Genomic DNA, 288,358 nt, shown 5'->3' with positions numbered 1-288,358 from the left:
GTCTCAGAAAAGGAACAATGGCCTCTGCCAGCACTTTTGTCTGCAGAAAGCTGCCTCCCAGCTCTCTCCCTGATACCAAACAACTCAGTTCCTCCCCATATGTCCCTGGTTCCTTTCAAGCTGCCACCCCAGTCTTGGAGCTCAGAGGAAGTGAGTCTGAGTAAGTCTGTGTGGGGGCCTTTTAAGAAAACTGCCTGGGACTCCAGCAGCCTCTGTCTCCCTTAGTCTCAATCCCCACTGGTTTTTACAGCCAGAACTTATGGGGGCTTCTCATGCCAGCACTGGAACCCTGGGCTGGGGTCCTGGTGTGAAGCTGGGACCCCTCATTTCTCAGGGGGGACCTCCACAGCCATGATATCCCTCCTGATTTTAAACCAGCACACATGGGTGTGACCCAGCCTGTTCCACGTCTTCGCCCCCTCCTACCAGTCTCCATGTGGCTACTTCTTTAATCCCCCAGTTGTAGGACTTCCAGGCATTTAGATTTCAGGCAGTCCTGAATGATGGTTGTTCTCTTATTCAGTTGTAATTTTGATGTCCACCCTTCACCATTTTCACCCAGCCCCCAACACCCATCTCCTCTAATAGCTGTCAGCCTATTTTCTGTATCTATGAGTCTATTTTTATTTTGTTTGTTAGTTTATTTTGTTCATTAGAGTCTACATATAAGTGACATCATATGGTACTTCGCTTTCTCTGACTGGCTTATTTTACTTAGCATAATACTCCCCAGGTCCCTACATGCTGTTACACAGGGTAAGATTTCCTTATTTTTTACAGCCAAGTACTATTTCATTGTGTACATGTACCAAGCTTTTTTATCCACTCATCTACTGAAGGGCACTTAGGCTATTTCCAGATCTTGGCTATTGTAAATGACACTGCTACAAACATAGGGGTGCATATATTCTTTCCAATTAGTGTTTCTGGTTTCTTCAGATATATTCCTAGAAGTGGGATTGCTGGGTCAAATGGCAGTTTCATTTTTAATATTTTGAGGACCCTCCATACTGTTTTCCACAGTGGCTGCATTAATCTGCATTCCCATCAGCGGTGCACAAGTGTTCCCTTTTCTCCACACCCTCGCCAGCACTTGTTTGTTGATTTATTGATGGTAGGTCCTTTGCCCATTTTTAAATTGGATTGTTGCTTTTTGGCTGTTGAGTTTTATAATTCCTTTATAAATTTTGGATATTAACCCCTTATCAGATGTATAATTGGCAAATATGTTCTCCCACTCAGTGTGTTCCTTTTTAATTTTGTGGATGGTTTCCTTTGCTGTGAAAAAAACTTTTAGTTTGATGTAGTCCCATTTGTTTATTTTTTTTCTTGTTTCCCTTGCCTCCGCCTGCCTCCTCCTGCTGGCTGCCTGTTAGGCTCAGTCACTGAAAGAGCCTCTGGTGGTGCTAGAGTTGCTGAGGTAGTTTCTCAGTGAGTCACCAGGTGGGGTGAGCGGTATTCACCAGAATGATACAGGTTCAAACTTGGTGCCATTGCTGGGTCTGAGGCCACTCAGCAAATGTCCCCAGGCATACTAAGTCTAGCTGCCATCTGCTGGGTGCTCGCACACCTTAGTGGTGGGGCAGGGATTCAGGGAGTCATCAGGGTGAGGCCAGCAGAGTTTATTGGGCCTAAACAGACCAAGATTTGGCTCTGTGAGGGGAAGGTTCTGCACAGGGCAGTCGTGGGAGGGAAAAATGGACCCTGTCCTAGAGCCACATAACTCAATCTGTCCCAGGTTCTGTCAGGAGGCAACCAATCCATGTCTCTCTCTCACATTGATCTCTCTCTCTCTCTCTCTCTCTCTCTCATTGATGTCTCTCTTGCCTCCACTCTCTCTAAGAAAAATCTGTGGAAAAAATATCCTCAGGTGAGGATTAACAGAAAAATATTTAATACCTGTTGATTTTTTGTGGTGGTAGATAAAGATTTAGCTTTGTGATGTATTTTACCTCATTTCCTTCATCCTTTCAATATAGTTATGTCACTATTTGTATTAAATTGGTATCCGTGTCTATATTATTATGAGAATATAAATAGTATTTTTTAATTTTTTCCAGTTGCTCCATCAAATATGCCCCTCACCTGTACATTTCTCCCCTCGATCATTCCATCACAATAACTCAACATCAGACCGACCCCTTTTCCTGAAAATGTCCCTCCTTTACGGTCCTCCGTGCTCTTCCTCCTGCCTGGACGGGTCACCCCTTAGCCTGCTGTATGGGTCTCATCTGGGTTTTCTTTATTCTCCTGAGTTTTATTCGCCTTCATGCCTAACTGTCTACCTACCGACCCACCTACTTATTGAAATTAAGCAAATGTAGCTGAATGCCAGCAATTGTTGAATTTAGGTGAACGATACACAGGTATTCCTTTTACTAGTCTTTCCACTCTTCTGTAGGTTTTAAAATTTCAAAATAAATGTATTGAGGAAAAGAGTCCCATGCCATTTTCATTCTTACCCCTTCAAATGTAAGGTGCCTAACCCTTCCTCTATAAACCCTACATGAATTTTCTTTTCTTTTTCCCAGATGTCCTGAAGTTTCAATGCTGTGTCCTGGTACAGGGCATTTAACACTCAGGACATTGGATCATTTTTAATCTGGAGACTCATTTTTTTTCAGGCCCGGGAAATTCCTATGGCATTTCTCTGATAATTTTTTCTCCTTCACTTTCTCTTCTTTTTATTTTAGGATCCAGCACTAATTAGTTGATGTTAGGATTCCTGGATTGATTCTACAAGACACTCATGTTCTCTATTTTCAGACTCCTTATCACTTTCATTCTACTTTTAAATTTTTTCTGTGGCTTTATTTTCTCACCTTCTATTGAGCATTTTTATCATGAAATGATGTTGAATTTTGTAATATGCTTTTTCTGCATCTTTTGAGAAAAGCTTATGAGTTTTATCTTTCATTCTATTAATGTGATGTATATATCACATTTATTGATTTGTGTATGTTAAACCATTCTTACATCCCAGGGATAAATCCCACTTGATCGTGGTGTATAATCCTTTCAACGTGCCACTGAATTCAGTAATTTGTTGAGAACTTTTATATGTAAACTCATCAGGGATATTTGCCTGTATTTTTCTTTTCTAGTAGTGTCTTTACCTGGTCTTGATATCAGCATACTGCTGGTCTCATACAATGTGTTTGAGGGTGTTCCTTCCTCTTCAATTTTTTGGAAGCGTGTGAGAAGGATTGGCATGAATTCTTATTTAGATGTTTGGTGGAATTTACCTGTAAAGCTATCTGATCCTGAGCTTTTCTTTGTTGGGAAGGTTTTTCAATTATTATTATTGTTTCAATATTCTAAGTCATTATTGGTCAAGCCCAGCCTGTCTTTTTCCAGGTGCTGAAAAGTGAGCTCCCCAGTGTTGGATTTATTGTTCCAGACAGCTACCTCAATGATTCCCATCAGGATATCCATAACACACCGAATCTGCTGCTAAGTCTTAGCTTCTATTCTAATAACTTCCAAATTCTACACATTTATTTTATTTTCTTCTGAGCTTTATGCTGATTTTCCAAAAATCTTCTTGTGTCTTCTTTCCCTACAAAGTAGATACAAAGAACTTTTTGCCACTTATAGAATTTTGCTACTAGCGCATTTTCCCCTTTCCCTTCTATATTTATAACTTTCACTTAGTCTGACTCCAGCTTCTCTGGCCTTCTGTGCATATTGCCAGAATGATTCAATCTGAATGTGTAGCTGTCTACATATAAACCATCTCCTTTTCATGTTTACACTCTGTTTCTCTCAAACATGGTATCAGTTTCCATAAGAGAGGCGTGGCCGACCACATATAACAGTAGCCTTTCCTGGCTCTACTATTACTTCAATTTCTTTCCTTACCTACCCATTGCTATGTGCTATCTTCTCCAATTTCATCAGTACATCTGACATGTCATTGCTCTGTAAGAGTTTGAGAAATCATACACCAAAGACTATTCTTGATCCAGACACATTTCTCAGCCTCTGACATTTAAAGAATTCCAGAGCAATCCTAGTACTTGTCAGTCAAATCCTGCCTATCTCTTTATTACTGTTCCTAGCACTTTGAGGGCACGCATTCTGCCAGTTTTAGCAGCTTCTGCAGCTAGATTCCTGTGCCACTTTGACGACCATTTCCTTTTCCTTCTCGTTGCCATTACAAAGAGCAGCATTCAAAGCTTTGCTGCAGCTTCTATGCTCCAAAGTCATGCTGAAGTCAGCAGTAAGGCTGGCAGGGCTGCAGGCATTTCTCTTCTTCAACAACTGGATCCTGCTATGCACTTCCGCAGCCGTCATGCCAGCTCCTCAATCAACTGTGATTGGTGTCTCAACAGAAGACCACGGCCTCTCCCTTCTCTCTGCTCCTAAAATAATTGTGAAAAGAACTCCATGATCCAAATTTTCCTTTTTGCACTGTCAATCTGTCCAGTTTGTCCATGAAGACCACCACTGGCCAATATTCGCTGTTGCTCACCCATTCTCAAATGTTCATAGGTCCTACCTTTAGTTTTGAATTCGTTTCTTCTTCTTTGCTTACCTCCTGGCTCTCTATCTACAGATTCTTATTTGTTCTTTGATTTTTGATATTTTGCTTCCGTTCTTTGTCTTCTCTCTGTTAAACATATCTTTCTTTTGGAATTTGGGATTTGTGTTTGGCTCTACAATGCCATTGGCTTGGCTCTTTCCACTGGGGACTTCCCTTGAAATGTTATTTTGCAAGTCTCTCCTGTCACATCCTGCAAGTGGCATAACGCTTCTGAGAATTTATCCCGAGGAAACAATAATGCATGTGCATGAAGGTGTATAGATGGGTAAGGATACTGCTTATATTGTGAAAAACTAGGCCCAACCAAGATTTCTATCAATAAGAGATTAAAGAAATTTTGGTGCAACCTTGTAACAAAATACTAAAAATGCATTTGAAGTGACAATAAAAACTATATTTGCTGACATTAACAGATTCTATAATATTTATTGAATGAAAAGGCAGGTTAAAAGTATAAATATGCTATGATTTTATATATCATATTTGTTATTCATCACTGATTGTAGTCAGGCACATCCAAGTGTGACTATTGGCTCCATCATTTGCTGGGACTTTGGGCAAATTATTACCTTCTATGTGTCTTTATCTGCACATTTGTAAAATGGGGATAACAATAGCATAGGGTTTTTGTGAGGATTAAATGATATATCATGTTAAGCTCTTAGGATAGTTAGTGGGCATTACTTATAGTATTTGAAAGTTAAATAAAAATGTATATGAAACTCTTCTGAAAAGCGTAAAGTGACTGAGAGGTGGTTGATAAATATTGAAAGGTATAATGGCTTTGTGCTGATAATACTGAGTATGAGAGAAAGGTCTCCTAAACTCTGAGATGTTCCATTCCCAAGATATGCCACATCAACATAAAGCAGGGAGGACTCCCCTCATAATAAAGGAGTAGAGCCAAGGGCATTGGTGCTAAAACATCTCTCACTTTTGATAAAATTATGGGTTAAGTGGTTTCTTCTGTGCCATTTCAAACCCTCTTTCCCATTTTTGCAGTGTCCATTCAGAAACCAGGGGCCTTCAGTATCATCAGAGGACAAAGTGGGTAATGGTGCGATTTCTGAGAGTTTGTGCCAGATAAGCTGGCAGGTGGGACAGAAAGCTTTGTTTAAGGGAACGTTTGGGCTGTGTCCCTCATCACACTTCCTCTGTGTGCAAGCAAGACACGACATCAACTCTTTTTATATTTGAAGTTATTATCATAGGTAAAAGGTTTGTCACAGGAGAGCTTCATGAAGCATGCAGGCCATCTTCTGGAGCAGATTTTGCACCTGTTTCCCAGAGGTGGGGAGATGGCTCCTCCTTGTTCTTTTTTTTTTTTCCTCCTTGTTCTTGATTCGGTTGAGTTCTCTCCTTGTTCACTTTCTAAGACTTCAACCATTTCTGCACTTCACAGTTACAGTTCCTAGACTTTAACTGTTCTAGCATATTCATTGTTAGAGAACACGTCATTTTATTAAAGAATAATATTTTTATCTAACCATCTGTAACTAGAAGTTTCCAAAGGAATGAAAAAAAATGATCAGCTACTGCTCAGAGTGGTTATAGAGGGTATGTGTTGATTTTCTAAATATTCTTTAAGAATATATCTCAAAGAGACATGAATCAGTTAAGGATCCACTGTCACATAGTGACAATTTGCATTACATATAAAGCTTCATTTTTCATTTATTCAATAAGTGCTGTAATATTCTATAATGTAGAAGGCACGATGCTGGACACAGTGAGCTGAATGCATAGCTGGAAAAGATGCAACCCCTGTATTACAGTTTGGTGGGGGGATGTAAGTCGTGTGTCCATAAGGTAGAATGTGATCAGTATCACAGAGTCAAGGAAACTAATAGTTCTAGGAGTTTCAGAGGAGAGATTGATCTCTTCTGACTATGGCATTCATGGAGGAAATAGCATTTGAACGGTATGTTGAGGGACAAGTGAGGGGTGCCATTTCCAGTGGGGGAACTGGCATGAGCAAAGACATGGATGCTGGAAAGAAAAAGATTTGTGTGTTTTTTTCTTTTTAGAGAACTATGTATAGTACAGTGAGAAAGGAGGGAAGAATTCAGAAATTTGAATCATAGAATGTATGACCTTGAAGGAACATTCGAGGTATTTAATCTGCCCCCAACCCCGCTCATTTAATAAGTGCAGAAACAAGTAATTTGTTCAAAGTTATCAAGTTGGCTTGTAGTAGTTTGGGGTCAGATTATACAGAGCTTTACATATTAAGTAAAAGATATTTCAGTTCATTTGATAGGCAATGAAAAACACTGGGGATTGTTGATTAGCACAGTGAGAAGAGCAGATATAAGAATAATAACTCACAATTATTGCACATTTACTATGCACCAAGCCTGGGGCTAACTTCCATGCGGTACCTCATTTACCCCACTCCATGAGATAGATACCTTATCCACATTTGAAAGATCAATGAAATAAGGTTCTTTAAGGTTAGATGACTGCCTTAAGTTCACAGAGCTTGTAAATAGTAGAGCTGAGATTTGAACCCAATAGTCTGGCTCCAAAGTACAATCCCTGAATGACTATACTAAACTACAATCAAAGTGATTCATTAGGAAGTGGCAGTAGGCCATAGGACAGACTGGAATAGGAGGAAGAATCGAGACAGCAACACTAGTTAGGAGAACATTGTAATAATCCAGGCAAGAGGTAATGATAAGGCACAAATTAGGGGGGGGGGGTGTTATTGGAATGGAAGAAAGGGAGAGACCCAAGAAATATTTTAAAAGAGGACCTGACAGATTAGATGTAGTGATAGGGAGGGGGAATAGAAATGGTTAGGAAGCTCGATGGGGCAAGAGTGTGAGACGATCTCCAGAGAACAGGAATGCAAATTTAAAAACTGTCAATAGAAACACGAGAGCTAGGGAAAGAAAAATAACAGCTTTGTCTTAATCAGCTAGGATCAAGCCAAACTTAAAGCATTTAGTGCTGAGACTTGAGGAGTGAAATCGGCAAGCCAAGCATGTTCCGAAAAGGATGACGAGGATGGTGGAGAGATTTGACCACTAACAACCACGGGAACAGGGCCTAATTCGCTTGAAGATGCTTAGACATTGAAAGGCTGTTATATTAAAATATATATATATTCCTTTTTTTGTAAGGTATCACGAAGCAGAACCAGGGCCAATAGGTGCAAGGAACCAGGAGAGAAATTTTTTGTACAATATAAGAAAGAAATATATAGAAGCAGGAACTGTGCCAATAAGGAAAGGCGCCGTGAAAGATGTTGGTGGAATAAGGGTCTTGGGAAGTAATGGTTAGCCTGGCTCTGGAATGACAACATGCTGAGAATGCTGGAAAGGAGATTCAAGTAACAGGTGGGTAGCTGGACTAGATGAATTTTAAGGGTCACTCCAACAATGAGATTCTTTGGAATTGTGGTTGGAGAAAGTCTGAGAGCTTAAAACAGGAACAGCACTTTGTTCTCAAGTATGATGAACTAAAGTGTTTGCTGGATTTGTGGACCAAGTCTCTGGAAAGACAGTAAATTTAGTAAGTATGTGTGGTCCTGAAATGGAAAAGAGACAACTCAGGGAGATGCTTTCCAGCCACTGAAGGACATACCCAGGGAAGAAGGGTGCCTCTGTAAATCCAGTCTCCACTGTTGGTGGGAGTTACTTCTAGGGGATGATAAAATGAGTTCATTCTTTTGGACCTTGTTTTTGGGGGTGTCTCAGTGGCAACTCATAGAAACAAAGAAGCTAAAACTATTTGTTGACTCACACATCAAAATGTAAAAAGAGGTGCAAATATATCCAAATGTCACAAAAGCATGTTATTTTCAACAGTATACAAAGTTAGGACTGGAGCAGGTGGTCTGGAAATTGTGGTCTCCTGCCTTCCCCTAATCCTCCTAGGGCTGCCAGGGCCAACCTTTCGCCTTTGAATCGGGGGAGCGCTTAGACACATATTTTGATTTGCCTCAGGTCTTACCCTTAAGTTGATTGTTTCCTTCCTTCCTCTGACCTTAAAAAATGGTCAGAATCATAACAATCTTCTTTCCAGGAGTAATCCACTGCTTGGTTCATGGACCTCTCTGGAAAAAGATGATAAATAGTTTTAATCTTTTGGGCCAGTTCTAACTGAATGGTAGTAGACACATAGGGCCACTGTGGTAAGAAGTCGTTTGAGGCCTCATCTGAACACAGCAGGAAAGAAGGCCCTGACCGAGTAATGATATCTGCTCTGTAGGTATGGGAGAGGAGATTGGCAGCATGCAAGCCTCAAAAATGTACATCCTTGGGGTAGAGGGGAAAGTTGTATGTTTCTGCCAAAAACTATTACTATCTGCATCTTGCTAGGTTAACAGGGTTAGAGCACACAGCTACTAATCCCTAATCTTCATGCGTTTTTCTGGCCTTGATTCTGGCTACAGTATCATTTCCTAACTTTAGTTAAAGTTGAATGCTGGCCCTGGCCACAGATTGAGCCCCAATTTGGCCACAGATGGCACCCTAATAACTATAGGCAGCTGCTACACAAATGATCATTATCAGATGGGTTAAAACAAACCCATTCTCACCACTGGAGACACAGTTCAAGGCCTGGGTTTTCCTAGGGGTGGGTCAGGAGCTGTGTCTTTTGCCTGCAAAGGACACACATTATTGCTATAGCAATGTGCCTGTAAGTGTTTCTTCTTATCTAGCTGCGGGGAGTGCAGATGCTTTATTGCTACGGTAGAGTCTTTTCCTTAAAAAGAAAAAATGGAAAGAAATGAAACTCAAGTGAAAGAAGTAATTTCCTATAGCTGTGAAAACATAAAGCAAATGCCTGAACATGATTTTAAATGGGGCTGTGAATGTGGCCGGTGTAAGGCAGTTTTCTTGGAAAGGATGCACACAATGAGTGCTGCTGGGTATAGAGCACATTAGGGGGCAAGGAAGTCAGGAATCATGTGCTAGAAGTCAGTTTCTAAAATTAATAGACTTCATACAGTTACCAAATCTGGTCTGGATAAATGAGCTTTTAGAATAGTATTTTTTAAAAATCATTAGGTGACTTGATAAGATGGTAATAAAACTGTCAGAGTCTCCACTTTAAAGCTGAGGTATAATAGGGAATTTAAAAAAAATATATATCTAAATCTCATTGTAGCTTTTATTTGCATCTCTGATGATTAGTGACCTTGAGCGTTTTCTCATGTGTCTCTTGGCCATCTGTATGTCCTCTTTGGAGAAGTGTCTATTCAGGTCCTTTGCCCATTTTTTAATTGGATTGTTTGTCTTCCTAGTGTTGAGTTGTAGAAGTTCTTTATGTATTTTGGAGAAACCCCTTATTGGATATATCATTGGATAATTATGTTCTCCCATACAGTAGGCTCTTTTTTCAATTTGTTGATGGTTTCTTTTGCTGTGCAGAAGCTTTTTAGCTTGATGAAGTTCCATTTGTTTATCTCTTTCTGAATTTCCCTTGGCCTCAGAGACATATCAGCAAAAATATTGATGTAAGAGATGTCTGAGATTTTACTGCATATGTTTTCTTCTAGGGTTGCTATGGTTTCACGACTTATATGTAAGTCTTTTATCCATTTTGAGTTCATTCTTGTGTATGGTGTTCTCACACCTGTCAGAATGGCTACTATCAATAAATCAACAAATACCACTTGCTGGCGAGGGTATGGAGAAAGGGGAACCCTAATGCACTGTTGGTAGGAATGCAGACTGGTGCAGTCACTATGGAAAACAGTATGGAGTTTCCTCAAAAAAATTAAAAATGGAACTGCCTTTTGACCCAGCAATCCCACTTCTGGGAATATATCCCAAAACACCAATCAGAAAGAATATATGCACCCCTATGTTCATAGCAGTATTATGTACAATAGCCAAGATCTGGAAATAGCCCAAGTGCCCATCAGCAGATGAATGGATAAAAAAGCTATGGTACATTTACACCATGGAATACTATGCAGCTATAACAAAGAAGGAACTTTAACCCTTTGCAACAGTATGGATAGACCTGGAGAGTACTATGCTAAGTGAAATAACCCAGTCAGAGAAAGACAAGTACCACATGATCTCACTCATATGTGGAATCTAATGAACAAAATGAACTGACAAAGTGGAGACAGACTCATGGATACAGAGAACAGACTGACAGCTGTTAGAGGGGAGGGGCCTGGGGGCTGGGTTAAAAAGGTAAAGGGATTAAGCAAAGAAAAAACTCATAGACACAAACAACATTATGGTGATTACCAGAGGGAAAGGGGGTGGGAAGAGGTAGAAGAGAGTATAGGGGGGATAAATGGTGATGGAAGGAGACTGGATTTGGGGTGGGAACACACAATACAGTATACAGATGATGCATTATAGAATTGTACACCTGGGACCTATATAATTTTATTAACCCATGCCTCCCCAATAAATTCAATACATTTTTTAAAAAGAAGATGAAAAGACTAGCTACACAGTGGGAGAAAATATTTGCAAAGTAAAATATCCAAAAAAGAACTTTTATCTAGAATATATTAAGAACTGTTAAAACTCAAAGTAAAAAAAAAAAATCCAATTAGAAAATGGGCTAAAGATATAAACAGACATTTAACCAAAGAGGGTGTAAAGATGGCAAAGAAGCACATGAAAGTGTGTTCGACATCATTAGCCATTAGATAACTGTAAATTAAAACTACAATGAGATATCACTACACACCTGTCAAATGGGAAAAATAAAAAATAGTGACACCACATGCTGGTGAGGATACAGAGAAACTGGATTGCTAATATGTTGTTGGTCAGAATGTAAAATGGTACACCCATTGTGGGAAACAGTTTGGCACTTTCTAATAAATTAAACATGCACTTATCATACAACTCAGAAATTGTACTCTTAAGCATTTGTCCCAGAGAAATGAAGGCTTGTGTTCATACGAAAACTGGCACACAAATATTTATAGCAGCCTTATTCATAATAGACAAAAACTGGACAAACCCAGATGTCCTTTAATGGGTGGAAAATTAAACTGTGATACATCCATACCAGGAAATAATACTCGGCAACAAAAAGGCTTCAACTATTGATACATGCACCAACCTGTATAAATATCCAGGGAATTAGGTTGAGTGAAAAGAAAAAAAAAGTCCCCAAAGTTTACCTACTATGTTATTCCATATATTTAAGATTCTTTAAATGACAAAATTTTAGAAATAGGGAACAGATTAGTGGTTGTAAGGGGTTGAGGAGGGCGTGGGGGAGAAGGGTAGTGGCTGTGACTTTAAAAGGGTGACGTGAGGGATTATTGTGATTATGGAACTGCTCTGTATATTGACTGTATCTGTCAAAATCCTGGCTTCGATAGCCTACTATGGTTCTGCAAGGTGTTACCATCAGGGGCAACTGGGTAAAGGCTACATGGGATCTCCCTGTTATTTCTTACAACCTTCATGTACACTTACCGCAGAACACAAAATTTAATGAAAATAATAATAATGATTGTTATCATTAAGCAAAAAATGAAGCAGTTAATAACTCCGGGAGAAACAAAAAGCTGTACACAAAACCACAGTCATCGTAGTATGCTAGTTGGCTCAGCGGTGAACCACACTTACATAGTTATTATAAGGCAAATATTAAATACTGATTTGAACAATGATGATTTAATTACATTGAGAAGATGTAGGGAGGAGAAGATGAACAGTGAGTAATGTAAAAGTGCTAAATTCTCATATTTTGTAATAGAATATCAATAGATGCTGTCTAAAATTCACATACCAGAAAGTAGTACTACAGCATACCAGTTATACAAATGGAAATAACTACCAGAAGGAATAGTCAAAAGAGTTAAGTGTTAGACTTCTAGCAGGCTGGATAAGAAGGGAGGGAGGGAATGGGCAGAGGCCTGCTAACTGGACAGCCTTTTGTTACTATTTTATGTTTTACCATTGTGTATGTATTACTTTGATAAAATTTGGTAAAAATTTTAAGGGAGTGGAAGCATTCCTGAAGGGAGAAACGTGGTTTCCACCACCTGCACTTGTATTAACCACTCTCACTGTCAGCACCAACCACCTAAACAACAAATCCAATGTCCTTTTCTCGAGCCCCAGCTTCCTAGACCTCTCTGCAGCACTTGACATGATTGATTATTGACTCCTTCCCTGACCGGCATTTAACAATGCTCTCCTGTCCTTTCCTTTCCCACTGCTCCAGTGCTAGTTTAGATCCTTAGTAAGTCTCACCTGAACCGATACAGTGTCTTCCACCCTCCTGTCAAATAAATTTTTCATACAAAGCAGCCCTCATCCTGTGAGTGCTTTACTACAGCAGTTGGCAACATAAGGCCCACAGGTCAAATCCACCTATTTTAGTAAATAAAGTCTTATTGGAACACAGCCATGTTCATTCACTTACCTATTGTCTCTAGCTGCTTTGGAGCTACAATGGCAGAGTTGAGTAGTTGCAACAGACACCTTCTGGCCTGCAAAGCCTGAAATATTTACTGCCTGGTCCTTTACAGAAAAAGTCTGTGGATTCCTCCTCTACTACAAGACAAGTATGGGTCTTATTGCTACTCAGAAGTCCCTTATTTGTCCCTTAGAAGCCTGTTTCGCGTGAACCACAGCAGTTATTTCAAAACTTCTCCAATATCTTCTAAGCCTACTACTCTAACATCTCCTCCATCAGTCACAGGGAAAATAGAAATCATCAAATAAGAACGTTTCAACTACAGTCCCAATGCCCTAGCACTGTTTGCATGTACTTGCTCTTATTCAGACTTCAGTCTTTCTGGAATGTAAGTTCCATGCCAGCAGAGATCTTTGTCCTACTTTTGAAACTGCTACATTCAGTGTCTAGTAGGGTATAGAAGCTCCATAAATCTTTGTGAAATGAAATTATCTTCAATTTCAGTAGAAAAAGTGCCATTCGTCCTACCTCAAGGCCAATCCTTCCACCTGTGCTCTGGATCTCCTCTGTTCCCAGCTCCGCAAGGACCTCAGCTCATCAATAAATCCTTTGTTTTCCTACATCTTTAACCTCACCTTCTCCCTGTAGCATACAGTTGTGCTCATGTCTTTCCGGGTATCCATAGGTATATAAATAACCAGCTACCACCCAACTGCTCATCTCCCGCTTACAGCCAAATTTCTTGAAAGAGTTATCTATACTCAGTCTTCACCTCTCCTCCATAAAATTCTCAACCCATGACCGTCTGGCTTCAGCCACCACACCACTGAAATGACTTCAGTTAAAGCTAGCAATCCCCTCCATGGTGCAAATTTCCTATGGAACTTTCATAGCCTTTAACTCTGTAGCATTTAACACAGTTAACCATTCCCTGCCTGGTTTTCTTTTTTTTCTCTCCTCTCCTCTCCTCTGCTCTCTTCTCCTCTCCTTTCCCTTTCCCCACACCCCCATGTATCTGCTTTTCCTTATATTTCTCCTCTGGAGCTTTGTCCTTGGCTTTTTTTCTGCCCTCTACACACTCTGCATAAACTCTGCATCCACTCTAATGGGTAATTACTATATATATCAAAGGTGGAAAACTGGCTGCTCGAAGCTTCATATGGTGTGCAGCTGGGTTTTGTTTGGCTGACTTACTAGATTTTTTTTTTTTTTTTTACTTGAATGCCTTTGGGTAGGGCCTGTGCTCATCTCTTCCTTTTGTCTTAACCCCATATCAGCCCCGGCAAGAGTTATCCACTTCTGTTACCTGCCTGGATCCTGTAGACATTTGGATTTGCAGCTCCTGATACTGATGACCCTCAAAACTGTATCTGCAGCCCAAACTACATTCCTGTAGTCCAGATAATATATCCAACTTTTTGACACTATCTCCATTTGGATATCTGATAGGCCCCTCACACTCAACATTGGTAAAACTGAGCTCATTACCTCCCTCCCCTTCAAATCTTATCTTCTTATTTTCCCTTTCTGAGTGAATGGCATTCCCCGACACAAGTCCAAGCCTGAGATTCATCCTTGCTCTCTATTACCCACCTTATCACTTGCATTCTATTGGTTAGCAACTCCTGTCAATTCTACCCCCTAAATCTCTCTCAAATGTATGTCCTCTTCTTTCTCCCTCCCCACTGCTATATTTTTAATTCAGAGCTGTGTCATCTCCATCTGGATCGTTGCAGTAGCCTCTAAAGGGCATTTCATGACCAGGTCCCTACTGACCCCTCCAGCCTCATCACTTTGCCTCTCAATTCCCACCTGAGGGTCAAGCCTAGCAGTCCCAGCAACTCTCCAGGTTCTCCATACCTCAATGACGTTACATGCTCTCTCTTCTTGGAACAGCCTTCCTATTTCTCTGCTTGAAACACCCTTCCCATTTCCCCTGTTTCAGGAAAACCCATACTCTCCATATTTCAACTCAGACATACCATCTCTAGAATGCCTTTCCTAACACTTCACATCTCATCTAAGACAGGTACCCTCAGCACCTCTCAACCATCTCCTCCACTAACTAATTTCCTTGCAGGCAGGAAAGATATTCATCACTCTGTTCCACATACCTTTTAAAGTGCCTGGCACACAATAGTCTGTGAATATGATTTTTTAAATGAATACTTCTCTGAGTAAAGTCTATCTATAATTAGATTGGTGCCCAAGAGTCTTTGCAATACAGTGTCAATCTCCATTTTCATTGCATCTCTCACTATACCCCTACATGTATCTAATGTCCTAAACGATGTAAACAGTCAAGAATATCACGTTACAGGCTTGGACTAGGGAGAAAGCCTGTAAAACTCAGCAACTGTATTCAAAAATTCAGATAAGTCACCTCTGTGACTGTTGAAATAAGCAACCAAATTGGTCTACTTCATTCCCTGAAGCCCCTGTGCTGGCTTCCCACATCTATCATTGCTCATGCTCTCTTCAGTGTCTCTTCTTATAATAAGTCTATCCCTCATGCACCAGATTAAATAGTCTTCCTAAAGCCTGACCAGCTCCACCTAGGCAGAAATAGAAAGTGATTGCTCCTTCCCCCGAGCTCCTCCAGGCCTCGGAGTCTCTGATAATTACCCAGTTTTGCCTTGTTTTGTAAGGTGTTTTTTTGTGTGTGCGTGTGCATAGTTTTTATCCCCTTCCTGATTATAAGCTCCCTTAGTGCAGAAAACCTGTCTTTTTTGACCTTTGAATGCTCTATAGCTTCTTCAACTTAACAGGGACTCGGCGCATATTTTAAGTGAATATTAAGTAAAATCAGATTATGGGGAACATTTCCCGTAATTACAAATGCATCTGGCACTTAATTATCATCCCCAAAGCCAACTGCTTCATGAATTTGAAAAAAACAAAACTCATCCATGGTAATAATTAAGTATTAATTACCATGGTAGTGTTTCCCATTTACAAATATTAACACGGGGAAAAGGGGTTTTCAAAGTCACTGAGAAGAGTAGCCACTTTGGTTTCCATTCCCAAAATCAAAGCTAAAGAAGCCATCTCCATATGGTCTGCTTGGACAGTGAAGTAATTGCTTCAGCTTCCAACTGAAACTGTATTGGCAACTCAGAGGTATCTCTTCCAACCCTGAGTAGGTCCCCTGGAGCCTTCCTGAGATAAAGAGCTGTAATTTAATTTGCCATTGCATAACCCAGTCACGGAAAGCATGAAGGAGCTCACATTTTCATTCCCTTCATAGTAGACATTTAATTATATGATAATTACTTACAGCTTGCTGCTCAGCTTCTACTTTTATGAAATGTAAATTACACTTCACTCAAAAGTGCAAGATGAGCATTTAAAACACTTGACTAAATAGATTTAAAGAACTTTCTGACATTTTTTCCCAGGCCAAGAATTAGAAAGGCAATATATCCTTAAAGGAAACTTTCATTTAGATACCAGGAAAGTTGAGTTCTTAATGAATATCTGAAAAGGGAAAAACTTCCAAGAAAAAAATGTCTAGCAGGTTTTGAACAAGTGCAGTGGCCTCAGTAAAGCCAAAGCCTTGTCTCTTAGGATAAGTCAACCACTTTATCAACTGTGCTTACTGGTATATTCATTAAGTAAGTTTTACCAGGAATGCCGAGGAAAAGAAAACTCATGGCATTAAGAAAATGATAGAATTAGAATGACTATATTGAAAACCAATGTCAAATGCATCTTATTATTCTTCTAGCATTATTTTCCCCTGACATTAGAATTATGGACTCCTAACAGAGGCCAAGTGATTGGGAAAATCATTATTATTTCCACCGCTACATTACTCATTTAAATACAAGAACTGGGTTGAGGAACGCAAAGCCACAGCTTACTCAAAGACATCATGAACCATTCTCCTTAAATCTTGAACCTTGCATTTAGAAGTCATGTTGTTGTTCATTGCCAGACATTTAAGAGTGTTCAAGATGACTCTTCATGATATTGTCTTTGGTTTCCCATCCAGGGTCTTGATAGAAAAGTACAAAGAAACTAGGAAATGAACAATAGCAACAACAAAAAAGGAGAGAAGTAACTTAAATTTTCAAATGGAAAATAAGTATATAGAAATTTAAGCAAATTATTTGCCATTGTTTGATCAAGAAATCATTAGAAATTCAAAGTCAACTAGCACTGATAATAAAAGACTTTATCCATGTAGAGGATTTTATTATTTTCAAAGCATTTTCACACAAAATCATAGCATGTTAGAACTGGAAGGAACATTAAATATCATCCAGTGTAACCCCCCATCTCTCTTTCAATATATTTACTCTTATTTCATTTATTTTATAAATTTGTAATTAAAGTATAACAATAGAGGTAAATCTCAATTGTAGAGATTAATTTTTATAAAGCGAGAGTACCTGTGTTACCACCACCTACATCAGGACTTAGAACATTAATGAGCATCCCAAAAGCCTCTCCCATGTCCTTTCTGATCTACCACTATTTTGATTTCTGTCACCATAGATTAATTCTTCCCATGCTTCAACTTGATATAAATGGACTCTCCTTTGCATCTGGCTTCTTTCTCAACCTTATATCTGTGACATTCATTCAGGTGTTTGGCATAGTAGTTTGTTCTTTTTAATTGCTGTGTGATATTTCATTGTGTGAATATGCCACAATTTATCTACGCCAATGTTGATGAACATTTAGATTGCTTTCAGTTTGGTGCTATTACAAATAATGCTGCTTGAAGATTTTGCACGTCTTTTGGTGGACACATGTATGCATTTCTGTTGGGGATATATATATACAGAGTTGGGAAAAAGTAGGTTTACAGTTGTCCATATGGAAAATAATGTAATAATTAATAAACAATAATACAAGAATAAACTCTTGTGTTTTGCATACTCACAACTATAAATCTGCTTTTGTCCACCCTGTATATATAAGAACGAACAGATTTGTTATGTCATTGGGTACACATATATTTGACTTGAGTAGATACTGCTAGTTTTCCAAAGTGGTTGTACCAATTTACCTCCAATCAACAGTGTATAAGAGTTACAGCAGCTCCCCATCCTTGACAATACTTGGTGTTGTTGGTATTTTTAATGTTAGCTATCCTGATAGGTGTGTAGTGGTATCTCACTGTGGTTTTAATTTTGCATTTCCCTGATGACTAATGATGCTTGCTGACCATTTCAATATCCTATTTTGTGAAACATCTATTCAAGTCTTTAAAATTTTTCAATTGGGTTATCTATGTTTCTAATTGATTTGTAGGATTACTTTATATAATCTGAATATAAGCCCTTTACCTGTTATGTATATTGCAAACATTTTCTCTCACACTTGTCTTTTCACTCTCTTAATGGTGTTTTTTTAGATAACCAGAAATTCTTCATTTCATAAAGTCCAAGAGAGAACTCAAATTACCAGTATAAGGAATGAAAAAAAGAAGTATCACTACAGATATTATATGTTAAAAAGATAATAAAAGGGTAATATAAACAACTCTATGCCAAATCTTTTGGCACAGTAACAGTCCATGCATTGTCTAGTTTTACCCTATAAGCTATAAACGCTTTATAAATTTCAAGAAAGAAAGAATGATTGGACAGTGACCTCTGGGTTGTTACTTCACGACTATGGAAACATTTCACTTCATTTATTCCTTTATCCACATTCTTCTACATCTTCTAAATGTCAGATATTGTGAGGCAATGGATATATAACAATGAACAAAAAAGAATAGTCCCTGTTCTTATGGAGCTTACAAAACAGTAGGAGAAACAAATATTAATAATCACATTAATATCTCATTAGTATTATGGCATGAGCTACATAGAAAACCTACAGGGCGCTATGCATGTATATAATGGAGGCCTAATTAGAGTATAGGGCCATGGAAAACTTATATGAAAGAGTGACATATAGGCTGAGACTTAAAGGATGCTTAAGAATTTACTAAGGGAAGGGGGAGAGAGGAGCAGAGAGGATGAGAAAGGCAAAATTCAGAAAGAATGGGAGTCTCCAACCCCTTCACATACACACACACACAGCCTACCTAGGGCAATATGAGCCTAGTGACTCAAAAACCTGGGCATTCAACAGTTCCAGGTCAAAGTTAAGAGAATGCTGTGTTCTAAAGCCAATGCAAAAGGAGGCAAAGAGTTAAAATGCTGTCCTAAAATGAAAGCAGATTTGAGGTTTGGTAAATATCTCAGATAAAGAGGTACTTACAGTTTCAAGGCAGTATCCTCAAAACTGGCAGGGCTACTGAAGTTTTACAGATTCTACAAGAAGAGTATATAGGCACACTGTTCCCTTACAGTGCCCAGGGAGGTAAACTCAGAGGAAAATGGCAGTGTGGTATCCAAAGAAGGCTAGACTCCAGGCCATTCCAGGGCTTCCAGCAAGGACAGAAAACCCCTGGCCTCAGCTCGTTCCAGAATTAGCAGAGCAGTTGGCCTTGAAGAGACCACACAGTGTGTAGATTGAAGATCTGAGGACTCCCTGTGATTGTCCAAGACACCCAGTACTTAACCTTATCCTGGAGGCCACAATAATGACTGAGATTAAATTTTCTACCAAATTTGGGTGGGGAGTATGGTCTCTAAAAAGATTAAATCATGTTTAGAGAATAAAAGAAATATAATCTTTTGTTCACTCCATATTTTGAGGTAAAATGCATGCCCACCAAAAGATTAGTACTGGGAGGAATTAGTGGAATCTGGAGAGAGTCTCAAAGCAGTATGGGTTGAACTACAGGTGTCATTTATAGGACTCCCTTGGTCATGAGTGGAGAGGGAATAGTTAAAGGTTCAGGGCCAACAGGAACAAATGTTCAGTGAATGAAGAAAGAAATGATCCTGGCCCTTTCAAGGACCCATTCTAATCTCCAGAAAGTCAATCTATCTATCGACCTCCATGTCTCCCAAAGGAGAGATACATAGAAAGTTGGGTTGCCTTACCTGAATCTCTATTGCTTCCCAGCAGTAAAAGTAGGCCTCCCGAGTGGCCACCAAGGTTGTAGGGGCAAAAATGTGCTTCACGCTTCACTGGGAAAGAAGCCCCTCCTTGAGTTATGTGTCATTAGTGGATCTTAATGTCATTAGGTACAAGACTCAAAATTTGCATGGAAATCGTTGCAGGGAATTGTTTCTTCCCCATGCCAGTATTGATCTCCCAGCACCGTTAGCTGCTTAATGCTACTGCTTTTAATTGATTACTCCAGGGGAGTCCCTCAATAGCAGGATTCTTCCATTGAGATGCTAGGACATTCATTGAATGTGATTCGACAACTTCAACTGACTCTGGAGACCTCTGCCTATCTGTAGTGCAATCACAGCAGCCCCACAGTTTAATAAATTATGTGGCACTGCCAAACGCAATTCTCAGGCTGCAGCCCAGTTAAAAATATGAACCTGTCCGGTTCTGTTTACCTGCTAAAAATCAATGATCAAGTCATACATTTGTAACTACATTCCAAGTTGGCTATCTGAGGCTTATCTCAAAACCTTTACTTATTTCCACCTCTGTACATAGTATGTGAAAACTCCGAAATGCCTAAGTTCACCTTTCTGCCTTAGTAAGTAGTCGACTGACTCTAGCTAGAATCTCCTTTGGCTAACCAGGGGTATCACAGGGTTCTGTGTCTGGAACAATATTGTTACTTCTGAGGACCAGAGCAGCTAAGAAGTGCTGGGGTGAAAGCACGCTGAGGTGAAGATTGAGAGGGAAGATTTCAATACCTACCCATTTACCTAATCCCCACCAGGAGCTTCTTGTCTTCTGATTCACCTTTCTCCTTAATGTTGGCCTCAGGAAAAAGACTCTGGTTCATCAAGTCAGCCCAACTGACCAAATATAGATGCACTGGTGGGGCTGATACAAATGCCAACCCACACATTCAGATGCACAAGAACTTTTTTCTTGTAACCTAGCCTATGTTGAACCCTCATTCCTCCAGGAAACATAAAACTTAATTTCAGTCCATTCAGGCTCTCCCCACAATCTCTGGGGCTGTGGCTAAGAGAAGCAGAAAGTGTTTCATCTTCGGTTGTCTTTTGCTGTCCACCCTGAATCCACAGAAAGGTACACTGTCATGTGTGGCCTTGATCATTTCTGCACATGTGTTGCAGGGATATTCAAATTCCACACAGACCTCAATTACAGATGCACTCAGGTCACTGCTATGCCTCCTCAACCCTGAGCGGAAGTTTGCTCAGGTCTCAAGGCCCTTCATAGCTACCCAGAAAATACTTGTTTCTTCTGATACTTCACCAGAGTCCAGGGAATTATAAAGCTGTCTTGAGCTCTGTCTCCTAAGATAATGCATGCAGCCAACTCTGCTCTGCTGCTCTGGTGCCAAGCTGGGTTCAGAGGAACTCTTTAGCGCTCGTTGTCTCCTCCTAGTGGAGAGAGGCAAGGCAGAGTCTCATCTGCTCAGATTTCTCCATCCACCCCCCATCTGAGGATTATATTATTTCTTCAACTTAGGTCTTGGCCCACAGAGACAGGTTCTAGTACATCTATTAAGGGACTTACCAGGAACTTTTGCTCTAACTCTCACTCCTTCACATCCCATGGAATTGTCAACTGGTTTGGGGAAAGAAAAACTAGCTCAGATTAATCCTGTATCCCTTCAAATCTATTGTGTATGTCATGAAGTATATGTCCTGGGTTATTTAGGGCATAAGCTTTTGAAGCTCAAAAGCCGGGGTTCTGAAACCTCTAAATAGGCTTTTAAAACTCAAAGGCTACGAATGAACTTTCTTTGTTCCCTGCTTTCACTCTAATAATCTTTCTCTTAGATGATGAATGTCTTTATTGAACATGGGAAAGGCTAAGTATAATGACACACACAGGATAATTTATTAAAACATTCTCCCAACATGCTACTATATACTTAAGGCCATGGTAGAAACTAGAGGAGACAAAAGAAAGACACAGTATGTATGCTAAAGAGAATCAAGTTTCATTATGGAGACCATGACTTATATAGCCAAGACACTAAAAAATGCAGTCACATATAATCCAGGGATAGCGTGAATGATACTCAAAATGCTATAAAGAAGCCAAATAAGAGAGCTATTAATATGAACCACAGGAGTTGGACACAGTTCCACAGAAATGACTGAACTGAAAAGAAAAAGGTAGAGATGCCCGGCCAGCGTGGCCCAGTGGTTGAGCATCAACCTATGAACCAGGAAGTCACGGTTCGATTCCCGGTCAGGGCACAGGCCCGGGTTGCAGGATTGATCTCCAGGAGGGGGCGTGCAGGAGGCAGCCGATCAATGACTCTCTCATCATTGATGTTTCTGTCTCTCTCTCCCTCTCCTTTCCTCTGAAATCAATAAAGACATATTTTTTAAAAAGTAAAATAAAATAATTTTAAAAAGAAGAAAGAAGGTATGTAGGTATATTACTCAGATTTAGAAAAGGTTGTAATTTCGAAGATTGATCATAGGTGTCAGCTAACGTTGTTGACTGCCTCGGTGTAATGATAGAGGCAGGGCATCATCAAGATTTGCTGGTCAGGAGCTGACCCTATGCCTCAAGCCAGTACCCCTCCCCCCACCTCTATCACATTTTGTCTCAACTCCTACAGGATTGGGTCATTCATTCAACAGGCCTTTATTAAGGACCAACTATGTACCCAGCACTATGCTAGACACTGTGGGGGATACAGCGATATACAAGACACAAACCTGTTCTCCTGCTCTAAGTTAAGGTATTACATCTATCATGCTATTCAGACTTCCCAACAAGTACAGGAAATAGGAAAGTCAGGAGCAAAGGATGAAAACTGGTTCAGTGTCAAATTCACTTAACTCTGAGTCATTTTCCTTTTTGTCCTGTTATTTCCCTGTCCCTGCTGCTTCATGTAGATTTACCCCCAAAACTCCCTCTGATACCTGATGCTTCACCTATTCACATGCATCACACTCCGCCCAATCCTAACACATATACCACCAATAACAACAACAAAAACAAGGCAGCCTTCAGTTTGAATTATGAGACCCTGTGAATTAAAAAACAAAAACAAAAAACTGGCAACCACTTGGTGGCAGCATACCCAAATTCAAATAGCAGGAACTATTTCTAAGTGAGATCAGCCTGAATTTACAAAACTAAAGTTAGAAAATGCCAGATATGCAAAGCTAAAGTTAGAAAATGATAACTATGTCACAGCTATAAAGCAATTTCAGTTGTACTCAGGAAAATTGAATTGAGAGTGTGTTATAGTCCTGATAACGAGAGAGAGAGAGAGAGAGAGAGAGAGAGAGAGAGAGAGAGAGAGAGAGAGAGAGAGAGAGAGAGAGAAGAGAGAGAGAGAGAGAGAGAGAGAAAGAGAGAGAGAGAGAGAGAGAAAGAGAGAGAGAGAGAGAGAGAGGTAGAGGGGGGGAGGGAGAGAGAGAGGGAAAGGGAAAGGGAGAGAGAGAATACAAAACTTATTATGGGAGTAAGGAATGCATCTTCAAGGCCATGGCACAAGAAATAGCCCCGAGTGCTAATGTTTTAGCACTCATGGCAGAAAGTCTGTTGCATTTCCACATTCCCTTAGAGAAAACTGAAGTTAGACTAATTGAATAATCCAGACTATTGGAAACAATGATGATCCAAATGAAAATGCATATATAGACATTTTTCTTTTTGTTATAATAGGATAATTACAATAATACCAGCAGCAAGTGTATGGCTTTAGGGAATGAACTCATAGGAAGTCAAATCTTCCTCTGGGATTTGTATCAAATGTCAAATGAGCTCCCATTGATGCTGAAGGCAGTGGGCTGGCATAGATGCCCTCCCGAGGCTCTTGAATTCTACAAAAATGCAGAGACCATATTCTAGTTCCTAAGTAGCCAGAACAATGTCATGATTAGCAGCTCAGCACAACAAAGTGTCCCTGATAAATTTGGAAATGTGAGGTTCAGAATAGCTTTGCAGTTGGCCCCATAACCAAATGATCTCCGATTAAAAAATGCCTATCCTCGCATCCTAGATGCCTGAAAAACAAGCAGCTACTCCCTCTCTCATTAGAGCTTTTCTATTTTTAGAAGAGTAATTCTATAGTTTTCATCTTTAATAAGACACTCAAGCAAGAAGTTTGGTGGTGAAGATATGAAGTATTTTAACTCAGCTGGCTAGAGTAAATCAAAAACACCCATCCCTGTGCCAGCTGCTATAGGGTAAACAGTAAAAGTATAGTTATGGTGCTTCATCTCAAGTGCTTACAACATAGTTGGGAGATAGGATTAATATATAGAACAATTGTGTTTGGGATTGTTCAGAGGCTAGGTGCTAATGGCATTAAAAAAGAGGAAAGCGATTATGGACTGGGGTCATCAAAAACTGTGAAAGATCTGAGATCGTACTTCACTTACAAGCTAGCAAGTTAGCCCACCACATTTTCATGGGAACTGGCAGAAAATATGTGATTCCTGGATCAGAGGTGAAGAGCAATGTATTGCTCACAGCAATAGCAGTAGCAACAGTATCAGCATTTTTGCATTGGTTCTGCAGTCCCAATTTCCACATGGCAATGTGAGGTGGGCCAAACGACACCTGCACGTGAAGTAGGTTGCATTACAGGAGAGGAAGCCTGAGCTTAGGGAGCTCAAGCTTCTAGAATTCTTTTATAATGGGCAATGAGCATGACTGCTCTTTGCTCCAGGACATTGTCTCTGTATTACAAGGCTTTTCACTATACAAACATCCTTGAAAAAATAGTCTGGAACAATGGGTAGTCAGTGGCTCACTTGCAAGACATTCAGGTACAGGAGAGACTTGGTAGTTAGGCAAGGGTTTGTGGAGGCATGGCTTTGGAAGGGGGTGCAGATCATAGCAGAGATGGCTCATGTAAATTCTTGTCCATTACAAAGCACATGTCCTAAGAATGAGTATTTCCTAAATTGACTAATAAAATCCTGAAAGGTGCAGAGCTGCAAAGGCCTTTGTCCAACGTACTCATTTTGCAGGCATGGAGACCAAGTCCCAGAGAAGTCAAATGGTCCTAATATCATTGTGATGTGCAACTAGCATGTTTCCCAGGTCTGATTAGACAGGTATATTCTGTATCCACTGAACAATGCCCTACTTTTCATAACAGGATGCTGGTTGAGCACCTCATTAGACATAAAATTACCACCTGCACCAGGTTTACACCAATGTATTGACATCTAGAGCACTCATTAAATGAACTGTAAATCCAGTACACTGAAGTCATTTTCCACCAAATCAAGTCAGGCTTCAGTCAAAAGAATTAGCATTGTGATATCATTAATGCCTGGCACTTGCAGGGGTCTCTTACTAGATCATTTCAGACAAAGAGAAAAAATTATGGGGTCATGAAATAGTGCTGATCAAATATGTCATACTGCAAGCATTCTAATGGGAGTTTAAGGGCAATAATTGACTCAAATTGACTAGTTGGCGAAGCCATCTAAGGATTCACAGCTCTTTGTTTACTAATCCATCTGCACTTCACTATTTTCTCGATTCACAAGTGCCATAAATAATATCCCTCACTTTATCTAAGCATAACTTTAGTACTTCCAATTTGCACAGCAGCAGAACTATGGGAAAGGGTGAGCGGGAATATAATAACTATCCACAGTGCTAAAGCTGAACCCAAGGTATAGACAAGCCTTCTTTTATTTGTAGGAAAGCTGGATAAATGTAATAATCCCAAGCAAGAAAGTTAATTGGACTTCAATATGTTTTCTGGTTAGGTTTCATTAAACCTGAAAGTCAAAGGAGCGAGTGTTGAACAAATGAAAACTCTACTTGTGGGTTTCTGTATAAAAACCATACCACATTGTGAAAAAATGATAGCTCTTTTCAAAACTGGGAGTATACAGGCATAGAAAAACCAAATATGGAATGAAGTCAAGTGTGTTTTTCGGCCCTGACCATCAACCTTCCCCTCTAGGCTTCCCATGCCCCATCATTAACTAAAAAGTCATTGTTAACTGTTACTAGCTCAAGAAGAATTAGCTTGTGTTGGCTACCTAAGTTACTTTAACAGAAGACTAGTGTTGAGGTCAAAGGAGATGATAATCTCATTGTATCTGGAAGTTCACACCTGAAGTACCTGTATTCAATTTTGGGCATCATATGTAACAAGAAACTTTGAAAGTTATAGTGTGTCCAAAAAGGAGCAATCAACATGATTAGGCAACTTGGATTCTTAGCCTTTGAGGACTAGTCGAGGAAGCTAAAGATGTTTAGTCAGGAGAAGACTTAGTGGAAAACCATTAGTAGTGTCTTCAAACTTTAGCAAGGTTATTATTTTTAATTACATATATAATTTATATGGGGAGGGAGAGAGAGAGATTTTATTTTAAGGAATTGGCTCACGTGATCCTGAGGGCTGGCAAGTCCAAATCTGTAGGACAGTCTGGAACACTGGAAACTCAAGCAGGAGTTGATGCCACAGTCTTGGGGCAGAATTTCTCCTTGTACAGGAATCTTTGGTTTTGCTTTAAGTCCTTCAGCTAACTGGATGGGTCCCACACATTATCGAGTATAATCCCTTTTACTTAAAAGTTAATTTATGTAGATGTTAACCACATCTACCAAACACCTTCACAGCAACATTTAGTATTTAATTAAATAACTGGCTTATACAGTCTAGCCAAGTTGACACATAAAATTAACCATCACAGAAACCATTCTAGGTCATTGGTTCTCAACCCTGGCTTTACATTAGAATCAGCTGAGATTTTTTTTTTTCCTTTTAGATACTAAAACCAAGCCTGACACCCAAGAAGTTCAATAATTTTCAACAGCTCTCCAGGTGATTTCAATGATCAGTGCTATTGGAGTAGAGAACCACTGACATAGAGACCAATCTCCTCATTTTACAGATGAAGAAACTGAGGCCAAGAGAACAGAAGAGATTTCCCCAGCTTCCCTTAATAATAAGGTGCTAGGTCTAAGATTAGAAATTCACAACCCAGTATGTTGTCAGCACACACTTCTGGCATCTTCAACCCCAATTAGGTGAATTTGCAAAGGAATTCAATAATATAATCTCTAAAATGTTGCTTGTAAATAATTTGATGTTGATGTAAGGAAAGTTATAGGGTGGTGTAGATGAAACAAGAATGACCATGAGGTGATGATTGATGGAGGTAGGTAATGAGTACATGGGTTTTTTCCTAGTATTCCCTTTTGTATTAGTCTGAAATTTTCATTAATACTTTTAAAAATCAAAAACAAAAAAAGGGATTCCCATACCTCTAACTCTACATCAAGGTATCAACTGTAATTAATTGGCTTCTACTGGATTTGAATTTCAACTCTATAGCTGGAAGCATATGAGAATAACCAGTCACAGTCACTTCCCTTTAACTGTAATGAGTATTGGTTCCTGGGTATGTAACCTCTCTCTAAAATAATAAAGTAATAAATAAATAAATAAAACAAAAATGAGTCTCATGTTACTAACAAATGGAAAGGTGCCTATTAAGCAGCCACAGTGTTGGAAAGTCAACTGCATAAAACAGACTTGATCCTAGTGAGTTTCAAAGCAAAAGAAACTGTGCCTAATATTAAGCATGAAATGATTATTCTGCTGTTGTTGGGTGGATTATTCCATAGATGTAACTTAGGCCAAGTTGCTTGATAGTGTTGTTCTAGTCTTCTGTAAACTTGTCGATTTTCTGCCTAGTTTTTCTATCAATTATTAAAAGTGGAGTATTGATATCTCCAAAAATTACTGTTGAATTGTCTATTTCTCACTTTAATTCTGTCAGTTTTTGCTGGATGTATTTTGGAACTCTATTGTTAGGTCCATATATGTTTATAATTGTTATATCTTCCTGATGAATTGACTCTTTTATTATTGTAACATGTCTCTCTATCTTTAGTAATGTTTTTTAAAGATTTTTTTTTATTGATTTTTAGAGAGAGATGAAGAGAGAGGGAGAGAGAGAGAAACATCAGTGTGAGAGCAGAACACTGGACTGCCTCCTGCTGGGGATCGGGCCCCCAGCCTGGCTATGTGCCCTCACTAGGAATTGAACCAGCAACCTTTCCATGCACGGGTTGACGCCCAACCAACTAAGCCACACCAGCCAGGGCAATATTTTTGTTTTAAATTCTATTTGTCTGATATTAGTAAAACCATCCCAGCTCTCTTATTATTGCTATTTGAAAGGTATTACTTTCTCCATTCTTTTACTTTCAACTTATTTGTATCTTTGAATATGAAGTGTATCTCTTACAGACAGCATATGGTTGGATCTTGTTTTTTTTAATCCAGTTTAACAATCTCTGCCTTTTGGTTATGTATTTAATCTACTTACATTTATTATAATTACTTATAGGGTGAGATTCATGTCTGCCATCTTGCTATTTATTTCCTATGTCCTATATTTTTTGTGCCTCTTTGTTAGTCCTTTACTGCTTTCTATGTGAAGTGAATATTTTCTAATATACATTTTGATTCCTTTAATGATTTTTAACTATATTTTTGAGTTACTTTATTAGTGGTTATTCTAAGGATTACAATAATATACATCTTCACCTAGCAGAATCTACTTTCAGATTTCCAATAAAATACAGAAACTTTGTTCCAATACAGTTCCTTTCCTCTTCCCTCCTTCATGCCATTATTGTTGTATATATTCCATCTATATGTGTTATAAACACAAAAATATGGTGAAATTATTGCTTTATAAATCCTTGTCTTTTAAAGGATTTAAGAGAATAAAGGAGAAAAATATACAGTATTTAGTATTAACCTTCATATTTACCATTTCTGGTATTATTCATTTCTTCCTAAGGATTTGAGTTACTATCTGGTGTCATTCCCTTGCCTCAAAATAAATCTATTCCCTCTCCTCTCCTTTGTGGTATTATTGTCATATACATTACATCTTTACATGTTATAATCCCAATAATACAATTTTATAATTAGTACGTTATGCAATTATCTTTTAAATCAGTTAAGAGAAAAAAGAGTTCACACACACACATACATATGCACTTACAAACTTTGTTTCTTTGCATGTATTTGAGTCAATTTTTGGTGTCACTTCCTTTCAGCCTGAAGAATTTCCTTTACTATTTCTTATAAGGCAGGCTTTCTAGCAGCAAAGTCTTTTGTTTTTGTTTATATGGGTATTTCTTTATTCTGCCTTCATTTTTGAAGGAAATTTTGCTGGATACAAAGTTCTTCATTGACCTTTTTCTCTTTAAGCACTTTGAAAAGTTCATCCCACTGCCTTCTTTCCCACACTATTTCTGGTGAGAAGTTGCCTTTTAATATTATTTGGTTATCTGGTATATGGTTAGCCACTTTTCTCTTGCTGTTTTCAAGGTTTTTTTCTTTGTATTTTTCTTTCAACAGTCTGGATATCATGTGTCTGGGTGTGGCTCTCCCTGAATTTATCCTATTTGGAATTTACTGATCTTTTTATTTCTTCAAATATTTTTCTTCTATTTTCTCTCCTTTCTTTCTGGGATACTCACCACATATATGTTGCTATACTTAATGGTGTCCTATATTCTCTGAGGCTCTGTACATTTTACTTTGTTCATTTTTCACTTTGTTCTTCAGATCCCATGACCTCTATTGGTCTATCCTCAAATTGTCTAATTCTTTTATTCTACCAGCTCAAATCTGCTGTTTAACACCTCCAGTGAATTTTTCACTTTGGTTATTAGACTTTATAATTCTAGGGTTTCTATTTGGTTCTTTGTCGTAATTTTCATCTCTTTATTAATATTCACTATTTGATGAATCATTATAAACATGTTATCCTTTAATTCCTTAAATATGATTTCCTTTGGTTCTTTGAACATATTTATAATGGCTCCTTTCAAGTATCTGCCTGCTAAGTTGAAGATGTAGGCACCCTCAAAGGCAATGTCTATGGGCTGCTTTTCCCCCATGTACAAGTCAGAGTTTCTTGTTTCACATCTCATAAATTTTTGTTGAAAAAAATATTTTTTAGATTAAATATTGTAGCAACTCTAAATTCTAATACCCCCTCCCCCCTCAGAAGTGGTTGCTGTTGCTGTTTGTATTTTTTTGCTTGTTGATGTGCCTGGACTAATTCTGTGGAGCTTATTTCTCCTGCAGTGTGTGGTCTCTGATGTTTCCGCTCAGTGTTTTGATTTTTTTAAAACCTGCCTTCCTGATGGTTGTCCCTTTGTAAGAATAAGTTAGTGATCAGTCAGTAATTGCTCAGAGATTGTGCTTAAAAACACCTTTAACTAGTAAGACCCATTTTCAACGGATTTGTGTGGCATGGGGAATGCTTTAAAAATTCAAACAATTTACAGTCATGCTTTTGCAAGGCCTCATGTTTATCCAGGGATGATTATCTTGGTCTGTCCTAAGTGAGCACAGCCTTGCACATGTGCACAGCCTTCCAGACCACCAGAGATAAGCGGAAGCTTGGCAACGACCCTTTGGGTTATCTAATTCTTGAATCGCCCTGTTAAATCTCTGGCTGGTCTGTTTGCTGACTTTCTCCAACCAGTATCAGGACTGCCCAGGCTAACCACAATGTTGGCTTTCCTGATTGTTTGCTACTGATATCACTTTGGTTTTGACAGCACCCTTGGGCATGGATTTTTCCACACTCCACTCCAAAATCAGTTCCCTCTGGCAGCACTCACTGCCTTTCCTGCCTTCTCAGGTGGAACTTCTGTGTCATGAACTGGGAAAAGGGTAGCAACTCTAGATTGAAATAACACAAATTCCTACTCTTTTTTTTACCAAGCTTCAATAGATTATCTTAAATAAATGCTTCTCAGTGTATATGACATTGGTCAATTTCCAGAGTATTTTCGTGATTGTTTAGACAACTTTGTCCAGACTTTCATAACTTTGTCCAGACTTTCATTCCAGGACCAAGGATCATAGCGGCAGATTAATCCAGTTTAATCTTCAGAGACCCAGAGTAAACAGAACTCCATGGAATGCAGGTGGAATTCCTTAGAGGTCCATGACAGTGGAATGTCTAAGAATAAGTTTCCCAAACTGTGAACCCTGAATCAGTAGCATCTCACACACACACACACACACACACACACACACACACACACTGGTCATGCTTGGTCTTCATGATTTACATGTTCTTTTTTTTCTCTTCATTTTATTTCTTTTTTTCCCTTTATTTCCTTTTTTTCCCCATCACCAATTATCCCCCTATACCCTCTTCCACCTCTACCTACCCACCTACCCCTCTCCCTCCCTGCAATCACCACACTGTTGTCCATGTCCATGACTTTTCTCTTTTTTTTTTCTTTTTTGTTCAATCCCTCACCACCCCCAACACCCCACCCCCACAAGAGCTGTCTGCCTGGTCTCTCTGATTCTGTCTCTATGCAGATCGGGGCAGCCACTGTGGAAAGCAGTATGGAGTTACCCCAAAAAATTAAAAATGGAACTTCCTTATGACCCAGCAATTCCACTTCTGGGAATTTATCTGAAGAAACCTGAAACACTAGTTAGAAAGAATAGACGCACCCCTAGGCTCATTGCTGCGTTATTTCCAATAGCCAAGACTTGGAAACAGCCCAAGTGCCCATCAGTGGATGAGTGGATAAAAAAGCTGTGGCACATTTACACCATGGAATAGTACTCGGCTGTAAAAAGGAAGAAAATTTTACCCTTTGCAACAGCATGGAGGGACCTGAAGAATATTGAGCTAAGCGAAATAAGACAGTCAGAGAAAGACAAGTACCACATGATTTCACTCATATGTGGAATCTAATGAACAAACTGAACTCACATGGAATTTTTGAAGAGGTTTTCGAAGAGGCAGATTTCACATTGTATTGCAGCTATTGTTTACCTCAGACCTTAGACCATGGAACAAGGTAAAGGCAAGCTCTTATGAGGAGAGCCACACTGCCAGGGAGGGCAGACTCAGAGCATCGACTGGAGGAAGAAGGAGGGAATTTGTGACTCATGGATACACAGTATGCACTTGATAATAACTGTGGAAAGGAGGAGGAGAGGAAAGAGCAGGAGAGGTAAGACCTGAAGGGAAATGTAGAGTCACTGACTATAAATTACATTTCAAAATTTAAATGGTAATAATATTCCCTTATCTATACAGCTTTTCCCAAGTTTCAAAATTCTTTCATTTTCATTTTGTGTTTCTTCTTCTCAAACATCTTGTGAGTTGAGCAGGGCAAGCTTTATTATCTCTAGTCTCTTATACTACCTCACAATTTTGTTGTCATTTCTTTCTATATATTTACGGAGGCAGATTTCCGGGGTTTAAGTCTCTACTCTGCCACTTACTGGCTATGTGAACTTGGGCAAGTTACTTAGCTTCTCTGTGCCTCAGCTTCTTTACTCCAAAAAATGATATGTTAGTATTACCTACTACATAAAGTTTCTCTGAGTATGAGATGAGTTAATATTTTTAAAGTGCTCAGGTGCCCTAGCTGGTTTGGCTCAGTGGTTAGAGTGTTGGCCCACGGACTGAAGGGTCCAGGGTTCAATTCTATCCAAGGGCACGTACCTTGGTTTCAGGCTTGATCCCTGGCCCCAGTTGGGGCACATGCAGGAGGCAACCAATCGATGTTTGTTTCTCTCTCTCTCTCTCCCCTTCCCCCTTCTACTCTCTCTGAAAAGGAATGGAAAAAATATCCTTGGGTAAGGATTAAAAATTAATTAATTAATTTAATTAACTGCTTAGAAGAGGGCCTGGCACATAGCATGCACTATATATGTTTTGTAAATACATAAATTACCAGCTGGGAAACTTACTAGCTGTGTGATCTTAGGCCTCAATGTCTTCATCTGGAAAATGGGGGTGACAGTACATGCCCTACAAAATTGTGGTTAAATTTACTCTCAGGCATCCATCGTGGGAGTGCATATTAGAACCAGCCTTTTGGAAATAGTTTGTCTCTGTGTATAAAAATCTTTAATTTTTAACATTGAACAAATAAAATTAATTTCTATAACTCTAGAAGTAATCCAAAACATGGCGATCGAGGGGTATTTCCCCATGGTTAAAGGTCATTGTGAAAGAATTTATATTAGCAGAAAGATGAAAGCAACCACAGAGAAACTGTTAAGTAAATTACGGTATATACACTTGGTAGAATATTTTGTAGCTATTAAAAATGACAGTAATGAAGGTGTTACTGTAACATGGAAAAATGTTTATATTATAACCAGATAGTAAATTAAACGTGTAGTATAATTATAATTATGTTAGAAAATGACATTCCTGGTTGTTTTTTTTAATTGCGAAAATTGTAAGTGATTATTTGAGATGACAAAATTAAAGTTTTCTTCTTTTTTCTATTTTCCAAACTTTCTATTCTTTTAATTTTTAATATAAGTTTAAATGATACTAATCTGTGTCTTGTCTACACACCAGGCTTAGAGTGAGGATTCAATGAAACTAACATACATGGAGGTGCTTTGTAAACTCACACATAACAATCTGATGGGAGGTGTTATTATTTCATGGAGAGTTATGTGCAGTGTGTGCAGACCACATGTGCATTAAATGGCCCTGCCATACAGGGCTTCCCACATTCTCACATCAGGACACACAGAGAAAATGAAAACCTTTGTCAACACACAGAGGAAGGTGAACTAGGCTGCTTGCAGCCAGAGCAACGGGCCAAAGTTCTGGCCACTCCAGGCGCCGCCCCACCTGAGGGTGAGAGGACCAATATCTCCGCATACCAGGTGGGAATCTGCTCTGTTGGCCTTACACCTTTTTTAAAAAAGAGGCCAAGAAATGTAGAGTCCAGAGATCCAGCACTTTGCGACCTTGGGCACTTTACTTCGCCTCTCATTTCCAAATGGAGATAGCAGCATTCCTTTCCTTTCTGACCTCAGAGGGTAAAGTGAATATCAATAAAATAATAGATGTGAAAATACTTTGTTTGGGAATAAAAAGGATAAGGGCATGTGGTCAGCGCTGTTATTCCTTCACATCAAACCCCAAGAAGGGGCTTCAACATTAAGGAGACCAGAAGCCAATATGCTTTCAAATGATACACACATGCTGCTCATTTGTTCTGCAAGGGCTTACTTAGTGCTCCCTGGTTATAAAACACTGTGCTAGGTGCTGAGAATCAAAATCTCCTACTCTCCTAAGAAAAAACAACTGATCTGTTCTTTGGCTATAGCAACAAGTAACCCCCAGAGCCAGTCTTAAACCCACCTCTTCTGTCAGTAACACTTTGTACTAATAATCATGCTTCTGAAAGGCAGCCCATTAGTAGTAGCCCCGTGCCCGGGAAAGACAGCCAATCACAGCAGACACACTCCAATGACCATGTGGCCGTGGCTGAAGATGTCAAGTCTGTAAACACTCCTGCTTATGAATTTCACCAACTCCTGAATTCCACATTTTCCAAAACCCTACATGACGTAAACTCTCTGCTTTTCTCAGAGAATCTACACTTTATAAGTGAAGCTCTCCCTTGTTTAAGCAAGCAATAAATTCAATTTATTCAGCCATTGAGTAACAGCCTTCAACACTACTGAAAGATGTTAATAAGTGAGCCAAAGATGGCCTCTGCGTATTAGCCCTATGTTGTTGACTTTTTTAAAAAAATGTTTTTATTGATTTCGGAGAGAGGGAGGGAGAGACAGAAACATCAATGATGAGAGTCATTGATCGGCTGCCTCCTGCACACCCCCTGCTGGGGACTGAGCCCGCAACCTGGGCATGTGCCCTGACCGGGAATTGAACCCTGAGCTCCTGGTTCATGGGTCCACACTCAACCACCGAGCCACGGCTGCCGGACTGTTGTTCACTTCTTTATAGCAGGCTGCAATCTGTTAGCTCAAAAACCAATAGGCACCAAGTTCAAATTTTTACACGTCCGATTGTTTAAATATAGCCCAAACTGGCAGATGTTTTAGCCTACCTGTTTTGCATACCCTGCAAAACTTCACCTAACATCTGCTAGGCGTAGATAAGATAAACTCTATAGCTATAAAAGACCACAAGCCACTGCTGCCCTTCACAGCTCTCCCACCCAGGGGATCCCTGTCATGCTGCTGAGCAACATGACAAGGACATGTAAGCTCCCTCTCCAATTCCGCTCTTCCTTCGGAGTCTCTTGACATCCTCCCCTCCTCCCTTTCTGGATAGTCACCCCTGTATGGTCGCCTATGGAAGTCTCAGCTGTAAGGGTGTTCTACCCTATCCCTACCCCAACCCCACCAAGCAAACCTGTCAAATTGGCACTCAAATAAATCTTACTGTGTGTTACTGCCACCTGGTGGTCATATATTTTATCCTTGATTAGCCCCCATAGGCCTTCAAACTTAGTACAAAGAGGGATCAGCCTGGCTCGACCTTCTGCCCTCCTGGAGTTCTCAGGTTGATGGAGAGTTATGACAAATCCATTCAGGTCAGTTGCCAGTCCATAGATATAAACTATAAGCGGTCAGATTTGGGAGGAGGTAAGAGGTCACTGTGCGCAGGGAAGTGTCAGGACAGCTTCCTGGAAAATGTGGGCACTGAACTGAGTAGTGAGATGACCAGGCAGAGGAAAGGATATAGAAACCATAACCTAAAACCAGGAGAAAACAGGCCAAACCACTCATCAATAGAGAGATTTTTTTAAAAAGTTCTAAATCTTTTTCAAAGACCTAATAGAACTAGGTTCCCTACCACAGGCCAAATACTGAAAGCTCGTTTCTACAAAGTGGATCTGTAGCTAAGTAGCCTCTCAAAGGTTCTTTCCCCCCTTAAATGGTCACTAGCGCTAGAACACTGCACAGGAAAAGGGTCGCAGGCTAAGTGATGTGCTGGTCACGATACGAACCAGCTTGATGACCCGCCTGTCCCTGGGTCTGTATAACCCCAGAGAGAAATAACCTTTATAAACACAGAGGAAAGATTACACCCCACCATGGCTTTTCAAACAGAAAAGAAATGTTCATAAATACTCTTTGATTTCACCGGTGACAGCGGTTGTTCGCAGGAAAATAAAACCACCCTCCCCTCTCCCCCATGCTGTCCCCAGTCTTCCAGAGGCATCCCACTGCCCTGATCGGGTTATCCTCCCTGAAACAAAGTAACTTTTAATAAAGTGGGTTGCTGGCAGGGAGAACCTGATATGATCACACACCTGTTATAATAGGATTTAATTCTGCTTCAGATGTGCTGGTTTTAATAAAAAAAGGATTGAGCAAATCGAAAATAAATTACATTGAAAGGTCAGGCTTATTGCTTGTACGGTTATGTTAACTCCCCCACCGACATTTTTAGAGACTGTATTTATGAGACCTTTTGATTTGGAAAAGAGAGGTATAAAATACATCTACAATTTCCCCATTATTTGCAGTGGTATTTCATTTCCAAGTGTCAATTCCAAGCACTTAAGTATGGCATTCTTTAACAGGAGTAAATCTAAAAAGTATGAGTTGTTTACAGAATGCTGTTATTCAATACATTAATAAAACAAGCTTTTCTATCCAGTGGAAAGTTAGAAAAATCCTTCCAGAGTTTCTGCAGCGTGATAATTCACTTTAGTGCATGTGGAGCATTTTTTAAGAATGTGTTGACTTTGAATTTGAATGAATTCCTCTGACCCAGCATCTCCTCTGCCAGAAGGAAAACCTGCTTGATTTAGTAACTAGGCATGGACTCGCCCACCCAAAATTATTTTCCAAATCTTTCTAATGGGACATTCAAGTAAATATAGTAAGTTTGTTTCTTTGCTCAACTTCAAATTAACTAGAAGTGTTACCATAAGCAATTCCAAATGTCCTTCCTTGTTCTAGGTTGGTTTCATGATCCATCCATCAGACATAAGAGAATGTTGAAGGAGACTTCTCCCATTGCCCCCAAATTGGTGACTATAGTCTAAAGCTGAAGACGAACAATTAATAATAATAATAATAATAATAAACAATGAATACTTGCATGGCATTTATTATGTACCAGTCACTGTGCTAAGCAACTTACAAGCCTTAATCCAATTAGACCTCATAATAACCTTATCAATACAGATACTATTTTTATCTCCATGTTAGAGAAGAAGAAACTGAAGCACAGAAAATTTAAGTGAGCTACCCAGTGACACAGTTTGTAAGTGGAAGAGTCAGGATTTGAACTCAGGCACTCTAGCTCCAGGAGTGTCTCATAGACTAGACTCTCATATTCTAAAGAGAGCCACCAAGAAATGGGACCAGATGTTTTCCTTAGGGCCTATTGGACATGCCGTCTTCTCCTATGCTCTATGCTCTACTACCCAGAAGAAGGGATGGGGTGCCTTTTTGTACTAGGTTGAACCACATGAAATTGTCATTTTCATAGATTAAAAATGATGGAACATTGGCCCTGGCCAGGTAGCTCAGTTGGTTAGAGCATCATTCTGATACACCAAGGTTGTGGTTTCAATCCCCGGTTAGGGCACATACAAGAAGCAACCAATGAATGTATAAATAAATGGAACAACTCTCCCTCTCTCTCTCTCTCCCCCCTCCCTCCCTTCTTCCCTTCCTCTCTCTCTAAAATCAGTAAATTAAAAAAAAATAAAAATAATGAAATATCAGCAATTTCATATGGTTCAACCTCATAACATGACCATACCACTACTCTGCCTAATGGGGCAGAGGCAGCCCCCCATTTCCCAATGGCTAAATGCTCAAAGTTTAACAACCAGTAGTTGGGGGGAACCCTTATTTGTCATATTTGCTGATTCCCATGGTATAAATGCTCCCACTATGGCCAATCTCAAACTTCCAACCTGACTTCACTAAACACAGAGCTGGGAAGATATATGCAATAGTTCACCATTATAGAGTATTGCCACCATACAGATATAAGTAAGTGATCTCGAGAGCATTTATAACAACAAAATGCTGTCAAATAATTGTGAAGTGATGAGTTTTGAGTATTCGTTTTTAATATAATTTTAATGATAAGGTTATATAATTTAATTTTTTAATTTCTAATAATGGCTGTGTTTAAAAATTGGATGGCAAAAAAAACCTGAAAAGTTAACAATTGGCTCTTACAATCCAGAATGAGCCAACTCTAGCACAACCTTGTTCTAAGGGTCATAGTTCAGTCATCCAGCCCCGCAAACTCCTTGCTTCCTTCTGTAAACCAATACCTAGCCAGCCATCTCTCCAGCTCTCCAGATGTGTATGAGTTAACTGAATATTTATTGCTTGGCCTACATCCTGGGATCTCTCTGTCCATATATCACCACTTCTTTAACCTCTTCGATTTATCTTTTCAGCCTATACTACTCCTCAGGGTAATAAAATCTATATGTACTCCCCACTGGGTGAAGTCCATATTTCCTTGGTTTATTTATTCTAAAGCAACCTCATTAGTCTTCTAGCTTCAGAAAGTGTCTCCTACCTGCCCTTTATAGGATCCAATATAGACAATAGCTCCATTTTCTCCTGCACCCCACTCCCCACCCACCTTCCTGATAATAAAAAAATCTGTCGTGTTTGACATTCTTACTCTATGAGTATGTAGAGGAAACCTAACATTTTGTCCCTGTTGTCAAATGTATCCATCCATCCATCCATCCATCCATCCATCCATCCATCCATCCAAATAATTTATTCTCATACTCTCCTTGGCTAGTCTCATCACCTTCACTGTGGTATATAGATTAAATATTTAAAAGTTCATATAAGACCCTTCATAAAGTCTATATAAGTTCATTTCCGGGGACTCCAAATGTTGTCACTCCCTACTTCACATGTGACATTACAGCGACACTGAAAGCCTGGAGTGCTTATATTCTCCCAGGTGTTTCTTGCCTGGTACCACTGCTTTTCTCTCTGCCTGAAATGCCCTCTTCCCCACATAATCATGATCACTTGTCAATTGCTTGTTCATCTCTCACCTCTTCCATGAAGCCTTCCCTGATACCTTGAGGCAGAATTAATGTCTCCACTGACAGCTTCTCTATTATGTACATATTTCCATTGTTGTGCGACACATAGGGTAGCCAGATTCAGCAAACAAAAACACAGTACACTCAGTGAAATGTGAATTGCAGATGAACAGTGAATAATTTTCATAAAAGTATATCCTGTGTGATACTTGGGACATATTTATGCTAAATATTATTCATTGTTTATCTAAAATTCAAACTCAATCGGGCATCCTGTATTTTATCTAGTGACACCTCATTAGCATTGTGTCTGGCAGCTCATCTGTGGGCTCCTTGAAGGCAAGGATTTAGGCTTGCTCATCTACGTCTCCGTAGCACCATGCAGTCCTTAGCACATGCTAAGTGCTCACTAAATGTTTTTGAAACTATATATGGGCCCTGCTTCATACCATTTGAACAGGTTTACATTCATCATCTTATTGACTCTCACACAAAAAACAGTGAGGTTTAAAGAAAAACATATTAATTTCTTCATTGCACTGACAATAAAATGGGGCCAGAGAGAAGTGACCTAGGCAAGAACATACAGTGTGACCACTACAGAGCCAGAACTGAGACCAAGTCCTCCTGAGTTCCTAGTTCTTTCTACTAAACCACACCACTGTTTTTTGCATGTGGCCACAGATTTTATGCAACTCTGCAATTTCCAGAACTACTTCTAAGCTTTAAATAAATGATCATACTTGCTTTGATTTTAAATGATATTATGCCTCCATTGGTATAGCAGTGACTTTAATATAGCTTGAGGTGCTTGAAAGTGAGCCTAGTGAATTTTTAATTAGGTATCAATCAAATCCAGACACTGGTTATAAAGCATCACTTTCCAGTAAAGTCAGCAACATGGTAAATGATTTTATTGGTAAACCATGAGCTTTCTTTACATATTTATTATTATTATGTCAATACAGGTTTCCTCTATCTGCGTATGTATAGCAGTTGACAATATCAGCCACATTATTAGTTTGGTTTCCTCTGCTTGGCTGGCTTTTCAGTTATGGTAAGTGAAGTCTGCATCCCCTGTCTCAGCACTTTTGAGAAGTGGCAGTTACTGTAAAACTTAACTTGCACCCAACTAATGATCCCTTTGTTAATTGAAAATTTTCTACACTTAGCTCTTATGGGAAAAGGAGGCAATTATATGGAAATAGACTAACAAACATTTTTTCCCCAGAAACTTCTGACACTGGCGTATTCAGTCCAATTTCCTGTACTACCTATTTCCATTTAGAGTCCTAGACAGTAATGGGTGATCAGCACCTTGGCCTTCACAAAGGACCCAGCTCTTTACTAAGTTCTGTTGGGTTCAAAAGAGGCAGGAAGAAATTGTTTCTCAAATGACTACTATGAGCATCTGTGGAAAGATTCCCAAGAAACTGGTGACTGTGGCTGTCTCCTGGGAGGGAAGCTGAGTGACTAGGAAACAGGAGTGAGGAGGGGCCGTATTTTGCACTTCATTCCCTTGTGTGCATTTGAAAGCTGTTGCTATGCACCTGTATTAATTAATCAAAGAAATCAAACATTGTTTTAAATGCCCACTATGTTCTTTGCATGATTTAATAAATTCTTGCAATGACCCTTTGAGATAAATATTATCTCTATTTTTATAGAAAGAAAACTGGGCTCAGAGAATTTAAGTAGCTTGCCTCAGTTCACACTAGTTAAGTGAGGGAACCAGAATCTGAACAACGGTTGGCTTCACTCCAAAGCTATGCTAACTATGCTGTTTCCCCAAAGATGAAAACCCAGTACTTGTCCTCAAGAACAAGCTTGTTGGAGAACTGAGACATAAAACTCTGGAGTTAATCACCATATTTCATTGATTCTAAGAAACACATTTTAAATGTTCTAAGTTAGGATGTGTTCTCCAATGGATGGCATGTTGTAGTGTATTTGGTGGTATCTTAAAGTCAATGAAATAAAGTTCCAATATAATGCAGAGAATCACAAAGTCCAAATAGGCAGCACAAGTAGTAAATGCTATAGGAGTTCTGAGGAAGGAGTGTCTTCTTCTGTAAGAGTTGTAAGGGAAGGCTTTGCACTGACTGATTTGAACTAAACCTCAGTGATTGGGTAGTATTGCCTGTTAATCCATTGCTGCAATAATGTTGTGCAATAAATCACCCCAAAACTCAGTGGCTCAAAACAAAAATGGTTTATTTATTATTGCTCTTGGGTCTACAGTTTAGCTGGGAAGCTCTGATCATCTAGGCTGGATTTGTTCATATGTCCACAGTCAGCTGCTGATCCAGTTTGGCCTCAGCCTGAGTGAGGGGTGATGTGGCTCTGCCTCACGGGTTTATCACACATCTCCTGCAGGTTAGCCTAAGCATGCTCCCATGGAGATGCAAGGCAGCAAGAGCAGAGGTGCAAGAGTGAGCAGGAGAAAATGGGCAAGCATTTTTCCAAGCCTCTGTTTGCAACATGTTTGCTAACATCCCACTGGGCAAAGTATGACATGGCTTAGCCCAGCGTCCAGAGATGGGGCAGAACACACTGCCCACAATGGCAGAAGTGAAGAACTAGGTCCATCAATGCAATCAATCTATCACAGGTACACTTCAGATATGCAGGTCAAGGAAAGGAGGGCTGTGTTTGCTGGCTAGGAGAGACCCTCCGGGAAGAAGAGTCAGCCAAATGGATTATATGTGTGTGTTTGTGGGGCTTGTTACATCAGCAAAGACAGAACCAGACGAGGCTATAACTGGGAGTTGATTTAGGGACGATGTTTACAATGAAAACTCTGAATCATTGTTTGAAATAAGGACAGAGCCAGTCCTCCCATAAACTCAGGCTCCCCCATCCCTGCACCCAGAAGCTCCTGAGGCTCACCCATTATTATTGGGACCCTGAGCCTCTACCAAATACATTTGGAAAACTACTGCATGGCATTCATGGCTCCAGCAGCAGGCCTAGCTTGTCTTCTTTCAGCTTCCCAGGTCAAATATAACAAATTCAGCTTGGAGTTTGGGCACTTTGGTTCTGGGAAAGTCACCCTGCAGCTCAGCCATCTTGTGAAGCCACTGACCAAGGCATCATTCCTCAGTTCAACTCCCTGCAAGGCCAGAAAAAGGTCCCCATCTCAGCAGACGAACTTTAGAAGGACATGTGGACAATCTCCACTGGGATACCAATTTGCACCCTAATAGTGTTTGCAGAGTTTTTTTCTCTGTGATATTGGTAGGTAATTAACCACCTTTGAGCTCTGAATCCACAGCACTGAGAAATTTTTTTGAAAACCAAAGGGAAATCGATTTCATCCAATTCAGTTGTTGCCATTTTATGAAGTTAAGGTGCTCAATGTAAATTAATGTTTTGAATGTATGCCTTTGATCAATAGGTGTAATTATTGATTAGAATCACACAAAGCCAAAAGCAAACCAATCATTCCTGACACTGTAGGCTTTATACCATGCAGATAAATCCCAAACAAAACTGCACTGAGCTCAGGCGCAGCTGAGCTTATGTGACACCCCCCCCCCCAACTACGTTACAAGTCACCTCTTGAAAAGGATACAAACATGTTTGCTCTTTGCCTGCCTTCTTGTGCAAACTTCTCTAGATTTTTAATTCAAAGGATCCATAGACCAGAGTAGGGGCAGTTGCTCCTGACTGGTCACTTGTCCAAAAAGTGACTAATACAGTTCCTTATTCTTAATAATCATATTGCCAGTAGGAAGTATAAATTAATCAGAATATACCGATGCAGAGCCCTTAGGCAAAGCTAGCTGGATTTTATTATTGAGGACCACTGAAGCCCCCACCCCAACTAAATGGATTAACCCATGAGCTTGTCCTAGTTTCCAAAATTCTAACTATTTACATTGTCAGGGTGCCCACAGACCTTTCCCTTCTTAAGCCTCGGGAACCTTGCTCAGTCTCAGGCCAGTTGCCCATGCTCTCACAGACACTGGCCAACACTCACTGAACATTGACTTACGTGCCAGGCACTCAGCTAAGCACTTCACGTGCATGACCTCACTAAATTTTACAAAACTCCATGAAACAGGTAATAGTACCCTAGTTCTGATTCCAAGATGCCACTGATTTTAAGATTCACTATCAATTTAACAATTTCTGTGTGAGTCACACAATAATTATCATATCAAATTACCATATCAAATACATATCAAAATCAGAGGTGTTAATAATGTTAGAATCAGGAAAATAGGAAATTGAAAGATGAGAAAACTAAAGTCTGGAGGAGTTGAAAAACCAGTCCAGCCCTAGCTGGTTTGGCTCAGTGTTTAGAGCATCGGCCCACAGACTGAAGGGTCCTGGGTTCGATTCCGACAGGGGGCATATACCTCTGTTGCAGGCTCCATCCCTGGCCCTGGTGAGGGTGTGTGTGGGAGGCAACCAATCATGTGTCTCTCCCACATTGATGTTTCTCTCTGTCTCTCTCTCCCTTCCACTCTCTCTGAAAAGCATTGGAAAAAAATATCCTCGGGTGAGGATTTTAAAAACCCCCAACAATCCAAGGTCACAAAACTAGTAAGTGGTGACTAGGGTTTGGTCCCAGATCACTGACCTCAGTGCCTATGCCTGCCTACAGAAGCATGATCTCCTTACTTTATGATCTCTTTGCCACAGGTCTCAGATGCTTTGCCCCTCCCCTCCCCTCCCCTCCCCTCCCCTCCCCTCCCCTCCCCGCCCCTCCCCTCCCCTCCCCTCCCCTCCCCTCCCCTCCCCTCCCCTCCCCTCCCCTCCCCTCCCCTCCCCTCCCCTCCCCAGATATCATCTTCCATTCTGTTCCATGAAGTTCTGCTCACCCCTAGAACTCCTCTGCAAGTGTGATACAAACTAGCCGGTTTCTTCCTTCCAGAAGACCTCCAACATCCAGAAACTAATGATCATGCCAGGAAATAAATCGAGATAGTATATTCTGGTAGACAAGGGTGCAGGATCACTGATTTCAAGATGAAAAACCTAATACATGCTGCATCCAGCATCATCTAGCACCAAAACCACTGAAATATAGAGGAATCCTTGAAAGACATAAAGCAGGTGAGAGAGTATTAAAGAGAGAAATTATAGTTCAGAACACAGTCAGTGCAACTCTGCTGTGGAAGATGAGAGCAGTACAAAGGATGCTGCACACTCTCAGGGGGTAGAAACAGGGTAAGTTCAAGCATAACTAGAACACAGCGATTTTCAACTCCTGCGCTGCAGCACACTCACTGCTGTGCCGCAAGAATGTTTAAACCATGCAACACCTAACTATTTAGTCAGGGGGCACTGACCTCTTTTCCCTTAGATTGGCACATAAAAAATGACAACAGGCAACACAACAATAGCCATCCAGTGTGAATGAATCACAATTATACCTATTTTTTATCGGCTCGGCAAAAAATAAAATATATTTTTGGGTGTGCCGCAGAATTTTATCAATTAGTTTATGTGTGTCCTGAGATGAAAAAGTTTGAAAATCGCTGCTATAGGGTGACTGGGCACGATAAGTAGAATAATTGGCCCTGCACACTCCCTCCTACCTCCTCCTACCATGGGCCAAGTAGCAACAATAGCAACAGTAGTGTCTACCTCTAGATGGGAGCAGTGAGGAGGGGCACTTGAATTAAAGAGATGACAACGATTCAGGTGTAAGATTGTCACACAAAATACAGGACACCAAGTTAAATTTGAATTTCAGGTAGGCGATGAATTTTTTCTCAATAATTATGTCCGATATTTTGCATGGGACATGCTTATACTAAAAAAATTGATTGTCTGACATTCAAATTTAACTGAAATTAAATTTTAATTTGAAAAATGCTGACAATTTAAGACTTAACATGCAATGTAGGGGACATACTTATACAAAAAAAAGTTCATTGCTGATCTGAAATTCAAATTAACTGGGAATTCTCTTATTTACTAAATCTGCCAAACTTATTCAGGAGGCTAGCAACCCCTAAGAGGGAGAGAGGGCCTACATCCGGAAGAACAGCCACCCACGTACAATAGGCCCCCTTATTAAGGCCTCACTTTCCAGGTTTCAGTTACTCTCTGTAACTGTGGTCTAAAAATATTCAATGGAAAATTCCCTATATAAGCAATTCATAAGTTTTAAATTGTGCTGTTCTGAGTAGTGTCATGAAATCTCACACCATCCCATCCTGTCCCACCTGGGATATGAATCATCACTTCATCCAGCATATCCACACTGTACATATGCTTCCCACCCATTAGTCACCTTAGTAGCCATCTCAGTGATCAGATTGGCTGTCACAGTATAGCAGTGCTTGTGTTCAAGTAATCCTTATTTTACTTAATAATGGCCCCAAAGTGTTAAAGTAGTGATCCTGGCAATTTGAATATTCCAAAGAAAAGCCACAATGTGTAAATATGTATAGGGAAAAAACATAGTATATATAAAGTTAGTACAAGCCACAGTTTCAGGCATGCACCGGGGGTCTTGGAACATATCCCCCCTGGATAAGGGGGGGCTGCTGTACTCCAGCCAGTGATATGTCCTATTCTCCCTGAAAAGAGTCACAACAAACAGTAGCAACTTCTATCTAGTCCCTCAAGCAGGCTGTGCAGAGGTAAGAACTGTGAAACTTTTAAGGAAAACTCAGACCATTGAAGAGAAACAACAAACTCAATCAATGAAATAATTTAAGTTAGAGGAAACAAAATTAAAAGGAAAATCAAAATAAGATTTTCACATAAGCTTCACTATTCCCTCAGAGAGATATGGAAAGACATCACAGCCATAAAACAAGAACACGTGGTTCTGAATAATAACTAAAGATAATTTTTAAAGGTAATTAGAGATCTAGAAAAGTAAAATGTAAGTTTGGAAATAAATAGCTTGATTGATGGACTAAATAGCAAGTTAGATTCATGTGAAAAGCAAACAGGCGATATTGAACTGAAAAATTATCCAGTAGAACCCAAAGAGTTAAGACACAGGGGACAAAACCAGATGTTTTAACATCATTCTAATAGGAAGTCCAAAAGAGAACAGACAAAATAGAGAGGAGGCAATCTTTGAATAAATAATAGCCAAAATTTCCCCAGAACTCAAGAATGATAATGACTCTTTGAAAAGGCCCATCAAGTGCCAAGCAAGATGAATCTCCCCCCCCCCCCCGCCTTACACACACACACACACACACACACTTAGACACATTGTAGTACAATTTCAAAAACCCAGGTTAAAGTGCTATAAGCTACCAATGATCAGAGAGAGAAGTCAGGTTACCAAAAAGGAATGGGAACTTGACACCAGACTTCCAACTGCAACACTGGATGCAGGAAACAAGGGACACTTCATATTGCTGAGGAAAAATAATTCTGAACCTGGAATTCTATCACTCAAGGAGGATAAAATAAAGACTTTTTCAGCCATGCAAAGACTCAGAAATTTTACAAATAATAAACTCATGCTAAAATTACTGGTGGATATATTACAGAAAGAAGAAAATTCAATCCAAGAGGCATTAGTGAGACTCAAGTCCAAAAATATCAATATGAGAATCGGGAGGTGGAGAACGGAGGGTAATAAAAGCATGCTAAGGTTATTATCTTTTCAGGAAGACTAATTAGATACTAATTCTAGTGTTAAAAAATGTAACTTTATGTGTATTAAAAATTTAAGGGTGATTAATAAAACATAGAAATAAAATGTGTAATTTTCCAACTTGCAAGAAGGAGGGAAATAAAAAAATCTCAATCCATTCAACAAAAAACAGAAAGGAAAGAAATTAAGAAAGTGAAAGAATGATAGGTTTATAACAGGAAATCAGAAAGCAAGAGTAACTCTATACACATCAGTAACCACAGTAAATGTGAATGAATTAAACTTATTAAGGGTCAATAAAAATTATCCAACTAGATGTTCTATACAAGAGACACAATGAAAACAAAATGACTCGTGTAGATAAAGAGCTAGAAATAAATAATACCAGACAAATGGTAACAAAAAGAAAACTGGTGTGACAATGTTAAGAGTAGACAACATATAAATTCAAGGCAAACATAAATCAGAGACCAAGAGAGGAACATCAGTTTGATAAAAAGAAAGAATGCTTCACCAAGAAAACGTAACAGTTACGAACCATTCTACACAGAGGATCTAAATATAGAAACTAAACTGATAAAAGTACACTAAAAAGCATGCTTTATATAAATCACAATCACAATGAGGGAATTTAAATCATTCCTCTGAAAAAGTGAGATCAAGTAGTCAAAAATTAAGATTATACGAATTTTCAATAATACAATTAATATATAGAACTTTGTACTCAACAAATAGAAAATATACCTTCTTTTTAAACATGCACAAATATTCACCAAGAAAAAAATGACCATTCATTAGACTATAAGAAAATAATGAAATCCCAAAATATAATGTTCTGTAGGCCATGTTCACTGTTCTCAATGCAACAAAATTCATAATCAACAACAGAAAGATAGTTCCTCAAAATGTTTAAACCTGGAAATTTTTAAAGCACACAATTTTAAATAACTCTTGGGCTAATGTATAAATAAAATGGGAATTGTAAACTATTTAGAATAGAACTAATCCCAAAAGTTCATGAATGGCTACTCAACTTCGTTACTCCTCAGGGAAACACAAATCATAACAGCAATGCAGTGCCACTATGTATTTGCTGGAATGACTAAAATTTATAAAAAGACAGCAAGTAACAAGTGTTAGGATGCAGCACAAGTGAAAATCTCATACACTGTTGGAATGAGTGTAAATACTTAGGGAAACCAGAACGAGCTTCTACATCTGAACACATATGTACCCTGCAATCCGGCAGATTCACTCCGATGTATATACCCAACAGAAATGCGTGCATATGTTTCCCTAAATATATCTACAAGAAGGTTCAAAGCACTTTATTTGTTATTGCTAAAAACTGGAAACAACCCAAATTTCCACCAATAATAGAATGATAAATAAATTGCAGCACATTACAATGAAACACTACACAGCACGGACAATAAAAGTTACCCAGAATAATACACATGAATCCTTTATAATAGTAAGTGAAAAAAATCCAGAACCAAAGGGGTATATACTGTGTCATTCCATTCACATAAAGTTTAAAAACAGGCAGCACTAAACTATATGGCATTGTAAATTAGGATAGTGGTTGCTCTTGGAGCAGGTGGGGGGTTGGTGATGACTGGAACGGGGCACAGAAGAGGGATTCTGAGATGCTGGTCATGTTCTGTTTCTTGACCAGGGTGCTGGCTGCACAGGTGTGTTCAGTTTATGGAAACTCATTGAGATGTACACTTTTGATTTATACATTTTGTTATATGTATGTTATACTTCAATAAGGGTTACCAAAAATACTTAGGGATGTGGCCAAAAAGTACTCAGAAATAAATTTAGTCTTAAATGCACATATTAGAAATAAAAACTGAAAATAAATGAACTAAGGTTTCAACACAAGACAGAAGAAAACAATAAAATAAAGCCAATAAAGGTAAAATGTAAAAATTATATAGCTAAAATATACATTGATAAAATCTAAAATAAAACTCAATAAACTAGAAAAAAACAAAAGTGAGTTCTCTGAAATAATAATATAAACAAATATGGATAATATATTTCAAATACACTTAAGATAACATAAACAAAAATTGGGCAAATATCATTTTTTAAAAAGAAAGAGAAGGTAAGGTAAAATAAGCAATATCAGGAACACAAAGGGGGTGTAACTAGAGATAAAGCGGAGACTTGAAAAATTACAGAATATTATGTACAACATAATACCAATCAATTTGAAACCTTAAAAAAATGGGCACATGCCATGAAAATACAAATTACCAAAACTGGCTCAAGAATAAACAGGGAATCTTGAATAGACCAAAAATCATTGAAGACATTTTAATAGTAACCAAAATTTTCTATCTCCACACACACACACACACACACACAAGTCCCAGTGGATTTACTGACACATTCTACCAAAGCTTCAAGAAAGCAGTATTTAAATATAAATAAATAGAAAAAGTTCTGGAAGTACACAAAGTCGTAAGAGTGGTTACTTCTGGAAAGAGGAAGTAAAAATTATGGGTAATAAAGAGATAATATGTAATATTTCATATGTATAAGAAAATAAATTCATCTATTACTTGTATAATTTATTTCTTAAGAAATTACCCTATAATTTAAACACCAAAAACGTCTTGATTTATACTTTGATTAAGAACTAAATAAAATGGACAATTTCCTATATAAATTACCAATACTGACTCAAAATCCACCACTTCCCAGCTCTGTAACCATCAGCCAATTATTTAACATCTCTGAGGTTCAATTTCTTCTGTAAATGCTGAATAATAGTAATAATAGTACTTTCTTTAGAGGAATTAGAAAAATAAAATTAAATGAGGCAATGGAAAGTGCTTAGCACAGTGCCTGGCACATAGTAAGTATTCAACAATTGTTCAGTACCACCATTACTATTTATTAATACAATAACAATACTGAGGAGTTATAAAGACCACAGAACCTTACAGGGATCCCACAGTCACCATCCCTAGTCTGTAATCCCTGACTGCCTTCTAAGGCCATGGTGACTGAGAGTCTCCTTGGGACTCTGCCTTATACTCTCATTCCTGAGTGTGGCCTCCCTCTCCCTCCCCACTCTGACGTACTTCAGGGAAAGTCACGTGAACTCTCCTCTTTTGTTTGTTTCTCTTTTTTAATTATTATAGTAAAATATACATAAAATTTACCAGAGGCATTAAGTAAATCCATACTGTTCTGCAACCATAACCACCATTCAACTCTAGGACTTTTTCATCCTCTGTATTCATTAAACCAGGGGTGGGGAATGTTTTTTCTGCCAACGACCATTTGGATATTTATAACATCATTCGTGGGGCATACAAAATTATCAACTAAAAACTAGCTATGATGCCCGGCTGGCTTGGCTCAGTGGTTGAGCATCAACCCATGAGCCTGGAGGTCACAGTTCGATTCCCGGTGAGGGCACATGCCTGGGTTTCGGGCTTGATCCCTGGTGGGGGGGCGTGCAGGAAGCAGCTGATCAATGACTCTCTCATCATTGATGTTTCTGTCTCTTTCCCTCCCTCTCCCTTCCTCTCTCTCCCTCTCCCTTCCTCTCTCTGAAATCAATAAAAACATTTTTTAAAATTAGCTATGAAAAAAGCTCCTAGATTTATTGAATTTCCAGTCCTGCCTGCAGTTGCCTTGGCAAGGCCAGACCAAATGATTTTGCAGGCCTTATAGGGCCCATGGGCCCGACATTCCCCACCCCTGCTAAACAATTCCTATTATGGAGGTGTGTGCTTCTTTCTGAAATTCCCTCTTCCCTGCTTAAAGATACTAAACCTTTGTCTCCAAGGACACTGAGTATCTCTGAAGCTCTCCAGACTGGGTGGCCTACAGTTCTCCAAGCCTCTAGAATGATGGTCTCTAGGTCTCTCCTCTGAGTCGATACTTTCAATGACAGTAGAGAAGGCTTCTTTTGAAATATAAATATATTTACAGGGATAATGAACCATTTAAAGTCATTACCTGTCTTAGTGAGCTAGTCAGAACGTGTTATGGGCTGAATTGTATTTCTCAAAAATTCATATGTTTAAGTCCCAACCCCCAGAACCTCAGAATGTGACCTTATTTGGAAATAACACTGTTGCAGATGTAACTAGTTAGGTTAAGATGAGGTCATATGAAAGAAGGGTGAGCCCTTAACCCAATATGACTGACATCCTTATAAAAAGAACACCATGTGAAGAGACAGACATGCACATAGGGAGAACACTGTGTGAACATTAGAGTTTTGCTGCCACAAGCCAAGGAACTACCAGGAGCTAAGAGAAAAGCCTGGAAGAGGACCCTTCACTAGCACCTTTGGAGGGAGCATGGCCTTGCTGACATCTTGTTTTTTGACTTCTGGTCTCCAGAATGAGACAATAACCTTCTGTTATTCCAAGCCACCCAGTTTGTGGTACTTTGTTACAATAGCCCTAGGAAACACACACAGTCACCTACTCAACAAAATAGGGTAAGAAAGTTTTGAAGGGCAATGGAGGGTTGGTGGAGTGGATTCATTTTCTATTGCTTTGGGTAATAAATTACTCAGCTTATAGGGCACTTCTGGGGAAAGTCAGCTTCAGTAGAGTCCATAAGTTGGAGGCTAAAGGACAATAGGTAGCATTAAGGCCCCTGGTGTCCTGGAAGATTCAGGATGTCTATAAAAGCCAAGTGTGTTTAATGCCATTTTCCTACTGTTTCCAAGGATACCTTTCTGGGTCTATCTGATGACTCCCTGGTACCACATGATGCATAATTTCTCCCTCTTTTGGTACTATTGTTTTGTTCATCTAAAGAGAAGATCTCTTGGGAGCAAATAGTCTTTTGGGGAGAATCATCACAGGGAAGCAGGCTGTCCCATTTCTGAGCTTCCCAGTCTGGCATCATGAAGCACTATTTAGTGTTCAACTCATGTTGTTTAACTGGAAGCTGATTTTTGTCTTTTAAAAGGCAGCATTCTACCCTGGGTATTAGGTAGGAGCTTTGAAAACATGGCATCTGGAATAAGTTGGGATATTCAATCTGCCTTTCCCAGGATTGCTGGAGACAGGGTCCACTTCTCTGTCAGCCATGGTGTGATTTCCTTGCTACCAACCACAAGCTAAGGAATCCAAGTTCTTTCAGCCAGTAGCTGCTGTCTGAGTTGAGACTGGGGGCACAGAGATCTGACCAGAAAGCTGCCCTGTAACCTTGCTGAACTGCTTGGTGGTTGAAAAGGCAAGAACCGTTCTCCAGGACTTGAAATTGGCTCCCCCTTTTCATTAAAAATGAAATTCCCAGAATTTCGAAGTTCATGAGGTCAGAATGTTCACTTGCTGAATTGGCCTTTAATGCTCTCTCACTTCTCATCTGTGTCTTCCTGTGTTCCAGCCTCCTGCCAGGGTGCCCATAACACAAAGAAAATAGCCCTTTCTCAGCAAAATACCTTGAGGTTCATAAATGACAAATAGCTGAAAAGGGAGAGAGCCTATGACTTAGTTGGCTATATAAGTTTAAAATGTGTCATCTTTTATTTTTTAATTATCTTTTGTTTTTTAATTTCCCCAGTGAATCATTGCAGAAGTTAGGTAACCATAATTACAAGTCAAAGGGACGGCCCTCCCCACAGGATAATTGGCAAGATTTTCAGCCATAATAATCTTGACCAAATCTCTCATCATCATATACAATCATACCCTTGGCATTTGCAATGATGTTCCAAGATCTAAAAGTATATCATTTTAAGAAGACATCAAATAAAAACGTAAAATGAGGGAATTATGGCAAAATTTAGCATTGTCTCTCTATATCGTCAAGCTTTTTGAAAGACAGCATAAGCATTGTTGCATGGTGTAACTCATTCATTCATGCTTTCATTCAGCAGATGTTTTTTTAAGAACTTACTATATTTTAGGCACCATGCTACACACTGAGGCAAGATGGGCCCTGCTTTCACTGAGCTTATTGGCTAAGTAGGGATATATACAATTAAAGCAGCAATTACAATAATGTATGATGCATTCTGTAAAAGGTTAGCCATTCAAGGAGCTGTGAGACTACCATGGAGGGACATTTCTTCTGGACATGGGAGTGGGAGTAGAGTTAGAAAGACTTCCCAGGAGCAGTGAAATTTCAGCAGAGAGCAGAAGGATGAGTTAGTGAGGAAGTATGTGGATAGGTGGGAGTTAGATTCAGTTAGATTCAGTTAGGTTCATCTTGATCTTGCCCAAATTCAACCAAAGTACTTTTGCTTTTGTCTGCTTTACATATTTGGCTTCTTTACATAAGATTCCATTTGGAGAAAAAATTCCACAGATTAAAAAATACTCTAATGAAATGATGGGAACTAGACACTAGCCTAGGAATTCTAGCTCCAGCTGGTATATTAGCAATGCCCTTCCAGCTCCTATAGTCTGTGATTCTAACCACTCAAGACACACCCCAATCTAGTCCTTTCCTATTTCACTGATATTATCTTCAAATAGTATCTATTATGTACCTTGAACCCTATTAGTCAGCCTCCCTATATTGTCAACCTCATATTAGTTTCTTTGTATACTTTTCATTCCTCTGTCCATCAAATTCCATAGAAGTCAACCTTAAGAGTCACCTTCTCTCAAAGGTGACTCCAAGTTACACTGATGGTATCCTCCTCTGCCCGTTTAGCAATTGCCACACAGCACTTCTAACTTAATTATTCTCTGTTTGAGTATGTTAGTCTTATCACCCCAGTGAGTCTGTAAATTCCTCTACAGCAACAATTATATATTTGCTTACCTATTGCCCCATGCCTAACATAGGCTATGTGTTCAGCAAGTGCCTAATAAAAACCATTTTTCTCCTGAAACTGGTATGCAGCCTGCCTTTTTAACTGTTAAGGCAGCAAGACCAAGCCTTATATTCTGTTATTTGTGGTATGCTTATTGCAAAGGATTTTCATTCTATGGCATTTGCCACAGTTAATGGCATGGGGCAGGGAGATGTCAATATTTTAGTTGCAGGAAAGCACAGAAAACAGGCAAATGCTACAGGAAAAAACAACAGCAGGCACTATGCTCAGGAATCTGGGACCTTTGCTACACACCCTTAAACCCCAGCATGGGCCTGGCCTTGACAATGAACATTTCACACTGAGAGACACTCATTTTTTAAGAAGGTCATGTTTGAAGTCATAGCTAGTAGACTGCATTGCTTTAATGGGGACAACATAAAAATATACATTTTCTAAACAAGGACTGTGGGAATGACTTTGCCTTGGCATATGATGCATTTACTCTGGAAGGAAAGCAGGTAAACATGGCTGAGACTTTCATTAAGCTATAAAAATTGATGGGGCCAATTATCTCCCTCTGAAACTCAGCCAATATGAGGAGAAGATAAATGGCTTAGAAATGGAAGTGGGGTACTGATTAAAGGTAGGAGTGACATCCAGGCAGTCTCTGATTTTCATAGTGGCCCACCAAGAAGAGAGGGTCCTTCTGGAACAACAAAATTTAACTGAAGTCTGCCAACTTTTATTTAGTACCTTCTTCTCCTATAAGCATTTGTGTTGAGCCCTGTTGTGGATGATGTTAAAATACAGGGTCCCCTTGCCCAGCCGGAAGTGGCTCAGTGGTTGAGCATCGACCTAGGATCCAGGTGATTGGGGTTCAATTCCCTGTCAGGGCACACACCCAGTTGCGGGCTTGATCAATGACTCATCATTGATGTTTCTATCTCTCTCTCTCCCCTCCTTTCCTCTCTCTGAAATCAATAAAGATATATATATTTTTTAAAAATACAGGGTCCCTGGTCCTTGCTCTGTAGAAACCTACAGTACAGTTGGTAGAGCCAAGGACAAAGATATCAGAAATAACAGAAGAACATTTGCAGAGTGGTATAAGCTGAAACAAAATGTAAATTAGCTTCAAGCACCAGGAAATGGGGAGTCAGGGAATCACATGATGCATGCTTGTCCATATGGGTATGTGTGCCCACTTGCGTCTGTTGAGGAGGTGGTGGTACAATAATCTGTGAAATGGAGCTCTATCCTGAGGAAGTGTATGAGCTAGATTGTTGGAGGAAAAGAGCATTCTCTGTTACTGTGAGCAATGTGTGTAGATGCAAAAATAAACCAGGCATGTAAAGAAAAGAGTTTTTTAAATTAGGCTATTTAGCCAGGCCAACGTGGCTCAGTGACTGAGCATCAACCCATGAATATGGAGGTCACGGTTCGGTTCCTGGTTGAGGCACATGCTCAGGTTTCGGGCTCGATCCCCAGCGGGGGGTGTGCACAAGGCAGCCGATCAGTGACTCTCATCATTGATGTTTCTATCACTCTCTCCCTCTCCCTTCCTCTCTCTCTGAAGTCAATAAAAACATATTTAAAAAAATAAAATTAGGCTACTTAGGCTAGTGGGTCTTTGTGAGCAAGACTGGGATTGAAGAGTTGGGCAACAGGTATGCAAAGGTTGATAGTGTGGGAAAAGTTGGATAGATCAGTTGAGACTAGTTGAAAGAGAGCTTCAAAATCCACAGCGAACATCATACTTAATGGTGAGAGGCTGAAAACTCCCCCTCTCAGGTCAAGACCAAGATAAGGATGCTCGTTCTCACCAGTTCTAGTTAACATTGTACTAGTGGTTCTAGCCCAGGCATCAGGCAAGAAAAAAGAAATAAAAGCCATCCAGATTGGGGGAAAAAGAAGTAAAATGATCTCTATTTGCAGATGGCATGATCTTGTAAATAGGAAACACTAAAGAATCCACTAAAAATCTATAACTAACAAACAAGTTCAGCAAGGTTGCATAATACAAGATCAATACACAAAAGTCAATTGTACTTCTATACACTTGCAATGATCAACAAATGGAATTACAAAAACAGTTATATCTATAATAGCATCAAAAGAATAAAAAACTTAGGAACAAATTTTAAAAGAACTAAGAAACTTACACTGAAAACTACAAACATTGTTGAAGGATATTAAAAATCTCAGTAAATGGAAAAACATCCTGTGTTCATGGGTTGAAAAATCTCATATTGTTAAAATGGCCACATTCTCCAAATTAGTCTACAGATTCAGCATAATCCCTATTAGAACCCCAGCTGACTTCTTGGTAGAAACTGACAAGCGGATTCTAACATTAGTATGGAATTGCAAGTTTCCAAAAATAGCCAAAACAACCTTGAAAACAAAGAACAAAGTAGGAGGACTCATACTTCCCAATTTCAAAACTTACTAAAAAGCAATGGTAAAAAAAAAGGCAAAAAGCAATGGTAAGCAGGAGAGTAAGGAAGTGGCACAGGATAGACATACAGACCAAAGAAATAGAATTATGAGCCCCAAATAAAACTGTGTCTAGGGCCAACTGAGTTTTGACAAGGGTGCCATGACCATTCAATGGGGAAAAATATTCTTTTGAATAAATGGTGCTGGGACAGCCGGATAGCCATGTGCCAAAAAAAAAAAAAAAAAAAAAGAGATGATTCTACCCAGAATCTGAGAGGGTCCATGGCCCTGCTGACACCTTGATTTCAGACTTCTCACCTCCAGAACTATGAGACAATAAATTTCTGTTTTAAGCTACATAGTTTCTGGTACTTTGTTATGACAGCCCTAGCAAAATAACACAGTTGTGTAAATAAATAAATATAAACAAATAAATAAAAATGAAACACAAAGAGTTTCAACTTGTATAAGATATCAGAAATAACACTGGACTTGGAGTTAAGGTACCTAATTTAGTTTTCTATTGCTCTTCCTAGACTGTGAACTCATCAAGGACCTGGCACAGAGTAGGAACTTAATGTTTGCTTAATGGGTCCTGAATAAATATAAAATATAAACAACCCCCTTAATCTATTAACATCACAGTGAAAACAAGTGTCAAGCATTTTTCTCTCCCCTTATTTAGGTTGAAAAACTTTTTTTTTTTAAAGTTGTACAGATAAAAAGGAAGAAAATAAAATGAATATTTCATGAGTAGCTACTGTATGTCAGCAACTTTACATCTATTATCTCATTTTATGTTCCAAATAGCACTATACATTCAGTCTTATTAGGACTGATAGTCAAAATATTTACCAACCAGCACAGCATGGGCACCCATGAATCAGAGGGGACACTGGCCCGATCAGAACAGAGCCCAGCTGTAAACAACAGCTCCACTCATGCTGGTGAATATGAGCTGAATGTCAGCCCTGAGTATACCAACCCCATGTTACAGATGGGCAAATGAATGCTCAGAGGCGACCTGGTGTGTCAAGTTCACATAGCTAGTAAGTGGAGAAGCTAGAACTAGGTCCTGGATAAGTCTGATTCTCCCTGGTTGCTACGGCCCAGCAGGAATGTAGGAATTGGGGTCTAAGTTTCCTGATGTCTAATCCAATGCCTATTCACTAGACTACTTCACATCCCCAAAGAGGAATAACCATTGTTTATGACTCTAAAGTGATGACCCTCATTCCATAAGTCACATGCAACAAACAGTCATTTTGCTTTCGAGTCATGCTTCATACCTTAATAAATCTGAATGGGACATTTTTGTTACTTTATACATTGAAGGGGTTAGTAAAAGGAGATAATTCTTAAATAATGCTCCTGGCTCCCTTTGCATTTTTTAACGTCTGTATTCTTTAAATTTGAACTTCATAATGCAGTTCCTCTCAAAAAAGACACTCAGTCTGTTGAAGAATATACCGAATGTAATTTTGTTCTGTGGAAGTTCAGGGCAATACTTTTCCCTACACATTTTATTATTGGTTCATGAATTCTAGCTTGTTTCAAGAGCTCATATGTTCTATGAATATGTGTTCTATGAACATGATTCATTTTGAGATCCTGTTATTTACTCAGTCCTTGGATCAGCCATTGCATAGCACTATGGCCCAACACTATGCATCATGCCAAATCCCTACTGGGAATGAAAACATTTAACAATGTTTGGTTTGCTTTGAGGTTGTTCTTGGTTACAGCCCTGTAGGAGATTCTAATAAATTTGTTTCTACTATGAAGTCAGCTATTCTCTGTAAAGGAAAGGGGATTTCCCCCCCGATAGGTCAGTTATATTGGAATATATTACTAACCTATGGGCAATCAACTCATTCTGATTTGTGACCAAAATTTATTTTTCTAGTACTATAAAGAGTGAACCTAAGGAAAGATTATCACTTAAAAAATACTTTTTTTAAAGACACAATTGCTTCTCTTTTTTACAGAAATAAATGGTGAATGCTTAAAAAATGCAAATGTATAAAAAGACATGTTGAAATGGCTTTAGAAGAGATAAACCAAACTATGAAATACATTATTTACAAATACACTGATGCAAGTACATACAGAAAACATTGTACATATGCCTTTTGTAATATGGGTTTTGGATCCTCCTTCCATGCAAGTCATGGGGGTAGCATTAAAAATATGAACAACCTTTATGGCACAGACATAAGCCAATCAAAATGGAATCCAACTCTAGCCTGGAACAGAGTCCTCTGTTACACCACAGATTAACCCTTTAGTTGCTGGGTGGTAATAAGCTCTTGGAGTTCCCAGGGAGGGATCAGGTCAGCTTGGATGAGGGGCTCAGGAAAGGAACTATTTACCAGTCACTAAGTATTCAATATTGTAGGAACCAGTACCACTGGTTATTAAGTAATTACCAGTAGTATATTTTCATTTCTTTTATATTTTAATATTACATTAAATATTACCGTACTATTAAAGATAACCAATATGGTGGGTACCATCTGAAAATCAATGTCCGTGTGTGCCTGCCATGCCCCAGGTCCTTTGTCCAGCTACCATACTCTTATAGCCATGTCATATACCATATTACTCAGCCCTTCACTAACCACAAACAACAGAACTCAGTATGCACTCAGAGGGGCTGAAAACCCATAGGCCAGCTAGCAACCCTATTGGGCCTGACACAATCAGATTCCCAGTCTTAGAAATTTGAGTTAGGAAACACAAAAAAGACTAATCCAAGTAGCAGTTAGTCCTTTTCTGGTAAGAAATGAGAATGGGAAAGGTGATAACAAAAAGTATCATTAAATGCTCAGAGGATGGGAGGAGCCAGGGCCAGACACAGGTGGCAGCCGTTAATCACAGAAGTGAGTATAACCATTACAATCAGCACATGAGGAAGGGTAGCAATCCAGGTGCCAGGCAGGGCAGAACACGAGGAGACCTCTGTTTTGGGTTTACAAATTGACAGGTTCCCAAGAAAACAACTGACAGACAACCTAGAGACATTCTCCTGGCTTGAAACTGCTAACAAAACCCCACTTCTACTTGACCATCAAAGGTCTGATTCAAGCACCTTCGAACAGAGGTTTTTCAAGTGTAATTCCTGGGCCAGCAGCATCAACATCACCTGGGAACTTGTCAGAAGGCAAATTACCACTGAAGCAGAAACACTAGGGGTGGAGCTCAGCAATCTGTGGTTTAATAAGCCCTACAGGTATTTCCAATCCAAGCTCAAGTTTGAGAACCAACCCCTCAAACTGGCTTGGGGCAGAGTGCCAGCATTACCTGGAAGTAGACTGCTATTCCCCTTAGAGGATCTCAGGGCTAATCCTCCTAGAGGCAGACTCTCCATTGCTGACCAACTCAGGTGCAACCGAGTCAGTCAAACCACTTATCTACAATGTGACCTGATGCAAAAGATGATCTGTACTCCTATGATTCTCCCACTCAAAAATCTTAAGATTGCAGTAGTTGGAAATGGAAGTTAAAGCTCACCAAAAATGCCCTCAGGAAGAGGACAGATCAAGGATTGTGGTAAGGCAAAGTAGCAATAAAAGCAGAATGCATTGCATAGCACGAGGTTCCAAGAAATAAAATCAGTAGGCCATCCATTAAGGCTACAGACACATATAAGGTGAAACAGAGCTACTGAGAATGACAAGACAGGGACATTGAGAGAGAGATCATGCAGTCCTGGAGAGAGATGGTGTGCGGTCATGCGAGGATATAGCTCAATCTCCCGCCCCCCTCCATCAGTGGAACTGTGTCCGCCTGGCCAGCGGCCACAGGGAGCAGAGCAGCACAGATCCAGGTGTCTGCCCACATTCTTGACAGCTAAACAAGCCTCATCAGGTTCTCTGTTTGTCCTTGGCCTGCACGCAGGCTGTCCCCAGCATGGCTCCCTCCTCCTCCCATCTGCTAGATAAGTCCCTATCGGACTCTGGCCAAGTGCAGAAACTCACCTTACCCACCAGCCACCATCAGGTCTTCCCCAGATGTAAGTAATAAAGGCTATGTCCTTCCCCTCTGGTCCCCCACGTGGTTTTCTTGGGACTAGCAAAGACCAGCATGACACTCCCTCCCGGGATCAGAGCTCCTACATTATACAGATGGAAAGCATAACTGCCTGTATTCCTGCTGGCTGGTGTCCCTACCATATCCACCTTTTCATATGTTAGTAGTTGGAGTTACTGCAATGCCAGAGGAAGGGGCTATTTAGATGAGTTTGAGTGTAAGCAGATGAGGGCAATTAACAAGATTAGTGTGACAGAGTCAATGAGAGTCAAAAACAATGAAAGAAAAACAGAGATAACTCACAGAACAACGGAGACAGAGAAAGACAGTCCATAGAGATGCAAAGCTTGAAGGGCTGTCTGTAAGAGAAGGGGTCATGGCTACAACCCCTTCTCCCAGGAGTTTAACCTGGAGTCCAATTAAATGAAAATGAAAGAATGAATGGATGTACAAGTAAATAAATATAGTTTGAATTAATGCATAAAGTTAATGACATTTGTCAGGATGGACGGAGGTGACTCTGGCAAAAGCCCAGTGGCAGAAAGAGCAACAAAGCTTTTGAGATCAAATCACTATGAGATTACACTCATATGTGGAACCTAATGAACAAAATAAACTGATGAACAAAATGGATCCAGAGACATAGAAGCATGGAACAGACTGACCAATCTCAGAGGGAAGGGGGGTGGGGGAGTGGGTGGGGAGAGATTTACCAAAGACTTTATATGCCTATATGCATAACCCATGGACACAGACAACAGTGTGGGGAAGGCCTGGGGGTGGGATGGATTTGAGGTGGAAGGGAACAATGGGGAAAAAGGGGGATATCTGTAATACTTTCAACAATAAAGATAAATTTTTAAAAAAAACACATCACTATGGGACTACAAAGAGATGGCACCAGTGGGCCAGCTCTTGCCCCAAGCCATGTACTCAAAGAGGAACAGAAGGACCGGATCTGTGGGGTGGCAGACTCAGCAACTGATCCCACCCAAGCTTTTCTGGTGTCCTGAAGAAAAGTTAGTTAGTGTGGCCCTGGTCAGTGTGGCTCAGTGGATAGAGTGTTGGCCTGTGCACCAAAAGGTCGCGGATTTGATTCCCGGTCAAGGGTGCATGCTTGGGTCGCAGGTTCTCTTCCCAGCCCTGGTTGGGGTACATTTGGGAAGCAACCAATCCATGTGTCTCTGTCACATCAATGTTTCTCTCTCTCTTTTTCCCCCTCCCTTCCTCCCTCTCACTCTCTCTAAAATCAATGAAGAAAAATATCCTCAGGTGAGGATAAAAAAGAAAATTAATGTGTTAAGAGCTCAAGTGTTTCAGTTCCAGACCAGTTTTTGCCAGAGCACCTTTGCTGGTGGTGGCCTGGGTGGGGAATGTCACTTAGGGGCCAGGGAAGTGATGGAAGCAGGAGTGTTCTGCCCCAGACACCTGTTATCAATTTAGTCATAACAGGTGACAATGCACTATCCAGCACCAGCAATGGCAATAGTGGCCATATTACAAATCTTGCCAACTTCAGTGGCAGCAAAAGTGGCATGAAAGTCTGTTCTGAAGCAAACAGCTAAGGGTAGGAAAGGTGAAGTTCTCTTGCCTCGAAAGGTTTTTTTCTGGGTTCTGGCCCAGTGCCAAGAGAGGAGTAGCAGGACCAGCATGCGTTGGTCCTTGGGACATGCCCAGATAACATGCTACCTTTTGCTCTCACTGCCTATTTTGACCCCAAGGACATTTTTGCTCTGTATTTTGCTCTTTCCTCTGCCCATAGGATGACTATTCGGGTTAGAAGAATTCAACTGTACTAGGAGTTTAATACCTCTACTTCAACTTATAAATGTCTTTGAATGTATAAATAGGAATTCAACACCTTGAAAGCAGCTGAGCCCGTTGAGAGGAAAGACATTGTGCCCTGATCTTCCCAGTCACAGAGCTGGCAAGTGTTTCATTAGGTTCTCAGAGTGCTCCTGCTTTACCAGTTTATAGCTACGATAACCTGGAGCATGGTGCCCAAGTTACCAAAAAAAAAAAAAAAAAAAAGCTGCCCCTGAAATCTGAAAGCTGGCCTGATGCTCACGGCTCAGCTGTTATTCTCCTACTGGATGTTAAAAATCTCATATAATACCAACTTCAAACGACGTTACTCTGAGAACATGAGAATGGGAGACAAAAGAAGGCCACTTCATAATTTCGTCTTAAGCACAAAGTCAAGGCCACTGTGCCCCCAACAAACTACTAAACACTGCTTCCTCTCGGCTAAAATGAGTAACTGCTACTTATTTACCAATTATCACTGTACTAGCTCTCTAACTGGCCCTCCCTACAGATACGGTTTTATTGAGATACTCTGATTTCAGACAGCATTCAATCTAGAATGAGCCCTCACTTCCTTAGGCCCTCCCTCAATCACCTAACCAAAGCCCGAATCCTGCAATAGGTTCTTTCTACTATCCTCTCATTGGGAGACCCCGTGTTTCCTTCCCCATGGTGTGTACTGTCCCACCCGGAACAAGTATCAACCCTGCTTGTTCAAATACACGTGTGTCCTTGGTGGGCTTTAACTGAAGGGTGTTAGCGCGCCCCTAAAACCCATTCTTTTGACTTACTTTGTCTTGTGTGTTGTGTGTGTTTTTCATTAAAGGTTGAAGGACATAAACTTTCAGAATCATATCTATGATGAAGGGGGGAGTAACAGAGTTTTATATATTGAGGATACCATAGCTACAAGTAGTTTAAGGAGAACAGGTAAATAACCACAATTATATTAGGAGAAACTGCCTAATTAGGCTATATTACAATAAGGAATGTCAATAATTAAATCGCGAATCCATTTAAATGGAAATTTGGTGGTTTTAACAAAATGGGTGTCAATTTGGGAGCTCAGGGATGTGTAACTTTTTTCACAAAGACAGCCCGGCTGGCATGGCTCAGCGGTTGAGCATTGACCTAGGATCCAGGAGATGGCAGTTCGATTCCCAGTCAGGGCACATGCCTTGGTTGTGGGCTCGATTCCCAGTCGGGGGTGTGCAGGAGGCAGCCTATCAATGACTCTCTCATCATTGACGTTTCTCTCTCTCCCTCTCCCTTCCTCTCTCTGAAATCAATAAAGATATATTTAAAAAAATAAAATAAAATAAAGCAAAGGTAATTGGCACTTTTGCTCAGGAGGACTTGCACTAAAGGAGATTGCCAGGAACAAATAACAAGGGAAAGGATTATATTCATAAGTATCGGATGTGAAATAGCACAGATCCATCCCAAAGAATGGGAAAATTCTGTAACACCTGCGGGAGGTGATCGCAATTTCCTCATGGAATCACCAAGAAATGAGTATCAATTTCCAAGTAATAATAAATATAACTGGTAGAACTAATCAACACAAAATAAAATGGTCAATGTGTAAAACAGCGCATAGTAAAATTTATTAGAAATAAAAAACATAAAAACTACATGTCATTTGTAACATTGAAAACTGTGAAAACTAACCTGAGAAAATTTACACTTGGTGAAAATAACCTCCATGGGAAAAAATGACAAGTGGTGAAATTGCACAAGGTAAAATTTATTGTTAACAATAATTTTACAGAAACATCACAAGTTCTTGAGAATTTTAGATCTGTAAAATTTGAGCCAGGAAAATACACCTTGATAAAAAATGTCCACAAATAAAAAATTTAATTCAAGGTAAATTTTGCTATGAAACTAATTTACTGATAAAGCAAATCCTTACTGTAAAGTTAAAATGAAACTAATCAATCCCAATGAAAATCCTTTTGATAGATTAAAAATACAAATGCAAAAATGGAAATCTGTACAGTTTAGAAAATTGACCAAGGAACTTTAGTTGGCTTAGGGGAATTTGTTTCAATAAAAATTTGCTTAAAAGCCCTGCCTGGGTGACTCAGTTGGTTGGACTGTGGTCCCATATACCAAAAGGTTTCAGTTTGATTCCCGATCAGGACATATACCTAGGTTTCGGGTTTGATCCCCAGTTGGGGTGGATACAGGAGGCAACCAATCGATGTTTCTCTATCACATCAGTGTTTCTCTCTCTCTCTTCCCCCCTTCCTTCCTCACTCTCTAAAAATCAATAAACATATCCTCAAATGATAAAAAAATTTGTTTAATAAAAAATCATCAAAGTTGGAGTATCAGGATACAGCTCAACAAAGCCTTATGACTGAGTAGTATCCCACTGTATATATGTACTACACCTTCTTTACCCAATCATGGATCAAAGGACGCTTAGGTTGTTTCCATGTCTTGTCTACCATGTATAATGCTGCAATGAACATAGGGGTGCATATTCTTTGCGACAGCATGAATGGATCTTGAGAATATCATGCTAAACAAAATAAGTCAGGTGGAAAAAGACAAAAACCATACTATTTCACTCATGTAGTATATAAAAAATAAAGCAACAAAGAAACAAAACAATCTCATAGACACAAATAACAGAAGGGCAGTTGCCAGAGGGGAAGGAGGTGGAGGAAGGATGAAGAGGGTAAATGGGTCAAATATATGGTGATGGAAGAAGAGCAGACTTTTGGTGGTGGGCACACAATGCAATATACAGATGCTATATTATAAAGCTGTACACCTGAAACTTATATATCTTATTAACCAATGTTACCCCAACAAATGTAATAAAAAAAAAATTTAAGACAAAAACCTAAAAAAAAAAAAAAAAGAAAGAAATGCTGAACTGACGGATCAGAGTCCAGGACCCTCGCTGGGCTGTTTTTCAATGCACAAAACTTGGGGTAACAATAAGACCTCTCAGGTTATCATTTTCTCCCACTCAGGTGACTGTAACTTTTAATCTCATTGGGGTGAAAAATTTCAAGATTTTATTTTGAGTGTAAGAGCTCTAGATTAAAGTTTGGAGCCACAGCACCAGTCACTGAAGTATCACTTTGCTTACCTCTGCCTCCTTTGTGGGCCTCACAGAAAGAGCAGTTAAGCCAAGGACGAATTTGGGTATCTCTGGGTCCCCTGATCTAATATTATCTTAATCACATCTCTTACTAGCACCCTAATTTCACCCCAACCTCCAATAAAGTACAAGAGTCTAACTCCTAATAGTGGACACAGTAAAAGGTATCCAATCAGGAACATCTGAGTAAGAAATAAGAAATCTGGACAATGAATAAAAACTTGGAAAATCTAGCAGATAGTGGGCTGTCATTCTAGAAGATCTATTCCTGTGTCAGAACCTTTAAGAGAAGACTGAAGATGCCAAAGATGCTGGCTTGCACTCAGAGCTACCCAAGATGTGCCCTTGGTACACTAAATAGAATCTGATAAGAAATGCAAAAGATCTTCATAGGGGGAGGGAGCAATTCTTTATTGGTCCAAACCTTGTTTTGATAACTAACACCACTGTCCTACATTTCCAGATTTTCTTATTTGTTGTGTGTTTCACATTAGATTGTGATCTATTTTATCTGTTCCCTTATAAACTAACTTTCACTTTAATTACATACTAACAGTTTCATGTGACAGACCCAGGTTCTTTCCTGAACAGACAGCCTCTGCAGCAGAGGCAAGAAAGTAAAACATTCCATTTGTTCCCTTGCATTTGCCAGCCTACTTGCACATACACAGGACCACATGACTAGTTTTGGACAGTGAAATATAAGTGGATGTGACATGTGTTACTTCTGGGCTGATTCAATAAAATGCCTACATGAGATTCTCCAGTGTCTCTTTTTCTCTTACAACAGTGGCTCAACAGGCCACGTGTCCCAGATGGTGCAGCTATAAAAGAGTGGAGTCTCAGTCAGCCTGGAACCTTGAGTGACTGTGTAGAGCAGATCCCCTCCCACTCTCACATCTCTCTCACCAGCAATGGGATCTGTGGTGCGAGCAAGAAATTAACTCTTGGTATGTAAAACTTGTGACACTTTGAGATTGTTTGTTATCTGAACATAATTGTATTCCTATAGAAGACAGCCCCCCTTCTTCTGCACACATAATGCTTAGTTCATACTTGTAACTTAGTCATTAATAAATCGATGTGTTAAACCCATACTCCTCTGAACTGGCTCTATTGGACATGAAATCACGTACAAGTCAGCAAGCAAAGCTTTAACTTTCAACCAAATACATAGTAGTGAGCAATACAATTCAGTAAACACAAATATTTTGTACTGCACAAAAAACAGGAAATAATTAAATTTCTTATAGACATTTCTTTATTATATTTTCCCACTTGAATATTTAGAGAATAATTTAAATGTGATTCATACTGACAGCAAGCACAGTATCAAATATTAAGTTTTTTTTAATATTTTTCTGTTCTCACCCTTGATTCCTTTAGGAAAAAAATATTTAGATGACCTCAAAGAAACAATTATTATGCTAATCACAGTATGCAGTAACACAACAATCCCATACTCAATAGAAAAGAAAGCAACAAAGAAGTGAAAAAGTCTTTCTCCTCAAATCATTTTAATTCTTTTTTCCACAGCCATATAAATTTAAAGTATGAAACAACGATAATACAGCTATAGAATCTAGGTTCTCTTCCAAAGCAGCGGCATATAAAACATAGAAAAGCTAAAACCTCAGCACAAGCTTCAAGAGAACAAGGACTGAGAAGATTCTGATGAGGACATGAAATGCACGAGATACAGTACACAAAAATACTAGAATGCATAAAATATAAAGCTACACATTTCAAGTAGAAAGCATTGTAAAATATATAAAATATGCAGGAAATCAAAACGAAAAAGATTTTTCTTAGAGTACCATGAATACACTGGAACTGGTAATTAGCATTTGAAGATGGGAACCAGAAAATAGCAGTTTCCCATTTAAAACTTTATTTCTAGGCTTTAGGGTTTCACCTTCTTGACATCCTTCTTTCCAGAGCTCTCAGTAGCTGACTCTGCTTTTCTTTTCTGTGACTAAAATGGAAACAGATTTAATGTTCTGCTCCAATATGGACATTTTTAAATGGCCCAACAATGTTAAATCTAGGATGTAAATGCATTAAAAAAAAATTTTAACATGAATATTCACTCAAATGTTATACTCACAGTTAATGTTCTACATAGCCCAACAAACTATGTAACCCACTGTAAAGTAACTTTCAAAGATGTTTCTTTTTAAGAAAAGACATAAAATACGCATCAAAAATAGTCATCAAGTGTCTACTTACACATGGTACTATAAATGTACTCTGTTAAAGAACTACTTAATACTTAAAAGTTTTCTGTGCAAAATGTTATTAATGAGTGTATTCTTTTTAAAAACTGTATGATAGATGTTAAAATACCACATTTCATGTGTTCTATGATGCACATTTCCTTCCCATGTTAGCATCTCTGAAATCAGAATGCATCTTACAATTGATGACAAGTTATAGTTACTCAGCTACAGTTTTCTCAGTGGTACATAAAACAATGCTGTGTCTTAGAGTAGAAGGCATCTCAGACTTGATGAAATATGGTAGTTTACATAACCACACTCAAATAACATGATCATTAAAGACTATTTTAAATTGTAGCTATACAAGGCAACCTGACTGGATTAAAATCAAGTCATCTTATTATTCAACAGTTAACTTATTAGCAAGTAAACCAAGTAAAGCTTTGCTATCTGCTCAAAGTTCTCTTTTGTACTCATAGTTCCACAAAGATAAGAAAACTTATTTGATCAAATCAGAACTCCCTGTTTCAATTTCAGCCCCATCCCATTCCCATCCCCCTCCTCCTACTTCCCACAACTCTAGTCTCAATTCGAAGGATTTTACTTGCATTATATTTTTGCTTAAAGTCATGAGGAATTTTTTAAAATACCGAGCCCTGTTACTAGGGAGTTCCTAACTATATGTTCTATAAACAAATAGGAAACGTGATTGTAGTGTAATTTTTTTTCTGTCAAAAACAAATTAGCAATTCATAAAACCAGTTTTTATAATAGGCATCACTATGGCATTAAACATAATATAGGCATTTTAATTATGTAAAAAAAATGGGATCTACCTAAAAGTTAGGAAAATGCTGAAAATTTTACCATTGGAGTTTTAGTTGCACGTTTCTTCTTTTCTGCTCTCTCTCTTTCCTCAATTTCCATATTTTCTTTCTCAATCAATGAAATCAGAGTATTACAGCGTCTCTGGAACTCCTAAACCAAACAATTAAAGATTTTTAATTTCTGTAACCCAGGAATAATCTATAAAGAGTGATAATTCTTTAATTGTATCATTTCTGTGGTAGAGATTTCTGAAGTTGGTATTCTTCAGAACAATATTCATATGGGATATTAATAGATTCCATCAGAAATATGGGGAAGGAGTAAATATCATTCAGTAGGTGAATGAGTAAACAAACTGTGGTATGTCTGTACCATGAAGTACTACTCGGCAATAAAAAGGAAATAAGTCTTGGTACATACAACAATCTAGATGAACCTCAAGGGAATTATGCTGAATGAAAAAAGGCCAATCTCAAAAGGTTATATACATATATAAATTTATATAACATTCTTTTTTTTTTTAAAGAGAGAATTTTTGTTACTGTTTGGGAAGAATTTTTTTATTGTTCAAGAATATATAACATTCTTGAAATGACAAAAGTTTAGAAATGGAGAACATATCAATGGTTGCCAGGTGCTAGGGAAAGGGGGATTGTGGGTGTGGCTATAAAGGGCTAGCATGAGGAAGTCTTGGGATGGTGCTGGTTACATGAATCTACATGTGATAAAAACTGCACTGATCTACATTCACATGCGTGCGTGCACACACACGGTGCAGGTATAACCGATGAAATCTGAATAAGCTCTGCGGATTGTACTAATGTCGATTCCCTAGTCAGGACATTGTACTACAGTTATGCAAGATGTTACCATCAGGGAAGACTGGGTGACGGGGGCATGGGAACTCCCTGTACATTTCTTTACAACTTCCTGTGAATCTACGAATATTTCAAAATAAAAAGTTAAAATCATATAAAAAAATAAGGGAATAACTTATTGCCAAAAGAAGTTTCGGAAGTACTCGCTTTACAAAAGTGGAACAGATTGCTGGAGTACAGGGCTCCTCAGAGCATTCAAGTTTCTGACAAGCACTGTCCACCGCTAGGTGAGAGACATAGGATGCAAGCAGCTCCCAACACTCTTCAACTAATGGACTCTCTTCTCACAGAACATCTTGTGGGATCCGAGTTCTGAGGAGCACATCTCAGGAAACACTGCTGTATTTAATTTGGAGCAAACAATAGCTGAAAAGATTTTGCATTAACCTTGCCACTGCCTATATTTCATTGCCAGCAAATCAATGCAACCAACTATAAACGGTTTTTATGAATGTATGGTGAGCATCAAACATGAGATTCATTAATATGGACACTCATATATATTAACCCTGTATACTTTGCTGTATTTTAAAGGTAAATAATAGTTTAATATTAAAAAGTAAATAACATTTGAAAATATGATTCCTTTTCTGTATAAGCAAAACTGTCTGAGAGCAGAGTGGAGGGAGTCAGCAGGTGAAAAGGGGGACATCTGTAATACTTTCAACAATAAAGATTAAAAAAAAATACAAAATAGCTAAATATTCAAATGAAAATGTATGTTTATAAACAAAATCCCAACCAAAAAATGATCAAAGTACAAGAATAGAAAACTAAAAATTAAAATGTCCAAATACTTTTAAAGTTTTCACTCAAACTAATGATCAAAGAAATGCCAAGTAAAACAATGCCATCTTTATCAAATTAGCAATGACACGTGCATGCATGTATGTGTGGTATGTGTATCCAGTGTCAACATCTCCACATTGTGACTGGAGGTAGGGCCCGTAGGAGGTAATGAAAGTTAAATGACGTCAGAAAGGTGGCCCTAATACCATAGGACTTGTGTTCTTATAAGAAGAGGAAGAGATGCCCAGAGATCTCTCTCTATATATACTCCAACAGAGAAAGGACCTTGTGAGAACACAATGAGAAGGTGCCATCTACAGGCCAGGGAGGAAGGTCTCAGCAGAAACCAACCCTGCTAGCACCTTGATCTTGGATTTCCAGTCTCCAAAACTGAGAAATTTCTGTTTAAACCACCTGCAGACTAACACATTACCTTTCTAGAAAGCAATACAGGAATATCAATAAAGCATCTTAAAAATGTCATACCTTTTGAACCAACAAGTCCACTCCTAGAAACTTAATGTAAGGAAATAGGAACTCTATACAAATATTTACAAAAGAATGTTTACAGCAGTGTTATTTTTAGCAGGAAAATACTGGGGACTAAATTTTTGGTTATTGAAAATACACAAACACGTCTTATTATATACATATATACAGAGAAACAGCTGAAAGAATATTAACTACAGTGTTACTTGTGGTTAACAGCAGGTATCTCTGAGAGTAGGACCAATGATAACTTATATTTTCTTCTTTATATTTGACTTTATTTTCCAAATTTTCTGCAATGAACTTTTAGGTATTAGGAAATCTGTAACATTTTTTAAGAAATGGAAAATTGATTTTTAAAGACAGTTTTATCTGTCGAAATAAAAGCCAGAAAAATGGCAAACAACATAGAAAATGTTACATACAAAAATACTATCAAGTATGCAAGCATTTTATACTCTCTAAAATTCAAGCCCAAAAGGAGGCAGAAAACCAAAGATAATCTAGCCAGGAAACTTCCTCATTAACAAGTTATTGTTTAAAAATAACCCTGCAAAACACTGGTACATTCAAGTCTCTTCTACATATACAATTACCCAAAGTGAAATAATTTAGGAAAACTAACACTGAAATTTTCCTTACTTACCAAAACAATACTGGTACCTTTAATATGCAGACCCAATACTCTTCATAGCTTCATTCGATAACACACATACAAATTAAACAGCATGTTATTCAGTCTGTCTATTACAGAAAGGCTAAGTTGACCCTGATGAGGTTTGATTGTTGGTTTCTAGGAGACTAGATGGAGTCTTTAGTTGAAGCTGATCCTTGAATCATTAAGCTACACCCTCTGGCTGTTATTATTCTCAATAAATAACAGTTGCCTGTGACTGCAGATATCTTTAGCTAGATACTGACGGTTCATATGGGCGATTCAGGAAAGAACTAATACTTTTGAGACAGTCTCATACGCAGAGGAGTATCTCAAAATGATTATAAATAAACAATATAATAAATTCTCACCTCCATTCCTCTTAACCTGTCACTAACTACTCCAGACAGAGCAAAACAATCTAACTCACTAGAGAAAAGCACCAAGGAACAGGGGAGTATGAAGGGTGCTTTCTTTGCATGTGTATTGTCTAGCTCTGTAGACATACCAATTCCATTAAAAAAAATTTTTTTTTTGGAGAGAGAGGAAGGGAGAAGGAGAGAGAGAAACATCGCTGTGAGAGTGAAACATCGATCGAGCCTGCAACCTGGGCATGTGCCCTGACAGGAAATGGAACTGGCAACCTTTCGGTTCCTGGGACAAAGCCCAACCAACTGAGCCACACCGGCCAGGGCCTAACCCCATTTCTTATTCACATGCTTAAACAGGTGGTATCATAAAGAGAACACCTTCTAAAACCAGAAATTACGAGGAGAAAGGCCAGATTTCCAATAAAACAGTATTGTACTTTTAAAATAACTAAGTGACTATAAAATGACTATGAGAAATTTCATGACGTCAAAAGAACTTTCATCTTATATAATTTTTCCTTTCATTTATATATTCTCCTAAGGTTTTATAGCTATCTTCCTATTTTCCTGGGGTTACAGGAAGTGGTTCGTGTGGTCTCAAACTGTTTCTCCAATTCTACAGTCTAATTATCTCTTTCATGCTGGATTTAGGAATGAAGTTGGAGGGAGAAAAATAGCTCACCAGAGGGAGAGGAGATGCTAAACCAATAAATACAACACACAAGTGACAAATGGAAACTGTTCTGCAATGTTAACAGCTGTGGCAAAAGAAGAAAGTCTACTGTGTTAACGCATGTGTGGAAATGCTGGATTTTGAAAAGGTTAAACGAGTTTCTTCATAGCAGCACTTCTCAGAGCATTTCACATTCTAATGTAGATTGGAAGTGTCCAGGGCAGGAAGTCAGTATCCGAACTCCACAAATCTATTTGAACACGGAACCCTTCTTCTGCATAGCATCTGTTTGCACATCCTAGAGCAATGTTTGGTAGAAACTAACTGGGGAAATGTTGTGCGGTGTAAGAATGATGGCTAGGGCTAAGTTTGGATCAAAGTACAAAAACACCTAGAAACAAAGAACAAAGAACTAAGAAATTTTACTTAATTCAGTTGACAAAAGGATCTCACTGATGATTTGTAAGCTGGAGTAGTGATGTAATCAAAGGCGTATTTTGGTATTCAAAAATCTTCCCTTGATACAGATGCTCAATAGTGAGAGTTCACAAAATTATAGACTCTCAAGGTTAGAAAGGGCCTTTGAAACCCACTCGAGTTGGTGCTTGAATCCTTTCTCCTAGGTCCTTGTTAATTTGTTGTCCAGCATGTCTGATTCTTCCAATGATGGGGTACTCTCTACCTCCCAAGGCTCTCTAGTCTACCTTGTGACAAGTTTAAAATGTTCCCTTATACAAAGTTAAAATTTCCTACCTTATAGTTTCCAACAATTAGTTCTAGGTATAACTTATATATATGTGTATATATATAATTGCTTTCAGAAAGAGGAAGGGAGAGAGATAGAAACATTAATGATGAGAGAGAATCATCAATTGACTGCCTCCTGCACGCCTTCTACCAGGGACTGAGCCCAAAACCCGGGCATGTGCCCTGACTGGGAATCGAACTGCAATCTCCTGGATCATAGGTCGATGCTTAACCACTGAGCCACACCGGCTGGGCAGTTCTAAGTATAACTTTTATAGTTATAGAAAATAAGCTGATTCCCCTCTTCTGTATGACAATACGTCAAATGTTACAAGGCAGCTATCATGCTTCCATCACAATCACCAACACAACCCCCAAATATCCCTCGTTTAGGCTAAAGAGCCTCTCCCTTTACCCATCCTTCATTTAACACTTTTCTTAAAGGGCTGTTTAACAATTACATCTACCCTTGGCTATATTATTTCTTTCCACCTGTCTTACAAATTCTTTTAAAACAGAGGTCAGCACATCTTTTCTGTGAAGAGCCAGACAGTAGGTATTTTCACCTTTGCAGACCACATAGTCTCTGTCACAACTACTTAGCTCTGCCATATAAGGATAAAAGCAACAGTAGACAGTGTATGAATGAATGAGTGTGGCTGTGCTCCAGGAAAACCTTACTAACAGGTACTAAAATTTGAATTCTGTATTTATTTTCACATATCATAAAATAGTCTTCTCTTGATTTTCTTTCAACCATTTGAAAATATACAAATCATTCTTGGCTTGCACGCCATACAAAAACAGGTGGTGGGCCGCAGTTTGCCAGCCTATTTTAAAATGCAGACTTTAGATTTACCTAAACAAATTTTACTGCTTCAGTTTTCCATACCTTCTTAATTATGATGCTACTCACTGCAAAGTCACCTGACTTTCAACTTTTGAATACTAAGATATGTCTCTCTACCTTTATTTAATAAATGATGGAATGTTTGCAGTGAGCAGCACTGCCCCTTAGTGTGCACAGTAAACATCAGTCAGGCTGGCACCAAGTTAAAATATCATTTTCCCCAATGCTCAGCTTCAAAGCATCAATTCAAAAGGCACCAAAAGCATCAGAGTCTTGAAGTGACTTATTGAAAGAGATTAAAGAAGCTCCACATCATATTTCCTACATACTAAAATCCTAGACACTTAGGCCTACCTAAGTCTAAATTACAGAAGGCCTGTGCCCGTTATGGTTCAAAGTCAAGAGCAGGTGAATGAGCAAGGGCAAAAAAACGAAGCTGCACTCTACATTTTTGTCTCTAAATTTTTAGGTAGTTCTTTAAAGCCAGAATTTCCTTCTACAGTTCTTAGTAAAACAAAATGGGTATGTTTTCACCTTTGCTCTTTTATAAACTCCCCATGCTTATACTTTCCCCCCAGAATACATATCTTCAACTATACACTCTGTGGTATATTTCCCAGGTCCTTTGCCACCTTGGGACCTCTATCATAATAACAAAAGGCAATGGTATTCTAGCTTTTTTTTAAAATCCTCATTCAGGGTTATTTTTCCATTGCTTTTCAGAGAGAGTGCAAGGGAGGGAGAGAAACACTGATGTGAGAGAGACACATCGATTGGTTGCCTCCTGGGATTGAGCCTAGGTAGGTGCCCTTGGGCAGAATTGAACCCAGGACCCTTCAGTCCATGGGCCAATGCTCTAACGGCTGAGCCAAACCGGCCAGGGCAACGGTATTCTATACTAAATCTCAGGGCCCAAGTACACTGGCAGTTAACTGAGAGTTAATATTCTAATAAATATGTCATACATTTCTTAAAAACAAGTGTCAAATGTTATGATGCTTTTACTTAACTGCTGCTGCTTCAACATTGTTACTTATAAAATGTTATGTCACCTCCTTGCAAGGTAACACATTACATATAAATACCTAAAACAGACTCCTGTTAGTGCATTTATTGTGCTTCAGATTGTTAGAACAGTTCTGCCTTAAATCAAACACTATAGTTACTAATAAAACACATGATATTTACGACTAACTATTCAAACTTATGAATAATTAAAAGCTACAGGGATGAGAGCCAAATAAAGTTTAGCATTAGAAAAAGGTACATGAAAAGAACTCAGCCTCATCGGTACATTTCTTCACATTTCATCCAAATCTGTAGGAGTCTACAAGATAGAACCAAACTGAAGCACGAAAGTCCCATGCTCACCTATTCACCGAATGCCTACTTTGGGCAGGGTACTCTGCTGGTCCCTTTGACATAACCAGTTGCACTTAAAAATTAAGAGAGCAGTAATATAAAATGTCTCTGGGGCAGATGGTGATGAATTAGCTAAGGTAAAAAGCAAAAAGATGAGGAACGGAGAAAAGATAGAGATAAATTTGGGGATTTATCAGCCCATAGCTGGTAGTAGAGAAAGACATTTGCCCACTTACACAGAACAGTATTTCTTCTTGTACCCATTGGGACAGTATGGATGGACCTGGAGAATATTATGCTAAGTGAAATAAGCCAGGCAGAGAAAGGCAAACAGCACATGATCTCGCTTATACGTGGCATCTAAAGAACTTAATAAACTGATGAACAGAATAGATTCAATGACATGGAAGCATAGAGGAGACTGACAAATGTCAGAGGGATGGAGGAGGGCGGGTGGGTGGAGGGGGAGAGAGTAACCAAAGAATTTATATGCATCTATGCACAACCCAAGGACAGGACAATGGTGGGGAGAGGACTGGGGAAGGGGGTGGGACAGGGTGGAATGGGTCATTGGGGAGAAAAAGGGACATCTGTAATATTTTAAACCAAAAAAAATTTTTTTTAAATGTAAATCTGATCATGTCATTAACCTGTTAAAATCTTTCAGTGACTCCCCACTTCCTAGAGACTAAATACCAAACACTTCAATATAGCGAACAGGGCCCTTTGTAATTTGGCTGCCAATTATTTTTTCAGTTCCCAGTATTCCCTACTCACACCCTGCCATACCAACCTACTTGCAGTCTCTGAACATGCTCTGCTTGTTTAGACCTTTACACACGCTGTTTCCACAACCTGAATGGAGTCCCCATGGCCAACTCCTTTTAGTGCTTTAAGACTTGGTTCCAAGAAGGACCTCTTCTGTGAAACTAGTCCTCAGATCTAAGCCTCAGGGCCAAGATAAACACTACCTCCTCTGTACACATACATTCCTATATAGGACCTTTGCAGAATTAAGGCTGAAAATGGACATTTTGATCTTTTAAGTGCATGAGTTAGTAATATATCCCTGTGAGCATAACTATATTGCGTTTTTAACATTTTAATAATTCTATGGTCAAGAAGAACCCATCAACACATTTTACAGTTGACCAGTTTTACCAATAATGTATTAATTCATATTTCTCACATTTCATTAGTAATGTAATACTCTAAAATATCAATGTTAGTTGTTATCATACAATTAACTACTGGCATGTAAACCCAAAAATTGTGATTGGCCTGCTTTATGAAATTTTCTAGACCATGCTGCATAAGCAACAAGCTAAAGTATTACTGCGACTACAGAATAAGTTGGAAATTTGTGAATTTGACTTTTATTTTTCTAAAGTCTCGATGAAGAAAATCCTTCTCTGTGATGAACTAATAACCTCATTAACACTTTTTATCACTGATAAACCTATAAAAGAAAAGCAAGCTAATAAAAAGCTATAGTGATAAATTCTAAAAAGTACTTTTTCTCCAATTGTAATGAGGGATTTCATTTTCTTGATTTTAAATAAGGAACACTTTCATTAATAATACGTTGATTTAAAAAAAACAGTAATATCATGAAAATTTTATTACACTGTATACAGCAGTATGCGATTCTCTCTCTGAGATGCTATCAGAAAAAAATCATTTCAACTACTACAAAAGGCACAGTAATTGTAATAACTAATTACTAATACTTGGATTCAACTCCAAGGCGCATAGCCACAGGCAATGTGCATATAGCTCCTTTAGCTGGCTAGGACAGGGAAGGAAAAAGCTCCCCTGAAGTTAAAAGGCAAGAACTTTCTTCTACTAAAATTAAGAGTGAAAGCAACCCAGCAAAGGATACAATAAGTGGTTATATCAAGAAATGTTCTTTATCTCAGAGAGTTAAATTCTGCTTGTCTCCAAAAAGTACTGATTAAGCATTGGGTACTTTCCACATGTCCTTTCCACTAAACTGATTACTGTGCTAGATCTTTTTGGACCTCTCAGATTCTTCTCAAATCTCCCAGTCACGTTAGTCGATCAGTAAATGAACAGAAATAGTACCTGACATCCATTCCCTAAAAGGAATGGCAAAAAAATTAATGAGCTAATGTTGATAAAGGGACTGGCAAGCACTATATATAAGGTATTATATAAATATGAAGTATTATTATTTCTTCTTAGAGTTATTTGGTAAAAGAGTAGGGCTATTCATATGCTCTAAGTTTCAAAATCTAAATTTATCATATCCTTCCTAGTTGATGTAGTTCAACAGAGACTGATTACTTCAAGACCACAGAAGTTTTCAGAGAAAGAAATCACAGTCTTTTTAGCACAGAGAAATGAGGCTAAAACTCATTTTTTTCTTTTGTATAGCAAGAATTTTTAAATGGAGTAGAGCCTCAAAGAAATCTCCAACCTTTAGCTGGTATCCAAAGTGAGGCGTATTTAGAAGTGGAGGTACACAGCTTCAAGCACTTTCAGACTGTTATTTAAGTCAGAAGCCATTAATTCAGTGCTTTGAGATCTCAGAATAAAATAGAACTACCAAGGTTTCTACTTTTTTTCTAAGTATTTCCATGCTACTTGTTTGTATCTCTGGGAAAGAAGAGAGGCATCTTCAAGCAAGGGTATATTTTTAAAGACAGCTTCTTTAGTAAGCTAAGTTTAAACTTTAAACATTAATAAGATTTTAACTGGAACACAGTGACACACATAATGAATCAAATCATAGCCTCTGTATTTCTAAGATGGGAGTTTTCAATGAAACAAATTATTTTAACTTTGGAAATCACAACTGTCTCTTTCAATCTTCCTGGATTGTGAGTGTGACTCACTATACAAGAATAATTATTTAAAATGAGGGGGCAAAGAGAGCATCTAGGGATATTAATAATCTATTTCTTTTTCATTTTATTTTAATTTTTTTCAATTAGTTTACATACAATATTATTTTGTATTTGTTTTGGGTGTACACCATAGTGGTTAGATAATCATATACTTTAAAGTGTCCCCCTGATATCTCCAGTACCCACCTGGCACTGTATATAGTTATTACAATATTATTGACTATGTTCCCTGTGCTGTACTTTACATGCCCGTGACTATTTTGTAACTGCCGATCTGTACTTCTCAGACCCTTCACCTCTTTCACCCAGTCTTCCAATCCTCCTCCCCTTTGGCAACCATCAGTCTATTCTCTGTATCTATGAGTGTTTTTATTTTATTTTGTTCCTTAGATTCCATAAGTGAAATCATATGGTATTCATCTTTCTCTGACTTATTTCACTTCCCTAATGGTTGATACTATCATAAAATATTCCAAAAAAGATGGTCCAAATATATGCATATTTTAAAATATACTACCTGTACTCTAATTCCAGATATATAAGCAAAAATGATCCATTACCCAGAAGGAAAATAAAAATATGACAGAAAAGTTAACAAACAAAACACTTTGTATTACAAGCTTTAAATATGAAATAAACTATTATATATATTTTAAAGGTTTGATAGAAATCATAAATTGCATCTTCCAGAAGGTAATTAAGGACAGAGATGTCTTCATTTTCAAAAGACAAAATGAAGGTTTCATCTTTTAATTACCTATATAGTTAATATCTGCTCTTTGGAAAATATACCTTAGAGATTTAAATATCTTGGTAAAGAAAGAGGTAAATGTTTTGTGGAAAGAAGATGGAGGGAAAAGATTCTTTACAAGGGAGTTCAGAGACATCTAGTGGTTGTTAATAATATACTTGGTATTTTCTTGGAAAATGAAATACGGTTATATGGTTCTATAGTCATGTTCATATTACAAAAAATAAAAGATTTTCCTTGCACTTCTGAATCTATTTCATTCTACTGCTTTTGTTTAATGATTCCAGAAACTGAAAACAGCATTAAACTCTTAACCATTTTTTTAAAGAGTAAAATATCACTGAAATAATACTCAAAAATTCAGCAAAAGTTAAACCACATAAAAAGCATGTATGATATAAAATATGATTCACCGAAAAATGCAGGTAGACATTTGCCTTTTACAAGTTGTTGATGCTGCTCTAAATTAAATTGTTAAATGTATAATACTCCAAATGGCTAAAATTTTAAATATAAGAGGTACAAACTTCCAATTATAAAATAAATAAACCATGGGGATGTAATGTACAGCATAGTGACTACAGTCAATAATATTGTAGCCCTGGCCAGTGTGGCTCAGTTGGTTGGGTGTCATCGGTGCTCTGAAGGGTTGCTGGTTGGATTCCAGGTCAGGGCACATGCCTGTGCTATGGGCTCGATCCCCAGTAGGGGGCGTGCAGGAGGCAGTCCATAGATGTTTCACTATAACATTGATGTTTCTCTCTCTCTTGCCCCCCTTTCTTTCTCTTTCCCTTTCCCTTTCTCTCTCTCTAAAAATCAATTTAAAAAATCCTTTTGAAAAATAATAAAAATATTGTAATGCATACTTAGAAGTTGCCAAGAGATTAAATCCTAAAAGTTCTCACCACAAGAAAAAAATTTTCTAACTCTATATGCTGACAAATGGTAACTAGACTTATTGTGGTGATCATTTGGCAGTGTAAACAAATATCAAATTGTTATGTTATATACCTGAAATGAATATGTTACACGTCAATTATAATTCAAAAAAATGCATGGCTTTTGAAAGGAGTTCTCTGCTAAACATGGTCACAGATGTACTGAGCTAGAAGGTACCTTAAAAGGCCAAGTAGCTCACTGCCAAAGCCTTCAGGCAATCAAAATAGAATCTCATTTTCAAATCTAATAGAAAAGCTATTCTACATTGTTCTTCAATAACCTATGTCAATGATCCAAAGAACCCTGTCAAACAACTCTTCCCTACATCCAACCTTAGCCCTTCATGCTACAGATTAATTCTTATCTTTTAAAATTCTTTTCACAGTACTTTCTGCTGCATCTTATTAACACATGCACCTCTTCAGAGTCTTTTGAACAAGTACAGCACTTTACATTTCTTCCTACTAAATGTCATGCTGTAAGAGCCAACAGATCCATCATTCCAATTTCTCTATTTGCTTTTGGATCCTGGCTTGATTCAAAGAACTTGCTAGCTCTCCCAGCATTACATATTCCATAAACTTCATAGGCACATTCTAATAACAATCCAAGAGAACACTCTAAATTTGTGTTAAAGTTTTAAGGAATATCTTATCTTATAAAGCATCTACCAAATTTAGCATCTTTAATATAGCAACTCAGATTCCTTTCTTTTCTTTTTATTCAACCTAAATTGAAAACACAAAATCAAACAAAATCTTTGCACCCTATGAACCTTTGGCCAAGAAAATATTAATGGTAGATAGCAACTACTAAAAAAAAATTTCAATGTTTGGATTGTTAGTTTCTGATTACTTTTAATTTTTAGGCTGTCTAGAGCTATTTTTTTTTTAATTTTTAAAATGTATCTTTATTGATTTCAGAGAGAGGAAAGGAAAGGGAGAGAGAGAGAGAGAAACACCAATGATGACAGTCATCGATCGGCTGCCTCCTGCACGCGCCCCACTGGGGATCGAGTCTGCAGCCCAGGCATGTGCCCTAACCAGGAATCGAACCACGATCGCCTGGATCCCAGGTTGACACTCAACCGCTGAGCCATGACCGGCCAGGCGAGCTATTTTTGTTTTAATTACTTCAGCTGACAAAAGACTGATGATATCCACATTAAAAATGTGTTTCATTTATTTCAGTATCATCAGAACACTGCTAAGCAGCACTAGAATTTAAAAGAAACACAATTCACATTAGAAAGTACCAGAGTAAATAACAGGCAGCTAAAATAAAAATCTCTCTGCTATTTAATTATTCTTTGTCTCATAATATTTTTATAAAGACTCAACTTTGGCAACAATTCCGTCCCATACACACAGCCTCAAGTATCACCTGCCTAATTACTAAGGGGAAAGTATACTAAAGTGGAGAGCTCTTGTGGTCAACATATTAACCAAGTAATCAAACTTAGCAACCCCAAAAGAGACAACCTGACATCATGTGCCTCCTGATGTGACACAATCAGAAGTACATACATTTTATGTAGCATTCTTGCCAAAAATGCATAACCTAAATCTAACAATGAGCAAACAAAAAGTTGTAGACTAAGAGACTAAAGAGCCCTGGCCAGTGTGGCTCAGTTGGTTGGAGCGTCATTCCATAATCTGAAGGATCATGAGTTTGATTCCTGGTCAGGGCACATACCCAAGTTGCAGGTTCGATCCCTGGTCAGGGTGCATACAGGAGGCAACTGATCAATCTTTCTCTCTCTGTCTTTCTCCTCCCCCCTTCCCTCTCTCAAATCAATAAAAACATATTCTTGGATGAGGATTTTTTTTAAAAAAGAAAGAGCTCGGCTGGCGTGGCACAGAGGTTGAGCATCGACCTACGATTCAGGGGATCACGGTTCGATTCCCAGTCTGGGCACATGCCCGGGTTGCAGGCTCAATCCCCAGCAGGGTGCGTGCAGGAGGCAGCTGATCAATCACTCTCATCATTGATGTTTCTACCTGCCTCTCTCCCTCTCCCTGCCCCTCCCTGTCTCTGAAATCAATAAAAATATTTTTTTTTAAAAAAAGAGAGAGACTAGAGACTCAAGAGCCAACTGTAATATGTGAACTTTGACTGGAGCATCAAGTTTAAACAACAGCTATGAATGACACTTTTAGGACAACTGGAAATTTTCTACATGGACTGTATACTGGATAACATTACTGAATCAATGTTAAACTTTTCAGGTACGATAATGATATTATGGTTATATAAGAAAAAGACCTTATTTTTAGATGAATACTGAGGTATTTAGAGGTGAATGCTAATGATGTGTGCAACTTACTTTCAAGAGGTTTGGAAATAGAGACATGTATATTTATACATATAAAATACAGATATGTATTTCTGAATTCAAAATATAGATTCTACATGTATATATAGATCATGTGTATGTATAAGAATAGATACACATATATGGGTAAGGGGAAAAGCCAATATGGCAAATGTTAAGAATTAGAGAATCTAAGTGAAGGATATAGAATATTTGAAATTTTCAAAATAAAAGTTGGAAGAAATAAGTAAGAAAGGAATACATACCATGGCAGTTCTAGACTTGATAAACCAGTCAAATCTAAACTGAGGAGCATTCCGTACACACTGTCTTAATTCTTCATACACGTTTTCTCTGTCAAAGCCCATTTTGTGTAACATACAAATCAAGAATCTATCTTCCTCCTCAGTATAGTTCTTTCCTTTGCTGGTTCCATACTGAATACGTAGCTGATGAAATGGAGCCTTGTATCTAGCAATCTGTGGATTTAAACAAATTAGTGCTTTAACTAAATGTGCAATAATAAGTCAAAGTTAATCACCATATCAATTAAAAGAACCTAATAATAATTGTACAATTATGAACTACAGTACTTTGGCATCCAGGGCTTTCTTGATACTGATCCTTCGTTGAATTCTCGCTTCACCGCGTTCAATTTGAGCCATAATTTTCTCAATGTCCTGTAATTCATTGCAACGTTCCCAAAATACAGCTGAAAAACAGAGTTATTACTTTAGAATACTATCATCTTGAGAAAATGAATCCACGAACTATAGAATAAAGAATTAACAAAAAAGGATACAGTAAAATTGTTTAAAATTAAGATTCAGATTCATCTGTATATAATATGTTCAATCATGCCCGGCCAGGCGTGGCTCAGCGGTTGAGCATCGACCTAGGATCCTAGGAGATAGAGGTTCGACTCCCGGTCAGGGCACATGCCTAGGTTGCGGGCTCAATCCCCAATGACTCTCTCATCATTGGTGTTTCTATCTCTCTCCCTCTGCTGCCCTCTCTCTGAAACCAATAAAGATATATATATATATAAAAAAAATGTTCAATCATTAAATACCCTAACTTTTCATTTAAAAGTAAGACCATCACCCAAGTTTTAAGTTAATGGGTTTCCTTTCATGAAACATTATGGCATTTAAAAAAATATGTTTTTTATTTATTTCAAAGAGAGGAAGAGGGAGAGAGAGAAAGAGAGAAATAACAATGATTATAGAGAGTCACTATCAGCTGCCTCCTGCACACCACTACTGGGAATCAAGCCCACAACCCAGGCATGTGCCCTGAATGGGAATCGAACCGTGACCTTCTGCTTCATAGGTCAACACTCAACCACTGAGCACACTGGCCGGGCCATTATGGCATTTAAATTACCCATCCCAAATAACAGGATTTCAAGATACTACAAATACTGATTTAAGCTATGTTTTTATTCAAACATGATACAGAAGGGATCAAACACATAAAGTAAAACAGGAGAGAGGGTGACCACATTAACTTAAGAGAACATAGCTTCCTAGCAAGCAAAAGCAAAAAGAAAACCATTATCAACAGATCATTCAAACTTCCTATGAAGCAGCAATTTCTACTGAAACCATTGCTTCGCCTTTGGAATCACTCGCTGATCTTACAATGTTTCCAATGACCTGTAGCTTATTTTTAAAACTTACTTGGAGTAGCCTTTTCTCTAAAAAATAAAAACACAAAGTCACCATAATTTTATAAATGAGCTAAATAATCTGGCTGCATTAATATGCATGAATATAACTTCAGTGAAAAGCCTTTTTAATGACATTCTCTCAAATTTTTCATTTTTAGAGCCTATCAAGAAAGGAATGTTGCCCTGGCCAGTGTGGCTTGGTTGGTTGGAGCATTGTCCCATGCACCAAAGGTCATGGGTTTGATTCCTGGTCAAGGCATATACCCAGGTTGCGGGTTCCATCCCCAGTCGGACTGCTTATGGGAGGCAACTGATCAATGTTTCTCTCTCACATCAATGTCTCCCTCTCCTCTCTCTCCCCCTCTCCTCCTCCCCTTTCCTCTCTCCCTCTAAAAATCAATGAAAATATATCCTCAGGTGAAGATTTTAAGAAAAAGAACGTTAGCACTCTCTTATTTTTATAAGCACCTGCATTAATTTATTCATTCTCCCACTTATTCATTCAACACATATTTAAATGCCTGCTACGTATAAGATACTGAGAAACAGCTAATTGTACACACTTCTTCTCTTATTGTAACCAACTACATAAACCCATTCTAATCTCCCCACCCTCTGACAGACCCCCAATTAAGCTGTCTTGAGTGAGTCATGCCAACAGGCTTGGTGTAAAATTTGAGGGAACATCTGACATGATATCTTTTTGAATCACTTGTTTCCTTGCAACTTCATATACACTGTTGCTATTTATTTATGTTTATTTTTTTAATTTATCTTTATTGTTGAAAGAATTACAGATATCCTCTTTTTCCCCACTGACCCCTTCTACCCACCCCCACCCCTCGCCCCAGGCCTTCCCCACATTATTGTATGTGTCCATGGATTATGCATCTATGCCCATAACTTCTTTGGCTGATGCTATTTTGAAGAAAATTCTACCTCAGGAAATCACTCTGCACATATCCTTTTACACTCTTTTCATTCAACTCCTGCTCCTAAAATTTCTCTTTCTCATCTATTTTCCCCCCCTCTAAGACCCTAAATGCCCTAAACTTATGTGATAAAGCTTAAGAGTAACAGAAATGTTATGCTGGTATCTAGGAAAAAAGGAAGTTCATAAACTTGATTTATATTTTATGAAATAAAAATGCATTATAATCAACCTCTAAAGTCCTTGGTAACCACCAGAAGTCCCTTTCATATTTCCGAAAGGAAAAAAATGTATTCCCTAATTAAATGTGGATTTCTTCAAGCACTGGCACAAGAGATAACTTAAGAGCTGTCCTAGCTTGTAGTCATCCTTGATATATTTATTAATATTGTACTGTTTCCTCCCTACAGAATTTGAATTGTTAAACTGAGTAGGATTTGAAGACTAGCATAGAAACCTCAACCTACTTTGTAACAGTATTTCTATAGGGAAAAATGTGCTAGATTCTAAACAGCTAATATTCAGACTAAATTTGAGAGCTCAACCTATTTGAAAGTTAGAAACTTCCTATTCTACATATAGACAATGTCTTAGACATCATTGCCTATTTTTAATAATATTTTTTCAGAAGCCTGAGGTTGAATATACTGTGGCATGGGAATTGTCTAGGCCAGAGACACAGCTGAGTGAGAGAGAGACATGATTCTAGGATAGATCAACAGATTTTTTTCAAGTGGTCTTTTTAGATCTATCCCACCTTGCTTGGAGTTAATGGAACCCACTTGACCCGCCTGGAGTTGACTGGAACCCTGACAGTGCCTGAGGACCTAAAGGGACCTAATAGGAATTCTCCACTTCAAGGATGACATAGAAAGACACTAATTCAATGTGCTGAACCTGAAGTCTCGGACTTAACCAGGAGAAGACCAAATGCCAGAGGTGGGAAAGTGGGAAACTTACTTTGTCAGTGTTCATCCAGTAGCCTTGTTTCATCGTGGCTTCACTTGGCTCTACTAGCTAACTACTAGGGACAATGGCAGTCACTTTGTTTTGATAAATCTTAAAATCTTTTCATAGAAATACAGTTATATTTTATACTCTCGCCTGTACTTTATTCATAGAAGTTTACAAGATCTCTGAACTATGGCACAGTTAAATTGACACTGACGAAATGAGTAAGGTTACAATTAAACCCCACATTTGAAGTTCTGTACAAACCTGAATACTCCATGACCTCCTCAGGGGACTTGCCCTCCACCTCTCGAGCTATATTATCAATGTCATCTCTTCCATACTTCTCATTAGCTTTAATAAACTGGTTAAAATCTCGCTTAGTCCAGTTTGTGAATCCCTGTGAACAAAAAATTAAGCATCATCAGTCAAGGTTAAATTAACAAATCCATTTGTTGTTCTATTGACTTCTATACAATGATACATTAAAACAGTTTAAAAGACTTAAAGTGTTTCTCCTCATAAAATCCAAGGTTTTTTTATGTTGGAATTAAAAGTTGAGGGTTATTTATAAAAAGAACTGCTTTTCTAGCATGAAGAGAATGTACTTCTCGCCAAGTACTAAAAACTGAGTTATAGTTTCAAGATATTGGGTAGTTTTTTAATCCCATATTTTATAGATGCCTACTACAGTAAAATACAAATGCATTAAAATAAAAATACTAATATAAATCCTGAAGTCCTGCTATTACAGAACTCCAATGGTTTTTTTCACAGCTATGTTCCCATGTAAATTAAGGGAGGAATATGAATGCATTAAATCAGAAAAACATGGAGACAAAAAGCAGAAAAAAATGTGCAGCTCTTTATGTCATTCCAAACACATAAGTAATTCCTTTCAAAATTGTATTCCTAAATATAACTCCTATAAACAGAATTTTATTGGGCCTGCTCAATTTCTTTACTAAAAGATAGACCAGTTTAACCAATCAGTGTTTTAAAAATCTTTGGTATTATTAGCATACCATTGTGAAGTCATGAGACCAACACACATAAATGTGATATCCTTGACAGTGCCAAACTCTATCCCTAGCCTTTAGTTGATAAAGATGTCAGATTACCTCACATGTTTTCCTTTGGACTATGAGTTTTTAAACATTCAGCCAATTGCAACTGTATTTTAAACTAAACTTTATGACTTCCAGGCATTTGGCTAAAAAGCTTATGAACATAATTTGTAAAAATGCATTCAATGAAATTACATGTCATAACAAAGAAAAGACCTGTATAGTAAAGAAGATATAATAAAAACTATCTTTCAATAATTAATGTGGAAACTTCCTAGCACTGTGCCTTGCATCTTGTTCCAACACATTTGCTAATAAATAAATAAATCTTGCTGGCAACTTTTTATGCTAAGGTGATACCATTCAGAATACATTTTGTTTATTTCGCAAGGGTCTTTTATGCTATAACAGTTTTCTATTTTCTACAGATTATTTTGGAAGTATGACACTCATAAAACTTATTAAAGCAACAATGACCGGAAAACATTAATATTTGGTTAAAATGGAAATGTTCCCTATTTAGAAACTATTAGCTTTTAATTATATGATTACCTTTAAAAGTTTCAAAAATCTCTCAAGTTGTACTCAAGTTCTTTCCAAGAAAGGATAAAAGGCATTTTGAGAATTATGAAATTATTCCATAAATAAAATATTAGTAAAGTAGTATTTCAAAGGACAGTTCACATCACTCAATAAAGTAAATTTAAATATTCAAGACTATGCTAGTAATTATTGTCTACTAGGATTCATAAGTGAATTAAATGACCTTATTATAATTAATAAAATATGTCTTCTTTCTAACAATTGACACCTACATTTTACATTGACATATTTCCTAGTATGTCCAAAAAGGTGTATTTGTGAAAGAGATAAAAAATAGGGATATTTGGTCTCAAGACTTACAAAATAGCCCTGAGTTTTGTTAGTATGTTCAATCAAGGTACTGGGCCTACACACAAAAAAAATTAAATCATTTATATTTTCTTTTTTCTATTAGTTGACTAAAAGTTATGTCAGTCACTTAAAATACTTTACTTGTGTGAGAAGTTTTTCCTTTTCTTCATTCTCCTCTGCTGTAAGAGGTTCAGCTCCATCAATCTTTTTTTGCTCCTCTCTTTGAGCTACAGCTGGATTTGGGATATCAGAATTCCTTGGGACCTACAAATTCAAAAGATGAGCTATGAATAAACTGCTGAGAAAAACTAACTAAGGGTATATACACATACATCAATCTTTAGTTATTTCAACAGTAAACAATATGAAATCACACCAGAATGACACATGATCCTCTCCACATTCCTACTGCCATAATATTACCAAAATAAAAACTTTAAATGTGCCACATGGTACTTTATTTTATTTTTTAATTGAATTTATTGGGTTGACATTGGTTAATAAAATCATACAGGTTTCAAGTGTAGAACTCAATAAAGCATCATCTGCACACTGCGTTGTGTGCTCACCACCCAGTCAAGTCTCTTTCCATTCGCATTTATCCCCCCCTTGCCCACTTCCACCTCTCCCACCCCCCTTTCTCTCTATCACCATCCTGTTGGTCATGTGTGTGTGTCATATATATAGGGTGTTCCAAAATAAATGTGTACAAACTTGAACAGCTGATAGCTCAATTTTGAAAATGAAATGTATTTTAATATACACTACCTTAATAATTATTCAAAGTATATATATACATTTTTGGGACACCCTATATATTTTTTTTGCTTAATGCCTTCACCTTTTATTCACCCAACCTCCCTCCCTCTGACAGCTGTCAGTCTGTTTTATGTATCTATGCTTCTGTTTCTATTTTGTTTGTTAAATTATTTTGTTGATTAGAATAGCCAAGATCTGGAAGCAGCCCAAGCACCCATCAGTAGATGAGTGGATAAAAAAGCTATGGTACATTTACACAGCGGAATACTACTCAGCCATAAAAAAGAAAATCCTACCTTTTGCAACAGCATGGATAGACCTGGAAATTATTATGCTAACTGAAATAAGCCAGTCAGAGAAAGATAAATACCATATGACCTCACTTATATGTGGAACTAATTTAACAAGCAAAATAGAAACAGAACCACATGGTATTTTAGAGTTAAAACCCATTGCTAAATACCACATCATATTCTAGATTTAGTTATACTATGGAACAAAATATATCCTTATAATATTGTAATACATGGTAGAAACAATATCATTATCACCAATACCAACATTATACAATAAAATCTCAAGCCCAGAAGAAACAAAGTTTGGCTGTACAAAAGGAGCCCATATTCACCCAGCAATATAGACAGTGGTAGAAAAATAGCAATGCACCTGAAGACTGCATCCAATGCTTTGATCAATTCACCATACAAAAGGAAAGGAGTGTTTTTATTGCCTGCCAGGGTATGGAAAGAGAGAGTATCTTCACATAAAATGCAAAAAGTCTAGAAATGATAGGATAAAAAGATAATATACAGGGTGGGACAAAAGTAGGTTTACAGTTGTGAGTACATGAAACAGTTTATTTTTGTATTATTATTTATTAATTATTGTATTATTTTCCATACAAACAACTGTAAACCTACTTTTGCCTCAGCCTGTATATAAGAGGGCAGGGGTAGTGGAGCACACAAACAGCTGTGATGGAACCCTCAGTTAAGGGAAAAATGCTACAGTAGCAGTGACTAGGAGAAATTACAGTGTTCTGGATACAGAGCTGTAAATACACTTGCAACTAAAGAGAAGAGAGCTCAAGTTCAAAAGACTGAGGACAGAAGCTCAGCTCTCCAAGGAAGCAGTCAGTCCCCTATATCTCAAAACTGTAGCCCCAGGGGCCTCAGTGTGGCACAGTGAACATAGAAAAACAGTATGGTTCAGCATTGATTGTATGAAGTGAGAAACTAAGTCACTGAGCCCAAACAAAGCCTCACACCATTTCCATGTGCATTTGCAGTGATGACACAGCACACTGACTTAAGAGGACAGGTACATAACATGTGTAGTATTGACAGTAGGCCTTCCAGTGTTTGGAATGCACACCTATCAGAAATGACTCATTCCCTAGGGGTAGCAGATGGTTTTACTCTGATGTAATTATAATACACATTATTTTCTAATTTTGGTACATATTTCAAAGAGACAAACTATATCATTGTTAACTTAAAAATAAATTTTTAAAAAACTATTATTTCTAGCAGTTGTTTAAATATAAAACCTACTAACAAGGCAGTAAAAAGAAATACTGGGGGGGAAAAACAGATTGATTTGTAATCATCGATACCAGACAATCAAATTATTAAGTAATGGGTAAACATCTATTATGTCCACAGCACTTTGACAGGTATTCATTGAAATATAAAAGAAATAATGGACATGAACCTTGCCCACAGGGAGCTCACAGCCTAGCTGTGAAGTTTTGAGCTGTACCTTAAGAACTGGAAGGATTGGGGGAGATGGAGAGAAGGGAACGAATATTCTAGGCGGGAGCAGTACAAGCAAAAACATGAAGGCAGAAATGTACAGGAAGGAACACATAGGATTTATGTTGAGAAGGGATAGGAAACAAGAGATTAACTAAAGAACTTATATGCATGTATGCATGATCCAAGGACACAGACAATAGTGTGGGGAAGGCCTGGGGGGGGGGCAGGTGCGGGGTAGAAGGGATCAAAGGGAGGAAAAAGGGGGAAAATTTTTTTAAAAAAGGAAACAAAGCCAGGTGGAGACAGATGTAGAAAGACTTTTGCAACTACACAGTAGGAAACAACAAGCCATTCGAGATTTTACAAAAAAGGGGGTACAGTGTCAAAACATGGTGTTTTCACCTTTTAGCTTCGTGCTGGATGAAGCAGGGAAGCGACTAGAGGCAAGAAAACCAACTAAACTATTGTTATCTAGAAATGATGTATGATCACCTGGCCTAGGATAGTAGCAAATGGGAATGAAAAAAAGGAGGCATAAATGAAAAATGAAATGTAGTCCAGTAGTAAGCATGATTAGAAATAAATTTTTCAATAGCTAAGTTCAATTTTTAAATTACAGAAACACCAGCAATTTCATTCCTATCTATTTATCCAAAGAAAGGAAACAAATCTATAGACTTTTACGAGAATATTCACAGCAGCTTTACTCATAATAGCCAAAACCCAGAAAACAGATCAGGTGTCCATCAACGAGAGAATGGATAGGCAAACTGTAGTATATCTTTTGTTTTAATCTTCACCCGAGGATACTTTCCCCCTTGAACTTTAATAAGAACAAAATCATAGTATTATATCATACCATTAGATTTTAGGAAGCACTGCAGACTACTTCTTCCACAACCACGGGTCAGATTTTTAATACAGCAAAATTTTAGAATGCCTTCATCAATGTCACATTTACTATTTTAATTCTAGAAATTACTCAAACGCAGTTGCTAAATTTTTTAGAGTTAGAAGTAACTCCACATTCCTAAATTCCTGTATCTCCTCCTACACACACAAAAAATCTTTTTAATATTCATCATTTTAAAAAGATATTCATTTTTTTTCACCTCCTGAGTTCTTACCATTAAGCTTCCTGGAGTTATTTAAAAGCGCTATATAATAATTAAGTAGAAAAATTATAGACCAATAGTACTAACCAGATACCTCAGAGGGCTCAAGTGCTCACACTGTAATTCTTACTGGTGGCCCCCAGCAACGCTTACTATAACCACAATATACAAAAGGTTATCTTTCAAAAGGATGCATTTCAATTACTATATGGATTTCTACTCAGACCCTAAGGTATTTGCACTTAAGAGCTGTGCTCTATGGAGAAGTGAAAAACATTTTTTGGTCTTGTTTCTGAGGAGTTTTAGCAAGCATTTCATAGAAATATGAAATACTGAATAAAATGTGACAGCACACAAAATGGAAGCAGTAGCCTGAAATCAGCTCACTGCATTTTAGTTCTACCACTGCAAAACAGGTGGTCCATGTTACCGAAACACAAAGATTATGGAACTTCCTCCATTTGTCAGATGTTTATATCCATCCCTAAAGGTTTTTTTAAAATATGTTTTTCTTGATTTCAGAGAGAGGAAGGGCGAGGGAGAGAGAGAGAGAAACATCAATGATGAGAGTCACTGATCGGCTGCCTCATGCACGCCTCCTACTGGGGTTCAAGCCTGAAACCCTGGCACCAGGGAATTGAACCATGACCTCCTGGTTCATGGGTCAATGATCAACCACTGAGACATGCCAGCCGAAACCTAAAGATTTTTTTATTGAGGATAAATGTTAGAAAGCTCTATGACTTTTTTCAGCCTCAAATATGGCAAAACTCTTTCACTCCATGTATTAGATTCAACAGAATTTCTAAATACTCTGGATTATTTATTCGGCAATTGAAATGTCAATTAAGTCATCTCTTTCAATGTAAAGAGTTTAGTGAACAAGCAGCTAAATGCATTAAGTACCTCTTAAGCTGCAAGAGCAATGAAGCTTCTGAATATGTCTAACTTTGCAACAAGGTCAAAGCTTAGACAGCAGGGAGAATTGGTACATCTGTTACCTACCAAGTGGTTAGGGCAAAACAAACCTGTATTTCATCCAGACTCAAATAACACAAAACTCTGTAACTACAGATCTTATCAGCAATATTGCTGTGACCTTGTTGTGCCGAACATGGGGGGGGGGGGGGTGAGAGAACAAAATAGAAAATAAAAATTCAAATAAGCAGGCCCTCAAGAAAAATGCTCTTTCCCAACTGCTTCAAAACTATTGAGCCCCTCAATAGCCTCACCCCAAATCACTATGGAATAAGACCTTGAGGGACTCAAAATGGACAAAATGGTACTATGCCCCAGTGTCCCCAGCTGCAGACCTCACCTCTCCCCCTTAGGCAAGCAATCATTTAAGCAGAAAGGGGGGAAGGAGTCCACTTTTGAGAGCCTAACTGTGAGTAGGGAATACCAGGTAATTGTGCTATAGCGGTTCTGTTCATCTGATAATCAACTGTTGCTGTTCATTTGGGGCTCTGCTGAGTATTCTGGAGGTATGAGGGGGGAATCGATGCTGGATCTCCACGCTCTTCTGTCTATACTCTGAACCCACCTAATTAAAGCACCCACCTTAGCTCAAGTCTGTAGCGTCTGGTAAAAAATTAAACAGAAAAGGTTCGGAATGCATTATTTGTCTAAATCCTCAGCTACAGATGCACACAGAGGATCAAGGCAAGTCTTAAGATACTACAGAAGCAATTCAGGATGGGGCTGAACAAAGTACAGGCTAAGAGTAGAGTGGTAGGGGATCACTCTCCTTCCTCCTCCACCTCCTCCACCACCACCACCTTCTCCACCTCCTCTACTACCTCCACCACCTCCACCTCCACCACCACCTCTATCACCTCCTCCACCACCACCACCACCACCACCACCACCACCACCACCACAACCTCCACCTCCAGAACACTCCAAGCTACCACCATCACCATACTCCAAGCCACCACCATCTTCTCTCATCTTCACACTTCAACAGCCCCCTGGCTGATTTCCCTGGAGAAACTCATCATTCTCTGTGTTGCAGCCAGAATGATCTTTTTTCAGTCCAAATAAACACATCCTATTTTTTAAGAAATTAAAGTGGTTTACATTGTGATCTGCACAACTGGTTTACTGCATTTTTTTTCTTTCCTCTGTTTTTTCCTGCCCAGAATGATCTTTTAAAAATGTAAATCTGATCATACTCTACCACTTACTTATAAGTTGTTGGACCTTTAACAAATTATTCAGGGCAAATTACTCAACCTCTCTATGCTTCAGTTTCCCCATCTATAAAATAATGTAGTTCTAGGGCTGTTATGAGAATAATGAGCTAATCTTTTTCAAGAACTTAGAAAAGTAAGCATCACAAGTAAGGACTAAATGAGTAGCTATTATTATTTAACCACCCATCCACCCTTCTGCCTTAAAATTATCTCAATGGTTTTCCTTTGCTCTAAAGCTGAAGTTCAACCTCATTAATATGCCTATAATGGCTCCACATGATCCAACTCCACTTGCTCACCAGCTGCATCTCAAGTCACTCTCTTCCTCGCTGGCCTTCTTTCAGTTTCTGAAGGGGCAATCCTCCTTCCTACCGCAATACCTCTGCAGCTGTGGTTCCACTACCTGAGCTTTTCTCTCCCACACTGCATTTGGCTAATTCTTGCGCATCTCTCTGATCTCAGTGTAAATGGCTCTTCCTTAGGGACCACTACATGATCTTGCAGTTCCCATTAGATATCCACATCATGCTCCTTTGTAGCACCCTCTGCAAGCACTGAAATGCACAAATGACAATGTCATTACTCCGTGGCATCTGCTCAATGTGTGTCTCTATTAGAATGTAAGTTCCGTGCACTGAGGGACCTTGTCCCTCTTACTCACTGCTTTATCCCCAGTGCTTGGCACAGACCCTGACACAGGGGAGTACTCAATAAACATGTATTAAATTTTTTTAAAAGCCCTCCTCTCACTCATTCTCCCTGTCCTGTCACTTATTTCTGGGAGGTAAAGAAGAGAAAATAATTGTGAGGGGCCACGGCATGGATCCCATGGCATCTTCCCTCTCCTAATTCACTCCTTTCCTCTCTTCTTACACCTCCCTCCTTCCAATCACCCTCTGCAGCTGTCCCTTCATTCCTTCCTCTTCTAAGGTTTCCTTCTCCTCCATCTCCTTTCAGTTGGCCACCACCCAACCAGTCAGTGTGAGACCTCACTCTTAACCACCAACTGCCTGGAACGAAAAGCACTGCTTACATTAAAAGCAGAGTTACGGTAAGAATGTGGTGGGCACTATATTATCGCAGGGAAGAGAATTTCAGTGTCTCCAAAGAAGGAACATAAACAGTTCTATCAGCAAAGATGATTTTTTTATTAGTGCTTCTTGATTACCACTTGGCTCACCTCCCAAATAACATGTCACACCACTGTAAACACAGTCCTTATTTAGGGCTGCAGAAAGAAGCAGGCTTATGTCACATGCAGAAATAGCCCAGAATGTCTGAGTAGAAAGAGCATAGCATTTGAACACTGAGAACCTGGGTTTGGGACCAGCACACTTGACAATTCTGTTAACTATATGACCCTGAACAAGTCATTTAACCTCTTTAAATTTCAGTTTTCTCACCTACTATATAGAGGTGATAATATATTTCGCAGGGTGGTTAGTAATCAAATGAACTGAGGTCTAACATTTCAATTAATTTTTCTTTCAAGTCTCACCAATAACAGTCAATAAAAGTTACAAAAAGTAATGATCTAAATATAAAATTTTTATAACCATTAGTGGGATAATATATATTTGTTTACCTCATGAAATAGTATTAACTATTTTATTCATTTTACTATTTTTATTTCACATTTTATACCTATAACTTGCCTGTGTCTCTTGGCATATTACCATTTTCACTTTCTTTGAAACAGTTTTATGCCTGGTCTGAATGTTCAACCACGGTTACTGTATGTACTCTTCTACAACTTCCTAAGAAGGATTTTAGCCAGTCCTGTTGGTTAAATACATTCAAATTTAATCACATTTCCCTAACCAGATTATAAGTCTCTTATTGCTATATATATATATATATATATATATATATATATATATATATTTAAACTTTGGTACATAAAGAGCAAGCAAAGCTTTTTTACTCTGTTTCAAATGGCAACACTTTCACTCTGCAATAATAGTAGAAACACACTAGAGATCCACTCTAGCTCAAAACTATAATGAACTAACTAAACACCTTATATACATGGAGCTTTTCTAGGCACATTTAATCAAAAGAGCTGGTCATAGTTGACTTGTGTTAAAGGTTCACAAAATAAATTTTAGAACACAGCTTCCAATTCATAAAACTGAAAATTTTATAAAATTACAATAGTGTTAATATTTTTATAATTTCATTTATACTATTGGTATTATACTTTTGGTCATCCCTTTTCGTGCACTAAGAAGTTAATTTCAACATATAGAAATAACATGGTATGCTTAATCTCTCTGTGATAGCTTTAGTGTGACAAACATTAAATTTCACTCATAAAAATGGGTTCCTAATTACCTATATAAATAAGAATTTTGAATTCCAAAAGATCATTTTTTAAAATATATATATATATATCTTTATTGATTTCAGAGTGAGGGAGGGAGAGAGAGAGAAACAGAGAAATATCAGTGATGAGTCATTGATCGGCTGCCTCCCGCACGCCCCCTGCTGGGGATCAAGCCTGCAACCCGGGCACGTGCCCTGACGGGGAATTCAACCTCAATCTCCTGGATCCTAGGTCGATGCTCAGCCGCTGAGCCATGCCCGGCTAGGCCAAAAGATCATTTTAAGTGATATAATTCACTATCATGTCTATCATTAATACCTAAATGACCGGAGTCTACTAATCACCAACAGAGCTTTCAACAACCTTGAGCAATAAACTCGAAAATACTATTTCTGGTTCATATGAAGGAAAATGATAAAACCTTCCTACCATCTATCATACATTCGCTTCCAACTAGTCACATGCCTATTGTTCTTTCTACATGCTCTTTAACCACTCTGACATTAGCATTATTAAAATAGTGTTATAACGATTTTAAAATGCTGGATAATTCTCCATTCATCTCATGTAGTGATGATCCTATTGGGGATTCAGTAGATTGATGCTTTACTTCTAGTTGAACCTCTTTGGTTTTAAAAACACCACTATTTTGATTTACTCTTACATTCTCTCAAATTAAAATGAAACACCTTCTAGTCTAGCTTAATAGATTATATTAGCTTAAAAGACTACATTACACTGGTCTAAAACATTTAAGTTTTACCTTATAGCCTATTGTCTTCCTATAATAAAGAATTTCCTTCTCCAGGAGCTCAAATAAGCGTGGTGGGAAAAACTGGAAATCCTGAACATTTGGCTGTTTTGAAGGTCGTGGAGCCTGTGGGGAGGAAAATGCATGATTTTATATGTGTGTGTGTGTGTGTGTGTGTGTGTACATATATATTTCAGTACATAGAGTAAACATACTTAACTTTTACTATTTGTTTTATATATAAAAACATAAATACAATGAAATCCATTGATATAGCTGGGCCATATCAAGTATTTTTCTGTATTATTGTTATATTTCAGGGACTATGATTTAGCACCAATATAAATAAATTGGATTCAGAGACCATGTTACAAAATAATTCTGCTGTAGGACACAGACATTTTACCTTTGGAACCTTGGGCTCGCTGACGCGTAGAGCCTCTCTAAAGTAGGCGTCCACTGCGTAGTTGGCTTTGCGTTCTCGTTTAGGAGGTTCGATCCATTCCACCATCCCGACCTACACACAACAAACAAGAATGAGGAGTTTAGTTACTCCAGGCTGGTTTATAAAAAATCAAGCGCATCAAGGCTGCAGAAGCACGAGGGAGCCAACGCCCTTTGGAAGAATCGAAACTTGCTTTTCTGTAAGTCACAATTATGCATCCCAAGGGCCAAAATCTTGCCCTGTATACCAAGTTTAGGTGCAAGGATGGCTTCCTTTTTGTAAAGTAAGCTTAAAACTTGGTTCTTCCTTAGTCACTGAGAAGAATTTGCACAACCTGGTTAGTAATAAATGAATACAGGGTGGGATAAAGTAGGTTTACAGTTGTGAATACACAAAACAGAGTTTATGCTTGTATTATTGTTTATTATTGCATTATTTTTCCATATGAACAACTGTAAACCTACTTTTGCCCCAACCTGATATTTCCAGTACCCACCTGGCACCATACATAGCTATTACAATGTTATTGGCTGTGCTTCCTATGCTGTACTTTACATCCCCATGACCTAAAGGGTATTATGCTGAGTGAAATAAGTCAGACAAAGAAAGACAAATACCCAATGACTTCACTTATATGTAGAATCTAAAGAACAAAACAAACACACAAAACAGAAACAGACTCACAGATACAGAGAACAGACTGATGGTCGCCAGAACGGAGGGGATGGGGGTGCTGAGTGAAAAAAGTAGAGGAATTGAGAAGTATATATTGGTAGTTACAAAATAAAGCTCTGATTTTAAAAATTGCAATGTGGGATCCTGGACCATGTCCCCTGAAACAGGGAAAGGACATTAAGGGAAAACGTGTTAATGTCCTGGATTTGATCACCATACTATAATTACGTAAGTTGTTAACATTAGGGAAAGCTGAGTGAAGGATATATGTGAACTGTGCACTATTTTGTGTAATAAAGTCTAAAGTCATTTCAAAATAAAAAGTTTTAAAAAGTAACAATATTGATTTTATGTATAACAGACAAAATTAAACATGTTCAAAACCGGAAAAAAAAATTTACAGCCACAATTCAATTAAAACAAAATAAATAAAACTCTCATTTCTTCAAAGCATTCTTGTTGTCAGTACAATATAAGGCATTATTTCATAAATGAGATCACCTTTAACAAAGTCCTTCTATCATGTAAGTAACTATGTGTTAATCATATTATCACTAACATGTGTCATACTAAGTGCCACACATTATTCTAATTACTTTATGAATATTAACTCATTTAACCTCAGAATCACTCTAGGATGTAATTACTACAATCTCCGTTTAACAGATGAGAAAACCGGGTACCCAATTCACTTAGTGATAGAGTTGCAATTTCAGCTTCAGAATCCAGGAACTCAACTGCACTCCTACAGGGCTTCTCAAAAACAAAAGTAGTCGTCATAGTAACAGCAGCAAAATGATGATGACAATAATGGTAATAATAAAAAACCAGCAAAATACATTAAAGATAGTCCCTGTGTGAGATCTTTGGGTCTACATCAAATTTCACTGTACAGCAGAGTACTGTGATAGGTAAGTGCCAGTGATTTTTATAACTGTTATGGGGAGAAATGATAATTTGAGAGTCTAAGGGTTGAGAATAAAAAGTTACCTTCTGTTTTTCTCTATAATCTTCTCCTTCAAACTTGTACAAACTTTGTTCAGTGTCCATTCTAAAATTTCTCAGAGAAGACTCTCCCATTTTCTGCAAGCGTTCATTCATCTCTGCAGTCTAAATTTGAATGCATTCAAATTAGAAAATTATCACTGAATTACTTATAAATATCTGAGTATACTCTATCTTTCTAAAAACGCAGGTTTTGACATGAAATACCCAATCTGTTAACTTACAAGGTAAGGATGCAACACTAGCATCAAATTTGAATATAAATTTAACTTGCCCCAAGTATTTTAAATGCTTAAATGGTTCTTTGAAAGTATTCTTCAATTAAGTGTTCTTTAAAATCTTTTATCATTAAAGACAGCCATATGCCCGGCCGGGCGTGGCTCAGCAGTTGAGCATCGACCTAGGATCCAGGCGATCGGGGTTCGATTCCCAGTCAGGGCACATGCCCCGGTTGTGGGCTCAATCAATGATTCTCTTATCATTGATGTTTCTCTGTCGCTCCCTCTCCTTTCCTCTCTCTGAAATCAATATAGATATATTAAAAATAAATAAATAAATAAAGACAGCCATATTATGGTGTCTACTGCATAATTTTAACGGGACAAATAACTAATACTAAAATAAAGGAAAACTTGGATTAAACAATACATTTGGCATACTAACACAAAATTGCTCAAAATTCAAGATAATACCTCAGATACATAAAAAGATGTTCGGCATCACTAATCATCAGGGAAACGCAAATTAAAACCACAGTGAGATATCACCTCACACCTTTCAGAATGGCCACCATCAATAAATCAACAAACAACAAGTATTGGCAGAAAATACTTGTGGAGAAAAGGGGACCCGCATGCACTGCTGGTGGGAATGTCAATTGGTGCAGTCACTGTGGAAAACAGTGTGGAGGTTCCTCAAAAAATTAAAAATAACACAAGCATATTATCCAGCAATCCCATTTCTGGGTACTTATCTGAAGCAAAGACAATAACTTGAAAAGATATCTGTATCCCTCATGTTCAATGCAGCATTATTTACAATACTCAAGACATGGAAACAACCTAAGTGTCCATTGATGATGAATGGATAAAAAATATGTGATATATATGTATGCAATGGAATATTATTCAGCCATAAAAAAGAAAGAAATTCTGCCATTTGCAACACTTGGATGCACCTTGAGGGCATTGTGCTAAGTGAAATAAGTCAGACAGAGAAAGACAAATACCATATGATTTCACTGACATGTGGAATCTAAAAAAAAAAACAACCAAAAAACCTCACAGATACAGAGAACACATTGGTGGTTGCCAGAGGGGGTCAGTTACAAAATAAGTAAGTCCTGGAGATATAATGTAAATATATATATATATGACTTCAGAAACCAAAAAAATGGCCTGAAAAGTAAATTCTCCCAATTTACAGGAAACATAGTAAATAAGTGAACATGGAAAAATACCCCATGGGGATGGAATCAGCAAAATCCAAACTGTGAGCAACTCAAAAGAGAAATAACCCAGTTTCTACACCAAATAAATTACAAGGAAAATAATACATAAATGGAGGGACAACTACAGATTTAAAAAAATACAGATGATGTATCGGCTAATGGCAATGTGCAGGACTTATGCACATTCAAATCGAAGAAAACTGTTTTTAAAAAAGTATAGCTACTTATAAACAATTGGAAATTTGAATACTAAGTGGATATTTGCTATTATTAAAGAATTATTGGGGTTTTTCAGGTGGTACAATACTATACTTATTATGTTTTTGGAAAGAGTCCTTACATTTTATTTTTTAAATAATTCCGTTTTTATTTTTTTATTTATTAAATTTATTGGGGTGACACTGGTTAATAAAATTATATAGGTATCAGATGTACAATTCTATAACACATCACCTGTATATTGTACTGTGTGGTCACTACCCCAAGTCAAGTCTCTTTCCATCACCATTTATCCCCCTTTACCCTCTCCTACCTCCCCCACCCCCCTTCCCTCTGGTCATCACCACACTGTTGTCTTTCTATGAGGTATTTTTTTGCTTTGCTTAATCCCCTCACCTTTTTCACCCCTCCCCTCTGAGAGCTGTCAGTCTGTTCTCTGTATCTAGTCTGTTCTATTTTGTTTGTTAGTTTATTTTGTTCATTAGATTCTACATATAAGTGAAATTATATGGTACTTGTCTTTCTCTGACTGGCTTATTTCTCTTAGCATAAAGCTGTGGTACATTTATACAATGGAATACTACTCAGTCGTAAAAAGTGAAGGAAATCTTACCTTTTGCGACAGCATGGCTGGATCTGTCTACTTTTGATTATGTTTGAAATTATCCAAAATAATGTGACAAAAGTAAATTCAACACAAAGCCACAATATTCTGAAACAGCTTATTATACCTTAACAAATAATGCTTTAATATTTCATGAAATGTTTACAAAAGATTTTCAGTTAACAAAATTTAGCAGCAATTTTAATCCAGTGCAAAAAAGACGGTCCTGATGCATGTGATTAAATACAAAACTTATTGGGTTTTTATATCACCATTATTTTCAATAAGCATGTGGTGTAAGGTGAATCAATATTAAACTCTAGTTCTTAGTCTTTCTCACCAAAAATTAAAGAAACCTAAACCACCCCAGGATATAAATCTACAAATTGTTAGAACATGAGTCTTTTGAAGCATGAGGTTGACAAAGTGCATTTGAAACAGCGCAAATACAAAAAGCATGCTTGAAGTATGTTGATTTCAAAACAATTCGTCATTAAAACAAAATGCCATTTTAACTAACCTTCTTTTCCCCTCTTTCCAGAAGAGTTGTAATGTCTTCATCTGTCAGCTCACTTTCTTTAGAAGCAAAAACATGAGTGGCCCCATGACGTATCATTTGCAACATTTCCTCTTTTGCCAGCTTGTTAGACTGCTGGTCAATGAGTCTTCCTAATAGTAAAATAAAAGTTGTATATATTCTATTATATTCCAGGGAAAGCATGGCATAATAGTCCTAATAAGACACTACTACATTTATGCATAAGTAAAGCTTTATGAGAACAAAAAATCAGTGAGCTTTAAAGTTACTTTTTAATGAACAGCCCTACAAATTTTTCTTCTATCATACCTTCTCTTTCAGTATGAATTTCCTTCTGTAAAATTCAGTTAAAACTCAGAAGGACAGAAACATTTTTTTCAAGTACAAACTTTGATTTTTCAATCAAATTTCTCTGTATGGAAAGGCACCCTCGAGTACATGTTTTAAAAAATTTTTAATATTTTTTAGTAAGTAAATATATACATATATTTAAAAAAATATTTTTATTGATTTCAGAGAGAGGAAGAGAAAAGGAAAGAGAGAGAAACATCAATGATGAGAGAGAGTCATTGACTGGCTGCCTCCTGCACACTCCTCACTGGAGGCATGTGCCCTGATTGAGAATCATACTGAGATCTCCTAGGTCAAAGCTCAACCACAGAGCCATGCCGGCTGGGCTAAAATTTTGTAACTAGACATTTTGTCTGCTAAATAATATCAGGTACTTCAGGTACTTCAAAAGACATACCATTGGCATTCAGCTATAAACTAGTGATGTTTAATTAGCTTATAGTGAATGCAAGGCTTTCACTTAAGATTTAAGTTTGTATTTTGTTTTAAAAAAGGACATCTTTTCTCTCACTAAATTTGCGAATTTTGGTCAACTTTCATTAAAAGTAATCTCCTTTGAAGAAAGTTGCATGTGTTCTTGAAAATAAAAGCACCTAATCAAGTTTATACACATAAATACCTTGTTGTATAACAATTGAGTCAAGTCTCAGTTTTATCTCAGCTCTTTCTACAATCCTTTCTTCAACAGTGTTGTCGGTGATGAGACGGAACACACGTACTGGCTTCTTCTGACCAATACGATGTGCTCGATCCTAGTTAAAAAAAATCTATTATAAGATATTGGGTATTCTGAATAAAGTGTAGTACAGCCACGATACACTATAAAATTCTGAAACTAAAATTAGTTCCTGATAACTATACCTACCACTTTTGGGGAAAGGATGATGACTATGAAGGGACTGAGAAGTACAGATTGGTGGTTGCAAAATAGTCATGGGGCTGTAAAGTACAGCACAGGGAATATAGTCAATAATATTGTGATAACTATGTAGGATGCCAGGCGGGTACTGGAAATATCAGGGGGAACACTTTGTAAACTATGATTGTCCAACCACTGTGCTGTACACCTCAAACTAATACAAAACAATGTTTAAAGTAAACTACAATTTAAAAAAAAAAAGTATATCTAGAGACCCCTGGAAACAAAGAAATCCGCAAATAGTCTATCGTACCATTAATGGAAATTTTCCAGAAGGAAAACAGGCAAATCCCTACCATATGACCTAGCAATTCCACTTCTGGGTATTTATCCAAAGAAAACAAAAACACTAATTAGAAAAGAAATATGGACCCCTATGTTCACTGCAGCATTATTTAAAATAGCCAAGATATGAAAGCAACCCAAGTGCCCATCAATAGATGAATGGATAAAGAAGATGTGGTATATATATTCAATGAAATATTACTCAGCCATAAAAAATGAACTCTTGCCACTTGTGACAACACAGAAGGACTTAGAGGGTATTTTGCTAAATGAAATGAGTTGGACAGAGAAAGACATCTGTATGATTTCACTTATACATGAAATCTAAAAAACAAAACAAACAAATAAAACAGAAATAGGCTCATAGATATAGAGAACAAACTAATGGTTGATTGGGGAGGGGGAAAGATGAAGGGGATTCAGAGGTACAAACTTCCAGTTATAACATAAATCATGAGAGTATAATGTATAGCATAGATAATATAGTCATCATTACAGCTTTGTAGACTTATCATGGTGATCACTTCGTAAGGTATATAAATGTTGAATCACTATGTTGTATACCTGAGACTGATAGTGTATGTCAACTATATTAATTTTTTTTTAAACATAAGAACTAGGGTGAGCTGAAAGCTTTTTGATTAAGCTACTAAATAACTTTAAGCCACTAAATCCAAACATCTTCTGCACGAGCAAGAACTTTTGTAAGTGAGGAACAAAGTAGTTAAGGGTTGCTATGGTAGCAAAAGTCAGCTTTATCTCATCATCAACAGTTCCTTCTGCTTGCTGAGGCAATTCAGGAATCTGCAGTAGGGAGTCATAAAAATTAATGGGATACTAATATCCTTACTACATATTGGTCTAGAATTGGTCCTATGGCTTATAGTTGGTAAAGGTGACAGGTGGCAAGTTCTGATAATATAAAAACATCTAGGGGTAGTGTTTTTGAAAACACAGATGCTGCTAGAGCAAATAGGTGAAGGGAGAAAAAAAAATATCAAAGTAACAAGGTTCAAAACAGCCCTTGTACTAAATAGAAAAATACTAGAGCCCAGTAACACCTTCAACACAGAATACTGAAAGAGAACGCAACATCCCTACACATATTTTAAAGATTTTATTTTATTTTATTTTATTATTTTATTTTATTTTTTCAGAGAGTGGAAGGGGGAGAGAGAGAAAGATTGATGTGAGACACATCCATTGGTTGCCTCCCACATGCGCCCCAACCGGGGCCGGGGATTGAGCCTGCAACCGAGGTACGTGTCCTTGACCAGAATCAAACCTGGGACCTGTTGGTCCGCAGGCTGACGCTCTAACCACTGAGCAAAACCAGCTAGGGCCCTACCCATATTTTAAAATTCAAACTCAAATAAGTAAATTGTGAAACAGCTATACTCTAACAATTTTATGGAAATAAAGGTTAGCATCAATAAGTTTTCCAGTTCAGTAACACTGTAACTTTCTCGGACTTACTCCTACTTAGTCACATTCAACAGGTAGCTTGGTAGCATGCTAAAATAATAATTATGCCAAAGCAGGTTGATTTTAAAATGTCCCAATGGTCAATATATTTCTCAATTCTCTATTATATAAGAAAATGAAGGACTTCTAAGCTATGCCTCAGTGACATATGACTTCCAAAGACAGTCAGTTGTCCCATAACTTCTTGGGATTTTGAAAGAATAGCTCTTTTGAATCTTTTTACTTCTGAAATTACATTTCTTTATCTTAAAATGTGCCACACTGACAAAAGTTGTATCTATAGTTCAATAAATGACACTATGATGAAAGGTAAGAGAAATAGCTCCCTGAAAAAGTTTTTTTTTAATGTGTTTTTACTGATTTCAGAGAGAGGGAGGGAGAGGGAGAGAGAGAGAGAGAAACATCAATGACGAGAGAGAAACATCAATCGGCTGCCTCCTGCATGCCCCCTACTGGGAATGGAGCCCACAACCCGGGCATGTGTCCTGACTGGAATCAAACCCTGACCTCCTGGTTCATGGGTCAATGCTCAACCACTGAGCCATGCTGGCTGGGCTGGAAAAAAAATTTTTTAATGGTAGAATAGTTTCTGATACTGTCCTTAGGAAGCAAATGTTTCCCTGGAATATTTTCGTTTGCTACCTTCTTACCTTTTTGCCTCAAATATTTTATTACAAAAGTTAAAATCCCACCTCTTCCAATTTCAGTACTACGGATTTTAATATATTTAATTATTAAGCAGAATAATATTAAGAGACTTTTTAATCCTCTTCATTAAAACATTCATGTGTCTTCTTCAATGTTTAGAAGTGCAGAAAAATGACATTTCTGTTTTATGATAAAAGCCAAAATTGACACACAAATGCTATAGTTGGACTTGGGGTATGTTTGTTTTCATTTCCTTTGTTTTTGCAATTAGCACAACAATGGCAAAACTGTTTGTTTTCCAGGATAATCTACTTTAACATCTACAAAACCTCCCTAAAATTGTTACCCTTTTCTCATAAATTGCCTTTCTGCTATATAAATAACAACAGTATTCCTAACAAAGATAAATTCCTGATATCATTAAAGATCACTAACCATAGCTTGCAGATCAACCTGTGGATTCCAGTCTGAATCATACAGTATAACCACATCGGCACTGGCCAAGTTAATTCCAAGACCTCCAGCCCTGGTACTCAGCATAAAGATGAATTTGCTGCTATTAGGAGCATTAAAGGCCTCTATTGCTTCCTTTTTAAAATTGACACAGATGGAAGAAAAAGAGAGAAAAATCGAGTTATATTACCAGAGCCCTTAAAAAATAAACATTTTAACATGCAGACTCAAAACCCCACTTCATAATATTCTTCCACCTTCTAAAATATTTAAACATTTACCTATCTATATACTGTACTGTGTGAATTGCTGTAGAAAATATATTGCATAAAGTTCCTAATCTTTATAAGCTTACATCAATAGAGACAAACTTAGAACAATCATATAAACAAATTTAACTAAGCAAGTAATAAATCATTTGAATTATTTTAAAATGATAGTAGTGAAAATCTTTTGAGAGAGAGCTGACATATATCTAGGGGGCAAAATGTCAGATATCTCAACTTCATTCCCATTAGTTTATGAAGGGATTAATAAGGAAGGAATAGTTTAGGAGACCAACCAAGAGAGAAAAAGTTTTAGAAATGGGAATGAGAGCAACAGATATAGGGGAAGGTAAGTAGATTTATTTCCATATGGTGAAAGGGGGCAAACAGAGAAGTAATGAGGAAAATCAGGAAGGTAATTGAGGGATATTTAGTAAAGAGTCTTAAAAATTAATGGGATGTTAATATCCTTACTATATAAAGATCTCATACAAATTAACTAGAAAAAAAACACACTAAGACCCCAAAAGAAAGATGAGCAAAAAATAAAATCAAACAATACGCAGAAGAGCAAACACAAATGGCTAATAAACACAAGAATAATGTTCCATCCACTAGTAATCAAAGAAATAGAAATTAAAACATAATACCATTTTTTGAAGATTAAAAAAATGATAATACTCAATGTTGACGAGGGGGGCGGTGAGACGGGCACTCTCATACATTGCTGCTGGGAGTGTAAATTGGTACAACCTTTCTGGAAAGCAATTTGGCAATATGCATCAAGAGTCTTAAAAATGTTCATACCCTTTGACCCAGTAATTCCACTTCTAGGAATTTATCCTAAGGAAATAATCAGAGATGTGCACAATGATTTATGTATAAGGACTTTCACTTTACCATTACTTATAATAGTAAAAAATTGGAAACAACCTAATTGATCAACAATAGGGGGATAAATCATTTCTAGTACATCCATAAGATGAAATATGACACTAAAATTATTTTTACAATGATTTTCTTACTGATATAGGAAAGTACAATTTGATGTTGAGGAAAACGTATCAGGATACTGAACTTAATATATAGTGTATATAGTATATCAATTATAATCTTTTAATGTATATTTTATATGTATGCTTACATTTATATACATTAATATATACATTAAAAGATTGGCCAGAAATACTTTTCTTTATTTTCCAAATTTCCTTCAGCAATCGACTATTACTGTTATAATCAGAAAATACAGAAAGTTACATTTTGCATGAATGGAATGGCATGGTCAAAAGTTGCAGGCAGAAAAGGTGACTCCCGCTGGCTGCCAGTCAGTATAGCATGTAGAGGGGCAGTATAGAAAGCAGCATGGTGTAGTGAGAGGCAGCTTGGTGTAGAGGAAATAGCAAAAACCTGGGCGTGAATCATAACTCTACCATTTATTACATATGTGGATCTGAGCAAGCATTTAACCTCTGAGACACAGTTTCAAGTAGAGAAAATTCTACCAATACTTTACTGGGCTGCTGGAAGAATTCAGCTGGGACTATAAGTTGCCTAGCTTATGGTAGTTGCTTGACAAATGTCAGTCCCTGTCCCTATATAAGTGAGGATGCCAATTCAGTGAAAGTTACAGGCACTAAGTCAGAGGATGACCCAAGACTTAGCTGAATTTCACCGTAGCAATGGAGAAAGGGAAAATCTGTGAGCCATTGAGAGTGTTTGCTAACAGCTGGGAAACGATTAAAGCAAGGAATCAAATATGGTCTTCCCCTTCTTATTGGGAAAATAATAAGAAATGATTGAAATGATTGGGTGGACAACAACATAATGGGAAAGCAGGGCATTTGCAAAACAAAGATGAACAGCTCCAACTTGGTTGTAGCTCAAGTCAATACATGCAATTCAAAGCCTCTGAAAGGAGAACGGTATTTGAAATTTTCAGAAAACCAAAGAATTTGGGGATAATTAGGTAACATCTACATTGTTTATGAGCAGAGGGATCACTCAGAAATGCAAACTGGCTAGTTGAAGTCAGAAAACACCTCCCCTTCTGCCTTAGTATCATCTTTGATCCAGGAAGAAGGGTCATCCTGAATGGTACTATATGGCCTATGCTTAAAGTAGATTTGGAGAAACCCATTCTCAGGAATAAATCAGCAAAAGCCCAATAAAGCTTCAAGTCACCATTTCAGAAAGACTAAAATACTATAGAGCAGGGGACAGTGTAAGCTTCAAAATGTCCCACTGTTGTAAATGTTAACGCAAGTGTTTCCTCAGAGTGGGTAGCAGGTAAACCTTTAATATGAAAAGGGCCTGTGTGCCTGCTGTGGACACTATCCTATGCTCTAGCCAGGCTTTGATCAGGCACAAAAGAGATAGAGGGCCCACTGCAGCTATGCAAGGAGAGGGCCACAGCTGAATCTTTTGTGGCCTGAGAAGGGGCCCCAAAACTGCGATGTAAAAAGGACTATGTGCAATTTCATGACATGCGGTATAAATTGCACTACACAATTTAAAAACTGCATTCATACCTATTATATCCAATGGTCATCACAACGTTGTCAGAGAAAAGAAGCCTAGGTATTAATATTACCCTTATAATACAGTTAAAGATACTGAGGCTCAGAGAATTAAATGGCTTGCACACACTACAAAGTGGTGGAGTTGGTGCTAAAATTCAGGTCTTCTGAAACCAAGTTCAATGCATTTTCCACTATACCATGAAATCACGATCTTTGCCCAGAGCATGAGTACAGACTTAAAACAGAGGCCAAAGACAGAGTCCTGAAGGATCACAGAAAAGAGAAGATAAATTAGCAAAGCCCTCCCCAAAAAGTGCTTTAAAAGGTTTAAAATACATTAGACCCATGACATTCGTGAGCAATAATCTAAGATCTATAAGAATTTTCAAATTTGAGAAAAATGCTGGGTGCCAGGTAGGCTTCCTCATGAGTTATCACTAGTTAAGTGACTCTTTTCCACACACCAAACTTTTGGTATTCCAAGATCCAAATGCGTGCTCAGCACCTCTATCTATGTAATCCCATTTCAGTTTTATAAAATCTCTAGCAGATTGAGATTATTCCCTTTACAAATTACTATGTTTCATGAGTCTTTAGGGTTGCTTATAAAGTGGAAAAATCTCAATGTAAAACTCCACGAATGGTGAGGGTCTACTGTAGGACGCAAATCAAGAAAAGAAAATGACATAAAACCAGAGGTCAAAGAGTTAGCTGAGAAACAGTAATCAAAAGGTCAGAGACAGCAGTGGTTAGAGGAGGTAAGGATGCAATAGTGTAGTATCCTTTAGATAAGTAAGAATGTCTTGGAAGACCTTGGAAAGAATGATTGGTCAAGAGTCAGTGTAATGGAAGCCAAATTGAAAATCTCAGAGAGAGAGGAGTGGCAGTGAGAAATTCAATGCACCTAGCTAAAGAAAAGGCCAAAGTTCAACGCTACCTAGTGATGAAAACATGGCTTAATTGAACTCTAAATTTTGAAGTCTTATTTTATTTCCTCATTCTCACCTCTCTTTCTTCATGTGGGGTTTGTCCATCCAGTCGGCAATACTCATAACCACGCCACATACAATAATCCTCCAAAATGTCCAGCAAGCGAGTCATCTGGCTAAAAATGAGAACCCTTGAACCTAAAACATTTCACCAAGAACAGCAAGTTATTGTGTAAAACTAACTTGAAAGTTACAAAAATAAAAGTATACATCATATAAAAATATATAGCACAAGAACATCTCACTAAACACACACACTTATACACATACACACACCTTCAAGGGATGCTATACAGAATTATACATTTGTTGAGATGATTTAAAGTCTGCCTTTACGGTCCTGAGGATGAGCAATGGGTCCACACAATCTTTCAGTGTACTACTACAACAGTCTCCCAACTAGTGTCTTCTTTCTAGCCTCTCCTCCATACTAGATTCCCCCATACTGTTTCCAAGGTTCTCTTCCAAAAATACAAGTCTGATTGGGTCATTTTCCACAGCCAACTCTTCTCTGAACTTCCCTGCACCCTGCCCTGCCTTCAGAATAGCACAAATTCCTTAAACCATGTCTTAAAGGCCTTTTGTAATATGGCACCATCCCTCTTCCCAAATTTATTACTGTCACTCTATCCCAAATACCATAAACTCCACATTTCCTTCTTTCACACCTGTTTTCATTGCTCTGGAAAACCCATCCCCTCCTTTTTCCAATGGGTTACTCCTATACATTTTCCAGTGCTCACCTCAAATGTCATCTCTGTGACCACTTCCCCAACTCCCAGTTTCTCAACAAATCACAGCACTTATCACAATGAACTCCAACTATTCCTCCTCACTACACTGTGAGCTTCTCTAAGGCTAAGACCGTTTTGTGTGTCTTATGCACCTTTTTATACCCAGCCCATAGGACAATTCCTGGCAAATAGCAAGTACTCAACAATGTTCGCTGAATGAATGAATGAATGAATGAATGAGTGATTCTGCAAAATGTTATTCATATACAAGTCATGAGTATTGTTATTTCATGTTAATAGAAAGATTTGTAACTCACCCTGTTCTTTGAGTTTTGCCAACAGTTTATCAAGAACTACCATTTTACCACTGTTGCTGACAATGTGCTCATCAGTAGTATAAGGTGGACCAGGTTCAGCACCATCAAACAGATAAGGGTGATTACAACACTTGCGTAGCTGCATCAGAATGTTTAAGAGTCGCATCTTGTCCATCTTGCCAGCAGAGTTTAAAACATCAATATCTTTCATCAGGATTTTTGTATACCTAAAATATTAAATTATAATTAATCAATGATTATTAGAAAGGTTTAATGCCATCAAGAAATGGCTCTTTGGAGAACAGTTTAGATTCCTATTTAAAGATAAACAAGATTTGAGAGGAAATCAGATCAGCAATACCCAGAAAGTCGTGAAGATTGAAACATCTGAACTTGACCATTGACTATAAACCTGTTTCCTCCTGCTTTTTCCATTACTAGAAATTGCAATCAGCTGATCACTATACAGATAACTATATCTGATAATTATTCAATACACAATCATAATTTCTTATACCTGTCTTCCTAGGTCATTATTTCATTATTTTCTGATCCTATAAACATTTTTCGTTATCTTTTCTAGACCTTCATCCAGGCGAAAATGGACCAATGTATCCACCTGAACAGTAAGAATATTTAATTATAATAAGAGCCAACCTGAGCCAGGTATCACGTCAAGGGCTTTATGTGAATCATCTTGTTAAGTCTTCACAAAAACACTGAAATTTGTACGAGTATCACCCCCCATTTTACAGACAGAAATTCAAGCAGCTAAGAGAAGTGAAACAACTTACTCAGAGCCACAGAAAGGGACAAAGCCAGAGTTTGATCTTATGTCTGAGTCCATAAAAATATATTCTTCACCACTACCATCTACTGGTTTCAATAGCAGAGAAGTCGTTACATATCATAAATGATCTAATTTTATTTATATAAGCAACATTTTCTTCCTCTTAGCAGCATTATCACACTATTAACATGTCTAATTTGTGATTCCTTGTGATTCTTCTTGTCAATTTCCTGCTTTGCTTGTATTTATCAAACCATTCAAGCTTATATTTTTGCAATATACACAATCATGATACTTTCACTCATCTTATTATTATTGATTATTATTCTAGTTATTACTATTTCACTGATGGAAAAAATTAATTAACAAATGTGTCAGTGGCATTATCCCCCTTAACCCTGATATCATCTTGATAAGCTAAGTATTATTCTCCTCATTTTATGGCAGGGAAACTGAGGTAACATAACTGGCACCAGCTAAATAGCTATTAAGAGGAAAAGCACAGGATTCAAACACAGGTCTATAGACTCAAGGCCAATGCTCTTTCTCAAAGGTTAAATAAAATATCAATTTTCTATTGAAATATTTGAACTACTTGCCATTTAAACATAAAATGTAAATTTTTGCACTGAAGGCATAACTGAACCACTACAAAGCTAATTTTTAATAACTCCTTATACATAAATAAATTCTAATAAAAATAAAATAGCTCACCATTCTCGCTGCATTTTACTCAGTCCCAAGTAAATCTTTATTTCCTTTTTAGGAGGCAGGCTCTTCTCTACATCAGTTTTTATACGGCGTAACAAAAATGGTTTTAAAACCTAAAAAGTTATAGTTTTTATAAAAGTTTAACAAGCATTTAACATATAAACCTAAATCAGATATGCATAATCTGATGGCACAAAATACAATAAAAATTAAGATAAGATTACCGACTACTGAGTAAGTACAAAAGAGCCTTTAAAAAATATGCTGTCATATAAGATTTTTAAACCATAGAAGAAATCAACTCAGAGTATGGATCAGAGTCTCTAAAAGTGAAATAAAAATTCAGGCAATTTCAAAATGGTTAAATAGATCAATGAGGAGAAAATGGTTCAATGTTAAGGAAGATATGAATGAATTGAGAGAAAAAAATGAAATGAGTGTATACCTACAAGGCAGATTCTATCACAAGAAAATAATAGTGGTCCTATCTAGAGAGTACCTGTAATGTGCCAGACACTGCAGGATGAACTTCACATGACGAGTATTGAATCATTACAATAAACCTTTTAGGAAATGTGATTATTTTAATTTTTAAAATACCACAAAAGCTACTTGGCTAGTAAGTGGTAGAAGCAGAATTCAAGCCCAGATTAAGCTAATTCTACAATCAGCTCAGTCCCTGATTAGCTGTCTGAATTGGTTAAGTTCCTTAACTTTTCCAAGCCTCTTTCTTCATCCCTTCATCCAAAAATATATATATATTTATGGTATATATACATGGCAAGCATTTTTAAGTGGGGATAATGATACTTATCTCTAAGGCTGCTGTGGCAATTTGTGGTAGTGCATGTGTAGAACTTAACTGGAGCGGACACCAGTAAACTGTAGCTATTATTATGAGAGACTTATGGGAGGTAAGGAAAGGGGAGAAGTAAAAGCACATTTCTGGTTTTCTGGTTCAGGCCTCTTCAATTTGTCTATGGGAGATTCTTAAGAGTTTAAACTGCCTGTGAGATATTTAGGCAGAAGTCTTAGATGCAATGGGACATGTAAGTCTAGAGCTTAGGACAGAGATATGGAGAGATAAATTTAGGAGTTATAAGTATATAGGTGGTAGCTGAAACCATAGGAATGGATCCCCAGGGAGAGCATGTATGAAAAAGAAAGTCAAAGGCACAGCCCTAGAAAATCCTAAATTTTCAGGAACAGAGAGAGAGAGAAAAGCCCATAAAGAGGACTGAGAAGAGCAGCCAAAGAAGTAAGAGAAGAGAAAATCCATTCCCTACCCCAGAAATCAAGCAGGAAAGAGTTTCAAGCAGGAACAACAGTTGCACTCAACAGTACAGAGAAGCCAAGAGACTGACCCAAAGGTGTACCCTGAATACAGCAACTTAAAAATAATAGAAACCCGGCCGGGTGTGGCTCAGCAGTTGAGCATCGCCCTAGGATCCAGAAGATGGAGGTTCAATTCCTGGTCAGGGCACATACCCTGGTTGTGGGATCGATCCCCAGCAGGGGGCGTGCAGGAGGCAGCCCATCAATGACTCTCATCATGGATGTTTCTATCTCTCTCTCTCCCTCTCCCTTCCTCTGTCTGAAATCAATAAAAACATATTTTTAAAAAATCATAGACTTGAGAGATAAATTTCAGTTGTATGGAATGGATAGAAGCCAGTGGTCAGTGGATCCACGAGTAAATAACCCATTAGAGACAAAATAACCCGTCCCCATATCTGACCAAATTTGAGGCCCAGCTGTATACAACTTATATGACAAGATTCTTGGAAGTTCTGTCTTCTACTCCTCTTCCGCATCCTTGTACAGTAAATGCCCCATTACTTAAGGTAATTTGTTTTCGAACTTGTTCTGTTTAACTCTGAACAGATATTTACAGCGTGATGACTGTTGGGGATTCAAGTCAATGAATGTTTAATGAGCAGTTACTCTGGGCCAGGCACACTGGGTGCAATGTGGTGGAAGACAGACAGGGTTTTTGCAACATGAAGCCTACTTTTTGCCAGGGTCAGGGGAGAGAGGGAGAGGTGGAGAATACGATTTTGTTTTTATCTTTTCATTTGTAAAGAGGGCTTGAGGTTCTCATTGAAAACAGCAGACAAAAAAAAAAAAAAAATAGCAAACATGCATCTGCATCCACACAAAGCTCCACTAAGATAATTTTTTTTTTAAAAAAATTAGAAGTGGCCTGGCTGGGTGTGGCTCAGTTGGTTGGGTGTCGCCCTGTGCACCAAGAGGTCACCAGTTCAATTCCCAGTCAGGGCCCATGACCAGGTTGGGCTCTATCCCCCATGGGGGGCGTACAGGAGGCAGCTGATCAATGACTCTCTCTCATTGATGTTTCCATCTCTCTCTCCCTCTCCTTTCCTCTCTCTTAAAAAATAAAAATAAAAAACTTTTTTTTTTTTTTTTTAATTTAGAAGTGCACATAAAAAAAAAAAAGAGTGACTAGGAGATTAGCTATCAAGGGGGAAAAACCAGAATCACAGAGCAAGAAAGTGTTGAGAGTGACCTGTTTTGTATGTGTGAGGGTGGTTGGGATGGTTGTGGGTTTGGATTTAATAAGGGAGATACTTGAGAATGTTTATGTGTTGAGGGAAAGGAGCTAGTATGGAGGGAGAGGTAGAAAATTCAGTCAGTAAAAAGGATAGGTCATGGGGAAAGTTCTATAGGAAACAGGAAGAAATGCAATCCATGGTTCACACGGGAAGAATTAGGCACTGCCCAGAGAAACAACACCTATTCCACTCAGACAGAAGGTGACACACATGCAGATACCCTTGGAAGATGGATATCCTTGGAGGAATTCCTACCCTAATGTCTTCTATTTTCTCTTTGAGAAAGGAATATTGTTATTTCCTGAGAAAGCAGGAGGGCACAGAGTATCTGGGATAGAAGTCTTGGGGAGGTTGGGGAAGGTGCCGAATAGCTGTTATAAAAAATGGGAAAGAATGCTGTACAAGGCCATGTTGAAGAATCACTAGCCTCATCAAATCCCAGCTTATGTCAGGGGACATGAGATCATAGTGGTTCCAACCTGAACCATTGTATAATCTTATCAGTGTTGAGCAGCCCCTGTACAGAGCAGGTCACTGCTAATAAGTGGTAGAAGCAGAATTTAAACCCCAGGACAGAGACACAGTTCCATTATTCCAGTTTAGGGCTTTCAGATTAGAAATGGAAGATCAAGAGATCAAGGGAGTTTAGGAGTATTGACAAAAGAGTGGTCCGAGTGACAGAAAATAGGCTCATAGCTGGGTGGGTACAGAAAAAAGTAATAACAGAAATAGGCTGATGGATGGGGAGGAAAAGCAGGAGTCCAGGGATTGGAGGTCTCTGTGAGGTAACAAAAAAAGTACAAAATGAGTTACATGAGTGAGAGTGGTACGATATGAGACGTTACCAAAGAATGTAAAATTGTCATTCAATAAATGTGAGGGAGTCGCCTGGTGATGAGATGACAGAGAAGAGAATGAGTGGAGGGTGGACCTGTAAGGTAACTCGAGCCTCAAAGGAAGAGTTCTATACATGACAGCTGAGAAGCAGTCGCTGAGAACTGGCGCTGGGAACTAGGAGGACACTGATGTGCCCTTGAGGACGTGTGCAATGTGCAGCGTGAACAGCCTCTACAGGAGAGGACCACAGTATCTACTGGGGAGAAACAGAAGCAAAGAAGCCATTCCAGAGAGGCTGGGGAAATAGTGCAGCTCGTTTCCCAAAGAGGCTGCCAGAAAGGTTGAGAGGAAGAAGCAGTGAGACTGAGTCAAAAGGCAAACCCACAGTCCCAATAGGTTCTACGGCAGTTTGTTTCTTGGCTTGTTAATACATATTTAACTCCTAAATTTTCTTATCTGCTATTACTTACTGCGTGAAGTCTTTCCACAAGTTTTTGATCGCCAAGACAATTTTTAGTGTCAAACCAAGAATCAAAGTCCTGTGGAGGGGTGAAAATTCTGCAGTAAGTGCATGGTTTTGTTTTGTTAAATAAACTTGATATTCTATAAATTTCTTATACAGTTGACATAGCAAGAATTCATTTTAAAAGCACTTTCAGCCCGCCCGGCATGGCTCAGTGATTGAGCGTTGACCTATGAACCAGGAGGTCACAATTTGATTCAGGTCAGGGCCTGTGCCCAGGTTGCATTTCAATCCCCAGCAGGGGGCGTGCAGGAGGCAGCCGATCAGTGACTCATCCTTGATGTTTCAATCTCTCTCCCCCTCCCTTTCTCTCTCTGAAATCAATAAAAACAAATTTTTTTCTTAAAAATCAATAAAAACATATTTTTTAAAAAATATAAATTTCAATCCACATTCTATGCTTTGAAAACATATGCCTGTGAACATAAGAAAATTATACTTAAAACACACGACTTCAACTTACATCTGCAGAATTAAAGACATCGGGCAATAAAAAGTTGAGTAATGCCCAGAGTTCATGCAGGTTATTCTGCAAAGGTGTTCCAGTTAGGAGCAAGCAGTTAGTTGACTTGAATTCACGAACAATCTCGGAAAGCTAGAAAAATAATAGTTATGTTCACATCGGTTTATTTATTAGAGTACTCGACACTCAGTTCTTTATCCAACAAATACATTTTTTGAATCAAATAAAACTTAAAATTCATTTTCTATGGAAAAATATCTTAGTTCAGGTTACATTATTGCAGTAAAGCAAAACTGAGCAAAGTATTCTAGGCATTTCTACACTGACAAGAATGCAGATCAGAGTCATACCTGAGACCCTTCCTCCACTTCAAAAACTTTTATTTTCTCCATTTTTGGCCCACAGAAACAGTCAGAACTCTGTGGAATTCAGGCAAGTCACTTTACACAACAATATTTTCTTCACCCTACCGATGTCATCTACATGCCTAGCCAAGTTCTGACTTGACCTGGTTGTAATTTTTAAGCACCAGAGTTGAGCCCAGTTTCCCTGACATCTTAAATTAACTTTTGAAATATATGGCCCCAAAAATGAAAGCACAAAAAGTATAAAAGAGCAGTAATCGCATCAATAACAATGCATGTTTCTATAATCCTCTCAAATAAACAATTATTCTCCAACATGCATCCTTTTATCGGGTATTAGTTCCAATTTGAAATTAGTATGATCCACCTGGTGGTTCTGCTCCAGTTCTGTCCCTGTTTCTCTCAAAGTAGCCCAGTGATCCAAAGAGAGGTTCATCATAATAACTGATGCTTTTACTACTGTTGATGGAGTTGAATGGCAAGAAATACGGCATTTTTCAATGTTAACACCACAATCTAATTCATGCAAGTCAGATAATTCCGGGAAGTTATTTTTTTCTAATTCACATGAATATATTGTAAGGTAGCTCCTCAATAAAAAGCAATGCAAATGACATTTGCACATCAAATATTACCAAAATATGAAAATGCTGTTGCAGAACAGAGTTAGGTTGCAACAGATATAGCAGATGAACACCCAATTTTCATTATGTTAAACACTATGCTCAATTTTCATTTGTCTTGTATTCAATAATTTAAACTTTATAACCATTTAAAAAACTGATTTTCATTCATATTCCCTGAATAAAATCACAATCATCTATCAGCTTTTTATTTTGAATACAGAGAAGTAAACAGGCATAATAATAAACGGAAACTTTACTAAAAATATTGAGAACTGGCTTACCTTAGATTTTTCATTCTTTATCCTGTGAGCCTCATCAATGACTAGGTATCGCCAATGAAACTTTTTAAATACAGATTTTTCTTTAATTACCATCTCATAAGAAGTAACACAAACATCCCACTCTCCTGGCATCATTTCATCACGAATAAAAGCAGCCTAATGCAAAATAAGGTTCCTTATATTAGAGATGCTGACAAGATTATCACAGAATTTAAGCATCAAGAGAAGATTAAGAATTCTAAGAGTCCCTGGGAATCATCTGGACTCATCCATTTTAGACACAGGAAAACTGAGGCACAAAGATACCTCAGTGTCAATGATTGGGATTACATGCTAATGTATTCAACAACGAAAGAGAAGCAAAGGCTCCCCTTAAGCAGGTACAGCATATTTAATGAACTGGAGAAGTTCACATCACCAAAAGATGACTAAATTTTTAGGCTTTCTCTTCATACCACAAGGATATGGGCAAAGTAACTGCTTTCTAAATACCGTATTCTTAACAAGAGCTAAGCATTATCAACATGACATAGTTTCAACAAATGGAAAGAACTCAATATGCATGAGTGATTTCAACCTTTTGAGAGCTCTTCTATGTTCCTTAGTTTCTAGCAGGGACAAGTCATATACTTTGTTAAGGTGTCATAAAAGCCTATTCACATTTTTGTGAACTTCCAGATGTTGTTATGAGGCTATAAATGTGATTTTATAAAGGGGACTTGCTCTATCTAGTAAGGAGTCTATTTGAAACTATGAGATGCCTGGCCAGCATGGCTCAGCATGGTTGAGTGTTGACCTATGAACCAGGAGATCGCAGTTCAATTCCTGGTCAGGGCACATGCCTGGTTGCGGGCTCGATGCCCAGTAGGGGGTGCGCAGGAGGCAGCTGATCAACGAGTCTCTCTCATCACTGATGTTTCTCTCTCCCTCCCTCTCCCTTCCTCTCTCTGAAATCAATAAAAACACATTTTTTAAAAAAACAGATCTCCTGTTTCTATGTCTCTGATCTTTGATGCCTCCTGAGTAGAGAAGGAAGGGGTCAAAAAACCATGTTTGGGAATCATACCTCTATATACCTCAAGACTACATTAGCATCAGAAAAGATCAGGAATACCTCTAATAATTTTCCAACTTGATTAAACACCTATTGTAGCCTACATCAAAATTTTATTACTTAAATATTGACCTCATAAAATCTTTACAGAAGACCAGGAAACTAAAAAGACCCAATATATCTATCCTATGCGGTACCAAAGTTGAAAATCGCTGCATTAAATAACAGTAGTGATTAGGAAGTGTTCTAAGTGACTAATCTGCTACTGGGACATATTAGGCATAGGGCAAAATCAAGCCTATAATTCTAAATGTATGAGTTCAATATTTAAATTATTTATAAGTTAAATTTAAATAAATTTTTCTTCAAGCAAAATAATAATAAAATTACATAATTCATTATGCTACCATTCTTTTGAGGATACATTTTGATACCCTATCTAGAATATGTAAAATAGAATAAATCTTTATACTCTAAACTATGCTCTCTGGAGGTAAAATAAAGACAAAGCTTAATAATATGCTTTCTAAGCTGATTATTCATTTTTGTATTTTTGCATAATTAATTATTTTTAGATTAATTCTACACTCCCAAAATAATTGTAGCCTATTAGACTGACAGATGGCTAATTTAAACAAGAGCCCAGAGTTTCTTATATTATCTAAGAATGTATGCAGACATACATTTTCTATTCAGAGACCAAAGCTGAAAGCTGTGTCTATACATAAACAGAAAACACAAGGCTCTCAGAACAGAAAAGGTTCCATTCATGTGTGTGTGTGCACATGTGTGTGCATGTATACAAGTCAGAGTGAAAAGTCAAAAACTTAAATATAAAACTTTAAGTTGTGCAAATTTACACATTTCTGGTGTCAAAATAGCACAAATGACAGTTATTGGTAAGAGACTCTGTCAATAAAATAACTTTTTAAAATAAAAAGTCACTTAAAAGTGCAACTCCAACATGCTTAAGTTAATGAGCTACTTAAAAGTAAATGCAGGTAAGCATAATAATGGATTATCTGTTATTAATAAGTAACACATCCACTGCATAAGAGTGTTGTGAGAATGAAATTAATATATTAAAGAGCACTACAACAGAGCATAACTTAGAGTAAGCACAAAGTAAGTGTTATTAGTAGTAGTCAACTTAAATGTCTCTATGGCAATAGTATGCAACTTAACCCCAGAAATAATGTTATTCTTGATTGCCTTTTTAAACCTGTTTCTCACTTACTCTCGCATCCTTGTCTCCGACGAAACAAATAACACGGAGAGATGGGACCCATCGTTTAAATTCATTCATCCAGTTGTGTAAAGTAGACTTTGGAACTAAAACCATGTGAGGTCCAGGAATGTTTCGGTAATGTTTCAGGTAACCAAGTAAAGCGATTGTTTGTAAAGTCTTACCAAGCCCCTGCATTATCATCACAAGGAGAGAAATCCATACACATATTTTATTTAATGAACCATTCTGTTAGTAACAACATTACAAAAGGTATTTGTCTGCTCTCTCACAAAGGGAAAAGCTAAAAGATTTTTTAATGAACAACCATTCCAATTCAATAGTTACTGTGAGTGCAAAAAGAAACCAAGAACTTGCAATTAGAAAGTTGCTCAACAAAGCAACTCTCTAATTAGGAGACTTTTACTCCTAAAAAAGCAAGCAATCTACTATACAATTTTTTTCTACCAGTTGCAAAATTAAGCATTTTGAGTGTGTTATTTCACAAAGACACATTTCTTTCACCAGCCTGCTTGGATACCAGTCTTTCTTTCCCATTGTCCTCAAGACTACAGCACAGGCATGAAATATTCAGACTATGCACCTCAAGGGGCATGTGGCTCTGGATGAGTATCTCACACCCTTGAAGACCTAAGGAACCATAAAAGAACAGAACATAACAGAACTCTTAAGCCATAAGGGACATTGGGGCTTATCCAGGCCAGTGGACTTTTAAAAATAATATACCACCTATGAACCCACCACCCAACCCATGGGAAAGGGAACAAGGTCCTATGCTGCATGGCCTTTTAAAACAATCTCTAGTTTATCTCTGTGCAAAGTATGTATTTTCTTTCATAACCCTAAACTAAAAGCTATTTTATAGGGTTTATCCTGACATTTCACTTAATGAGATGGGTTTTATATATGTTACACATCAAAAGCTTAAAATATTTATACTCCTTAACCAAGTAACTCCACTTCTAGAAAAGCTATGAAAATAATGAGAGGTACAGAATAACTAAATTACAAGGATTCTTACGATAGCATTATTATAACACAAACACGCACACGCATGTGCACACAGACACACACACACAGACACACACACTACATCAACTGATCCAGATGACCAGCAATAAGGGAGGAGATGAATAAAATGATGGTTGGTATCTCACTTATTATACAGTAACTAACAATTATTCTTTACAAAAAATTTTAAAGTATGTGGAAAACATGTATGAATGTGAAAAAATAAAAATACCCAATTATATATACAAAATGATCTTAACTACACAAAATAAATACAGCTGAAGAAAAAAGACTAAAAAGAAATATGCCCAAATGTTAAAGGTGGTTATTTCTAGGTAGCGGAATTATAACTTACTTTTAATATTTTTCTTGTTTTTCCCCCCCAATTTTTCGATACTCCTTAAAGTATCTTTCCCTTTTTAGTAATTAAATCATATCTGGTGTCAGCACAAATTCTGTATGAAGACTCTTTAGGCAGGCCACAGCCAAGAGTAGTAGCATAAGTGAATAGAACTCCCCTTGCCCCCTCTTAAATCCCATCTTAATCATTTGGTCTTAAAATACCAATCTGGGCCTCCAGATACTCCCCTAATTGGCTGAATTATCATCTTAAATAGCCTTACTTTTTCTCTCTGGTCATATCATTTATATGTCATTTGTTGGCTTACTTCCTGACCCCCACTTGGCACTCAACTATCCAGATTCAATACTGCTCTGTGCTATTTTGTGCTTTATTCTATCTGTTCACCTTCTGGTTGCGCACACGTGAAGGTATTTACACTCATTCATGCATGCATTCATTTGTTTATTGTTTGGTTCGTTCATTCATTCACTCATTCATTCATTCATTCATTCATTCATTCATTCATTCTTTCTTTCTTTCTTTCTTTCTTTCTTTCTTTCAGTGTTTGGCTGATACTCCCTGCCTCATTCTCCAAAGGATTTCAGGCAGCCTACAGTGAAAACCCGTCTCCGGAGGCCTATGATGAAAACATGGAATGGAAATTAACGGTAAGGTAGAAATGAAGAGGGATCGAGGAAAGTAAGACGAAACGGTAAAGAACAGGATAAGGCACGCAGGACACAATACACAGACCATTAAAAGTTAACACGAACGCTCCTTTCTGACATTCACCTTGGCTCCGAGCTTCCTGGAAGCTGAAGCGCAAATGACAACGAAAGTACAAGGAGCTTTCTTTATACTATGTGAGGCATTCTCAGTAAGAATTTTGTGGCTAGTGAAAGTATATGTTCTAGAGGGTACCTAAAGAAACAATTCTAGACTTTACAAATGCCTTTCATGTTATAATAACTGAATAAATTAGCCTCCAGGCCTCAGAGGGGCAGGTCAGCTCAGTTATTTCAAATTTACAAAAAAACTGTTGATAACTGAGAATGTGTTTTTGGCTACCAACTTCTTACCATTTCATCGGCCAAAATACCATTGACTCCATTTTCATACAAAGAAATCAGCCAATTCAGTCCTCGAATCTGATAATCTCTCAGTGGTCCTCCTTTCACATCTGGGGGGAAAAATCAACGATGTCCCATACTTTCATTAATACGATCAAGTAAAATTTTTCTAAGGCAAAACTGAAAAAAACCACCACCACCAGCATGATGAAGCACTCACAGGAAGGCGACACCTCGAATCTGATACACACATTAGATGTCTTCCTACTCTCTGAGAGAAGCTCCTCATCTTCTTCTTGTTCCGTGCGCCTGTGGCGGTAGCTGAGATGAAAAAAGAAACATCTTCCTATTCAACTCAAATGTTAAGGTATCAATTAAGTCACATTGCTAATATCTTTTATGAAACAGAAGCAATGAGTGCCCGGCAGGCAGGGTTCAGCAGTTGAACGGCAACCTATGAACCAGGAGGTCACAGTTCGATTCCCTGTCACGGAACATGCCCGGGTTGTGGGCTCCATCCCCAGCAGGGGGCGTGCAGGAGGAGGCAGCCAATCAATGACTCTCATCATGGATGTTTCTCTCTCTCTCTCTCTCTCTCTCTCTCCCTTCCTCTCTCTGAAATTAAAAAAAAAAGAAAAACATATTTTAAAAAAAGCAAAAAAGCAATGAGTGACCTAGGGTCTTGCTCAAAAGTTGGTAGAACAAGCCTACATTTTTACTGATTAACTGCTAGTGAGGAAAAAATATTATTTCCTACCAAAACATATTTGCACTAACAATAACCTTATTTTTTGACCATAAAATTATACTGGATATGAGAAAAGGGAAGGAGTGTATGAGGAGATGGAGAACGGGGGACAGGAGGAAGAGAGGGGGAAGTAGAGAGAGACGGCAACGTACTCTCCAGCAGAAACTAAGCTCTGCTTGTCATCTTTCTTTATTCGAGGGCGTCCCAATTTCATGTTTAGAGGAGATGTTGGCGATTTCTGTGCTGAAGGTTGAATGAAATGTGCAAAAAGTTCTGTCTGCTTCAGTAAAAATTCAAATCGCTTCGCTCGGTCCGCTTTCTAGTTCACAAAACAAAAAAAAAATAATGATTTTCTTTTTTATTTATTCAAAGTGTTTAACAAACACTTACATTATACTTAATTTGCACTGTGTTCTAAGGGTTAAACATACTAACCCATTTAATTCTCTTAATAAACCTATGAGATAGGTACTAGTATTATCCCTATTTTACAGATGATAAAACTGAGGTACAGAGAGAGTAAATAACTTGGCTTAAGCTGCCATAACTAGTAGGTAGTCAAATCTGAAAACAGTATTTTCAGATAGTTTGAACAGGAGCTACATGATCTGCCAGACTTAGGAAATAGCCCAACAAGAAGTACCTTGCTTAAAGAGCTGGGGTAAAAAAGCAAATCCTCCAACCAAACCATAGTGATTTTCTTTTCCTAAACAGTTAACAAAATTATCATAAAATATAATGTTTCCCAGATATAGAAATATAAATTAACCATGATATATATATATATATACCATAAAATGAACTCTTAAGAATTTTCAAGCTGCATCTAGAAATAATTGAAATTTTAGAATCCAGTGTCACCTTGTCTCAAAATATTTTCAATGTTATAGTACAATAATGTAATAAACATTTCCTTAGTCAATTACAGTGATCTGGAAAATTACGTTTTATGCTAACAGTATATAAAGTTTCTCCCCAAAGTAAGCAGGGTTTGGGGGAAAATATACACATACACAAACACATGAAATAGTATATTTACTACTGAAAATTGCTATGTATTATAATTTCTCAATTAATTGTAAAAGGTCGTATAACTTGTACCACGTAAATGCAATAAAACTTTTTTCACTAAAAAAAATCTTAAAAGACCAAAAGATGTATATACTTCATTCCAGATAAAGAAAAAAATTAAGATGATTTTTTTGATTCACAGGGTAGAGGATATTTGACTGCTAATGAAGGATGCATAATCAATAACACCAGAAACTTACAAGAGTTTACTAATATAAATATAAGAATTAGATAAATATATTCAGACCAGTAGCTGGAAAACCAAAACCTTTTCATTTTATCTTATTCTCACTGGAGTGTTCTTTTTAGAGTTGTTAAAACATAACTGTCTATGTTAGATATGGCCTTAAACATTAAGGCATGGAATTTTGTAAAAATCACCATGAACAACCAAAAAATGTACTTCATCTCTATTTTTATAATATTACTGCAAAAACAACCCCTTAACAACAACAACAAAAAAAACCAGTTCCAACTAACTGCTAATTTCTCTGAGTTGACCAAATTTACTGGTCTTAAAAAATCCCAAGCAGCCCGGCCGGGTGTGGCTCAGCGGTTATGCATCGACCTAGGATCCAGGTGATCAGGGTTCGATTCCCGCGGTCAGGGCACATGCCCCGGTTGCGGGCTGCAGCCGATCAATGACTCTCTCATCATTGATGTTTCTAGCTCTCTCTCTCCCTCTCCTTTCCTCTCTCTGAAATCAATAAAGATATATTTTTAAAAAAAAATCCCAAGCATAAAAATCTACAGTTAAATTAAAGCTAAAATATGAATTTTAGTGACTAAAAATGAGGCAATCAAATGTATAGCAAAGCAGTAGGTGGGTATAACTAAATTATACTGCTTAAACATGTAATATTTTCATGCACTGGGCAAATATCCTCCCCTCCAGGAAACATTAGCATATTACATGTTTCACAATGTGCAGCATTCATATATCCAAAGCAAAGAAGAGTGGGAGAAAAAAATATCAATCTGGCTTTGTGACCTGCTTTCTTTCAGCCATACTGGTATTGTCACAGGTATTTTCACTTAGTGGATAATGTATTTCTAGCACAAAACACCTTATTATGGGGTAAAGAGCGCAGAACAAAATGAAGAGATGTGGCTCTAGTCCCAACTATTCCATATAGTTTCTCTGCTCTTTTATTTCCTCATCTGAGAATGAGGAGATTCATTTACTTTAAAAAATATATTATGATATTAAATTACTTTCCAATTCTAAAATCTATGATTCTGTATTCATTATACATACACATGTATTTTTTAATCTTTCACATCTCCTCTATAAAATCAACTACAGTATTCACTATCCTACCCAAGAATATATTTACCATTTTCTCTTCATATTCTGGGTCCATTTCCTTTTCAGATTTAGAAGCTTTAGCAGCAATTTTGAGTTGAAATGGAGAAACGCTTTTCTAGAATTTCAAAGAAAATAAATCATCAAATTGCAAAGCAAGGCCTTAAAAGTGATCAACATTCTCATGTGAAGAAAGTAAAAGGTAATTAAATAATAAATAAATCAACATGAGCCATGCATGGACCAATGATGAAAGCATGTCATGAAGCAGAGCTTATGATTAATCCAGTTCTGTGCACCTGAGGTCTAACAAAAAAAAATCCAAAGAATTGTGAAAGCCAGAGCAACAACATTAATTGAAATAAAAACCAAAAGGAGAGCCCTGACCAGTGTGGCTCAGTTGGTTGAGCATCCTCCTATGCACCCAGCGGTTGCTGGTTGGATTCTCCGTCAGGGCACATGCCCAGGTTGCCCAGTAGGGGGCGTGCAGGAGGCAGCCTATTGATGTTTCTCTCTAGATGTTTCTTTCTCTCCCACTCTCCCTCCCTCCTCTCCATCTCCCTTCCTCTCTCTAAAAATCAACAAAAACATATTTAAAAAAAAACAAAACAAAAGGAGAAACATTGAGTTTTTTTGCCTATTTTTTTTAATTTCAAGCATAAGAAAATGTGTAATCATTGACTAGATTTAAAATATAGAATATACTAAAAAAATAATAAAATTTAAAAATCTAGAATATACTTATGTTATCAATCACAAACCAAAAATTCAAGGAAAGTAAATATTAATACTAACACTTTATGTAATGGAAATAAGCCAGAGTTTCAGAAGAAAAGAATGTGCTTTCTGTTCCTGAAAAGACACTATGTTTTATCGTTTTCATATTCTAAGTAGAACATTTAAATTTTTTATGTAACATAATGTGATCATTTATACTTAAAATAATGAAATAGTACAGTTTCAAACTTTTGGCTTATGTTAATTTTCTCCAAATGGGAAGAAAACTATTTTAACTATATTACATAAATATTTTGTAGAAGCAGTTTCTCAGGGCTATTAACTATTAACCTTTGGTATTTAAAAAGTTGTAATTTAGTGAAAACTAAAAAGCTACTTAAAAAAATACTGAAATTATCTGGAGGCTTATCTCATGCATTCTATCCTTTGTAAAGACAAGCCTGTACTTGTAAATATAATTAGGTATATAGAATACAAGTCCTTCCCTGTAAGAAATCGAGAAATAAAATAGTAAAAACACAAATCTACTCATTAGTACCAAATCTGAAAGTATTTCAGTTTTAACACAGACTGCACAAGTCAAAATACAAATATGTTTGTGAAAACTAAAGAAGCTATGTTCATTTTATCATGGCTTTTGTCAACATTTTCTTGAAAACTTAGATCTTAAATCAAACACAGAACGTGACCTTAAACATAGGAAAAGCATGGCTCTAATAGTTAATGTATATATATTCAAAGATTTACAAAAATTTCTATTCTGAGGAAATCCAAACTAAGATCCAGAGATTTGACCCTTGCCAGGGTTCTACTTTGGAGCACTGATCTGATACTGTTCAGTTATTCTGAACCCAAATAACAGCCGTCTTGATTTACAGCATCTCACATGCATATATCATCTATGTAAGATGTTTTCAACGTAAACCTGGATAGATGAGAACAGAAAACTGCTAAAATCCCCTCAACCCCACACTTTTTAAATGTCACATATACAGGGTGGGGCCAAAGTAGGTTTATAGTTGTGAGTATGGGAAACACAGAGTTTATTCTTGTATTATTATTTATTATTGTATTATTTTCCATATGGACAACTGTAAACCTACTTTGACCTCATCCTGTACTATAAACCCTATTTTATTTTCAAAGCAGCAATTAAAGAAAAATTGGGTAACAAACGCCACACCTTTATTATTCCTTAAAAAGCTATATGACGTCTAGTTTTCAAATTTCAAAACAGTGGAAATTCCTTTATCTCGCATATACAAATATATATCATAATGTGAGATTTATAAAAAAATTAAGGCTTTAATATTAGAAAGCATTTTACTCATTACTTTTTTTGCTTACCTTGCAGTAAAATACCATAAAATTTTAATTATATGCTAATTAAAATTCCTAATCTTGAATAGAACTATTAAAAGCTGTGGGCAACTACTTAATTGGCACTATCTTCCACAAGAAATTCTAAACCTACCTTCTACATCGTCTTATTTGTGTACGTGTGTTTTCAGAAATACGCTTCTCATACAAGAAAAGATAAAAGGTGACTCTGTTTCTCTAATAAATTCCTTATGGATTTTATCTGGTAATCCAGATGCCATGAGAATGCAGCCCAAGGTCATCAAGATGCCCTGTCTTAAAGACCATGACCTTTTTCTTGATGTTTTTATTACCAAAAATACCAGCTCCAGTTTACAGATTATCTAGCAGCGAAGCTATCCAACTATCACTTAAATCAAAAAAGTTTAAGAGCCAGAAGTTAAGCAAGAATACCAACCTGTAGCTAAATGTCAAAAGTCAATGCACTAAATCTCATCTACTTTATGCACCATGAAAATGCCCTCACTCAGAGCCTGTTTTCTTTTATTTGATATACGATTCTTAGCAAGTTAATAATCTGGCTTCCCATACTACAGAGCAAACAGCAGCAAATGACACGAGAAAGACCACTAGAAGAAGGCACAGTGTCAAGGGCAAGAAGGGATGGGAGAAGCCCAGGACTAAAATGTGATCTCCACCCTGTAACATCCCTTCTCCTTGGTGTTCCTTTGTAACTATTTCCCTCTCCCTGCTGTATCAATTGTAATTTTGTATTTCACAGTTGCTTCAAATGATTTTAGGGTCTTGTTACATCTATATCCATTATCATAAATAAAATTTTCTAATGAAAATAGATGAAGCATTTAAAAAGTGATAGCTAACAGCCTGGCGATTGAGGGAGGAGACTGAGAAATTATTGAAAAATCAGCACAATACTGGAAGTGTCTGAGAGGCGGTTACTTAATTGAGGGGAAACAATCTCCTAGACCTCAAATGTCTTTGTATCGCTGTCAGAGTACAATAATTGATGGACGCGAGGAAAAGGTTAATCTGCACTTTTAGCACGCCATTTAAGGAGTCAAGGAAGGTAGTGTGCAACATATTTAGGTTTTTTTTTTGGGGGGGGGACTACCAAATTAGTTTATTTGAAGGAATGGTACAAATGAAAAAACTTAGGTAGATGTTTTGGTACTATTTAAATTTTAAAGGAAAAATTTTTAAAAAGATGTAATGAGTAAAGTAGTGAACTTCGGATACCCAGAAAGTTCCCGCCATGCAGCACCTCATTTCCCCATGCTGAGCGGCCAGATGAGGTACTATTGTTAAGGCACTTTCTGATGAGGCTACAGAGATCATGAATATATATGTATCCACTCAGTGATTCCCAGTCTTTTCACAATTCAAAAACATGTATACGACATGGAAATTCAATCACCTTTACAGTCACACAAAAGACAATTTAGCAGTTACATTTGTAGGGTCCAGGGATTAAAAGACACCTAGATGTGTTTGTGAATCTCCCAACATTTGATTTATACTGACGCTTGGTATTTGGCTCAGCTTTAATCATCAATATTGTCTTACTGATCCATGGATCTTAAAATGGGTCATGTTTTCTGTGGTTTTCATTTAGCACAATTGTCTTTCTGTTTAGTCAACCTTGTAACAGTAAAATATATCACTTAAGCAGCTGCTGAATTTAAAATTACTCTAATTCACAGCAAAACATGTAAATTTCACTCAAAAGCTTTTCATTTGGTCGTACAGTCTCATATAATGATTCAAACAAAGCCACTTGAAACCTCTTAAGCATAATTTTAATTACCTACCTTTTTTTACATTGTGAAATGCCTATTCATAAACGGAAAAAATCCACCCATAAATTATGCATTCTGCAATTTTATTATACGTCAAAAATCCTTATGCCCCATCCTATTTTTGTCTCAATTTTCCAATTCGTTTCATAGTTTTATTTGCATGTCTCAATCCACGTGAAATATGCCTTATGGAGATAATGCATATTTTCTGGATTTGGCTTTAGTACGTGTCTGAGCAGTCTCCTTATGTACGTTAGCAGCAGCTCATCCTGGCGAAGCTTGGTTTAAAAAAAAAATTTTTTTTTTTTAACCTGCCTGTGTCCAGGAGCCCGCAGCGCCTACTAGGAGAGAGAGGAAGAAGCCTGAAAGGCTTGGGGCCGGATTGGGGGACCATTTGGGTGGCCCTGGAGTGAAACACTATACCGTCGGGGGCGGGGCAGGAGAGGGTGAGGGTGCACACGTTGGAAATTTTCCTAAGCCAGCGTCCGCAGTTCCTCAGTTTGGGGTTTGAACTGGGGTGGGAGGGGGTGCGGCGCGGAGAGCTCTTTTTCTTGGGGTGACACCCCCGTCTCAGCAGGCGGGGACCCAAGGAACAAGGGATGTTTTTTTCCCCCCCTGCCACCCAAAAGGCCGACGTTGCCAATCAGAGCAGCAAAAGTCTCTCCGATCGTCCTCTGCCTCCCAACCATCGACACCTTGAAATTCAAAATTTGAAAAATAAGCCCCAGCGGAGCCCCTTCTGCGCGAGTGTGGGATTGAAGGGCCCAGATTTCCCAGGCAGAGGCCGACGGGAAGAGGGGGAGAGGGAGCGAGAGCCGAGGGAGAGGCGGAGGCTGGTTCCTGCACGGCCCCATCCCCCACCCCGCGCGCTCCCCCAGTTCCGGGAATGGGAAGGGGGCTGGGGGCTGCCGAGGGGCCCCCGCGCCGCGAGCCCGGGGATAACGGGCGCCCTGCACCCCGCGCCGCGCCCGCGCTCAGCCCCGCCCCCGCCCTCCAGGCGGCGAGCAGCGAAGGGGGAGGGGAGGGGAGCGACCGCCCGACCGCTCGCCGCCCCCACCCCGCCCCGCGCGCCCGCCGCCCCCATGCCCGCCGCGCTCGCGGGTACCTGTCGGCGCCCAAGGGTCGGGCTTTGGGGGCCCCCCGCGAGCGGCCGGCGCGCGATCTCTCCACCCCACACACACCCCCTTCCGATCTACCTCCTTCTGCTCGCCCTTCCCCGCGGCCACGGTGGCTTCGCCGGCCGCGGCGGCCGCTCCCTCCTCGGTGGAGGTGGACGGCTCGGGCTCGTCCTCAATGACCACGATCGCGGCGGTGGCGGGCGCATCCGCGGCTGCCACGGTGGCTGCCACTGCGGCGCTGTCCTGCTCCATGGCGTTGGAGCGGGAAAAGCAGAGAGGCGAGGACGGGGCGAGGGCTCCTGGGCGGCGGCGCAGGCTGCGCTGGAAAGAGCTAGATGGAGCAGGGGTGGGGAATCTCCGCTTCCAACCCCTTCGCTCGGCCCCCCTTCTTTAAATAACCCTCAACCCTGCCCCACTTCCGTCCACCCACCCTACGTCATGGCCTCCCCCCCGTCACCCTCCCCCCTTCCTCCACCCCCCCTCAACGATCGCGAGACTCCCCCTCCCCACTCAGAGCCCGAGCTGGCCCCGCACGACCAACTGTTGCCTGAGTGTGGGGCGCGGACTGGGGTGGAGGCGGGAACCCGCAGCCCCCAGCCTCCTGCAAATCTCCTCTCCCACACGCCCCCGAGAGTCAGCCTGAGCTCCCCTCGCAGATGTGTGCACAAGGAATCCTCTTTTCCTTAAATCTGCTCTTTGTACGTCGAGGTGCCTTCCCCTCCTCGCACAAAGAACTTTTCCTCCGTCTGTAACTGTACTGCAGAAGGTCTTTCTCACCATTTGCAAAGCCCAGAACCCCCTCCTCCTTCCCTCCCTCCCTCCCTCCCTCCCCCGGGATCTGCCCTCTCCCGGGTCCGAGGGGGTTGGGGGTGCTACTACCACCTCGTGAATTCTTGGAAGGAAAAGCACTCCTTGAGTCTCCATTGCAGCTGCAAACCTTCACTTACAGGGCAAAGCATGACTCCTGGGTTTTACGTGTATGTGCAGATTTTCACCTCATACCTCTCGCATAGCCAATGTGCACGGAGCCTTTCTTTTGCCATAACTACTGAATTGTAAAAATCCTGGGGACAAGGTCAAGGTCCCCACAGAACCTGGGCAACTCATGGTAAGTACCTAATATTAGTCATTGGATTGAATTGCTGTGATTTTGGGGCATGTGTTCTATTTGTATATTCATTATTATTTAGTAACAATTCAATACCAATAATATACACGATCACGAATATAAAAGCATTTCCTAAAGGGTGCAACAGTGTGCAAATGTCAATCACTAAATATTATCATTTCTATTTCTCCTCGCCCTTTATTTTGATCAGTAAGGGCAAGATTTACCTCCTAGTTTTTAAATTTCAGGGACAAAAGATAAGAAAACATATAGCAAACAATCACCAAAACCTACAATTTCCAAAATGAAGCAAATACTTTCCAAAGGGTAAAGAAGTCATGATTAATTTCTCTCCACACACCTTCATAAATTACCGATTGGAAATCAAGTGCGAATTCTGCAAAAAGCAGAAAGATACAAAATTGCCCCCCCCATATATACCTTTTTCCTGGGGATAATACTCTAAATTCCTTTTTGTTTAAAAATTGCGACTCTTAATATTGAAAAATCTTGTGACAGTTTAGCTATTATTAGTCATTTACACCCTTAGTGTGAGATCCTGTTGGGGGGACTGGTTTTAAACAGAGAAAAAGAGGCAAAGAGCAAGACCCTGGTAACTGAGGGAATGTGTCTCTGATAGGGGAAAGGCGAGGCTGGTGGCGCTAGCTAGCTTTGCTCCGATTTTACTTTCATTATGCTCTCATTTACTTTATTTTTTCTTTATTTTATTTTGTCCCCATGACCTTTTATCCCCCCTATAACCCTCTTCCACCTCCACCCACACTCGATCCCCTGCAATCACCACACTGTTGTGCATGTCCATCGAGAGCAGGCAGATAGGTCTGTTGGGGGGGAGGGGTTGTTGAGCAAAAAAGAAAAAAAGTAAAAGAACTCATTTACTTTATATTTTCCCCCGACGCCCTAGTTTCTCATCCTGAAGTACACATGTGTACTATCCAACAGGTATACGCAGTACCAATATAAAAATGGTTCATATTTCTGGGGCATCAACTCTAGTAAAAAACTGGGACCGGCCCTAGCCAGTTTGGCTCAATGGTTAGAGCGTCGGCCCTCGGACTGAAGGGTCTTGGGTTCAATTCCAGCCTCAAAACTGATCGATGTGTCTCTCCCACATGGATGTTTCTCTCTCTCTCTCTCTCTCTCTCTCTCTCCCTTCCACTCTCTCTGAAACGCAATGGAAAAAATATCCTCAAGTGAGGATTAAAAAAAAAAAAAAGTGGGGCGGAATTAACTCACTTAACTGGTTGTTTTAAACACATTTTTTTTCTATTAAAATGTACAGATGTGTTAAGGAATGACCTACACAGTTTGAAGTTTCTCCAAGTAGAAGCTTGAGACTTCCAGTAGCCATTCTACCCCTTCCCCACTAACCTGTTCAATCTTCTCTGTCATTAAGGGTTATTTGGTGGTAAAGTTCAAGAAACACTGAAAGAGAGGGATGCTGAAATGCACGCACCCACTTGACTTGATAAGGACCCTTCCAGATAAGGGCAGTGGAGAATTTTTTTCCCCAGCAAACTGCAGTTATGGGAAGATAGAATTCCCCTTTCCTTGCCTGGGGCTGCGAAGGGAAGGCTCAAGAAATATTTGTTGTGTGTTGATGTGTTCCTGCTTGCAAGGGTACTTCATTCCATTGTATTTCTCATGGCCAATGTATAGTATTTCAGTTACATCGTGGGCTAAATGCACTTTTGTGAGGAAATCTGGGAAAGTCACATCCTTTTCTGTGCTAACATGTGTTCCAAGTTCCAAAACAAGAATTTAGAAATTAATTTGGGGGACAGAACATATTTGTACGTTGGCAATTTGCCATGTATAATGTGATCCTTTCTTTTCAAGATGACATGGCCAAAAGTGCTACCAAGTATTTGAGTTTGGCTGGAAAGGTCAAACCTTGATCCATAGACCTTGAGACAGGATTCATGTAAATATGTCCCTTTGGCTTGTGGCAACAGCTGCTATTTACAGAGCATGCGCTGTCCTAATTTGCAAATCTGCCTAAAATTCATGATCTGTAGACTTTGTTCAACAAGGGTCACCTGGAAGGGATTAAGAAGTACAAATTGGTTGTTGCAGAATAGTCCTGGGGGTGTAAAGTACAGCATAGGGAATAGAATCAATAATGTTCTAATAACTAAGTGTAGTGCTAGATGGGTGCAGGCTTTGTTGGGGTGATCGCTTATTAAGTTATGTAATGTCTGTTCGCTGGGATGTACACCTAAAACTAATATAACAATGTATGTCAACTGTAATTGAAAATAAAAAATGATTAAAAAAACAAGAGTCACCTGGGTTCTGTTCCTTCTCAACACCTTGCTCTACCTGCTACTACTTCCCCTTATTGTCTTTTCATTTGAAATGGTCTTTAATTGCTCTACTCCATTGAGGTTGGAGAACAAAGCAAAATTTATAAGGAACCTCGGGGCCATACTTGGGAACCTCAAAATGAATCCTAGTCTACTGGACAATACATCCATTTTGTCCGACTCTGAATATTGTAGAAGTTATCCAATGGTCATTTTTGCATAGACAAACTTGTTGAGTTGATACCAGAATGCAAGTACAATGGTGGTATGGAATACTTTTATAAAGGTCATAGGGGCAAAGTCAAGGGCTTGGTGTTTCTTCTCTGATCCTGTATCTGAAATTTATCATCAAAATCACAGTATGACTTAAAACCACATTGTGATGCCACTGATTAGTGTTCTTCAGAAACTGGTACAAAAGATTCTGGTAACAGTATCTTGTTTACAGCTATAGTAACCATTCAGTTCATATCAGTAGGCTTTCTCACCATTCTTCTTCAAGACATTTGTAACAGTGGCATCTTTTTAAAAGGTGGTATTTCCTCAGTGTTCTGTACGTGAAGGAAGAGGTAATGGTAGTAGCTTGTGTATGTCTCCCATTTCTTGAGCACCCACTATTGTGTCAGGCACTGTGCTAGATTCTTTACATATGATATTGCTAATCCTCCTGGTAATTTTATGAAATAAATATTGTTATCCCTACTTCACATATCAGAAAACAAAGATTTAGAGAGGCCAAATAACTCATGTAAGGTCCCACAGTTAGTGAGCTTCAGACTGAGGGAGACAAGGAAAAAGCCAGAATAGGAGAAAGTCACCCTGAAAGTTAGTCCTAAACTAAAGTGAGAATAAAGTAAAACTGTCGTTTGCCAAGTTAATTTTCTCTGTTCATTTTCCTTTATTAGGGTCAGCAATTTGGTGCAATTGCAATTCCTCAAAGGTAAATTCTGAAGAAAGGCGGTAAATGAGGGAGAAGAGGGACAACAGGACACTTCCCTACTCAGACTGTGACCTCCTTGAGGACAGAGACCATATCTGATTCATCTTTGTTAAAAGGCTACACAAAATGAGGTGGAGGGAAGGGGGTCCAGGGGCTGGGCTCCCTAGATACATTGGGTCTTCCACCCTCCACACATACCCTTCCGATTTTTTGTTGTCCTCTGTGGTTTCTCCCACTTTTCCTCATTAATTTTGCCCCAGGTGTCCATTTTAGCCAGATTTCACATGCATAATAATACATTTATAGAACACTTTTAAAGGCTCTTTTACAACTTACCCACTACGTGTAGAACAAGATATGAAGGACAATGATGATTTCCCCAGCTGGGCGTGGCTCAGCGGTTGAGCATCGACCTAGCATCCAGGAGATCTCGGTTCGATTCCAGGCAGGTCACATACCTGAGTTATGGGCTCGATCCCCAGCAGGGGGCGTGCAGGAGGTAGCCGATCAATGACTCTCATCACTGATGTTTCTCTCTCTCTCTCCCCCCCTCTCCCTTCCTCTCTCTGAAATCAATAAAGATACCTTTTTTTTAAAAAAAAAAAAAAAAGGACTATGATGATTTGCAAAGAAAATGGATTAGGTCCTTGTCCTGGGCCTAGATCAGGAGTCTCAAGCTTTAACACATCAGCATCACCTGGAGAGCTTGTTAAATCACAAATGGCTGGCCCCACTCCCAGAGTTTCTGAATCCATAGGTTTGGGGTGGCTGGGAATTACCTTTCTAACAAGTTCCCAGGTGCTGCTGATGCTGATGGTCCAGGACCGCACTTCAGAACCAGTGACCTAGAACAGGGATCAGCAAACTTTTTCTGTAAAGGGCCAGGCAGTAAATATCTCAGGCTTAGCAGATTGTAAGGTCTTTGTCACAATGACTAAATTCTGCTGCTGTAGCATGAGAGCAACTGTAGACAACAGGTAAACACAATGAGCATGGCCAGGTTCCAATAAGACTTTACTTATAGACACTAAAATTTGAATCTCCTATAATGAAATAGTGTTCCTCTTTTGATTTTTCAACAACTTAAAAATGTAAAAACCATTCTTGGGTTAAGGGGCATACAGAAATGGGCAACAGGCTGTGTTTGCTGACCCCTGCCTGGAAGAGACTCATTATCTAAGGAAGACAAAACAAACACAAGTTGGAAAAAGAAGACATAAAGCAATAAATACATGAGAAGGTGTTTAACCTTGATAGTCATCAGGGAACTGCAAATTAAAACCAGAGTGAGATACTGCTACACATTCACTAGAATGGCCTTTTTTTTAAAATTTAAGGATTAACAGTACCAACAGTTGGTGAGGATGAGAAGCAATGGGAACTCTCAACAGTGCACGTAAGAGTGTAAATTGCACAACCACTTTGAAAACCAGTTTGGCATTATTTACTAGAGCCAAATACATATGTATCCTATTGTGGTAGAGACACAGAGATGTGCCACCCAGATTCTCCTTCAAGGAAGGCCACTCTGCACAGATACAGGAATGTGGGGAAGGCCTGGGGTGGGGGGTGGGGGTGAGGTAGAAGGGCTCAATGGGGCAAAAAGGGGACATCTGTAATACTTTCAACATAAAGGGGTGGGGGAGAAGGCCCAAGATGATAAAAGCTAACATTAAGCTAAAAAAAAAAAAAAGATAAATTTTAAAAAAATAAATAGCTTCCAGCTACCAGCTCCTTGAGGGTCTGCCTTAGCTGCAGAGTTTGCCCAAGGTCATATTGTTCCTAAGGCAAATGAGCAAGGTAGGAGTGGAAATGAGCAAGGCCTGCTGTAGAACACATCGATGGGTACTACCTGTTCCAGCTCCACGTTGACCCAAGCTGTCAGATTTGTATCACAGATCATCCTCTCCCTCTGCACAACTGTACTTTCTGTGCCTTACATTCACAAGTGTTGGTCCCTAATAAGCATCTGTATTCAACACTCTGTCTTTGCTTTTGCTTCTGGAGAGCCCCACATGCAATACTTTTTATTTTATTTTATTAATCCTCCCCTGAGGATATTCGTTCCATTGCTTTTCAGAGAGAGTGGAAGGGAGAGAGAGAGAAACATCATTGTGAGAGAGAGAGACATCAATTGGTTGCCTCCCGCATGCACCCCGACCCAGGCCTGGGATGGAGCCTACAACAAAGATATGTGCCTTTGGCCTGAATCAAACCTGGGACCCTTCAGTCCATGGGCCATCGCTCTAACCACTGAGCAAAACTGACTAGGGCCCAACAAGCAATACTTTTGACTAATTCCACTAGGATAATATACCCTAGAGAAAAGAACTCGTACATGCACCAAAAGCTATGCACAAGAATGTTCATAGCAGCTTTTGTTTATTATAGCCAAACAGAGGAAGCCACCCAAATGTCCATCAACAGGAGAATGAATGAACTGTGATATATTCATATGATGAAATATTACACATCAATAAAAATGGCAGCTATATACAACTACATACATGACATAATATTGGCTGAAATAAACAAGAAATAAAGGAGTGCATACTGTATGGTGCCATTCACATAAAGTTCAAAAACAGGTAACAGTATCTATGGCTGCATTCACAAGTGATAAAACTCTAAAGAAAAACAATTAGATGATTATCACAAGTCAAGATGGTGGTTATGTCCTATACGATGATCTTCAAAAATTTTAACAATCAGTATGAAAGTCTTGACCAATGCAAACAGACAGAAGTTTTATACCTCATCAGAGTATCCTGGCTCAATATCAGCCCTGGTTTAGTTCTGGTTGGGGGGATGAGGGGTGGTTAGAGAGAGAGGCACCTGGTTTGAGGGTGATTTCCAAAATGCTAACAGTGTTCTATTTCTTGGCCTGGGTGAAGGTTACATGGGCATTCACTTTATAATCACTTGTCCAACTGTGCATATGTATTGTATGCGCATTGAAAGAAGGAAAATATAGACATACTATAGGAAAATATAAATAAATGTTTTATGTTTACTTTCAAAAGCATAACTATGAAGCCCTGAGGAGATCGTGGGGGAGTGGAGATTAGAATGATCAGGGCTGTCATGTGCTTAGGCCCTCTGTAACAATGTGATAACTAAACAAACTGACCTTGAGAACTCCCAAGAAGTTCTATATAGAGGTACACAGAGACACTGTTGTTCAGAAGAGGTAGCATTCTTTTCCAGCTGAGAGGTGACAAGAGAAAAGTTTCACAGAGGATCATTTGAGGTGAGCATTGAAGAAGAGCAAGGATTCCAGCAGGTACAGTTGCAGAGGAGGTTGGGGGAAAAGACAGCGTTAACAGGGTGGAAGTAAGTATAAGAAGCATGCGATCAAGAAATTAAACAGTCAAATTGATTAGAGTAGCATCTCCCAACTTGCTTTGGTGCTTAACACCCTCAGGAAAATTCTAAATCATACACTATCTTCTCTAAGGGATAGTTATACATTCCACAGATACCTATTGAATAATTACTATGCTAAGTGCTAGGGATACAGCCAAACCCAGCAAGACAGACAAGGTTCTGAAAATTGCACTGCCTATATATGGGTTTCATTTCAACATTCTTCCTGAGAGCAGAAAACAATCTAGATTCATCCACGCAATGTTGTGTGTGTGTGTGTGTGTGTATGTGTGTGTTCATGATTAAACTCAATCAGATTTAGGGTCATCATCTCCCTGCTTCATGGTCCTAGTATTGATTTTGAACTCCAGAGTTTATGTAAGATTAAAATAGTAGTGGTGGGAAGGAGGTGTCCACTTCTTGGACTCTTAATATATTCTGCGCTGGCCTTCCCTGAGATATACAGTCACCCTGTCATCCCTCCTTGCTGCTATCCATTAAGGTGGCCAACTCCTCATCAGGCCTCTAATGGCACAGTCCTTACTGTCACCCAATGCTTCTTCCCCTCATCATGACCACAAGAACCCAGCTTCTAAGTTCTCTTTTCCTACTTGCCTCCTCCTTCTCATTTGGGAGGCTCTTACCTATTAGGGTGGAGGGATGGGGTGAGTAACCTAACACGTCTTGCCCAGCAAGCATCTTCCCTAAGTTTTTCTGTCTTATACCCTGGACTGAGACAGAAAACAAGAAAACAACCTAAAAACCAAGAGTGTGTTCTGCCCTTCACTTGTGACACTTGCAATAGAGGTGAGACCAGCCTCATGGGTCACTGCCTGCCTCGAGAAGGATCACAGTGTTGAGGGTAGAAGGGAGCTCAGCTAATCTTCATGGATTGTCCCTCTGGATCCTTCACAGTGTAGATTAAATGTCACAAATAGACAAAAACTGTTTTCAAGGTCTGGTGGGTATTTTTGAATTTTGTGCTTTAAAAATATCAGCTTGCTTACTTTAATAATTTCTGTGTTTTGTTTCTAAATTTCTAAATAATGAGATTAGAGAGATGGTTTTACTTGGCAGATGTGGATAATTTTTATTCCCAATAAGCAAAAAAACTGAGTTGAATTTAGCCATAACTACTTTCTCTTTTAGGATTTTCAAAGTACTAGAGGAATCTGTACGTGCTCTGTAAGAATTTTGATCAGATAAATGCAGTTTATGGGTCTGATGAGTATCACCTTGAGAATTTGTAGAATTTTCATCATTTTTATCACCTATGTTTCAACATCAGCATGTCTTTGATTCTTTGTAGATATATACTAAACAACGTATGACCAGTTTTTTGAAAATTTAACAATCTATAAAGGTCAAGACCAAGATGGCAAGTTAGCATTACTCAGCTGCATGGTCAACAACGTAGCTGAGTCATGAGTACACCCCTCTGATTGCCACTAACCGCTGCCCATGTTCAATTTCTAAGAGAAATGTTGGCTAGAGCGTAAGATTCGTGAAGAATGGCCTTGGGAGGTAACTCTGAAAAGGTTTGTTCAGGACAGACTCCTTGGAGCCTTAAATGCCAGGCAAACTCCACATTCTTTCAGTTCATATCTCTAGTTTCTGAGAAAAGTAGGCCTAGGCAATGCCAGACCTGGCTATGGAATTCGCTAAGCAGACAGGAGAGCCTGGGCTAGGAGAATGAAATAGGACAAAGGGAATTAAGAAACTAGCCAGGGCAGAAATAAAATAGCAAAGGGAAGGTGCCTGTCACCATCTAATGAGCCTTTCTCACCCCAAATTCTATAAGGAATGAAAAACATAAATGGAAATGTGTAAATAAAGATGAGCTCTTCTTTGTGATCCTCTGTATGGAAAATATCTGTGTTGGACTTGTGCATATGAAAAGCAAGGCTTTTCAACTAGCGGTGATTTAAAAATCAATGAATCATTTATACCTCTGCCTGGTCAGCTTTCCAGCCTCTGGCTGCTGACTCACCTATGCGAAATCTTCGTCCCCAGCCTCATCTGTGTTAGGCAGGCCTGTTTTTGCATTTGCAGGCCCAACACTCTTCGTACTCGTGAAAGCTTCAGCCAGCATTATATTAAAATGCATCTAAATCCTGCATTAAAAATATTTATATTTTTCCTGTAAATTTTTGAAAGGGTTTTTGTAAGTTTGCTCTTGAAATTATTTGTGCCTAACTAATTTACTTGATAATGGCTGTGATTTCTCTATAATCATTATGCATACTTGGAAATTCTTGGGAGATGAGAAGATCCAATCTAAAAATTGTTTTCAAAGACAAGAGATTTTTAAATAAACAAAAAATTTAATAATTAATGAACTTGATATAAATGTTATATTTTGTAACCATTTATTTAAATTGTTATTATTTTGAGTTTTCCTTTTCTTTTAGAATTTTTTAGTCTCTTTTTCAGATCTCAATTTTTTTATTTTGTCTCTAAAAAGCCCATAAACCCCAAGCACTTAGTTATAATTGTTTTAATGGATAAAGACAGGCACTGGGCACCCATTTAATTGTGTGTGTGTGTGTGTGTGTGTGTGTGTGTGTGTGTGTGTGAGTGTTGATGAAGGTGGAGAGGCTTGTGTTTCCTTGAAGCTAGAGTTTCATTTATTTGAATTTTGTTTAATGGCCATTTAACTCTTTGCATTGATGTCTCTTTTATGTAAATACAAGTATGGGGCACAGGACCTTTCTTCAGTTAAGGCAAAATGCCATCTGATAGGTGAGAATGCTCAGAGCTATACATTGAGGAATTTACTGTAGAATTGACAAAGCTTGAGTTATGGGATATCATAGGTCAGAAGCAGGGTTTGTGGATAAACCTGAAGTTTCAAACCTGAATGACTAGTTAAACAGTTACATCATTAACAACCACAGGTGAGTCAGAAGGGCGGTTGTGAATCGAAAAAGTGATTTTACCCAACGTACAAAAATGACTTCACACATACAGAAGCACATAAGTAAGCATAGTTCCCAAAACGATCCCCCCAAGGGAGATAGGACAATTTGCCACAGGATCAGGCCTAGGGAAATGATTAAATTCCTCGAGTTTGCCTTTGTCCCCTCTGCTGGCCCTATTGTGAGGGGATTCACACCTTCACCCAACTTTGCCTCTAGGGCTAGCTATTTCAATGCATCCTAAACACCGCTTTAGACTCCCTCACTCCATCACCTTCTGCTGTGCTTGCTATGCTAATCCCCAAGCCTCATGCACCTTCTTGGGATATTTTGCCTACTCCTGCTTTCTGTCTGCCAAGCATCTCCAAAGAAAGTTACAGTCGCGTGCTGGTTTGGATCACTATAGAAAGTCATGCCGCCTGGCCCGGTTTCTCAGTGGTTAGAGCTTTGGCCCTCGGACTGAAGGGTTCTGGGTTCAATTCCAGTCAAGGGCATGTACCTCGGTTGCAGGCTGGGTCCCTGGCCCCAACTTATGCGGGAGGCAACCAATCTGATGTGCCTCTCTCACATCAGATGTTTCTCTCTCTTTCTCCCTTCCACTCTCTCTGAAAAGCAACGGAAAAAATATCCTTGGGTGAAGCTTAAAAAAAAAAAAGGCACGCCATCTGCTTCCAATCAGGTTCTCTCTGCTGCTCTAAAACCCCTTATTAACTGTTCTGCATTCGCTATCGCTCTGCAAGTGCCTTCCTTCCTTCTCTGCCTTATTTAACTTCTCAAACCCTCAGCTACTCTCAACTGCAATTTCATGAGATTAAATGTGATAATTCAGGTAAAGCAGGTACCATAGTAACCAGGCACAGGAAGGTTCTAAATAAACACTTGCTGTTGTTATTATTAATACTGAATGAGCGGCAAAATGTGTTGGTTAAAAAGCTCAGGCTTTGGTCCTGGCTCAGTGATTAGAGCGTTGGCCCTTGGACTGGGGTTTGATTCCCAGCCAAGGGCATGTACCTGGGTCGCAGGTTCCCTGCCCCTGGTCCGGGCGCAGGTGGGGGGCAACCAATCCCTGTGTCTCTCTCACGTTGATGTTTTTCTGCCAATTACTAGTTAATGGGCAGGCTGCTAAATCTCCCTGAGTCTTAGTTTTCTCATCTTTAAAATTGAAACAATATTAGTACTTTATAGAGATTGAGTGAGAATTAAATGGAAGTATGTATGCAAGGCCATGAGGAAAGTCTGCCACATGAGTATTCAACGTTAGCCACCAGGACTAGGGATTATTTTTGTTATTACAACATCCACTTATTACTTTTTTTGAGAAAATCATCATCTCCCCGTGAGACACCACAGTTTTTAGTGTCCTCACCTCAATTTCTTCACAACCTCCTTTTCTTTGTTCATTTTTATTTATTGATTTTAGAGAGAGAAAGGAAGGGAGGGAGAGAGAGAAACAGTGATTTATTGCTCGGCTTAGTTACACATTCATTGGTTGGTTCTTGTCTGTGCCCTGACCGGGGATCGAATCCGCAACCTTGGCCTATCGGGGTGACGCTCTAACCAACTGAGCCACCCGGCAAGGGCACAACCTCCTATTCTTTACAACAAATATTTGAGAGCCCCACTATATGTGGGGTACTGTTTTAGGTGCTGGGGATACTGTAGACTTGGAGCAGGAGGAGCCATCGTCTCTAAGATTGATGCCTCCATCTCCACCTTGGATCCTTGCCCTTCCTAATTATGGAGGGGTTTTCTTGCAACCTTTCTGCTTCCCTCATGAAGTATCTTAACCGTGCCCCTCTTCACTGACTCCTTCCCCTTTGCTTTAAAGTGGCTTCAAGTTTTCCCAAATGTTTCTGCTTCACCCTTCTAGCTAATTTAATTAAAATTTTATTTCACTCCTTTTTATTTTCAAACCTCTGCAATACATGGCCTCTCATCCGCATTTCCTCATGATACAGTCCCTTCGCAGTTGTCTGTCACCTTGTTTCCGCCCTCACCACTTATTGAAACCACTTGCTCCGTGGTCTGCAGTGAACTCCTTGACACATCTGAAGAAAGCCTCTCGGCCCCTTTCCTTGTCCTGTTTTCAGCATTTGACACTACTGGCTCTCTCCTACATATTCTCTCTTTGTTTTTCATTTCCATTGATTGCAAACAATTGAAAATGCAGGAAAGGACAGGAAATAACGTAACCAATACATGTAGGTAGTAATCACTCAATCCTATCAAATCTTGCAACATCCACTTTCAGATTGTGTTTAAAAAAAATAAATATTATAGATACTGTATAGGTGATATTCCCAGTATGATCCTCTCCAGTCTCAGGACTCTCCCTCTTTTGTATTTGGTGATGATTATGCCCTTTCATGTTTTTTTTTATTGATGAGAGGGAGAGAGAGTCATCAATTTGTTGTTCCACTTATTTGTGCATCATTGGTTGATTCCTGTATGTGCCCTGACCAGGGATCAAACCCGCAACCTTGGCATATGGGGACGACTCTAACCCACTGAGCTACCCAGCTGGGACCTACTCTTTCATGTTTTATTTAATTTTACTATTATATCTATAAGCAACATGCTATATTTTCAGACTTCATATAAATGGTATACTGTACATGTTTTGTGATTTTCTCTTTTTGCTCAACACTATTTTTTTAGATCTAACTCTGTTAATACATATAGTTTGTTATTCATTTTAATTTTAGAATAATAATCAGCTTCATGAATACTCTGATTTACTTATCCATTCACCTACTGATGGACATTTAATTTCCTTCCATTTTTTTTTCTGAGATTGCAAATAATTCTGCAATGAACATTCTTTTACATGCCTCCTTGTGCACAAAGTGTAGAATTTTGCCCAGGTCTATAGCTGGAAATGGAATTTCTGGGTTGAAGTGTGTTATGTAAACAATTTTATTATATCATGTCAAATTCCTTTTCATAGCAGTTCTATGAACTTATACTCCTTCTCACAGTCACCAGAGTTCTATCTGTTCTACATCTTCAACAACACTTGGTGTTGTCTGAATTTTAATTTTTGCCAAACCAATGGTTGTGAAATGGTATCTCATGGTTTTAATTTTCAGTTTTCCTGAAGAGTAATGAAGGGAAGCATCCTTTCATGTCTTTACTGGCCACTTGGATTTCCTTGTATATATTTCTTACATATTCTAGATATTCATTAATTCATTTAATCTATGTTTTTCTAGCATCTACTTCATTACAGGAACTGTTCTAGACACTGGGAATGAAGCAATGAACAAAAGAGGCAAAAATGCTTGCTCTCATGGAACTTACATTCTAGTGGGAGAAGGGAAACAATAAACAAAATTAATAAGTAAAATAGAATAATGGATAAGTGATAAATCCTCTGGAGGAATATAAACAGGGAAGAGGGAAAGGGAGAATGTGTGCATGGGATAGGAAAAAGAGATCGTTGAACTGCAATTTTAAAATTGTCTAGGAAAGCCTCACTGAGAAAGTGACATTTGAGCAAAGACCTAAAGGGAGTAAAAGTGCAGGCAGGGTAAACAGCAAGTGCAAAGGCCCTGAGACAAGATTGTGCCTGCTAAGTCCTAGGAATAGCAAGGAGCAGTGTGTCTAAGCTGAGTGAGCTGAAGAGAATTGTGGAAGAGGAAGTCTTAAAGGTGATAACAGCTGGAAATGGAGAACAAAGGTTATCCTTTGTCAGTTATATGTATTGAAAACATCTTCTCCCAGTCCGTGGCTTGGCTTTTAACATGTTTATGTTGTCTTGGAATGCATATATTTTGAAGCGTAATATAGTTAAATTTTTCAACCAATTCCCCTATTGTTTGTGCTTTTTAATATCTTAAGTAATCATTTTTATTTCACTATTCCAAGGTTGTAAAGATGTTCTGTTTTCTTCTGAAGGTTTTAAAGATCTGCTTTTCACATTGAGATCTTTAATCTACCTGGAGTTGACCCCCCCCCCCCGTGGTGTGAGGTAGGGATCTAATTTTATAATTTTCCATGTGGATGATCAATAGTCCCAGCACCATTTAGTAGATAATCCATTTCCCCCCACTGATTTCAAATGTCACATGCTGCATATCAGCTTCCATATATGTGGGATCTGTATTGGGGCTCTATATTCTGTTCCCCTGGTCTATTTACCTCTATACCACACTATCTAAATTACTATAGGTTTAAAATCAGTCTCGATATATAGTCCATTGTAGATTCTTGAGCAGATGAATCACAATGGAAGCATTCCTCTGAGAATAATATTCTTATGACTGTCAACAGTAAAATGGTCAAAGGAGAGATTTATCGCAAGGGCTTACAATAAAGTGATGGTGGTGCGAATAGAGAGAAAACACGGAGTCTAAACGTAATTCCAAAGGAAATATTAACAGTGTTTGTTGACTGATTGGATACAGAGAGAGGAAGAAGGCATATGGCTTTGAAGTTTCAAGCCTGGTTGGCTGGGCGCAATTATGATGAGTTAGTTTTGTGACGCAGTGTTGGGGTAACAATGGGGTATATTAGGCAAGGGGTCAGGGCCAGGGATATATAGTTAGTTGGTTGTTGTCTGTCTAGAGGTCGTCTGGAAGGGGCGCAAAGGTCCGAGCTTTGGGGATTCTTCCGGTATGGGGTGGGAGGAGTAAGAGGAAGGCGAGGAAGGAGCATCTGAAAGGTAAGGATAACCAGCATCGTGCACTGTAACTGAGGTAAGGATATTTTGAATGAATGATGTGGGTTCTGTTGGCCCAACACCTTTGTGTTCCCTCATAGGTATGACTATGTTTTGCTTCTGGGGCGATCTGCAGAGCCCCCCGGAACAATTCTGTTGTCAAGGGCAGCCTGTAGAATGCATCGTTTGCTGGACGTGGTGGAGACGCCCGGCTCCGTCGGGGCTCTCGCTGCAGTTCCGCAGTTTGGCCGCAGGGGGCGGGCTCTGTGGCGGCCTGGAAAACTGGCGGGGAAGCGAGGCGACGCTCTCTCTCGGGCCAGGCTCTCGGCTCCCGGCTCCCGGCTCCCGGCGCGCGGCGCGGAGCTTTTCCCAACCGTCGCGCCGCTGAGGAGCGTGGGTGGCAGGACGCGGGAGGCAGCGTCGTCGGATCCGCCCGCAGTCCGCAGCCCGGCCGAGCCCGGAGGCCGCCCGGATGGAGCCGCCGCTTCCAGCCGGAGCCCAGCCCCTCGCAGTATCCGCCTCAGGGAAGGGGGAGGGGAGGCCGCGCCGGGAGGGGCCTGGGGTCGGAGGGACCGAGGCGGTGAGGACCGCGGCTGAGGCGGGGAGCCGGAGCCGTTAGGCCCGGAGGCCGAGCCGAGCCGAGCCGGGCGGGGGAGGGGGCCGAGCCTCCGGTACCGGGGTGGGCGGGCCAAGGGGCGGCAGCCTCCCTCCACCCCGCGCCGCCCCTCGGTGGCGGCGTTTCGAGTGTAGACCCTTGACTTAAGCCCGCATACTGTGGAGGGTGTGGAGCTGAGGGGTCCTGCCCGGGAGCCCTGCACCCTGACCCTCGCCCAGAGGAACGGGCAATATGAGTAAGTAACGCCCGATTGCCGCGGCGGACGGTAGCCTGCCCCGACCGCCCAAGCCCAGCCCAGCCCGGAGGAGCTGACCGCCCTCCTCCCACCGAGGCCGCGCGGGCAACAGGTTCAGGGCCAGGTGTGAAGCCCGAGGGCTCTGCCCGCGGGGCCTGGCCCCGGACTGCCCAGCCGCTGGATGGCTCCTGGCCGGGCGGCTCGGTGAGTGGAAGGACTCAGTGGGCAGGGAAGCAGGAAGCCTGGTTTCTTAGTTCCTGCCCCTGCAACTGACAAGTGTTGTGTAACCTTGGGCAAGTCAATAAAACTCGCCGGGCCTTAGTGCCCTCATCAGTTAAATAAAAACATTTTAATTGCTTACCTTAATAGCTTTTGGAGTTGGAACTGAAAGAATAATAAATGTGAAAGTGGTTTACAAAAAGTAAAAGTGCTCTAGAATCCCTTCATTGTTAACCTTGACAGAAGTGCCTTTTCTTAACCCCATTCAACTGGTTCCTCCAGTCTCCCCACCCGCTCCCACTTGCTAGAAGGCATATTCATTAATTCAGTAATGGTTTAGTGTAGCCCAATAAGTGCCTCATTTATTGACTTGACTGTTAGAAAAGGTAATGAAATGTGCAGAAATATAAATGACATTTGGCTTTTTATCAGTGGGTTACCTTCCACTCTGCCCTGCATGTTGGAGCTCAGTAAATACTCTTGACTGACGGATCAAATGATTATTTTGATAAGCTATCACTATAGCTGCTGATTTCTCTCCTTTGCCACTAGTGCCTCATCTTAAAAATATCTATGGTGACCATTACATTTCATAGGTCCCTATCTATCCCTGTGTGCTTAAGCCACGTCTCTTGGTTGTTCACAGGTTTCCTGACATTAGAGTTTAAAAATTGTTGATCACTTAAGTCCTGCCATTGCCCAACATTGTATTCTGCCTAAAAAGTTTTTCTCAGTCCCCACTTTTAGACTATCCAGACTCAATCTGTATCTGTGCTGTCTAATTATACAGAAGAAATTCCCACTGACCTATTCTGCCCTTTTCTGAGACTTGGTGCCACCTTAACTGGACACCAACTGGCTCTGTGAAGTAGCTCTTTCCTAGGTCCTACTTGGTCAGCTCTGTTGATATAGGAAGCTTATATTATTTTTCCCAAATTTCATCAAACTCAGGAAGACCAATTTAATAAAAGTCAGTTTAACAGAAATGTGAATTAAAAAGGGGACCACCGCTGCCACTTCCAAAGGCGAAAAGGGTGGAGAGATGTGACCCTTGGGCAAACCAGTAAATTTTTTGTGCCTTGGTTTCCTCTTATGTAAAAATAAAATTATGAAGATTAAATAAAATAGCTACGTTGTTGAGATCATCACAGCCTAGGATCTGGTCCCTTCATTCCATAGGTTTGGAACTCTATTCAGCTAATAAGGGAGTGAGCAACTAGCCTTGAGGTAAATGTTTCACTCTGAGCTCTTGTGCTAGAACTTTTAAATTTGCAGTGGTAGCTCTCCTGACTATTTGTGTCTTTCCCACATAAAATCAAATTCTTGTGTTCCATATCTGTATAAGTTATGGGGATACAGCAACAACTAACACTTAATGGCTTGATCTGTGCCAGGTACTATTCTAAGCACTTCTCATGAATTCATTTAACCGTCATGTGAGCAGTACTGTGAAATGGTAATATTTTCATCATCTTTACCTTTTCATAGATTGAGAAATTGAGGCACAGAGATGTTAAGTCACTCACAGTTAGGAGGTAGCATAGTCAAGATTTAAACCCATGTAACGTATCTCAGAATTATATCGTCTGAGAAGTTTCTTTAAAAATCATTTATTAAAGACACCTAATACTATCATACCATCTATAATCCTCAAATTCTCTCTTTTTTTTTTAAACATATCTTTATTTATTTCAGAGAGAGGAAAGGAGGGGGAGAGAGAGAGATATAAACATCAATGATCAGAGAGTCATTGATCGGCTGCCTAGCCCACACCCCGGGCTTGTGCCCTGACCGGGAATCGAACCCCGATCTCCTGGATCCTAGGTCGATGCTCAACCGCTGAGCCACGCCTGGCCGGGCAATCCTCAAATTCTTATCTCTTGGGTTCCTTCTCTGAATTGGGTGTCCAGGATTTTTTTACTTTAGGCCTTTTTGTCCTAGAACTCGAAGCCTATTTTAATCTCGTCCTTTAGTTACTGCTGTCAACCATGGAGAAATTTACACGAGAGACTAACATTACAGTTAAAAATAAGGTTTTTGGAAATGGAATAAAACACTAACATTTTTTTCAAGGAAAACAGATTATGATGCAACCTATTGTTTCCTAGAGATAGTGCTGAATCCACATTTATAGTTTGTCTCTGTTCTGCTTGACAACTACCAAATTCTGATTTCCGTTGTTTTGCCATGTGCCTATTATTTTTCATCTTTCTATTCTAAAAGGAATGGTTAGGCAGCATTTTTAAGATTATGCTTAGCTCTACTGTCTTGATGCAATTTAGTGATTAACACATAGATATTCAATAAATATTTGTGGAATTGACTTAAATTCCCAGTTTATCTTTGATTTCTGATGGGCTTTCTTTGGTTGGGGGGGGAGTTGCTTTTTTTTTTTTTAAACATACATAATTAACATACAACATTATGTTAGTTTCAGGTGTACAACATAAAGATTAAATATTTGTATATGTTGAGAAATGATCACCACACATAGTTACAATTTTTTAAAAATAAGCTTTGGGGCTGTAACATACAACCCCATGACTTACTTATTTTATAACTGGAATTTTGTATCTTTTTACCACCTTCACCCATTTTGCCCACCTCCTACCCCCTACCTCTGAGGACCGCCAAGCTGTTTTCTATGTCTATGAGTTTGGTTTTTGTTTGGTTTTGTTGACATCATACAATATTTGTCTTGCTCTTATCTGATTTATTTTACTTAGCATAATTCCTTCAAGGTCCATCAGTGTTGCCTGTTTTGTGATCATTTTTAACAGTACATTCCAGTTGAAGCTTTACTGCTAATGTTTAACACCATTTCTAGTCTGGTTACTTTGAGATTATATTGGTATGTGTTCATTTTCCTCAAACTAAGTTCTTCTTCCTTGACTCTTGCTTTGTCAGCCTTTATGTAGTTTCTGGTCTCCATCTGGGTTTATAGGACTCTTCTCGACTCATGAACTTTGCAGGTTGAAAGGCTCCTATATTCCCCTAGTCACCTTAAAATACAAATCCCTGCAAATTAGGATCAGAGCAGAAAAACAGCTTCTTTCCCGTAGTTTATTTTTCTTAGTTCTATCTAAGCAATTTATTTCCCCAGGTTATCTTCTTAAAAGTTAACACATTTGAAAAAATTCATAAAACTAAAACAAGCTCCCCAAAAGGTAAAATAGAAATCAAACCCTTCAAAACAGTGACATTTTTAATGTCAGGTGTTTAACAGTTATATTTAGAAATTCACTTATGTTTATAGCTTAATCTAGTTTGTTTATTCAGCCAATATTTATGTATTAGGCAGGAGACAAAAGTGAATACGATAGGGTCCCTGCTTTCAAGGAGCTCACATCATCTTGGGAAATAAATAGAACTATAGTGGAGTCCATAAATGCTATATTACAGGGCCATGCAAAGGGGACAAGGTCTCTGGCTCTGCTTGGGGGTGTTGCGGGGAAGTTTCACACAGGAGGTGATATTTGAGGTGAGTCTCAGGAATAAGAGTATTCCTGGCAAAAAGAACCCCCTGAAGAGTGCTAGATTTGGGGGAAGCGGGAATGTGTTCAGAATGGCCATTTACCGCGGTAGTTTATACCTTGATTCTGGGCGGCAACGGATAATTAGTAAATGAAAATTAATATTTCAGGAGTACATAGGAATTTAGAAATCTCACATTTTATACTCGGAGCCCAAGTTTTTTAGTCATGTTTACCTAGAACTACCAACATGAAGTTGGAAACCAGAGTAAAAAACAAGGGATGTAAAGGCAGTCTGGTGATACCTGCTACCTTGTTGGTTACTGGGGTTATTTTGAGCGATCCAGCTGGCTGGGCACCTCCTCTTAGTCCTCTATGAACCTGTATACTTGTTTGAAGAGATAGAACCATTCTTTGGTAAAAGCCATGGGGATATAATTGGAAAGCTGTTTTATGAAATTTCTAATTCCTTCATTCAACAAACTTGAGCGGTTGCTAAGTGCCAGGCACTGTGCTAGGTGCTAGAAATACTGTGGTAAAAAGACGGCCACAGTCCCTGCCCTCGTGGAGTTCACACCTAGCTATTAGTTCTTCACTCTGGTATGCATACTCTTTGTTTCACCATCTTAAGATTGTAAGCTGTTCTTATGATGTAGACTGTTCTGTGTTCTTTATGACGTAGAACAGTGTGGGTATTCAGATATTGATCACCACTAATAGCTTTTAGACCTGGAGCAATATCTAGCTGTCATGATGCTCAGATCCAGGGAACAAGATACAGCAAGCCCAATCAATACAGACTGGATTTGTGTAACACAGCCGTGTATTTTGTTGTTAAATGTTTGGATTTTTCAGTAGCTATTCGTTGATGCATTCTTCTGTTTCCTAGGTTAATAATCCAGTTGCACGGGAAGGAACAGCATGTTCAAGATATCATTCCTATAAATAGCCACTTTAGATGTGTTCAAGGTACTAGCTTTAATTGCTTAGCTAGTTTTATGTTTTTCCATGGTCATTGTTGCCTTGTGTAATACCATACGTATTTAAATTTAAATTTGTCACTGTATATGAAATGACACATACTACTCTTTGCATAAATCTACCACTGAGAAGATGATAAATGCTTTGTTTAAGAGAGCTGAAGGGTTATATTGAAAAAATATATATTCTCACCCGCTTTCCTGGCTGTGGGTTAGAAATGTATGTAGCCTGTTACCTATGTAGGTAGTCTTTTATGCTGACAGACTCATGTGGATTTAAGTGACATTCTTGAGTGACATTCTTAACTGACAAACTGCTCATTGTAAAGTATCAAGGTTACTTGGATTCACACACATTCAGCACTTTATGCCCTCACTATTTGAAATTAGAACATTTGGCAACATACCTTGACACTGGTGAATCATAAGGAAATTGACTCAAGAGAAGACATATTTGGCTTCCTGCCCTCAAATTTAGGGACAGAGAACAGAACATCTGTTGTTTCATCTGCTACGATGAGAATCAAAAAATTGGGAGGTTTGTGTAGGAGGTGTTGCTTGTGTCATGTCACATTGCTCTCGAAAGTAAATTGATTACTAGAGAACAGATGCATGATGTTTCCAGTGGGTCCATTGGCTTCATCAGACAGAAGCATCCTGTGTCAGCTGTAGCTCCTTGGAAAACTTGAATTCTACCTTGCATGAATTCTTTCTTAAACTACATTGAACTTTTTTGATCACAAAAGTAATATATATACTATACAAATTTTGGAAAGAACAGAAAAGAATAGCAAAGCAAATTCCCATCCTTCAGAGATAAACACCTAACATTTTCCCTTCTTCTACACATGTAAATTTTAGAGTGGGTGGGACTCAAACTATATGTAGTGTTTTTTGTCTGTTCTGCATGCCATCATGTTATGAGTGCTTTTCCATGTCATTAATAGCTGTATACTATTCTGTTTTATTAATGGCCCATAATGTAAGTATTTCCCTGTATTTTACATTTGGGTTATTTTCTGTAGTATAAATAGTAATATGATGAACATCTCTGCACAGAAATCTTCCTAAAATCTCTTCTTTCCTTAGGACTTATTCTTGTTAGTAGAAATACTAAGTGGGTATGACTTTTTAAGACAGCATGCATTAAGAATTAAAAATGCCTGCAATAAATGGGATCCACATTGTAGAGAAAGATGAAGTCATAACCATTTAGCTTGCCCTGTGTGAGAGAGACATTGAACAAGGCACTTGCATACCATGCAAGTTGCTGTAGTCACTTTTCATGGCCTAGCACCCTTTGTTATATACCCAGCCCTTTAAGGAGAAAAGCCAAAGAACATGGCTTTAGATTAGTGTCCTATTAACTCTATACCTTTTTGTACTACTTCTAGATTCTCTTTTACCCTGTTTCTCTTAGTATTGTTTTAAATAAGATATACAGCAGAGTGTTAGATTGGAATCTAGGAAAATATGTGCGCACATACACAGTAGTTCCCCATAACAAAAGGAACAGTTACCTCAAGTTTTCATTTCTGTTTCCTGACCTGTGCCCTATTTTGAGAAGTCTATAAATACTCGGGTTTTAAAGAATTAAAGTTACTGAAGAACAATGGTAAACATGTAATAGCTGTGTCCTGATGTCCTGTTGTCCCTTGCTTCATCATTCTAGTGAGAATATTGAGACACTTCTAATATTAGACAGTTTAGTTTCTTACCAGTTGCTTCTGTTGTGTCTGAATAATGGAGCCAAATATACAATCCAGGCTTGTGAAGGAGCTAGAAAAGGCTGAGACTATATCTGGCCACAGTAGACCCAAGCTAATCCCAAGGAGTCAGTACCCAGAGTGTAATGAGCCAGGAAGATCTGGCAGGTGCTGTTGGCCAAATCCAGGGAAGTCAGAGAGGAAGAGCTGGGTGGGGTCAAGGCACTAAAGGTAAGGAAGGAAGCCCAGGAGAGCCATGGAGAGAAAAGAGAACTCTGAACGTGGAGACTATGCTTTGCCCCAATTTATACTTCCTTTTTGGGTGTGGGAGGCCTTGGACCCACAGGTCTTAGTTGTAGCCTGAAAGTAAAGGAGGCAGGGGTGGAGGTAATGGGATCACTGGGAAATTTTTAGAGACTAGATCTGGGTTAAAAAAGTAATTCACCTCTGGGCTTTTGAGGTCACTTCCTTGGCTTTTTACAAGAATTATCTAAATGACGCTGATTATATGATATTTGTATGTTATAGCTGGGAGGGATTTAAACTCATCTTCACTTGAATTAACATGTTATGTTCCCTACTATTGTATTTCCTTGATTTGCTTTGAGGCGTTCCATTTGGTTACTTGTTCAGTTCATTTTTCTTTTAGTTGAATTGCTCCTAATCTTTAGTATCTAGTGCTATTAAAATCTTGCTTAAAATGCTAACCAAAAAACAAGGATTTTTAAAAGATGTGTTCTAAGACCTAGGAGTGGTGATTGAGAGAAGCAGTTATTTAGTTAGGCATATACTTCTTTTGGTTGTAATGACTGGTTTTCCTCTCCCCTGATCCTGTTCTTTTTTTCCCTTAGAAGCGGAAGAAAATCTTTTGATCGATATAGCTTCAAACAGTGAGTATCTTTCTGAATGGAATTTATTTTCATTCAACAAACATTTACTTGAATATCCACTATGTTTAAGACACTTTTTGCTACATTTTTTATCTTACCATCTTACCCCGTATTCTCCATTCTCTTCAGACAGCCATACAAATTAGCATTGCTTTCCAAAAACATTTAGGCTAAGCATAAGAAAAAGCAGGTGGCTGGCAAGAATCTTTTAAAAAGTTGAAAATAGCCCGGCCGAGCATGGCTCAGTGGTTGAGCATCGACCTGGGATCCAGGACATCACGGTTCGATTCCCGGTCAGGGCACATGCCCGGGTAGGGTTGTGGGCTGGATCCCCAGTCGGGGATGTGCAGGAGGCAGCCGATCAATGACTCACTCATCATTGATGTCTCTCTCTCTCTCCCCCCTCTCCCTTGCTCTCTCTGAGATCAATAAAGATATATTTTAAAATAATAAAAAGTTGAAAATATGATCTGCTTTTCTAATGCTGAACTTCTTTGAGCTACCAGTGTTGTTGCTATCAGTTAAATCATTGCTGTGGAATTGATAATTATAGGAAGGGCCAGAAAATGTTTAAAGCACATAAGGTTTATGAGTGTGTTTTTTATCCTTACTGAAGGATATGTTTATTAATTTTTGGAGAGAGAGGAAGGGAGAGAGAAACATCAATCAGTTGCCTCTCATACACACCCCTACCAGGTATCAAACCCGCAACCTAGGTATGTGTCATGAACAGGAATTGAACCCACCACCTTCTGGTTTACGGGGATGAGGCTCCAAACAACTGACCACCTGCCCAGAGCTTAGTCATTTTTTTTAACTGCTGTTATGCTTTAAACTTCTTTTCAATCCGTTTATTATTTTTGCATGTTAAGTCATAATGTTTTCCTTTATTTGTTACATTATTTTGGGAGGCTATAGAGTCTCTTGTATTAGGCATACCCCCTTTTTTTTTCTTAAAATAGTTTTGGGCTTTTATTTAAGCCCCACCCCCTCAAGGCATCCCTATATTAGAACATCGTCTTCTTACTGTTTTCATTCTTTCATTTGTATTTGTTTGAAGCAGATCATCATTGACTTTCTGTGCAAGCTGTTCTTTGCTTATCTAATTGTACTGTGTTATGGGAAGGAGAAGACGGGCACTCTTTGATTGCTGTGGAAAAGAGTATGTGACCACATGAATCTGAATCAAACTGGTTGCCTTAGCTCTTGGTTGAGTCCTTGGATAAGTGGGGCTTGGCTCTTATCTTGGGGTTGTGGATTGTACACACTGTTGTTTGGACACACAGTCCCTGTCCTTGGCACCACTAATTTGCATTGGATAGTTTAGGTGAGCTTTTCCTGGTTGGGGTTTTATTATTCTTTTCTTTGGTCATGGATTCTGGAAATCTTAAGGGCTGATTCTGAAAGGCTAAGTAAACTCAGCTCCTGACTACTTCTCCAGGTATCCAAGAGAGCAAATAACTTAATATCTAGTCTTGTTCTTAGAAAGAAGGCAAAAAGAACACTAAAAAATTTGAGCAAAGATAGTTTAGCAGTGACTGACATTGCTGCTGAATAAAGATACTGAAATATCCTGTTCTTAGTGTAGAGATAGATATTTCATCCAAAGCTGAAAAGTTAAACTGAACTGTGCCTTTTCTCTTATAAACACCTAGTTTGTGGCATTAGTTTTGTTGGCCTCTCCTATGTAGAAATTAGCCATGTGTTACTCTGTTCAGAGTTCAAGTTACTAGATCATAGAGGGGAAATGAGTAACCATTTGAATAAAATTTGTCATTTCTGCCCATTTAGTAATATTTACACTGAAACCAAATTTTATCTTGATCTTTGGGCTTCATACATAAACTTTAGAGTATACAGCATGTTGCAGGAGGGGGACCCTGGGTTTGTTAGTATAAATATATATATATATATATATATGTATACATATACATGTATACACACACACACACACACATATATATAATTATATATACATATATATATATAATTATATATATATAATTTATTTATTCAGAAGAAAGGTCTGGGTCACTAGCACATATTATTTGAAACCAAGAGAGATGATGTAATTGCATATAGAGTTGTGCCATCAGATACTGTATAGTAGCCACTAGTTACATGTGCCTATTTAAATTAATTAGAAATAAAATTAGAAATTTAGTTCCTCAGTTGCACTAGTCACATTTCAAGTGCTCATTAGCCACATGCGGTCATTGGTTACCATATTGGACAGTGCAGTTATAGAACATGCCCATTATCACAGTAAGTCCAGTGACAGTGCTGTTATAGAATGAGAAAAAGGTTTAGGATTGAACTCTAAGGAACTCTGGTTTTTAAAGGTTAGATAGAGAAGGAGATACCTTAAAGGGCACTGGAAATTAGTGACCAGAGAGAGAGAGAAACTAAATAAATATGGTGCCGTGCCTTTGGAAGAGATTATTTCAAGGAGCGGTCAACTCTTGATTTCTGCTAATAGATCAAATGAGATGAGTGAAGAGCACCCATTGGATTTAGCAATACGAAGGTTATTGGTGACCTTAACCAATCAATTTCATAGGGGTGGTGGGAGCCACAGTTGTATTGAAGTGAATTTAAGAGAGAAATGGGAGGCGAGCAAGTAGCGACTTCGCTTTTTTGAAGGAGCTTGACTGTGGAGGGGAATCTAGATAAGGACTAGAGTCGGAGCAAAATATGGAGTCCGGGAAGGTTTTTTGTTTTTGAAATGGGGAGGATTTAAAACATGATTTAATTTAATGCTGATGGGAAGTAGCTTATGAGACAGGTTAAAAATATTGGGGGGAGGTGTCTAGGAATGATTGTGAGTGTAAGGTTCTTATGAGAATTAGAAGGGTTGTAATTCAAAGAAAAGGTGGCCTTTTCTTCCTTGTATCAGGAGGAAAGGAGCAGATGAGTACTAATACAGGCAGGTTTCCATGTGATGGCTTCCATTTTCTCTGAAGTGTGAGGGGAAGCCTTCAGCTTGGAATGAGAGTGCTTAAGAAGAGGGGGATGCAAAGATTGAGGATAAATGAAAAGATGTGAAATAGTTGTTTTGGGTAGTAGCAGGACACTAGTTGACTATGGAAACTTAGATTGCTCCCTATCATAGGGTGACCAGTTGAGGTTAGCAATCAATTTATAATGATGTGTGTGTTACTCCCTCTGGTTGCTCAGATATAAGGAAAGAGAAGGCAGTTAGTTGGATTTCTGAGGCTTGGATGTTTGCCAGGTAAGTGCTGTGGAAGAATAGAATGGAAAGGAAGTTCTGGGCTTTTGGAACAGAGCATAATGATGGCATCTGTTTGGTATAAAAGGAAGTAAAAGCAGAAGGGAGGGAGTAAATGGATGCTGAGAAAGTGGAGGGATCAATAGGCTGGAGGTTCCCTTTTGAGCAAGGAAGGTAGAAGTAATTACAGGTCAGAGTGGGATATTTGAATCAGAGATTTATGAGGTGGTGGTGTTTCTATGATGAAAAGGTCCAGTGTATAATTGAGGGAGTCCATGTAGGGACTGAGGGAGTAAGTGGCTGAGGTGGAGGGGCAAGGTCATTGGATAAAGACGTTGAAGGCATTGGCTGGGTTTTCTGTGCAATTTTGAAGGGACCCAAATTAAGGCAGGAGTTTGAGTGGAGAGGAAGTCTCATGAGTCAGGTATTGAACCCTGGATTCAGAAGTTTCTGGGAAGATGGTAAATGATCTCATGGAGGAAAGAGGGGAAGAAGCTGGTATAGCACAAGAGGTGAGTCTCAAAGGAGACAGGATTTTTTCTGTGGGAGGAGAGGGAATGGCCTGGAGATGGTATTAGGACAAATAAAGACACCAATGTTAAATTACATAGGGTTTGGGAAACTACAAACAGCCTCCATTTCAGAGGGCTACAGGGGGAGTGCTGTTCTCAGGGACCAGCCAGTTTGCAAGTGGCTCTGATTTTCAATCTGGATGCATATAGAGTCACTCAGGGAGTAATTTAAAAACTACCAGTGCTTGGGCTTCACCCCAGAGATTTTGTTTTATTGGCCTGGGGTGTCAGTATTTTCTAAAAGTGCCTCTGGTAATTCTAAAGCAGCCATCGTTGGAAACCACTGAGAGTTGCAGGGAATGCTCAGAAAAGTTGAGGATCTAGGAGTGTTGACTGATCACAGAGTCCAGAGGGTTTTTAAAGGGAGCCAAGTAGAAGGTAGGGTCATGGGGCAATTTGTTGTCTTTCCCATGGAGAGAGCATCTAGTGTGTTTTTTTGTAAGCAATTTCTGTAATCTTCTGTCCATTAAATGGGTTAATTTGTTTTTATATGTGCTAAAATATATCTTTCAAGGATTGTGGGAGAGAGAGACTCTGTGTTCTTGTTCTAAGTTTCTATCAGATTGAAACTTCTCTTTTTTATTTTTTTTTTTTACTGCTTTTAATATAAATTATCTCAGAAAGAAAGGACTACTTGTACCCTGAAGGAGTTTTCTCCTGTGTCTCACGGCTGCTCTTAATTGGCAATCTTTATTCATGCCCCCTCTTTTTATCTCCTCCATACAGTGGCACCATCACTGATTTTTCTTATTTCTGATCCACTTGGGTACCTTCTTTTTTATTTACTTCTCTATTTTGTCTCTTTTCTTTTCTGATCACTAAATCTGTGGAGATAGAAGCTTAAGGAAATGCAAAAGAAAAAAAAAGAGTCAAAGGTTCAGCAGTGGATTTCCACCATAAGAAAGTAGGATTTTCATTTCATTTTCTCATCTCTTTGTTATTTACAAGTGTGAAACAGTCCATTTAAACAGTCGTTTATGAAATGCCTTCTGTTTGTGAAGTCTATTGTCATGTCACTGTCTCCAGTAAAGTGACCAGCCATCTCTGTTTGCCTGGGACTTTCCTGGTCTTAGCTTTGCAAGTTCTGAGTCCTGAGAAGCCCCTCAGTCACAAACAACCCCAGGATACCATCAAAAGTATGTGCTTGCTGCCTCTTGCTCTCAAGGAGCTTATAGTTTCCAGGGGCATGAGAAAGCAATACATATAATAAATCAGTTAAAATAAAAATATAAACAAGGGCATAGGTTTCCTAGATCACCATATCCAGATGATTGATATAGACAATCACTATAGGGCATCAGAAAAAGGGAGGTCATATGTTGTATACATAAGAAACTAAACTCCCAGATAACTTTACTCATAATTATACTGTCTTCCAATTGCTTGTACTTGAACCAGACCACTCCTGAACATAGGTCTCTATATTGCTTTTGTAAGTTTATTGAAGGCATGCATTTCTCACTAGTAGTGAGGTATAGATTCTTCTTTTCAGACTAATTCAAACCAATCCCACATTCTTTTCTTTTTAATTAGTTTGTAAATTCAATTGCCTAGGTCCAATCTGTACCTAGGAACAACCATCCTAGTCCTTTTACTTTTCATACTTCAGATACTCTTACTATATGATCTGGATTTGAAATAGTAGGAACTTCCAGCTAGGATATGGGAGGAGGGTGGTTGCGCAATTAATTTTTTGCTAGAGTTTAGAGGTCCCTGCATTGACGTCTGAGAGAGATGTCAGAAATAGGAAACTGATTTTAGTATATATTATGTCACTGTATTGGGCTGCTCATTGACACAGTTCACCAGCCCTTTTGATTTCCCTCTCTGCATCACCCTCCAACCCTGCATCACCCTCCACCACCACCTGAATCCCTTGATCTTGTAGACATACTTCCTACATTAAAGGTCTGGAATATTTGTGATCTGGACCTTCTATTAAACTGGTAAGTTGAGAATATGATCCCAAGAAAACAGTGTATCCCATAGCTGTATGTGTATGGATGTCAATTCTTTTTAGATGGCTGCAAAATTCGGGTTCAAGGGGACTGGACCAGAGAGCGCCGCTTTGAAATCCCTGATGAGGAAGGCTGTTTGAAGTTCCTGTCAGAGGTCCTTGCTGCTCAGGAAGGTAACTCAAGACTCGGCAGTTTTCTTTCTACTATTTGAATAGGAGTGAAATTCTGACGTGCTGATACAGAGGCAAGTGTCCATGAGCAAAATACCTCACCCCCTGAGCCTTGATAGCTGTTTTTTTAAAATTCAGTAATGAACCCAGGGATGGGTTAGGGAACAAGTCTGTTCAGCTTTAAGGACAATGAGCCAGTTTCCAGAATCTTCAGTATCATGGTATGACAGCTTACTGCAGACCAGAATGTGCCTTTTGCCCCCAAATGATCCCCAGGCTGCTCATTTTCTTAGTCTCTTCCTTTCCATTCAAGAATGCTGCTGGCCCTGCATTTGAGGAGTGCTGAGTGAATGGCTTTTGGTTATCATAAATTCCACTCAATGATGGGCTCCCCAATTTCTGACCATGACCCTTATCTCTCCAGAACACTCACAGCTTCTTGTTCCAGAACAAAAGGACTCATCCAGCTGGTACCAGAAATTAGACACTACGGAAAAACCTAGTTGTTCAGGTACTGAAAAGATTCTTCTTTTCCTGGTTGCTTTTATCATTGTAGAGTCAATAGATTATATCTGGACAGATAATATAATGTGGATTAATATCAATGTCAGGCATCTCCTATGAAGTGGTTTTATGGAGTCCATGCCCACAGACCAAGGTATACTCCTGATCGTTTCTGTGGCATGTTAGCTCTTCAGGAGGCAGCTTAGCAATGTGGTTTAAAAAAGAAAATGCAGCTGGGCTGGGTGTGGCTCGGCGGTTGAGCATCGACCGAGGATCCAGGAGATCACAGTTCGATTTCCGGTCAGGGCACATGCCCAGGTTCCTGGCTTGACATGCAGGAGGCAGCCAATCAATAACTCACTCACTCTCTCTCTCTCTCTCTCTCTCTCTCTCTCTCTCTCTCTGTCTCTCTCTCTGCCTCTCCCCCTCTCTCTCCCTCCCCCCCTCTTCCTTCCTCTCTCTGAAATCAATAAAGATATATTTTTAAAAAACAGAAATTCAGGCTCCAGGGCCACACTTCCCTTGGTTTGAATCCCAAATTCTACAACTTACTAGTTATATGACCTTGGTCAAGTTATTCAACAACTCAGAGCTTCTATTTCTTTTTCTGTAACATAGGAAGATACTTAATAGCACTGACCTTATGGGGTCTTTGTGATGATTAAGTAAGATAAGATATAATCCCTTATTATCAACCAGGCATTGTGCTAAGTCTTCAATAAATGTTAGCACTCAATATTTAAGGTTCAAATTAATGTGACTTACTACTGTTCTAGTTAATATGTCAGTACTTCAGGGGCAGATGTGCTTCTTCCCCCAGTCTAAGTTATCACTACCTTTGGGGTTGGAATTTGCCACTGAGCAAGTAGTGGTCAAATCAAAATCACTGATCAAAGCAAAGCCCTATTTACCCTGGGTAAGTTGCATGTTATCTCTCCCACTACTTTGACGCTGGGTTCTGTGTCCTTCAGGGCTTCTTGGATTTGAGGATAGTTTTTCATCTATGAGTTTGGACAAGAAAATCAGTTCACAAAGTCAGCCTATGGGGAGTCATCGGGAACCTCCACCCCCACCCCCTTCAGTGAGCAGAATGTAAGTCCTGTGTGAAAACATATTTCCCATGCAGAAGACTTTTCTATTTTAGGCAGTTTCACTTTTGAATTTCTCATTTATTTGCTAGGCTTCCTCGTGACAAAGAAGCTTCTAACAAGGAACAGCCCAAAGTGACCAACACCATGCGGAAGCTCTTTGTACCAAATAACCAGTCTGGAGAACGGGAAGGTCTCATCAAACATATCCTGGCAAAACGAGAGAAAGAGTATGTCAACATTCAGACTTTCAGGTTAGTCCCTCTTGTACTACTGAAGTATAGCAGAAAATGGCCTTTTCATATTTAAGGTATTAGTTTAATTAGCTTAATTAAGAATCAGAGCACAATGGAAAGGAATGGTCAGCTGATTCAAGCCCCTGTCTCTATCCAAAATAATGCAAATGCTACAATTTCCCTAGAATTTTCTAGCTACTGATGATACTATTTCTACTAATGTTTCTATCTACTCTTAGGGAACCAGAGCAACCTCACATGTACCAGAGCAGCGATTTTTAACCGGTGTGTCACAAGAATTTTTAAAACATGCAATACTTGCTTATTTGATAAAGGACATTGACCTTTTTTCCATTAGATTGTCAAATAAAAAAATGACAACAGCCAATACAACAAAGCCGTCCAATGTGAATGAATCAAAATGGCACCTTTTTTTTTTTTTTGTCAGATTGGCAAAAATACAATATGTTTTTTGGTGTGCTGCAGAATTTTAGTAATTAATGTGTGCCATGAAGTGGAAAAGGTTGAAAGTCACTGTACTAGAGAATTGTCCCCTAGCACAGTCCATAAGCAAGTGCGTTTATCTATTTGGCCTGCTGAGTTTTTCCCCACCAGTATTGGAAAATTAAAGTCCACCATAACAGCTAGATCTTAACTTACTTTGGTAGTTAACTGAAGAAAGTTTTACCTAATCCTCTTGATTGGGAGGTCTGTCTTAGATTCTTTCCTCTGTATTATATTTTTCATATCACCTTTACTTGTTGATGTCTTCTTTTCTGGACCCAGTGTGTGGTGTGGCGTGGTCTGGTGTGTATTTCAGTGTACAAAGCAGTAACACTTTTCTTTGTTATTTGTGAACAGCATGTACCCTTCTATTCTAAAATTCCAGTCCCATCTGCTATCCCATTATGCCTAATTTATTCTAATTCAATCATAACTCTATCCGTATGCTAAAACCTCCAGTTCCTTATAGTCCCCATGATGCTTATATTTGTATGTAAACAGTTAAGACAGTCAGGAGTTTTTCCTTCTGCTTTCCCCCTTAAAACTGTATCTGCCTCAACAGAATTTCCTACACAGACGTCCTTGTAATTCTGGAAGTAAGTTTTTGGATTCAACTACAGATCCTTACAGAACAGTTATCCATATTAGACATGCTTACAGCAGGAAGATACCTCTTCCCCATTAACAAGCTCTCCCTTCAAGTGTGAGTTTGGATGGAGTTTAATTGAAAGGAAATTTGACAGAGCAATTAACTTTGTGTTTTTTAAAGAGAGACTTGGTTCCTTTCTGTAGGTTCACCTAATGTAAAACTTAGAATAAGCTAACTCCCTTTGTGTTTTACTTGTAGGCAGTTTTTCTTATGTGTGTGACAAAACATTTGAGAAATTATGTTGGCTTTTTGTGAACATACCCTTGTATAAAAGTGATGAGAGAACTTCCATTGGTTCATTCTTGACCTTTGTTTCCACTTTTTTTCTTTTGGTATTATGTATTAGATTTTTTGTTGGGACTTGGAACGTGAATGGCCAGTCTCCAGATAGTGGATTAGAACCTTGGCTGAACTGTGATCCGAATCCTCCTGATATCTACTGCATTGGGTAAAGAACATGTCTGGACTTTCCTTTTGGCTATATGTTTGGTGTTAGTTTATGTGACATTTTGCCTTCCTTTTTTAAAAATACTATTTGATAAAAACCTGGTGTAGAGTCTAAGTGAGAGTTACTTGTGGGCCAAAATTGTGAGATTAGAAATGAACAGATACCTAAAATGGTATAAGGAAGCATCTGGTCCTCTTTACTAAACACAAAGAAAACTATATTCTTCACAGAAACTGAGACATGGGGTCAGTTCTAACAGTGACTATTCCTAGGATATATAAGCAAAGCTCTACTGTTGTCCCTTGTGGAGGTTTTTGTGTTTATATCTTGCATAGTCTGTGCATATACTTATGAGGAGTCTTTTGAAAAGAAGACTACTTATTCTTACAGATCACCTGGGTCAACAGAGTTCTATAAAATTTCTCTCCCATTTCTTTTTTCACCTAATGCCTCAAAATGGGTCAGGAGGTAGTCGGATATAATTATGGGATACATATAGATTTCACATCCTTTTGCTTCTCAGATTCCAAGAGCTGGACTTGAGCACAGAAGCCTTTTTCTACTTTGAATCCATGAAGGAACAAGAATGGTCCTTAGCTGTAGAAAGGGCTTTGCATTCCCAGGCCAAGTATAAGAAAGTAAGTCACATTTAATTATCTTTTTAGTATGTGACTAAATAGAACTGCCTAGAATTTATTGTTATGTATACCTTGTTCCAAAAGAATGATTTAATTGAATTTTTTCTCATGTCTAATACTAGAATAGGGTACACTAATCCTTTTTATAACTATCTCCTAGAAAAAAATTCTCTGAGCTTTCTGATCCTATATTTTCATTGCTCAGGTAGCTTTTAGGAGAAAAAAAGAATTTTGTTCTTATAACAATAATTAACTCAAAATAATTACATATAAGGTCACTGATTTGTGTAGTAAGAATTTAGGGTTGAAATTGTTCACTGACATTGTCAGAAATGGATGCTTTACAGAAAAGCAGTTTGAAGCATGCAGTGCACAGGGTATGCTTTAGAATTAGAGCAAGAATACAAGTGGTGTGGTATTTAAATGAGTTCTAAACTTGGTTGTAAATCAAGAGTACAGTTGACTTTAGCAAGGTGTGCCAATTTGTTGGTCTTCAGAAGGCACAAGGTAGAGGCTACCAGAAGAGCTATTTTAATTGCAGGGCTAGCACACTAAGACCTTTAAAAGGAGTCATCTGCCTGAGTAATTTTTATCTGTATCTTCTAACAGTTGATATAGGTAATAAAAATTCTGATGATGTTATTCCTCTCATATAGGTCCCTGCCTAATACATATTTCAGACATATGTCTAGCTGTAGTTCACAGACTTAAGATAATCAAAATAAAAAGGAAATTGGAAATCGGAAACTAGGAAGGAGGGCAAAAGGAACAAACTGGGATAGGGGCTTTCTCTTAACTATTTTAATTTTTAATATGCCCTATTCCTGATAGGCTAAAAAAGTGGTTAAAATAATGGCTCTAGAGCTGAGTGCACTCATTGTCCCCCAAAGACTCTTACTGGTCAGAGCCAGATTAGAGCTTCCCAAGAGAAATTTTGTTTCCTCTTTATAGGGGTCCACTGAGACATTAGATGATTTGGATTCATATTTGGGTATTTGTTATGTCTTCTTGGTGGAAAATTAGTTTTGTGAAGTTAGATGTGTGGTATCTAAAAAGAGTGGTGTTATCATGAACCTTTTCTAACTCCTTGGATCTCATAGGTTCAACTAGTTCGCCTTGTTGGGATGATGCTCCTGATATATGCCAGAAAGGATCAGTGGCAATATATCCGTGATGTTGCTACAGAAACAGTTGGAACCGGAGTCATGGGAAAAATGGTGAGTTCCTTTGGAAATGAGCTTGATTATTATTTATGTCCCTGTGAAGTTCATTTGCTATTTGTATCTTTGTACTAACTAAACAATTACTCTTGCCAACAGGGAAACAAAGGAGGGGTAGCTGTGAGATTTGTATTTCACAACACTACATTTTGCATTGTCAATTCCCACCTGGCTGCCCATGTGGAGGACTTTGAGAGAAGGAATCAAGATTATAAGGACATCTGTGCACGAATGAGTTTTGTGGTCCCAAATCAGGCCCTCCCGCAGCTGAACATCATGAAACATGAGTGAGTGGTTAAGTCTCCTTTAGCCTTAGAATAGTGGGGCTGAGAAAAGAATAAACATGGTGAGAAACTGTAGAACCATGAAGAGTAAGGGATTACCATTTAGGGATGGGGGTCACAAAGAAGAGAGGGTTTGGAGGAATAGCAGATTCATTGAGGCAGAGAAATTAGATGCTATCAGAGGAAAGGTTAGTTCTGTTGGCATCCAGAGAAACACAGGAGGGGTCTGTCGGAGTCAGTTTTTATTGTTTTTTAATTATAAGATAGAAATGTTTATTGTAAATGTAATAAAAGATAAAATTAAAAGTAAAAATTCCTGATTTCTCATCCTCTACTCTCCCCAGCCAACCCCTCTCTCCAAAGGAAACCACTACTAACAGTTTGGTGTGTATCCTTCTAGGTCCATGCTGTCCAGTATGACAGCCAGTGGCCATGGGTGGCTCAGGTCCTGGAAAGTGCTAGCTGAACTGAGATGTGCTTTAAGCATAAATTATACAGTGGATTTCAGAGACTTGGGAAAACATGTAAAATATCTAAAATTTTTAGTATTAATTACATGTTGAAATGATAATAATTTGTATATATTGAGCTAAGTGGAATTTATTGTTAAAGTTATTTTCACTTGTTTCTTTTACTTTTTTAAAAAAATATATCTTTATTGATTTCAGAGAGAGGAAAGGAGAGGGAGAGAGAGAGAGAAACATCAATGATGAGAGAGTCATTGATCGGCTGCCTCCTGCACGCCCCCAACTGGGCATCGAGCCCGCAACCCGGGCATGTGCCCTGACCCGGAATCGAACCCCGATTGCCTGGATCCTAGGTCGATGCTCAACCGCTGAGCCACGCCCGACCGGGCTTCTTTTACTTTTTAAATGCAGCGACTAGAAAATTTACAATTACATTTGTGATGTGCACTGTATTTTGAGTAGTGCTATTCTAGACTTTTCTGTGCACATACACACACACATACTTATTATATGGGACTGTATTATCCTCTTTATTGTGGGTCTCTTTTCAAGTCAGTATATATAGATCTACAGTATTCTTTTAATAGCTGTGAATCATTAAGAATAGGGCTGGTGGAGATTTAAAGACCCCAATGAATCAGTATGAGAGAGAGGTTAGTGAAGAATGGGACTTAATAAGGATAGAAATAGAAATCAGTTGAGGAATGGATTGGGTGGTAGAAAATGATTAGTTGTAAAGAAATTAATACTGGTAATTGAAATTCTGAGAGGGTGATGTGGTTTAGAAAAAGTGGTTTGAGATGGGAATTGTAGGAAAACAGAAGATAACCTCAGGGTATTAGAATCAATAGAGAGAGGGGTAATTGCGGAACGAGTGGGGAAGGAAGGATAGTGATGTTGGCTTGTTTCCATATTGTCCCAACAGTTAGGATCAGATGAAATTCTGTTTCACAGGGGTAAAGTCAAGGCCTTGACATTAATGGTCATAAAGTTGCTCTGAAGTTCCATACATTTATTTCCCCAGGATTCCAGAAATTTCGTGTTGCACTTAAGATTGGCAAAGAGACTCATTGAGTACTTGAGAAAGCTCACAAGAGAATCCATTTTGGTATGGTTATTTCAAGGTCTCACCTGTGAAGTTCTCAGCACATCTAGGGCCCTGCTGGTGTGATTGGGAGCCTAAAGATCCCCTGGGAGCCTGTAGATCTCAACATATTCCAGCCTCCTTTCTGCCTGGGTTTGGAGTGCAAATCTGGTGCAGGGGTAGACAAATTAGGTGCAGCAGAGAGCCCTGGACCCACTTTTCCTAGTGAACCCTGCCTGGGACCACGCAGACCTTAGTGGAGAGCCTGCAGAATGTCAGGGCTCATAGAGGCAGAAAACATTCAGATTCTCTTCCCCTAGAGACCTGGCAAGCAGCCAGGCAAAATTTTGAAGCTAGTCCAGCAAATAAACTACATACTTCTCTCAGGCAGTTAACTCCTTGGCTTCTGAATCCCATACATACACTGTATTATTTCCCCATCTTTGTTCTTCATGTTTCGAATGCCTCCCCTCCCACCTATTTTATAATCCCTAGTCCCTCTCAGGTGTTGATAGTGTTTGCCTCCAAAGGACAGTTACAGCTTCAACCCCTTGTCAGATATTGATAAACAAATCCTTATCAATTAATCTACCCATATTTCTTCTCTTCGTTCTCGGATTGACTTTTATTCTAATTATGACTACTTCTGTTCATATGTTTCTTGATCCTCAGTGTTGTCATCTGGTTGGGAGATTTGAACTACAGACTTTGCATGCCTGATGCCAACGAAGTAAAAAATCTTATACACAGGAATGACCTTACAAGACTTCTCAAATTTGACCAGGTAAGTAAATTTTCACTTTATAGATGGTTTATAAAATTGTTAGTTTTATGAGACAGACTTGTGAGGTGTGTCTTACTCTAGGAATAGTTGGAAAGGTCTCATTGTCTTGGGAAACTGTGTAACTAGTGATGCAGTGAATACACACAAGGTTTATAGTGCTTTTATTAAGCACTTAGATGGCAGGAGGGGAGATAGTGTTAAAAAATAAATATAAGGTTATTCATTAATTCTTTATCAAGAAGAGATTTGTGTCAATGAGTTGGAGGATGGGTGGGATGAATTAGAGAACACTTCCTGGAGGAAGTGGGCCTTCAGCCATGTTGATGTGGTTTGGCAGATGGAACAGGGAAAGCTGCTCTATGATTATTTGGCAGGCTCAGCAATAGTTTGAAGGTAAAAGACAGAGGCCCTGTAAGGGAATTGGGAAGCACAGAAGAGAAGTTGGGGACAAATAACACAGGCTGTGGTTTAGTGGGAACTGATTGAGAAGTTGGGTCTAGCTGGGTTATAGATGTTAAAACCTGTGGGGAAAGGATTGATTCGGTAACATTTATATAACACTTGATATCCCAGAACCTAGTTTTCTGTAACTTTGCCTTGGAACCTAGCACATGACTTGAATTTCTGTTTCAGCTCATGAATTCTGGATGCTAAAAGTGAATGCTTCTTATTAAGGGAAGAAAATGTTTCAACTTGAATTTTTTAAAAATACGTTTTTATTGATTTTTAGAGAAAGAGGAAGGGAGAGGGATAGAGAGATAGAAACATCTGTGTGAGAGCAATACATCAATTGGCTGCCTCCCGCACGCCCCGTACTGGGGACGGAGCCGCAACCCGGGCATGTGCCCTGACCAAGAATCTAACTGGTGACCTCCTGGTTCACAGGTCTATGCTCAACCACTGAGCAACACCAGCTGGGCTCGACTTGATTTGAATACCTTTAAGTCCTTCCATGAGACTTTTGACCTTACATAGTCAAATTTCAGGTGTTCTGCAGTAGAATGGTTTTTATAGTGAGTCTGTCTTGGCTGTGTCTTCCCACTCATTGAGGTTGGCTGGCTAATTTCTTTGCATGGCTTCCTCTATTCTGCCTCCAAAGAGGGTACAGTTGGAACAAATTCTTAGTCTTAATGTAATTCTGGTAAAATATTTGAGTGAGGATAACTTTCAAAACAGTCTGTAGCTCTTCACTGAATTTGACTTTTGGAATTATCCATTCAAAATTTGTGCGTTTTGTTTTTGTTTTTAAGTCAAATTGTGCTAGCTGGTTCTTGTCCAACTTCAGGGAACATAGGATTATTCAGATTTCATTTTTCCATTTTACCTGACCACTATTACCAGTGAATAATTAGCATTGTGCTCAAATGAGCATCCCATCTGTTGGTGAGTTTGGGTATTATGGAAATGGTGTGATTTAATTGATAAGGTACAGAAATTTTATTTATATACTCTGACAATTGCAAAGGCTGTGGAACTATCTTCTTAGAAATGGCCAATCAACCCAGTTGTCACTTATATTAAGGTGGTGTTACCCTGCTTATGTGATACTTCTTTCTATTTGCAGCTAAATATTCAGCGCACACAGAAAAAAGCTTTTGCTGACTTCACTGAAGGGGAAATCAGGTTTATCCCCACTTATAAGTATGACTCCAAAACAGACCGATGGGATTCCAGGTAAAGTAGCAAGAACCTCCTCGTGGAATAGGTTAAGGTCTGATCTTATTTCTGTCCCTCCATATTAGTGAAGGGCTAGAAATTTTTTAGGTCATGCCAGAAGCAGGTAGAATGGCTCAGTGCTATTACAGAAGAGTTTTTAATTCACGTGTACTCAAAGGTGAGCATATCTTTAAAAAGTTTAACTTTTATATCAAAGCTATTGAAGTTTTACGGGCTGTCTGCAGTACCTTATTTCTGTCACCCCAGCAGACTTGCTTAGATTTTGGCCTTCCTGGTTTCACCCCTATTTCCTTACCTATTGTCCTGTTCTATTTTTTCCAAACTATTTCTTAACTATTTGACTCAAGACACCAGAAGATAAAACAAAGAGCCATGAAAGTTCTTCCACTCAGTGGTTCTCCATCCTGAGTACACATTAGAGTTTCTTGGGGAACTTTGAAAAATACTGATGTCTGGGCCCAACATCTGCAGTTGCCAGAGAGAGCTGAGACTCACTGTCTGGGGTCCTTTGTTTCCTAATTACCCCTAGTAAAGATTCATTGTCAGTACATTTCTGGTAACTGTTTGTCTTCTACCTATTATCTATTTCTTTGTTTCCTATGGTTTCCTAGCTGGCTGAGCCCCTGGGCATATTCAGCTTCTTTAGACTCAGAGAGCACTAGGATGGGGTAGGAGGAGTCTGTGCTCCACAGGAGCTGGTCAGAAAGTGAAAAGTGACACTGACAGAAGATCTGTATACTTGGCCTTGTTTCTTCCACTCACCTGACTTGAGAGTCAACTGAAGAGCCACTGATAAGAACTTATTTGTGTCACCTTCTGGATCAGGTGTACAAGATGTTGCTTATTTTAATAGATGAATGGGCTTTTCCCCTACTCTTGGTATTCTATGGGCCCTTAAGTGTTCAGACTTGCATGCTTAGATGTTACTTCATTTCTATTAGAAGAAGCTAGACTTATTCATGAAAATCCAGGTTTAAAGGAGAAATCCAATTACTCATCTCCAGAGATTAAGCCCAGTCTAGGAATATAGGACTGGATTTTTAGATTTTATTAGTTGTCTCTCTGTTGTGAAGTATCATTGCAGTTTATAGAGCAGAGGAAGAGGACATACTCTGTATATAATCCTGACCTGAGGATATTTAAAAAGGTACTATCATACTTCCCCCAGGACAGTGTTGTTGAAGATGCAATCCTCGTCTTAGGAGCACTGTGTATTCATTCATTAGGTAGGTGTTCATTCATTAGATAGGTGTCCTTTGCAACAGGTACTGTACCTAGGGGCTGGGAATTCAGTGGCAAACAAGCAGACACAGTCCCTTCACAGTGCATGCAATATAGTAGGGATGATAATAGTTGGGGTTGTGAAGGAAGGAGACGTATAATAACAAGAGTGCCTAACCCAGGTTTGCACCAGTGTGGTAGGTATTACATTCTTATGTGGTATGTTCTCATTATAATTCCTTTCTTTATTTGCAGTGGGAAATGTCGGGTTCCAGCCTGGTGTGACCGAATTCTTTGGAGAGGAACAAATGTTAATCAGCTTCATTACCGGAGTCACATGGAACTGAAAACCAGTGACCACAAGCCTGTTAGCGCCCTCTTCCATATTGGGGTAAACACATGTTTGTTCATTCATTTGTTTGTGTGTTAAGGATCTATTCTTAGAGCATTATTTAGACTCAGAGCAGATCGGTATTTCAGTGAGCCATAAATGTTTCCATAACCAAACAGTCATTTGCAGCATTGAGAAGTTGGTACCCTCAACCCTCCTAAATGCTGTCTCTGTGGCTTTTATGCTCCAGGCCTTTTAGTGGTACAGATGTGTTTCATGCTGCATAATGGCGAGTTAGTAACTTTAGCCTCCTAAAGTCCTTACACTTAAAAAAGAGAGGCTAGGTTTCAAAGGATGAGTAGCTTTTCTTCAGATAAATAGTTAAGGAGCTGAAGCATCAGGAGAGAGGTTCCAGGTGGAGGGGTGGGGACAGCAGGAGCAAAAGCAGACTGGTCAGAGTACAACCAAATTTGTATATACCTTAAGAAGCGTATCGTCAGCCCTACAGTGAAGTCTTTCCATCCAGGAATACAGGTTTTACATTTTAAAAAAACTCCGTTATACCCTGCGCTGGATTAAATGACCAGTTACTTAATTTTTTTGGTCTCTGTTGTGAGTAAAGCTTTTGTTTTTACATTGTATATTCTGTGTGTTATTAGTGTGCAGGTTATATCTTGGGATCGTGTTGATTTATTACAGCTAGTACATTTAGATTATTTCTTGTAGACTTTCCAGACCTGCGGTCATGTAATCTGTCAGAATCTGTATAGTACAGTGCTTGATAGAATGGACTTTATAACTACACTCTTAGATTTGCTTCCCAGCTCAACCACTTTCTGTGTAACCATGGAGAATTTATGTAACAGCCCCGTGCCTCAGTTTAATCCTCTACAAAATGGGGATAAAATAATACGTACTTATAATACGGATTAATGAAGTAAGACATGCCAGCAGCATAGGAGGATAGTTTCTTTCCTCTGTGTATATGTTGATTTGGGGGACTTCTGAGATAGGTTATCACTAACATATCTTATCCTACTCCTTCCTTACAGGGGAATGAATTTGAAGTGTTTCTTTTATGTAAAAAGTTCGTTCTTGATCTTAAAATAGATTCTAGATTTTATTGAGGCAATTATGACTTGACTTTTGCGCATTTTGAAAATTTAAAATAATAATAGTAAATGTTCCTCAAATAGTAGCTAGTGTATGCCAGAGACTGTGCAAGGCAATTTACACACATCTCATTTACTCCTTCCATTAATGCTTTGAGTTAAATATTTCTCATTTAACAGATGAGCCCATGGAGAACCAATGCATTTAAATAACTTCTTTAAGAGCATTCAGCTAGAAGGATTGCTGAGATTAAAATCTTAACTCTGTTTAACTCCCAAGCCTATAGATGTTCTTTCCACTACCCCACAATACCTCTATAGTCCTAAAGAACTTACTGACTAGATATGCCTTCAGATATTACTTTTAGCCCACCTAATTTCTAGTTTGTACTTGTGGGCTGCCCTGTTTCATTATTTGAGTTTCATAATCTATTTTTTAAAGGACGTTTTTCCTGAAACACTAACCTTTCTGGTTTAATCAGTTATGCGTGGTATTTTTGTTTGTATTTCCTTTCAGAACCTTGGATTATTTGTAATACTCCATACATATTAATCCAGAGCTCCCAGCAGGATATTTAAAATTTTTCCATGCTTTCTGTATATTTTTTGTGTATCTTTAATAAAGGTCTATCTTTCTAGTTTTTAATACTTTTTAAATTACACAGGAATTCAAAAGTGCATATCTTTAAATTTAAAAATATTTAAACAAAATTTACAGATAAGGCTGAAGATCTTCAATTCCTATTCTATCCCGTTCCCCCCCCCCCCCATTTTTATCTTTATTGATTTCAGGGAGAGGAAGGGAGAGAGAGAGAGAAACATCAGTGATGAGAGAGTTGTCATTGATCGGCTCCCTCCTACACGCCCCAGACTGGGGATCGAGCCTGCAACCCTGAGCATATGCCCCAACCAGGAATTGAACCTCGATCTCCTGGATCCTAGGTCAATGCTCAACCGCCAAGCCACGCCCGGCTGGGCCCCTATTACTCCCTTTGACCAAACCCCCACTCTGCAGCTAGGCCAACTACCCTTATGCATTTATATCTTTCTAGACCAGCACTGTTCAATAGGTCTTTCTGTGATAATGGAAATGTTCTAGATCTATCCTGTCCAGTACAGTAGCTACCAGCTGCAGGCAGCTATTGATCACTTGAAGTGTGGCTAGTGTGACTTAGAGAACTGAATTTTCAATTCTCTTTACTTCAAAGTAATTTAAAGGTCCCTATGTGGCAACTGGCTATTATATTGGACAACACAGTTCTAGACCTTTGCATATATTTTTCTATTTACCCACAGACAATATAGTATTGTTTTGTGTGTTGGTGTGTCTATGGCATAAATGGTCTCATATTGTATGTGTTGGCCTGCAAGTTGCTTTTTTTAAAAATTCAGTGGTGTGTTTTGGAGAGCTATCCATGTTATTGCATAAAGATCTAGCTCATTGTACTTTCTTCTTAATTCCTAATTTTGTCAATAATTTCCTTTTCTGAAATGGATTTATCAGGCAGTGACATTCTATGGTGTTTTCCCAAAACTTCATTATCCTTAAAGTGCCATTATGGGCTGTGATCATGATAACTCACTGTGAAAATCTTTGATTTTATTGAGTAACTACCCCCTATTTTGGACTCTTAGGCATGTTATGATTAGAGGCTTTAAAAACAACATTATATTTTTACCACCATTGGCATCAATAACTGTTAACAAACGGACCAACTACTCAGTGGCTGATTAACTCCAGAAGACTTGCTGTGGGCTGGCTGAGATTAAGCTGAGATAGGGTTCCCACCCTTACACTTGGTAATGGAATCTGTTGCATGGGTTCTCAGACTTTGGTGGACATAAGAATTGCCTGGAGAGCTTTAAAAATGAAGATGCATGGACCCCAGACCCAGAGATTTTGATTAATAGGCCGAGGTATCTGCATTTTTAAAACCTACCCGAGTTGATCCTGTTGTATATATGGTATTTTGGAAAGGTATCACTAGAAGCCCAGGTATCACCTCTGGTATTAACTGTGGCAGTGAGCAGCTTAGTTGATCTTTTTTATCTTGATGTTGTCAACTATCAGAACAAGAATCCTTGCTTTGGTAGCCTCACAGGTTGTGAATATAAGATGACATGTAAAATACTTTTTGAAATAAAAAGCTGCAAAGTTTTGTAAAAGTATTAAAAAGTATAACATTCCTAAAAAAAGTATAATATTCCTTTTAATCTGGCACTGTAGTATGGACTCTGGTGACACTAGTGATTGCTTGCTCCCTGGTTGTCAAGTGTTACGGTTCAGATATGTAAAAACCTCCCCAGTCTTTGAGATGTTTGCTCAACTTCGATGTTTTTATTTTCCACATTTGCTTTACAACCTCTACTGCCTTCATATTGAATTTGTGAAGTTTTCCATTCTAAAAAGAAACTGCTATCTTAATACATTAAAATGCTGTTTTAATTATGTTCATTTTTGGCATTGATTTGTACAAAGTTTTAATATTGAAAAAAACAGCTATATCAGGAAGCTGAAAGTGCTGTGTCAGATAGGAGGATTTTTGATCTCTTGGTCAGGATGACTCGTTTGTTATCATGCTTTTAGTCTAATCTAAGACATTTTGGGTCAGTTGTTTTCTAAAATGGCCATAGGCTCCATTTACTAACACCTTTATCATTATGTATAATCTGAGTTTAACTATAATTCTTGGCATTGTGCATAGCAGCTAATATCATTTTTTCTGCTATTTCAAAACTTTTTATTATCATTGTTAGAAACAATAATAGGTATGTTTTGACACTCATTTTGTACAGTGCAGGAAATCACTTTACAAAATCATCACATTTTCTCCACCACCAAATAACCATGGAAAAAGAAAATATTCTTTTCAAATATTTATTATTATTGCCAAGCTTCTTAGCACAGAGGTTTCACTTTTCCAGAAAGTTAAGCAATTAACCTTACCTTTATCTTAAAGTGTGTGATTCTGTAATGCTTATTTTAATTTATGTTTGCTTTAGTGACCTTTTAAAATTTGTTAGATTCTTAGAGATATTTGAGAGCCCATAAGACTAAAATAAGGGCCTGTTTTCTCTCAGGTAAAAGTTTTGGATGGAGTGAGATATCAGAGAATGTTTGAGGATGTTGTTTGAACCACAGTTTATTTTAAATGATTGCCGTAGTGACCAGTTTTAATTGTTAGGTAATCTCAAAAGAAAATGAGCTAGGAGCATTTAAGACTGAAAAGAGGGTTTGTTTTCTTTCAGGTGAAGGTCGTTGATGAAAGGAGGTATCGGAAAGTGTTTGAAGATATTGTACGCATCATGGACAGAATGGAGAATGACTTCCTTCCCTCTTTAGAACTCAGCAGGAGGGAGGTGAGCAGATATACATGGCAGCCTCTTCTGCTGCCCATCGTGGTTAGCACAGGGAAAACCATGTGACTCAGAGAAGGCAACACAGCCAAGTGGTGAAGACAGGATCTGCTGGAGTCAGACCGCCTACATTCCATTCCCAGCGCTGCCGTTTAGTAGATTTATGACCACAGGTGACTATGTTACCTGTTCAGAGCCGCAGTTTCCTTTTCTGGATAAAGGGGTAGTTTTGAGGATTACACAAATTAATACATGTGAAGCTCTTAAAACAGCGCCTGGCATAAAATAAGCCCTCAGATTTTAGCTACTCTTATTTAATGTTTTAGAATTGCTGGCTAATTCATTTCTCAAGAACCAGGACTTGGTCATGGGATGAATGCCCTGACCCAAGGTTGGGTTGTCCTGTTAGGATCCCAGGAAAAATCAGAGTAGCCTAGAGAAGTAGCAAGAACTGCCTAACTCCTCTGCTGGTGTGAGTATAATCACATGTGAGAGGGGATAGTGTCCTGCTGGCTCAGTTGGTGAGTGTATACGGCAGTTGCACACCTGGTTAATAATTACCTTGTTCTTTACTCATATTTTCTATGGCATAATCCAACTGACTGACTTCCCCTACTAGTGATGCATGTTTGTGTCTGTCTGTTCTTCCCCAGTTTGTGTTTGCGAATGTGAAGTTTCGGCAACTACAAAAGGAGAAGTTCCGTATCATCAACAATGGACAGGTTCCCTGCCATTTTTCTTTCATCCCTAAGCTTAATGACACCCAGTACTGCAAGCCATGGCTTCGGGCTGAACCTTATCAGGGCTACTTGGAGCCAAGTGAGTTTTTCCTTTACCGTTGTCTCTGCTTGTGATATGCCATCTCCGTATGACTTCCTTACCCCTGCCCTTTGTTTAACTTCTTGTTTTCTAACCACGTGTCTCTTACCTTCACTGTCGCCATATGGGGAATACCTCTTTTGCGTGTCCAGTCCCCTGCTTTGTCCCTTGATGGTTTTTTAGAGGACACTTCTTCTGTTAGTTCTCATCCCCTTTCTGTTTTTCCATTGGAAGTTTCTGTTACCATGTGTCATCTCTTACATTTCAGATGAGACCGTGGACATTTCCCTTGATGTGTATGTCAGCAAAGATTCTGTGACCATCCTGAACTCAGGGGAAGATAAAATTGAAGATATTCTTGTCCTTCACTTGGATCGAGGCAAAGATTACTTTTTGACCATCAGTGGAAATTACCTCCCAAGTTGTTTTGGTACATCCTTAGAGGCTTTGTGCCGAATGAAGAGACCAATCCGAGAAGTTCCTGTTACCAAACTCATAGACTTGGTAAGAAAACATTTTAAGGCACGAACCTCCTTTAAACATTTTCTTCACAATTCTCAAGTGATGTCCTCATTGTCTCTACTTTCTTTTTTGTTGGGGGGTGGGATTGGGTGATGGGGGACTGCCATGAGATAATTAAGAATAAGACTGTCACTCTAGCACTATTTTAATTAGATTAAGCCTAAAAGGAAAGCTGAAAGGGTAATCTGTAATTGGCTCTTGTCAGAAATATAATAGGTAATATTAAATTCACTGAATTAGACTAAAGGTTCCCTTCTCAAAGATATAATGCTTGTTTGTTACGCTCTTCGTACTTCCAAGTCACTTTTGTATAAATTGGCATGTATGTGAGGTACAGTAGGTGGGAGAAACAGTATTATGCTCATTAAATGTGAGAAAACTGAAGCACAGAGATAGTAACTTGCCCAAAGTGGAATAAGTTAGTGACAAATTTATCACCCAGATTTTCTGACTCCCAGCCCACTGCTCCTCACTATATCTTATCTAAGTCAAACTTGGCTGCTTATTGCAGCCCAGACCTATATGTGAACCTCAGAATGCCTGCCTCAGAAGCCCTGGGGTTGTTACGCAAGTGCAGGTCCCTCCCCCCATCTCTGGCAACAGAATCAGAATCTCAGGGTATGAGGCCCAGGAATCTGCACATATCAGCATTCCAGAAGATTATAATGTTCATAGAAGTTTGCTACATGTTTAATGCGACTCACTTAAGAAAGGAAAGGAGAAAGATTTCCCTTCCCTGTCACTAAGCTGTAATATTAATGTCCTTATGGAGAAAATGCTTATATTATCTATATTATCTTTAGTAACAGATTGATTTAGTAACAAGTCATCCTATTAAGTTTTCTTCTAAATGAATTTATTGTTGGATTTGTGTGCAGACCTCTTCAGGCTATAGAAGTATATCCTTGATCTTTTGCCAGAGAAAATGAGGTGACGTGACAGCCTTGCATTATCACTACCATTAGAATTCACTTGATCCTTTTGCCCTGGCCAGAGCAGTGATTGTATCATCTAGCCAGAGGCCTGGGCCAGCCAGCGGGCAGGCTGCTGGCTTGTCTGAATGTGACCTGTTCTGTTGCCATGGAATTGTTTTAGCTATGACTCAGATGGCAGATTAAAACACTTGAGTTCAGTCCCAGCATTCTTTCTTGGAATTATACTTGTTTCCCTAGAGCCCTTATGACTGAGTGTGCTACCTCTGTCCAAGAGAGAACCATTTTCTTCAGAAATTCATATCCTGACATTCTGTTATTTTTCATACTTGTTATTTCTTCTACCAACATAGTCCTGTCTTTCAAATTTAATTTAACCTTTTTAGAATATATTCTAGATGAAGTTGTTTTTCTTATACCCTCTTCTCTCCATTCCAAACACTATTTCCTGCTTTCTCTTTTTCAACATTTTATTATGAAAATGGCAGATGTGCAGAAAAATTGAAAGAACAGTACATCCCTGACCAGGCGGCTCAGTTGGTTGCAACATCGGCTTGTACACCAAATGGTTGCAGGTTTGATTCCCCTTCAAGGCACATACCTAGGTTGTGGGTTCCTTCCCCGGTCAGGGCACATACGGAAGGCAACCAATCGATGTTTCTCTCTCCTCCTTCCCCTCTCTCTAAAATCAATAAAAGCATATCCTTGGGTGAGGATTAAAACAAAACAAAACAGTACAATGAACACCCACATACCTTACATATATACAGGGATGGCCAAATTAGGTTTACGGTTGTAATACAAATAAATCATACAATAATTATTAAATACTAATACAAGATTAAACTCCGTGTCGAGTACTCACAACTGTAAACTTACTTTTGCCCTGTATATATAGAGCTTTTTTTTTTTTTGCTGTACCATTTGAAATTGAGTGGTAATATGCCACTTTTACCAGTGAATTTTTCAGCCTGCTTCTCAAGGAATAGGACACTTCTGCATAAGCACAGTAGTACCATTATTACACCATATCTAGATTTCTACAGCTGTCCCAAGAGGTTTTTTGTAGCTTTCTTAAAGCCAAAATCCAATCTGGATTCATACAGTACATTTGGTGAGGTCTCTTCAGTCTCTTTTAGAGTAGAACAGTTCTCTCCTTTTTTCGTTAATGGCATTGAATTTTTAAGAGTCCAGAACAGTTGTCTAGTCAAGAATCCACCATTTCCTAAATTTGTCTGATTGTTTCCTCTTGATAATTTTTTTAACTTATCCCTTTAAACTCCCCTCTCCCACCTTATGTCCTGTAAACTAGAATCTAGCTTTACTTTTGGTCAGAGTTGACAAAAGCATTATAATACCCTTTACTGTAATTGTTCCATATTAAAGTGACTGGAAGGAGCTCAACAAACAAAATTTTAAAATTTTATTTAAAATATCAGGTAATTTAACCATGTTTGACCATGAATAGGAAGTAGCCAAAATCTTTAGTGGAGTTAATGCTCTGTAGGAAGCCCTTTCCTTCTTTTTGTGCACAAATGATTCAAGATTTAAAAAAACAGAACCTTGGTAATTTTTTCATTACAAAATTGCTGAGTTCTTATTAAATTGTATGTGTGTGGTCATCATTTATTGTTTTAAAGCTTCTATTTTGTAGGATTTAGAATTCTGATTCTTTTCACAGCCTGTTACATTTTCACATTATTAAATTCCTGTATTTCATTGATGAGGAAATTATCCATATTAGTGTGGGGCAGTAAACAAGAAATCTAACATTATCTGTACCCCAGTCATAATACCTTCCCCTCTCTTGGTTTTGCCCTTCTGAAATGCTTTGTTTGTTTGTTCCAAGACCAAGATGATATTTCATATGCCATGAGACGATGCTATTAATAATGGTACCTGTTGTCGTCTTTGTGTTGTTTACTCTTAGTTTTTAGTGAAACCAGAAATGAATTCAGTGCCTGTATTGACTCTCCATGTACCCTTTCAGAAAGATTCTTGTGCCACACCATCTTGGCATGAGTACTTTCATTCTTCATACCCATCTCAATGACAGTGACTTTGCCACTCCTGGAGTAGTTGGGATTAGCCCAAGTGGCAAACAGGATAATCTGTCTATAATTATCTTTATTCTTTTCCAGAATTAAGGTAGACTTTTTTGGTTTATTAACTAGCATATAATTAACATATAATCATTAATATTTTTTCAGTACACATTGGATACAAAGTATTATGGAGTTTATGTGGGTTCTGTAATTTAGTGGTAATTAAAGTTCACTTGCATGTACAATATGGCTAAATTCTAAAAGTTAATAGGAAGTTTGGTTAGAGATAATATAAACATTAACCACCTTTACTGGCTAATGTCCAGTGTGTTTGGGAAGTCAATATTTTGGAATGTCATTTAGAATGAGAGTTATGGAGCTTGTAATTTGTATTAACAATAGATTCCTTTCCTGTGCTATTTACTCAACCCCTTATATGCTATAAAAGTTTATTGATTAACCAGCTAATCTTTGTAAAAATCAATCTCAAAATCAGCCTGTTTTGGCTTTAATGAATATTTCATGCATGTAGCATTAACATAACTAGAAATTAGTTCAGCACATAAGACTAAAGTGGGCTAGGAAAGTGTTTTGAGGTTTGTCATAGAAGTATTTTGAGTCAAGTCCAAGTATTTAAGAAACAGGTACTAATATATTAGGTGAGCAGGCTCTTCCAGGCGTAAGGAACATAGTGAATTAAGGTTAAAAGGTGAAAGTGAAAATTACGAGATTTCCCTGGGAAGAGTGGATATTAAGGATAAAAGTGTGTGGAGCTGGTTAGGTAGCATGGGGGCAGAGGATAGAGTCTCAATCAACAGATGAGTTTATGCTAGAGCCAGAGAGCATCTGGAGCCAGCAGGAGGCTTGATGAGAGGTATGAGCTTGTAAATGGACACGTTGGGAGGAACATTCCAGTGTTGCTTGTAGACTAGACTACAAGCTTGTAGTTTGTGTTAACAATAGAAATCTTGTAATTTTTCACTTTCACCTTTTAACCTTAATTCACTACATTCCTTACAGAGAGGAGACCAGATTTGAATGCACCATATCTGGTCAAAGGCTTGTAAATACAGAGACAGGAAAAGTTGAGGGATGGGTAGATAAACTGTACTTGCTTGGGGACATGCCCATTAGGAAAACAATATAAAAAATTTAAAATAACAACTTGGTTAATTCATCTCCCGTGATTTCTTTACTAGGTGTTTCCTTTGTATTACTGATCTAACCACCCATTTCTTATCCTATTTGGTGTATGGTTTGTGTTTCTTCTCTTTAATTTCACAAGAAGTAATCCTTTCTAGAACTTCAGTATCATTCAGTTTCCTGCTTTTAATTTTTAAATTTGAATCTGCCTCTAAATGACCCTTTTACATTATTTTAGCTGCATATACTACTGGGAAAATTCCTCTAAGGGTGAATGCTGGGGTAAAGAATGATTTGCTAGCCCGGCTGGTATGGCTCAGTCAATGAGCACTGACCCATGAACCAAGAGGTGTCTGGTTCAGTTCCTGGTCAGGGCACGTGCCCAGGTTGTAGGCTCGATCCCCAGTATGAGGCGTGTAGGACGCAGCTGATCTCTTATTGATGTTTCTGTCTCTCTATCCCTCTCCCTTCCTCTCTCTCTACAATCAATAAAAAACATTTAAAAAAAGAAAAAGAAAGATTTGCTATACATTTGTAGCGTGCCAGTGTTCCCCCACTAGGGAAATCCTTTTTTAATATCATCAGTGGTGTAGCCTGTTGCAGAGAGTGGGCAGGTCAGTTGAAATAAGTAATTAGCAGTAACCATAGGACTACCTTAAGAGTATGCTGTTTATTAGTGGGGGCTAAGTGGTATTTCTATTTTCAGACTTGAGGCTAGTGTTGAAATAACTAATTTGCATCCACTTTATGCCTGTAGCCAGGGGAGTAAACTCACAATGTAAATCTTCTACCCATCTAATCAAAGTCCTTTTGATTGTTTCAGAGATTTCTCTTGTGTATACATTCATTTTTTAAAAATATATTATTTTCCGATTTTTAGTTAAGGTGTTTACTCTTACCTTGATAGTCTTTTGACATTCCCTTTGCCTCTACATCCTTACCCTTTCATTTTTTCCTCTTCAGGGCTGTCAGTTTGATTTTTCTGTAGTATAGCTTTGGGGCCTGTCACTTCCTTGCTTAAAGGTAGCCAGTGGCTCCCCTATGCCTGCTGAATACAATCCAAATTGCTTTACCTGCCATTCAAAGTCCCCCAAAGTCTGACTTCAACACACCTTTTCAGATTTATTTCCCACTGTTTTTGTCAACATCTCCCTACGCTCCCCACAAACCTGATGACTAAATTTTCCCTAATCTCACCTCATGATTTACCTTCTCTGCACCTTTGTTTATTTCTGCCCCTTACACTTGTAATGTCCTCACTCCATTGCTACCCTTTAAAATTCTGTGAGTCTTCGAAGGACTAGTTAGGTCCCATTTCCGTTGTGAAATGTCCCCCTACAGTCCCAGATGAAATCTATCTCTCCTTCCTTTGAACTCTATTTTGTTTGTTGGTTGATTTTAACCATTTATTGAGAACTCATATTTGTAAATTATAGCAATATCACGCCATAAATTCTGGGACTCCTCACCCCAACTCAGTTGCAAACCCAAGTGAGGGACCATGTCTTTCTTCTCCATTGCTTCATTTCTCACCCTGCCCACCCCCCAAAGGCATTGGCACAGTGCCTTGTACTGCTAGTGGTTGCTGCTCAAAGGAAACTGCTTTGAGAGCCTGGTTTGACAGGTTAGTATAAAAAAATTCTGCCTAGTTTTACTTATCAGATCATGTGGCATGTATTCATGGGAGAGAAAATGGAGTTTGTCGGGCGGATTCTCTATTACTAAGTAGTCTACATTTGGTTTTCATTTTTATTGAATTTATTAGGGTAACACTGGTTAACAAAATTATATAGGTTTAGGTGCACAATTCTACAGCACATCACCTGTACACTGTATTGTGTGTTCACCACCTCAAGTCAAAGTCTCCATCCATCACCATCTATCCCCTCATACCTCCCCCCCCCAGGCAATCACCACACTATTGTGTGAGTCCATGAGGTTTTTTCTCTTTTTTTCCCCTTTTTGCTCAATCCCTCCAACCCCCCATCCAGCACACACAACCCCCCCCCCCCCAGCTGTCAGCCTGCTTCTATCTATGAGTCTGCCTCTATTTTGCTTGTAAGTAGTCTACATTTTACAAAAGGTTGTGCTCCAAAATTGTGTTAAATTAGATGTTCGGCATTCAGAATTAACTTTGACATTGAAAGGTATTATAATTATAATAGTATAAATACTTTATAAAGCACTGCTACTCTGATTATTTTTATTTTGTTTTATATGTGGGATTTAAAAGTCCAGGTAGCCCGGCCGGGCGTGGCTCAGCGGTTAAGCATCGACCTGGGATCCAGGCGATCAGGGTTCTATTCCCGGTCAGGGCACAGGCCCGGGTTGCGGGCTGCAGCCAGTCAATGACTCTCTCATCATTGATGTTTCTGTCTCTCTCTCTCCCTCTCCTTTCCTCTCTCTGAAATCAATAAAGATATATTAAAAAAAAAAAAAGTCCAGGTAAACCCACAAAAGAATGTTTAATTTATAATATATCTATTAATACTAACAACCTCCCCACCATATATCATAGTCATTTGGGGGAAATGCACTCAGCATTACCACTCGAAATGCCAGAGAACACGTACTCCGCCACTCCCTCAAGATGAGATTTTTCTTTTTTCTATCAGACCTTAGACCTGTGATTTATACTCATGTTCTTGGTGGCCCATAGCAGGTTGGAAGGATTCCTTTTGGGAGTTGCTGGGGAGGTATGAGGAGCTTTGAGGGACCCAGGCCTTCTGCTGGCCTACTGTCCCACCACCCCCTGAGTTTAGGCCACTTCTCTGTCCCTATGAGGTGAATATTGTTGTCCCTGTTTTAGAGAGAAAGAAACTAAGGTTTTACAAAGTGTAGTAACTTGCTTAAGGTATGTACAAAATAAGAAGCAGAGATTTGTACCCAGGACTGTCTAACACCAATGCCTGTGCTCTTTCCGCTAACTGTGCTGCCTTGTAACTGGGGTTTCTCACTGCCTTTAGCCTGCTGTAGAGTGGAATACATTCTCACTGCTTTTCCTTGCCTCTCTGTCTGGAAAGCAGTCAGATTGTTCTTTTTGAGTTGTCTAAGGGAGCATAGTGGAGTCAAACCTGAGTTCTAATCCTCTCAGAGCCTCAATTTCCTCATCTGTAAAGTGGGAATAATATCTATTTTGCACACATGTCCAGACTAAATGACATAGTATATGAGCACTTTTCACAATTCCCCACTACATCGCAGAAGCTCCCTAATGGTGGTGGTGTATTGTTGCTGTTAATGGATTGTAATAATAGCACAAAAGACAGAGACGCTTAAAAAACTTTTTAATTCAGTGCTTCTTCCCTCTCCCTGCTTTTCTTTTCTCTCTTATACCCTATCAGATAACACAACAGGGGTAAAGATGGATGTTCTGGCCCACAAAGATCTGAAATGAAATTAATTTACATTCCAGAGGGACCTCCATATTTGGGGACTCTAGAGTCCTTTGAGGAGGGGAGTGGGTATGAGGAGATGGGAAGGAATGTGGCTAGCTAGGGTGAGAGGAATGGCAGTTGAGAGGAGAGAAACTTAACACCTCCTTCTGAATGGCCACCATCAGGCTCACAACGAAATTTTTCCATTGAAGTTGGCATTAGGATGAAGCAAGAAGCTGCATAGTGCAGCAGCAGCAGGGCCTGCCTCCAGGCAGCACGGGAAAAGGAAACATCAGTGGGCATTTGACCAGGTCTGCTGGCAGCTGCCAAAGGAAACAAAAGTCTAGGACTGCACATGAATGTTTCTTGAGTGATAGTCTCAGTAAACAGCACAGAAATTTAATATGCATAATAGAGAACTTAGCATATGAGAACGTGTTCCATTTTTGACAATCTTTTTTTTTTTTTTTTTTAAGAATTTGAAACTATTTAAAGCGTATGTATCTAGTAAGCTAGTTGAGTTCTAATAATACTGCTCTGTTTCTAATTCTGTAAATTAATTCTAATAATTTTCTATCTGTCAATGACTTTCTTTTCCTGCTCTGCTCTCAGGAAGAAGACAGCTTCCTAGAAAAGGTAATGCAATCTATGCGGTTCCCTGTGCTTGATTAACATTTAACTGTGGTCCTTGGAATTTGTCCCTAGGCTTTCCCATAACAGAGACCTCTGACTCTGTGAAAATCCCCCAAAGCTGGCTTTTAGTGTGTCTGAAGTACAGGAAAGGTACTTGTACCAGTCAAGTCACTAAGACTCAGGACATAAAAGCAATAGGACTCAAGGTTCCAGACTTTTATTTTTGAAATGAGAAATAACTAAAGAGCTGCCTGATGCATCTGAAAGCTCATGAGACGGAGGAAGGTACCACTTAGCTGTCCTCCATTTCCAATGATAGTAAAACCAGAAATAGATTATTCTTGTATTAAGAGTAATTTGGGTTTAGTCATAATAGTGATTAATTACTGAAAGAATACCCAGATATGGTCAAGAAATAGAGCATAAGAATAGAATCATAGAACTGAATGAGTTCATAGGGATCATCTGGTCCAGCTCTTTGCCTTCAGGCAGGGTCAGGTGTTTTCTCCTTTCTATTGATGAGGCAACTAAGGCCCAGCACAACTGAAAAACTCACTGGAGCCATACTGCTCCTGACATCAGGGGTGTGGGCCAGAGGGAACAAGAACCCAGGTCTTCTGAATGCCTAGTGAAGCGCTCCTTTGGCAGCTTTCCGCCTCTTTGAGCTGGAGAGTGCCTGGCTCCACACACGGCTGTCAAGTAGAGAAACATGGGCTTAAAAAACATTCCTAAAGCACTTTCACGTGGTCTCTAACGTGACCTCCGAGTTTGGTGCAGTTAAGGCATTTTGATGGTGGGGATGGCATACTGTTTGTGCCTTAGCTATTAGCACTAAGGTTATAATGTGTGGGCTTACCATGCACTGAATGTGTCTAGTTGAAAAAAATCAAAATGTGCCTGGTTTCCCTTGGAAGATTAGAGTTCTGGTTAAATTTGTGGACTTTTAAAAAAGTATTGTTTCATGTGCATGATCTTTCTCTAGACTTCAGAGACCACAAGTATGACATTTATTATTATTACACATGAATTTGAAAATGGGTAGTGGATGGTGTATATAACCTACTGACATTTTATTAACCTTTTTAAACCACTAAGGATTGTGACGGTTCTGCTTTCCAGCCTTTTCCTGTTATTAGCAGGCCATGTTCTGTCTTTTCATCTTGGACAGTGCCTTGTGTTGCCTTAATGCCTTAGTACGGGAAAAGTGCCAATTGGATGTCATATTTTTTTATGAATACATGAATAAATGCTGAATAATTTATATATGGTAAGTTTAGTGGCATCTGCTACAGAATCTGTACATGTGTTGCATTTGGTCCAGAAAGTGAGCAGAGTGCATTATGGACAGTGTTTTGGCTCAGATACCATGTGGATGCCTGGATTTAATACTCACAATGGGAAAGAAGTTAGAGGACGAGCCACTGTTAGAAGTTCTGGCAGCTCTAGGGAACTTGAAATATCAAGTGATAGAAGCCCAGGGAAAGAAAGAAAGGAAGCAAAATCAATGTGAAGAAAATAGATTTTAAACACTAACCAGCTGTCATGCTCCCTTCTCTTTCTCATCCCCTTAGAAAGACACAGTGGATTTAAAAGGTCACCAGTGCTTACTGAAGAACAAAATGTTAAGAAGAGCCCTTAGCTCTGCTCTGGTATACACAGTCTCTGGGAGGGGCAAAATGCTGCTTTTCTTTCCCTTAAAGCTACATGGCTGGGGGTTGTGCATGGAATTTACAGAATTTCCTGAAGTTGAACATACATAATATATGACCATAGGCTGGAGGTGGAGGATTGGGAAAAGATGCAAAAAAAGTTGGTCACTGTTTTCTCCACTAGGATTTTTCTGAAGGCTGCCTTCAGATGCATTTTAACCCATTTCAGACATCTTTGTGATAGAATTTATATTTGACTATATAAACATAAGATAATTGAGTTTATTCACCTACCATTTTCAAGTTCAGATTTAGTTATTGACCCAATTTATGTCACTTCTGGGTTTTTCTCTTAGATTCTTTTAGGAGAATCTAACAGATAGTTGTAGAAAGATAGGTGAAAGGAGTCAAAGCCCCGAGAAATTTTTGCTGAGCTATTAATATAAAAATAACTTCTGGATTCAGACCCTGGACTTTTCATAGTATTTCTGGCTCTTGGTATGCGGTATTCAGTTTACTATTTTTGGATCTTAAGGCTTAATGACTTTTAGTGCCTTAAGATTAGACCTTCTGTCAAGCCTGAAATAATTCATGCATATAGGTCTAATGTGGAGAATTGTCTTTAATTCCTGAGGACCAGCGAACCTCATTTAAATCAAAAATGAAAACTGTAATATTTGTGGTAAAACCTGAAAGAAGAATGAGTTAAAAGTCAACAAAAACCAAAGTAGATGCTGCTCTCTCAGAGTACTGTGTTGACAATTGTAATTTAATGGTCCACAAGTCTCTGGTGGTGTGTGGACTCTACCGTGACGGAATTGCTGGAGTGCTGGTTCTCAGTGTCACCCTTGAAAGGATTTACAGCACACAGTGCATCCAAGTGATAAACCTAATAAACCCAAATGGAATGCTTACCGGTTAAGTGAAGCATCTAGAAAAGGAGATCCTTTAACTGTGGGAATCAGTATGAAGTACCTTCTGACCAGGGGTGTTCCCAGTGAGAGAAAAAAAACAAAAATCTTAACAGATAAAGATGAAGTTGTACCCGTATGAGCAGAATTTGAAGGAGAGTAAGGTACAGACACAGGTTTACTGAGATCCCTTTGATTCTCATCCTTTTTCATCCCTAAGGAGAAATCCCTTCTGCAGATGGTTCCCTTGGATGAAGGCACCAGTGAGAGACCCCTTCAAGTCCCCAAGGAGATCTGGCTACTGGTAGATCACTTATTCAGATATGCCTGTCACCAGGTAAGTGAGAGTGGGCCTGCTCCTCAGCTTTGGAGAGAGTGTGAGTCCAGTGGGAAATGATAATACCTCACAGGAGTATAGAGCTTTTTCAACTCTTCCCAAGCTACCTCCACACAGCAGCACTGTCAGATCGCCTGGCCAGAAGGAAGTATCCCTATTTACAGATGTGAGAGCTAAAGCTTCCAGGCTAAGTGATTTACCTAAGACCAGGGCATAAGCCAAGTGGCAGGGCTGGGTCCCGAACCGAGTATGCCTGTCTCCTGGCTACACATGCTTTTCCTTGGACCACTGCATGCCTGAGCCTGTTACGCCTGCTTTAGGCATTGCAGATTTTAAAGTTCAAAGCAAACTTCAACCCCATTTTTAAAATTTGGTCTCCATTTTTCTTTTAAATCCTTTCTAATATACCAGTCACCCCCAACTCATTTTCCCCCAAAAAAGAGATTTCTTGGGACCAAATTGAGGGGCAAGGTTTGCTATGGACTTGCCATTTGCTCCTGCCTCAGCATTCTGTAATACAGATCTCCCCCGCTATCTGGAAGTAGAGCATTCCTATTAAACCTTTCATAAGCCAAAATGGTGTGAAGCGAAGAATTACCATTAATTTATATGAAAATATTTTTTAGTGTTCCCAGACCCCCAAAATGACCTGCCAAATCATACCAAATAACACATAAAACATAAAATAATACTAACATACAGTAAAACCAGGAATGCACAAAATAAATGGAGATGAAACACAGATGCTCACAGACAGTTCAAAACTGTGGTAGCTTAGTGCTGAGATGCTGAGTGTGGTTCCTGGGGAAGGAGCTTGGCAGGGCCACTCTTGCTGCTCGGGTGTGTGATGCCTATATAATGGCTTGCTGCAAAACAAACACTAAATGTTACTTTTGCTTTTTACCTTTTTTCATAAAAGCAAAAATTGTTTCTGGATTGCTTTCAGTTAGTGAAAACAGGTACTAACATAGGTCTTTCGTAAAAGCAAAGTGGCATAACATGAGCTTTCAAAAAGTGGGGGGCCCGGCCAGGAGTGGCTCAGCGGTTGAGCGTTGACCTAGGATCCAAGCCATCAGGGTTCGATTCCCGGTCAGGGCACATGCCGGGGCTGCGGGCTCGATCCCCAGTCGGGGGCAAGCAGGAGGCAGCCGATCAATGACTCACTCATCATTGATGTTTTTGTGTCTCTACCCCTCTCTATTCCTCTCTCTGAAATCAATAAAGATATATTAAATAAAAACAAAAAGTGGGGGTACCTGTATCAGTGTTTAAATGTGGTTCTACTGTTTAGACTCTGTCTTTTGTCAACATGCTAGAAGTGGGAAACACCTGGTCTCTGGATATAGCCATCTAGTCCCATGCCATAATCAGGTACAGGCTAAAACCTTTGAAGATAATTTTCTGGTTTGAAATAAGATTTTACACAGATTATAGAGATGATAAAGAGAACAAGCACCTTTGTCACACCTCCATTCCTAATCATGAATATGCACACCACCCTTCCCTTTACTTCCTGCTGCTCTCCTGATCCCTGGGTGGTCTTCAGAACCCTAGGATTATCTTGCCTTGTTCCATCCCTTGTGACCTCTTTGGTAGGAGGACCTGTTCCAAACCCCTGGACTGCAGGAAGAGTTACAGCAGATCATAGACTGTCTGGATACCAGCCTTCCCGAGAAAATCCGTATCCTTTTTGACAAAGGCTTAGGAAACTACATTTGATTTTTGTGCTTCCATCTTTTCTTCATAGCTGTCGTTTATTATAATGTAATCATTGACTCTACAATTGTTTCTCAGTGTCTTTTAAAAAATGTTGACCTTTCTTTGAATCAGACTCTCACTAAAAAGAATCAAGGGTAAGTAACAATGACTTTTAATAAGTACGGAAAATAGGACCCACAACACTGGTACTGTTCTGCTTCAGGCAATTGATCACTCTTGCCACCACATGTCCTGTCACTATGACAGAGAGGAGAATGGGACTAATTTCCAGGACTGATCCAGTGTGGACTGTCACCCTGCAGGCTATATTCCCCTGACTCTCAAGTTAGGCCAAACCTCCCAAGAGTCTGATCAATTTTGTAACTCAGCTGCAATGTACATAGACCAATAAAATAAACCCCAGTTAAGATCAGTATGCCCTGAATAAGAGGAAGGGAACAGTCACTGGGGGAGCAGGAGATGGGGAGCAAATCAGGTGTCTCTGCGCCCTTTTTCCTGGAGCTCCTTTTCCTTGACTTAAGTGTATTCAGCTGGCAGTAATCACTCTGTGGCCGAAGCACTGCTCATTTTCCTGGAAGCCCTGCCAGAGCCTGTCATCTGTTATGAACTGTATCAGCGATGCGTTGACTCTTCTCAGGATCCCCGGGTCTGCAGACAGGTAAGTTTTATTTATTGTTCTGAGGATGTGTTCAGGACAGATTCTCCCATAGAGAAGTCATCGATTTTACAAAGCCAGATGGGCAGCCAGCTACGTGGTAAGATGGGTCTGAATCTTTTTTCATGGCTTGACACCACCTTTGACAGTTGGAACCCTTACGTTTTAGGTTGCATTATTTCCTATTATATTTTGCACCCTCTTCCTGTTGGCTCGTTGAGTAGGGTGGATACCTCTACTCTGCTGTAAGATTGCTGAAGCTGATCACACATGGGATTCTGGCTAATGTTACTTGTGAGCCTTTCTTTTTGTCTGCTTGAGAATATCTCTGAATCAGTTTTGGGAGGAGCTCCCATCCATGCTAAATGACATTGCAGAGAAAACTATTCAGCTTGGCAGATGCCATGGGTACCTGCCATTTTCCCATCATGGGGAAATGAGAAAAGACCAGATTACCACCGACCTGCTTGTGAAGGTGTGATGACGGCATGGCCTGGTCATTGAGTGGACAGGGGCCAAACAGTATGACCATTCTGACTTGGAAATTATCACTGGGCAGATACTGTGTTGGTCATGAGTAAATCAATGCGGGTTGTGACAGATGAATGGGGTCCTGTAAAGCTTGGATTATAAACTACTTTTATGGCAGCCATAAGTTCTTATTCCCTTCTTCCACCTGTTGTCCTCACTGCCTGCCCCCCTTTTAAAAAAACAGGTGATTTCCCAGCTTCCAAGATGCCATAGAAATGTTTTCCGTTACTTGATGGCATTCCTTCGAGAACTCTTAAAATTCTCCGAATACAACAATGTCAGTGCCAACATGATCGGTAAGACTACCTAATAAGAATGGCCACAGTGGTGTTGTTCAGGACGTCCTTAATGTCCAGGCACAGGACAGTCACTTCCTTCCCACTGCCCTCACCCCCTGGTCCCCCACCCCCATCCCTGAGACTTCACTTAGGTTGTGTCTGACGAGGGGGTTTCCCCTTTTCTTTCTCTTGCCCTCTAGCTACTCTCTTCACAAGTCTTCTCCTGAGGCCTCCACCTAACTTGTTGGCAAGACAGACTGCAGGTGACCGCCAGCGTGCTATCCAGTTCCTTTTGGGTTTCCTGCTTGGGGGCGATGAAGACTAATAAGCCCTTATCTCTTAACTGCTCTTCGAGATTCTAGCGATGGAAGATCTTGGACACCAAGTATTTCAGAGTGATTTGCAAAGTCATGCCACAGGAAGGGTCTGTTGCAGAATTTTGAGGCTATTGGCATGAAAAAGGAAGAGTTTCCCTAATCCCTCCCTTCCGTATCCTACACAGAAAAATACTATTAGACTTATATTGCCAAGCCAAAGTTACCACGTTTTGGTGTTTTTGCGTTCTCTCTTTATAAGGCAAAGAGATCTGTATTTACACTTGTTTACCTGGGGATGTGTTTATTGCCCCCCACCCAGCTGTCATGATTGTCCTTAGCACCCTAGGCCTAGATTCTGAGATGTTTCTGTTCTAGGCCTACAAGCACTACTTGGTGTAGCTCAGACTTGTGTGTAGTCCTTCCTTTAAAGCACTTTTGCCCTACTGTCCCCACGTGGCCACTTTGCACTCCACTCCACTAGTGCTATCACATCGAAGGAAGTCTGAGTAAGGCTAGTGACTCCTTGGGTATCCCCAACAGTGAGTTAACGTTCTACATGTTTTTGTTACATGCATTTGTGCATTTCTGCTACAGTGGTATCTATATGTCTCTGTAACATTGGCCTTCTCATGGATCTGCACTGGGTGGAACCATAGTCTCTTGTCTCAGATCACATTTAGTAGCAGAACTTTAGGGACTATTAGAAATGACATTCCATTGATGTGAGAGAATCATAACCAGATTGGAAGCACTTTGAGTATTCACAAGTGAAATCATTCATGTTTGACAGATCTTGCTTCCTACCATCCCTTTCTCTTTTTCAAATTTTACATGAGAACTAATCCTGGGTGCCTATGGGACCCATCCCCCACTTAGAAATCCACCTCTGGAGCAACACTTACACCAGTCAAAAAGCAAGTCTGCACCTCAAACAGACTCTTCTAGAGATACTGCTCCTCCTCCCTCTCTAGTCTCCTGATGTACAAGGGGCCAGTGTCACCCCCTCCCTCATCAAGGCTGACTGTAACCAGCTCCCTTCAGCTCCCAGCCACTTTGTCCAGTACTGTGTAAGGGAGATTGTGCAGTGGGATCAGCTAAGCACCTTTCTCTCCCACCCAAGACAGCCCCTCTGAGCTCTTCATTTATTCAAGCTCTGTAGGGCAACCTTTTTTAAAAAAAAACTATGTTGGTTGGCAAACCAGCCACTGACTGCAAAACTGCCTGATGCAATTGGCTTCCTCTTGGTTTTCTTTCATTAAAACCATCCTGAGTCAGCTTATTAAATCCAAGTTGCCTAACGGACAGACATTGTGTCCAGTGTCAGTTAGGACACTGACTCCTAACCTTCCGGTGCATAAAAGGAGAGAGCCAAGAGAAACACCACAGCTGAATGGTTCTCTAGTTCCACCATCTCTTATAACTTGAGTTTTTTGGGGAAAGAAAATGTACGTATCCTGTGATAGACTGGATAAACCCTTTCCTGACTGAGACTTGCGGAAGTAGGAATCAAATTACTGGTGCCAAATAGCTACAGGTCTGTTAGATTAGGGGCTGGGTATTGACGTAGTAAATGGAAGATGGTGAGCAGAACACTTTTGTCAGAAAGGGATCATAGGTGAGGCAGATTATAGAAGTTGGGCAAGGTCATAACACAAAGATAGGCACATTTTCTAGTATGTTGTCAACCTGGGACCTTTGGGTAGTCAGCGATGTGGTTAGTGGGAACTGTGTGCTGCATCCTAGCTCTTTCCTCATAAGGCAAACGCCCTAGGTTAGTTCATTGCCTCAACCTTTTTTCCGGCTCTGGTCCTAGGATGTACACAGGGTTGAGAGTTTTAGACAATCTCTAGGTAGGGGAGACAAGAAATAGAGCAGACATAAGAGATCTGCCTCCTTTAGCACCCCAACCTCTAATTCCTAAGTACCTCCAATGTACTACTCCGTAACACCTCTGAAGGGAGGAATTCAGATCCAGCTGGTAGGGAAGGGCTCTGCATCTACAGTTTTAGGGAAGAAACGTTGCAAACTCGTGTGGTTAATGTTGCATTAGTCTCCCTTTCACTGTTTTCTGACTCTTATTCTGTAATTGTTTGTTACATTTCCCAAAAATGTTTTGGTCACTAAGCAAAGCTGCTAGTGGGATTCTGTATTTTGTGTCATCTTTTTTATTATAATTTATTGCAAATCGTTTTCTGAATAAATGTTACGTTGTGTGAAAAATCTACATGTGATCTTGATGGGAAGAACTGAAGAGGGAGGCTTATGTCCTGGGTCCTAGCTGACTGTTGCAGTCCCCACAGCTATGCCTATACTGTCATTTCCTGTCTTACAGGGAAATATCAAGAGTTCTCAGTATATTTGCCCTCGGACAGGAGAAGCAGCTGCGTATTTTCAGAGGCTAATAAAAAAGTCACAGTGCTTTCAGAGGCCAGCCAAAGATCCTTATTTTAACCCTGGGGATTCAGGCAACAAAATAACCCTGTTAGGAGAAAGAATGTTGATTCTTAATGCGCAGAAGCGTCACACCCAGGAGCTCTCCAGGCCCAGAACCTGAGAAACCCCACATACACATTTTGGGAGAACCCAGTTGTCCTTGCCGACGTAGCCTCAGTGGTTTTGACATGCCTCCTAAAGTGCCTGTTTTCACATAATTCATTTTGCAACTTTTGAAAACCAGTTTTGAATTTATCTCTTGGGGTGATGAAATCCATAAATTCAGTACCTGGGGGAGGCTCTAACAGGAACGCCCGAAGTTCAGGAGGAAGCCCGTAGCTCGGTGCCTTTATTCCCCTGCCACCTCCACTAGAAATTTGCACATTCTGATTCTGTTTCCTTTCTGACGGGAGGCTTCACTCAGCTGGAGGTTTCTTCCCAACCAGGGCCCTCTTCCAGTTCCTTTTGACTGTGAGCTTGACCCTGATGAATGTGCTGACTCAGTGTTGTTACGAACAGCGTTTCTAGCTCCACCCAAAGCCTTGGCAGAGGAAGGCAGGGTGTTTTTGTTTTTGTTTTTTGGGGGGGTGGTTTCCCCCTCAGTGGATGGAGACTGACACTCAGCAGTGTTTACTCAGCAGCAGGCAGTGTGGCGGAGCAGCCTCAGTGACCACCTTTCCAGACTTTAGCAACTGCATCCCCGGCTGCTGTTCCAGGAGAACCATTAGGGCCTTTCTGACTGCAGGGCAAATTGAAGGCCTGGTTCTGGGTGTAGCCTAGAAATCTGAAGCCACACTCTGCAACCGTAGGCTCACAGTGTTAGAGAGCTTGGTGACGATCTGATCCAATCTCATTCTAATGGGCAAAGTCAGGCTGCGGGGGGGGGGGGGGGGGGGCGGCAGTGAGAGACTTAAGATTACTTAGGTTTCATTTGAATGATTACACAGTATATATCTACCCACCCCCACCCCCCCCCACACACAAAGCCAGCCGTACAAGATCTTGAGGAGAACCTTTCAAGCAAAGGGAAGAGCGAATGCAAAGATCCCAAGGCAGCAAAGCATCTTGCCATTTTCAGAAGACAGCCAGGCAGAATGGAGGGGGAGGGGGAGGGGGGAGGGGGGGTGTCTTTCATTCAACACAATCAGGAAGCCCTGGATGGCCTTACTCGGGAGTGCCGTGAGCTACGCTCCTTCCCCTAACCTTAATAGTAGTAATAATAACTATAGCTATGACTTATCCCAGGTGGTATACTAAGACACCGCCTCACCTTTGGCCTTGGCAACCACCTTACAAAGTACTACTTTACCCAACGTTCATAGGTGAGTCTCAAGAGAGACTACCTAACTTGGTACTTGACTAGTGGCAGACCAGAATATGACCTCAGGCCAAAATTTGACAAACACAGCCCCTATTTCTGTAGCTCAAGCGAAGGTGAAGGTGGGGATGTTCCTTAAAAGTCCTCTCTCTACTCACTACATCCCAGGATGTCAAGTCAGCTGGCTAACCTGCCAGGAGCTCAAACTCAACCTTACTTCGAACCCCATCAGCTTCTCCTCGCATCTTCTCTCCATCACCCAGGCTGAACCCTTGGTTATTTTTGGCCCCTGCCCTGCTTCTAATCCGTCACCAATTGCAATTCAACAAATATTTACCAAGCACCTAAGTGTAGGCCGCTATGCAAGGTCCCGAAGGAAACCTAAATGAGTAAGACTGGTCGGCATAAAATAAGATACGTAATGTTTTTTTTTTGTTTTTAATTTTTTTTTTTTTTGGTTTTTTAAAAATATATCTTTATTGATTTCAGAGAGAGGGCAGCAGAGGGAGAGAGAGATAGAAACACCAATGATGAGAGAGTCATTGGGGATGGAGCCCGCAACCCGGGCCTGTGCCCTGACCGGGAATCGAACCCGGATCGCCTGGATCCTAGGTCAATGCTTAACTGTTGAGCCACGCCCGGCCGGGCCGTAATGTTTTTTTTAAAGGAGGAAGAGAGAGGGGAGGGGAGAAAAGGTATGATCGGGCATCCACAGGAAAGCGGCCAAGGTTAGGTCATTCACAGTGTCCTCTGTCCGGCCCCTTCTTTCCACTGCTCGCTTCCCACAGCTCGCCACCAAACTGAAACCCTCATTACCTCAGGCCTGGTGTATCCCCCCCCCCTTTTAATGTTTCAACTACAGTTTACATTTAATGTTATTCTGTATTAGTTTCAAGTGTACAGCACAGTGGTTGGACAATCATACTTTACAAAGTTGTCCCTCGATATTTCCAGTACCCGCCTGGCACTGTACATAGTTATCACGATATTATTGACTATATTCCCTGTGCTGTACTTTACATCCCCGTGACTATTTTGCAACCACCAATCTGTACTTCTCAGTCCCTTCGCCTTTTTCACCCAGCCCCCCAACAACCCTCTTTCCCCTGGTAACCATCAGTCTGTTCTCTGTATCTATGAGTCTGTTTATATTTTGTTTATTTTGTTTGTTAGATTCCACATGTTAGTGAAATCATGTGGCATTAGCCTTTCTCTGGCTTACTTCACTTATCGTTCCGGGGTATCCCTTTGAACTCCTTTCTCATCAATTTCTCAGCTGCCAGGACCTCTCCCTTTTAGTCTACCCCACGTGTGTCACTGCCAGGCTAATCTTCCCAATGCACTGCTTTGACGTCACTCCCCTAATCAAAACCCCTGTGGGCCCCTTAATCCCACTTACCACAGAAGTTATCACAGGCGCTCTTCATCCCACATTAAAGCTTTCCGTAGCCGCCTCTACTGAGCTCTCCAAATCTCCCATTCGATTGCTTGTGCCCTGCCCTGAACTCATGGACACTTTCTGCTTTGGCTCAGTGTATGCCGGCCACCTGGAACCCTCTAGACCCTACCACTCCACCTACCCACACCCTATCACACCCAAATGTCACCTCCTCCAGGAAGCCTTTCCCCATGACTCCTGCCTCCCCTGAACACCTGGAACCTTCCTTTTGTGCCACTCTTTTAACACACCACACACCAGAGGATGTCGCTGCCCCCTCTGGGACTAGAAGCTTCGTGAAAGTAGAAACCAAGCTGGACATATTTTGGGTTTCTGCGTGATACCTTGCACAGAGCAGGAGCTCAACAATATTTGGTCAATAAATAAAGATTGTCCCTCAAAGCGCTTAAAGACACAAGTCTGTATACAATAGGTATACATTTGAAATGCGTATACACTTATTCACACTGAGCTCTGTTAACTAGAGGAACTCACAAGTGTGTACTTAGTAAGTTATATTACTGTAGTCTAAGAGGGGAATAGCTTTTAGCAGCCAGTCAACACTATTGTCTATTGTCTGGTAGGCAATGAAATCAGCCTTGCTGAATTTGCTTTTTAAAAGTGATTCACAAGGTTCCTCAAAAAATTAAAAATAGAGCTACCATATGATCAGCAATCCCACTTCTGGGAATATATCCAAGGGAATTGAAAACAGGGACTTGAACAGATATTTGCACACCCATGTACACAGGAGCACTACTCACAGTAGCCCAAACACGGAGGCAACCCGGGTGTCCATCAGTGGACGAGTGGAGAAATGAAATGTGGTAATACGCATAGCATGGGACATTACTCAGCCTTAAAACCGAGGGAAATTCTGACACATGCTGCAATATGAACGAACCTCGGGGACATGCTAATTGAAATAAGCCAGCCAGTCACAGAGAGACAAATGCTATATGATTCCACTTATATGAAGTACCTGGACTAGTCAAATTCATAGACACAGAAAGTAGAAAGGTGGTTGCCACGGGCTGGGAGGAACTGGAAATGGGAAGTTGTTGTCTAGTGGGTGTCAGGTTTCAGTATTGCAAGATTAAAACGTTTTGGATCTGTTGCACACCAATGTGATTATACGTCACACTGCTGAGCCATACCCTTTAAAACGGTAAATTTTGTCACCTTTTTTTTTTTTTTTACCATAATTTAATTTTTTTTAATTTTTAAAAAGTGATTTTCAAAAGGCACACTGGATCACATTAACCCTCTGTTTAAAACTAATCAGTGGCTTCCTGGAATTCTTACAGGGCCCACGAGGCCCAGCAGTTCTGAGTGTCCTGACTCCAGCCTCCTCCCACATCCTACCACACACACACACACACACACACACACATTCTCTTGGCTTCAGCCCCGAGGGACACCTGTCCCTAACTGCTCTCTGCTCCCTCTCACTATAGAGCCAACTCCTCTGTGCTCCGTTCTCCTCACACCTCCTCCAGAGCATGCATCAGTCTGGAATGATACATTCATGATTTGATCAAGGCCACTCTCTCCCACTAGGTCAGGAATTCAACAGAGTCATAGACCACGCTCTTTTTTTCATTTCCTTACTATGGTACCCCAGCACCTAGCCTAATGCCTGGGACTCAAAAATATGCGTCATCTACAACTCGAGTGCTGGCGAAGGCAAGCAAAAACATGCATGCCTGCTGCTTGTCAAAGGGTAAACAAGTGTCACCTTCCCGGAGGCAATAGGGCATTACGTTCATGAGCCTGGAAACATTCACAGTAGTAATTCCGCTTCTAGGAAATTATCCTAGAGGAGCACAAAGCCCTACATCCATGGAGGTTAATCCCAGCATTACTCATTCGAGCAAAACACTGGAAACGATCTGCATAGCCTTTAGAACTGGAGGGTGGGAAAATACTTTAAAGATTTTCATGGATCATGTGCAAGTATGTGTGGTGACGGATGTTAACCAGACTTTTAGTGGTGATCATTTCACACTGTATACAAATATCAGTCAGTATATTGTATGCCTGAAACTATATCAATTATGAACTAATTATATGTCAATTGTATCTCAATAAAAAATAAATTTAAAAATGATAATACATAGGCACAAAAATGGTGGAAGTTGATGCTCCATTCTTTAAAGAAGTGTCATCCCCCCCCCCCTAGTTACATTGTGGTGGCTCTAGAATGTCATTCAAATGGAGGCTAGGGGCTTTGTCTTTTTTTTATTCTCACCTGAGGATGCTTTTTTCCATTGCTTTTCAGAGAGAGAGAGAGAGAGAGAAAGACATCAATTGACTGCCTCCTGCATGCTGGGGCCGGGGATTGAGCCTGCAACCGAGGTAAGGGATCAAACCTCGGTTTCTTGGCCGGAATCGAACTTGAGACCCTTCAGTCTGTGGGCCAACACTAACCAACTGAGCCAAACCGGTCAGAGCTAGGGACTTTGTCTTAAAACTGTAAGTTGCCTTTAGATAGCAAGCAGAATTTTTCCTTAAATCACCTCTATATTTGGAGTGACTTTGAGGATGCTGGTGGAGATTATAGTAAAGCCCCCAAACCACCCTCCGGTGCCAACCTAAATGATTTTTTTTTTTTTTTACTTTTATATTTGTCTGGTTTTCTAAATATTTTACAAGCATGCAATACTTTTTATATCAGAAAAAGATTAAAGAAAATGTTATTTCATAAAAGAAAGAAACATCTGTGTGTTGCAATGAACGGACACAGTGTCTTGCTCAGGCACGTAGGCGGCTGGAGAAGGCCTTGCGGGCACAGAGCCGGGCCCACTCCACCCGCTCCCTCGCATCCCAGGCCTGCTCTGTTCCTTGCATCTTCAGGCTTCTGTCCTCTGGCTTCTGGCAGGTCAGACGAGCAGGCCACCAGGCAGCCCCGGGGCTTTGCAGGGCTTGGCATTCTAAGCCATGTCCATTTACAAGGCCCAGAACAGTGGCCCTGACTCTGAAAAGCAAGGATCGTTTAGCGATTGTAGCGGTGACCGGCACATGGCAGAGGAGAGTAATGTTCCCAGCTGTAAAATTGGTATTTAAAGCTGCCCTTCCTTTTCTGCTTTCATGATCATTTCCCTCTATTTTGAGGAATTTGACTGACCACTTGCCTTAAAATCGACTTGTGGCCTAAAAAGACAACAAGAGCAACCGCAAAACATTTTTTCAGGACTAGATTGAAATTGTCTAAAGACCTGGTTTCAGCCCTATCTTGCACTGGGAACCAGGAGGAGATAAATAACACATTCCTCTCTCGCTTCCTCCACTGACCCTCAATGTTTTAAGTTATTTAGAAACTTTCAGCCGTGGTGGGTGGTCATTTTGCTTCTGAAAACTGATAAGTTAGATCTTCTCTGGAGAGAGGTGAACTGGAAAGAGGGATGGAGGCGGTAAAACAGCTGGAGGAGGGGCAGATGCCAATGGGAGGGAACAGAATGACCCCTGGCCAGATGATTGGAGAGGAGGTGGGAAGAAAGGAGACCAAAAGGCTTGTTATGGGTTGAGTTGGGCCCCCTCCCCAAATTTTCATGTTAGAGCCCTAAACCCCAGTACTTACGAATGTGACATCTGGAAATAGGATCATTGCGCACATAGTTAGGTAAGATGAGATCATATTGGAGTTGGGTGGGCCCTAATCCCACATGACTGGTGTTCTTATAAAAAGGGTAAGTTTGGACACAGAGACACACAGACAGGGAGAAGGCCGTGTGAAGATGAAGGTAGAGATGGGGCGATGCCTCTCTAAGCAAGAGACAAACGTGAGCTGGCCGGCAAACCAGAAGCTAGAGGAGAAGCCTGGAATAGAGTCTCCCTCGCAGCCCTCAAAAAGAACCAACCTTGCCAACATTTTTCTTTAAATTTTCACCTGAGTATATGTTTATTGGTTTTTAAAGGGAGAGGAAGGGAAGGAGAGAGAGAGAGAGGGAGAGAGAGAGAGAAACATCAGTGTAAGAGAGAAACATCCATTGGTATAGATCGGCTGCCTCCTGTACGTGCCCCGACTGGGGATAGAATCTGCAACCAAGGTACGTGCCCTGACCCAGAATCGAACCTGCAACCCCTTGGTGTACAGGACACTGCTCCAACTAACTGAGCCACCCGGCCAGGGCCCTGCCAACATCTTCATCTTGAAGTTCTAGCCTTCAAAATGGAGAAAATCGCCCTGGCCAAGTAGCTCAGTTGCTTAGAGTATTGTCCCAATAAGTGGAACAATGAATGCTTTCTCCCTTCTCTCTCTGTCTCTCTCTGATCAATCAATAAATTTAAAAAAAAAAAAAAAAAGAGCTGTGAGAGAATCACTTTCTGTTGTTTAAGCTACTTTGTTATGACAGCCAGAGCAGACTAGGCTCTCTGGGGCAAATGAGATGGACAGAATTCCTTTGTTCGCCCCCAGGATTATATGACAAGTAGACAACTGGAGACCCCGAAGGGAAGGGGAAGGGGAAGGGGAAGGGAGAGAGCTGAGACACTTCAAGCTGGTGTCTAGATCCTTGCAGAGTCTCAATCTCAGACTCTGAGAAGTATTCATTATACCAAGAGCAAAGCGCTTTACATGTACTAATTCATGCAACCTGACTGACCACCCTATGAGGTCAGTATTCCTTTTATTCCCATTTTACAGATGAGGCACATAAGTTGTGTATTTCTCCAACGTTCTGGATCCAGGAAAATGGGGCCCAGGACCCCCAAGGGCCTTGGCAAAGGCTGATGGCCAAAGCCTGCTAGAAAGCAGAGCACATGACATACCTAGGGGATGGCTCATTGTCTCCAGCCAGGTGGTGCTGGAGACACCAGCAGTGGGTCGGTGATCACAGTGATCACTTCAGACTTCCCACCGCAGCCTGGGGGGTCCCCAGGCCCCCACAGCAAGTGCCTGCAATCAGAGGGCTGCGTTTCCTGAGCCAGGCCCCTTAGAAGACTTTTTCAGTTACTCCAGACCAGCCTTGCACTCCAGCCCACAAGCACATCTGAGGCCCTGGTGTCTCTCAGCTCCCCTACTTGGGGCATAGAACCTTGGCTCTGGCCACACACTCACAGGTTCTGGTGTCAAGGGGAGAGAGGGTGGACATTTGATAGGTTCTTTCTGACTGGCTGTGATCCCAGAGAGGGTGGTGGCGTGCTGGAAAGATGGGCAGCTATCGTCTATGGTGGCCATGCCCACTGTGGGGAACCCAATGTTGAGACCCACCTCACCCCTCCAATTTTCTGGGTGGGGCTGTCCACAATCAGGTAAGTGGGGGTTACTCAAACACAACTACTTTTATTTGTAGGGTGGTGTCTATCAAATACAAAAGGCTGGGGATTCCAGAGACTCTAACCTGTTCCACTTGGAGCTTCTTTCCAAGTCCTACCAAGAACGGAGACCTCAGGGCCTAGTTCGATTCTTCTGATGTCATCTTGGGCCATCTCTCTACCAGCAGATCCATTGAACAGATGTTGTTCAGATCCCTAAGAGCTGAGGAGCGCCATTAGTACTCCTGATAGATGGTCACCAGCAGGGGGAGGATCCCTGTGCTGTGCCAGGGGAGAGATCAGGAAAGTGAAGCTTTCCCAGTGATCTACAAACCAGCCTCCCATCTCACCTCAGCCTGCAGTGTGCGTGTGTGACCACTGGGAAGCACTGTTGGGTCACAAGAAGCCAGGCCACCATTCCAGTCCCAGCTTCCGGGGAGTGAGAAAGCCCCTAGACTATATGACCTGTGGCTTTCTGCAGTATTTGGGACTTTCCTCCATGGTACCAAGGAACTGTCCTAGTCAGTCATGGAGGCATGGGCTGGGCGCCTCATGCTAGCTGGTGCAAAGAGCAGTGCAGAGAGGCAAAGGACAGAGGGTTAAAGGGGCCCTAGCTTTGAGTCCAGGCACCAGACCCTGGCTGATTAGCTGGGCCAAACAAGGAGAGAGACCAAAATACAAAACCAGGCAGGCGAGGAAAGGAGAGGAACCAGGCAGGAGGCAGACAGAAGTCTGGATGATGTCTTTGCTCCTGGGTTCAGGGGTTTTCTGGGATGTTTCAGAAAGGACCCTTGGCATTGGTGTGTGTGGTGGTTAGGCTGGGGAGCAGTTAGAGGACCAACGCAGAGCAAGCAGCCCAACCTGGAGATTGAGTACCATGTTTGACACACCTCTCTCTCACCTTCCCTCTTCCACATGACCCCCAAGCTCTTCCATTTCTATCTCTTGAATACCTTTTGAATTTTTCCACTTCTATCAAACCCACTTCTACCTCCACCCTAGTCTATGCCTCCACCTTCTCTCCTTGATGACTGTAAGATGGGGTTGCCAGATACTGGATGCCTAACTCAATTTCAATTTCAGATACACAAAAAATAATTTTTAGTACATCCCATACAATATTGAGATACACTTATACTAAAAATTGTTCTCTACCTGAAATGCCAATTTCAGTGGGCATCCTGGGGTTTTTTTTCTTTTGTTTTGTTTCTAAACCTGGCAACCCTCCCAAGAGTCTCCGCGGTCTTACACTTCTACAACTCATTTTCTACAAAGCGGCCAGAATGGGCTCACGGAAATCCACATCTAACCATGTCACTACCCTACTCAAAACCCTTTAAGGATTGCCTACCACCCAGGGGTCAGGTCCAAGCTCTCTGTGTGGCACACAAATCCCTCCATGCCCTGGCCACCAGCCAGCTCTCAACTTCATCTCCCACTGTCCTACCAAACCCACACTATGGCCCCAGCATAGTGTGGGTGTTTAAGCCACCAGGCTGTGGTAGGACGGGGGGGGGGGGGGGGGGGGGGGATGGGCCCCTTACGTGCACACCCATGCCTTCACACATACCCACCTCTGTCATGAAAGCTTTCCCCCAGCCACATAAAGAACACAAAGTCAATCATCGAACAACCACCACCTCTTCTTTCCAAGCTCTCCCCAACATGTCATTTCCCCCAAGCCAAGCTCACCCTCCTTACGCCATGTAATGATCTTTAAAAGAGCACATTTGACTTTATCAAAATGATCTCTTTGTGTGTCTGTCCTACTAAACTGCAGCCCCCTTCAAGGAGGGGTCCTAGTGTTATACGTCTTTGTACCCACAATGTACAGCACAGCACCTGGCCCACAGTGGGACACTTGATAAATGTGTGAGGCGTGAATGAATTGGTGAATGAATGAGTGAACATAAGTGATTCTAAATTTCCTGAAACCTAGATGGGCCACTAGCAGTGACTGCAGTGACAAAAGAGGACACCAGAGGGCAGAATAACCTTAGCTTTGTTTGGATTTAGGGGTGAGTGCTATGGACACATGTCTCCCTGGCACTTGTTTCCTCTCTTCAGTTCCAAGGAGAGTTTTCGTTGGTGTTTTGTTTTGTTTTTAAATCATGGAAACACAAAACAGGAAGGGACCTTAAGAGACCATGTGAACCAGCCCTCTGCTTTCAGAAAGTTAAAAAATTCTCTCCATTTCCTTTTAATACTTGCTTTCAGGTAGTTAAAAACATTCTTTGGTTGTTGCAGATCAATCACAGAGAGGTTAGGAGACTTGCTTCAAGTTGCACAGTGACTGAATCATGCAGGAGGCTCTGCCACGTACTAGCTGTGCGTCTTTGGATGAGCCACTTCCCTTCTCTGACCCTCAGTTTCTCCAGATATCAAGTAGAGATGATAACACCTCCTTTGGGATCTGAGCAGATCAGATGAGACAGCATATAAGAAATGTGAGCTAGCAGAGGGCTTCCTAGGTAGAGGTAGGTAGAGGTACACAATCAATGTTGATTACGGCTACTTTTATTAGATCAGCAGGCATTACAAAAGGAAGGGGGAATCAGGAAAGGTTTCTTGGGGGAGATTAGGCTTGATCTTGACTTTGAAAGAGTAGAAGAATTTGAAAGGTCAGATAGAAGAAGATGCTTGTAGATAAGTCTTGCCAAGCATTAAAAAAAAGGAAGGCCCCAAAGTTCACCTCCCTACTCCCTCATGGATGGTCTAAAGAGAAGGTCATGTGGGTTGCCTGGCCCCAGAAGGTCATACCAGTGAGAAGTCACAGGGAAACTGAAGTGGTGAGATGGCCCTCCTGTCCTGCATGAAATTCGAACCTCCTCACAGCAGGGGAAGGCTAATCCTGGACCAAGCTGTGTGGTCTGCCTCCAATTTGTGACCCAGGGTGGCCCCCAGAGGCCCAGGCCTGTCTCTCCACCCTCCCCTGAGAACTGGTCCTTAAGAATGTGCTTCCTGGTTGTCACTGGATAAAAGCGTGTGACCCCTTCCAGGGAACCGGCATGCATTTCAATGGGGGTTTTCCGGGGACAATGCCTTACCTCCCAAGGCTTCCCAACTTTTGAGCAGCAGGAGCTCTTGTTTTCTTACTTGAAATCTGAATGGCTTCCTTGAGCAGTTTACATCTTCATTGTTGGCTGAATCCCAGGAAGCACAGTTTACTTCTGACTACACAGTGCTCACTGGGTCCACACTCAGTCTTGGAGGCAAGCAGAGCCAGAGGGAGGACAGCTGGTGGTGCCCATCTGCTTTTGCTCTTGTTTGGACAAACGTGTTAGTATACACGTCCTTTCTTTGCCACTGTGCATTGGTCAGGATCTACTAGGTTACGCTGCAATAATATAGAAACCCAGAATTCTCAGTTGTTGACACAAAGTCTAATGTAAGTTGGATGACAGGTGGCTGGGCTGCCTGGAAAATGTGGTCTCCAAGATCTCCAGAGCAAGGAAGAGAGAAATGGAGAAGCACGTGTCTTAATCAGCTGGGGCTGCCATGACAATATATCACAGCCATGGTGGCTTAAACAACAGAAATGCATTTTCTCACAGTTCTGGAGGTTGGGAAGGTCAAGATCAAGGTGCCAGCCAATTCGGTTCCTGGAGAGAGCTCTCTTCCTGGCTTGCAGACAGTCATTTTCTCCCTGTGTCCTCACATGGCAGAGAGAGCTCTCTAGTGTCTCCCCTTATAAGAAAACCAATCCTAACAGACCAGGGTCCCACGCTCATCACTTCACTTAACCTTAATTACTGCCTTAATCCAAATGCAGCCACACTGAAGGTTAGGGTCTCAACATATGAATTTGGAGGAAGGGGCAGGGGAAGGACACAATTCACCAGCTCTTAACTGCCTCAGCTCAGAAATGGGGCACATCACTTCTGACGACTCTCCCTTGTTCAGAATCCACCACGTGGTCCACCCTTAACTGCAAGGGAGGCTGGGAAATGTACGGGAACAAACAGATTTCTGTTGAGCACAGTCTTTGCCACACACTCTCTTCTGGGCTGAGTCTTGCTGATGAAGGAAAGTCTTCAAGGTCAGGACAACAGTTCTGAGAAATGGGTACGAAACACACATGCCTGGGGCTGTCTGTCAGGTGGGTTCAAGGAGCCAAGACCCGGAACCTTATTCTGAATGAAATTCGTGAGGGTGGGAGTGGGGGTGGGAGGGTAGGAAACTTGTCTCAGGACATGAACACGAATATTTCATCACAGATGTGTCAATAGATGCTCAGGAAATTAAAATGAATTGGGCAGAGACCAGGTTCTTGAATGTTCTCCTCCCCCCAAAAGCTGTTTCTTTTTTTTTCTCCTCCCCTCCCCTCCCCTCCCCTCCCCTCCCCTCCCCTCCCCTCCCCTCCCCTCCCCTCCCCTCCCCTCTCCTTTCTTCTTTTCCCTTTCGTTATTTTTTAGAGAGAGAGAGGAAGGGAGAGGGAGAGAGAGAAACATCAATGATGAGAAACATCATTGATCGGCTGCCTCCCGCAGGCCCCCTGCTGGGGATCGAGCCCACAACCCGGGCATGTGCACTGACAGGGAATTGAACCACGATCTCCTGGTTCATGGGTCGGCATTCAACCACTGAGCAACACAGGCCAGGCAAAAGCTCTGTTTCTTATTTTTAAATTCTCTTCCACTACATATCAATAGGAACGAGGCGTTTCCAGGAACCTGCTTTAATGGCTAGATAAGCCTACCCCATGGGCTGCACAGCCATAGTTGATTCCTAACTTGCTGGAGAGTCTATTCTTTTATTATTATTATTATTATTATTATTATTATTATTATTATTATTTTATATATCTTTATTGATTTCAGAGAGAGGAAGGGAGAGGGGGAGAGAGAGATAGAAACATCAATGATGAGAGAGTCATTGATCAGCTGCCTCCCGCACGCCCCCTGCTGGGGATTGAGCCTGAAACCCGGGCCTGTGCCCTGACAGGGAATCGAACTCCGATCTCCTGGATCCTAGGTCCATGCTCAACCGCTGAGCCACGCCCAGTCGGGCGAGTCTATTCTTTTAAACAGATGATTCTGCTTCATTGGGTGGCATTTGGGAGGCAAATGCCACCATCTCAGCCCGACCTCCATGTGGAACAGTTTAAAGTTTGAATTGGTGAGGTCCAACATAGAGAAGCTTTGCAGTTCTGAACTGCCCATAACCACAAGGGGAATGTGCATGACTGGGTGCCACAGCTTTCCTCCATCCCCATAGCATGGAGGTAATGGAGCAAGATGTTTTGACAGGTCATTTTAGGAAAGGATCTCGGTCATCTGAGTTTGTTCTTTAACGACCTACCTTACTGTGGTTTACAGGGCCTGCCTGCCCGTGAGACCTCACTCCTCTGCCTAACCCAGGCACACTGTTCCAACAGACCCCAAGCCCTTTGCTGCATTGCCCTTGCTGTTCCTCTGTCTAGAATGTGCTCCCAAACCTTTTCAGCCTGCTTCCTTTTCATCTTTCAGGTCTCACCATCTCATACAGGTCTGACTCCCCAGATAAAGCCATAAAGCCTCCCACCCACCCACTTACACATATACTCATAATCACCCAATTTGTTTCTTCGGTAACAAGGTCACAGTCTGCACCTACCTACCTGCTTTGATGACTTCTTTACTTCTGAATGGCTTGGGAGTGATTTCTCAGGGCTGGATCTACTAGACTGTGATCTTCCCCAGGAAAAATGGGGACTGTTTCTATATCCTTTATCTGCCCTACAGGACGGAGGGACGTTGCTGACTCACGTTTAGGAAAATTTGAGCCCTAAAGTAGCAGGAGAGTTACTAAAGCCCTGGGTGAAAGTCACACATGAGATCCAATTGAGCACCTACTGTGTATAAGTTTAGCACTCACTATGTTCTAGGGCTCTAGGCAGCCTTGGTCCCTGCCTACCTTCGTGGAGCTTGCGGTTCTTGTGGAAGACACATAAATCAAGTAATTCCACTACCTACTCCTACTCATCATCGTAGTCGTCATCATTATACTACTGGCAGCAGTAATTTTTAACTCCTATATTGTGCCTACATATTTTGTTCTGAGCACGGGGGTAGGAGGGACATGGATCTTCTATAGAGACACCATTTAGAAATAACAAATACAAATCACAAGTGACACTTATATAGTGCTTGTTCTATACCATGCATTGTTCCAAGCACCTTACATCTATTAACTCATTTAAGCCTCACAGCCAGCCCTATGAGGTAGGTACCATTTTCGTTCCCATTTTTACAAACAAAGATACTGAGGCTCAGAGAGGCCAAGTAAGTTGCTCAAGGCCACACAGCCAGCGAGTGTGAAGGGATCTATTATTAGTCACTAACCAGGGAATTCCCCTGTTTTTTGTTGTGGCTGTTGTTGACCCAGGTTGCTTAGGAAGTGCTACATCAACTCCTACTCCAGTTTAGATCCTGTCTGCTGATAGTGCCGATAAACAAACAATGCTGTGGGAGACCTGTGTGCCCAAAGCACTGCTGGATTTTCTCATTGATTTTGTATGTGGTTGAATAGCTTTGAACCTGAGTCAGTGAGGTCCTTCCTCAAGAGTGGCGCTTGCAGTAACCGATCTTGGCAGGGAAGTCATAGTTATAAGAATTTTTCTTTGTTCTAAGTTAGGCTCTCACACTGGTCCGTTTAATGGCTATGTTCCCAAATGCCATGCCTCTCCCTCAGGAATGGCTGAGTGCATAACAATGTCAATATAATCACATTTTACATAGTGCTCAAAATAATTGAAATAGGAGAATTCATTCATTCAACAAATTCTTCTTGAGTGCCAACTATGTTGAAGGTGCTATTTTTGGAATTGGGGCTACTGTAGTGAGCAAAACAGCATAAAACCCCGTGCTCCTGTGGTCCACACAATGTGTGAGAGAGAGACAGACAGTAAAGAAAATCAACAGGCAAAAAATGCCACTTGATGATAAAATGCTACTGGAGAAAAAGCAAGCATAGAAGAATAGGGAGAGCTGGGGGTGGATGCAATTTGAAGAGGGTGGACGGGGTAGGCCTCACTGAGAAAGTGACTCCTGAGCAAAGATCTGAGACGACGAGGGTGCTCCTACACCTAGCTGGAGGGCATACACAAGTCCTCTAGCGTCAGCCTGGCTTGCCAGTGCCTGGGACCTGGATCTCCTCTTTGGCTTTGTGTGCTCGCAGCTGTTGGCTGGGGCTTGGCATAAGCATTTCTGACCAAGGACACTCCCTCCCCAGGTACCCACTCACTCTGTCAGGGCTCGAGAAGCCACTGTGCTGAAATAATACTACCCCATGCTCCTCCTGCAACCAAAAGGGCAGGTGGGCAAATGCAAGAGCCTCCCCAAAGTCTCAAATAGGCAACCTCCCTCCCCAGAATGTTATCAGTTCCCTGCTGAGACCCTCAGCTGAGGTCTGTCCTTCTGGCTTTGTAATTTTAGGGGTAAATGCAATCCTGACATACACCCTCCCTCCTCCTCCAGCCCCCAGTGGCCTGTGCTCTGCAGAGTCACCTTCCTGCTGGGGGTTACCAAAGCCCTGGATGTGTGTGCACATGCACATGTGCATATGTTTGTGCTTTGGAAAGGGAGCTGTATCTCAGACTTTCACATTTAATTAATTCATGTCTTGCTTTGAGCACGGGACTAATGAGGTCATAGTTGTGGGTTCCAGTTTCTTTTACTCATTCAGCTCTATAATGTAGAGAGAGAGACCACATTCACATAATTTTTATTACAGTATATTGTTACAGTTGTTATATTTTATTAGTTATTGTTGTTAATCTCCTACTGTGGTCCCTCTCACTGATGGGTTACCATCTGCTAAGTGAGCCGGCTACTAAGGGACTAACGGGTGGGTAGTGGATGCAGCAGGGAGATGCTGGACAAAGGGGTGATTCACGTCCCAGGTGGGGTGGAGCAGGACAGCGCAAGGTTTCATCATGGTACTCACAGCAGCATGGAATTTAAACTTAGGAATTGTTTATTTCTGGAATTTTCCCTTTAACATTTTCAGACTGTGGTTGACTGTGGGTAACTGAAACTGTGGAAAGCAAAACCACAGACAAGGGGGACTACTGTACTAGTCCATCCATCTACTTGTCCCATGATCTGAGACAGGTCATGATTAACTTTTCTGAGTATGCATTTTCTGTAAAATGAGTCTAAAAAACAACACTTGCCCAGCCAGTGTTGCTCAGTGGTTGAGCATTGACCTATGAACCAGGAGATGGTGGTTCGACTCCCGGTCAGGGCACTTGCCTGGGTTGTGGATTCGATCCCCAGTAGGGGGCCTGCAGGAGACAGCTGATCAACGACCCTCTCATCACTGATGTTTCTCTCTCTCTCCCTCTCCCCTCCTCTCTCTGAAATCAATAAAACCATATTTTAAAAATAAAATAAATAAAAAGCAACACTTTCCTCATAGGGTTGTCAGGATTAAAAGAGATAGTCTCTGTAAGGCTCCCAGCACGGAGCCTGGCACATAGCAGGTGGCCCATAGATGGCAGCTGCTATTCCCATTGATTAGCAAAGACTTGCTGAGCAAGCGCTGTGTGCTGGGCGCTGTGCTGGGAAAATCGGGAGGAGGAATTCAGAGACGAGTCAGACAAAGGCCCACCTGGCTCCACTCCTTGCCCAGCCCCCGGGCCAGCCACCTCATGCAGGAGACCGTGCAGTTGGGTATGCAAGCCGCTGGTGTGGGCCCCACAGAGTCAGGCCCGAAAGTGTCACCGGCTCCATGCACCACCCATGCTCCGCTCCTCCCGCCCCCAGCACTGCTGGAGCCACGCTGAGTGTGAGCACAAGGCCCCCTGGAGATCGGGGCGTGCACTTCCAGAGGCACCCAGACAGGGCCGGGGCGCCAGTGCTGTGCACGTTGTACCCGAGCCCTGTTTTACAGTCTCCCTCCTCAGCTTCTCAGGCGCTGAAAATTCATCATCACTGTGCCTTCTCCTGGGAAGTGGCTGCTCTTCTCCCCACAGGCTCTTTCTATTGTCATTTTGCCCCTTTCTTTTGCCACCTGTCCAACCCTCGACTTCGCGCTCAGGATTCCTGTTCTCAGTCGCTTCCAGCTGCAGTGGTCAGGGGATCCCTCGCGTGTATGGGGAGGCTCCCTGGATGTGTTACTGGCCCACAGGGCACGACTGGCCCGTTGTTGGGTGTTGCTGAGAAGAGGAGAGGGGAAGGGAGCGGGAGGGGGAAGAGAGGAAAAAGATGATTTGGCCTCTGCGCTGGCTGAGGGCGTGTGTCATCTGGTGCAGGAGAGAAGGAAACCGGGGGCGTTTGGTGCATACCTCAGTATGAAACTGTGCAGCCTGTACTGTAAAAAAAAAATTTTTTTTTTATTGATTTCAAAGAGAAGAGGGCAGAGGGATAGAAACATCCATGATGAGAGGGTCATTGATCGGCTGCCTCCCGCAGGCCCCGGACTGGGGATGGAGCCCGCAACCCAAGCATGTGCCCTGACTAGGAATCAAACCGGGATCTCCTGGATCCTAGTTCGATGCTCAACCGCTGAGCCACGCCCTGCCAGGCTGCAACCTCTCCTTTTATGCCATGAAAGAAGCAGGGGTGGGGGAGGGGGAACGACAGTGGGAACCATCATAGAGGAAGTGGGACTGAGGCTGGACTTCGAAGGAGAGGAAGGATTGGGAGGTGGTGGGCAGCAATGAGCTGTGCGAGGGCTGGGAGCAGGGGCCCGTGGGCAATGAGCAGCGAAGGAACCATGGGCCAGGCCCCACTAGAGGTAAAGCACCCCGTTGGGGGCCAGCCGGTGGTCCAGAGGGATCTTTGGCTGGGTGGTTGCAGAGGCCTTGCAGGCAGGGGGTGTCCCGCAGGCCTCCCTCTGTTCTCCTTTAGCCCTCACTTTCTGCGCTGCTCCCCCTGCTCTCTCCCCTTCTTTGGGTCTCTCCAGGGTCCTCTTGCCTTTCTTTTGAGTCTCAGTTATTTCATCTGCAAAATAAGGGCACTCACACTGGAGGCAGTGCCTAGGGGCCACGCTCCCGCCTTGGCCCAGAGGGGAAGCCTGAGGGGCTGGCCGTGGGTGCCCTGCTCTCCTTGGCTGTGGGTTGTTTCACTTCTCACCCAGGCTGGCGATGCGTGACAATGCCAAGTCTAGAAGTTGCTTTTCTTCCGTAATCAAATGGCCTCCTCTCGGCACCACACCGTTTAAGATGAGCTGGAAGCCAGAAGAGATCTTTGATGTTGTTCAACTGAGAATTCCATCAGGTGGGATGGGGCCCGGAAATGCCAGAGGGAACCGCTCCATCCGCGGTGCCTCATTGGCGGGAGCGCTGCCTGGACTTTGTTTTTTCATGGTAAACGCTCCCCGACATAAACACAGGCAGAGCAGGGGATAACAACATCCAGTCCCCAAACAAACAAAACAGGAATAGGACCTGCCTCACACGGAGGATGGCTCTTGTTGCAATAATGCAGCTCAAGGGGCCTTCACTGTGGAATTTCCTGCCTTGAACATGATGGATTTTCCATTCTTGTCCCCGGATGAACAGCCGCCTTAGAGCTTAGTGGATGACAGGAGGGCTGGGCAAGCTCCCCTGGAAATGGGCAGCACTGTCTCAGTTGGGCCTGAGGGGCATGCCTCCGTTCCTGGGTCAGGCCTGGGGTGAGTGCTGCAACTGTACCCCTCAAAGTGCCACGAGACCCATTAGCTTGAGACCACCTTCCTTCGGCACCCCACCTTGGACTACTCCTCTTTATGCACCAAACACTCCAGTCATAGCAGACTTGTCTCTGCTCTCCATGACAGGGTCATGCTTTCCTTCATCCCTCACTCTCGGCTTATTATGTTCCTTGGACTACTCTGCCCACCACCACCACCATCTTTGCCCATCCAAGAGGCAGTATAAGTATAGTATAGTGGTAATGAGCATAGACTCTGTTTAGATTTTATTCTAGATTCCATTGTTGACCATCTGTGTGGCCTTGGACAAGACAGCTAACCTCTCTGTGCCTCCATTTCCATATCTGTTAAATAGGGGTAACAAAGGCACTTACTTCACAGGATGGTGGTTAGCCCTAAACGAGTTACTATTTGTAGTGCACTTAGAAGAGTACCTGGCACATAGTAAACACTAGATAAAGTGTTAAGAATTAATATCCAAATCCGACCCCCTTTCAAACTTCTGCTCAAATGCTACGTCCTCCATGAAGTATTCCTGATTCATCTAAGTGGAAATGCTCTCTCCCTCCTCTAACTTCTCATAGCCTTCCAGCTAGATCTGTCCTGGGAAACTAACTACTTGATGTGCTAACAATGTATGCACAGGCATCAGCTACATGGGGGCTGGGACCACTTCAGTACCCTCCACAGGACCTTCTACCCAGTAGGTGCTCAATAGATCCTTGGTGAATAATTGGAGTTGAGAAGGCGGGATAACAGGACCCAGTGGTAGAGCGCAGCTGCTCTTCAGCCATGGCTGGCCTCCCCACAAGAAGGTGAGAGACCCATCACCAGCGAATTATGTGTGGAAGAGTTGCAGCTGGCTCACACGGATTGACAAATTGACCACTACTCCCTGATCAAGCTACCCCATGAGCATGGGCAAATCTGTGGCACAAGTCCACAGGGGCCAGCATGCAGGCATGCAGCAAGCAGCCTCCACCTGCTGTTTTCTGACAGTAGCCCTGAGGCACCCTGGACCGCATATGGGCTGCTCTATGCCCACTCTAACCCTGGGATTTTCAGTCTACAGTATGGCCAGATCAATCAGGAACTCAGAGTCAAACCCTACACCTTTCCTTTCCTTGAAATGCAACCTACTGCTCCCCTTCCCATACAACTGACCCAGTTCCTGCTGACTTTGGGCCTCTAGATGCTGCCCCCTTTCCTTCCCTCCTTCCCCTCTTAGCCAGAGATTATGAACACATCCAGCACCTTTTTGAGTCAGGCCCGTCGTCTACTGAGGCTGGACTTGAGCCTTATCAGGGCACTGAGCTGTTTTCTTGGTGGCCCCAAGCTCCCCCATATACCTTTAACTACTCTACTCCTATTTTTGTCTTTTGCCTGTGCCGTCTCTTGCTGCAATGATTTCTCCATGGGATTTTTTGCATGCTTCCCAGCACCTAGTATTGTGGGAGTGGAGGCTGGCTTTGCACGTGGTAGAGGCTTCCTTAATTCTTTGGTTCAATTGCTGAATTAAGGAGGTAGGAGGGGGCAATAAAACTACAACTACTCTGATCATATTCTTCTTAACTTTTAAAATTTCCATCCTACTAGTGAGTGCTGGAGTTATCAGAGTTCTACATGCCCTCTGAGAGCTAAGTGACATTGCTTTGAGCTCCTCTCTACCTGTGTCATGACCCAGGAAAGTCAAGAGCCCTGTCCAAGGTATTTGTGAATTTCTTGGGGCTGAGGAATTGGGGGGATATGTATTCTCGTGGCCTCCTGTGCCACCCAGGTTCCTGCAGCTTTGGGCATGATCTCTCTGCTTTCACCACATTGACTACGGCATGAAACCTAGAGCCTTCCTCAGTTCCCTGACAGAAGACATTACTGCAGGTCTTTGGTGGGTGGAGTCCTGAGCAGGGAGCCACATCACACTCAGCTCACAGACTTCCTCCATCTCTTTAGCTCCTCTGTCACTCTTCCCCTCTGCTCCTTACCCTTTCCTTTCAGGGTTTTTGAAGTTGCTGCAAATTTTCACCCCTCCTCAAAGCCTTGGTGCCTATTAAGGGTGTGAAGTTCAGGGATAAGTCTCACTTTCTACCCTCAAGACTTAGCTAAGTATTTTTACCAACATAGGTGGTTCTTGTCCTGTGGATTCTTGTCATTAGTAATAATAGTTTCTCCACTTCATTACATAAGCAAGCTCTTTCCTCTCTCTGGGCCTCAGTTTTATAATCTGTAAATTAGACTAGAATCACCAGATTAGCCTTGTCCAATAGAAATATAATGTAAGTCACACATGTAATTTTAAATTTTCTAATAGCCACCTGGAAAAAATAAAGGAATAATTAGTTCATTTTACCCTTTCGGTTAGCAATGGGAGGCTACTAAACAATCTTTTAACAACATTATTGAGGTGTAATTGACATAAGGAAGTGCACGTATTTAAGGTGTACCATTTAAGTTTTGACATACATTTACACCTGTGAAACCATCCCTGCAATTGAGATAGTGAACATATCCATCATCCCCCAAAGCGTCCTTGTGTCCCTTTGTAATTATATGTTTAATAGTATATTTTATTTAACTCAATATATAAAACTACTATTGTTATTTCTACATGTATTCACTATGAAAATTATTGAGTTATTTCACATTTTCTATACTAAGTTTTCAAATTCCAGTGTGTTTTACACTGATGGTGCATCTTGTGTTGCACTAGCCACACTTCAAGTGTCCCATAGTGACATGTGGTACTGGTGACTGTTTTGGACCACACAGAGGTGCATGATCTCTCAGCACCCTTCACACTCTCTCACTGAAGGGCTCCCTGTGCCTCTTCCATGCATCTCCCGAAGTGTGTCATCACCTTTCATCTTCAGACTCTATAGCTCTCCTGTCCCTGGATCCTGTCCGCTGGCCCTGTCTGAATGGGCTCCAGGTTTGTGGTGTGTGCCGAGGGTGGTGAGCAGGCTGTTTTCCTGCATTCAAGGTGGCTTGAGCCAAGCTGATGCTGCTGTGTGCACAGCCCCGGTGCTGGCCCCTGGTGCAACCTGCCACCTGGACCCACAATCACCCCCACCCCAGCTGAGGCATCCAGGAGACGGTCACTCATTGGGACCCCTCTTAGGCAATCAAATTCCAGAGCAGGCTCTGTAGCGGGCCATTCCTGTCCACAACAGAATTAGGCAGATTGGTTGTGAGGTCTTACTAATCAAGTATCGAAGGTCACAAATGAGTGACGTTTAATATCAACAATGTTGGATTCAGGATTATTCCTACTACAAATAAGAGTGGAACCAGAGTTCCACCTAAGCAAAGTCAGAAGGCCTTCTCAGATGGGAGAGGAAGGGCAGGGTTAGAGCTTCTGTGCTGGGAATCGTGCCTGACTCCTCACCTGTCTTTCTATGTGGATCCCTTGAGCAACCCCTAAGGATCACCTGACGGGAAACAAGCTGGAGGCTCAGGTGCAGCTGCACCGCCGCCTCCACAGCCACATCAGAATCACAACTAAATACAGAACTGCCATCGCTCAGAGCCTCCTGAGATCTGGCTGAACAGAAGCACCACAACCAGGGAACTGAAGAAGCATCGAGACCGGTAGGAGTGGCGGAGACGCGGGCGGATTGGGGCTGAATTGCGGAGACGCGGCCGCGGGCCCACACCTGCTGCAGTTTAAACCTGGGAGGGAATCTCAGCAGTGGGGGTTTCCTGGAGGATGGAGGGGTCCCAACCCCATAGCAGGCCACCAGTGCAGGGCTCTAGGGCCGGGAAGAGACATCCCCACAACTCTGGGCTGTGAAACCAGCGGGGACTGTCGCTGAGGGAGCAGAGGCTGCGGGAGCCCCAGCAGCTCCTCTTAAAGGGCCCGCAGGGACTCACTTGGATGCTCCCTCTGAGCCCAGCACCGGGCAGCAGCCTGAAAGGACCTGGGACACTCGGGGAGGAACTAACCTGCCTGAGATCCGGGCGAGAGCTGGAGGGGCGGCTTCCTTCCAGGCAGAAGGGCTGGCGGAGGCCATTGCTCCTGTGGTGAGTCCTCCCCGCACACAGCTGGCAGGCAGGCACCATATTTGAATCGCCAGCACCTGACTCACACCTTTGGCCCTGCCCTGTGATTCCCAGAGGCCCCGCCCCTCCCCACCTGAAGTTCATCCAGGCCATTTCCAGAGGCTTTTCTGTGCAAGTGGCCTCTCCAGCCTCATGCTTAGGACTTTCCTAAAATCTCTCAAACAAGCAGCAGCTGCCCCATATGGCTTGCTAAGTGGCCCCAGGCCTGGCACTAGCGGCCGCCTGCATTGGCTCATAGCTTGGCCTCTGCTGGGCACCTCCAAGCCCAGCACAAGTAGCAGCCAACTACGGTTTGCTGTGTAGCTCATGCTGGGTGGCCCTGGGCAAGGCACAGGCTGACTTTGCACCTCCCGGGAGGCCTCAGAGACAGTGCACCTGATGGTCAGACTCGACCATGCTAGATTACAACCCTACCACATCCACAAGTGATACACTCAAGGGACACACTTGGTGAAAACCAGAGCTCCACTGAAGTAAATCCTGTTCCACAGGGGTTTCTCCAGCACAGCAGCTCTCTGGCTGTAGCTGCAGCTGGTCCTCACAGCTGTTTGGCCGGGGGGGTCAGTTCCTCCCAGTGACACCAACAGCAACCAAGGCTCAACTACAACAGGACAGTGCACACAGCCCACACAGGGGAGCACCTAGAAGGCCCAGCTCAGGTGACTGTGGAGGCTGAGCCACTGCACCCTACAGGACACTTACTACACAAAGCCACTCTACAAATTCCAGGAGACCTAGCAGCTCTACCTAAGACATAGAAACAAGGCAGCCAAAATGTGGAGGCAGCCAAAATGCGGAGGCAAAGAAACATGTCACGAAGGAAATAACAGAATAAATCTCTAGAAGAGGAACTAAATGAAATAGATCCAAGCAAGCTAACAGACACAGAGTTCAGAATAATGGTTATAAGGATACTCAAGGATATTAGTAAGAATATGATGAAAATAATTGAAAAAATCAATGACATAATAAAGGACCAGTTTGAAATGAAGGCTACACCAACTGAAATGAAGAATATTTTACAGGGAATCAACAGTAGAGTAGAGGACACTGAGAATCAAATCAGCAATTTGGTACATGAGGAAACAAAAAACACCCAACCAGAAGAGCAAAAACAAAAAAAAAGAATCCAGAAATATGAAGATAGTATAAGGAGCCTCTGGGACAACTACAAGAGGCCCAACATTTGTATTATTGGGGTGCCAGAAGGAGAGGAAAGAGAGCAAGAAATTGAAAACCTATTTGAAAAAGTAATTACAGAAAACTTCCCCGACCTGGGGAAAGAAATAGACTTACAATCCAGGACGCACAGAGGGTCCCAAACAAGAGGAACCCAAAGAGGCCCACAGCAAGACACATCATAATGAAAATGCCAAAGGTTAAAGACAAAGAGAGAATCTTTAAAGCAGCAAGAGAAAAGCAATTGGTTACCTACAAGGGAGCACCCATACGACTGTCAGCTGATTTCTCAACAGAAACTTTGCAGGCCAGAAGGGAGTGGCAAGAAATATTCAAAGTGATGAAAAACATGGAACTACAACCAAGATTACTCTACCCAGCAAAGCTATCATTTAGAACTGAAGGTCAGATAAAGAACTTCTCAGGCAAGGAAAACTAAAGGAGTTCATCACCACCAAACCAGCACTACAGGAAAAGTCGAAGGGTCTTCTTTAAAAAGAAGCTAATGAACAAAAGAATCTGATGAACTAAATAGATCCAGAGACATTGATGCATGTAACAGACGTTCATATTTCAGAGGGAAGAGGGAAGGGGGGTGGAGGGTGAGAAGAGATTAACCAAAGAAGTTATATGCATATATGCATAATCCATGGACACAGACAATGACGGGGTGAAGGCCTGGGGAGGGGGTGGGAGCGGGGTGGAGGGAGTCAATTGGGGGGGGGGGAATGGGACACCTGTAATACTTTCAACAATAAAGATAAATTACAAATATAAATAAATTTAAAAAAATAAAGTGTGCCTTCACGAATTATTACTGTAAAAAAAAAGGATCACTAATCGATGTGGCCGTGATCACTACAAACGTGGGGTGGGAGTTATCACAATCTGTGAATGTCAATGGCAGCATGTTTGGAGTGTGCTGCAGTGCAAAAAACATTGAGAAGCCCGGCTGGCATGGCTCAGGGGTTGAGCATCGACCTATGATCTAGGAGCTCTTAGTTCGATTCCCAGTCAGGGCCCATGCCTGGGTTTTAGGTTTCGGGCTTGCTCCCCAGTGGGGGGGCGTGCAGGAGGCAGCCAATCAATGATGCTCCCTCATCATTGATGTTTCTATTTCCCTCTCCCTCTCCCTTCCTCTCTCTGAAATCAATAAAAACATATTAAAAAAAAAAAAAGATTGAGAAGTCCTAGAACAGGGCACTAAGGGGGTATAGGCCGTGCAGAATTAGAGGCCTCTGGGTCCCAGTACCATTCACTGAGGCACAGATGGAGGGCATGGAGACTGAGCAATGGCCAGCAGGGCTGTGTTGGGTGGGCCCCAGTGAAAGGGCAAGAGAGCAAGCATATCTTCCAGACCATAAAGCCTTCACAACCAGCCCCTCTTTGGGCAAAGGAAGTCTAAGCTTGGGGTCAGGCCAGGAAAGAGCCATAGACAATTGCCTTAAACTAGCCCAGCTTTCCTTCAGGTCCAAGGGACACCCTGCTATGGGCTGAGGGAGCTGCCTGATTTCCTTGGGGAGACGGAAGCAGGCTAGAAGTGGGGGCTGACTGGGCCCTGCAGCTCCCAACCTCTAGGACAGCCACTTGGGGCCAGAGGGAAGCTGCAGCCTTTGCTTTTGCAGCTGCAGCGGCAGTGAGGAGAGCAGGAGGGCATCCTGGGGCGGGAAATGCCTGTCAGTGTCATCCCCAGCTGCTTCCGGCTTCCTCCTTCCAGGAGCCCGCAGCTCCTCTGTGTCCACGCCAAGCCCGCTCCTGCCCGAGGTCTGGCAGGCAGCTGCGCGCCCCCAGGGCCCACGTCGCAGGTCCACTGAGGGCCTGTCAGCTCCCCATTGTTCTCAGGGCTCCTCCGGCATTCCTTTGGCTCATGAAGGGAAATGCCTGAAGCTTCCCCCACCTTCATTTTTTTAGATAAGAAAATTGAGGTACAGCCCAGCCAGCGTGGCTCAGTGGTTGAGTGGTGTGCACCAGGAGGTTGCCGGTTTGATTTCTGGTTGGGGCACGTGCCTGGGTTTTGGGCTCAGACCCCAGTGAGGGGGCATGTGGGAGGCAGCCGATCAATGTTTCTCTCTCATTGATGTTTCTATCTCTCTCTGAACTCACTAAAAACACATTTAAAGAAGGGAACAAAGAAGTTGAGGTACAGAAGATGGAGGGGTTTGGTGGAAGGTCACAAAGCTACTGAGTGGCTGAGGGGAGGGGCATACTCTGAAAGGGACTCGATGCTGAAGAAGAAATGATTGTTGTGCAGCCAGGGCAGGAGGTCTAAGCAGAGTGTCAAGAAGTTGATGGAAGCAATGCTTGAGAAGGCCTGGCAGTGGCACGCAGTAGGTCCTTAACAAATGCATCATAAAGAAAGAAAAGTGATTGCTGCCGCAGGGGGAGTGGGAAGGGCCCGGCCACAGAGCCAGAAAACTGCTGTCTCCGGATCCTGATGGGTCCAAGTCAGTAAGACTGGAACAGCCAGTCAGAGCTTTCTTCCCACGTGACCCAGCTTTGATCAGAGACTGGGGTGGTGGCGAGGGGGACAGGTGAGAGGAAGGGAAACCCCACTCTTACCTGGGATGAAGAGCCCCGCACCCTTGTTTTCCGAACTTTCAGCATTTTTGAGTGCTTACTTGGTGCTGAGCAGTATAGGAAATACGCAGGCACACGCGCACGCACACACAGCACTGATACACAAAACCCCCGTGAGGCAGGCACTAGCAACACCTCCATTTCACAGATCAGGAAACAGCTAATAAGTAGCCATCTGGCTTTAATGGCCATGTGCCTAACCACTACCTACACGGCCTTTTGGCTGAGAAGGGCAGCTTGTAGTGCAGCTGCTGCCACTGCTGGTGGCACAGCAGGACATGATTTGGGGTTGCCAAAGTCCAGCACACTTGCATACAACCTCTACTTGTCGTGGGGCCTGCAGTGTTCGCATGAAGGACCTATTAAGCCATTGGCCTCAATGAAGGTTTCGCCATGAGTCTCAGAGCTCTGTAAGAACAGGGCCCTAAGGAGACTGTGCCACAGAGGGGAATGTTGGAAAAGTAAAGGAGGAGGAATGTACAGGGCAGCCTGTCTTTCTCTCTATTCACTTAACACTTATTAAGTACCTACTATGTGCCTGTGCAGGGATCTGGGGCTACAGCAATAGGGCAGAAAGGCCTGTCCCTGCGGTCACAGAGCTCACTATCTAAAGAGAAAGAGCAACTAGCAGTCACACTGCAGTGTGATGGGGCCGGTAGAGGTCAGTGAGAGGGCTGTGGGGGCACCAAAGAGGGACCAAACCTAGGTCTAGTCCAAATCTGGTCTACTGCCAGGAAAAGGCTCCCTGAGAACTGGACACTTTCAACTGAGATCTTGTTTGGTTTCACCACAGCTCAGTTTCCACAGAGGGAAACTGAGGCTCAAAGAGATCAAATGATTTGGCCAGGAACACACAACCAGTTAGTCCCAGAGCTGGGACCCAGAGTCAGTGCTCAGACGCCCGGTCCAGTGTGCTCCCCCCTTCAGCAAGAGCAAATGCAAACAAGCTCCAGTGATGGAAAAGTGACCCTATAGGACATGGAATCCAAAGGAAGGGACAGGTGTCCAGCAGGAGGGGTACAACCTGAGAGAGTTCAGTGCCCTTTGGGCCCCACTGAAGTCCCAGGAGAGCCTCTGGAAGCAGCCTGTACACTTGGCAGCTCCTGGGGCAGCCAAACGAGGGCCATACCCACCAGGCCCTCCACCTAGGGAGGCAAATCTGCTTGCTGCTACCCCAGACCTTCCACTTGACAGACTTGGTGTTCATGACAGCTACCCCTGAAAGTCCATGGCAGCTGGGAATCACTGTCACTACCACCCCCACCCCAGCTCACAAGATGGTCTGCCTGTTGTGGCCAGCAGCTCGGTGGAGTTGGGAAGAAATAGCGTTCACCAGCCTTCAAGACTAAATGTGCCCTCCAGTCATCCCAGGTGGGACAGCTAGATGTGGATATTAGTTGAGGGGATGCAGATGATAAAGGGTCTATAAGGCTTTGAATGCATCTGTCTGCCTGAGCTCAATGTCACCAGAGATAGGCCATGGGTCAGTATTCATCCCAGAATCACCTCCAGAGTGGATACAGAGGCATCGCTGCTGGAGAGATGCTCAGTGCTTACGAGACCCAAGCTTCAGTCAGCCCCTAAAGCTTTGTTTCTCATGAGCTAAAGATAATGATGCCTGTCTAAATAGTGGGCTGTAAGGAAGAAACAAGATGACATCTAGCACAGAAAACGTGTTAGCACATAGTAGGTGCTCAAAAATGTCATTCTTAGAAGTTCCATTCTGAACAATTTTGCCTGCCCCACCATGAAAACATCTCTCTTCTCCAGATCCTTACTGTCACAGAAGCCCCAGTGGGCCCTTGGGAGTTCAAAGAGCCCAAGTTAGAGGTCACCCAGAAGATCATAATACCCTGGCTTATTGCGAGTGGCCCTACCAGGATGAGAGTTCTGGGTTTTAGTCCTGGCTATACTAATGGCTGGCTGTGGGGACTTGGGTGAGTTACCTGTCCTCTCTGGTTCCCAGTTAGCCTCTCCATATGGATTATGAGGGACTGGCCCAGGCCCGAGGTCTTTCAGATTTTATTTCACAGAAGCCTAAGTGCTTTGGGGTATACTTGTGGTGGGAAGAGGGATAAGACTGAATGAGTGAGGCTCTGGACACCCCCAGTCTTGCTTTGATGGACTTCATATGGGCCACAACTTTGAAAGTAGTTTGAAAACTCTGGCCCCATGCTCCTGGCTTTGCTAGGGGAAGATGTTGTCTTGGATGCTTCCTCAGTCCAAGTGCATGAGCCCTGCAGCCTGAGAGCAGCAACAGCAAGAGATGTCCCCGACCTAAAAGATGGCCCCAACTCCATTTTCTCACATGCCAACCCACCTGAACCCTCTTCCTGCCCCAGCCCTTCTCCCTGCCAGTCCCAACTGCCCAAACCCAGGCTGCTTTGGCCAAACACCGCAAGGAGCGGTATGGTGAGGGAGCCCGGGGCAGAGAGGGGCCTCAGAGTCGGGGAGCAAGCCCTGGCTGGCTCTTCCCCTTGGAAAGGAATGGCAGGGGCCAAGCCCCTAGGACACTGGTTCCGTGGCCCACCTCCCAGAGAGTTCTTGCTGAGGGTGGAGGGTGGGGGTCTAATCTGCATTTGGGACAAAGCCTACTGGGGTGCTTGAGTACTGTTACCATGGAGACTCAGAAAGGTGTCATTAGTATCTTTTCAACTCAGTGGCCTTGTGTGGTCCAGTCCTGTGCAATCTTAGCAGTAGCACACCATCACCCTGGCAACCCATTAGCCTAGTGTTGTTACCATGGAAACCCCAGCAAGGTCGATCAGCCTGGGAACTTCCCTGAGGAAATGTGCTCTGGGGGATCTGCCCATGGCAGCGCCCACTCTGCAGGCCTCCCATTGGACAGTGACCCGCTCCTCAGACACTCAAGGTAGTTCAGGATCTTTTCTGGAGTGAGCTCAGAGTCAGTGTGACAGGAAAGAATTTGGCCCTGTAATAGCAGAGCTAGGCCTCGTTACCATGGAAATACTGCTTTTTCCGTATCTCAAAGCACGATGCAAAACTAACTCTTCCAGGAGATTGAGGCTGGCCGGAAAGGAGGCTGCGAGCGTGCCCTTCATTCACTTCTTCATTCATTCATTCAGCATTTATTGAGCACTTACGAATACAATGAAGGCTGTGTATGCCCTGGGCTCTAACTATAGGAACCCCTGATCACTCACTCTCTTCAGTTGAAGGAGTCGTGAGGTGGGGGAGGTATCTTCCTTCCTGATTCAATCTCCATTTGAGCAGCAGGTGTTGACATGCCAAAGGGAACCGGATCAGAGTGTCTGTGTGTGGACAGGGGTCCTGGGAGAGTGTTTGCTTTCTACAGTCTCCTGTTTTCAGCCTACCCCCTGCTTAAGTCTTCAGGGAATTAGGGTCTTTGTGTGGTCTAGATCACCAAAGGCTTGGCCAGATGTGAAAGAAGACAGGCTCCCCTGAGAACTAATGAGTTCCCCATCACTGAAGGCATGCAAGCAGAGGCAAAACAACTACTTAGCCAGTATCGTGTAGAGATCATAGAGCGCAATGGTTGAGAGGTCAGGTTCTAAAGCCAGGCTGCCAGGCTGTCAGTCTGGGCTCAGTTGACAAGCTGTGTGACTTTGGACAATTCACGTAACTTTATTGAGCTTTAGTTTCCTCCTGTGTAAAATGGGGATGAGAAGAGTTTCTACCGCATGGGGTTCTGTGAGGGTTGAATGAGTATAGTATGTAGAGTGCTTAGAGCAGTACCAAGCATGCAAGTGCTCAATAAATATGAGCTTTGTCATCTAATGACAGCTTAACCCTGGGATTCTATGACCGCCGGCTACAAATCTTCCCCAACACCTTAGGGATTCTGGCAAGGGCAAGACTGTTCTGCTGGGGAGCTGGCTGAGGGGAGCACCTTGGAGCTTTGCACTCACCCCCTGCACGCTTCCAGCAATCATTTCCTTCCCCAAGTGCTTTCAGATTCAGTGTCTTAATTGAGCTTCAAGGCAACACAAGAGGTACGGTTATCATCCCCATGTTAGAGATAAGGGAGGTGGAGCTCAGAGTGGGACAGTGACGCAGCTACCAAGTGGCAAAAGTGAGAATGGAAGCTTCCCCTCTATCACACCCCCTCACAGTTCTCCAGGCCAGCTTACAGGGAGGACAGCAGTCGGAAGGGGCTAGTCGTGCAGTGGGCAGAAGAGGAGCCCTGCCCGGCAGTAACCTGTGGAAAGCAGCTCCCCACTGTTTGCGCTTCTGAAGGGAGGAGCTCAGCTTAAAGGCCAGGGAGCAGAAGAAGGTCTTTCCTGGAAACGCTATGGGTGTGGCTGGTGTGCCCCACCCATGGGCAAAGGACAAGGCTAGGCCTGCTCCTGAGCCCTTCCTGGAACCTCAACTTGAATCCTCCAGAGCTCCTATCCCCCTGACCTCATCAGAATGCTGGGCCTTTGGGCAAAGTCCAGGGGATTCATTAGAGTCTGATCTGACTTTTCTGTTCCCAACCTGATGGCGTGGGTATTTATCTGATGGCCAATGGCCTCACCAAGCGATTTTGCTTGCTGGGACTAGTCAGGTAGACCGGTATTTTTATGCTATTTGAAGGGGTGAATAAGAAGGGCTGTTAAAAAAAAAAAAAGACAACTTCGCTAGAAGACTAGAAGAATATCCTAACTCATGGTCTCCTGAAGCTCCGGGTAAAAAAAAGTCTATTACCTGGGAGTGTGGGAAGTGTACAGGGGTGACACTGAAAATCTTTCATAACCAGCATGACACGGGCATCAACTAATCAGAATGTTTGCTGGCCAGAAACACCCAGGAAGGGGGTACTAGCAAACACAGAGGAAAAGAGCAGCCCCAGATTGAGCCTTGGCCAGGATCAGAGCGTTCCTTTAGGCCTCTCCTGTGAGCACACACAAAAACCAGATTTGCTCATTGCCTCCAGCTGCGAGTGTACGCGGCCTACCTGCTGGGGCGGGGGAGGCTGGTGGGATAAGGAAATGCTCCTTGGGAGCCAGACAGTCTGGGAACATCCTGTGTGGATGCAGACAGGACCTAGTCTGGATTCAGAGAGCCAACTGCTGCACTTTGCAGCCACAAGTTGGAGAAAATCATCCCTGGGACCCTTAGATGGCAACTTCTCTCGCTCCCCCCCCCACACAGAAGCAATTAAGTCTGCTTTGGCTAACTCCAATCGACTCCCCTGCACACACATCTTGGTTTTTGCTCTTTCTCACACCTGCAATGGAACAGGACAGATGCGGTAACTTCAGAAGCTTCCCCTGAGTGGGCCAGTCCCAGGCTTGGCGCAGGGGGTAAGAAGTCCCTGCAGTTCCCAGAATCCGCCAGCAGGTGGTAGCCTCTCACTCCGCACTGACTTTCACTCAGAGACCAAGGCCCGGAGAGAAAGGGAGGCGGAGCACAAGGAAAGTTGAACTAAGCAGCTTTCAAAGCGCCTGGCCAGCTTGGCAGGCCTCCTTCCAGCCTGTGAAATGGGTTTAAGAATAAATCACGTCTGTTCCCTACCTCCTGGGTGCCTGTGCTCACACCGTGTGCTTCCTCTGCCAGGACTTCCCTTTTCCTGCTTAAGCTCTACTCACACTGAGGTCTGGGCTCCTACTGCTCAAGGAAACCTCTAGGACCTCCACCCACCCCCACCCCCCTTACCAACTAGATGGTGAGCTCTCTCTGTAATAAACTTCCTAGAGCCCTGACCACAGGCCTGGCCAGACATTCTCTTGTGATTTTTTAATAACATCCTGTCTCCCTCACCAGGTGGTAAGGAATATGGTACATAGTAGGCACTCATCAAGCATTTGCTGGGTGTTGAAAAATGAATTTCTATAGCCTTTTACAGATGACAAGGCACTTTCCTATACAAACCATATATCCTCTGAGGTAGGCATGTTTCCCCCTGTTCACACGTACATCCAAACATTTTAACTTCAGAAACCACTTAAGCCTCACTACGAAAGAGCCTGTGAGGAAGCTAGGGATTGTTATTTCCATTTTATAAACAAAACTGAGGTCCAGAAAGGTGAAGCGAGCAACCCAGGCTTGGTACTTGGAGGAGTTAGGATTTTTAAGTGTCCAGACCCTGTGTTGGAAGGTATGATCGCTAGTGATCATTCCCCGTCAGTTATCGCTGTAGGCATCGTCACCTCCATCGCGATCGTGGCCATCTCAGTCTGGCAATAAAGGGTATGGTTAGCAAGCTTTGTGGGGAGACAAACTTGGGTTCCCATCTGGCCATCACCTGACGGTGAGCTTCAGGGCCCGAGGAACATCTTGTAAGACTTCATGGGGGAGGTGGCCTTGGCTGGCACTTGAAGGGCTGGGGGAATCTGGGGAGGCAGAGAGTCTGGGGAGACTGGAAAAGTGAGAGGAGTGCTGGGAGATGGAGTTTGGGCAACTCAGCCCGAGGCCCTTCCCAGCTTCTGCTTCCTGAAAGCTATTCACTTCCTCACACCCCTGTGGGACCAGGGGAGCCGCCAGGGCTGTATAGAGGGCACTGTGGCAGCCACTGACAGCAAAGGCTGGCACACTCTCACCACATATCACCACATATCCTTCCCTCGAGCCTCCCACAGGCAAGATAAGGAGTGAGTCTTCTCCATTGCTCACGTGGTATCCTCCCCAGGGGTAGGCATTTTTTAGTTGATGGTTTAAAAGATTATTTTGATTCAGTCCTTGGTTGGGGACAGGTAAAATGGGCTCTTCTTATGCTTGGGTTGTGAAAATGGTAGCATAGGCTGAGGGGAGGTAGAGCTACTTCTGAAACTTGCACATGGCATGAGACCTGCAACTTGACAGGCAATTTGGGAGCAGGAATGGGATGGAAAGGGCTGTGGGGCTGAGCTGGGGGTAGCCCAGCGTCCCCTTGGAGTGGGGAAGGAGGAGGACCAGATTGGAACTCCTGGGGAAAGCATATTTTAATATTTTATATGAAAAAAGGTTAAATTCCCCTTTACTCTCATCCTTATTTTCTAATGTTTCTCTCTATTTATTTATTATTTATTTTAAAATTTAACTTATTAGGGTAACATTGGCTAATAAAATTATATCGGTTTCAGGTATACAGTTCTATATACATCATCCTTATATTGTACTGTGTGGTCATCACCCCAGGTCAAGTCTCCTTCAATCACCATTTATCCTCCCACACCCTCTCCTACCTCCCACCCCCTTTCCCTCTGGCAATCACCCCACTGTTGTAAATGAGTGGATTAAAAAAGCTGTGGCACATTTACACCATGGAATACTACTCAGCTGTAAAAAAAGAAGGAACTCTTACCCTTTGCAACAGCATGGATAGACCTGGAGAGCATTACGCTAAGTGAAATAAGCCAGGCAGAGAAAGACAAGCACCACATGATCTCACTCATATGTGGAATCTAATGAACAGACTGAACTACCAAAGTGGAGGCACTTGAGATCTCTGACTGGCTAGAGGTGGGGGCTGAGTGGTGAGCCCTGCCTCCTCAGACCCCTCCCCCCCATCCCTGTGGGATCTCCTCCCTCCCTGCTTTAACTTCCCTTATCTTTCCACACCCCTCACTAAGGAAGTGAGAGGAGCTCTAGGCTGTGAAACCATTTGGAAACCTAGAGACAGCAGGTTGAAATCTCATGAGTGTACCAGGGTCACCTACGCTGATCAGCACTCTTGCTGGGGAGGGAGCCAGAGACACAAGCACTTCTGCTGCCCTGGCACTGCGGGTGGGTGGCAGAATGAATCCTGCTCTGCAGCAGAGAGAGGTGACGGCAGCCCTTGAGAGAATGCTTGGCATTTCAACCGTGCCTTGGTCTTTCTTTAAAGCAATGCCACCTTAGTCCTCTCAGATCGTTTTCACATACCACAGAAGATCCTCATATGAACTTAGCCTCTCTGCACCTCAGTTTCCTCAGCTATAAAATGGGGTTGTGATGGGAACTGAGGAAGTCAGGACAGGTTACGTGCTCGGAACAGTGCTGGGCACATTGGAAGCACTCCCTGCCCGTTTGCTGGTATCATCTAGCTATGTCCCTTTAAGCAAGTCACTTTCCCTCTCTGAGACCCACTGTCTTCATCTGTAAAAATGAAGGGGCTCAGGGAACTGAATGACTTCCCAGGGGCCTGTCAGCTCTGGCCTCCTAGGATGCTATATGTCTGAGGTCAGGAAAACAGAGATTATTCTATGAAAATACACGAGGGGCACTGGGAATCCCCCAAAGATGAACTGACCTGCTGAGGGTCACACAGCCAGTTACAGGCCAAGCTGGGGTTAGGATCCAGAGCACCGAATGTGTAGTTTCAGGTCACTGGGCTGGCCTGGCTGCAGCCTGCCAGTTCTTTAACAGCCAGGGAAGGTCAGGAAGCATTTGGATGGCATGATGGTGAAATTATAAAATGGATGTTCCCGCAGCCTCTAAGGCTAAAGGAAGCTTGTGCAGACCCACATAACTCAGCCGTGGCCTTCCTCACTGGACAAGATCCCTGCTTCCTGCCATATGCCTATTTCTCCCAGAGCACTGATTCCCTCTACAGGGTGGCCTGAAGCATCCTCACTATTTGCTGGGACCTCAATGAAGCCAAGCAGATCACACACACACACACACACACACCCCAGAAAGGCTCAAGGAGACCCAGTAAGCCCCAAGCAGCAGACTCCGGACTGGGACTCAGGCTTCTGAGCCCCTGGCCTGTGGAGAAAGGAGCCTGACCTCGCAATCTTAGTCCAGGTTCTGCCCAAGTTAATGCTGCCACAGGGCGGGGAGAAGGCCGAGGGCCTGACCTGTCCCCTCGGAGGCCCTATGGGTTGTTTAGGACATGGAGGTGGGGGTGCGAACCCCTATCGGGAGCATGGCAACTGACTTAAGCTGAGGACGGAGCCACATTTGAAGCTTGACTGGCCAGTTAGTGGCTCTGTGAATTTGAACAAGAGACTTGACCTCCCTGAGCCTGTTTTCCCATTTATAAACGACAGAGTGATGGCTCCTGTCCACTTAGGGCTTCAGAGCGAGGCTTCATGGAGGTAATATCAGCTCCCACTAGTGATCGCCTATCGTGGGTTGGGCACTGTGCCCAACACTCTACCTGCATCATCACATTCAGTCCTGACCATAGTACTGAAAAGTAAGCAGAGTATCCTGCCCGGTGCAGAAACAGGGCTCATTGAGATCAAGACACAGGCTTTTCAGGTGTCACAGATAACTAATTAGTGGTGCTAAGGATACCATTGTAATTAACTAGTTATTAATAACAGGAAAGGAGCAAAAGGAAGGCCAGACATTACAGACATGTTCGCTGCAAAACACTGGGGGAAGGGAGCTGGACAAAGGGAAGACTCATGGTTAGTCAAGTTGGGATGACTAGGGAAGGTGCTTGACTATCAATCACACCTGGAGACAGATGGTTGGCCGGAATGGGCATGGCCACTGCAAATACACAAAGATTTGGGATATTTAATTCCCTAAACAGTGAAGCTCGCTCTCTTATGCTCTTGGTTTCTCGGTTCCTCTTGGCATGCTTGGCTACCTGGCGTTCTCCCGGGTGGCCCATGGCCATTCGGACCCCACACAATGGACTAATGGACTGCAGCTAGCCTGGTGCTGAACTGGACCTGGCTCCACCATAGAGAGGAAGCTCTGGACACTGGCTTTGCTTCTAGCCTTACTGAAACCCCAGCTGCACATCTTCAATGCCTGGACTAAGGGAAATGGGACTTTGGAAACCCAGGAATGTAATTCCACAGAAATAAAAATCACTCATTCTCCTGTTCGAATCTCAGAAAATTCCCTTTCACTCGGGCGTGGCTCAGTGGTTGAGCGTTATCTAGGATCCAGAAGAACGTAGTTTGATTCCCGGTCAGGGCACATGCCCGGGTTGCGGGCTCAATCCCCAGTTGGGGGTGTTTCTCTCTCTCTCCCTCTCCCTTCCTCTCTCTGAAATAAAGATATATATATATATATATATATTTTAAAATAGAAGGTTCCTTTTCTTGGGATATCATAAGAACTCCACCCCCAGCAGCACCCAGTGGGGAAGAAGACACCCCCCTTCATCCAACATCACTAGGATTGGAACTCTGATTGGACTTCTTTCTTCGCAATCCTGTGGAAGAGCCTCATTTCCACTCACAACAACTCCAGACTTTCCACCAACGGTCCTTTTCTTTGTTGGTATAATTATTTTCAGATAACTAGTTTATTAAATTCCCTTAATTTTATTTTTTAAATAATTTTATTGATTTTATAGAGTGAGGAAGGGAGAGGGAGAGATAGAAACATCAATGAGAGAGAGTCATTGATCGGCTGCCTCCTGCACGCCCCCTGCTGGGGATTGAGCCCCCAATCCAGGCATGTGCCCTGACCCGGAATTGAGCCAGTGACCTCTTGGCTCAACCACTTAGCCACACCGGCCGGGCAAATTTCCTTAATTTTAGACCTTGCTGCAGAATTTAAGTCTTCCCTTTGGGCCCTAGGCAAGAGTTCAAGGGCTAAGTTGAAGGGCTTGCTGATGCTTCATGAGACAGGGTTCAGCAAACTGGGTCCCAACACCTGTTTTTATAAATAAAGTTTTGTTGGAACATAGCCACACCTGTTCACTTACACTTTATCTATGGCTGCTTTTGCACGACAATGGCCACCTGGAGTAGTTTTGGCCCACAAGTAAAAAATCCTTACTATCTGGCCTTTTCCAGAAAAAGTTTGCTGACCCCTGATTTGTAACATTCAAGGAAATGTTCTGGATGTAGCTCCCGCCTTTGGCTGAAGCCCAAGGCAGCAGCTAGGGAAGTCCCTTGCCAGGCTCCCTCTCTGAGCGCTGGCCAGTAGGAAAGGAAAACTGACTTTTCAAAGGAACCCTGGAGAAGCCTTCCATTTGGGGGGTTCCAGAGAAATGCTGGCTGAGTCAGCAGCCCCTCCTAGGGCCAGGAGCAGAAGGCAGTAAGCCTTTCACTGCCATTTATGTTGCCATTTAGCTGGCATGGGCTCACTCTCAGAAAGAAACTTTGATTAAGAAATTTCAGTTAAATAACCTTTAGGCCTGAAAAATAGAATTATATAAGCATCTCAGAGAGGCCACTTGGGCCAGGTCCCATAGCTCCCTCTGTGACAGAGGAGCCCAGCCCCATTTGGGGATACCAAGTCAGCCAGGGCTTCTGGGAGAATCTGAAATGTTTGGCTTCCCAGTGGCTCATTTGCCAGCACACCTGGGGGCCTGAAAGCCGTGTGTGGTCTGAGTCTGGCTGCCTTCCTAACCGCTGTCATTTCAGGGGCTGCCTAATTTCCTGATGGATTCGAAGCACCGTTGTTTTTCGGGCTCTCTGTCCCCTGCTTCAATCTCTGTGTCCAGGACTCATGGTCTAGAAACAGCTACACGAGCTCCTTTTTTTCCCCCTCTGCATTTTCTTTTTCTTTTTTTTAAATCCTCACCTGAGGATATTTTCCCATTGCTTTTCAGAGAGAGTGGGAGAGAGAAATATTGATGTGAAAGACACATTGATTGGTTGCCCCTTGGGGATCAAGTCTGCAACCAAGGTATGTGCCTTGGTCAGAATCGAACCCAGGACCCTTCAGTCCGCTGGCCGATGCTCTAACCACTGAGCCAAATGGGCCAGAGCTTTTTCTCTCCATTTTCTAAAACAAACCCCTACTCTGATTCTATTGCATTTATTTGTCCAAGTAAAGATATCGCCAAAGGGTAGTAACCCTATGTTCTGCCTTCTTTTGGCATAACACCAGTTCCCTTTCCCCTCACCCCTTCCCAAAGAGCTCAGACTTTCACTCACCCACTAGCACCCAGTGGACTACATGTGCCCAGAAGACACTAGTGGCTTCTCCTCCTTTCTGTCCCCACCTCCACCACCCATCGTCCTCTTGCCAACTTAACCAAATTCAATTGGGCCCTCTGGAGCCAATGTTAGTTGGTCAGCCTCCACTAGCCTTTCTCTAATCCCGCCAGTTCACGCCATTCCTATTGCACTTACTGAGATTACCAGGCATACTTTGTACTTAAGTCTACTCTCTAACTAGGAGAACTTCTATGGTACCAGAGAAAGAGTTTGCATCCTAGAATTCGAGGTCCAGATTCTGGATTCACTTCACCTTTCTGAGCCTGTTTTCTCATTTATAAAATGGGCATTGTGGCCTTTGTTGCCCAATCGTTAGGATGATAAAATGAGTTGATGGTTTTTTGGTTTTTTTAAATCCTCACCTGAGGATATTTTTCCCATTGCTTTTCAGAGAGAGTGGGAGAGAGATAGAGATAGAGATAGAGATAGAGATAGAGATAGAGATAGAGATAGAGATAGAGATAGAGATAGAGATAGAGATAGAGATAGAGAGAGAGAGAGAGAGAGAGAGAGAGAGAGAAACATCGATGTGAGAGATGCATGGATTGGTTGCCTCCCGCACATGTCCCGACTGGGGCTGGAGAATCCAGCCTGAACCGAGGTACGTGCCCTTGCTAGGAATTGAACCTGAGACCCTTCAGTCCATGAGGAAATGCTCTAACCACTGAGCCAAACCGGCCAGGGTGATTTATTTATTTATTTATTTAAAAAGCACTGTAAACTGTTAAAGGGCTACCCCCTTATGTGTCAGTAGTAAGTTGTCCCTTCCTGCCACCTCTCCCTTCTCCTTGGTTTCGTGTGAAACTGGAGCTTTGGGGGAGATGAGGGTGGTAACAGATGAATCAGCATAAAGCCAGCCCACCCAAAATCTCCTTGCCTAAAACCAATTGCTCTGACAACCAGTTTGCCTAAAAGTCAGAGTAGTAATTTTGAAAGAAGTGGCTTTGTACCAATTTTCTTAAGAGGCACTTCCAACATAATGCCATATTTTTAAATCGCTCTGTCACAATCTGCAGCATTATGTTGATGATGAGCTCGTTTTGTGTGCTTGTGGATGGCTTTTGCTATTTCATCTGCTATTGAGCAGTTTTATGACTTTTTAGCAAGTTTGCTGAAAACCTTCTCTTAAAATTGTATATTTCTACACTAGATACTTGTCAAATCTATTGCATTTCCCACAAGATGTATCGAATGCACCCTTTTGATCACTCCAGACTCTTTCGAGCTGGGTTTTGCTTTGCATCCTATACGCCTGTGTGCACCTAACAAGTTGATTAACAGAATTAGCAAGCACCCAATGTTCCTTTCTGTCCTGCAAGGTAGTGGCATTTTGACAACAAGCATGAAGAAGTGAGACAGACGGGGCAGCTTGCATCGAGCTCCTTGCATTTTATTTGTCAGGCTCTCTCACTCATCAAGCAGCTCCACTTTGTGAAACATACAATGATACATACAACATCATGACCAAATGTATTTATTGCAGGAAACATAACATTTTTCAAGAGAGGCGAACTGGCTAAAAAGTCCCGAAAGTGTTCAAAAGTAGATAAAATTAGAAGACACCCACCGAGGATACAAAACAATTTTTAGTAGAAATCCCACCTTTAATCAGAATTAAATAAATTGCTTTCTAAAAATCCTTTAAATGACACTGCAGAAAAATTAGGACACCCAAACAGATTCCCAAACATTTTGAAGTGGACTGAGTTTTACGTGAACAAGCCATTGAGCAGAGATTCCTTTTGTGACTTTGCGGCAAACTGGTGTGTGGCCGTTTGGCCTGGAACCGATTTAGGATGCAAGCATACTGCCTTTGCACGCGCAACATGTGGGCATGGGGACAATCATGGCCCTCAGGGGACAGGGACGTCTCTCCTGAATATGACCTCCAGGAGTAAGGGCAAACTGTCATCTTTAACTCTTTATTATAAAGACATATTTACACAGAACAATCTTTACAAACACAGTGAACACAACAATGGGGAGGGGACACTTTCTTAATGAAAAGGGCCTTCATAGCTTTGTATAAATTAGTATAAGAATCATACACAACCATTTTAAATAAGACAAGCCCCCAGCCCCCCACTGCTCTCTGCCATCCCCCTTGTCCCCCTTGTCCCTCCTTCCCCATGGGGCTGGGTAGCTGATGAGGCAAGAGATACAGAGAGGGGGAGGAAGAAAGCCCAACCCCTGGTGGGGGCATCAGTGGCAGAAGAGGCTTTCTGGACACTGGCCAGCCCCTACTCTGAGTCTGAGGGGTGTGGGGGAGGCGAGCACCCAGCCAAGCTCCCCAGGGTGGGCCTTAAAGCAGCAGCAGCAGCAGCAGCAGCGTTAGCAGCAGCAGAGGTAAGGGTGAGAGGCGGGTAGGCAACATCAGGGTTACTGTGGGACTCAGGGGCCCTGACTCCCCTTGCCCCCAAACACACATAGGTGGCCATCAGGCTCTTGTCTCCCCTTTTCTCCCTCTTAGGAGGCCTCTGAGAAGGAAGCCCGCTCAGACCTGCATTTCATCCCATCCTCCCTTCTTTCTCTCCTTCCCTCCCTCCCTTCTTCTCCCCTTCCCCCTCCCACGAAGGGAAGGCCACTGGGAAAGAAGGTTCAGTCAACATGAAGGGAAGGCTATTGATCCAATTACTTAAGGCACCTCCCAGCTCCTGAAAACTAGGGCTGGGGTGGGAGTGGTCATCTCGTCTGGGTGCTTGAGCTGCCCCTATGAAAATACCAGGGGTCTGGGAGTGCTGAAGGCATGGGGTCTGCTGGCCAGTTAAGGAATTTCTCAATAGCTCTGTCCCCACGCCACTGCCATCACGGGGCAGCTCACAGTCTGCTCTCCTCTCCCCTCCCAGCTGCTCCCAGCCCCAACCCCAAGAAAAGGCACTTAATTGGTTTTGAAAAGACATCAAGAGTGAAGAGGGCATCATCAAGTAGGAGTTGGGAGCCCTAGGTCCTCATTCAGGCTCCACAGTGACCCTCAGCAGGTCACTGTCCCTCTCTAGGCCTCTGTCTGTGCAGGAGTTTGCAGAAGGAGGCAGAGCTAAGTGACCTGCAAGGTTCCTTTTAGCTCTGCTATTCTATGATTCTTGGCAAAAGCACTTCTGCCTGGCTTTTGCTTCCGGGAGGGTGTAGAGCCACCTCAGGCCCATCACCCCCCACTTCCTGAGCTCAAGCTTGAACTAGCTGGTGAGGGGGACAGAGTAAGTTGGGGAGCCATGAGTTGGGGGGAGTGTTAGAAGACACAGTGAGGTGAGAGAAGTGACAGAGTGCTTAGTGCCCTTCTCCTTTGCCTCTCCTTTAACCAGGCCAACCGCGGGGCTGAGATTCCTCCCCTTCTCTAATGCTACACCCCCCCCACCAGAGCACCAACCCGCCACCCCAATGCCCCCAAGGCACCCTGTCTGCATGCCAAGGCCTCTGGCCTCTAACTAGAGTTTCTCATTGCTCATCTCTTTATTCCCTCTGAGGCCTGCTGAAGGGTCCAACTGGCATGAAAACCTGAGACCTGCTGGAGCCCACTGAAGAAGAGAGTGTTTCCATGCAGCCCCCAGGGCAAACCTGAGGAAGGGAGGGCTGCGGGAAGGGTTGGGGTATTAGGTGGGAGCAATGGACACTGGAGCAGGGGGAGGTCCAGAGGGAAGAATGACGGCCTTCCAGTGCTGGGTCTCCAAAGTAAGTTCAGAGAAGGGCCAGGAAGGGGCCTGAATGGATCCTTGGGAGAGAAAGAGAATCATCGAACTGGGGCAGGACCATGTCATTCAGGGAGGCTGGTGGGTGAGAAGAGCTGGGACCATCAGCAGCTAGGACGAGTGCAAGATGAGAGGCGAATGGATGTAAGGGCTCCAGGGAAGCAGGCCCATCTATGGAGCAGAGAGAAGTGCAGGGGGGAAGTACTTGAGGCCCCCTTCAGTCCTAAAGAGACAAAAAGGACCAGAAAGAAATCATTGACATGTCCTAGGTCAGAGGAATCCCGGGGGGAGGGGGGGGATGGGACAGGTTTCATTCTGGCCCCTCCTCCTCACAGTCCTGAACCTAAAGCCCAAGGTCGCTGAGTTGGTGCCACCCGTCCAGGCTATAGGGGAAGAGACAACAGGCCAGGCCTCAGGGACAGGCTTAGGCCAGCTCCCTGACGCTGTTTTTGGCTTCTCTCTCCTTCCCATGCTCTGGGCAATTCTTCCAATTCTCTGCCTGCTACCCCCAAGGCTCTCTGACCCCTTCCAGGCCCTCCCCTTCTGCTGAGGATCCACAGCTCATCAAGGCCCCCTAGGACTTCTAGAACTCTCCAAGTAGGCCAGCCTGCCCAACTCCAGGGTGGAGGGGAGCCAACACCCAACTCCTGAGTAGCCAGGAGACTGGCTCCTAAGTGTCAGGCCCCTCTCTGGGCCTCGGTCTCCTCTTCTGCAAAACGAAGGAGTGAGATGGGGGCTCTGTAAGCCCCTGTGTTGTGTGTGATGCCAGGACTGCTTGGGGCAGGTGTCTGACCAGTGATAAGCACAGGGTCATCCAGCTTCCAGGCTGATCCTCCCCCAGCCCTTCCACATCACCCACTGACCAGAGACTCAAGTACCTGCTTCAGAAAGGCATGGGGCCCTTATGAGAGAGGCGTGGCCGCTGGCGGCGGAATTTTTTCCGACCTCCCTGCCAGGGCCCTGGTCCATTCCTTGACCCTCTGGGCTGCACCAGGTGGCGGACATTGCCTTCCTCCAGCCCCTTCCTGGCAGAAGGCTGCAGCAGGGGCCCTGCAAGGAGAAAGCCTGTTAGCAGGAGGGCTGGTTCACATGAGCAGGGGGCCGGAGCCCGCAGGCCCGTGGCAGGGGACAACCTCTCCATGAGGTGGCATTGCTCAGAGCTGTCCTTTGTTTTTGTCTTCTATCTTGATGAACAATTTTCAATCTTTACACTGTCTTAGGGGCAAATGGAACCTACTCCTCACATCTTGAAATTTATGGAGCTGAGTTTCTGTCCTTTTGACAGTCTTGTCATGTCTCTGAAAGGCACAGACTTGTTCTTTGTTTAGAACAAAACTGGGAGTGCGGTTTCGGGCACTATGCATGTGGTTGGCTGGGGCACAGCAGGCAATAACACTCCCATTGCACCCTCACAACCAATACGCTTAAAAAGCTTCGCACATACAACACATCAGTGAAATAAATGCCTCCACCACCACGTACCCATCACCCAGATTCAAGGTATCCAGAGGGAGTCATGTATGCCTTTGTTAGCCCCTTTTTTTCTTTGCTGAAGTATCTTTAAAGCCAAATCCGGAACATGATGTCATTGTCCTCCTAGCTCCCTCGCTATGCAGTGACCCACTTTTGAGTGCTGGAGATCTCGTACCTCACCCCTGGCATCTCATCAGTGTTTAGGCATCTCCTGGGATCACTTCTCTTGTGGCCACCCTGTGGGAGTGGCTGGGGGGTGCCTCTGACTCTTACATGTGCCTTATACTGGGTTTTACTCAGCCTGTGATCAGATTTAGAGGCCAATAGCTATTCCATGAATAAATGAGTAAACAAAGGCATGAAAGGTCACCTCAAGCAGCAAGTCTGTGCCTGAGGAGGGGGCTGGGCTGCTGCAGTTGGCACCTCCCCGCCAGATGCCCTATCTCCTTTCATCCTCACATCACATGCCCATCCTGTATCTAATGTAAATTCCTGCCATTTCAAGCCCGGTTGGCTTCTCTTCTTCTCTTTTGAACCCTGCCCTACATCTGTGCACATTTGGCTTAGAGTAGAAGCCTTCTGATGCCAGCCCAAGCCCTGGCAGTAGACTCCAAAGTGGTGCTGGGTGTTCCTGGTCTCGATGAGGGAGAAGGCACATGGGCTGGCTCTCATGGAGGCTGCAGTGCAGCCAAGGAAGGCTGGAAGCAGGCAGAGCAGGGAGATGAGATGGTGCTGGGCAAGGGGCAGATTGGCAGGGTACTTGTGCAATGCCCAGTATGGGGCTGGCCTGCAGAAACACGGCTTCCAAGGCAGCGATCAGACACCCCAGCCTCTCTTCCCCCACATCATCAGGTTCACCTTCAGCTCTACCCCTGATCCTCGAGCCTCAGTTCCATCCATCCAAGAATTCCCACCACTAGTTCACAGTCTCCATATAACCCCCCACCAGCCATGCCCCTGGCTGTCCCTCCTTTCCCTCCTCCTTGCCTCCAGCATCCTTCCTTGGTTCATTGGCTCATGTGATTCCTCCTCCTCTTGCTTTCCTGGGGCCTGCTGCTCTCTACCCAGACACACACACCCACCACGCACACACGCACACTCTAGTCCCCCACCCTCCTTCCCCAAGAAAAGTCACAGGCCCCTTGCAACCCTGCTGTTTACCAGTCACATTTCTGTGCTTCCGGGCTCATATGTCAGTGCCTCCCTTAAGCCCATCACCTAATGAGGATTAAAGTACAAACTAGATTTGCACTTTAGGCCAGTAGGCAAAGGGCCTGGGCCCAGGAGGGAAGGACCTTCACTAAGCCGCCTAGACCAGCTGCTTCCCTGTGTTTTGGGGTCCCCTCAAGGTTCTCCCTGCCCCCTGAGGCTGATAAGAATGATTCGGGTGAGGAGCCCGTATGGGAGAAATCTTTGGGGCAGGAAGGACTGTGCTGGGGACACGGCCAGGTGCAGGGAAGGACCCTGACAATGTAAGTGAGACCTTGGTTCTTAGGTCCCTGCCAACTACTGGGGCTGGAGTGGACATGGGGCAGTGGCACAGGCTACAGCCCCAGGGGTACAGTGAGCATGGAGAAGAGAAATGCAGTGCCCGGATTGGGGGGACATCACCTCCAAAAGTTCAGCACCCAGGGCTGTGATGGGAGGGAGGGCTAAGCGTGATGAGTCCTAATGGGGGGAGGGGAGATGGAGAAACAGGATGGGGAACAAGGATGGTGCCTCGGACTCTGGCCAGGGACACGTCCAGACTTGAAGCCTGCAGAGAATGACCTGAGCTGACTGCACTCAGCCAGGCCCTGGAGAGCAGCCACTCAGAAGCTCCTGGCATCTTGCATCCCATCGGTGGTGGTGGTGGGGGGGGTCTCACTGTCCTTGTAGCCGGAAGTCTGCAGCTCCTCCCGCACCCTGATCCCATCACCCACCTGTTTCCTACTTTTGATTCTGAGTCTGGCTCACCCTAAGATAAGCTGACACCTGAAACCCAGGCTTTATCCTGTCCAAAGGGACTTTTAGAGGCTGTTAATTCTCATCATTGCAGACAGCCTGGTTATACAAAAGAATTCCCCTTTCCAAATGGGGGCTATTCTCAACGCACTTAAACAGTTTATAACTCACTTGCTACTTAAAGGGGGGCTGGAGCAATCCTCCAAAGAATCCCCAGCCTAGAGGGACTGGAGCCATCACTCTCCAAAGCACCACCAGCAGCGAAGCCCCAACATCTCTGCACTGAGACCCACAGTGAGCAAGGAACAGGGTTAGATTTTCAGGCGTCCTGAACTCCAGGCCTGCCAGCACACAAAGAGGTACATGTGACTTTTCAGGAACAAACCAGCCTCACCAGGAACGACGCACCTGTTTTTCCTCTTGTCATCTAGCCTATCTTGTGATGGCTTTAAAAGGCCACATGGGTGCTCTGGCGGGGACCCTGCTGGCTATGTCCCCTCCACTACTCAGGGTTTCCAGGATGAAGCTTCCTGCGTTGGTCCAGCCTGCCATCCCAGTGCCCTGAGTGATCTTCTCATGTCAGCTTTGCTGCCTTCGGACACATTATGCTCAGGCTGCCTGGCCTCCACTTCAATTGCATGAGTCCTGTGCCACCGAGAGGCCCGGCTCAGGTTACATGGACGCTTAGTGCATAGAAATTGGGAATGGAATCACCACGCCCTGGCCCTGAGCGGGAGGGGTACGCGGTTCTCACACTGTCACTAGGACTGCAGGCTTTGAGCTGGGGCTGGGGAGAGGGAGAGGAAGGAGAGGAAGAGAGGTTCTCAGACAAAGACCAAGGAACACTTGGCCCTGGCCCAGCGGCTCTCGGACTCAGAAGAGCAAAGTGTACCCCAGGTCAGGAGGCAGTGGAGGAGTCTGAGTGTACTGGGGGGGGGGCATTCCAAGTTGGGACAGAGTGTTATGGAGAAAGCGTGGTTTTCGGGCCTGGGATGTTGGCGGGGGACTCTGGGTGGGGAGAGTACGCAAGTCTGGGCCAAGGGCAAGGTGGTTCTGGGTTCCTGGTTCTGACCCAGGAGAGAAGGCGGGAGGAACAGGACATGGGTACCTGGCGCCCTTCCTCCGCTCCAGGAGAGGCCGTGCGGTGGAAGAGGCAGTAGGAGCCTTGGGAGTTTACTGTGCTGGGCTTAAGCAAAATGTGAAGGGAACAAATTTACCCCAATCAGGACAGAGAGAAGATGCATGGCCTAGAGAAGAAAGAAGGGTGGATTAAAGTAAGTGGCAGGGTCCGGGCCAGACCCGGTGTTCCCTCCCTGTGACACCAGCTCTCCCCTCTACCAGTACTGCCCTAGCAGCTGGGCCCCACAAGGGTTCTCGTGGTGCTCAGTTGGCCAAGGGTCTCCCCATAACCTCTAGGGGAGCAGCAGGCATGCAGGTCAGGCAAAGCTCGCTTCCTCTGGTGTGCCCACTCTTTCCTCCTGGAGGCATTGCTTTAGACTATTTACTAGTAGTGGTGCCAGGTGGGTGTCTTGTCTTGTCATCTGCCCTGGATGGTAGGCTCATGGAGGACAGGCCCAGGTGGCATCTTTCATTCAGATCTTTCGCTCTCTTCCTGCCATTGGCTGCCTGACAAGAGTTTCCATGGAAAAAGCCTGCTCCCTCCTTACCAAGGAGGTGTCTGACCCAGAGCTCGGGCCCTGAGAGGAAGACCTCTGGACAGCTAGCTGAAGGCAGGTGATGCCAGACCCAACCAATGCACCTTTCTGAGAAGCCAGGCAGCACTCCCAGGGCCAGGGCAGTGCCATGAGACAAGAGCAGAGAAAGGAGGAGACCTATATAGAGAGAGGTGGAGCCCCATCGGGCCCCTCAGAGGTCCCTGGGCTACAGGCCATTCTGCTCTGGAGGGTCTGGAACCAAATGGGGCCCTGTGCCTTTCCTCTAGGAAACTTGCTGCCCTGCCCTCTTCTCTCATCTGCTCCCACCTCCCTGTGACTGCAGCCCTGGCACTGGCATTAATCCTCCTGGTCTTGGCCTTTCCTTCTGTGGTGCCAGGCAGGCAGCAGTGACAGCCAGGTCACAGGACTGTGGCAGCTGGAGGTGGGATCTGGCAGCCTCGGGACACACTGACACATAGAGGACGGGCAGCCCAGGGTGGGACTGCTGGGGCTTGGGGGGGGCAAGGGAGCACCAGTGCCAAGTATGCCAGGCGGGAGATGTGGTGCAGGTGAGGGCAAGAGGACTGACTCCCCCTCCCTGAGCGGCAGGGAGGTGTCAGCTTAGGCGCTGTTTCCTAGTCTGGTGCCTGGAGACAGGGTCACTGAGGTGAAGCACGCCTGCGCCTGGGGCAAAGGGGAGGCCTGAGCCAGGATATCTAAGAACAGTCTGTGGGCCTTGCGTGCAGGAGCAGAACACACCAGACAGGACCTTGGAGTAAGGGTGAAGACCAGCCTGGCCCGGCCCTGCCCAGCTTGGCCAGGGGGAGGCTGCCTCCGCTCACATGCAGGCTGGAAGGAGCAGCAGCTGGGCTCCACTCCCCCGGCTCCGCTCCTGCGTATGCAACAAGTGTCACGTCTGCATCTTGGCACATCATGTCCAGTGTTCTGCCCCCTCGGACCAGACCAGCCGGCGGTTCCTAACCCCCAGGGTGCAGAAATCCTTCAACGAGGGAGCCCAGCCCACCGGGCTCAGGTCAGTTCCCTCCATTGACCCACGAGGGGCGCGGGACATGCCCCCCGCGACCCTCCACCAAATGGGATGCGGGGCGCGGGACACGCGGAGCACTCCTGAGGGCCTGCGCTCCGAGGACTGTGAGGGTCAAGGCGCCGGTCGGGTGATGCCCGAGGCCGCGGCCGCCGGTCCCCCGCCGGGGCGCCCTGTCAGCCTGCAGCCGGCGCGTGGCTGCTCCCGCCCGGCGGGCGCCCGGCTCCGGGAGGCGGAGAGCAGAGCGCGCGGCGGGGCAGCGCGAAAGCAGCGCGGGAGGCGCGGGCGGCGCGGGCGTCCGGGCGGCTCGCACTCACCTCCACACACCGCGGTCAGGGAGAGCCAGAGCAGCAGCAGCGCCCGCACGCACAGCTGCAGATCCATGCTGCTCGGCCGGCCGCGCCGCGGGCCTGGCCAGGTGGCGGGGAGGCGCAGGAGCCGGGCGTCCGCAGGCCGAGCGGGGCGCCAGCCGCAGCTCGTGCGGGCCGGTGGGCGCGGGGCTCGCGGGGCTCCCGGGCCGCGCGCCTGCCGCCTGCCGCCTGCCGCCTCCTGCAGCTCCCTCCCCGGAGCGGGCAGCGCCACGCAGCTGGCTCCAGCGGCTGCCGGGGTGGCAGCGAGCTCCTTCCCGGCGGCTGGCTGCTCGGCCGCGGCTCCGGCTGTCCGTGCTCCAGGCTGCCAGCGAGAATGCTCCCTGCTCACTCTAGGGGCTGCATTTTGTAGCTCGGGGCTTGGCCGAGAGCCCACTTGGTCATGTGGTCATCCGGACGGCTGGAGGGGGGGGAGGCCAGGAAGAGGGAGAGGGGGTGAGGCTCCCGCACCGCCCCCCCTCCCGGCACGCACACTGCAGCCCCGGCCAGGGAGCTAGAGGGAACCTAGAGGTGGCCCCACAACAAAGGCTGCACTGCCGCTCCGACAACCCACAGCCGCTTCCCAGACAATGCCCGCCTGGCTGGGGCCCGAGGGTTCGGGAAACCTGAAGGATTTCAAACACAGGAAGAATTTGGGGCGGGGGAGGGGCGCACTGAATCCTTGCTCACCTCGCTTGCTTAACAGCTGTCAAGGATCCTGGGCGCCCTGGGAAGGACCCGGCCCAGGCTGCCCCAACTCACCCGAAACATCTCTGGCCCTCTCGCGCTCCCTGCCACTCCGCATCAGTAAGGGCTTGCCAGAGACCCCCCACACTGGCCCGCCTATCCCCTCTCCTCCGAAACTTCAACTAGCTTTCTTTTGAGGATGGCTTCCCAGGCTTGTGCCCAAGACTGCTTAATTGCCTAACGTCCCCAGGAGGCACCCTCTACCTACAGTGCCGCCATCCAGCCCATCCAGCGCCTGCGTTCATCATTCTTGCAGCTGCACCTCAAATCCCATCTTACCCAGAAGACTTGCCAGGGTAACAACTACTCCAGGAGGGGCTGCCCCTGGGTTCCTCCTCCTTGCTGGGACGCGCAGCAGCTCCTTTGGCGTCCCCTTTCCTGTTCGCCCTCATTGTGAGAGGAGGGCAGTTAACCCAGCTTGGAACAGTCTGGACTGGATTCATTGTGCACGTCCTTGGGATTCCCCTTTGTAAGTGGGTCCTGAACTTATTTGCCTTCCCAGACTGGACTGTCAGGTGCTGGGAACCCCCAAGAGAAGAGGCTGCCTCATTCACCAGACTGGGAACCCTCTAAGATAGGACTCTGTCCTCTCATTCTTCTGCATCTCTCCAAAGTCCTCAATATCGGACTCAGCACATAGGTGGCACTCAACACATGTTAAAAGACTAAATCGAAAGGTGTTTCCACATTTCAGCCTGCCAGGCAGTTTGCTTGAAGTGCAAGTCCCAATTTACACAGAAAATACATTGGACGTGTGTATATGTGCCATCAGCCATTAGCCAAAGGGCTTATATATTTATGTGCATAGCCCATGGACACAGACAATAGCGTGGGGAAGGCCTGTGGCGGGGTAGAGGCTGGGTAGAGGGGGACGAAAGGGGGTGGGATAGGGGACATCTGTAATACTGTCAACAATAAAAATATGTATCTTTTTTAAAAGATGCGAGAGACCACCGTACATTTAAAATAGGTTTGAAATGTTAAAACAATCCAGCACACGTACAATTTATTTATTACCAGTCTCCACTGTAACTGTCAGCTCCACAAGAGAAGGTACTTCACCTTGTTCACAGCTGTATCCCATAACCCCTGGGACATGGTACTTATATAAATAAAATTTGCAAAAACATCCCTTTTGCCTAAATCAAGGTGGTGGGAAGGGACTAAAATAGGGTTCTTGTCAGTGGCCTGTGGATCATTCGATATGGTCCAGTAGGGAAAAGGCAGAGGCGTGGAGCAGAGCATCTCTTCATTCACGAGGCCCAAGCTGTGAGCAGCAGGCACTGGTAGCTGAGATCATCTTCCCGCACTGTTTGCCTGGAAGGAGCCTTCCAACCAGGAGGAAAACCACCTGACCTCTAGTCTCCGCCCTTATCTGCTGTAGGGCCGCACTATGGGCACCTAAATTTCCCAGGCCTCATGGGAAGGATCACCTCTGCCTCCCAGGCTTCAGTGTCGCTATGGGATTCAATGAGATAATGTAGCTGAAGTCACTGTGCCAATGGGAATAAGCCCTTGGAGGGTTGTTTTTAGGAACCACGATGCTCAAATCCCTCATTGAGTAAGCCCACACGCCCCCAAATGAGTGTCCCCTGTAACTAGGTTAATAGAAGCATTCATATGCAATTATACCTCTACTACGGGGTGTGAACTACTTGCCAAGTGGTTAGAGATGTGCTTTCCCTTACTCCCAAAAGCACCCATCTCTGCTGGAGCTAATCTGACGAACACACCGGATCCAGGGCGTTAATGAGCAACAGTGGTTTGAGGTTTTGCCTCCCAGGTACAGTATTCATTTTACCAGGGCCTTTGGGAAACAATGTCCTGCCCCAAGGTGATATCAAGTTCCACCCTTTTGAGCAAGGAGACGTTTTAGTGACTTTCATTTCACTGCTCTACATAGAGCGCACCTTGCTTCAAAGTCAATTATAAAAGGGATTCCCTCTGGCAACTAATAACCCGGCTCTCGCCCTGCAGGTCCAGCCACTGAAGCCTCAGAGTGCAAGCCTGTAGCAGCCTGTTCCTCTCTGCCTGGCCCCGCAGATGATGATGACGATGATGATACAGCTAAAATTTATTGAGCGTATGCCATGTGTCAAGCACTGTTATGAATACCTGACATGTATTAACTCATTTAATCCCTACACCCTTGAAGTACTCCTATTCCTCGTCACCCCCATTTTACAGATGAGGCAACTGAGGCCAACAGCGGTTAAGTAATTTTTCCCAGGCCTGCCTAACTTCAAGGCCCACTCTTTCTCCTCACTGGGCTTCCAGAAGCAAATCCTCACTTACCTGGGTCCGTATTTCACTTGATTTGCACTTCTAACACCTAACTTATACTGTCTTTTTTAAAAAGTTTATCTTTTGCGTGGCTCAGCCATTGAGCATCAACCTATGATCCAGGAGATAGAGGTTCATTCCTGATCAGGGCACATGCCCTGGTTTCGGGCTTGATCCCCAGCAGGGGGCGTGCAGGAGGCAGCCGATCAATGACTCATTATTGATGTTTCTCTCTCTCTCCCTCTCCCTTCCTCTCTCTGAAATCAATAAAGATATATTTTTTAAAAATTCATCTTTATTGTTCAAAGTGTTACAGATGTCCCCCTTTTTCCCCATTGACCCCCTCCTCCCCGCACCCCTCCCCTAAGCCTTCACTTATACTGTCTTGAATCAAATTAGGAAGCAGTGAGGCGTGGTGGTTAAGCACATGGGTTCTGGAATAAGGTGGCTCTGTCACTAAATAGGTAACTTTGGGCCAATTGTTTGGCCTTTGTGAGCTTGGGTTTCTTATCTGAAAAAAGGATTAGTACCTAGCTCCCTGGGTTATTGGAAGGATTAAATAAATCAATACCTCTAAAATACTTGCTACAGTGCTTGGCTCTCCTACTAAGGCAAGCATTGCACAAATGTTACATGTTCTCATAAGTATTTGTGTATATGTCTTAGCAGTACTAAGAGATAGTAAGACTATGTGTTCTCACCAGCAGTACTGGTGCCCAAAGCAAACACTAAATATTCATTGAATGCAGGGTGGAACTGTCTAGTCATACTAATAATCACTCCGGGTTTATGATACATATCAAGTGTCCTTTTGTGGATACTTTTATTTGGGCAAGATATTTTTATTACAATTTGTCCAACAGGTTCTTAGATAAGTCATTACTAACAGAAATAACAAAGCTGTGATCTCCCTCCACCTCCAATTGTAGTGGTTGTTTTTACTGGAGTAATGTGAAAAGTAGAGTGGGAAGAGGACATCTGGAGAATGAGCCTAGCCAGTAATCAGAGAAATCTCGTAATAGAAAGAGCCCCAACCCCTCATTAAGCATCTGGAGAAACTGAGGCAACTGAGGCCCAGAAAGAAATAATGACTTGCCCAAGGTTATACAGAAAGTTGGTGGCAAAGTCAGGACTGGGATCTAGGTCTAAGTAACTCCCATCTCCTGTTTTTCCCTCTGTACCTTCCCAGCATAGAGATCTTACTCACTGGCTGAGCAGTGCCCCAGGGGGCTGCGAAGGCACTCAAAATGGCTGTAGTTGGGCACAGAATCTTTTATTCCACAATCCAGCCCTTCTGGAGCACCTCATAAATACAGTCTTCCCAATATCGCTCATCCAATTTGTTCCCTAAGACATAAGCTAAATTAATGAGCAAAGTAGTTCACTAACAGCAGAAAGTGTTGAAGAAGAGCCTCAAAGCTGCCCCTCTCCAGAGCTGCATAACAGGAACTTGAAAAAGAGCAAAAGAAGCCAGCTGCTTAGTTGATGCCTCAGTAATTAGCTCCATGACAAATGATTTTTGCTTGGTTAAGCACCAGTAGAGAACATGAATTTTCACTCTCTCACTACTATTTTTTAAAATACATTTTTATTTATTTCAGAGAGAGGAGAGGGATAAGAGAGTCATTGATTGGCTACCTCTTGCACGTCCCCTACTGGGGATTGAGCCCACAACCCGGGCATGTGCCCTGACCAGGAATCAAACTGTGACCTCCTGGTTCATAGGTTGATGCTCAGCCACTGAGCAACACCAGCCAGGCTAATTATTTGTCTTTCTAATTCTATTGGCTAAAGTTGAGCTTTCTTTTATTTAACTTCTTTTATCATCTTAATCTTTTTTACTATTATTATTTGGGCTAGATTCCTTTTGTTGTTATTGCTCAGTAATGCATAATATTTATTTTTTTCTTTTTACCACTTGACCACCTTTACTCATTTCTCCCACTCTCCATCTCTCACCTCTGGCAATCACCCCTCTGTTCTCTGTATCTATGAGCTTGTTTTAATGTTTTATTTTTAGATTCCACATATGAGAAAGATCATATGGTATTTGTCTTTCTCTATCTGACTTATTTCACTTAGCATAATACCCTCAAGGTCCATCCATGTTGTCACAAATAGCAAGATTTTATTGTGTTTTTTTTATGACTGAATTATATATATACACATATATACACAATTCCTTTATCCATTCAACTGTCAATGAACACGTAGGTTGTTTCCATATCTTGGCTATGGTAAATGGTGCAGCGAGCATAGGGGTGCATATATCTTTTTAAGTTAATGTTTTTGTTTTCTTTGAATAAATACTCAGAAGTGGAATTGCTGGATCTTTTGTTAGTTTTATTTTTAATTTTTTTGAGGAAACTTCATACTGTTTTTCATAGTCACTGCACCAATTTACATTCCCACCAACAGTGCACAAGGGTTTCCTCTTCTCTACATCCTTGCCAACACTTGTTATTTCTTGCGTTTTTGATAATAAGTGTGAGGTGATATTTCACTGTGGTTTTGATTTGCATTTCCCTGATAATTAATGATGTTGAACATCTTTTCATGTGCCTGTTGGCCATATTTTATGTATATTTTTGGCTACTTTGTCATAAATTAATTGACCATATATGTGTGGTTTTACCTCTGCACTTTCTATTCTGTTTTATTGATCTATGGGTCTGTTTTTAACACCACTACCATATTGTTTTAATTACTATAGCTTTGTAGCATATTTTTAAGTTAGGGAGTGTGATTTCTCCAACTTTGTTTTTCTTTCTCAAAATTGCTTTTGATATATATATATATATATGCATTTGGTGGTTCCATACAAATTTTAGGATTATTTGTCCTATTGCTTTGAAAATTGCCATTGAAATTTCGATAGGGATGGCTTGGAATCTGTGTATTGCTTTGGGTAGTATGGACACTTTAACAATATTATTTCTTCCAATCCATGAACATAGAATATTTTTTTGTTTATTTGTGTCTTCTTTAATTTCTTTCATTAATGTGTTATAGTTTCTCAACATGCAGATCTTTCACCTCCTTGTTTAAATTTTATTCTTTTGATGCAATTGTAAATGGGATTGTTTTCTTGATTTCTCTTTCTGATAGTTCATTATTGGTGTATAGAAAGGCAACAGATTTTTGTGTATTGATTTTGTATATTGCAACTTTACTGAATTTATTAGTTATAACAGTTATTTGATCGGATCTTTAAGGTTTTTTATATATAATACTATGCAATCTGCAAATAGTGACAGTTTTACTTCTTCCTTTCCAATTTGGATGCCTTTTATTTCTTTTCCTTGCCTAATTGCTATGGCTAGGCTCTCCCATACTATGTTGAATAAAAGTGATGAGAGTGGTCATTCTTGCCTAATTACTGATTTTAGAGGAAAAGCTTTCAGCTTTTCACCATTGAGTATGATGTTAGCTGTGGGCTTGTCATATATGGCCTTTATTATGTTGAGGTGCATTCCATCTATACCCACTTTGTTGAGAGTTATTTTTATCATAAAACAATATTGAATTTTGTCAAATACATTTTCTGCATCTATTAAGATGATTATATGATTTTTATTCTTCATTTTATTAATGTGGTATATCAGGTTGACTGATTTGCACATGTTGAACCATCCTTGCATTCCTGGAATAAATTCCACTTAATCATAGTGTATGATACTTTTAATGTATTGTTGACTTATGTCTGCTAATATTTTCTTGAATATTTTTACATCTATGTTCATCAGGAATATTGTCCTATAAGTTTCTTTTCATGTGGCATCCTTGTCTGGTTTTGGTATCAGGGTGTGTGACCATTTTAATTAGATAACATGATGTTAATTATGCAGAACCTAGACTGGAACTTAGTCTTTGAATCAAAAGAGACTCATAACCATTTGGATGGGAAAAAAAACACCTGGCTGTTGGGATTTGTTACACTTTGCTAGGATTTCTTCTTCATCTAGCTGTATAATTCTCTCCTTGCCTTGGTGTCCAATGTTTCCTAATCCTGGTCATGAACTAGATCTAACCCTGGCCACAGATGAAGATCTTGTCTTACACACTTACCCTTTCCCCAAGCACACAGATACTAACCATTATAAGGTACTGTTTTTGCAAAAATTAGAGAAGTAGCATTTTGCAGCATAACCACACCACCTTTATTTGAATCCTTGGCATTTAATACTACATCAGTCCCATTACATGTTTAATCCTTCCACAGGGCACCTTTCAACCACTCCCAAATGGGCTCCAAATGTCCCAGAAATGTTTATTCCACTTATATGCTTCTTCTAACATTTTTGCAAACTACATACATTCTCAGATTCTCTCTTTTTTTTTAAAATATATCTTTATTGACTTCAGAGAGAGGAAAGGAGAGGGGGAAAGAGAGAGAGAAACATCAATGATGAGAGAGTCATTGATCGGCTGCAGCCTGCAACCTGGGCATGTGCCCTGACCAGGAATCGAACCCTGATCGCCTGGATCCTAGGTCGATGCTCAACCGCTGAGCCACACCCGGCTGGGCTCAGATTCTCTTATCAGAGGTTTCCTCACAGATACACCTCATTTGACAAAATAATAATGTTCTTGAAAAATACGACAATGGAATTCAGATACTCAGTGATATTTCAAATGTCTTCAAAGAGTTTACTGTTCACTAGAGGGACAGGTCCTAAGAAGGATCCTCCAAGAAGGTGAAGAACTGCTTCTCTGTCCCACCAACATCCCAGCCCCACAGAGTTACCCCCTTTCCCCAACATCCTGCCAGATTGCTTCTGATCCTTTGGCCTCTCCCAGACCCATGTAGGTCTTCGTTTCTCTTGTTGGTCTTTCAGAGCAGTTCCATTTCCTCTGCACATCCTCTATGACGTCTCCCAGGAGCCTCCATCCTTCCTCTCCTCTAGAATCTATAAATACTCTGGTTCCCCAGGGGAGGCATGTAAATTCCTTCCTCAAGCAGCAAGGCCCTGTGAGCTAGGATAGCCCACACCCAAATGAACAGGTTTATCTCCAAGGTCCAGTGGGCTATTGCACAGTTCTTCCTCTCGCTTTGCTGGCTAATCTTATCTGGGCTTACATCAAGTGGAATGTTGTACGATCTCAAGTCTGGCACCTTTGTGTGCTGAGCCAGAGCAGACTGTTGAAAACTATGTATTGAGTCTATGACCATTGCTCTAAGATACTGAGGTTAAAGTCAGAGGGATAATCTGGGGCAGGTTTGCTCCATCCGAAATCAAAGTTTGTACCCCTAGAGTGTTCAGATATTGGCACCAATCACCACATGGGTCCTAACCTTGGCCACAGATTGAGATCTTGGCTTCTCACTTCATCATTCATACATATCCTGAACACATAAAGAGTGAGTTCAATAATATACTAACCTGAAAAAGGTAACACTTTTGAAAAAAAGCAAGAAAAAGAAAAGTAGCCATTGTACAGCAAATCCCATGTATTAGTTTCCTGTGGCTGCTGTAACAAATTACCACAAACTTAGTGGCTTAAAACAACAGTAACTTACTCTCTCTCAGTTTTGAAGGGCAAAAGTCTGAAATCAAGAAGGCTCTTGTCTTCCTTGCCCCTTTCAGCTTCTGATAACTCTATGCATTCCTTGGTTTGGGGCTGCATCATCTTCACATGGCCTTCTCTTTTTCTGTCTGTGTGATCTCCTTCTGCCTCTCTCTTCTAAGAACACTTGTCAGTTGATTTAGGCCCACCTAAATAACCCAGGATGATTTCATCTTGAGATGCTTAACTTAGTTACATCTGCAAAGACTTTTTTCCAAATAAGTTTACATTCACAGATTCCAGAGGTTAAGACATGGACATATCTTTTGGGAGGCCACCATTCAACCCGCTATACCCCACTGCCTCCAGTCATATCCTTGCCATGCTGAAACAGAGCATGAACTTTCTGTCAACTTTACTTCCAAATATCTCTCAAATCTGTACAATCTTTATGTTTCTGCTGTCCCATCCTCATTCGAACTCCATCATTCTCCACACATCATTCTCCATAGCAACCGGTTAGATTGGTCATGCCAGTCTCACTATGCTTGAAAGCCTTCTGTGGCTCCCCATGGCTCTCAGGATCAAGACTCAACTATTGGCCATGGTCTGCAAAGCCCTACATGATTTAGCTCCCACCCATCTTGCCAACATCTTCTTTTGTCTCACCCCTCTTTCTATCTTGCAAAGCCAAGTCCCTTGTTGTCACAGTGCCTTCCCAATACTTTTCCTTCCTCTCCTCCACACCTCATCTTCTCCTGACTAATGCATACCATCCATTGGCTATCTCTAAGTTTAAATAACTCTTCCTCAAGAGATGTTTTCCCTGACCCCCAGACTGGCTGAGATTCCCTGGTAATAACATATTTCATAGTTTACAATTAGATTTGTGTTGAATTAATGTCTCTCCTCACCCACCTACCCCTCAACTAAACAGAACTCCACAAGGGCAAGGGCTGCGACTACCTGGTTTCATTGCTATGTCTTCAGCATCTAGCCAGTGTCTGACACATTATAAGTGTTCAATCATTATTTGAATAAATATATGAATTAATGAATGGATTAATCCATACATCTGTATTCTGATCCCTCAAGTTCCTCTCCTTAAAAAATGAGAGAAACAATGCCTATTTCACAAGGTTGAATAAGAATAAAAATGACATAATGGAGAGGAAAGGGCTTTATAAACCATGAGATGCCTTACTAATTTAAGGAATTATTATGATATTGGTCCATGTAACCAGGCTTTTGGGGGACAAGGAGGTGCACTGCACAGGGCATAGGGGCAGCAGGAGAAATGAGGGTAGAGGTGAGAAAGGATATTTGAGGTCTACATTCCTCTGGATAGAAGAGTTTCTGTGGCTCTGCTGTGTAGGATAGAATTACAAGAGCACTCAATTTCCCTGCTTCAGACTTGAAGCTCATAACTTATCACCCTCTAGGATCAAAAGAAAATGCCACTCTCCTCAGGTATAAATATTGCCTGAAGTCACCCTGGGCATTTAAGGTTTTAATTGTCTTCCTTTAAAGCATCTGCTCCAGATGCTAGCTGAGGATAGGGTGACAGCCTCCTGGGCTGGGCCCATCTCCACCGGTGCTTCCCATGAGGTGATCTATCAGTCATGGCACTGGCTTGAGGTGCTGCCCAGCTGACAAATGACTTTGAGAGTGCCTCTTGGCTTTTTATTCTTTCCCTTCCTTGCCTTCTTGGCTTTCACTGCTAACAGGTGGGGAGGGTATCACCTCCTTCTTCCTGCCCTGGTAGCACGTCCATCTAAAAGGCATCCCTGGGGGCTTGACATTCCAGGTCTTCAGTTTCTTACATTGATTTCCTCAGATCACATCAAGTCATAATCTCCTTTCCTGCAGGGAAAAGACACTTCCACCTCTTCCTCCATATCCTCTTAGCTACTTGCTTTGGGTCAAGAGACCTAAAAAGGCCATTTCTCATTTCCATCTTGTCTTCCCTTGTTTTCTCCCCTGGGATGTCTCTGCATTCATGGCCCTGAGATGCCTTACCAGTCTGGAATGTCCACGGCGAGCCAATCCTCTGAATCATAGACTTAAAGAAATTGGAAAGAGCAGAGCTCATTAGGCTGTCATTTCCCCAGTTTCCTTCACTGACCTGGATGTCTTCCTACTGGCTTGATGATGTGCTTCCCTGCTCCATCGTCCCGCTGGGCTTTGAGGCTCTGTCTACATGGTCCCAGAAAGGTGAAGAAAAAGGCATGAATCTGAGCAATCCAAGCAAAATCCCCAGTATTGTCTCAGTGATTTGGGCATCCTAGTACAAAACACTATTTCAGTACAAGGCTCCAAGATAATTCCCTCTAATAGGTGTCACAGATGTGGAGCTGGAAAGGACCTTGCAGCTCATGGGTTCAAAGACCTGTTCCTTTTTTGGTTTATACCTTTATTGAGATATAACTGACATACATTAACCTGCACAATTTGCATGCCGTGTAAAAAACTTGTTACAATTTGCTGTGTTATGACATATACATACCTCCGTGAAACCATCACTGCCATCTAGTTTCTATCACTCCCTAAAATCTCCTTCTGGCCCTTTGTAACTCCTCATTCCACCCCTTCCCTGCTCTTCCCAGACAACCACTGATTTGCTTTCTGTTACTACATAGTTCTGTATGGTTTTCATTGTCTACAACTTTACATAAATGAAATAACACAATAAGCATTTTTCGCTGGCTCCTTTCACTCAGAATAATTATTTTGAGAAGCATTCATGTTGTTGTGTGTATTAATAGTGTCATATGTATTAGTAGGTTGTTTCCATTTTTTGGCTGTTGTGAAAAATACTGCTATGAACACGCATGTACAAATTTTTATATATATGTATGTCTTCAATGATCTTGGGTATATGCCTATGAGTATTTACCTGGGTCATATGATAACTCTGTTTAACCTTTTTAAAATTAAAGCATAGTTGGCATACGATATTATATTAACTTCAGGTATACAGCAAGATGACTTGACATTTATATACCTTACGATGTTCAACATTTTAAGGAACCACCAAGCTATTCTCCAAAGCAGCTGCTCCATTTTACAGCCCCACCAGCCAAGTGTGAGGTTCTATTTTTCTTCATCTCACCATTTTATTGCTCATCTTTCTTATTTTAGCCATCCTACTGATGTGAAGTGGTATCTCATTATGGTTTTGATTTGTATTTCCCTGGTGATTACTGATATGGAGCATCTTTTAATGGTTTTTATACATCTTCTTTGGAGAAGTATCTATTCAAGTCCTTTGCCTACTTTTAAAATTGAGATATAGTGCACACAACATGAAATGCACCATCTAAGTTGTCAAATTTATTGTCAGAAAGTTGATCGTAATATTCCCTTAGTATCCTTTTAATATCTGTAGAATCTGTAGATATATCACCTGTCATTGCTCATATTTGTAATTTATGTCTTCTTTCTTCTTCTGATCAGTCTGGCTAGAGATTTATCACTTCTATCAGTCTTCTCAAAGAATGAGCTTTTGGTTTTATTTATTCTATTGTTTATTTATAGTCTATTTCCTAGATTTCTCCTCTGATCTTTATTATTTCCTGTCTTCTACTTAACTTTGGTTTAATTTGTTTACCTTTCTCTAGTTTTATGATGGAAGCTGAAAATCATTGAGACTTTTTTTCTAATATAGGAATTTAGTGCCATCCCACAAATTTGGATATGTTCTGCTTTTATCTTTACTCATTTCAAAATACTTTCTAATGTTCCTTTTAATTTCTTTTTTGCCCCATGGATTATTTAGAAGTGTGTGATTTAGTTTTGAGATATTTGAAAAGTTTTCAATAGATCTGTTATTGGCTTCTAATTTAAATTCTTGTAATCAGAGAATATACTTTGTATAACTTGCATTCTTTTTTAATTTTTAATCCTCATTGGAGGATATGTTTATTGATGAGAGAGAGAGAGAGAGAGAGAGAGAGAGAGAGAGAGAGAGAGAGAGAGAGAGAGAGAGAGAAACATTGATGGGATCAAACCCACAACCTGGGTATGTGCCCTGACCAGGGATCGAATCTGCAACCTTTTGGTGCATGGGATGATGCTCCAACCAACTGAGCCACCTGGCTTGGGTTAACTTGGGGTTTTCTTAATTTTTTGAGACTTGTGATATGCCTCAGAATATGGCCTATCTCCCTTGGTAAATGTGCTATATGCCTTTGAAAAGAACATGCATTCTGCTATGTGGGGTGGAGTGTTTATAAATGTCACTAGGTCAGGTTGGTTGATAGTGTTATTCATATCTCCTATATCCTTGCTGAATTTCTGTCTACTTACTCTATAAATTATTGAGAGATGGATGTTGAAATGTCCAACTGCACTTGTGGATTTTTCTGTTTCTACTTGTAGTTCCGTCAGCTTTTGCTTCACATATTTTGAAGCTCTATTACTAGGTACATAAATACTTAGGATTGTTGTCTTCTCGATGAATTGACTCTTTATCACTATGAAATGACCTTCTTTAACTTTGGTAATCATTTTTGCTTTAAAATCTACTTTATCTCATCTTATTATAGCCATTCCAAATTTCTTTTGATTAGTGTTAACATGGTATACCTTTTCCCCATAATTGTATTTTTTAAATCTATTTTTAACTTTATAGTCAAAATGCTTTACTTGTAGGGAGCATGTAATTGGTTCTTGATTTTATATCCAATCTGACAACCTCTGCCTTTTATTTGTTTTTAAACCATTCACATTTCATTTGATTGTTGATATAGTTAGGTTTAAATCTATTGTTTGGTTATTTGTTTTCTACTTGACCCATCTGTTCTATTTCCTTTTTTCTTTTTTCTGTATTCTTTGGGATTAATTTAATATTTTTTATGATTCCATTTTATTTCTTCTTTTTTGTTATTTTACTGATTACTTTTAGTTTTAAACATCTTTAACTTATCTAAGTTGATCTTCAGGTGATATATACCACATCACATATACTATAAAGACTTTACAATTGTATAGGCCCTTTTCTCCCCTCCCGACCTTTGTGTTATCATTGTCAGACATTTTATGTTTACAAAGACAATAAACTCCACACTACATTATTATTATTTTTGCTTAAACAGTGCAGTATCAAAGATATTTAAATCATTATTTTAAACCTTATATACTTACACACGTAGTTACTATTTCTGGTGCTCTTCTTTCTTTTGCGTAGATCCATATTTTCATCTCATCATCTTCCTTCCATTTCTGGTCACGTGTATCTGCTGGTGACGAATTATTTCAGCTTTTGTATGATTGAAATGTCTTTGTTTAGCCTTCCTTTTTGAAAGTAATTTTTGCCTGACATAGAATCCTTGGTTGAAAATCTTTTTTTTTGGTTCTTTAAAGATTTTGCTATAGAGTCTTCTCACTTGCCTTATTTACAATGAGAAATCTTACCTTTGTTTCTCTGTACATAAAATGTCTTCTTCCTCTGGTGACTAGTTAGATGTTCTCTTTATCGCTGGTTTTGAGCAATCTCATCATGATACGCTTTGGTGTAGTTTTCTTCATGTTGCCTGTACTTGGAGTACTGGGATTTTGCCAAGTTCCTAAATCTGGATTTTCAACAGATTTAGAAAATGTTTGGCCATTATTTCTTCAATCATTTTTCTGTTCCCTCCTGTCTCTTTTTCTTCTTCAGAAACACCAGTGGTATTTATATTAAGCCAGTTGAATTTTTCCTACATTTTTCACTGATGCTCTGTTTATTTTTTCCATTTTCTTTCTAGGTGTTTTATTTTGAACTGTTCCTATGGCTGTGATTTAAGTTCACTAGTCTTTTCTTCTGCATCGTCTAATCAGCCATTGATCCCAACCAATGTATTTCTTACCTCACATGCCATAGTTTTCACCTGGGTAACTTTGATTTGAGTATTTAAAAAATTATCTTCCATGTCTCTACTTTTTGAACATATGGAATGCAGTTATAATAACTGCTTTAATATTCGTGTTTGCTAATTCTGACATTTTTGTCAGTTCTGGTTTGATTTCAATTGATTGATTTATCTACTCCTTATAGGCCACAGTTTTCAGTTCTGTCCATGCCAGGTAACTTTGTGAACTCTACCTTATTAGGCTCTTTAATATGCGTGTGTTTCTATAATCAGTGGTTCTCAACCAGGAACGATTTGGTTTGTCCATAAACACTCAACTTTTACAACTGAAGAGTGCTATTGGCACCCAATGATTAGAGGGCAGGTATGAAGGTAAATATCTTACAATGCACTGGACAGCTCCCACCACAAAGAATTATTCAGCTCAAAATGTAGTTATTCTGAGGTTGGGAAACTCTGCTATAAATATTCTTGAACTTTGTTCTGGGATTCAGTTAAGTTTCTTGGAAATTGTTTCATCCCTTTGGGTTTCGCTATTAAGCTTTGTTAGATGAGACCAGAGCAGTGCTCAGTCTAGAGATAGTTTTCCGCAACACCAAAGCAAGACCCCTCTGTGTACTCTCCCCAATGCCCCAATTTTAGCTGGTTGGAAATCGGCACTATTTCCAGCCCTGTGTGAGTTCAGAGCACCCTTCCTGCTAAGCATGTGGTATGGCTCTCTCCCCGGCATCAAATGGCCTCCTCACACATGCTCGTGAACCTACATAGAGTTTGTTCCACCCTTGCTTCACCCCCAGCACCCAGCCTACCTCCTCAGAATGTCCTAGACATAACTCACACTCACAATGTCTACTCTCGCCCCCACCTCAGACCTCCTCCTCCTTCTGTATGTCGGTGCATGGTGCCAGTCCCCGAAGCTAGAAATCCAAGAGTCATCCTTCACTCCTGCCTCCTTGTCACCCTACCATTCAAGCAGCCAATTTGTTCTCTCCAATGTCTCCTGTATTCTGTCCACACTTTCCATTCCCACAGCCCCTCCCCCAGCTTGGGCCATCATCACCTCTTGTTTGAACACTTCACAGTATGGCTCCGACTTGCATCTTCAGCACCTCCTTCCACTCCTCCTATACATCCTTCCCTCCAGTGCCACAGAATGTTCATGGCTTATCAAGCAGAGCATGCCTCTCACAACTCTATGCTTTCGCAAATACTATTCTCTTTTCCTGAATTATCGTTCCTCCACTTCTTTGCCTGGTACACTACTTCTCATGCTTCAAGAGCCAGCTAAAAAGTCGCCTCTTCTGTCAAGCCCTCCTTGATACCTTAAGGCATCCATTCACTCCTGTCCTTTCATTCTTCTACTGTGTTTTGGTCACACTTGGTTAGCAATATGGGTCATACCTCTTTACACTGCTGTCTGTCCCCCGCTACTATAGCTCCTAGGGATCTAGTAATCCCTGTAGGTGCTTGCTATGGACTGAATTGTGTCCCTCCCTCAAATTCATATGTCAAGGCATTAACCCCCAATGTGACTATATCTGGAGGTAGGGTCTTTAGGAGGCAATTAAGGTTAAATGGGGTCAAAGGGGAGGACCCTAATCCAATAGGACTGGGGCCTTCTAAGAAGAGGAAGAGATACCTCTTTCTCTCTCTCTATCTGCCATGTGAAGACACAGAGGGAAGGGGGCTGTCCGCAAGCCAGGAAGAGACTCTTACCTGAACATGACCACACTGGCATCCTGATGTCAGGCCTCCAACCTCCAGGACGGTGAGAAATAAGTTTCTGTTGTTTAATACCCAGTCCATGTTATTTTGTTATTTTAATTTTTAATTGTATTAATTTTTTTAATTTAAAATAATATATATCTTTATTGATTTCAGAGAGAGGAAAGGAGAGGGAGAGAGAGAGATAGAAACATCCATGATGAGAGAGTCATTGATTGGCTGCCTCCAGCACACCCCTGACCAGGGATTGAGCCGGCAACCCAGGCATGTGCCCTGAGCAGGAATCGAACCCCCATCTCCTGGATCCTAGGTCGATGTTCAACCGCTGAGCCATCCCCGGCTGGGCAATTTAATTTTTATTTTTAAATCTTCACCAGAGGATTTTTTTTCCATTGCTTTTCAGAGAGAGTGGATGCGAGAAAACAGAGAGAAACAGAGAGAGAGAGAGAGAAACATCACACATCAATTGGTTGCCTCCAACAGGGCTGCAACTGAGCTATGTGCCCTTGACCACAGTTGAACCCAAGATCCTTCAGTCCATGGGCCCAGCTCTAGCTCTAACCACTGAGCCCAACAGGCTAGGGTGGTATTTTGCTGTAACAGCCTGAGCGGGTTACTACAGCGCTTCATACACGATGAGTGCATTTTTGAATGAATGAGAAAGAAACATAAGACAGGGAGAGGGAATGAATGGGGAGAGAAGATGCTGCAGGATAGCCGGAGACAACAAGGGAAGAAAAAGGAAAACAAGGAAACTGGAGGAAGAAGGCAGAGGGTGGGAACGAGCTCACAGGGAGCCAGGTTTTCAGTGGAGACCATGCCCCTGCCAAGGGAGCGGCTGCCAAGATATAGGCGGGTGGGCACAGGCCTCAGGGCCGGTGCTGAGCGGCCAGGAACATTGTTTTATATAACTATGGTCTTCCCCCTAGAGAGGCCACGTGGTGCTTTTCTCAGAAGCTCTGTGTCCTTCAGGAAAGGACCTGATGCCTGGGGTCGTTTGGAAGGAGGCACCTTGGCTCTTTGGCTGGGCAAGAGCTGGATGCCTTGGCTTCCCTGGTCAGAGAAGGCCGCTGTCCACACTCGGCTACTGGAGAGACAAGGAGAGTGTTTACCCAGTGGCCCCAGTGTCCTCAAAGGACTCTGCTCTCAGTTACACAGCAAACAGCTGGCTCCGGAGTGGCAGCGTCCTGGGCGCCGTGATCCAGAGCCTCCAGCGATGTTTAAACCTGGCCCGTAGGAGTGAGTCCTCCAGCCTCATCTTCCCCCAGTGGGGTTGGAGGTGCTCATTTATGAACTGGGACCTCACAGGTGGCTTTTTTAAAAAGCACTCATTCTGCTAGAACACCCCCAAAAATGAGCACAGAGTTTTCTGTGGCCCGGGGCTTGCGCAAATTGGTTTCAGACTCTCCCGTAACCCGCTGCAGCAGACAGCGGCGGTCTTTCCTGTAAGAAGACGCTTCTTGGCGGGGAACCTGGACCGACAGGCGTCAGGGCTGCAGCGCACGCCTCGTCCTGGAAGCCGACGGGCTCCGTCCGCGGGGCCTGCAACCGCCTCTCTCCGCGCTGGGATCCGCCCCGCGCACCGCGGCCCCAGCCAGAGGCTTTTGTCTCTCCGCCTGCGTGTGGGCGGCGTGCCCTCGGGTCTTGTCCCCACTCGGGATCCGCGCTCCTGCGATGAGGGGGTCCTGGCTCCACCCACCCTGCAGAGCCCCTAGGATGAGGGCTCCGAGCCAAAACAGCGCCGACATTTAGAAACCAAACCAATAATAGAATTGGAACACATCTGATCACTTGTGGGAGGGGAGGAGGCGGAGTTGGGGCGCTGGGGGCGCTGGTAAAGCGTTGCAGGGAGCCAGGGCCTTGAGAGCGTTCCCGGGGGCCTTCGTAAGTGGTGACAATGCTGGCACTCACTGCTGGGCCCAGCCCTGCGGTTAGCTGGATGGACGGAGCCGCGAGGGCTGGCTCTTTATTCTCTTGTCCCCACTGGGTGGGAAAGGGCTGCTAGCAAGCACTCCGCCAGCCCCAGCTTTTCCAGGGACAAGGAGGCCTCTGCTCTGCTGTCGTTATTCAGGATGGGGTTTTGTCCACGCTAAGACCTTACTTACAGTATCTACACTAGGCGGTCAAACCGCCAGCCTGGCAAAAAAAGCTGAGCCAGCGTTTAGGTTGGGACTCATGGGACGCAGCCGAGCAGCCACACACTATCCTGAAAACTAGGAGCACCCCGAAGTCCACATTCTCCTTCCTGGCTCCTTGGCAGTACTTTTCAAACATCATCACTTGGACAAATTACCTGAGGCCCTTGTTAAAACACAGATCCTGATTTAGAAGATCTGGGTGGAGCCTGAGATTCTGCATCCTTCCCAAGCTCCCAGGTGATGTAGCTGCTGACCTGGGGCTACACTTGGAGAAGCAAGCGGTAGAGCAATGCTCTTAACTGCGGCTCATTAAAATCACCTGGGGAGCCCTGGCGGGTGGTTCAGTGGTTAGAGCTTGGCCCTGGAGGAAAGGTCTGGGGTTGGATTCCCATCAAGGGCAGGTACCTGGATTGCAGGTTCAATCCCCTGCCGGGTCTGGGCGAGTGCGGGAGGCAACCAATCAATGTGTCTCTCTCACATGGATGTCTCTCTCTCTCTTCCTTCCACTCTCTCTGAAAAGCAATGGAAAAATATCCTCTGGTGAGGATTTTAAAAAGAGTCAGCTGGGGAGCTTCAAACGCTTGAACTTCACTAAAAGAGTAAATCTTAAGTGTTCTCACCACAAAAATAAAAGGTAACTATGTGAGGTGATGGACAGGTTAACTCCATTGGGTAATCATTTCACAATGTATACATATGTTAAATCATCATATTGCACACCTTTAAAAAACATGGTGTTGTACAGCCAAAATATATACAATTTTTATTTGTCAACTATACCTCAATAAAGTTGGGGGGTAAACTAATTAGGCCAGGCTCCACCCCCAGATAGTCTGACCTAGCAGGGGTCAAGACTGAGCTCTTCAACGAGTATGCAGAGGGCAGGCTTCCATGCTGGATACTCTGGGTACCAGGAATGGTGACACAGATAAAGGAGTGGTCATTTTGTCTTGAAAATGGACACACCTGCCTTTCATTCTTGCCCAGACAGAAGGCCACTGCCCACCTCAAGCTGCTAAAATGCCTGGAAGCAGGGCTGATATGTTCCTTAAAGAAATAGCTGTAGGTCAGCTCGAATGTCTGAGCAGGTATTCAGCTGATGTTCCAGAATATTGGGTCTTGGGACATGAAAACATGACACTTACCTGGGTGGCTGGAAGAGCAGGTACTTGAGTGCCATTGCCTTGGGGCTGGGGCTGGGGCTGGACCTAGGCCAGCATTCTGGCCAGAGAGAATGGCAGAGGCAAAGGTGAGGAGGTGGGGTGTGTACAGCACTCCCGGGGGACGGTGAGCAGTCTAGCTTAGCCGGTACATAGTGGCCAGGAAGGAGTTTGAGGCCCTGCTGCCGGTCTTGATCCCATACTATCCCTACCACTCATTTTACAAACTAATTCATAGACATATCATAGTGATAGAAGGTGAGACGGATGGGGAAAGGGGTCCCTCACCTGAAATAGCTGACCCACAGCTATTTCTTGAACATGCAAAACCATAAGATCCTATTGGAAGAAGTCACCGGGAAAGGACTTGGACCATTGCAATCAGGCAGGCATGCTCTAACCTGAAGCGCTTGACCTTTCCCCCTGCCATGGACCCTTAGCAGTCTGGGGAAGCCTATGAACCCTTTCTCAGGATAATATTTTTAAATGCATAAAAAATACAAACGATTATCACAGAAACCAATTATACTGAAGTAAGGCTTTCAACATATTTGTTTTGTTTTGTTTATTTTTAAAATTTTACAGATGTCCCTTTTTCTCCCCAATGACCCATTCCACCCTGTCCCATCCCCCTCCCCAGTCTCTCTCCCCACCATTGTTCATGTCCTTGGGTTGTGCATATATGCACAACTCAACATATTTTTAAATTTTGTGATATGTGTGCCTCATTACTAGCACACTAAATAACAAGATCTAGCAGTGAGTCTTGCAACTGTCATAATTTCAAAATAGTGATGACCAGATTGATATTTTAAGAGATCTGTTTCACTCTAATGTGATAAAAAATATATGTGTGGTTTCTGTTGGTGGCCAAGTCACAGGGCCTCTAATATTACAGTGGATTGTTGCCTGCATTCATAAGAGAAGGAAATGCTAAAATATAGTTAAAAGAGAGCAGAAATAAAGATGCAGTTTTCCGCAAGCTAGTTCATGAACCCTCAGAATTTTCGCCACAGGCCCCTTAGAAGTCCAGGGACCCTAGTGAAGGATCCACATAGCCTCCCTGGTGCTCCTTTGTGTGAATCACCCTTTGCGTTGAGATCCCTCACTGTCAGTCTCTTTTGGGGGGAGGGCAGGTGTAGGTCTGGAGATTTATTTTTCAGAAACAGCCTGTGGTGCTGCCTTCCCTCCTCTACTCTTAGAGCTATGTCCTTTGGTTTTCTCTTGTGGCAGGTAGGGGACTTTGCACCTCACATAGGGTTTCTCTTCCAACATGTGTTAACTGAGCATGTGCTATGCTCCAGGCATGGGAATGGATACACAAAGACATAGTTGTTAGTAATAATAATTACCATTTACCAAACACTTTTTATAAACCAGGCACCATGCCAGCACTTCATTCATGCATGCATTTATTCATTCAGTAAACATTTACAGCTGCATGAGTGGTGATGCCATTTACAGACCCGAGGAAGGCTTTGGGCAAGCGACTTTTGAGGAAGGGTCACGAGTTCTGTTTTGAACATGTCCGTTTGAGATAGTAATGTCAAACAGGCAGTTAGATTCACGAGTCTGCAGTTCTAGAGAGCAGTCTGAGCCAGAGGAGAGATAGAATCAGAAATATAGAAATAGTGCCACCATATACACCCACCTGTGGCAAGCACTGTCTGGCATATGGCATGTAGTCTAAAAAAGTTTGGTTGGTTGAATGAATGGATAAAATGTGTTCTTAGAGCTTTGGAATCAGACAAACTTGGGTTCAAATTTAAATCTTGGCTCTTCTACTTACTAGCTTGACCTTGAATTAGTTACTAAACCTTCTGGAGTCTCAGTTTCCTCATCTAGAGAATGAAGACAGCAACAATACCTATTCCAGCCCAGCCAGTGTTGCTCAGTGGTTGAGCACTGACCTATGAACCAGGAGGTCACACTTCGATTCCCGGTCAGGGCACATTCCCCATGTTTCAGGCTCGATCCCCAGTAAGGGACGTTCAGGAGGCAGCCGATTAATGACTCTCGTCATTGATGCTTCTATTTCTCTCTCTCTCTCCCTTCCTCTCTCTGAAATCATATTAATAAAAACAAATTAAAAAAACAACCACAATACCTATTCTGTAGAGTCGCCATGAAGATCATACTAAATAAGCCATGCAAAGTGCATCATAAGCACTCAGTAAAATGGTGACTGTTATCATATTTAAAGTATGAGGTAGACTCCAAGAGGACAAGCCTTGAAGGGACCCTTCAGAGGACAGCCCCAGAGGGTGGGACAATGTGGCCAGGCTGTAGTGTGACCAGCAGTAAGCCTAGTGGTTAGGTGTCACCCTCTTGAGCCAAACTGTCTGGGTTCATAACCCTGGCTGAGCCACTTACTAGCTCAGTTAACTTCTATGTACCTCAGAGTTTTAAAAACCATTATTATTTAATCTCTAAAATAGAGATAATAATAGATCTACCTCATGGGGCTGTTGTGAAGGATTAAATGAGGTAATCCATGGAGAAGGCTGAGTGCAGTGCCTGGCTCATCCTAAGGGCTCGGTAAATGCTAGTATGTAGAAGGGAGGGTGCTGCACATAGGCTTCAGCTGTGTCCTTGATCTCCGTCCAGAGAAGGCAGAATTCAGCCCTGGCCAGACAGCAGAACCCATTTCAAACAGTTCTGCTCTCCCAACACCCTCCTTCCTACCTTCCTACTCCTCCCCAGCTGCAACTTTCCAGTTTCTGCAACTCTATGAATAGCTTGTGAGCCTTTGCCAGGGTTAGTGTGGAAAATGCCAGCTCCTCTGCTCTAGGGATACAGAAATGTAGTCCCCTTTCACTCTGGGGGAGGTGTTAGCCACAGGCTACAGGCAAAATAGCCCCTGTCCCCAAGCTGCCTGAATTTTGTCTAGGAGCAGAGAGAAATAACCAACTGACATAGTCCTAGAGGGGCCCCAGGCTTCTTTTCCACTCAAATGCTCCCTTTGTTGCTAGAAGCAAACCTACCCCATCTCCACTGGTACCAGCCTGCCCATTGTTTTCCTAAGAGACCATCCCAAGCCAAGAGCTAGGGCTACCTCTGTCTTACAGAAATGGTAGCCTGGAGGTGCCATTGCATGGGAGTGTCATATAACTCAAATTCTCCACAGCTAAAGACTCTAGAACAGGGCCCAGGGTCAGGTATCCCTGGGAGGCACATAAAGAGCCCAAAGGAAGTCACCAAAAGCATTTGGCCTGGCTCTTCACCTGTGCTCGGTGAATACCACTCAAGGCCCTGATATCTGAGCAATGGGCACAAGGTGAGTCTAATCTAAGTTCCATTTGAGTAAAGTGGTGAGCCTTGTGGATTTCTCCCACCAGAAAAATAGAGCAGAAATTTTAGGCAAACAGAGATGGATGGGTCTGGCATAGAAAGGGTTGGAGGGGCCTTCTCTAAATGGAAGAGCTTTGGTACGCTTGAAGATTGTCCTCTGCACCTGGCCAGTAGACTGCCTGTCTCTGACTTACCCAACCTTCCCCTCCTTCATCTTGTCTGTTATCTCCTTGGGGGTTTCTCATGACCTCAGTGCTCACCTTACACTCAGCTGAGCAAGAGGAAGGAGGATTCCCCAGCTCCATCGTCATCCACGCATTCTTCTCTCTAGAACCCTCTCTCAGCATGTTGTCTTCCGCTCAGTGATTAAGGTTCCAACTTCTCAGGCTTCTTCTCACCAACAAGGAAGTTTTAGAACTAGAAAGGGCTCTCTAAATCATTTTATACTAACATCTTGTTTTTACAAATAATGAAATTGAGCCCCAGAGAGGAAAAGATTCCTGCTCAAGGCCACACAGCAAGTAATTGGCAAGGGCAGACCCAGCAATGCAGGCCTCCTGACTCCCAAATCAGAGCTCTTTGCACAACACGACTCTGCTTTCATTAACCTCATTTATCTCTTGCTGTGTACAGATCACCTTAAACCTTAGTGGCTTATGACAACGGCAGTCATTTTATTACATCTCATGGTTCCTGTAGGTCAGGAATTGGGGAAGGGCTCAGCTGGGCAGTCCGGGCTCAGCTGGGCAGTCCCGGCTCAGGATCCCTCTTAAGGCTGCAGTCAAAGAGTGACTGGAGCTGGAACTGTAGGGGGAATGAAGATGGGGCTGGAACAGCTGGGAGCAAGCCAGGCATCTCTCTCCATGCAGCCCTGAGACTCTTCATTGGATGTCTCCGTGTGAGTTAGTTTGGGCTTCCTCTCAGCATAGTGGGATCAAGGCTTCAAGAGTGAGTGTTCCCCCTGATATTTCCAGGGGAACACTTTGTAAAGTGTATGATTGTCTAACCACTGTGCTGTACACCTGAAACTAATACAAATAATATTGATATAAACTGTCACTGAAAAAAATAAAAACAAATTTTAAAAAAAGAGTGAGTGTTCCAGCAAGCAAAGTGGAAGCCACATCTCCTTTTATGATCTAGCTTCTGAAGTCACCTAGCTTTACTTCCACCACAGTCACAAGCCTGCCAAGCTTGAGGGGGGGAGGAGGGAGGACTATAGATAGCCCCTACTTCTCAATGGGGGCAGTGTTGAAGTCACATTCACAGCAGCGCATGTGGGGCAGATCTTTCTGCAGCCATCTTGGGGAAAAACTACGGCCCACCCCAATCTTACTTCTCATGTGGACCTTCTGCTTTGGCCAACAGGGCTGCTCCAGGCCCTTCAGTCAAGCCTTCTGCGGTCTTGCCTTTTCAGTTTGACTGTCACCAGACATCTGCGCAGGGTGCCCTCCTCCCTTCTCCAGTGCTTTCCTTAAAATTCCCTAAAGACTCTCATGAGCACCACAAGCAGCAATTTCCCCTCATTCAAAGCATACAGACACTTAAAAAGTTGTTCTATACTTGGTCAGGGCAGTCCGTGGGTTTCCGCATATGGGCCCTGAGCAGCTGGATTCTCTTGGCTGAACTGTCTTCCTCATTCTTCTAGGGTCACAGAGCATCAGGTGCACATGGCTTCTGGCCATAAAGAGCAGGACAGAGCAGCGATCGTAGTACAGTGTCTTTTCTGAGTTGAGCACAGAAGACTGGGCTCTGAGCACAAGGCCCTGGCAATCAGATGGGGGGGAGGGGCAGGAAAATGTGTTGGCAAGAGCCTTTGGCTGGGAACCAGAAAACAAGTGTGCCTGAACCAGCTCTCTGGCCAATTTAAGGCATGCGTGACCTGAGGCAAACCACTCACTCTGTCAGTGGGCCTCAGTTTCCCTACCTCTGCAGTATGCAACCTAGAGCTTGCCCTTCTTACCTGTGTGATGAGCAGATAAGGAGATGGGAACAACCCTCTGAGAGCAAAAAAATGTTTTTAAAATGCTAATAATTCTTGTACTTGTTTCTTCCCTCAATTACCACTTCTGTCGTGAAGACAGCATGGAGACTGCAAGGAGTGGGTGAGTTGGTATTAAGTGGTTATGGAACTGGCACTGGCCAACAGCCTTTCTCTAGGCATTTATGGTAGGATTCAGGCAGGCAGAGCATTGCAAGATAACCATTCTCCAGTTTTTAAAGGATTCACCCTGGGCAGGAGCTAAGGATGAGCAAAGGGTTGAACATGGAGCTAACAAGTCCACCCTGACCTGCTCCAACACCCTCAGCCTATTCATACTCCCAGGGTGCACGATGTGGAAGAAGGCACTCTCTATACCCTCCAGTTAGAAAGCTCTTTGTTAGGCTACTTATTTAGCTGTGTGGCCTTAGGTAACTTACTTCCCCTCTCTGGGCCTTAGTTTTCTTAGGAGAAAATGGATTCATCACCACCCCTGGAGAAGAGCTTGGTGATTTCTTGACTCCATCATGTCTACTGTGCAGGAGTTGCATGTGGCCTCTCTGGGGTTGGGGCCCATTAAGTCCAAACAGCCTTCATCAAAACAATACACAGTTTCCTCAAAATAAAGGGAGCCCCACTAGGCTCCTTCATCTCATGGGACCTAAGAGTCTGCTGAGGCAGAGTTTGGGCCCAGGAGTTAGCAGACCAGAGATAATTCTGGTCCCGTGATGTGACGTTGGCTGAGTTAGAGAATCTCAAACCTTTGCGGTTAAAGGACACTGCCAAAATCTTCAAGCCCAGCGGCTGTCAGCCTCTAGAATGAACAGTCCCAGATGACACTCACATGGGGGACCCACTTCCACTCCAGTGTTTGGGGCAATTCTCTGTCTGTCAGCCTGAACTTCACCCCTTTTCCTCCCACTCTAGAAAGCATATTGCATCTCTCAGTTTATCCGAAGTGGCTGTGTGTGTTCACAGAGGTTGGTCATTGCAGCATTGCTTGTAATAGAGAAAAGCCAAAAGCAACCTAAATGTCCACCAGCAGGTGATTAATTTATTTAAGTTATGGGGCAGCAATAGTACAAAATGCTATGCAGAGATTTTATTTTGATGCAGTAGGCATGAATATGTGGATATAGAAAGTTATCCAAGACATATAGTTAAGTGAAAAGAACTGAGCTGTGGAACAATATGGATGATACAATATATGTTAAACACATACACACATACAACAATCTATTTCTATATGTAGGTACATATGTAGGTAACATATATACTGTATGTGTGTTAGACTTCTCCAGAGAAATAGAATCAATAGAATATGTAAATATAGAGACAGATGTGGAGATACATAGATGTGTAGATTTATTATGAGGAATTGGCTCCTGCTATTATGGAGGTTGAGAAGTCCTACCTTCTGCCATCTGCAAGCTGGAGACACAAGAGAGCTGGTGATGTAATTCTGGTCTGAGTCTGAAGGCCAGAGGACCAGGGATGCTGATGGTCTACGTCCCAGTCTGAGGGCAGCAGAAGACCAATGTCCAGATCAAGGAAGCAGGTAGGAAGGGAACAAACTGTCTCTTCCTTTGCTTTTGGTTTTAAATAGGCCTTCAGCAGATTGGATGATGCCCACACAGATTGGGGAGGGCAATCTACCTTACTGAGTCCACTGATTCAAATGCCAATGTCATCCTGAAACACCCGCACAGGCACATCCAGAAATTATGGTGAATCTAGGTGGCCTGCGGCCCAGTCGAGTTGACGCATAAAATTAACCATTACAATTTGCAACTGCGTAAAGGCTGAGGTTCCCTAAAACCCTAGCAGAGATTGCCTTCAAAAAAGGGACTGAAATGAGAAAGGACTCACGAGGAATTCTTCCAAAATACCTGAATTGTTTGAATTTTCCCAACGCAAATCTATTCATCAATGTATTTTCTGATTAAAAATTCCCTTGAGCAATAATGCATATGGAAAGAGACCCAAACAGATTAGTGGCTGCCAGGGATCAGAGATGGGAGAGGGAAGAGAATGGGTGCAGCACTGAAGGAGTAACTCCAGGGAGTTCCTTTATGGTGGTGGTTATGCAAAACCACACATGTGATACAGTCACATAGAACTATACACACAAACATGCACACGTGAATGAGTGCATGGGAGAACTCATGAAATATGAAGAAGGGATGCAGCCCAGCTAATGGTGGTGTACCCACGTTACTTCACTGGATTTGATATTGGGCTGTAGTTATGTAAGATGCTAGCAGTGGGGACAGCTGCGTGAAGGGCACATAGGATCTCTCTGTACTGTTTTTGCAACTTCTTGTGAGTCTATAGTTATTTGAAAATAAACATTTAAGAAAGGGCAGGCACAAAGAACTGTTTGAGGTGATGGAAATGCTTCCTATCTTGAATATGGTGGTGCTTACCTGACTGTACACATTTGTCAAAACTCTTTGAACTGTACACATAAAAGGGTACATTTTAATGTACGTAAATTATGCCTTAATAAAGCCATTCTTTTTCTCATTATAGCATCAACCTTTATTATAAACTGAAATCCTAGAGTGCAGAGGTGGCATCCTCCAGGTTCTAGATGTATGTGTGTGTCCATAAGACAAAACCATCCCCATATTTGCAGTCACAATAAACCTAATTTTTATAAAAACCACACCCCAGAGGCCAGATGGGTGGTAGTGATACTAATGTAGGAAGAACTGCTCTAACTTACTAACACAAATAAGTCATTCACAAACTTTTGTGTTTTGTGGTTAATAAAAAATAGCTCTCAACACCCTTCACAATAGCCAGCAATGCCTGTGTTGGGGTCCCTGTCAGATCATCAAATCCCTCCAGTGACGAGGAGTCCTTCACTTAATACTGCAGCTTATACCATTGTTGGGAGAACTGTAACAGAAAGTTCTTTATTAGGCTACTAATTAGCTGTATGGCCTTGGTTCAATGATTTCCCTTCTCTGGGCGTTGGTTTCCTTAGAAGAAAATGGACTAGCTGACCTCTCAGATCCCTTCCAGCTACAACACTGAATCACTAAAAATTGGAATTTACCTTCTTATAATTATTGACTTGGTTCTGCCTTCTGGAGTCACTCATAACTTGGCCCTGTGTAACAGAAACAGCCAGAAACATATTAGAAATCAATTCCCCTGTGCCCTCCACATTGCCTTCGTAGCTCATGGAGAGGCAGTGTGGGGCAGGGCTGGGAATGCAGGATCCACAGTCAGTAGCCGGGAGGCTGACACTGGACTCTGCCACTTCCCAGAGCCTCAGTGCCCTACCTGTAAAAAGGGACTAATAATATCAATCTTTTGGGGGAGGAGTAAATGAAGTAATGTATGTAAAATGAGGTGTGTGGTTGGCAGAACAATGACTCTCCCCCAAAAGATGTCCACATCCTTATCCCCAGAACCTGTACCTGTGAATGTATCATGTTATGTGGCAAGGGGGAATTATGGTTGCTAATCAGCTGACTTAAAATGGGGAGATTTAGGCATTATCCCAGATTATGTGGATGGGCCCAATATAATCATGAGGGTCCTTGTAAGTGAAAGAGGGAGGCAGGAGAGTCAGATTTAGCATGATAGGACACGAGAAAGACTTGATAGGCCATTGCTGGCTTTGAAGATGGAAAGGTGTCACGAGCCAGGGAATGTGGGAACCTCTAGAAGCCAGAAAAGCCTCCAGAAGGAACACAGCCCTGCTGACATCTTGGTTTTAGCCCAGTGAGACCCATTTTGGACTTCCGATCTCCACAATTGTAAAAGGATACACTTGTGTTGCTTTAAGCCACTAAGTTTGTGGTTTATCTGTGGTTTCATTTTTCTTTTTCTTTTCTTTTTTAAATTTATCTTTATTGTTACAAGTACTACAGGTGTCCCATTTCCCCCAGCAATTGAGCCCCTCCACTGCGCTCCCACCCACTCCTCAGGCCTTCACCCAGTTATTGACTGTGTCCACGGGTTATGCATATATGCATATAACTTCTTTGGTTAATCTTTTCCCACCCTCCACCCCCCTCCCCTCTTCCCTCTTAAAATTTGATTGTCTGTTGCCTGCGTCAATGTCTCTGGATCTATTTAGTTCATCAGATTCTTTTGTTCATTAGCTTCTTCTTAAAGAAGACCCTTCAACATTTCCTGTAGTGCTGGTTTGGTGGTGATGAACTCCTTTAGCTTTTCCTTGTCTGAGAAGCTCTTTATCTGACCTTCAATTCTAAATGATAGCTTTGCTGGGTAGAGTAATCTTGTTTGTAGTTCCATGTTTTTCATCACTTTGAGTATTTCTTACCACTCCCTTTTGGCCTGCAAGGTTTCTGTTGAGAAATCAGCTGACAGTAGTTTGGGTGCTCCCTTGTAGGTAACTAACTGCTTTTTTCTTGCTACTTTTAAGATTCTCTCTTTGTCTTTAACCTTTGGCATTTTAATTATGATGTGTCTTGCTGTGGGCCTCTTTGGGTTCCTCTTGTTTGGGACCCTCTGTGCTTCCTGGATTGTAAGTCTATTTCTTTCCCCAGGTCGGGGAAGTTATCTGTAATTACTTTTTCAAATAGGTTTTCAATTTCTTGCTCTCTTTCCTCTCCTTCTGGCACCCCAATAATACAAATGTTGGGCCTCTTGAAGTTGTCCCAGAGGCTCCTTATACTATTTTCATATTTCTGGATTCTTTTTTCTTTTTGCTCTTCTGGTTGGATGTTATTTGTTTCCTCATGTTCCAAATTGCTGATTTGATTCTCAGTGTCCTCTACTCTACTGTTGATTCCCTGTAAATTATTCTTCATTTCAGTTTGTGTAGCTTTCATTTAAAATTGGTACTTTATTATATTATCAATGTTCTCAGTTATTTCCCTAATAGTATGCTTAAACATCCTTATAAACAAAATTCTGAACTCTGTATCTGTTAGCTTGCTTGGATCTATTTCATTTAGTTCCTTTTCTAGAGATTTTTTCTGTTCTTTCCTTTGTGACATGTTTCTTTGCCTCCGCATTTTGGCTGCTTCCAGGTATTTGTTTCTATGTATTAGGTAGAGCTGCTATGTCTCCTGGAATTGGTAGAGTGGCTTTGTGTAGTAAGTGTCCTGTAGGGTGCAGTGGCTCAGCCTCCCCAGTCACCTGAACTGAGTCTTCTAGGTGCTCCCCTGTGTGGGCTGTGTGCACTGTCCTGTTGTAGTTGAGCCTTGGATGCTGTTGGTGTCACTGGGAGGAACTGACCCCCCCGGCCAATCAGCTGTGAGGACCAGTTGCAACTGCGGCCAGAGAGCTGCTGTGCTGGAGACACCCCTGTGGAGCAGGATTTACTTCGGTGGGGCTTTGGTGTTCACCAAGTGCACCCCTTGAGTGTGTCACTCGTGGCTGTGGTAGGGTTGTAATCCAGCGTGGTCCAGTCTGACCACCAGGTGCACTGTCTCTGAGGCCTCCTGGGAGGTGCAGTCAGCCTATGCCAGTGCCTTGCCCAGGGCCACCCAGCATGAGCTACACAGCAAACCATAGTTGGCTGCTACTTGTGCTGGGCTTGGAGGTGCCCAGCAGAGGCCAAGCTATGAGCCAATGCAGGCTGCCACTAGTGCCAGGCCTGGGACTGCTTATCAAGCTGTATGGGACCAGCTGCTGCTTGTTTAAGAGATTTAGGAAAGTCCTAAGCATGAGGCTCCAGAGGCCACTTGCACAGAAAAGCCCCTGGAAATGGCCTGGATGAGCTGCAGGTGGGGAGAGGCGGAGCGTCGGGGAATCACGGGTCGGGGCGAAAGGTGAGAGTCAGGTGCTGGCAATTCAGATATGGCGCCTGCCTGCTGGCTGTGTGCGGGGAGGACTCACCAAAGGAGCAATGGCCTCCGCCAGCTCTTCTGCCTGGGAGGAAGCTGCGGCTCCGCCTCTTGCCCCGACTTCAGGCAGGTTAGTTCCTCCCCGAGTGTCCCAGGTCCTTTTAGGCTGCTGCCCGGTGCTGGGCTCAGAGGGAGCGTCCGAGTGAGTCCGTGTCGGGCCCTTAAAAGGAGCTGCTGGCAGCCTCTGCTCCCTCAGCCACCGTCCCCGCTGGTTTCACAGCCCGGAGTTGTGGGGATGTCTCTTCCCCGCCCTGGAGCCCTGGGCTGGGGCCTGCTGTGGGGCTGGGACCCCTCACTCCTCCGGGAAATCTCCACCGCCGAGATTCCCTCCTGGGTACCCCGTGGCACCGGGTGTGGGCCCGCGGCGAGTCTCTGCGATTCAGCCCCGATCTGCCCGCATCTCCCCCCCTCCCACCGGTCGCGATGCTTCTTTGGTTCCCTGGTTGTGGGGCTTCTGTGCAGCCGGATCTCAGGAGGCTCTGAGCAATGGTGGTTCTGTGTTTTAGTTGTAATGTTGATGTGTTTGCGGGAGGCGGCTGGTGCAGCTGCTCCCTGCGCCGCCAGCTTGTTTCCTGTGGTTTCATTTTTCGAGGTTTCAGTTACCTATCGTCAAATGGGGTCAGAAAATATTAAATAAAAGCTCCAGAAAGAAACAATTCCTAAGTTTTAAATTGTGTGCCATTCTGAGGAGTGTGATGAAATCTCGTGCAGTCCTGCTCTGTTCTGCCCAGGATGTGAATCATCTCTTTGTCCAGTCTCCACACTGTAGATGCTCCCCCATCCATTAGTCAGTAGCTATCCGGGTTATCAAATCAACTGTTGTGATATCACAGTGCATATGTTCAAGTAACCCTTATTTTACTTAATAATGGCCCCCAAGCACAAAAGTAGTCATGCTGGCAATTTGAATATGCCAAAGAGAAGTGTAATGTGCTTCCTGTAAGTGTAAAGGTATGTATGAATAGGAAAAAACTGTATATATAGAGTTTGGTACCATCTGCGGTTTCAGGCATCCACTGGGGGTCTTGGAATGTATCCCCTGTGGATAAGGGGAGACTACAGTACTTTGTTACAGAGGCAATAGGAAACTGAAACAAGATGGCTATAATCCCCTCCTGACTGGTCTCCCAGCAGTCACTCTTGCCCCTCTCCCATCCTTTCCTCACAACACAGCCAAAATGATGTTTCCAAGACCCTCATCTAACCAAGCCACATTAATACAACTCTTCTCCCCAAAGTACCCCAGGGCCTTTGAACCTGCTGCCCTCTGTATCAAAGATGCCATGGTTACCTGGGCAACATTTAGTCAGCCTTCACAAATTGGCTCAAAGATGAAAATGTCACTTCCTCAAGGCAATCTGCCCTGACCCCTGGTCTGGGTCAGGCTCTTTGAATAAGTGTCCTCAGCACCCTGAGCTCCTCTGCAGCACTTATAGGTTTTTAAAGAAACACATGTATTTCTCTACCTTGGGGTATGTTGCCTGTCTTTGCCCATTAGGCTGTAAGCTTCTTAAGGAAAGGGACAGTGTCTACCTTACTCACCTCACCTAGCCCAGTTTCTGGCACATAGGACACTGTAGCACTCAGTAATGACAGCTATTATCACTTTCATTTTTTAATCTTCACCATTCTGGTCACCCCACAAACACTCTCTAGCTTGCAGTTCTCCTTAAAAATCAGAACTCCTGTCCTGGCTGGTGTGGCTCAGTTAGTTGAAGAGTCATCTCATATACTGAAATGTCGTGGGCTTGATTCCTGGTCAGGGCACATACCCAGGTTGCAGGTTCCATCCCCGGTTGGGGTGCATACAAAGAGGCAGCCGATCGACGTTTCTCTCTCACATCGATGTCGCCCTCTCTCTCCCTCTCCCTTCCTCTCTCTCTAAAAAATCATATAAATATATCCTCAGGTGAGGATAAAAAAAAATTAAAAATAAAATATAAAAATAAAAAGTGGTCCCCCTGCCTTGATCTAGTCCTCCAGGGGTGGCAAGAGTAGCTCAAAGTAGAAACTGAGTCTGTCACTGCTTATTGGGGCATGCCATTCCTATTAATTCAGCTGAAGGCTATTTTCCCTTGTCACTAACTGTATCACACTCTCAGATCCAGCTGAGCTTGAAGTCTCTCAAACTACCCACCTGCCAGTCCCAAGTTTTGTTTCTATCAGAACATCTTTCCAGCTAGCTTTCCCTGTCCTCTTTCTGCCTGGTTGTGCTTTGTAACCTGAGTGTGGAGCTCTCCCCTCATCCCTGTGTAGTTCCATCATCTGGTGCCGGGGCCCTTGTTTTAATCTGTCTGTATCTTCCTGAGTCCCCACTCAGTATATTAACTAACTCTCCCAGCCTCGTGTCATCTGCACACCTGAGCAATGTGTCCATGTGCCTGCCTCCAAGTCCTAGGTAGCAACGTGGAGCAGTGCAGGGCTAATAACAGGGCCCTGGAAATGCTTCAGAGACCCCCTGGGCCTGGCACCCTTTGAGGGGTATTGAATCAGCAACACAGACTGTGCCAAGGTCAAGTACTGGCTTTGCCACTATTTTGGCTGCAAAATTGGGAATAATAGTACTATGTATTAGTTTCCTAGGGCCACCGTGTCACAGTACCACAAACTTGGTGGCTTAAAACAACAGAAATTTATTCTCTCACAGTTCTGGAGGCTAGAAGTTCAAAATCCAAGTATCTGCAGGGCCACACTCCCTCCAAAGGCTCTAGTGGAGGATCCTTCCTGCCCCTTCCACCTCCAGGTGGCCCCTGGCGTTCCTCGCCTTACGGCAGCATAACTCCAATCTCTGCCATGTGGCATTCTTCTCTGTGTATCTCTGTGATACCTCTTCTCTTCTTGTAAGGACTCCACTCATTGAATTTAGGGCCCAACCTGCTCAGTATGACCTCATCATAACTAATTATACCTACAAAGATCCTGTGTCTAAAGGCCACATTCTGCCTAGCTGGTTTGCTCAGTGGTTAGAGTGTTGGTCTGTGGACTAAAGAGTCCCAGGTTCAATTCCAGACAAGGGCATGTATCTCTGTTGCAGGCTCGATCCTCAGCCCTGGTAGGTGCATGAGCGGGAGGCAACCAATGGATGTGTCTCTCTCACATCAATGTTTCTCTCTCTCTCCCTTCCACTCTCTCACAATGGAAAAAAATATCCTCAGGTGAGGATTAAAAATTAATAAAATAAAATAAATAAGACCACATTCTGAAGTTCTGGGGAGACAGGAATTCTGGAGGGACACTATTGAGCCCACTACTAGCCCAGGAAGACACTGTAGGGCAACAGTGATGTGTGCACAACCACCCGGGAATCTTGTTAAAATGCATGTTTGAGTCAGCCAGCTAGGGTTGGGTCTGCATTTCTCACAAGCTCTCAGGTGATGCCCTCGCTGCTCCTCTGGGCTTTGAATAACAGGGATGTGGGTGAAAGTGCTTTGAAAGCAGATGTCCGCAGGCTTATTCCATTTCTTTTGTAATGAGTTTTTCTCACGGTCCTGTTTCCTGCTCACCTGGCTCTTGTGCAAACTATAGGAGACAGAAAACATGTTTTCGTTTGGGTCCTCCTGGAAGGACTCAGAGACAAGGACTTGGGCTTTGGTAGTTTATTGGGGAGGTGCTCATGTGAGGCACACGTGTGGAAGGAGGAAAAGGGAGACAAAGAAGAGAAACCAAGGAAGAGGGTGTTAAACAGCAGGTGGCCCTGGGGGCAACTAGGGCTCCATCCTGCAGGGGACTGGCTGAGACACTGTGGGGACATTGCTCAGAATTGTCCTTCTGGATTGCTGGGATAGAGTAGAAGGGGTGCTAGGGCATTTCTCCACTGATTTCCATTCCCTTTCAGTTGAAAGCTGCCCTGAGGTCGGGTTACTGTGTGCAGTTGTGCAAGCTCCCCAATGTTGGAGAAAGCCCTCTCCCCGGACAGAGAAGCTACAGGAACTGGAGGTGAGAAACATGGATCTGCTGGAAAGAGCCTTCTCCTGCAGCCGCAGGTGACCTCGAGTAGGCTGAGATGGGGGAGGGAGGGAGGGAGATCTTCATCACCTGCTACAGAAGCCTTCCAGGTTTGCATATCAGTGGTGTCTCTACCATTCTATTTTGAGCACATGAGCTGCCCAAGCAAGCTCTCACTTACAGTTACGATTAAGACTGTCCTCCAGCCCCAGAGGACACCTGGCCCACAGCAGTGTCATGGGAGAATCTGTCAATGGCCTGTTAAAACCCACATGTGCCCTACCTTCCCGCACCTGCCTTTGCATGGGTAAAATTGTTTACACTGTTGGATGCATGCTGGGGAGAAGTCACCTGAGGGTAATGGAACTATGCATCAGGGTCTCCTTAGGGAGGGAATACTCCCCTTTCTCACAGTCCCAACCTTCACCTAGTTCAATGGATCCACACTCTTGACTTTCAGTATCACGTTTCATCTGCATCACAACCCTATGAAGTAGTTGCTATGACTGGTCCTATTTTATAGCCATATACTGAGGGCTTCAAAAGCTAAGTCACGTGGCCAAGGCAACTTACAAAACGGCAAAAGTGGGATCCAAATGTAGGCTATCTGATGCACTTTACTCTGGATTCTACCAGAGCAACCAGGGAGTAGGCCCCAAGGAGATTTAAATACAAGTCTCAGCTACATTTCTAGAACCATCTGTTGGACGAGAACAGTGAGATAAACTACTTTATTTATATGCAGCTTCTAGTCCTAGTATAACATAGTGGGTCTGTTAGCATGTGATTCCTCCCTTGGAAAAATAAGTTACTGCACGTAAAATACATGTGTTCCTTTTTATAAGTTAGTGTGTTTACTTTCCTCTGTATTGGTATTTGCTAGGATGGATGGGTTTTTCTTAAGATATTGGTAAATTAATAGATCCAGACTCTAATAAGCAAATGGAGAAATGAAATAAATAAATTTAATAATTCAATATTTTTAGCTTAAAATTTTTCATCATAGGATTTCCTCGACTAGTGATTTTTTTCCAATGTATTAAATGTAGGGTTTCACTCCCACACACATTTTAGAAACACATTTACTTCACAAAATAAAAGAGATCCACCTTTTGCTATGTTTGTGGCCATTTTCCCTCTTTCTTAGGCAGCAAACTCCCCAAGAAAGGGGATGGTTGATTTCCCTGTACATAGTGTGAACAGGGCCAGAGGTGTGTACACAGAGAGGTTTTTCAACCCCTAAGCCAGCCCTTGAAAAATGAGCCCATACAGCTCTTATGGAGCTGGGGGGCAACGAGAATAGGGGGAGGGAAATGTGAGCTTTTCTGAATTTCTTCAACTCTGGCTTCTCTCTTTTTGCACACTTCTCACTCACAGTAGAGAAGGCAGAAAAGAAGAGGCCCCAAAGGTGCTGACAGTTCAGTTGGAGAGACACACTGGAAACAACTCATGTACAACCCAAGAGAGCTGAGGAATAGTGTGAGAGTGCATGGCTCTGACTCAAAGTGCTGGAAGGGGCTTGGAGAGATGGGTGTGGACAGAGAGAGGAGTAGGTGCAGTGAAAAAAAGCACTGGCTGGGGGATGAGGAGACCTGGGTTCTAGACCCGCTCATTGCCCAACCCTCTGTGTCACTCCGTGTGTTCACTTCTCTCTCACAGACCCACCCTCAACCAGCTTGCAGTCTAGCAGGGGACATGGGGCAGAACTCCCACAGATGCATATGATACCCCAGGATCAAGGAGGAGCATTCATTCACCCAACATCTCCTGAGTACTAGCTAGGTGCCAGGCACCAGGAGGCAAAAGTCAAACAGGTGTGCTGGAACAGTTGCAGGTGCCCAAACTCACCTGGCTACTCTTGCTTTTCCACCTTTTCTCATATTCTATCACCCAGAGTCACCCTCCTCACTTTGTCCATCTGGAAACACTATTGATCTTCTATTTATTTTTTTATATATGCTCTTAGTGATTTCAGAGAGAGGAAGGGCGAGGGAGAGAAAGACAGAAACATCCATGATGAGAGTCATTGATTGGCTGCCTCCTACATGCCCCCTACTGGGAATCGAGCCTGAAACCCAGGCATGTGCCCTGACTGAGAATGGAACTGTGACCTCCTAGTTCATGGGTCAATGCTCAACCACTGAGCCACATTGGTCCAGCAACTATTGACCCTTTAAATGCCTGGCCAGGAATCACCTCCTTTGTGAAGATGTCTTAGTGCCCTTATTACCATGGACTGAAATGGTGTCTGCGCCCTCTCTAACTCAACTGCAAGCTCTCTGAGGACAGGAACCAAGCCTTATCTTTGTATCTGGTAGTGCCACCAGGCCTAGCCCAGAGCAGTGGCTCCTTTAGTGAATGTTTGTCAAATCACACAGAATCAAATCAAACTGAGAGTGGGATCTTTGACTCCATCAGACTTCGGTTTGCTTCACAGTCACCCTTCGTCAAAAGCGAGCTTGGAAGCATGACCCACTTTTGGGCCTTGCTGACTATGTGACAGACCAAGAGCTTCTGAGAGTCATTTTCCCAAATGGCACATTAGAGAAGAATCTCAAAATGGAGACCAATGCTCTGCTGCCACCCCCTTCTCTGGCTCTGATTGAGACCCAACCTCAGAGGGGCCCATTTAAAAATCAGAACTAGGCATAGTTAGCCTGGCAGCTGCAAAGGCCACTGGGTTAGGGCAGCCTATTGTCTTAGTTCAGCTGCTCTAACAAAAATACCACAGCTTAAACAACAAATATTTATTTTTCACAGTTCTAGAAGAGGGAAGTCCAAGATCAAGGTCCTGGCAGTGCAGGCCTCCTCGTTGGATCCTCACATGTTGGAGACTAGACAGAGATGGGCAAGAAGCAAACTCTCTCAAGTTTCTTCTTACAAGGGCACTAATCTGGTATGAGGGCTTCACCCTCATGACCTACTCACCTCCCAAACGCCCCACCTCCTAATATCATCACATTGGGGTCTATGGTTTTAGCATATGTATTCTAGGGGAACACAAACATGCAGTCATAGTACCCAAAGTGTTGTACATAGGTGCCACCCCTCTACCCCAAAATGTGCAGTGCAGCCACCTGGCACCACAGATGAGTAGAGGGACAAGGCTTCCTGGCCCTTGGTGGAGGGGCCGTCAGCTTCCACTGTCTGTCTCCCTTATACTCAGCCCCTGCTATGGGTAGAGAGAGGAGGCAGAGAAAATAATAGAAAATTCATAAACAGAATAGAAAGCATAATCTACACTCTTGCAGAGGCTGAAAAATAAATGTAACATCCCAGAACACAGGATCCCTTTGATTTGGTTAAGGGACAAGCCTGGGCTAATGAGGGCAACAGAGTGGATCCAGCTCCACCAGCCAGTGTGCTTGCAAATTAGCACAGAGGACTCAGGGGAGAGTGTGTGGCAGTTCAATGCCAGCCAGTCATGCCCACCACTGCAGCAGAGACAGCTGGGCACACAACACAACACAGTCCTATGTTTTGGTCCCATTTTTTTGTGCTGTCTTAGAAATGAGACAAATGTGACCCTTTCCAACCAGAGGAGCCATAAGCACCACAAGTCAGTCGTCTGTGTTCCTCTAGGGATCAGTTGGGGTCAGTTGAGCTAGGATGAGGGGGTGGAGCCGAGAAGAGAGCCCGATGGAGGCCTGGCAGCAAAAACCACCCCCTAGCGAGACAGCATGAGGTTGTGGCCAGGGCCTAAGGCTACAGGCCAGTGCAAGGATTGAGGGGGGGGGCAGCCCACACCCCTTCCGCATGCCATTACTACCCCATTTTTCCAGTGCAGGAAGGCCCAAATCTACATTAAAGCCTATAATGAGGATGGCAGGCAGGTGAGGGAAGGGGGAGAAACCTGGGATAAACTTTTAAGCCAGTGTCTTTGTAAGTGCCTTGGCTTGTTTATTAATATGATGCCCATGACAACTGTCCGCCCATAGTTCAGACCCCCAGAGTCAGCCTGTGGATAGGATTGGGCCAATCTTAGATAGAGCCTGGGGTCAGCCTCAGTCTGTGGCTGGCAGCCCAGCACAGCTCACTGGGCCTGATGTAGCTGGGGCCCACATACTTGGCTTCATTAACACCAAACTCTGACCAAGCCCAGGTTCGGTCTCCAGGAACAGCTTCATTTGAAACTTCGTAAGATGCCAGTAAACAACACTAATGAAATCCACAGAAGAGCTAAAACTGGACTGTTCAGCATCAGCCAAGACTGAGATTGAGTCTCTAGAGGGCCTAGGAGATTAGAAATATGGTGAGGAAATAACCAAGTGAAATTCAGTCCGGACAGGGTCCAGCTAACCATGTGCACACTGCCAGATTCTCCCACAGTTATCAGGAGGCTGGAGTGCTGTGGAGAACAGCAGGACTAAGGGAGACAGAGGGGCAGGATGTTGGGGTGGGTGGCCCCACCTCAGTCATTTGGGGGTGAGTCTGTACAGACAGCATATGTACCAGGGAGTAGGCTCCTGTCCATGTGGGCCTGGAGGAATTCCAAGGAGGTCCAGCAGGACTGAGGAGTTCCAAGAGGAACAGAGCTTTAGGGGCACTGGACAGGAAGGGCATTATAGATGAGTCACCCTTGGGACAGTTTTGCATCAGAAGTACCAAGATCTCTGGTGCTACCTGTCCTCTGGGGAGCTTCACAGCCAGCCTAGACTCCAGGAAAAACTCAAGTCAGCAGAAGATGGCAGTGATAAAGTCTCTGGAATCAGACATTTATAGACTAGTTATCTAACTTTCTACAGTCCCAGTTTCCTCATCTGCAAAATGGGATGCTATTTAACTTTCCTCATAAAGTGTCCTGAGGACAAAATAAGATAATGCTATGAAGCAATAAGCACAGTTCTTAGCACACAGTGTCAGCCGAGAAGAAGAACAAACCAAAGACTATTGCTGGAGCCCTCACCATGCTGTCCTTCCACATCATTTCTCCTCATAGCTCACCCCCTCTGGGGCTCCAGAGCAACCTAGCCTCTCCTCAGCCTAAAAATAACAGGTCTCTGCAAACACTGCTCTCTGCCAAGCCTCAGATGCTGAAAGAACTGCCACTGCCACGTTAATGGCCAATCATGGTTGAATTTCTTGGTCCGTCTGTAACTCCTGCCATTAATAGAGACCATCATGCCTCTAGCTGGAATAAAATTTTGAGCTTTAAGCTTTTCCTCAAATATTTATAAAGCCAGTCCCAGCGAGTCATTTGTGGTGAACAGACAATATTTAAATGTCTGGGCAGGTTAACTTTGGTTGATGTGGCCCAGTGGGGGCCAAGGCTGTGGATTCCATCTGAGTGCAGACCACTTTCTTTCATTCTAACCCTAACCATGGACTAAGCCCAAATCAAACCCTAACCTTAGCCTCAACCTGAGCCTCCATCCCTAGTCTGCCTGCTTCATATGGAGTGTGAAATGTTAAGGTCAAACCCATCCCTAACGTAGAAAAAAACACCTAAAGACATCTCATGGGACTCACATTGGTTAATTGGTTCCTTCTTTCTCAATTATGAGCCCTCACTGAATCTGAAGTTGCACAGAATCATTTACCTCAAAGGATGACAGAACCTTGGAACCTACCCTCTGGGCACTTGCAAGCTGAAGTTGGCAGTGGCAGTGGCTAGGAGTCCAAAAGGAACAGGTGAAGGGATTTGATGTTTTCTCTTGTTAGAGCAAGAGAAAACCTGCTCAAGGACCTGAAGGGGCGTGATTCCATGGTGAGGATGAGCCTGTGAGGGGTTTCCCGGCTGCGGTAGGAGCAGAGAGTACGTTGCTGCTCTCTCAGAGGTCCAAAAAGTCTTTCACTTTCCTTAATGCCCTCAGATTTTGCCAACCTCCAGCAAGAAAGCCAAAGATAGGCCTGCTGGCAAGACCCACTGCCTGTGAACTTGACTCAGCTCTCCAGCAGAGAGACTGGCATCCATCTGGTCTGTTTCTTACCATGAGCTGTTTCAGCATGAGACTAGGAAGTGTCTTGTTGGATTTTCCAGGCCAGCTCCACTGTCCCCCATCCAGGCCCTTGGTCAGACCATGTTCTAGGTCAGGACATGTGTTCCCCATAAAGAAGAAGCTTGGAAAGAAAATGTAGAACAGCTGGCTCCAGCCAGCTCTTGTCATCTCAGTCATTCTAATGTCCCCCTCAACGCCAAGCCTTCTCTAGCACACTGTAGCCAGCTAAGTTCTCGCTCATAGCTTTTTAAAAGAATGGGTCCTTATCGTCTAGCTATTTCCAAGTAAATCCTGGCTCCTCATCTGTTGCCTAAGAAGCTGTGTATCCCCGTCAGTCTGGGAGCTCTCATGGACAGGGCCTACCCTTTCCTCCTTTCTGTGCTCCTGGAAATAGGGCTCTTGCACCCAATGGAAATGCTTTGTTGAGTTCTTATGGGCCAGGCTCTGAGCTAGGATATCACAATGAACAAAACAAAGTTCCTGTTCTCATAAAGCCAATGTGTTAGTGGAGTGCAAAAAGGATCACTGGGAGGGGAAACCCGAAGGCAGTAGTTCAATAAACAGGTGTTGGGCACCCACGGTGTCCCAGGCTTTAGACTAGGTCCTGAAGGCACAAAACCTTAAAGCAGACCTGGTACATTTCCAGAGGAAATGTTTTCTCTCAGGAACCTAGTTGGAGATGGCTCCATTGGCCCTGGTCAGCTGCTTACTATCCACTGCCCAATCCCTGCACCCCTTTCCCCACCATAAGCAGCACAGGTTGGCTGAGAACTCACAGAGCTGTTCATCCATACAGCTACAAGGACCTAGACTAGTGTTTCTTTGAAGGTAAAAGGAAGGAGAAGGTGGTTTATAGTCTTGCCTCAGAGCAGAGGGTGCAGACAGGAGAGAGAAGCAACAACTTTCCTTTGGGGGCTATTGTCAATATCTCTAGCATATGCACTGACCACCTGACCCAGCAGTGGGTAAATCAAAGCCCACAGCCCTCCCCAACAACCCTCACAACCTGCCTGCTCCAAACAGAAACTCTAGTAAGGCAGGGGTCTAGAAGCCTGGGCCCTATTGCAGAGCTTGAAGAGGCCCAGGCAGATTGTCTAGCCTGGAGTTCCCCTGGAAGGGGAGAAACAATAGCCTTGCAAGCAAACCAGTGAGGACTGGTCGCAGGCAGAGTGGCAAGGTGGGGATCCAAGAGGCTGCAGGGATGGAGTTGTGGGCACGAAGATGCACTGCTCATATCTCTCTTAGAGAACCAGCTGCAGGGAGCTGAGTTCACTCACAGCCCCAGCTGCTACACTTTTGGACCTTCGGTGGTGTTCACATCTGGGCCATGTTTCCGCCAGGCTGCTTCCAGCCAGTGACTGAGTCTGGCAGGGATACCAATCCCGGCCATTCCTGTGACATGGGACTCCTCCAACAGGCAGGCTTTGCTCAGGGATTTCCCATCAGTCTGGCCAGGACTTTTTCAGAACTGTGCTGCAGTCTGAGACTCTTCCTTCCCAAGCCTCCTTCCTTTCCCATCTCCTTTTTCAGGTGTCAGCCCTGCACTGTGGTGGGAAGGCTCTCCCTGACTACTCCTGCTTCCATGCCTGTATCTTTCACATGTGTTTCCTCCAATAAATCACTTGCACATTTAATCTCATGTTGATGTCTGCTTCTCTGAGAACCCATACTGACAGAAAGCCAAGACCCTGTGGGTTAGGACAAGTAGCCTAATAGATACATATGGCCCCTGTAGCCCAGAAGGTTCAGAACCCACTGGCAATAGACCATTGTTTTCCCAGGTCTAGGAGAGAGGGCTGACATGGGCTCCTTCCTGATGACTTAGGAGTCCCAGCCTTACACAGCTCCCATCCTGCTGAGGAAAACCTACACCAACTCTCCCCCCTCCGCTCAGGGGTCTCCGGTTTCCTTAAGTAGAAGTCTTGGAAAATACAATATTTATTCATTTTAGTTCAAAAAGTAAACCCAGATATACTTCACCTTACCCCAGAGCTGTGTCCTTGAGACACTGAGTGTAAATTACATTTTGGTGAACCAGATCCTTTGTACATGCTCCAGGAGGCTCACAGTGAAAAAGAACTCTGGCCCTAGCTGGTTTGGCTCAGTGGTTAGAGTGTCGGCCCATGGACTGAAGGGTCCCAGGTTTGATTCCTGGTCAAGAGCGCATACCTTTGTTTCAGGCTCGATCCCTGCCCTGGTCCCAGGTGCATGCAGGAAGCAACCAATTGATGTGTCTCTCTCACATCAATGTTTCTCTTTCTCTCTCCCTTCCACTTTCTCACAATGGAAAAAAATATCCTCTGGTGAGGATTAAAAAAATAAAAAAATAAAAAGAGAACTCTGCATTCCATAAAAAGTCAGCATGCCACATATCTGAATTGACAGTAATCTTGATGACAATGGGTCCCCTTTGACCTGCCCCATGGCATTTTCCCAAGGTGGGTATATTGTGAAAAAGTTGAGCAAACAGTGATTGCAGCAGGTCCTAGGACTTGGGTAGCTCTGAGTCCACTGAGACAAACAGGATCCAATTGGAGAAGACTAGACCACATAGGGTGAATCTGAGTAATATCTGGGTGGTGACACCATTGTTAGCTCACTAGTTCTGAGAAGCAGGAGTGAGTTTAGGCAAGGATACTCAGGGAGGTCACTGAGGATAGGCACCTGAGACTGGGCTCCAGACATCTGTAGCACCACTACACAGAGCTGTCCCCTTCCTGCCTCTCCCTGTCTATCCCAGTTGCTCTGGAGCCCTACTCTGCTCCCTGGGACTGGCCACACGGTTGGCTGCCCGGGGAGGCCCTGGGATGGTTCCCAGTGCCAGAAGTGGGGGTGAAGATGAGTGGGTAGTAGAGTGTGGCCAGCCTTCAGGGCCCAGCTGCAGGGCACAGGGCCAAGTTGACAATACTGGCCTGACTGCTGTAGTCTCCAAAATACCAGTTGAGGTTTTCTCTTAGTTTGGGGTTTAGGAACTATTTCCACTTCTATTATGCCTTTGTTTGCCTTAGTTTTCCTTTTCTTTGTCATATTGTTAATGGTTGTGCCTGGAGGTGAGACAGGGAAAGCAGGGCAAGTACCAAAAGAACAGTGAAGTCAGCAGAATGTGTGTGTGTGTGTGGGGGGGGGGGATGGCCTCACAGGGGGGGGGGATGGCCTCACAGGATCTCTTCTAGCACCTTCTACTCCCATCCCTGGGGCTTGAGCCTCCAGCAGTCCCTCCCAGGGCTCATTATCCATGTAGGAGGACCAACAGGGCTCCAATTTGATTCTTTTCTCCCCCAGCACGACTTCCCTAAACTGTGGCCCATTCCCTCAGCATCAAGCTCTCTCCTGGTAAATCAGGACATTCACTTTGTCCTAGGCTGCCTTCTCCTCTCATTGGACACCCTCTCCCTGGACAGTCTCACCCATTCCCATGGCCTCAGTTACCATGAATATGCCATAAACTCCACATTTATTTCTCCAGCCCCCGCTCTCCTCTAAACCCTAGACCTATGCAGTCAAATTCCCTCTCTACTGCAGTGGCTTCCAGGCCCCTCAAACTCCACATGTCCACACCACTTCCATTCACTAATAAACAACACACTCCTCCAAAAAAAGGAGAAAAAAAACCTTCTCCTACCCCAGTCTCAGTGAATGGCACTACCATCCTTCTGACTGTTCAAGACAGAAAACTGGATGTCATCCTGAACTCTGCCCTTTACTTCACCCACCACCCATATCCAATCTATCAGCAAGCCTTGTCAAGCCTACCTCTTAAATATCTCTCAAATGTTTTCGCATCTCTCTAGTCCCACTGCCAATCTTTTAGTTAAGGTCACCATCAGCTCATTCGTAGACAACTTAAATAACCTCATAATCTGTTTTTCTGCCTCAATATTTAACTCTTGTTCATTCAAGAGACCACCAGGTGGCCACCAGCTTTTCCTTAAAAGCAAATATGGTCATGTCTCTTTCCTGCTTAAAAATCTCTACTGTGACTTCTGCTTCCAACCATACTGGAGTAAATTTTGTCAGACTTTTTCTCCTGCCATTAATAAAACCTAGAAAATGGGGGAGGGGGAGAATATGAAACCGCTGTTTTTAGACATCAGACAGCAGGCAGTGCAGGGCTGTGATCCCTGAAAGAAGAGAAGCAGATGAAGTGAAGACTGTGATGGCTCTTGCTTTCTGCCTGGAGGCACTTCTGGATCATGGTGTGGGAAGGGAAACCCCAGAAGAGCGCAGTGGTCTCCCTGAGTTAAAGAGAAAAACATTGGTATTTGAGGGACCAAGGTGTCTGGAATTTGCAGGGTGGAGCTTTGGAAAGAAGGGAACAACACAGAACAAAAGTTTCAAATATCTGCATAGAGATCCTCTGGATTGCTGAATACCGAGCTCCACATACATAAGTGAAACAGCCAGGAAAAGAGCTACCAAGAAACTATAAGCCGAAATCCCCAGGACTCTCACAAATTGAAAGACATTCAATGTTCTACCAGCCACAATAGAGATCCCTTGTGAAAGTCCAGGGTATTCAGTAGAAACCCCAAGAAAGGCCATACCTTAACAGTAAGGATAAACTAGCACTAGAATAAATGCTACTCTAGACCTGCTCTAATGAACCTTAAAAACAAGCCTGGAAAGGTTGAGGGTGATGTACGAGTATTTTAACTGCCTTCCAGAATTAATTTTAAGGAAGACACAAAACCCAGACACTCATCAATGAAACATTCATAATATCTAGGATCCAATAAAAATTACTAGACAGGTAAGGAAGCAAGAAAATGTGCTTCCATAGCTGGCAGGAGCGGGGAAGGATCAGCCAATAGAAACAGAGCCAGAAGTGACAGAGAAGGAATTAGCAAAGAAGAACTTTTAAATTATAAATATGCTCAAAGATTTAAAGGAATACATGAATATAGTGATGGAAATGTTCTAAAATTGACTGTGGTGATGGTGCACATATCTATAAATATACTAAAAGTCAAACATTAAAGACTGCAATTTATGCGATTTCATTTATGTGAAATATCCAGAATAAGGAAAACTACAAAGGCAGAAAATAGACTAGTAGTTACCTAAGGATGGGGAGGGATAGCTAAAGTTTGTGGGGTTTCATTGGAGGTGATGCATTTGCCATTGGTGGTTCTGATGAATTTGTAAATATTTGGGGTCCATTTTTTAAAAAGCAGCTGTGCCAGTTCCATTGATACCCCACAAGCATCGCATCACTTGCCTTTAGTAATGATGGGACTACACTTGCGATAGCATCATTGTATATGTATGAAATGGGTGACACAGAACATTCTGCAGATGGTATCTTCATTTGCCAAGCGACAGATGCAGAAACAAAACCCAAGTCCACCTAATCATCTCGTGAAAGTGGTTTCTCTATGAAAAGCTTTGTTTTCCTTTCTACAAACACATGCTTATCCCCTTAGGAATGCATTATAGTCATTGTGAACACGTTACTTAATATGTGGCTTTCTCTGTTTTCTGTCTGACACAAAACTTGTCTGCACCCTTCCATGCTGACTTTGTGTAGGATGGGAAGTCTTGGTGTCCTTGTGCACTAGTGGGAAGAATTGTTTTCCACCAGCAAGCCCAGTTGATTTTTTTGAGCATCTTGAGCTCTTTTTGTGAGATAATCTGAACCTGTTATTTCCATGCTCTCTAGTAAATCAGAGATTAAGAACCCTTTAAAAAGAGACATTTATAGTGATAAAAAGGTCACTTCATCAAAACATCAAGACAACATAATAATCTTAAATGTGTAAGTACCTATTCACAAGCCCCCAAAACACATGAAGCCAAAACTGACAGAACTGAAACAAGAAATAGAAAAAAATCACAATTATGGTTGGAGAGTTTAACAGTTCTCTTTCAGTAAATGAAAAAACAAGTAAAAAGAAAATCAATAAGGATGTAGAAGACCTTGAACAGCGTTATCAATCAACCTGACCTAATTGTCGTGAACAGGACACTACACCCAACATCTGCAGAATACATGTTCTTCTCAAGCAAGCATGAAACATTCTCCACCATAGACCATATGCTGGGCCATAAAATGAGTCTCAATAAAATTTAAAGGACTGAAATAATAGAGAGCATGTTCTCTGACCTCAACAGAATTAAATTAGAAAGCAATAACAAAAAGATGTCAGAAAATTCTTAAATATTTGGAAATTAAATGACACACTTTTAAATAACCCATGGATGTCAAAGAATAATCAAAAGGGAATTGAAAAGTATTTTTAAATGAAAGAAAATAAAAACAACACACAAAAATTTGTGAGATGCCACTAAAGCAGTACTTAGGGGGAATGTTTATAGCACTCAATACCTTCTATTAGGGAAGAAGAAAGGTCTCAGAGCAATGACTTCAGCTTCAACTTTAAGAAGCTAGATAAAGAAGAGCAAATTAAGCCCAAAATAAGTAAAAGGAAGGAAATTTAAAAAGTAAGAGCACAAGTCAATGAAATAGCAATAAATAGAGAAAATCAATGAAACCAAAAGCTGGTGCTTTAAAAAGATCAGTAATATTGATAAACTTCCTTGTAGGTAATGCTCATTACATGGTTTTATTCATTTGTCAAAAGTCATTGAACACTTTGCATGGATGCATTGTACAGGGTGGGGCAAAAGTAGGTTTATGGTTGTTCGTATGGAAAATAATACAATAATAATTAATAAATGATAACACAAGAATAAACTCTGTGTTTTGTGTACTCCCAACTGTAAACCTACTTTTTTTGTTAATCCTCACCTGAGGATATTTTTCCACTACTTGTCAGAGAGAGTGGAAGAG

General features: G+C 41.8%; 3 protein-coding genes across 12 annotated transcripts; 1 reads left to right on the top strand and 2 right to left on the bottom strand.

The window, feature by feature from the left end:
* Positions 1–65,691: 65,691 nt before the first annotated feature.
* On the bottom strand, positions 65,692–130,199 carry SMARCA1 (SNF2 related chromatin remodeling ATPase 1). Of its 8 annotated transcripts, none has more exons than XM_081124953.1 (25): positions 129,601–129,983; positions 124,561–124,647; positions 122,305–122,471; positions 121,625–121,725; positions 121,414–121,514; positions 118,972–119,151; positions 116,681–116,836; positions 115,409–115,540; positions 114,893–114,961; positions 111,016–111,125; positions 109,512–109,738; positions 108,477–108,598; positions 105,757–105,792; positions 104,666–104,818; positions 101,513–101,645; positions 100,525–100,673; positions 97,717–97,836; positions 96,013–96,123; positions 95,619–95,732; positions 86,845–86,967; positions 85,010–85,142; positions 81,782–81,900; positions 81,455–81,667; positions 67,540–67,650; positions 65,692–66,497 (listed from the first exon to the last, which is right to left on the bottom strand). In XM_081124953.1, exons 1-25 carry the CDS (start codon positions 129,772–129,774, stop codon positions 66,492–66,494), a joined length of 3,147 nt encoding a protein of 1,048 aa, XP_080981079.1. In that variant the 5' UTR covers positions 129,775–129,983; the 3' UTR covers positions 65,692–66,491. The 8 variants fall into 8 exon arrangements, with proteins under 8 accessions (XP_080981079.1, XP_080981078.1, XP_080981077.1 ...); XM_081124952.1 differs by having other exon boundaries at positions 67,509–67,650; positions 129,601–129,981; XM_081124951.1 differs by having other exon boundaries at positions 65,692–66,428; positions 67,509–67,650; positions 129,601–129,981.
* Positions 130,200–145,562: 15,363 nt separating this feature from the next.
* OCRL (OCRL inositol polyphosphate-5-phosphatase) lies at positions 145,563–192,581 on the top strand. Of its 3 annotated transcripts, XM_081126679.1 has the most exons (23): positions 145,576–145,692; positions 150,274–150,353; positions 152,922–152,960; positions 158,782–158,892; positions 159,314–159,400; positions 160,365–160,485; positions 160,574–160,735; positions 162,217–162,318; positions 162,842–162,956; positions 164,057–164,173; positions 164,276–164,463; positions 166,684–166,795; positions 168,360–168,469; positions 169,949–170,084; positions 174,386–174,496; positions 175,147–175,312; positions 175,581–175,816; positions 183,944–183,967; positions 186,745–186,861; positions 188,458–188,542; positions 189,111–189,238; positions 189,951–190,062; positions 190,245–192,581. In XM_081126679.1, exons 6-23 carry the CDS (start codon positions 160,397–160,399, stop codon positions 190,367–190,369), a joined length of 2,235 nt encoding a protein of 744 aa, XP_080982805.1. In that variant the 5' UTR covers positions 145,576–145,692; positions 150,274–150,353; positions 152,922–152,960; positions 158,782–158,892; positions 159,314–159,400; positions 160,365–160,396; the 3' UTR covers positions 190,370–192,581. The 3 variants fall into 3 exon arrangements, with proteins under 3 accessions (XP_080982806.1, XP_080982805.1, XP_080982807.1); XM_081126680.1 differs by lacking the exon at positions 183,944–183,967 and having other exon boundaries at positions 145,563–145,692; XM_081126681.1 differs by lacking the exons at positions 145,576–145,692; positions 150,274–150,353; positions 152,922–152,960; positions 158,782–158,892; positions 189,951–190,062 and having other exon boundaries at positions 159,320–159,400.
* Positions 192,582–232,389: 39,808 nt separating this feature from the next.
* On the bottom strand, positions 232,390–241,493 carry APLN (apelin). The gene is made up of 3 exons (XM_081124815.1): positions 241,136–241,493; positions 235,580–235,751; positions 232,390–234,924 (listed from the first exon to the last, which is right to left on the bottom strand). The coding sequence occupies exons 1-2, from the start codon at positions 241,200–241,202 to the stop codon at positions 235,585–235,587; spliced, it is 234 nt and encodes a 77-aa protein (XP_080980941.1). The 5' UTR covers positions 241,203–241,493; the 3' UTR covers positions 232,390–234,924; positions 235,580–235,584.
* Positions 241,494–288,358: the final 46,865 nt, after the last annotated feature.

The sequence above is a fragment of the Miniopterus schreibersii genome (genome assembly GCF_964146895.1).
Source record: "Miniopterus schreibersii genome assembly, chromosome: X".
NCBI classification, from domain to species: Eukaryota; Metazoa; Chordata; class Mammalia; order Chiroptera; family Miniopteridae; genus Miniopterus; species Miniopterus schreibersii.
This window is presented reverse-complemented; position numbering and strand designations above follow the sequence as displayed.

Excerpts from the sequence above, each read along its gene's own strand:
- SMARCA1 (XM_081124949.1), bottom strand. The coding sequence starts at position 129,774 with ATGGAGCAGGACAGCGCCGCAGTGGCAGCCACCGTGGCAGCCGCGGAT. Across the intron at positions 121,726-122,304 it reads AGCTTAGTTTCTGCTGGAGA|CTACCGCCACAGGCGCACGG; the intron begins GTACGTTGCCGT and ends TTTTCATCTCAG. Across the intron at positions 97,837-100,524 it reads TGGAAAGAGGGGAAAAGAAG|ACTGCAGAGATGAATGAACG; the intron begins GTTAGTTAAAAT and ends ATTCAAATTTAG.
- OCRL (XM_081126679.1), top strand. The coding sequence starts at position 160,397 with ATGAGTTTGGACAAGAAAATCAGTTCACAAAGTCAGCCTATGGGGAGT. Across the intron at positions 162,957-164,056 it reads CCCAGGCCAAGTATAAGAAA|GTTCAACTAGTTCGCCTTGT; the intron begins GTAAGTCACATT and ends TGGATCTCATAG. Across the intron at positions 164,174-164,275 it reads CCGGAGTCATGGGAAAAATG|GGAAACAAAGGAGGGGTAGC; the intron begins GTGAGTTCCTTT and ends TCTTGCCAACAG.
- APLN (XM_081124815.1), bottom strand. The coding sequence starts at position 241,202 with ATGGATCTGCAGCTGTGCGTGCGGGCGCTGCTGCTGCTCTGGCTCTCC. Across the intron at positions 235,752-241,135 it reads CCTGACCGCGGTGTGTGGAG|GGCCCCTGCTGCAGCCTTCT; the intron begins GTGAGTGCGAGC and ends TTCTCCTTGCAG.